We start from the raw sequence: 288,358 nt of genomic DNA, 5'->3' as shown, positions 1-288,358 counted from the left end.
TTGTTGATTGATGGGGGTCGATCACCAGGCCAGCTGGCAGTGCGGATAACAGTGGAACCAATAGAGTTGTTCATATTGCAGCAGCCCGGTTTAATTCTGCAGGCACAAACTTCCATTGAATTCAATTGGAGCTGTGCCTATATTACCAATACGGACCACTGCTGTCTTCTTACAGTTCTGTCCGCATTAACAGCTGGTCTAATGATCAGCTGATTATCGTAAATCCCATGTGGCAGACTCCCTGAGAACAGGTCATCAATAGTCCCAAATAAGCCCTTTACCTGGTACATAATAGATGGGTATTATGTGTGGGATCTCAGGCTACTGTGGTATCCAATCATCACTCATGATGTTTCTTGGTGTAATCACTGAGAATGTGCTATGCAGAGTATTCTGAGTGATTTCCTATGTCATACAATCTAGAAAAAAAGCTACTTAAAAACTCTGTGAAGGAGCCTGAATTTATTTTCTGCCAGGTCTTTCTAAAGTTGAACCCTTTACATTAGCTGAAAAAATGGAATGCACTTTTCAAGTCAGCTGCATGTGAAAAAGAAAGTTATAGTATGCATTGTGTTCCGCTGCAAACTTGCATGTCATTAGTGCATTGTGAGGATAATCAATATCCTATTGCAGATAATATTAAAGGGGTTGGACTAGAATCACAAGTTATTCCCAATCACCACTGAGCCCCCTATCGATCTCAAGAACAGGGATCCCATGTCTCCTGTCTTCCTCACTATAGGCTTACTCTACCCCCTACAGTGGGGAGGAGACTAAATGGAGTAACGGTCATGCCAGTTCATTCCCTTTTGATGGGACTGTCAGAGATAACAGAGTGACAAGCGCTCGGGTATGTCTAGCAGCCCCATTGAAATGAATAGAGTCGCTGCCTCGCAGTGTCCTCTTCTGCCGTCCCTGCAGAGAGTGAAGTGAATCCGCAGTGACTGGCAGAAGGGGACATTGGATCCGCATTCTTGGGATCGGTGAGAGTCTTAGCGATAAGACCACCACCGATTGACAACTTATTCCCTATCCTGTGGATAAAGGTATAACTGCTGATCCTGGTCCAACCACTGTAAGGGCAGCTTCAAACGGACGTATGTGAAAACACGTTGTGATCGAGTTTTTTGCTTACATTTTACTATAGTTTTTGCGCTAGCTGAGCCATTTCACTTGGGCGTGGGACACAGCTGCACCCTGAGTTAAATGGCCATTTAGCCTAATTAGTTCCTGATGTGTACTTTTCCCCGCGTTTTGGGTCTGCACCCCCCATAGACTCCTACGGGGCCTTTCGTGCGCAGATGCTCACTAAAATAGAGTATGCTGGGTTTCGTTTACATGCACAAAAACAAAATATGAGAGTAGACCCATTGAAATCAATGTGAGCTTATGCTCCTTAGAAAAACTTAAACAGACCAATATTGCATGTAACTTTAATATAATGTCATGATTTACATTTTGCATTTCCATTAGAGGAGCTGCAGCAATACAAAGTTCCATTTTGAGTTCCATTAATTAGAATAGGATTTTCTGAACTCGGTTGAATTCCATTTCGTTTTCATTTCCGTTTTTGTAGGAAAATAGTAGTGCAGACTGCTGTGCATATTTTTTATTTACATTATAGACAATGGATGACGGAATGAACGGAAAGGTTTCCTTCTGCTTCCATTTTTATGTCCTTTTTAAAATGTTCTGTGCAGAGAAGGTTAGAAAGACAAAAGGATACAAAACAGATCAGTTAAAACCAGATAGAAATGGGAACAAACTGAAAGAAATGGTTAGTTTTTTATGGATTTGTGTACAGGATCTGTTTAAAAAAAAAAAAAAAAGGGAAACTATGGTTTTTGTTTGCTTCCATATTTCTGTCTTTTCCATTTAAAAAAAAAAGATTTGTTTAAAATGGAAACCCAAACGCTGATGTGAACCCACCCTTAGGCACCATATGTAGCACTGTGATCTAACACTGCCCATTTTTACAGCTCGGTCAGAAGTCAAGGTATCATTGCTTATAATTCCTCTATTTGTTATAGATTCTGCCATCGATGACTTCATTATGATGCATTGTGTGTTCATGCCCAACTGCCAGCTCTGCCCGGCCTTGATGTCTCAGTATCCTTTTCCAAAGCAAAATATTAGTTGAGCATGAAAAATGTTTTTCTGTGTTTTAGTTTGTCTCGTTTTCCTACAGTGGTAGTTTTAATGAAACTTTTTTTTTATTCAAAACACGTCCAGAACACGTCATGTACAGGACGGCGTGGGCAGCAGTGACATGATTTAATGTGGAATGTCAATTGTAAGAGCAAGGACAATTATAGCGGGGATGAAACAAGATTGGCTGAATATCCACCAGTCTCCTTTGATCTTAAAAGTTCATATTTTTTCCAGAAACAGCACCACTGTAGTTTATGGTCTGTGTCTGGTATTGCAACTGTCTAGGATGGGGCTTTGCTACAAAAGCAGGGACAAACCAGGGATAACAGTGGTGGTTTTTATGGGAAAAAAAAGTATATTTTTTCAAATCCATTAAACTCCTTTACATTTTCACCAGGTACTGCTGCATACAGAGTGACAGCTCTCTTCCTATACATAAAAGGGGAGAGAGCTGTCAGTCTTCCTGCTGCAGCCGTCCCTGCTCTGAAGCAAACTTCAAAATGTATTAATTCTGAAGTGCTGCAGCATTTCAGAATAAAGCAGCTATGGGGGCAACAAGCATCTCTGTCCTGGGATTATGTTGTCTGTAGTTTGGGCAGCATAAACCTTATAACACAATCCCTTTAACCAGGCTGTTTTGGTCCTAAAGGACAAGACACTTTTTAGGAATATATTCAGTTATAAAAGTCCTGCGCTCACAGGGCCCACCATTCACATGGAATAATGTAATTGGTAATACTTTCAAGTAATAATGACTTACTTTGAAGGAGGGGGATATGACGTCCACAAAGCCCCCTCCTGTTCCTAATTGTCTCGACAGAAATTAGGCTTCAGGTCACTGGGTTTAGATAAACCTCTTCTTTGTTCAATGTAAAAAACACTTGGCACAGCACGGCAACGCGTTTCGGTGCTACAAGCACCTTTCTCAAGCCATGATAACACATACAAGTTGCGAGTATATATAGTATTTACCTGCTTCTGGATATCGCGGTGTTTCTCGCTCTTCCTGGTCCCTGGGGGGCGTGGGGGAGTTTATTGGTGGTAAAACGCATATTTTTTTTTTTTTTTACAGTTTATAGTTGTATTTTTTTAATTACTTTATTTCAGCATAAATATACTATTGGAATGGGTTCCTCATTTTGTTTCAGACGTTTTGATATATAATATGTATAGTTTTGGATTACAGACAGAATACGGCGGCGGCTTTGGTTGGCGTCGGTGGTGGTCATTTTCTTTTTGATGTATATATATTTATTCCACTTTCTAGTACGTAGCGCGCATTAAGTGCTAGGTAGCCTGGAAAGGAGGATGCAGAAGCAGTTAAAACCGCTTTTGCCTTCTCCTCCGGGTCCTCTGCTGTGTCTGACAGCTGTGGACCCAACCTGCTCCTGCTTGGATGGAAGAGCAGAGGCTTGTATCCCACGCTGTACATCTGCTATCGACCAGGATTAAAGCCCAAGAACCGTTTATATACTGTGCTTGGTCCTTAAAGGGTTAAAGGTTATTTCAACCACTAAGAGCAATGGCTCAGATTTATTAAAACTGGCAAGTTATACGACAGTCTTAAAGGGAACCTGTCATTAGGATTGTGGACGTTAAACTGGCACCATAGCACTTACATTCACATATAATCGTAATACACCAAAGACATATGTTTGTATGAAATAGAAGAATTGCTTATCAGCCTACAAACGTCCATTTATAATATAGCACATAGTATGCAAATGTGCTCGTTTTGATCACAGAGGTGGTCCGTCTGAGTCACATTATGCACGCACCCTCCACTGCCTGCCTCTGCCTTTGCTAGCGGCACAGGTTGCGGTGAAATACTTGTTCTTGCAGTGTTCATCCCTTCGCCCCTGTCGGAAATAGCCATGTACAGTGGTTGGAGGTGTCTACATCCTGACTTCACATTGCACTTGCACCAGAAGCTGAGTTAGGCAGATTCTCATGCCCTGTGGCACACGGACTTTGAGCTCATAGGGATTGTAAATGTATATGGCCCAAGTTTTTTGAACTCCACTAAAAACCACAGTTTTTCCACTGTTACCCCTGCCAAGCATGGAGGATCCGCCTAGAGTGAGCTCAGAGCCTGTGTGCTGCCGGGTGCCACAGGTTCCGAATAGGTGTACTACGCTGAAATGACATACCATCTTTATTAAGCATGACCTCTTTTAGCAGACCGTGCACCAGAATAAAGAGTTTGCGCCAGCTCTGACCCCGTGTAGATTTACACCATTAGTTTCTGGTATAAGTGATTAGTGAATATCTCTACATTTACATAACTTGTTGCGTACATTTGTACCAGTTTTCTGACCTTTTTATCCATTTATATGAATGGCTGCTTTAAAGTGTGATTAATGTCTTAATATATCTTTATAGGGGGTTTCATAACCCCAAAATCCCTGTTTGCCTTCACAAGTCATACAGTTGAAGAGAGTATTTCAGTTCACTTATGAAGCCCTAGCTGTGGGTGGCACGGTACAGTGACAAGACATACTGATTTCAGCTGTCTGTCACATAGGCCAGAATCCTACTCTGACCGCAGCCGGCGACCTTGTGTACCTGATTACTTCTGTATTGTGGATGACCGCGGCAGCTCACTATCGGTCATGCACATCACTGTCTTGTTTTTCTTTAAATCTTTGTTTTTCCCATGCTAGGCGATGACGCAGGTATCTGTGACCTATCTGCAGTGTCAATTGCGGATGGCCCACGGGTCAGATGGCTTTCATTGACTTCAATGGAAGTCGTCCGTGCGGAGTCTGCACTAAAATAGACCATTTGTTTGCGGAAATCGAAATCACTATCCATTCATGTGAGCAGACATGCAAATGTTCTATTCGATCAAAGGATGTGGAATACCACAGATCGTGGTATAGCTCAGCACTCAGCAATAGCTCAGCACTCCCTGCTAGGCAGTGAACGCTATGTCCCTAGTGACATAGTGTACATTGCCCTGCAGAATGGAGACTGCAGAGAATGGACGCTTCGTCACCAGAAGACAAAGAATCGGCCGGCTTGCGGTGAGGTGACCCAGGGGACTGCAGGAGCCAGGAGAAGATCGTCGGGGAGAAGATGCAGTAAGCAGACTGACAGAGGAGGAATAGGTAAGTATAGTATGTTTTGTAATGACAAAACCCCTTTGAGATAAGACCAAATCTAAATTTGCACTACTCTTCAAACTCATCAACAAGAATGATCATTAAGATGTTTGATCTTGTCTTATTGAGGAAAATGCACTTTATAAAAGGACACAACTAATTATATTGTTATGTGGACATTTAGAATAAGAAGACATTAGCCCTTCAGATATTATTATTATTTTCAGTTCTTCTCATGGGTGTTTCTGGTGAAGTGTCCAGCAACATAAATAGCATTGTCAGATCTTGCCCGGTTCCATGTATTTCATAGAACAAATCCAGCGTATTCCCGGCCTTTTTCCAGCGTTGACAATATAATTGTGGTGTGTGGAAATTACTATTTTTGCATCTGGTATTTCTTATGAAATTATTTATGGATATAATTATTACTTTTCAGTTGCAGTTTATGATTGTGTTTCACATTGCTTTATACAACTTTGTAGAGGTCAGTGAAAAAATAATTATAGTGCAACAAACTGGAGTGAAGAATATAAATTTGGGATAAAAGGTACCGAGTATGAGATACATGAATTTACGGATAACTTTGCTGATTTTCTGTATTTTGAATTTATTTGAGTGGTAAACAGTTTTGATGCGTTAAATGCTAGAATATATTAGGGGGCATCTTCTAATAATAATAATAAAGAAAATACCCAACTGACTCACATCAGGAACTCTGAAAAAAAGACTGATGGTTGCCGAACAAAAACAGGCGATCAGGACTAACGTAATAAAAGCCAGGTTGTAAAAACTATGATACAACATGCCAACTCCTGTAAAGAAGCTGATGAAACAACCGACTACATACTCAACTGATAGAAGGAGATCAGGTTTTATAGCATGCCTTGTCTTTTTGGATAAAATGTGTAAGTATAAAGATCTTAAGGCCCTTTTACACAAGTTGATGATTGGCCGAATGAATTGCCCCAAGGAAACAACCCAGTTATCAGCTGACAAATATGCAAACAGTCTTGAGGAGGATTATAGAAAGTAGGTGGGGGAGGTGCTGCCAACCTGGTAAACCCACCATTGGTGGATGGAATAGTTATGCGGATATCAAGCTGGTATTTTGATTATCTATTCATTAGAGAGTTGTACCAAGATGCCAACTCTGTTTCCGCATATCTCCTTTTTGGGCTGTGCTAGGAAATGATTAGTTCCATGAACGAGTGTAAGTTATGAATGTCACCATCATTTGTGTGTCTGTTCTTCCTCCAACAGTTGCCAAGCGTAGAGGTCATTAAAGTGAGGTCAGTCAACTTCCTATATCATTGACTGCTGTTCGTTACCGTGTAAATGAACCCTTACACCTTCATATTCATCAAACACTAAGACATCTTGCATGTTTTAGTTGTGTAGCTGGCAGATCATCCTGCTGGTGTCTATGTGTTCATAGAGTATCATCTTTTCCTCCTAAGATTCTGCAAGTTGCTTGAAAATGGAGATACACTTTAAAGTGATACTCTAACCAGGCTAGGATCGATTTCCAACCCCCTAAAATCTTACCCTAGATATTGCATTGCAGAGAGTTTAAAGAGGTTGAGCCACCAGGATAAGGACAGCTCCCCCAATGCTGTTCTTGAGTGCTGGAGGTCTTAAATCCATAGCCATGAGATAATATTGTCTGGGAAAGCTAAAAGTGCCTTTTCATTCTAGCATAGAAAGGGAGTGACAAATGGGGGACAATTACTTTACCGTAAATCTAATATTACACAGCACCCATTGGAATCATTGAGCATATGTGTGTCCTCCAGTGTGATAGTCACTCTTTATAGTTGCTCTCCACTTTAGCTAATCAAGGTTCCAAGCAAGACAACCCCCCCCCCCCCCACCCTCTCTCATTGCATCCATATTTCCTAATTGGGCATTTTAAGGTAGGATTGTCTTGATGTGTCTAGGGATTTTACACTATTCTATGAAATGTAATTGAATACCTGAACAAGAACTAATGGCTTTGCGATGGATGGCTTGTGTGTAGCAGAATAAACCATATATCCAATAGTTTCCGTCATACGGTGATGGCTTTGACTTGGTTTCCATTTGGTTGCAGATTTTCAGTGTGTTCCAGGATAGTAGAAAAGCGAGCTCTGCGAACAATTCTTCCCAGCTGTCATTTGTCTCTTTCAGTTAATATTTTGGCTGGTCCGGGTCTTGGTTTAGGCTTGGTATGTCCCTTTCTCCTCCACTTTGTGATCGTGTAGCTCACAGTTGATCTGGTGACCTGGGTTTTAGCAAAAATGTCATAAACCAATAGTCCACTAATGTGACAACCAGTAATGATACCACGTGTTAACTCTACATTCCTTGGAATGAGGCATGTTAAGTGAAGCAATCAAAACAGACTATGGCTGGCACCTCCCAGGGTCTGCATCTTATCTAGCATGGTTTATGTTACGTGGCATGATCCATTCTATTGACAGAGGTGTACAAATAGTTTTGGTATGCAGAATAGTTGAAAAATGGTGAAGCGAGCCCAGTAGAAAAATGGAAATGAGTCATGATGCCCTCTTTTCAGAGGATGCTGGCTAAAGATTCTTATAGAAGTGAAGGGAGAGTGTCCCTATGTGTAGTAGGTGCAGCCAAACCAAAGTACCCAACTGGGACAATGTTTAAATCACATGTTCCAGATTGGAAAAAAAATGGGCGGGGTGGGGTATATGACACAACTACTGGCATAATAAGAAGAAGTTGTCTCACCTTCTTAGCTGCTTGCGGTGCTTGTAGTCTGTGCATGCAGAGAAAATCATACTCGCATCCGTTCTGCCATTCGGTCCTATGGCTTGTTCAAATGATAGTGGATACATGGGAATACGGACACATCAGATGATTTTTCTTTGCTTTGAAGGTGAACAAGGCATTGCGCCGAAACGCGTTCTTGTTTGTATCATGTACCTGATTGTCCGAGCATAATGAAAGAATAAAGCAAAGAAAAATCATATGATGTGTCCGTATTCCTATGTATCCACTACTGGCATAATAACATTACACGAGTTGGTTATTTGACAAACTTCTCTGTTTATTTATTGTACCAGCATGTATACGCATTTAGAGGTTCATAGACCTCGTCCCCAGCAAGTACTAAGGCCTCCTTCCCACGAGCGTGACTGGGTCCGCCGCGTAATATTACGCAGTGAAGCCCGTCACGGCGCCCCCCAGAGCCCCTATACTTACCTGCGGGAGATAGCGTGAAATCGCTTCCTCGCCCACCGCCGCCGCGTCACCGCCCGTCACCGCCCACCACCGCCGCGTCACCAGCCGTGTCACGTGCACGGCCGGCCGTGTCACGTGATGCGGCCGGCCGCGTCATATGACGTCATATGACGCGCGGCGGTGGGCGGGAAAGCGTTTTTTCACGCTATCTCCCGCTGGTTACAGCGGGAGATAGCGTGAACGGACGGCTTCCATTGACTGCAATGGAAGCCGTCAGTGCGTACAGCCCGTCCTCACCCGCAGAAAATAGAGCATGCTGCGGGTGAGGACGGGAGAAATCGCGGTGCGTAATTCCGCGGTGGAATTACGCATCGTGAGCATTGTGCTATTAGGTTCAATAGAACCTAATAGCTGCGGGCAACGCAGCGGATTTTCGCCGCGAATTACGCGGCGGAAATCCGTTCGTGGGAAGGAGGCCTAAGGAAGAGGTCTATGAACCTTGAAATGTGTATATATGCTGATTAGAGATGAGCGAGCACGCTCGGTAAAGGCAGATACTCGAGCGAGCATCGCTCTTCTCAAGTAACTGCATACTCGTCCGAGCAAATGCGGGGGAGCAGCGGGGGTGAGTGGGGGGAGGTGTTGAGAGAAGAGAGAGAGATCTCTCACGCTCCTTTACCGAGCGTGCTCGGTCATCTCTAATGCTGATACAATAAATAGAGAAGTTTGGCAAATAACCAACTCATGTAATGTTATTACGTCTGTAGGTTGCACCATATGCCCCACAATTTTTATCTTTTTTATCAATCTGAAGCAAATACTTTTGGTAGGATAGTTTAGTTCTGGAGAATCCCTTTAAGTACTGCAAAAAACAAGATTCCCGAAATGCAATGTGAGACATTAGCACTATACCTTAAAGTCAAAATGTCGCCTGAAGTTTAAAAATGCTTCCTCAAAAATTGTAAGACTGAATGTTAAATAATAGAGATGAGCGAACGTACTCGGTAAGGGCAATTTCGCAATCGAGCACCGCGATTTTCGAGTACTCGGGTGAAAAGTACTCGCGTGCGCTGTGGGTGAGCGGGGGGTTGCAGCGGGGAGTGGGGGGGAGAGGGAGAGAGAGAGGGCTCCCCCCTGTTCCCCGCTGCTACCCCCCACTCTCCTCTGCAACCCCCCGCCCCACAGCGCACCCGAGTACTTTTCACCCGAGTAGTGAAGTACTCGAAAATCGCGGTGCTCGGTTGCGAAATCGCCCTTACCGAGTACGTTCGCTCATCTCTATTAAATAACATATCTTGAATGTTTGCCTTTAAATGCCTCTAATCATAAGTGGAAATCCGGTTGTGATACATTGTAAACAAATCTGCCGCATTAATATCAGTTAGTAAGGAACATAAAACTGCTTTATAATCCATCGCATCCATTGTGTTAAATGTTGCACTGCAAAGCAGAGTCGTCAGCATATCTCACAATGTAATCATGTCTAATGAGCACAAATTACAATCTGTGTATATTTTGCTTCTTTACTTATTTTTGTAAACCTTAATCTCTGTTCCGAGAGCTATCATTAGTCGGATTTAAAGTAAGTAAATGTAAAATAAGAAAATGCCAAAAATTACAGGTACCTGCGGTGAGTTTGATAATAGCTAGGTAAAAAATATATGAAATAATTATATGGCTGGAGAGACTGAACGAGAACATGACTAAGAGGAACATTAAACTTGTAATTCACATTTTTTTAGCGCTGACTGTATTGACAGCATTACAGCATGTTATTGTGTTGATTGTTTGGAAGTGCAGAGGCTTTTGTAATACAGCATTAACTAGCATTAATGAATGCCATCTATGCTTTGTTAAAGGACGTCATGGTGCAGTTTTATGGTTTTTATGTAGAAGAGATGTAGAATTGTTGCTGTACGTCTATTACCATTTTTCTATGCAGTAAAATAAAGATGTTGCAGACATAAACATTTACTTACATTATCCTTAGTGATGTTTCTTACTTCTCTACAAGAATCATGCAGAGCACATCATTCTACTGTGTACAGCCACCCAAATTCTTCTAACCACTCAATGTCTACACTCTTTAAAGGGGTTGAACCAAGATTCACTTTTATCACCTATCCACAGGGAGGGGGTCTCACCACTGAGACCCCCAACAATACAGAGAGCCTATAGCAATCACCCACATTGATTGATTAGAGTACATGCACGGCACCACTTCATTCATTTCAATGGGGCTGATGAAAAGGGGGAGGTGCAGCAAGCCTACAGTGAGATGTAGGATGGACATCGGAACCCTGTTCGGTGATGTCCTCGTTCTCAGCAGCAGACCTCCACCAAGTAGACTTTTATCACCTATCCTGTGGATAAGTGATAAAAGTCAATCTTGGTACAACCCCATTAAAAGTTTTGGTTTGAAGTGTGTTATCGGACCACAGCGGTACCGATCTGATCACCTCATTGCCAGGTGCCAAATTGGTAGATATGGTGATGAGAGGATTTTGCTAACAATTATCTATCAATAGCATGAAATCACTCCATGTTATGTCAAGACACTTCTTAATTAAACAGAATTCATTAAGTTCTCATTGGAGAACACTGCCAACTCTTACACACCAAGGAAGAAGGCGTTATCATACAAAGGTTACTCGTTGCATAGATTACTGTTACATAGGTTATGGTTACATAGGATGCAAAGCTTATTGATCATAAGACTTATTGACATCTACCAAATAGTCTCAAAGCTCTTAAGGCTCATCTAGACATGGAAATCACTGCAGTCAGGGTATTGTTATCGCATTATACAATATTTTCTGCTAGTTTTGTGCATCTTCTAAGTTAACACAGCTCAACCTTTTCTGTTGACTCCTTATCTTAGAATCCTAGTTACCTGCACTAGAATGCATAGGTTTTAGCTTTCTAAGGGCCAATACTCCAATACAAGATAAGAAACATACACTTATTGCATTCTGAAGTTTATTAATTGGATATTTCATAAGCATATCAACATGTATCAATGGGAGTCTGACCACTGTGCACCCCACTTACTGTATGCCTAGAACAAAGAGACTAAGGGATCGCTGCACTATACCTAGCACCATAACTTTTTTAATTCTAGACTTTATTAGGGAACATGGGGCTGTAAAACTAATGAGCAGATATTAAAGGGGCTCTGCACTTTAGACAATACCTACAAGTAAAAAGGGTCCCTTCACAATAAATTGACCTATTTAGTGTCTCTCTGCTGTGATCTTCAGTGATCAGCTGTAATCTATAAGGAAACTTGTTTCCCTACAGCACCATCACAAAGGAGATTAAGCGTTACACAGTGTCTATTCGAGTCAATGGACTGCAAGGCAGGACAGGTCCTCCAGAGAGAGAGATGCTTCCTGTAACCGCTTTCCATTCCGGCCAAGAGATGAGAATCCAATTCTGTACTGAAGACCCCCTTCTATTAATTATAAATAGGGTATATTACATATCTAATTGACAGGCACTGAACTAAAGGAGAAGCAACAACTGCACTGAAATCTGAAAGCTCTAAGGGCCCCTAATACCCCCCAAATGTTCCTTATAGTTCACCATTTATGTATGGTCCAGAACTTCTGGAAGACTTTCTCATTTATAAACGAAAGCGGCCATGTTTATACAAATGGGCTATATTTTAGATTTTGCATCAGGCCATAGGTGGCTTTAGTTACACCACTGCTGTGTGATATGCCATCAGTGCCTATCTAGAAAATACCCTATAATGAAAGTACATATAGCTCAGTGGGTGGATTTCCTATGCAGACTCCCAGTGTTCACAATCGATGTATTTATCACCTGGATTTCCACAGAAGATTTTTCTTCTATATGAGGTGTTATTCTAACTTATCCAGAATACCAATTGTAAGAAATATTGAATGTATAATCTTAGATGTGGGTAGAGATCAATGTTACAACCTCAGGAGAGGATTAAGGAGAATGAAATAAATGAGTGTTCTAGAGTAATCTGCTGCAACGTATGTGATTGGAAAACCAATACCAGTAAATTGGAAGTAATTAAAGACAAAGATAGAGGACCACACCACTATAAGGAAATTGCGTAAAAAAATTATCTATCTATCCAAACCAGCCATTTCTAGCTGTTAGCAAATGTAATTTCTATTTCATGGCTTGCATTTGGTAACGCAGGGCAGTTTCTATATGCACTGTTTTCTTTTTTAAGGTCTTCCCTCTGCAACGAAGTAAAGTGCAACAGTTGTGTCGTTTCTGCAGTCTCTGAACTCACCCTAAGGGCTCCTGCACACTGGCGGGAGCGATAGTGGGCTGTGAGTCACGGCCAAATATTGCCCTTTGCAATCCTGAGAATCCCTGGATGCGCGGTGTTTCCACGGGAAAAACAGCGTTGCATCCTTGCGAGGGTTCCCTTCATCCCCGCCGCGGCAGTCACAGCTGCGGCAGCGGATCGCAATGTTCTACAATTGTTTTCAATGAGGCCAGCGCTGCTGCCGCCAGGCCCCGTTGAATGCAATGTGCAATTGCAAATAGAAAGCAGATGCTGCGATTCTTTTTTTCCCCCCACACAGCATCGCAGGACTGAAAACATTGCAAATGAGAATGAAACAATTGAAAATCATTGGTTTCATAATTGTGCGTTTTCACTCACAATGGCATCACAAAAAAAATCACTTGATTTTCTCTCCAGTGTGCAGGAGCCCTAAGACTGCTTTATCACAAGCGTATTACAGCTGTGTGTAGTCAAGGACAGGATCATGATGTAATGAAAGCCTTGTCAAGGCCTTCTTTGAGAACGGCCGTCCTGATCCTACAGGATTGTATTCAGTCTCGGTTCTGGTTTTAAATAAAGGGTTCTTGTGCTGATCAGCTAAGCTGGATGCACGGATCCTATATAGCGATGCACAGAGTCCCCATTTCTCCATATTGTGACAATGTCATATAATGGCATCTATTAACTATAGGCTGATTTGGTATCCATTAAATATATCTACGTTTTTTTTAAACTAGCCCCCTTGATGCTCAACGCATTCAACTCCATATCAGAGACCTGTCCCTTCCCCGCCCAGGCACTGCAAGCAGTGATAACTGTTATACCCAAACCGTGCAAAGACCCAGCGGCCTGCGGCAGCTACAGGCCAATTTCCTTATTAAATATAGATACGAAAATATTCGCTAAAATTCTGGCCACGCGCCTCCAGGCACACATCCCAACCTTGGTGCACAGGGATCAGGTGGGCTTTGTCACGGGGAGGGAGGCAGGGGACAGCACAATAAGAACATTGGCCCTCATGTCCAGAGCTCGCAGGAATGGGGAGCCCCTGTGCTTACTCTCGGTAGACGCCGAGAAGGCGTTTGATAGGGTGAGCTGGGGATTCATGGAAGCGACTTTACAACGCACAGGCCTCGGACCCAGGTTCATGGACTGGGTGATGGCACTTTATAGAGGCCCCTCAGCCCGTGTAAGGGTTAATGGCCTGCTGTCACGCACGATTGACATCCGTAATGGCACCAGGCAAGGCTGTCCCCTGTCCCCCTCCCTATACATATTAGTAATGGAGACGCTGGCGAGCGCACTTAGGACAAACCCCAACCTACAAGGAATTAGAACAGGTGAAACTGAACATAAGGTAGCATTATACGCAGACGACCTGCTGATCTACATTAAAAACCCAAGGATAGCACTACCCAATATATTAGAAGAATTTAAACGATTTAGCAAACTATCTAACTTCAAGGTCAATCTAAGCAAATCACTGATTCTCAATGTAACCCTACCAAACATAGAAGTCGAGACCCTAAAGCCATTCCTCCCGTTCCAATGGAAATCGGAGGAGATGGGGTATCTAGGAACAGTACTTACCACAGATCCAGACAAACTTTTTGCAAAAAATTACATACCCCTCATAACTAAACTAGAGTCTGACTTTACTAGGTGGAAGGGAGTCCCGTTATCTTGGTTCGGAAGGATCAGCACAGTAAAAATGAATGCGCTTCCGAGGTTTCTGTATATCCTCCAGACAGTCCCAATCGCTATACCGGGCTCCTTCCTGGCACGGGTTAGAAAGGTAATCATGAGTTTTATATGGGGAGGCACCAAACCTAGACGCAAATGGAAAGCCCTAACCAGCCCGAGAGAACTAGGAGGCATGGGAGTCCCGAACATAGCCCTGTACTATCGGGCGACGTTATCTAAGCGCATTCTTGATCTTCTCCACGGTAGAGCACAGAAGATATGGGTGGAAATGGAACAAGATATGACACTCGGCCAGGGTAGAGGGATCATATGGCTACCCGGTAGGGGGAAACACAGAGGACTGGGATTGTCCCCATTCATTGAAGATATGGTGACAGCCTGGATGGGCCCTGCGACTAAGACAGATCTGATCCATAGACCGGGCCCACTCACACCCTTGATAGGAAACCCAGAAGCTCCCACGTTTTTGCGAGGCTTTGAGGTGACTGACACGACCACAGACACAATCCCTAGGGTACGAGACGTGATTTCTAGCACTGGCCTTAAACCATTAAGCGAGATCCTGGGAGGGAGGCGGCCCCATCCCGGAGCGTGGTTTCAGTACCTACAACTGGGCCACTATATTGGCTCACTGGGGGATATGCAAGAGCTGAGGCGGCCCACTACCCCCTTTGAGAATTTATGCACCTCAACCCCCACAGATCAACATAAAATCTCAAATCTATATCGGATGCTCCTAACCGAAGACACACGACATTGTAACAGAGCGCAGGAGCGGGAGTGGGAGGGGGAACTGAACACCATACCCTCAGAGGAGTCATGGGCAAAGGCCTATACATTAACCCACAAAATAAACATGTCCAGCAAACTACAAGAATTAAACTATAAAATCTTAACACGTTGGTACCAGACACCTGCGAGATTGGCGAGAATATTCCCCCAGTATCCGGATACCTGCTGGAGATGCACGACGGGAACTGGAACACTCACACACATCTGGTGGGGTTGTCCACTGATCTGTCCTCTTTGGCGGGAGATCAACTCCCTCTACACTGCAATTAGTAGGAATCAAATACAGCTGACTCCTGAGATTGCATTACTTTCAATGTTCCCGGGCTCCCAGAAGCAAGCAAAAGGTTCTCTATTGAGATTTTTCATTCAAGCAATGCGCCTGGTAATCCCAAAAAAATGGAAGTCATCAACTCCCCCCTCCAGGCTAATGTGGTTGGAGGAGTTAGATCACATAAAATATATGGAGGAGCTTTGTGCCAGAGACGAGATGAAACTAGAGAATTTCCAAGCCACCTGGACGCTATGGAATCAGTTCCGTTTCTCCCAAGACTTAGGCCCATGGCTTGAAAGGGGGTCACTCCCCAACACAAACACAACCAATGACCCTTCGGATACTACCAGACCCTGAAAACGTAACCCTCAAATCAAGATACGAGATGACTCCCCCCCCCCCCCCCTCTTCTCTCCTCTCGCCCCTGACCAAGCCTCCCCCCCCCACTCTCAACATTCCAGCCCTCTTTACTTCCCCCCCTTCTTTCCTCAATCTTTCTTCATAAGAAGCTGTTATATTAGATATGTTTAAGTTTTCTTTTTCTCAGTTTAACCAATCAGTAACTGAAGCTAGAGATACCAGAAATTAATCTGAGAAGTTATAAGCTATAAATGTTGATAGCATCAGAGTTCATACTTATATTTAAAATAAAAAAAAAGTCTGTTTCAAAGAATAAGACAGAAAACTAGACAAAGGAAGACAATTGAGGTTAATGTAAGAATGTTTGATGAAAATGACACCACAATTTTGTAATTTTCATATCTGCATAACAGACAAAATAAAAAACTTTTGAACCATAAATATATCTACGTTTTTTACAGGACTCTACAGGATGGAATAGCGTAGTCTACTGCACTATTCCATTAAAAAATGGTATCTATGATGGACACGTTTAGAGTATATGTTGGAACTTCTCCTGACATACACGATAAAAGTAGGGGAAAAGGAAAAAGGTTGGTACCGTGTTAGCCAGTAGACCAAATTTAATTGCTTTCAGTATGAGAAGCAAAATAATTTTGTAGATATGATTTCTTTTAATGATTACCAAAAAGAAATTATGGTAAGGTGTTTTCACACCAACTTTGGGAATTCCGCTTCCCTGCTATATTCGGGGAGCAGGAAAGGGGAATCCCCATGCCGAACTGTTCCATCTGTGGTCAAAACCGAACAGCATCGGGTGGGCCATATTGACTATAATGGGGTCCTCCTGTTTTCTGCCCAGCTACCTGGTTTTGGAATGGAAGAAAAAGTGCTGCATATATCGCTTCTTCCGGTATTTGCTACTGAATCTGCGACCGAACCACCGGCCAGAGGTTCTGATGCAGATGTGAAACCACCCTTCATGGTGCAAACTTTCAAGACTGCTTTGGTCTCTTTATCAGACTTCAACAGACAGCATGCCTGACGAAGAGACCTAATTAGTTTTGAAAGCTTGCACTACTAATATTGCTTCTTTTTTTAGCCATTAAAAGGTATCATATCTACAAACACAGGGGACAAATATAGTGTGAGAAATGCCTAACGGGTCAGGTGAAGACGATATTCGAAGGTCTTAAACCAGGTTGTAAGTTTGTTGGAAAAGATGATAGCGCATTTGAAGGTTTTCGAAGTGAGAAGAGTGGCAGATAACAAAAAGAATGGAAAACAAGTGAAGTTGTGTATGTGGTAATGTAAAGAGCTGATTAGTGTATTAGTAAGGGGAAAGCTCATGTGGAGATGGCATAATCTGCTGCTAACAAAATACCAAATACTGAAAAGCAAACATCTACTGATAATGAAATACAAAGAGACAACTCGGTGCCTGTAACAACTTATATTCCACCCATTTATTTTATTCTGCTACTTTCCATCACTCATTTTATGTCATTTTATGCAATTTGGCTGACATTTACTGAAATACCAAAACTGCTCAAAAAAATCTGAAAAGGAAAAAAAAAATCATCTTTTGAAAAGTCCTTGTACCACAAGATGGCGCTCATGTACTTTTGATCCACAGTAAAAATGAAAACCGTGTTGACCCATCCATTGAAAACAATGTTGGTCTGTGATATTTGCTGCTTGTCTAATCCCTTTTTAACAAATGTTTAGATATTTTCTTATTTTCGTGGAGATTAGGATGTTACTGGCTGAAAGGGGAAAAAAATTGATACAGTAAAATCTCTTTAATCCAACAAAAGTAGGATCAGATAGGTACTGGGTTATGAAATGCTTCGGACTATCAGACAACCATAGAAAAGTATATAGCCTTTCGTGTAAAGCTTTCTTCTTTGTGCCTTTTTGTATATATTTGATTTTTACTATTAGGGTCTGTTCACTGGGGGTGTAAGTACTGCAGAATTTGTGAATGGTGAATCAACGGCATTTACAAAACATGCCATGTGGGTGGGGTTTAAAAAATCTCATCCATATGGTATGGAAAAAATCTGCATGAAATACGCTTGCAGAATTGACATGTGATGAGGACTTTAAACTTGCAGCATGTCAATTTATGCTGTGGATTTCACTATAGTTCGTAGAATACGTACTGAAATCTGCATCATGCCATTTTTGACATAGAATTTGTTGCAGATCTGTTCCAAAATACGCTAAATGTGCCTCATAGCTGCAAAACCTGACTTTCCTGTCATTCTATTAAACGAGTACCATAAGAGCCCACAGTTCTTCTGACATGTCAGGAAGCTCTATATTCAAGGTACTCCTTTAGATCTCACACGACGGAATTCTGCTGAGGATTTAGGCACAGAATTGGCGCCATAATCAGCAGCGAAATCTGCACCGTTTTAGCATTCTATTTATCATTTTGGTTCCTTAACCTCTCTGCAGTTATCATGCCCAACCTTCTCAAGGAACTGAGCAGGAGAAGATGGATTATGCCATCAATAACAAACGTAGAGTGATCCGATTGGTACAACTTTGGGCCACCTTATATGGTGACCTATTGCGGGAGGATGAGGTCGCAATGGCTTTCCTGGAGGTAAGTTGGACCCTGCTTTGTATAGAGCAGACTTGTATATTGTTTGAAACTGTCCGAATGTATTAACTGTACAGTAACATCAAGGATGCAGGAAAAGCAAAGAATTAATGGAGGAAGTACCAAGGCTTAAGTGCGCATTAAGCTCACATTATTATCCCTTTCCAATCTACCGTCTGACATCTTTCTACATTCTGATTGAAGCTTGTACAGCTCCAATGTTAGATGATGTCCAACAGGGTATTCTTCCCATCTATTGCCAGCCACTCTGCTGTCGGAGCTTCTCTGGCGCACGCACACTAGCTTTAGCCAGCAGATGGCGCTGTTGTATAACAGCAAAAAGAGATGTTTTTAGGAAACCCTCAATCCAAAATTGGATTGTAAAGGGTTAAATGGCTACACGTTTCAGCATTGTACAGGTGCCTTCATCAGGCCAAAGGTTAGGAAATTGCTGTTGGCAATTAAGAGGGTGAGAAGTTAGCTTAATGTTTGTAGTGTGAGTCATTTAGGCCTTTATGAGTATATAAGGCTTCCAAGCACCATATGGAGTCAGAGGGGTTTTTGTGCAGCCATCCCCCACTCCATTGGGTGCTTTGTAAGGGAGATATTCTCCTCTAAAAGCCGTACTTCCAAGGGCAAAATAAGCCATGTAGAAGGTAAAGTACGGCCCCATGTACTATGCAGAACAAAGCCACAATAGGGTATATTAGAGATTTGCATATAATGCAAATAAAAATGTAGCTCATCAATAGTTCAAGCTGCATTCAATTAAAAAAATGGTGTATTTTGCCATCAAATCCATTAGCTGCTTGATGGAAGCAAATAAAAGCACACATGATAAATGACAGGGATACTGCGGCAACAGTACTGTGCCATTGTGCTAATGCGGATCCAGTGGAGAGATTTCATTTCTTCTCCCACACTTCATTATAGGCTTTTATCAATGTCAATATATTGCAATTTTCTTTAGAGACTTTACTATACAATAGCTGCCGCCGAAAAAAATATACATAATGAGTGCGATAAGTGGGAAAGTAATTATTTAGAAGCATGATTTTTACACAGAACATGGATTTTACAGGCCTGTCTCCATGAGATACACGGGTAACCTTCAATTACACTGTTACTAGGAGAATGCGATCATTTTATATAGCACTTGCATCCAACTGCAGCATTGTATCCTATTAACCAGTTATAACTTTACTCTATAGCCATCTAGAATGACAAATGCCCGACTAAATTATGATATCGGCCTTTTTAATGTGTCCCATAAAGACCATTATCTCTTTTGTTTCCATCTGATTTTGGTAATCCATTCAATTGTGAGCGGTTTTCATCACATATCCATAGGATAAACATGTAAGGCGAATGCAGGTATTGGGTTAATGATGTTGGTTGAAAACAAGTTATGTGCATATATCTTGTGATAGCTGTAATGCAGAGAAAGGGAGTGTATATTAGTATATAATGTTAGGAAAGCGGACCATTCAGATAAGTAGAAAACAAATCTCTGGAGCCTCAGTCGACCGTTACTTCAGCATGTTATTAAAACTATGTTCAGTATAAGACGGCAAAACTCTGTCAGACCACACTGGAAGATAGTGAAATCTGTTGGGCACCTTTGTTCTTCAACCTACAACAGATCCAACACCGGTATTATGGCTTCTATTATAAACAAAAGCCGAAGTGTGAACAGAGGCTATAGGTAAAGACAGGGACAAAGCACTATATGAACCACAGATGAACTAGATGTTACAGAGAGAGGCAGAGCATTTATAGGGGAAGACAGTATTATCTGTGGCCACACCATTTATAGAGGAGACAGTACTATCTGTGGCCACACCATTTATAGGGGAGACAGTACTATCTGTGGCCACACCATTTATAGGGGAGACAGTACTATCTGTGGCCACACCATTTATAGTGGAGACAGTATTATCTGTGGCCATACCATTTATAGGGGAGACAGTAGTATCTGTGGCCACACCATTTATAGGGGAGACAGTACTAGCTGTGGCCACACCATTTATAGGGGAGATAGTATTATCTGTGGCCACACCATTTCTAGGGGAGACAGTACTATCTGTGGCCACACCATTTATAGGGAACACAGTATTATTTGTGGCCACACCATTTATAGGGGAGACAGTACTATCTGTAGCCACACCATTTATAGGGAACACAGTATTATTTGTGGCCACACCATTTATAGGGGAGACAGTACTATCTGTAGCCAGACCATTTATATAGAAAGACGGTACTAATCTGTGGCCACACCATTTATAGGGGAGACAGTACTATCTGTGGCCACACCATTTATAGGGGAGACAGTACTATCTGTGGCCACACCATTTATAGAGGAGACAGTACTGTCTCCCCTATAAATGGTGTGGCCACAGATATTACTGTCTCCCCTATAAATGGTGTGGCCACAGATAGTACTGTCTCCCCTATAAATGGTGTGGCCACAGATAGTACCGTCTTTCTATAAATGGTGTGGCCACAGATAGTACTGTCTCCCCTATAAATGGTGTGCCACAGATACTACTGCCCCCCTCTATAAATGGTGTGGCCACAGATAATACTGTCTTCTCTATAAATGGTGTGGCCACAGATACTACAGTCTTCCTATAAATGGTGTGGCCACAGATAATACTGTCTCCCCTATAAATGGTGTGGCCACAGCTACTACTGTCTCCCCTATAAATGGTGTGGCCACAGATAGTACTGTCTCCCCTATAAATGGTGTGGCCACAGATAGTACTGTCTCCCCTATAAATGGTGTGGCCACAGATAGTACTGTCTCCCCTATAAATGGTGTGGCCACAGATAGTACTGTCTTTCTATAAATGGTGTGGCCACAGATAGTACTATCTGTGGCCACACCATTTATAGGGGAGACAGTACTATCTGTGGCCACACCATTTATAGGGGAGACAGTACTATCTGTGGCCACACCATTTATAGGGAACACAGTATTATTTGTGGCCACACCATTTTTAGGGAAGATAGTACTATCTGTGACCACACCATTTATAGGGGATACAGTAATATCTGTGGCCACACCATTTATAGGGGAGACAGTACTGTCTTTCTATAAATGGTGTGGCCACAGATAGTACTGTCTCCCCTATAAATGGTGTGGCCACAGATAGTACTGTCTTTCTATAAATGGTGTGGCCACAGATAGTACTATCTGTGGCCACACCATTTATAGGGGAGACAGTACTATCTGTGGCCACACCATTTATAGGGGAGACTGTACTATCTGTGGCCACACCATTTAAAGGGGAGGCGGTACTATCTGTGGCCACACCATTTATAGAAGAGACAGTATTATCTGTGGCCACACCATTTATAGGAAGACTGTTGTATCTGTGGCCACACCATTTATAGAGGAGACAGTATTATCTGTGGCCACACCATTTATAGGGGGGGGGGGCAGTAGTATCTGTGGCACACCATTTATAGGGGAGACAGTACTATCTGTGGCCACACCATTTATAGAAAGACGGTACTATCTGTGGCCACACCATTTATAGGGCAGACAGTACTATCTGTAGCCACACCATTTATAGGGGAGACAGTACTATCTGTGGCCACACCATTTATAGGGGAGATGGTACTATCTGTGGCCACACCATTTAAAGGGGAGGCGGTACTATCTGTGGCCACACCATTTAAAGGGGAGGCGGTACTATCTGTGGCCACACCATTTATAGGGGAGACAGTACTATCTGTGGCCACACCATTTATAGGGGATACAGTACTATCTGTGGCCACACCATTTATAGGGGGGACAGTAGTATCAGTGGCCACACCATTTATAGGGGGGACAGTACTATCTGTGGCCACACCATTTATAGGGTATACAGTATTATCTGTGGCTACACCATTTATAGGGGAGACAGTACTATCTGTGGCCACACCATTTATAGGGGATACAGTATTATCTGTGGCTACACCATTTATAGGGGAGACAGTACTATCTGTGGCCACACCATTTAAAAGGGAGATGGTACTATCTGTGGCCACACCATTTGAAGGGGAGGTGGTACTATCTGTGGCCATACCATTTATAGGGGAGGTGGTACTATCTGTGGCCATACCATTTATAGGGGAGACAGTAGTATCTGTGGCCACAGCATTTATAGAGGAGACAGTAGTATCTGTGGCCACACCATTTATAGGGGATACAGTACTATCTGTGGCCACACCATTTATAGGGGATACAGTACTATCTGTGGCCACACCATTTATAGAGGAGACAGTAGTATCTGTGGCCACACCATTTCTAGGGGAGACAGTACTATCTGTGGACACATGAGAAACTCCATCCCATATTTTATTTCTGATATTTAATAGAGCTGAGCGAACGTACTCGGTAAGGCCGATTTCGCAATCGAGCACCGCGATTTTCGAGTACTTCACTACTCGGGTGAAAAGATTCGGGGGGCGCCGTGGGTGAGCGGGGGGTTGCAGAGGGGAGTGGGGGGGGGAGAGGGAGAGTGAGCTCCCCTCTGTTCCACGCTGCTACCCCCCGCTCCACCACTCCCCGCCCCCCGAATCTTTTCACCCAAGTAGTGAAGTACTCGAAAATCGCGGTGCTCAATTGCGAAATTGGCCTTACCGAGTACGTTCGCTCATCTCTAATATTTAATTGAAACCCACTTGTGGTTAAAGGCGTTGCACCACAATTTTCTTTCATTAGCTATGAATAGTCTGATCAGTGGGGGTCTTACCATTGAGAGCCACATGTTCCTGAGAACAGAGTTCCTGTGTACCCATCTCTGTGGGATCACTGCACCATGCAGTGAGGAGATGACTGAAAGTAGTGTCTGTCGCGCATGTGCAGCCTGCTAGAGATAGCCGAGCTCTTGTACTCAGCTGTTTTCTGTCAGTCCCATTGAAATCAATGAAGTGGTGCTGAGCATGTGCGACCACTGCTCCATTCAGTCTGACGTCACTGTGGGTGGATGCCACGACCACTCAGTGAGGAAGAGCAGAGGACATGGATCCCGTTCTCAAGATCGGTGAGGGTCTCTGCCTAATCAGGCTTTTATCACCTATTCTATAGACAGGTTATAAAAGTGAATTCTGGTAGGACCCCTTGAAGGTTATTATAATATGGAATTACTATTTATGCAAATTCTGAATATTTGTTAATATCTTATTTATTTCATAAAAGTGTTAGAAAGTTACATTTAAATGACTGAAGTGATAATAGTCTTCTAATTGGACTCGTAGTAAAACTGGGTCAAAATTGTTCCTTCTTTGAAAACTCCTTACTGATGATAGGGGCGTATAGATTCAACCCACAATATTTCAATTAGTATTTTAGATGCTTACAGATGAGCCGACTGGATTTAATAACCCCAAACTCTGCAAATCTCCCAGGGTGAAAATCACCTTGAAACTATTTGTAGGTTTCTTATAGATTTCCAATTATCCGAAAGGTATCTGTAGATGTTGCTATTTCAGGATTAAGCCATCATTATCCAATAATATACAGTGTAGTCTGTTAGGAAATTGTCAGCTTTATACAAAAAAATAAGAATACAGCGATTGAGCTAACACCACAAGGCTCGGCTGCCAAGATGTTTTCTACTTTATTTCTAATTTACAAAAGCAGGAAAAATATCCAACAGTTGATTTCTGAAGCAATTGATTTCTAAAAATTATTTTCGCATGGGTTTAGTTCAGGTGCGCAGTGCTCATGATGGGAAGATTACGTTGAATCCCGTTATAAAAGATAGCTATTAGCATATAATCATATAGTAAGTACATATACATAGTCCCTGTGCTGAATCACAATTTATCATCCTTGAACCTTCCATGAATGTTACTTGGGTATATTGGGCTGAACTAGTTGGGTTATTACCCATAACCATACACTCACCATTAAGAAATCAGGGGTTGATCCAGGGATTAGTCTGATTGCCAATAGGGAGTCGGGAAGGAATTTTCCCCCAAATGGGCTAATTGGCTTCTGGCCTTGGTTTTTTTTTGCCTTCTTCTGGATCAACAACATAGGAGGAGAACAGGCTGAACTAGATGGACATTGTCTTCATTCAGCCTTACAAACTATGTTACTATGTAAATCAGTGGGCTATTTTGGAGTTTACCTTTCCGTCATTCCCAGCATTTGTTGTCCTGGGGGCTGTAACGCTGTAGAACTGATAGTCTAGGCAGGACAGGGGCTGACATAGTAAACAAATAGTCACTGAAGTGTACGAATGACTGTTTGTTTTCTTTTACACAAAGAGATTGTTGTTCACTTGCCATTCAGTTTTGCAGTGGCTTAAGCCTGCAAAGTTATTGGCTACTCATTTAAAGACGAACAATTGCCTGTTTACACCAGACGATAAATTAATTAACCTGCGACTATTTTTAGGTGAGCTGAAAAAAAGCAACTAGTGAATAAATTATTGCCCGTTACCCAGTTGGTGGCTGTTTTTACACGGAATAGCTATCTCTTGCATTCGCTCTATGAAGTGACTATTTGGATGATAGTTGCCCTATGTAAATCCACCTTAAAAGCACCAGGAGAGGAGATAGGGTAACGAAACCTAAGTAAATTAAGCTATTTATACTGTTTGTATAGAAAATATAGAAAAAATACTTTTTGTCTGAAAAAGACAGTTAAAAGCTACTACTATGAATCTCATATGACTTCCAAAATTAAAGGCATTGTTCCAAGTTTAAAACGTATCCCTTATCCACAGGATAGAAGATAAGTGTTCAATTGGTGATGTTTAGAGATGAGCAAGCATACTTACTAAGGCAAACTACTTGAGCGAGTACTGCCTTATGCGAGTACCTGCCCGCTCGTTTCTAAAGATTCGGGTGCCGGCGGGGGAGAGCAAGGGGGAGAGAGTGGGAGAGAGATCCCCCCCCCCCCCCCCCGTTCCTCCCCGCTCTCCTCCGCCGCTCCCTGCCGGCACCCAAATCTTTAGAGGCGAGCGGGCAGGTACTCGCTCATCTCTAGTGATGTTCTGACTGCTGGGATCCCTACCATTAAGAAGAATGGAGGTCCCTTGTACCCCCAAATGAATGGAATGGCGACCGAGCAGGCGTGCTGCCTCTCCATTTATTTTAACGGGATTGATGGGGGTAGCAGAGTAGAGTATTCTTGTGATCAATGGGGGTCCACTGATCAGACAAGATATGGGATTACTTTAAAACCACTTACTGTTTGTTCTTCATATTGTCTTAAGGAAAACTTTTTGCCTTTCTTATAGTTTCCTATAGATGAATACATTTTCAGCATTTGATCTAAATCAAACTTTAAAGCAACCTTCCCCCAATGTTAATTCACAGGAAGGCGAAAAAAAACCCAATGAGGTAGAAGCCAATTTTCCTCCTTTTAAGAAAAACAATTGCTTCCTGACTCCAAGTCTGGCAATCAGAATAATCTCTGGATCAACAACCCTTTCGAAGCAATCAGTGACTATAACATGTAATATTGTTACACTCCAGGCCCCTCTTTGAACTTTTTTAGTGAGTTTGCCATCACCACATCCTCAGGCTAACTGCATACGGGTGAGTGCGATATCGGGCTGAGAAACTCTGCCTGATATCGCGCTCAGCAACATGTGTTTTAACCCCGCGAATGCGAGGCAATTGCCAGGCAAAAACGCCTTGCATCGCTTCTGTAAAATGCTGATCTTCTCTCATGAGATTTAGAGGATTGGAGGTGTTTCCCATTGATTTCAATGGGGGACCTTGCATTGCAATCAGATGCACATCGCACGTCCGAGGTCCCATTGAAATCAATGGACGATGCATTCCAAGTAACCCGAAAGAATAGAACATTTCACAAGTATTTCCTCACCGCATCGCTGTGAGGGAAAATATCGCTCGTGTGTATGAGTCCATTCAAAAGAATGGAGTTCATATTTATGCGAGTTTTGTAAGTTTCGCAACACACAAAACTTGCACGAGAAACCTGCCTTAGACAGAGAGTTCCATATTCTCACTGCTCTAGCAGTAAAGAACCCCCTTCTATGTTGGTCTAGTAACCTTCTTTCTCTATCCGTAGAGGGCACCCTCTTATCACAGTCCTGGGTATAAATAGATGATGGGAGAGATCTCTATATCGTCCTCTGAAACATTTATACATAGTTATTAGGTCGCCCCTCCGCCTTTTTATTCTAGACTAAATATCCTCAGTTTTGATAACCTCTCTGGGCATTGTAGTCCGCCCATTCAGTTTATTACTTTACTTGCCCACCTTTGTACCTGCTGAACCTCTGATATGTCTTTCTTGAGTACCAGTGCCAAAACTGTACACAATAAAGAGGAAGATCAATGTTCTTGTCATGCGCCCCTGGACGTCTTTTCATGCACCACATTATCCTATTTGCCTTGGTAGCAGCTGCCTGACACTGATTGCGGCAAATTTAGTTGAGTAAAATCCCCAATTTCTTTTCCATTTCAGTTTTGTCCAGTGATTTTCCCATTTAGTGTGTAATGGGGACATGTATTTCCCTGCCATGTGAATAACCTTACATTTCTCAGTGGTAAACCTCATTAGCCCAAATTCCAATGACTCTCCCCGGTCCAATCTAGAACTTTCCTCCTCACAGAAGCTGATCAGGTTGGTTTGACAGAAGCGATCTCTAGTAAACCCACCCTGATATGGAGTTATACAGCTATTTTCCTTGAGGTATTCCAGGATAGCATCTCTTAGAAACCCCTTAAATATTTTACCCAAAAGTTAGACTTACCAGCCTGTAGTTTCACTGGATACAACATAGTGGTTGGACCTCCACTAAGCAGCAAGTTATCTCCTATCCTGTGGCTGGAGGTTTAACTTGCTGTGGTGGGAATAGGTTGGAACAGGTTACCACGGAAGGTGGGGAGTTCTCCTTCAATGAAAGTCTTCAAACAAAGGCTGGACAGATATCTGTCTGGGATGATTTAGTGAATCCTGCACTGAGCAGAGGGTTGGACCCGATGACCTTGGAGGTCCCTTCCAACTCTACCATTCGATGATTCTATGAATACCCCTTTAATTGTTTACAGTTGCTGAAACTTTAGCTTTATTTAGATTGGATAATGTAAATAGTCATGTGTTACGGTAATGTACAGAAGCAACGAACACAAAGTGAGAAGTGTCCAAGTACCGTCCTTTATTACCATATTGCTGTGTATCATTTAAATAATTTTTTCATATGTTTCTATAGGAATTCTATGTCTCAGTATCAGATGATACAAGAACGATCGCAACTCTGAAGGAACTACTTCCTGAGCTGGAGAGAATAGTGAAGCAGTTGTAAGTAGTTCACATTTTTTGAGAATTTTCTGTGAGTAAGAAGTGATTATCTACATCAGGTTGTGTGTTTTCCTCAAGCTGGTTGTTTTCCTCAACTTGTACCCTTGGCATCGCCACATTTTTTTGTCATATTCGTTTTCCCAAATTGTTGCTACTAGAACACATCGGTGGGTTTCTTCGCCAGGTTTAAGACTTGTTTTTGGCTAATTTAAGAAAAAGTAGGAACATCTATTTTTCTATTGTAAGAGGAATCCACAGATCTGTACAATAGACCCAACAATTCACTATTTTTTTATGGCCAGCATCCACTTAAAAAAAACAAAAAACACTATTTGTGGTATGTTTCTTGTCACCTACAGTAGAGGTGTGATGCACAGATATGTAGATGCTATTTTTTTGACAAGCATATTACATCTGCCCATCTATGGTCTACTGGAAATCCAGTAGTCCTTGCTGATAGTATTTGGCATTTTGGGCATTGGACAACATTCTTAATTCATTAGATTACTTGAAGGCATCATAATCACCAATTGTCCATCTTTCCATGGTCCAATTCATGACTCACTTTGACTCAATAGCTAGTCTTCAAGTCATCAGGTTTGTATGAATTACCTTACTTCGTGAACCAGACTTAAGATGGTTATACATATTCGATTTCTGAGAACGTTCTTTCATGGATATATTGCTGATTGACTATTAGATGAAAATTTTAAACATGTCCGACTTTTTTTTCCCCCAGATGATGTCACTTGGATAAAACTAACCCAGCTGAATTTCACCCAAATGGGTGATTGTTTTGGATGAAATTGTCTGTCTTTATGATGTGTATGGTCAACTTTATAGGCAGTGACAATACAGTAGTGCTGGCACCCCATGCAGTTGCAGCACTAATTGATAACAGTCTGTATTTGGCTTAGCACTCTAAGTATTTGTATCATCCAATTGCTCCAGAAATATAGCCTCCAATTCAAGTTGCTCCAAATTAGTGAGGTTCACCACAGCATTGTGAGACACGAGTGTGTCCAAATGTGTTCCTTGAGCAATGGGCTAATGTTAATGCATATGTCCATGTCACATCCATAGACTTTACGTATGTACATTTCTTATGTGTGTAAGCGATCCATGTGTAAAAAAAAAATTGGAAGAGGCAATTTTTTTTCTAGAATTACTTATTAACGATCCGTGAAAAATGGTGCAAACATGTATCTTCCATGTGCGCTTTTTTTTTTGTTTTTGCCCACCAACTGATTCGAATCGGGGAAGTTGAATCCAAATAGATCATGTTGCAATTTTATCTATAGTCTGTGTAAAAAATACAGATGTCTGTATTGCCCCATTGACAGTAATTGGTCATTCTGCTATCTTTGTATATTAAGCTGAAAATACAGACAGCACCTAGACTTGAAAATCGCTTATGTGAATAAGACCTTACATTGAGAATTCATCTTTACCACGAAAAATGTAAAATCACAGCAATCATTGATAAATCACAAATTCTATTTTTTCAGGATGTCCATATCCTTTTTCCCCCAATTACATAATACATATACTCTACAGGTATACAATAGAAATAGTTGTCTACATATCATGCAAAGCCACCATCACATCTCTAGCAGAAAGTTGTCCTACTCTCAAGCCTTTCTTGCAGCTGATTGGTATCCTAGAGCTTTCTTGAGCACACTCTGCATAATAGGAAGCTCATGAGGGAAATATCACAGAGAAGTTTACTTGGTTTAAACATAAAAGTTAGTATTTTTTATGGATATCATATCTTTTCTACAGGACGCAACTGCAAATCCACATAATTAAATGGAATCGAATTGCCTGCTAAGATCATAAGAAACACTTTGCTAAATGTGCTTTCTGGTCTCCCGTGGCAAACAAATGTAGCTTTCCAAGAGCAGACACTTCAAGTGCACATTCCTATTTGGTTATGCTAATAATGTCATTTGGACTTAAATGAGCAATCAAAATTACTTACCTAAAGTCTTCTGTGGCCCTCTGGTTATTCTCCTCGAATGTTGGCCAAATGAGAGGCTGCCGCAGACTTCCCCAGCGTGAAACTTCATAAGATCTCAGATGAATATTGTTCTTACTGATTTCTACAATTACTTTATTGAAGTAATAGCGACAAAATAATTCAAGTGCTTTTCACTAGTTCACATTTGCAGAAAATAAAGGACTCATTATGTAATGAATTCAATATCATTCCTTAACATTTCAAAGTCTGATATTTTTTTATACTTTTTATTCCATGCCATATCGCCCATTGAGGCTGCAAAGTTAAAGTACTGCTCTTACAGTAAAGAGGGAGAGTGTATCGTTTAGTTAATTCATTAACTCTTTGTGAAAACACAGACCAGTAGCAGTCTTAACATTCATGGAAAGGACAAGTAGGTTCCAAGGCCTCCCTGAACTTGAAACTGAAAATGAAGCAACTTTATGGTTTGCATTATGACACCATTGGCCTTGCACCCTCTAATTTCCAATGCAAATTTTGCTCTGTAACTACCACAGAGACAGTACTGAGCAGTGTAGATGTGAATAAATAGCAGCACATAACTCCCCGTTAGTTTCAGAGTATGTTTCGTTCCTTCTCCTTTTCCCCTCTGCTGTCATAGACTGCAATGAGCACTATGACTCCTCATCCTTCTTTACTTCCTGTTCTACTCTTGGCCTGTCTCCAGTTACACATTTGATAACTGGCAATAAACAGCTAGTTAGGTGGAAGGGAGGCCACTAGTAGCAAGAATTTTAGAGTGATTTTTTTTTTCAGCACAAAAACAGCATTTAGGATAAATATAGTAAATAGCAGTTTTGGTGGTTATCACACTGGCTATCACATAAGCACAAGTTTTTTTGTAAAGTTAGTGACCATTTAAGGTATGACCTACTTGAGTCTTGGGTGCTAGACAAGATGGGATGTAAATCCTATACTGTACATGGAGCTTTGCATTCATTTCAATGTGTGCAACATAATATAAGCACTGGGTATTAGGAGTGAGAGTGGTCGTAAGGGAGCAGTAATAAAGTTCTCAGTCTCTGATATCTATAGCTTCACTATGTACCGTCAGGCTCCTATTTGTTCAGAATACTCATATGGTGATGATTAATATTAAAGGACGTCTGTCAGTTTAAATTGGCCCTATTAACTATTAGCACGATTAGACTAGCGCTAAGACAGCCAGTGTAGCATACCTATATGTGACCTAAATATGCCTATTCCCTGTATATTTCGGCCCATCAGGTTTTTTGCGGGCATAAATACATAGCATATTTATAGATGGATCCTTTTCTCATCTCTCTCGTGCCGCATGTTGTTTTACAGATGTGTGATGGATAAGATAGATACTGTACTTCTCAAGTAAGTAGTTTATTTGTTCCCACGATGGCCGGATGCAGACCCTTCCACTCACAGCTATGAGAATCTGCAGCAATGACTGACAGCACCCTTCTGTTTTTGGCCATTCCAAGGCAGAAAAGAGCTGTCAATCACAATCATTAGACAAGGGGCAGCGCTGGGGAAGACCGAGAGCAGAAGAAAGGTTATGGGCCCTGACACAGAAAAAAGCACAGACTGATTAAGAGACTGATACAAGGAATCTTCAGAAGTGCTCATCTACTGAATGCAAGAATGAAACACACCTATACAAAAATACCCGTTAACTCGGAACTGAAGCTTAGTAGCCAAACTGAACAATGACAATTACCAGCTATCGACATTTCAAGTGGAAATGTTATTATCCGGAGATGACTTGTCGGAGGTTATTACTACAGAGACCACACATCAGTCCTCGGGAATGGGACAAAAGGAACTGGTGTGTGCCCTAATAAAAGTTGACTAATTTAACCATACTTGTAAAGAATGAGCTGTGTGTTCCCAGTCTAGAAGGAGGGCTAAAAGACTCGCTGTAAGATCTCAAGTTGATGAATGTACCATCTTGGATGGCAAGAAGGTGATAGTTAGTGCCAAGGCAGGTGGGCCTTTATACCATCCCAAAACCGTGAAAGAACAGGTGAAAGACTGCACACATGAACAGAATGACTGTATCCACTTGTGACATAGACGTCTAGGTCACAGACTTGTAGAAAGCATAAGGGAACTACAAAGTCCAAATCTGAGGCATGCCTGCAGTTACAAGCGCTGGCCACTACATGGGAGGTCAGCACGGAGGCAGCGCCCCTGAACACATCAGAGCAATTGCTTGCTGGAGGCGGGGAATTCAAGCCGTCACCAACAATAGATGCTCCGTCGGCATTGAGGACTGCACGGAAGCCTACAGGAGCGACGCAGCCCCAGTGGGAGGGACCCAAATGGCAACTGCTAGATGCATATTGTTTTTTGTTTTTTTTTCTTGTAGTGTAGCAAGGGCTTATTTTCAGGGTAGGGTTTCTATTTCAAGCCCCTTTAATGTATATGAACCTAAATCTTGCGAAGACATATTTCAACTCTTAGAAGGGAAAGCCAGTACATTGATAAACACAGTGAAGGAAGAATTAAAACCCATACAAGACTCCACTATATGGATACTAATGGAGCTACCAGCTGGGAGAAAACCCATAGCATGTAAATGGATCTTTAAAGCAAAATACAATATAGATGGCACAGTTGAGCAAATCAAAGCGAGGCTTGTAGCCAAAGGATATTCACAGAAATGTAGAGATGACTGTGATAAAATATTTGCTCCAATAGACCAAACTTGGTGGTAAAGGAAACCTGTCACTAGATATGAGCCCCACAAACTAAATTATGGTGCTTATATGGCAGGTTCCCTGGAGTCCGGAAGGCATTTCTTATACTTGCCCGATTCCCGAAAGTCAGCGTGGACTGTGCCCCTGGATTGCTGGCCACATGCTGTGCGCACAGTCCCATCGTAATCAATGGTGACTTTCGGGGGTGACAGCGCTGGATCGAGGACCTGGGTAAGTATAAGAAATACCTCCCAGGACTCCAGGGAACTTGCCATATGAGTTCCATAGCTTAGTTACCTACTGACAGGTTCTCGTTAAACTTCAGAAAAGTATATACTGTATACTCTAAAGAAAGCTGGCAGAGCATGGAATATCAAAGTAAACAAAGTACTTACGAAAGAGAATTTTCTAAGGAGTAAGGCAGACCCCTGCCTGTACATGAAGAAACTGTCAGACAGATGGATTTTTGTGCTCATTTACGTGGACGGTCTGTTTTCAGCAAGAAGGGGATGAAACAGGAATACTACAAACACCAAACCTAGACTTTGAAACTAAAATCTTGTAAACTTAAAGCCTTACCTAGGTATTCAGATGGAACTACAAAAAATTATTGAAACATTTGGATTAAAAGCAGTAAAGTCTCCAATGGAAACCAACCACTTGATGTAGTCAAAGAACCAAGGTACATTGCTGCCAAACGATAACCGACACAGGAAAGCAATAGGAAAATTGCTAGACATTACTCCCGCTACAAGGCCGTATATTGCAACAGCAGTAGGAATTTTGTGTAGCAAGGTCCCAACGCCAAGTCAGATAGACTGGAATGCCGTAAAGAGGGTTTTTTAAGATATTTGAAGGGAACACTGCATCTTAAGTTAAGATTACCAGCAAGTGATAAATGCAATTTGACTGCGTATATGGATTCTGACTTGGCTGGAGACCCCCGTGACAGGAGGTCTACCAGCGGTTATCCGTTTCTTCTTTTCAGGTGGTGCCATAATCTGGTCTAGCAAGATACAACTTTCATCGACAGAGGGAGAATATGTGGCAACAGCATAGGCTATCAAGACGTTGTATGGCTGAGACAGCTGTTAACTGACTTTGGTCAACAACAGCTGGAACCAACAAAGATTGTTTTAAGACAACTAAGGATGCTTTGCACTAGCACAGATGGAGAGAGTTGACCCAAGAATGAAGAATATCAATGTGAAGTTCCATTTCTTGAGGTCTCTTCAGGAACAAGGACTTATGGACTTGCAATACTGCCCAACTGAAGACCTGACCGCTGATATCTTTGCGAAGCCTCTGACTGTAGAAAGACATTTCAAGCTAACAGAGAAACTGGGTTTAACGGACTAAGCCTCAGCTATTGGAGTATTAGCAACAGCTGCAGACATATATGCTGGAGGAACTATATTGAACTGAGAGTAGATGGCGCAGTATTAACTGCTAATGCTTGTTAATGTGTATGGGTAGCCCTCGTGGTACAGTAAAAGCTTCTCTGTTAGGGTGGTTTCACACCTGCATCAGGGGTTCCGGTTTCCTGCTCCATTCGGGAAGCAGGAAAGGGGAATCCCATGGCCAAACAGCTCCGTCATATGATGGAACCGAACAGCGCTAAATGGCCCTATTGACTATAATAGGGTCCATTCGGTTTCCGCTCAGCTTTTAGACAGAAGAAAAAGCGCTTTTTCTTCCATCATTTTGTGCCAGATCTGTGACAGAATCTCCAGTTGGAGGTTCCAACGCAGACATGAAATCACCCTTAGAAGGTCCTTTTCTCTTCTCTCTGTATCCTCCATGTTATACAGATTTTCGATGCATATGATGGATATAAGCAGTTTATTTGTTCCCACGATGGCCGGATGCAGACCCTTCTGCTCACAGCTTTGAGAATCTGCAACAATGACTGCCAGCACCCTTCTGTTTGTGCCCATTTCAAAGCAGAGAGGAGCTGTCAATCACATATTAGACAAGCGGCAGGGCTGGGGAAGACCGAGAGCAGAAAAACAAGACCAGTGTGAGTCGAGAACAGCGTCCAATGGACGGTCTAATGTTTATTTGCATATGGCAATTGTGGCAGAAAATCAGATTCCTCCATAATGGTAGCGCTAGCAGCAAACATAAAGGTTCACTACTACTGACCACGGTATTGACTATCTAATGGTGACGATAGTTGATAGGGAAAATTTTAACTGAAAGACTTTCTCTAAGTTGTGTAATAATTGAAAGTTATTTGCATTTAATACTAAAGAAATCTGTTATTTATATTTTGTAGATCAGACGATGGGAAAGGACAAAAAAAAGTAAGTGAAACATTTTTTGATAAACTAGTTCTCTACCTAAATTCATTTTTAGAAAAATCCGAAGAAGGGTTCATTCACACAGGGGTATTCAGTTTCCGTCCTTGAAATTCAGTGTTTTCACGGACCGAAACTGCGGATTCCCTTTATTGCGTTTTTTTTTGCGTTCGTATTCATTGTTGTTTGCATGTGAAAAAAAACCCACAAGAAGGCCCCATAATTTAATGCTTAATTACCCAGTGAATACACATGTGTCATGCGTATCCTCTGCACATTTACACGATCCCATTGACTTTAATGGGCAGTTTTGGTTTGTACTATGAACTAAAATAGGGCATGTAAATACACACATGAAAAACACGTCCGAATGCCCCAATGCAAATCAATAGGGTTTCAGCTCCCCGTATTACATGTGAAAAAAAAAAAATAGGTGTGTAATATAGAACGCGAATACACTTGTGTGAATGAGGCTTAACGCCAACTGAATTTGGGAATGACTTGTCTGCAGCCTGTGCCTTTTCCTTCTTCTCTGTTGTCAGCTCAGTGCCAATACAGTTTTAAGTTGAGCATGCAAGTCACTTAACTCAGGCTGGTTAGTAGGGTTATACTCGAGGCCATATTTACCACAAGGCATTGGACGTCCAGTGCCTAAGGCGGCTCTTTATGAAGATATGGTGCCAGCTGCCAGGAATACAATTTATAGGCTGTAGAAGAGAGGAGACCACGGCACTCGCAAAAACAACCCGCGGGATAAAAATCCACTCGGGGGGGAGGAAAAATTATTTCCAAGACTTAAGCGTCAGCAATAAATGCAAAGCCACCCTAGGGGCTATGGACCTACGCCCCATAAAATGTGTAGAGAAGACGAGTGGAGGAGGTGGCAGCATAAAATGATGCAGAAAATTATGAAATTATGTCATACAAAAGAACATGTTTATTGCGTCCAAGTTAAGATAGGCAACGTTTCGACCTATAATTAAGTCTTTTTCAAGCCAAATAACATAAGGATCAGGATATGCAGTCCATGTTCCACTGGCCACAAGGCATTGGACGTCCAGCGCCTAAGGCGGCTCTTTATGAAGATATGGTGCCAGCTGCCAGGAATACAATTTACACACGCATTTTTTCAACCTCATCTCCTACCAGACTTACATTTAAAACTGGCATATTTTAGGATGGGGGGGGGGGGAGAAAACGGACATGTTTTTTTCGGCAGCGAAATTTATTTTGACTCTTCCTTTGCTTCACCTTTTATCTGGTAAAATGATTTACTCGCTCTCACTAAAGGCAGATCTCATCTTGTCATTATTTTAACCATCACCCTTTTTTATGTTTAATTTCCCATTTCCTGTTCAAGAAAACCAGATCCAACCAAATGCTCTGTGCTGCAGTAAAGTTGCATGCTGGGTCATGCTGCAGTTTTTCAAGAATGACTTGCAACTATACATGCTAACAAAATGATAACTTGTGTTTTGTTTTGTTTTTACATTCTGTTCTCTTTGCCCTATCAGTCACCTTTGTAGGCCTCATACCCATAGCCGTGGAATGTTGCAGCGGAGTCCGACACTGCGCCCCCCAAAGACCCCATACCCACCTCTCCAGATCCGCCATATGAGTCCCGTCTCGCGAGCCGGGGTGCATGTGCAGTACAGCGCACGACCGGCCGTTAGTGGGCGATAACGCATTGGCCAGTGACGCATAATCACGCGATAATTCCGCTGTGCTCTCAGCGGACGTATCGCGTGACGAACAGCTTCCATTGACTACAATGGAAGCCAGCTGTACATTTTTCCGCGGCAATTAGAGCATGACGCGATTTCTTTCACACTGTGGAATTCCGCAGCGTGAACATTAAGCTATTAGGTTCAGTAGAACCTAATAGTTGCGGGATAACGCCGTGGATTTCTGACCAAACTATACCATTTTGTAAAAAACATTTACCTTATTCAGTCTACTAATCATGAAATTGAGTACTTTAGGTTGTATGAACAAGACCTTAAGGCTGCATTCAGACGAATGTATATCAGCTCGGTTTTCACGCCGAGCCGATATACGTTGTCCTTGTGTGCAGGGGGGGAGGATGGAAGAGCCAGGAGCAGGAACTGAGCTCCTGCCCCCTCTCTGCCTCCTCTCCGCCCCTCTGCACTATTTGCAATGAGGAGAGGTGGGATGGGGGTGGGGCTAATTCACATAGCTTAGCCCCACCCCCGCCCCGCCTCTCCTCATTGCAAATAGTGCGGGGGGCGGAGAGAAAGCAGAGAGGGGGCGGGAGCTCAGTTCCTGCTCCTGGCTCTTCCATCCTCTCCCCTCTGCAGATGAGGACGATGTATATCGGCTCGGCGTGAAAACCGAGCCAATATACGTTCGTGGGAATGCTACCTAATAGTGATAGTTTAATTAAACATTTATTGTCCTTCCATTTACAGCACAAAGTGCTTTTACGACAGTTCAGCACTGGGGATGAGAGGTTGCAGAAGCGTCAGCCAATAAGAAGCACAGATGAAAGTAAGTACGAATTTAAAATATAAAAACTTATATTAAGTCACCATGCTTATTCATTTATCTAAAGGTTTTCTCCTCCGGCCATCCCATGCCTCCCTCTACGATACAGAATTTTTAAAAACCTAATACCACCAATACCTTCCTTGAATTTCTGACTCCAGCACTAGGTACCAGCAACAATTCTTGGCCCGTCAGTACTTGTCATTAGCAGTTCTGTAGACTGGCATTTAACATCACCAGTCACCACAACAGTAGGGAGCTCTAGCAATGTCACCAGTTTCCTTCTGTGCCTTTCGTTAGACAACAGCTTGTACGTACCAGGTTTATGGCAGAATGAGTTGTGCTTCTCTCTATGCACATAGAAGCCCGAGCTTGTTGCATGACACCCCATCATAGATCGTCTCCTCATTTTCCCTGAAGTATTACTAACAGACACCCCTAAATAACTTTATTCTAGCTGCAAACGATTGCCAAAACTTTTCCATAAAGTAATAGACACAGTAATAATTTCCCCATAATGCTCACATCAAATAATGCCTCTTTTGTACCCCACAGTAATAATGCCCTCCTTCGTGCCTTTACACAGTAATAAATCCCCTTTATGCCCTCTCACAAGATAATGCCCACTTTATGCCCCTCCAAAGTAATGATACTTCTATGTACCCCCACAAAGTTTTAGAGTCCACATTGTTCCCCCACAAAGTAAAAGAATGCCCTCTCTGCCACTGTTAAGTAATAGAACCTCCTCTATGCCCACACAAGAAAACAAGCCCCCTGTATGCTCCCACAATGTAATATACACCACTCTGTGCCCCCTCTACTCCACTCTACAGACCCTACCTCCAGACTATGCAGCCTCATTACAGTGTGATCCATGCAGAGCCACTCCTCCTCCGCTACCCAGTACAGTATGTGTAGGAGAGGGGGCTCTGTGCAGCCCACACTATAATGAGCCTACAGTGTCTGAAGTCAAGTTTATCCCAAGAGTGTGACCAGGCAGCCATTTAAGATAGCACTAACACTACCAATGCACCGTGGGGATTAGGTAGTATGGAGATTGCATCGGACAACTAAAAATGGGACCTGAAACTGACAGATCAGAGAGGTATCATCAGCACAGAAGACCAACAGCAGTTAATATAACTGCCCCCTATGGTCCCAGGACAAAATTTTATCCTGAAACCAGAGGGTTACTTAAAAAGAATGTATAAAGTTATCAGTTTAGTTATTGGACTTGAGTTAAAGGGGTTGTCTCGCGAAATCAAGTGGGGTTATACACTTCTGTATGGCCATATTAATGCACTTTGTAATATACATCGTGCATTAAATATGAGCCATACAGAAGTTATTCACTTACCTGCTCCGTTGCTAGCGTCCCCGTCGCCATGGTTCCATCTAATTTCGGTGTCGTCTTGCTTTTTTAGACGCGCTTGCGCAGATGGGTCTTCTCCCTTCGGCTCGGCTCTGCAGCATCGGCGTTTTGGCTCCGCCCCCTTGTACGCATCATCGCGTAGCTCCGCCCCCATCACGTGCCGATTCCAGCCAATCAGGAGGCTGGGACCGGCACTTGTCATGGGGCGGAGCTACGCAATGACGCGTACAAGGGGCGGAGCCAAAACGCCGATGCTGCAGAGCCGAGCCGAAGGGAGAAGACCCATCTGCGCAAGCGCGTCTAAAAAAGCAAGAAGACACCGAAATTAGACGGAACCATGGCGACGGGGACGCTAGCAACGGAGCAGGTAAGTGAATAACTTCTCTATAGCTCATATGTAATGCACGATGTATATTACAAAGTGCATTAATATGGCCATACAGAAGTGTATAACCCCACTTGATTTCACGAGACAACCCCTTTAACAACCATTACAGAAAAGTATTTACATTCAGTAGAGCAATAGAGTTTATGATCTATAGTCAACTAAGTTGTTTGTGAAACTTTTATCTGCTGCGATGGACTTTGGGAAGTTTTTGTTCCTAGACGATCAGAATTGTTGTGTTCCTTATCATTCTTCATCAATTGTCAGGACTCTAACAGAGCTGGAGATGAAGTGTGAAACAGGCTGCTTCTGCTATGCTGGATTTCATATTCCATCGGTTTGCTGTAGCAGGGGGGACAAATGTTATAGCCAATTACAGATACAAAGGTCAGAGTATGAAAGAAACAAGGGGAAGAAAATTGGTTGGTTAAACGGCTGTATCAAGTGGCCATAAACAATCTTTAGAGCAGACTTTCAGGTTGTTCTGGGTCAGTTTACTAGTAAATGGTTTTTCTTTCCATACAGGTAGTTCACGAGTCATAGAGCAGACAGCGGACCCAGTATAAAGGGGTCAGATCATTTCCTCCTAGCGTGGTGCAGGAATTAAACCAAATGTTCAGAAACAATTTTCATATATCCACAGTTCTAAGAGGAGCACAGCGACTTCCACATGATCACCGTACCGCCTGTACATTTAAAATGGGAATCACATATAAATACATGTATTATATCTGCAGATACTTGAGCTTGGATAACATGCTGCTCTTCAATAATGTATGAAAATGATATGGACATGGCTTAGTTTGCTCATCATTATGTCCAGGGCTTAGTAAAGTGCACTCAAATAACAAAGGCAAAATGTAGTGTTGTCTTTTTCATTCAAGATGGACTATGAGGGTTATAGCCATATAAAGCTCTGGTATATACCGTATTTTTCACTCCATAAGACACTTTTTTTCCCGAAAAGTGGGGGGAAATGTCTGTGCGTCCAATGACGCAAATATTGCATTACAGACCGTAATGTGTATTACCTGACCTGTCAGCGGTGGTGACAACTGTTAGACGAGGAAGTGGTGGGTCCACGCGACACCCCTTTACTACTGAATCTCAGGGCATCTGGTCAGTTGCTGTCAACCTCTGTCCGATTTTTGTGTCTGCATAAGGATTAAGGTATGAAGATACCTTTAAGATGCTGTTGGGAATAGTTTCATCAAACTGACAAGTGCGCTAAAGGGTTCCTCATAGGAATACATACAGCCGGTTACATCATAATATGGTAGAAGCTCAACGGGATGCCACAAGTGTGGGTCAAATTTGGAAATAGTTGTCGGCAAAATGAAATGGGCACCATTGTAATGGGACCAGGGCACTGAGTTGAGCATAACAGTACACAGATGGATGCATCTGATGGCATGTAGTAGTGGCTCTACAATCCACAGTTGGCATCCGATTTGGATGCTCCAATATCGACGATGGTAGTTCTTTAAAGATTGGCTAGAGGCAAGTTTGTGGTCAAGCTTTCTGTCTCTAATGACAGCAAAAACCATTATTGACAAACATTGGAGAGAGCCCTTTTCCCCGGTAATAGGAGAGTTCAAAAACTGTATGGCAGAACAATGTGTGTTTGAAAAATGGTTAGCGGTTCGTAACAACTCTATTGGACAGTACAGGGAGTCCTAGGATGTATGGGAAAATGTTACCAATACCTGATATGAGATCATATTGCATCGATGCACCTTGGTTCAGTTTGTGTTCTTATAAGTTGCCTGAAGCTTTAATATAACATGCGCAGGAGCTATTCCTGCTAATTAAGAGAACAGAAAGCAATGGCATGTTGTTTAAAGACTTTAAAATCAGATATAATGCCAGAAAGATATACAGTTGTTATGATAGAGATTAACCCTTTCCAATCCACTGTCTGACTTCTGAAGACATTATGATGTAAGGCTGTACAGCTCCAATGTTGGAAGACGTCCGTCAGGGTTCTCTTACTGTATATTGTCAGCCTCTCTGCTGTTGGAGCCTATCCAACGTGTCACCTCATGCAGTACTGGCTTTAGCCAGCATACAGCACCGTTGCATAATGGCAGAAAAAGAGTAAGCCCCCTAGGAAAACCAGGATACAAATTGGATTGGAAAGGGTTAATGTAAGCAATGGTGATTGAAAGGGGACAAAAAGGACCATTTTATCATTCTCTAACCATTGTATTTCACCAGTAATATGCGTTTGATACTGTATTGTATGACTTTGGCTTAATTTCAATAAAAACTAATGTTGAAAAAGAAAAGATAAAATAGGTCAGCTCTTACTAATAGAAATCGATAGGTGCATGTTAACCCTTTCCAATCCAATTTTGGATTCAGATTTTCCTAAAAGGCTTTTTCTTTTTGCTGTTATACAATGGTGCCATTTGCTGGCTAAAGCCAGTGTGTGTGCGCCAGAGAGGCAACAACAGCGGAGTGGCTGGCAATAGACGGTAAGAATACCCTGTTGGATGTCTTCTGACATTGGAGCTGTATAAGCTTCAATCAGAATGTTGAAAGACATCAGACAGTGGATTGGAAAGGGTTCAACCATGGCTGCAACATACAATAGAAGCAGAAACCAAAAAGTGGCAACAGCACTCAAAATACATTTGCTATCAGAAGTATACATACCTATAATAAATACACTAACCGCATTAAATAATGCAAGGTTCTTGGTATATAATTTGATCGAATCATATTGACCCACGTACCAACGTCCAGGTGACCAAGCTTTCAGATGGGTCCTAACACTAATACCAGGTGGTTTTATTTTAACCTGGGAAAAATGGGTACTTACCTTTCAGAATACACCTCTCTTGGGACTAAGCCTACAAATAAAACCAGGGAAGGTAGGATATCCTGCACCTGGTATTAGCGTTAGGAACCATCTGAAAGTTTGGTCACCTGGATGTTGGTAGGTGGGCCAATATGATTTGATCAAATTATATACCAAGACCCTTGCATTATTTAATATGGTTAGTGTATTTATTATAGTTATGTATACTTCTGATAGCAAACATATTTTGAGTGCTGTTGTCACTTTTCGGTTTCTGCTGTCTGTTGTGAAGACTTCCCCTCACACCACACCATCGTTGTAAACTCCATAGCTAGCTGGTTTGACAAATGGCACAGTATGGTATTCAGCATTGAGACAAGATTCTGCCTCAGCAATGGCGATCACCAAATGAGAATCTGGAGGCGATGTGGCAATTGAGTTGGTTCTTCCATAATTGTGGAGCACCACAGAGCTCATCAGCATGGAGTAGTGGTTGGGTTGCCATCAGCATCAACAGTCAATCACCTATAGTATGCTCCAGGGGCACATTGATGGCACAATACCATATTTTCTGCAGAATATCGCCATTTTCTATCAGAATATCTCGTGGCTCTAAACTGCGAATATCAGCAGGCATACTTTTCACCGTGTCCAAGTGATTCCTTGGCAGCATGATCTACAGATCTCTAATACAGAATCTGTGGGATATTATTGGACGTGGAGTGAATACTCTTCCACAGCCTCGTAATGAAGATGAACGGTGGACTATGGTCAATATCACCTGGTCAGTACTACCCCAGGAAAGTATTGTAGCACTCAGTCATTAATGCCACATGGCATCGATTCAGTATGGCCCCATTACTTACTAATTATTCAGAAGACGCATAATTGTTTGAAATTAAAATCAATTCTTCGGAACTTTACTGTCTGAGCGTTGAGTGTCCTCTCTTTTCGAGTGTTTCTTCATGGTATGGCATGTTTTCTTTGTGGGAGTATATAATAATATACAAAAACGAAGAACACTGTAATGAAACAATCTAAGCATCCTATAGTGGTTTATAATGCTTAGAAGCATATACATGATCATTTCACTCTGATTTCTTCCTACACTCCTAAAACATACAGTTAACTGGCTTCTTATTAAAGTGAGAAATTTAGATTATGAGCCCCATCGGGGACTTATGTAATTGGTGAATCTGTATGGCACTACAGAATATGCTGATGTTATATAAGCAACAGGAAATAGATAGAATTTTGTCACATACTGTGTTCCTCTAGGTAATCCATATCATGTGCTCTTATTACATCTAATGTCTGTATTTTGTCTTCGCAGTTCTCTTCAAGGTGTACTGCATTGATCACACATACACCACCATACGTGTACAAGTGTTTGCCTCGGTGAAGGAGGTGTTGTCTGCTGTAGCAGATAAACTGGGCTCCGGAGAATCCTTGATACTCGTAAAGATCAGTTCTGCAGGAGGTACTGTTTGACTATCATTCCCTTCGCTCATAGAAAATAATTTAAAAACTCAAGGTTAAACACACAAATAGCAATGGTTTTATAAAAGCGTTTTGAGATAATTTCAGTTGATTACAAACAACAGTACGATCCCCTACTGAGTAAATAGGCCAAGCTGGGTGCTGGAAGTAGGTCTTTGCCGAAGACGGCTACAGTGCCGCCTTATAGGGTAACAGAGTTGCCATTTCCCAAAATATTACTAAAATGATCAGCTAGCAGTGTGCAGGAAAACGACTCACTTTACAGAAATGGCCCTTCACAGCGTACAGTGTCCTTGTCTTGTTACTGAGAAAAGAGCTCAAGAAACTTGCTAGCAAATAAGGATAAACAGGCAAGGGTCTATTGATCTGTCCTACAGCGCAGTGGTTCCAAGTACTGTACACCCTTCACTGGAAACATTGGTTTCATGTTCTTTAAAAATAACATTCTTGTATAAAACAAGAGGTGACACCTTTTGTTGGCTAACCAGAAAAAATATTTTTGCAAGCTTTTGAGGCCATTTGAGTCCCATACATGTTACATAGAGATAAATCTGGTGACCGGGCAGCCACAGAAGTGGGACAATGTTGTGGGGACATTCCTGTGACCCCTTTGCTGTGTGCGACCGAGCATTATCCTACTGGAAAATGCCTCTTGGAAGCCGCCATGAGAGGAACACACGTGGCTGCAGGATGTCCTGAACATATTGCTGAGCTGTCATTGTCCCTCGTACCACTAGTAGGGGTGACAGACTGTCATATGAAATGGTCCCCCAGATCATCACACCTGCAAAGGCAGGATTGAGGCACTTGCCCTTAGGTTTAAAAAACACGAACATGGCCATTGTCAGTGCCCAAACTAAACCTGAATTCATCACTGAAGACAACCCGGTTCCACTCTGCAGCTGTCCAGTTTTGTCATTAATGACACCATTGCAAATGGAAGCGACTGTGGGTGTCAAAGGCAATACACATAATGGGCACCAAGACACCAAATGTCCTTCAGCCAAGCTTCTGGAATTAGTTTCTGACAACACAGGGGCCATTATCGATGGTGCCACTTGTCTCTGGATGGTGGACAATGAAACAGTTGGAGCTGCTCATGCTTGTCGGAGGATCAGACGATCCTCTTTACAAATGGACTGTTGAGGATGTCCTGAGTCTGGACGCCTTGTGTGTGTACTCACGCATCAACTGATTCCCATACCTCCTAACAATGTGGTTTGAATGGCCCAGGTAGCAGGCAATTCGTCGATATACAACTATCCAGCTTCTCGCATCCTAATAATGCGCCCGCTCTCAAACTCTGTTAACTGGTCAAAATCTTTTTGATTGCATTAAAGAGGCATCTAGTGGTCAGCAAGTTCTACACAAGTGGAAATATAGGTCACTACACACAACTAGTCTTTGAGAGGCCAAGGGGGAAACCACTTTTAGGGCCTCAAGTGGCAAGATTGTTCATCTAATCATGCCAGAACTCTAATCATTTGTATATATGCCCGAGATGTAACTACATGCCGAGTTTTGCAGCAAAACGACAACTCCTAGGGGCTTGATTTTTTTTTTTAAGAAAAAGTGTATATACAGTGCCCAAAATACATAACGCAACGTTATCTTCATCTGGTTAGTAGGTAGTATTTATCCTGGTTTTGCTTGAAGGTTTTCAGGTGCTGAGGCTGACCATGAGTCAAATGGCTTAAATAGCAACCACAAGGGAGAAAAGCCGGTTCCTTAAAAATGTCTACATGGTACCTACCATTTGTAATTTTATGATTTTTGGGGGGAATTTGTTGTTGTATGTACAGTGCATCTGGAAAGTCTTTTATGTTTTGTTATATTGTGGCCTTGTTGAAATAAGAAAAATATAGATCAAGTTTTTCCCCATCATTCTGCGCTCAATACCCTATATTGACAAAGTGAAAAGAGAATGTTAGAGATCTTTGTAAAAAAATGTTAACAATGAAAAACTAATATTTTGCAATGACATAAGTATTGACACCCTGTACGCAGTACTTAGTTGACGTACTTTTGGCAGTGATTATCTTGGGTATGATGCCACAAGGGCTGCATACTTGGATTTTGGGATTTTCTGCAGATCCTCTTAAGCTTTGTCAGGTTGGATGGTGACCATCTGTGGACAGCCATTTTCAGATCTCTCCAGAAGTGTTCGATTGAGTTCAAGTCAGGGCTGTGGCTGGGCCACTCAAGGACATTCACAGAGTTGTCCCTTAAGCCACTCCTGTGTGGTCTTGGCTGTGTGCTTCGGGTCATTGTCTTATTGGAAGGTGAACTTTCTGCCCAGTCTGAGGTCCTTTGTGCTCTAGATCATGTTTTCATTAAGAATAGCTCTGTATTTTGCTCCATTCAGATTTCCATCAACCCGGACCAGTCTCCCTGTCGCAGCCACTGAAAAACAGCCTTGCAGCATGGTGCTGCTACCATGATGCTGCACAGTAGGGATGGTATTGGGCAGGTGATAAGCAGTGCCTGGTTCCCTCCAGACATAACACTTAGAATTGAGGGCAAAAAGTTCAATCTTGGTTTCATCAGACAAGAGAACCTTGTTTCTCACAGTCTGACAGTCCTTTAGATGCTTCAGGCAGGCTTGTGTGTTTTACTGAGAAGAGGCTTTTTTTCTGGCCACTCTGCCATAAAACACAGATTGATGGAGTGCTGCAGTAATGGTTGACCTTGGAAGTTTCTACCATCTGCACACAGGATCTTTGGAGCTCAGCCGGAGTGACCATTGGGTTCTTGGTCACCTTTTTTGCCGAGGCCCTTCTCTTTCGATTAACTAGATTGGTGGGTCGGCCAGCTCTTGGAAGAGTCCTGGTTGTTCCAAACTACTTTCATCTAAGAATTATGGAGACACCTGTGCTCTTGGGAACTTTCAGTTCTTTTCTCCTCTAGGCTTGGTTTTGGCTCTGATATGCATTGTGAGCTTATTTAGACAGTGATGTGTCTCTTAAAATTATGTCCAATCAACGGAATTTACCACAAGTGGACTCCAATGAAGGTGTCATAACAAAGGGTCTGAATACTTCTATCTATGCATACTGTTAGCTTGATGGGAAAAAACAGAACAGAGAAGAGACATGATGTAAGGAGGCCTAAGGCTAATTTCACACGGGCAAGCACAATATCGGGTTGTGAAGCTCAGTCCAATTATTGCGGTCAGGAACATGTGATGTCCCCGCGGATGTTAGGCGTTTTTGTATCAAAGGGAAGTAGCGATCGCACTGGAGGCTCGGCAAGTGCTTTCTATTGTTTTCAAAGGAAAACCTCGCATCACACTCACATGCACTTTGCATGCCGTGTGATATGCTTCCGGCCCCATTGAAAACAATGGGTGAGGCGTTTCGAGGGAACACTCAAAGATAGCACATGCTGCAATTTTTTTTCCCCCCTGCAATGCCATGCGGGAATAAAGATCGCGCATATATATGACACAATTCAAAAGAATGGGATTCAAGAGTATTTAACATCATATAGCGTGATTCCATGTTAGCCAGAAAAATCTATTTTTTTTCTGCATTGTGATATATTCTGAAAGCACTACCCAGGATGGAATGTGAATTTTGCTGCAGTAAGATAGATAGATAGACATGCAGATGTAGCAATTGTTAATTCAATTGGCGAGTTGTGATATTGATTTACAGATTCGTCGTACATTGTAGTTAAAGGGGTTGTAGTAAAAGTACAACTCCTGTTCATATGGCCTCTTAGAGTATATGAACATCATACAGTAGGGTCCCTCACTCGGGGCTCCCCTCTATGACCCAGAATAAGGAGCTGCTCAGTAGAAGTGGCTCATGTTCTGGTGGACCCTCTGCCACCCTGGTATTACAGGATGGCCATTAATGCGGAGTATGGGACTGATGGTTAACAGCTGTTTGCCCCAAACCCCACATTTCGGGAGGTGTGATGCATCTAGACACAACCCTTTAAAGTTTGCACAATGTGAAAATGTTTGCTACATCTGTTGAGAGATTGACTTGATGACATAAATAGATTTTGTATAATTAATAATACATTTCTACATGTTAGATCTTGGTTAGAGGGTTATTCCTATCTCATAAAGTCATGACATATCACTAGGATATGCCACCATTTTATGATCGGTGGAGGTCCAACTTGCGGGAACCCCACCCAACCTGAGAATGAAAGGTCTGCAGCTATGCCTCTGTAGTGGCAGCAGTTCCCTGTACAGCCGGGTGGCCGGGAGCGCCATTCTATGGGACCTGGTGCAAAATCGGCTCTGTATCCCTTACATTCTTAGGATTGGTGCGGATCCCAAAGGTCAAGATTCCCATAGATCAGAAATTGGTGGCATATCCTGATTATATGTCATCACTTTATAAAATGAGAAGACCCCTTTAAATACAAACAGCAACATTATTTTAATGCAGCTGCAGTTCCAATGTGCATCACATGATAATACAATAAGACTTCTTCTAGTATTGACATCTATTAAAACTAGAGATGAACGAGCACGCTCGGATAAGGCAGTTATCGTCCGACCAGGCTCGGGGGGGTAGCGGAGGGGAGAGATCTTTCTCACTCTCCCCCCGCCTCCCCGAGCCTGCTCGGACGAGAATGCAGTTATTCGAGAAGAGCGATGCTCGCTCGAGTAACTGCCTTATCCGAGCGTGCTCGCTCATCTCTAACTAAGACCAATTTCGAGTAAGAAAATTCACAGTAAAAAAGACTTTGATGTGACACTTGGGAAAAAGTGTATTACCGCTTTATTGAAAAGTGCCTTTTAAAACAGGCACTTTTCAATAAAGCAGTAATACACTTTTCCCAAGTGTCACATCAAAGTCTTTTTTACTGTGGATTTTCCTGCTGGAAGCTGCCAGGACTGGGCGGGTGGATTTGACACAGGGAGTGTTCTCTGCAGCAGCGGTGTAGTGCGGGCTCCTAAGCACAGGTGAGCTTCTCTATTTCCGATTTTGAGCAAGGCTAGTAACATTGGTTGCCTCTAATAACACTAGCGTGTGCCAGCCTATGTGACCTTGCTGCTTAACCCATGTGCTCTCCTTCTCGGCGTCTCCTGCTACTAATGCAACCCACCCTTCTCCATCATCGGAGATGGGTAATACACAAATACAGTAAAGTACTGTACGAATGCACTCCAATGTAACAGCACAGAGAACACAGTGATAACACTGAGGACAGATGATGTACTGTAGGACAGCAGATGTCACCTGCAGTCCTATGTAACACCACAGAGAACACAGTGGGAACATTGAGGACAGGTGACGCAGTAGATGTGACCTGCAGTCCTACGTAACACCACAGTGATACCGATGAGGACAGATAATGTACTCTAGTACATCAGATGTCACCTGCAGCCCTATGTAACACCACAGAAAACACAGTGATAATGTTGAGAACAGATGACGTAGTAGAAGTGACCCGCAGTCCTATGTAACGCCACAGCGAACACAGTGACAATGCTGGGGACAGATAATGTACTGTAGTACAGCAGATGTCACATACAGTCCTATGTAACAGCACAGAGAGCACAGTGATAACGTTGAGGACAGATGTAGTGGATGCGACCTGCAGACCTATGTAATACCACAGATAACACACCTTAACATGTTCAATAACATGTTAAATGTTCATTTATTCTTTACAATAGTCTTGTATATTCATTTATTATTGGGGTTTTTTGTATTAAATACCATATTTATTCTCCAATAAATGTGGTTTTGTGTGTTTTTTGGAAGGTCTAGAATGAATTAATTGTATGTACATGGATTCCTACGTAAATAATTCCCTTGAGTGGCAACAGTTTCAGGTAAAGCCAATTGCTTTCCAACCGATTACCAACGTTAGTAGAGGTTTTACTGTACATCATACAATAACCTTTTTTTTAGTATTCTAATGCACCAGTATATGATAGTTTATACATTACTCACAAATTATTAGCCCAGTCCGCTATGTTGGGAGCAGCAGTGATATCACAGGTTCGGTGTTTATCTCATAATCATTTCCTTCACACCCGGTCTTCAAACAATCTCTGGAAATGTGAGATGGAAAGCACTTACACTTTATTGTTAACACCATCCAGTGTGTTTGGATTGTACCGCATTCTGAAGGATTACAAAACTAAACATGAAGCGGGACGGTGTGCCATTATTACCGCCATAGCTATGGTAACCTCCTTAATTTAGAACTGCAGCCAATGCTAATATATAATAACCTCTGCAATAACGGACATCGCTTGCCCTCCTGCGGTTATTGTTTTCTTTGTCTTTTCGCATGTTCTTCTAGACTAATATGTTGAATAGGAATAAGATCTCTGGAAGCATTAATCAGATAGATTAGTGCAGTTTTTCTCAGCCTTGGGGAAAAAAATTTCTGCAAGGCAACTTTACCAAAAAAAAAGAGGTGTGGTTAGGGGCGAGGCTTATCACAACGTCTAATTTTTACCTCCTTTAGTCCAGGTACCTGGGGGCCTCTAGTGAGCGCACCACCACTGGTCACTTCCACTGCGCTCACTAGAGGCCGCCAGGTGGCCGGTGAAGGAGTTGCTGAAGACTTCACAGGTCAGAGGGAGCGTGGTGATTTCTGAAATCAGCTGCGGAGGTTCAGCTTTTCTGCTATGTGTATACATACCTTAAAGCTGGGTTCACATGCGGCAGGTTTTCTGGGTAGTATCTTTTCCACAGCTTGTGGACAAAATTTTGAAAATCTCATCCACTTTGCTTCTACTGCAAATTTCGTGGAATTTCTATGCGGTCAGTCCGAGCGGCAAATCCACCCTGTGTGGACGGAACCTAAAGGGGTGTTCCAGGCAGTGCCTGCCAGGATACACCAGGGTCGGAGTAGTGCTTCTGTCCTGACCCTGTATAACGGCCAATGCTCATAATTGCAATTACACACACAGCTCCCATTGATTTGCCTGGAAAATCCATTTAATGTAGGCTGAGTGCTCCCCGACTTTGGAACTGTGGCATCGCTGGCAGGATCTCACCGTGTACCAGGGTACTGCAGTACCCCAGTTGGGAATCACTGGATTAGATGAATACATTGATTACATAGTCTATTAGATTTTTCCGTTACTCCTTCCACTGAAAGAATAGAAATAGGGAGGACTTGCATGGCTGTCATACAGGGGTCTCTACTCATTTTTCATGTACTTCTATGCTTACTCAAGTAAGCACAGATGACTCCTCAATAGAACAGTGAGATGAACATAAGATTGATAATGTGGAAAAAGAAGGGTGAGCTAGCAGGGAAGTGTACAGGAAGAATGTTGAAGGACTCATATAGTCAACTATAGCCTCCACAATGCATGATTGTGGTTGCAACTTACGGTTTAAAATATGAACCTACAGCCAAGTGTCTATTCTCAGTAGGGAATAAGTCACTTCAAAACACCTTTGGCAGCGGCTTATCTTCTGTGAGTACAAAGGATCGCGTCCTTTATGTTGAAATTTCACATGCTCAATCCTTCTTTCCGCCAATATCTGCCATGTTGTCACCTCCCACCCTCTTATACAAACTAGACGGTCCTCTATTCCCTCCAAAATTGGCAGATTCATCCAACCTTCATTTAATGTGTATGGCCTCCTTTAGCTTTTCACACATCAGATGACTGTACTGTACCACACTTTTTAGAACACAAATTACTAAACCAGTCTATGTGCAAGCCACCAGAAAATACCGGGAGAGTTCAAATTTTAGTGCAGCTCTGGAGTATACAGTGTCCAAGTATTAGGACCCCTTTAAAGGTAAGTATATCCTCAGTGCAGCAACCTTTAAACAAAAATCACAGAACAAACTCACTGCCAACCTCATAGATAAAACATAACATATAATAATTAAACTAAAAGAAAATCGAGAAGGGGAGCACCCGCACAATAATCATCTTTATTTATACACTCTCAACAAATTCTGCAGCGCTTTAGAAATTTGGGGACACATACACAAAATATGGGTGGTTTCACATCTGTGGGAGGGATTCCGCTCTCCTGCTCCATTCAGGAAGCAGGAAAGGGGAAACCCCGTCTCCCCTTCCGTCTCCGAACAGCGTTGATGAAACCCATTGACTATAATGGGGTCTGTCCTCTTTCTACCCAGCTGCCCGGCTTTTGGACAGAAGAAGAAGGGATATTTTCAGCCAGATCTGCAACGGGACCTCCAGCCAGAGGTTCCTATGCAGATGTGAAACCACCCTAAGTTGTAACCTACAGTATTGAGTTAACAGTAGGTATAAGGACCCTCCTTGCAATAATTTACAGACTGTAAGGAAATATACACATAGGTAAAAATATACACCTGAGGCGCTAAAAGTTGTTCCACTCTTGGCCTATAAAGACTCTCAGAAGCTACTTTTGTACAGTGGACCTCTTTTCCCCTTGTGTAGAGCTTGTTGACCTCTAGGCATGCCTGTACGATGCAATCAAAAAAATTTTGCCCAGTTAGCGTTTCATAGGGGGCAAATCATTGAAATGCGAGAAGTTAAATGGTCGAATCAACGAATTGCCCGCTACCTGGTCTATTATGAACAGACTGTTAGGAAGTTATGAACCAGTGAATACATGAGGGCACACACACAAGGTGACTGTAGTCAGGATGCCCTCAACAGACCACCAGTATAAAGGAACATCTGATTGTCCAAGAAGCATGAGCAGGTACAACTGTTTGTTGTCTGCCATCCAGACACAGGTGGCACCATTGTTACAGGCCCTTGTGTATGTCAGAACCATTTCCAGGAGTTTGCCTGAAGGACATTTGGTCCTACGGTGCCCATTACGTGTACTGCGTTAGACACCCACTATCACCTCAGTTTGTAGTGGTGTTGTGAATGATGCCTGAACTGCTATGGAGTGGAAACGGGTTGTCTTCAGCTACGAATCATGATTTAGTTTGGGCACTGACAACAACTGTGTTTATGTCTGGAGAAGTACATCATTGGGTGCCATCAGCATAGAGATGGTATTGGAAATCAAATCTATTAATAGTTTGTCCAAGGTGAAGATTCAACACGGTGTCGCCTTTCTCAGTGTGGGTTCTTTATATTGTTAGCGGTCATAATAGGGTTTAATAGGGTATATGTTCATGTTCCGCCTTTTTAATTGAATTATGTTATGTTTTATCTATAAGATAAGCAGCAGGGTGTTCTGTGATATTTTTTTTCACCATAAATAAAGCTATACTTTTCGCAAATTGACTTAACTTCTTATGTAGATTCATTTTATATGTAAACTGTAAAAATGTGTTCAGATCAGGTTTGCATACTTGAAATTATAGTTCTATTTTAGATGAGTGCGCACTTACTATTTATTTTAATTTTTTTCTATAACCCACAGAAAAAGTTGTCCTGAAGCCAAATGACATATCTGTGTTTACAACGCTCACTGTGAATGGACGGCTCTTTGCTTGTCGTCGAGATCAGTTTGATTCATTGGTATGAACTTCTATAATGATTTTGGAAATATTCTATTATATGGTGATTAAAGATGAGCGAACACCAAAATGTTCGGGTTCGCATTATTCGAAACGAACTTCCCGCGATGTTCGAGTGTTCGTTTCGAATAACGAACCCCATTGAAGTCAATGGGCGACCGGAACATTTTTGTATTTCGCCGATGCTCGCTAAGGTTTTCATGTGTGAAAATCTTGGCAATTCAAGAAAATGATGGGAACGACACAGCAACGGATAGGGCAGGCGAGGGGCTACATGTTGGGCTGCATCTCAAGTTCACAGGTCCCACTATTAAGCCACAATAGCGGCAAGAGTGAGACCCCCCCCCCGCACTGTCAGCATAACGATCGTTCTCCTCTGCCACAGCTGTAACAGCTGTGGCAGAGAAGAACGATGTTAGCCCATTGAATTCAATGGAGCCGTCAATACAGCCGACTCCACTGAATGCAATGGGCTGCCGGCGATCGCGGGATGAATTGTCGGAAAGGGCTTAAATATATAAGCCCTTCCCTGCAATTCATCCAGAAATGTGTAAAAATAAAAAATATATATATACTCACCTGGTGCCGGCAGACGGAGTTCAGCGCGGCAGGCTGCAGTTCTCCTGAACTGCTCTGAACAGCTGTGAGTAGTATTCAGCAGCCGGGGATTTAAAATCCCCGCCTGCTGAATAAGATGCCTCTGATTGGTCACAGCCTGACCAATCAGAGGCCAGCCCTCACTCACACCCATTCATGAATTCATGAATGGGTGAGTGAGGGCTGCCTCTGATTGGCCCCATTGAGCGGCCCCATTGAGCGCATATAGAAAAGATTTCTCAGGGAAGAAAGTTAAAGTAACCGGAACATCCGAACATCGTGTGGTGTTCGTTACGAATAACGAACATCCCGAACACCCTAATATTCGCCCGAGCATCAAGCTCGGACGAGTACGTTCGCTCATCTCTAATGGTGATCATTTTGTATAGTTCAAATTTTTATTTTTATTTTTATCCATTTTTTGTTTATTCTGTGTACTTATTTTAAAAAGTATATATATTGCCAGCTAAAAAAATGCCCTCCTCATATATGGACATCCTTCGAAGCAGCTTAAAATGTGGATATCATTCTATAGCATTTTCTAGACTTAACCAATATAGTTAATAACAATAACTACTTGTTTATGGAACAGTAAAGGGACGGTCTGATTGCTTATCAATAATATTGATTTTCTGTTATTTAGACACCACTTTCAGAACAGGAAGGCCCATCTACCGGTTCTATGTCAACGTTTGAACTTATGAGTTCGAAGGACTTAGCTTACCAGATGACAATCCATGACTGGGACCTCTTCAACTGTGTTCATGAGGTGTGTAGAACGTGCCCATGAGTCTTTGAAAATGAACACTGTTGCCTTGCAGTGTTGGGGTCTTGGGTTCAAATCCCACCAAGGACAGCATCTGCATGGAGTTTGTATGTTCTCTCTATGTCTGTGTAGGTTTCCTTCAGGTACTCTGTTTTTAAAGTATGGGAGGAAACCATACAGATAGGTAACTATAGATTGTGCCCCCCGATGGGGACAGAACACATTGTCATGTGATGTAAAGTGCTGCACATTATACATACACTATATAAATAAAGTTGAATACAATTCTAATATGATCACTTGTTCACTTGTACTATTACATAAGCAGGTGGTTCGTTAAGGCACAGTAGGAATATACTTATAGACCCTAAACAATTAAGAGGATGTTCCTTACTTAAACAACATATTTGTTGTAATACTGCACCTCTAGAGTTAAAACTAGGTATTAATGGGTGCAGATCAGGAGTACCTGATCAAAACTGTGAAGAGTAGCACTGTAAAACTAAAGTATAAAGCAATGACGCAAAAAGAAGTTATAGAATTGCATTGGAGTTACATTTTAAATACAACCAAGGCAAGCAATTGGCAATGAGGCCTGGGCAAGCATGAGCTATAGTATGTGAGTACCATGATGCTACCATAGCTCAATAGTTCTCTCTTATACCATACTTCTGGTTTCTTCTTATATTGCAGGGCTGTGTGTAAACCCAAGCTATAATGTCCTTGATGTGATTGTGTCCTTCGTACCCACTTTTGTTATGTAACACTATTATGGGTACTGTCATTTAGACTTGCTGATACTTTGAAATGTTTTTATCATTACATATAATGAAGATCTCCATACAATCAGGGCTGGCCATAGAGGTGTGCGACCTATGTGACTGCACTGGGCAAATCACTCTCCTATTAAGAATTGCAGTGCTGCTGGTTGCTCTCCATGTATCAGCATGTAAAGGGATTGGGTTGTGCTGGCAGTGGTGAATGCGCCTGTTATATCGTTGTCACCTTTCTGCTCACCATACAAAACATGTTAGCAGAAAATTTTAGGTTTTTCCAAAGATATCTTATTTTTTTTAAAGTAGTACCATGTTTCCCCAAAAATTGGACCTACCCTGATAATAAGACCTACCCTGGTTTTCGGGGGAGGCTTGAAACATAAGGCGTCCCTCGAAAATAAGACCTAGCTAACCTGCATTTTAAAAAAAAACTATACTCACCTGGTCCGCGGTGTCCTGATGGTCTCCAGCGGTGCTGCGGCAAATTGCATCCTCCCCGTCTGACAGCTGAGCTTCATCCTGGTGACGGGGCTTTGAATACTCCGCCTCCAGGAAAGCAAGCGCTGTGATTGGCTAATCGAGCCCAAGACAGCGCTCGATGAGCCAATCACAGCCACTCAGTGATGTCACCGCACAAAGATAGAGCATGCTGCGACTTTTCCTCGACAAGCGGAAAATCGCAGTTGATTTCCCGCTCGTGTGCAGGAAAAAGCACTTTTTCATAGCATGCTATGGATGGTATTTGCTGCAGGACCCGGGGGTGGACGCCCGCCCCGGATTCTGCAATGCAAATATGCCCGTGTGCAGGCGGCCTTTGTCACCCTATAACACCCCCATAAACGAATTTGCAAATACTAAAAAGGACAATTACTTCAATTTTGTATTCTTTTTCTTTATACTCACTTCCATATGCCTGCTGTTGGATTACATACTGGACATTCACTGTATGCTGATACATAGTAGGACTAGTTCTCTTCATAAGGTGCATGCGCTCAGACATCCTCTCTGTGCATTGTGCAACAGGTTTGTGGGTCCACAGCAGAAAAATGGGAGAGAGTATAAAGTTAAAAAGTACAGATTTCAGATCAGCATCCTTTATACTCATTGCTTTAATGTATGGGGGTGGTCCGATGTCACTGATTCCCTTTAAAGAGATGGGGCACCATTTTTGCGCCAGAGACTGAATACAGACAGTGTAGACAAACTGCTTGAAGTATTAGTAGTGTCTTCTGGCTCTCACATTTGGTAGGATGTGCCCTAGCCAAGCCCTACTATGAGAGAGATCTGTCAAGTGAAAAATAGCGGCTACTCAGGGCAATGACCCGTAAAGCTTGTCTGCTATGGAGCAGCCTCTAGAAGAAGGTGTGACTGTGTGGCAGAGGGTGGCCCCTCCGTAACCTACAAAGGCACATAAGTTTGTCTAGGTGTGGACAGATCGGGAAGGACTTCTGTTTAGGCGTCCAAGTCTCAACATGACCGCTCAGCACCACGATTCCAACCCGAGCACCATGGGGCACTGGTGTTTTGTAAAAAGCTCCCAGAGATGCCGCACAAAGGGGAGAGAAATAGAGACAGGAATAAAGGATGGGAGAAGAAGAGAGACAGAACGAGAGAGAACTAGAGAGAGGGAGAGATAGGGCGGAAAAGAGAGAGACAGAATGAGAGAGAAGAAGACAGATTTTTTTTTTATTGCAGGAGTACCGCAAAATAAAATAATTTATTTGATGAGGTGTGCCATAAGCCCAAAAATGTTTGGAACACTGGCATAGCAGGTAACAACTTGACATTCCCAAACAATATTGTATTGGACACACAACAGTTGTCTCATCTGCTTCACACACATCAGCCACATTACAAGCAGAGGGGCTGTTACGATGGGGGATCAGTCAAAAGAAAAAGTTCACACAGGGTCCTCTAACCGAATGCTGACTCTGCACACAATTATACATGTAATATCCTTTGGTGATCATTGTTAATTAACCATATCCTATCTGCAGCTGGAGCTAATTTATCACACCTTTGGAAGGCACAATTTCAAAAAGACAACGGCCAATTTGGACCTTTTCCTGAGGCGTTTCAACGAAATCCAACTCTGGGTTGTGACTGAAATCTGCCTGTGCCCTCAGCTCAGCAAGCGCGTGCAACTCCTGAAGAAATTTATTAAAATTGCTGCGCAGTAAGTACTTTTTATGGCAATTTCCAAAACGTGGATCAAAAATATCTAGGAGATATTTTTACATTTTAAGTGGATTTTTTTGCTTTTTTTTCTGCATTACAGCCATTTTCAAAGTAATATTCCCTCTACAGACACTTGTTAATAAAGATATAATGCTAAGTGAATTTTTTCCAACGGTCTCTAGAAAATCGTTTCTGTTTAGATGGGGGACTGACTGCTTATCCACAGTAGGCCAGCAGCATGACCTCTGGCAGCCCGGTTCTGCACTCCTATGGCTTGTCTATTTAAGCACGCTGGGTAGCAGGCTGCTTTCTTCCTCTCAAAATCCTTTTCGCTTTCAACAATTGCCTTTAAAAAAAATGCTAAAGGTGTTTTTCTTCCACCGTTTATAGCCTCAAAAAGCAGCAGGGCAATGAAAAGAAACAAAAATCCTTTAAAGACATAAATTTTCAAAATGAGTTCACGTTCCACAGCAGGATCCAGGAAAATACTTAATTACGACCAATTAAAAATATAACAATCTCCAAAGACAATGGAATTCAGAGAAAAAAATCTTTTAAACAGAAATTTGAAAGTGCGCAGCAAACAAAAAGACAGAGCGCTAAGTGCAGGAGCCCAGTAAGTCTGGCTAAAGTCATGTTTTTATCCTTCTAATGCGGTTAATTTAGTCTTAAAAGGAAGGCAACTGTTTACCTTTATTTTACTAGACCTTTCGTAGGGCTAAAAATAAAAAAGGCTAAGTGTACCTTTTAGTGCCGGGGGGCTCCAACTGAGAGTTCCAAAGTACAAATTTAAAGAGACAAAAGCTGAGTTGGCATAAATCAACTCCTATTTCAGCATTGATTCTCTATAAGCGACCTCACGTGGGATTTCTTCTACAGGTTGGGGCATAATTTACTGGAGCATGCTCCGTTTCAATTTTATAAAGCAGATATAGACTAATTGCTTGATAATTTGTCCATTTTTTTAGACATTTTTTATTAAAATATACCTTCAAACATGCTTAGAAGGGTTATTGGACGTTTTAAAAAAATTTATTAATAAAAGAGCTCAGAATGACTAGAAGTTAAATTTTAAAATATGCAGAAAACAACAGGAAAAGTTGTACCTGTACAGCCTATAAAACAGCAGCAGCTGCTCTACCATGGACCCGGACAAGCCTCCGTCACTAATGAAGAGATGCAGGAAGAAAAGGGTATATCGGAGCGCGTTGAAACGGGAGCAGTAACCGGTGTCTCAGGTGTAGGAGCTTTATGCTCACAAAGGCAACGCATTTCAGTGCCGGAGCTCCACCTTCTTCAATACAATAGAGAAACTGCTGCACTATATGACTTTCCCTCTGCATTAGCTAGGCTTGTATGAACTTATATTTAAATTATTGTGAAATTGATTGTTTTTAATTAATTGATATACAGGCATTCGTTCATTCTATATATCACTAATTGGAGTCCTGTTGACTAGAGATGAGCGAATATACTCGCTAAGGCACATTACTCGAGCGAGTAGTGCCTTAGCCGAGTATCTCCCCGCTCGTCTCTAAAGATTTGGGGGCCGGCGGGGAGCGGAATGGAGGAGAGATCTCTCTCTTCCTCTCTCCCCCCTGCTCCCCGCCGCAACTCACCTGTCACCCGCGCCGGCAGCTGAATCTTTAGAGACGAGCGGGGAGATACTCGGCTAAGGCACTACTCGCTCGAGTAATGTGCCTTAGCGTGTATACTCGCTCATCTCTACTGTTGACCTTGACGATCCATGGTCCTGCGAGCATGCTTCAGTTCCCTTCTTCTATACTATTTCCAAAAGACTCTGCAATGTGCTTCCACTGGGGCTGTACATTACAATCCTATTTACATATGCAAATAGGTCTATAATCGTTTAACAAGTCCTTTGTTTGTTTTCTGGGTTGTTTTTTTCTGCCTGTTTTGATGCACTAACTTGTATTTTACTGCATAAGCTATTTTGTTTTTATTGTTTGTGTTATTACTTGCTCAGTGTGAGTGATCATGTGACTGGATGAGAAGAAATAATGCAAATGTGTTAGCATATATGGTGCAAATAAAAATCAAGCTTGACAAAGACCAGCAGGTCGAAACATTGCTTTTTAATGGAACTGGAGGAATACAGAGAAAGATTTTTCTTTGCACCGTATATGCTGCCACATTTGCATTATTTCTTGGCTTCAACTGGAATTAAGGCTCAGATTCCCAGGAGTGGTATAGTGGTATAGCATATCAGTATTTGCATACATCGCCTATGCAGGTAAACTTTGAGTGCTGCTGACAGGACTGGTTTTTTTAAAATCATGTGACTGATTGATGTTACTCGCTGCATCTTGCGTAGTAGTTTGCAAAATGCCAGAGGAAGGCGCCATTATGGCACCAAAACGCATTGCCTTTGCGAGACTAAAGCTCCTACACCTTACACCAGGTACTGGTCTAGTATCAGTGTGCCTTCGTACTCACTTTCTTTTCCTGCATCTCTTCAGTTTTTACAAAAGTGGGCAGACAGCAGATAAGTATGTTCAAGACAGATAAAGGCCATGGCTCACCTCTTAAATGTCTTGACGCTCCAGCGTTGCCAGTTTGGCCTGGACACCCTGCAGCAGTCTCAAGCTGTTCGTATGACTTCTTCAGCCAATCACTGGCCTTAGCACTCACATGTTAATCATTAGACATTGCAGATGTTAGGCAACAGATGTATTCTTACTTTTTGCCCTTTTTTTCATCCCTCCCAAAGTGATTTTTTTCCCCCATTTTCTTTTACTTACTTTGCTTTCTTTGCTTCTTCTTCTTACATTTGGTCTCTGCACATTTGTGACCTAGGCAAACCTGGGTCCTGTACTACTTGCATTCCTCTTCTTCTGGAGTAAAATAGTTCAGCACGTAATTAATTTTTTGTTTTTAGTAAGAGACTATTGTTTTCTCAGTTCAATATTGGAATTCCTCTCAATATGAGATTATGCTAATTACATATCACGTGACCTTTTGTACACCTCCAATGTTAACTTTCAGTAAACTTTTTTTTCAGTTGCAAGGAGTACAAAAATCTAAATTCATTCTTCGCCATCGTCATGGGACTGAGTAATGTAGCGGTGAGCCGACTGTCATTAACATGGGAGGTAAGTACATGTAAAGAGTGACTCAGCTGATATTCCCAAAAAATAATAGTTTATAACATTAAATGAGTTGAAATTTGAAATCAGTACATAAAAATCTAGTTGAAATTGTGGACCTCATATGAGATGGGAAGGAGGTCAGATGATTCATATGCTGAAGAAAAGTTCACATTATAACTAACACTCAAAAACGTCTTCACTGAGCCAACCCATACTTATGCAAGGTTTTAAGCATTCTTTCTTTGCAGGTTTTGAGTTGATAAAATGACTCCAAATAAAGAGAAAACAAAGGCAGGGGCACAGAGCTAAGACCCCATTTACACTGACAGATTACCTCTCAAATGACAGTTTGAGCGATCATCTTTGCATAGTCTATAGTAACCAAGTAGCTACTTAAGAGCTATGCAGGCAGAGTGGGACACCGCTGCTATCGCTCAGCGAACAATACAGCTGTTTTGCATAAGCAAACAGCTGTATTGTTATCTGCGATTACGGCTCGCGTCCCACTGTGAACTACCAGCGGCACAGGAGCTGAAAGAATCTTATCAGCACTGCTGTCTGTGATAACAGCCTGCACCACTGGTAAGAGTTCATCGCTCAATTCAAGAAAACTAGAATTGTTTTGTCCGTGCATTTAGAGCCATGATTCTCACTCAAGACTACTTTAGCTGGTCAAAATCTGTTTTGATGTAATTCAAAGACTTTTAAGATGCTATCAAAAGCAACATTATTGTAACTGTTCTTGATTAATAAAAACATTTTTAAAAAATACTGGTTTGAGCAAATTTTGAGCGAGAATCATTGGGTCTAAATGGGCCCTTTTGTGTAATATTCTAATCAACAGGAAAATATACATGGAGATTTTTATTTATTTCATCTGAAGGGGTTGTGCTTACCTGCTTGCCCTGGCACAACTCTAATGAATGCTTGATGTTTGGGGGCGTCCCCACTTATTGGTCCCAACACCACAAGCCGTGATGAATAAGTTGAGGTGTGGTCCTTAATAGCTCTACCCATTTATCAGGAATGAGAAAAGTAGAAAACGGCAACAATGTTGATGCCGGACAAAGGACCGACACCGAAAGCCCCTGACTAAACATAAAAAGGCCTGGGAGAAAAAATTGAAAATTAGGGAAAAAAACTTTTTTTTCCAAAGCCATTATTTTCCAGAAAACTTTTTGGGGAAAAGTGTGTAGAACATGTTCTTTTCCAATGATAAATAATATATCTATGAAATAGTATTCAAATTATATAGCATAAAAACTGGCTTTGGAAAAAAAAAACCTCTTTTTCCCCCCAATTTTACAGTTTTTTTTCCCCCAGGCCTTCCCATCTCTACCCCTGATACCAAAAGATTCTGGCTAACGGGATTTATTGAACTGGCAGGGCAAATGTTATAGTACAATGCATTTCAACCTTTACAGAGGTCTTCATCAGGTTCCTGATGAAGACTCCTGTGAGCGTCAAAATGCACCATACTATACCATTTGCCCTGATGGTTCAATTAATCATTTGTACAGCAGCACCATTGTTGGTGTTTTTATACTAGTTTTAGGATAGCGCTAGCCCAGTCGACAATATAATTTGTACTTCGACTCCAGTGAAGTATTTTTTCTTAAAAGAGAATTAAATATCATCGAGTGAATGCAGACGGAGTGGCCGGCGATCGTTCTGGCCTGCCTGCCTTCATGGTAAAAGGGAGTCACTCAAACATTGAGTGGCTTCTATTTACACAACTCGATAGTCGCTTGCTATTAGTTGTGCTAAAAAACCGAGTGACTCTGAGAGGCAAGAAATTTCTTTCTCAGTGCCCTTTCGGGGCGGCCACATGTACAAGGGTCGATTTATCACCTTCATTCAGTGTTTCCAGCAAGAATCCGGGCAATAATCACCTTTAGCCATAGTGGTGAGTGGTTATGAAGAGCATATCTTTCTCTTTGGTGGACGTGTTCTATTGTGTATTACAAGGACAACTCATTGATTTGAATGGGAATTGTGTAATGCTTAAAGGGGTTGTCCGGTTACTGGACACCCTCCCCCTTTAGTGCCCCCTGCACTAAAATAAGAAAAGGAGCAGTACTAAGGCTATGTTCACACCTGCGTGCAGGTGTTTAGTTTCCTGCTTCCATTTAGAACAGAAAAAGGGGAATTACCAGGCCGAACATATCCATCTTATGACGGCGCCAAAGGACCCCATTGACTTTAATGGTGTCCATTTGGTCTCCATTTCATTGACCACCATTTTAATGGACAAAAAAGGCCTTCACAATGGACTCTCTCTTCCTGCATTTTGTGCCAGATGTGCAACGGAGCCTCTGAATAGAAGTTCCTAACCTGTTCTCTGCTGCTACGTTCCAGCATTGCAGGCCTGGCGACTGCTGCAGTGCCACCACTCGTTCTGGCATCGGCACACACATCCTGAGTGCCATAATGCCAGGAGTTCAGGAATGTAACACTGCGGCCTCTGATTAGTTACAGCAATCATCTGATTTCCAGAGAATGACATCTAATCTTAAAAAAAACAGCTGAGACCACAGTGGGGGTTCAGCTCTGGATCGTAGGAAACAGGTAAGTACTGCCCCTCTCATTTTAGCCCTGGAGGCAATATTGTCAAGTAACCGGAGAACCCCTTTAATTTCCCCTGTGATGACTCTGGATAGAAAATAAAGACTCCTGTCCACGGGCGACGATTCGTCGGCGGTAAATCGCCGACAAATCACGCCGTGTGAAGCGCAGGGCCGGTGTCCACGAGTAGACAATCACAGTGATTCTCCGCTCGCTGGATCTAAATCGTGGCATGCGATAGGCTCAGTGCGGAGAGCTGTCAGCTCTCACCTGTTCCTGGGCGGCGAATCCCGCGGCAGAGATCTGCTGCGGCATATCACTTCGCCCGTGGACAGGCAGCCTTACTGTCAGGTTTCCCCACAGATGACAACTGATCGCTGTGGGTTCCAGCAGGTGAACTCTTGGTGATCAGCTTATTGTTAAGGGATCACTCTAACAAGTAGGGATTGCACGAAGCTGAATACCCACTATTTCTCAGAAAACCATTATTTTAATGTGCCACTTTACATATCATGCCATAGGTGAAGACATAAATTTCATTCAAAAGCATCATATTACTAGTAAACTGGTAAAGTCAGCATATATATTCACTTGCTTGTTACCTATGAAGAGGGGTCAGGGACCTGAACCAGAGTACGGCAAAACTGTTCTCTCTGGATGACACAGATCCTACTTATTAAATCAAGCGCCTGGCACTTATCAAGGATCATCATATCTAAACTCTCCCATTTTCTGTCCATATCCCCTTTAATAGATCAAGTTAAACATTTGCAATAGGCTAAAGTATGTGGAAAATAGGAGAACGAATCTCTTTAGTTTTATCTTTTTAGAACTGTGCTTCTTACCAGCAAGAACATCCGGTAGGCTGAACTTCGACACCCCGGCTCTTGATATTCTTCTCATCTGCATGAAAACAGCTTTTATAATTGATTCCTTGCAGAATAATATGAGCAGAATCCGATTTGCTTGCCTGTCATTTTTATCTTCCCCCTAGTTCTGAGATGCCATATTTTCCTGGATCTGCTCTCTAATCATTTGCACTAGTTTTCATTCCCCAATTATTGCTCAGACAATTTAGATGGGAAAATGTTTACTGATCGCACTGATTGTTGCTCATAAGTCATAATGCCAATGTGATTAGTATTTCAATGTTTTCACAGTTGGCTTGTGAATATTACAATGCAATTACCATTGACAGATGCATACGCATAAAGAATGCTATTTTTTCTGCACTTGGCAAATCACAAAATAATAATTGTGTTTTGTTTATGGCACAAGTTAGTTACAGCAACAAGGTTACAAATATCAATATTAACCGTAAACTAAATGCGCCAGTTTATCTCCTCTGGGAGGAAGAATATTTACATCTCACTGCAACAAACAGATCAACATTTTATTCCGCAAAGAGCCAAAGCAACCCCACAACTACTTGAAGAAACGGGTTATTTACAAAGCAGACCTGGGAATGTGTTTTGTTTTTTTTAAAAGGCTTATTCCCTTTCCACAGGATAGGGGATAACATGCTGATCGGTGGGGGTCAAGGCGGTGATCCCAAGAACAGGAGTCCCGTGTCTTCCCTTCCTCCTCACCGTTCACTGTGGGCTTACTACACCCTCTGCTGAATGAAGCTACATTCACTTTCAATGGGACTGCGGAAATAGCCCAGTGGCAAGCGCTCAATTTTTTTCCATCAGCCTCTCTGAAATGAATAGAGTGCCGATCGCACATGTTCAGCCAACAGACCCTGCAGTGACAGGCGGAGAGGCACTTGAGTCTCAGTGATCAGACCCCCACTGATCAGCAGGTTATCCTCTATCTTGTGGATAGCATGCAGCGTCCTATAGGGAGTCCCTGGACACCTGGCATACGTGGGGGGCTGGGAGGGCATAGTGCGGATGTGTCACAATGGCACTTACCAGACTCCTTCCTGGTGGTATACACGCAGCCAAGGCCAGAGTGTCACTGCAAGGCCACCAAAGACACCCTTAGGATAGGGAATGCCAATACACAGGATAATGGTAGTTGTAGTTGTCACAGGTGACGCCACCATTCCTTCACACACCGATATGATCCCTGGCAGAGAATAAATGTAGTTTCAGACAGTACCATGAGTCCCTAGGAATGATTAGGGCCCCTGCCAAATTTACTTGATAAACTTGAAAATAATTAATGCAAGGCAGTTCAATTAAAGACATTACAGTACAGGCAATTGACTTCACAATGTAATACCTCCACACGGCTCATACCGGCTCAAAGACGTACGTGTGTGACTAAAGACTAGTTTTCTCTTAGTACCTTTGACCCGACTTGAAGATGCATGAGTGTGACAATTATAGGGTGTACCTCTACGTGGTCATCCTGACTCTGGACGGCCGCATAGGAAACTTAAATGTTCAGGTAGTACCTCTGCACTGGCCTTGAGAAGAAGTAGTTACTTACTAGTGCTCTCTAACCTTTTGGGGGGGCTCACTCCACTCACATCCAGACCACAGGACAGCACTGGAAATCTCTCCTCTGCCTCCATCTTCACCACAAGGAGACTAAAGGTGCCTCCATGTGGCTCTGTGTTAGGTGGAACTCTTGCCACACCTGAGGATGGAGCTCCCACTACTCAATATGGAACTCTTTCCCGCTCTCAATCGCTCCTATTTATACCTTCTCTCATACTACGTGATGTGACAGACTTGACTCATTGATATGCAGGCTTTGGATTTTATTAAAAGTTAACCCCTCAAGCACCACAACTGTGCAACACACTTACTGGAAATGACAATATAGGCTTGCGCAGTACATCCACATAAGATAAACATGTATAACATTTATGGAGGGGACCAGGATGATGTACTGGGCCACTACAAGGGAATAACTTCGTGGTATCGTGGTATAACCTCTTTAACACTTAATAAAAGTCAATCTTCATATAACCCCTTTATCTATTCACAGGATAAGATTATAAAATTCTGATCAGTTGGGGTCTAAGTACTGAGACATCCACCAATCCTAAGAATGAGGGTCCCGTACCCCTCTCCCCTCCTCACTGCGGATTCATGGAGTTGGAATTAAGTGGTGGTCGTGCATACAAGGTGCCGCTCCTTTTATTTCAATGAGAAAATAGCAGAGCGCTTGTACTAGGCTATCTCCAGCAATCCCACTGAAAATAAATGGAGCATCATCACATACAAACGGCCACCACTTTATTCAATCTCCTCCTCACTGCGGGGGGTGCCGTGAGCCCACAGTGAGAAGGAGAGGGAAATATGGGACACCCGTTCTAGGAATAGGTGAGGATCTCAGTGGTGAATCCCCCACCGATCAGACTTTGATCACCTATCCTGTGCATCTCCCTCTATGTGCAGGTTGAAGGAGAGATAAGACACATTATGAAACGGTCCTGAGCTCAGTGGACTGATTTACGATGTAGGTCTTAGCTTTGTTTTTCTGTTGTTTTAAGTTCTGAGTGCAAAACAGTCTCAAATTTGAGTATGAACATTTATTTAGATCAATAGCAATTTGTTCTCCTCCCCTCTGCATCTGTATGTTATAATTGTGTGCCATCCAAACTAGTTTCATTCAAGAGCCGGAAGAAGGGGGCGAGATATCCTCGAAAGCTTGCTTGCAGTGGCATCATGTATTTTTGTTAGGCATTAAAAGGTATCATATCTACAAGATTACTTGGTTTCTCTCACTGAGAACAATCACACAGAGGATTGTCCAACATGCATGACAAGCTCATAATATTTCATTGTCCTCCATCCAGAGACAGATGGCACCATCGTTACAGGACCTGTGTCTGTCTGAACCTTTTCCAGGCACTAAAGAGTATTTGGTCTCAACACCCATTAGATATACTGCTTTTCACACCCACCCACAGTCATGTCTGTTTGCAATGGTGTCATGAATGATGAAACTGAACTGCTACGGAGTGGAACTGTGTTGGCTTCAGCGACAAAGGCAGATTTAGATTGGGTATAGACGACAGCTGTGTTTGTGTCTTAAGACCTAGGGGTGAATGCCTCAATGCTGCCTTTGCTGGGGAGCAGGACCCTGCCCCCACTGCTGGTGTGATGATCTAGGGGGCCATCACATACAACAGCCAGTCACCCCAAATAGTAGTACGAGGGACACTGACAGCTCAGCGATATGTTCTGGACATCCTGCAGCCACATATGTTCCTCTCATGGCAGCTTCCAAGAGGCATTTTCCAGCAGGATAATGCTCGGCCGCACACAACAAGGTTGCCACAGGAATGCCTCTACAACATTGCCACACTGCAATTGACTGTCGATCGCCAGATTTATCGCCAATTGAACATGTATGGGACCATCTGGGATGCCAACTTGGACAGTCTACAATTTGCACGATCAAGAGGCTCAGTTACAGAAAATGTAGCCCGATATACCACGGGATACCATCCAGAACCTGTATGCCTCCATTCCCGCCCATATCACGTCTTGCATCCAAGCTAGAGGTGGCCCAACAGGGTAATAGAGCCTCCATGCCCATCCATATCACATCTGGTATCCAAGTTAGAGGCAGTCCAACAGGGTACTAGAGCATCCAGCCCGCCTGTGTCATATCTTGTACCCAAGTTAGAGGCGGTACAACAAGGTACTAGAGGCTCCATTCCTGCCTGTATCATATGTTGTATCCAAGTTAGAGGCGATACAACAGGGTACTAGAGCCTCTATGCTCACCCGTATCACATCTTGCACCCAAGCTAGAGGTGGTACAACAGGGTACTAGAGCATCCAGCCCACCTGTATCATATCTTTTATCCAAGTTAGAGGCGGTACAACAAGGTACTAGAGCCTCCATGCCTACCTGTATCATATCTTGTATCCAAGTTAGAGGCGATACAGCAGGGTACTAGAGCCTCTATGCTCACTCGTATCACATCTTGCACTCAAGCTAGAGGCGGCCCAACAGGGTGCTAGAGGCGGCCCAACACAGTACTAGAGCATCCATGCCTGCCTGTATCACATCTTGTATCCAAGCTAGAGGTGGTACAACAGGGTACTAGAGCATCCAGCCTGCCCGTATCATATTTGGTCTCCAAGTTAAGAGGCGGTACAACAGGATACTAAAGCCTCCCTTCAAGGGGTCAGTTTTCCGCAATAAATTATCCTTTTGTTCGGATATTGTAAGGACTTACTTATATCACGTTACAATCACACATAGAAAGTCTAATTCGATTCCGACAACTTCTTCTAGATGCTTGATTGTTTTGGCAGTGAGTGTACATGAATCTTAAGCCCATCTCCAGTAGTCTAGTACATGCAACTTGTAGATAAAACAGCACATTACTAGAATATTGGATGCAATAATACACCTACTGTAGGGAACAGAACATGTGACAGCTATGGGGTCTATGGAGACCAAGAGCCCATTCCAGGTTGGTCTGGTCCTACTTTCAATGCTTGGTGAGAATCTGCACAGGGATGTGGTCTCCATAGGCGCTGCAAGAAGAGAGCGGAAAATGTACTTGAATCATGAAAATGGGATGGGGGCTTCAGGTCATGCTGTTGCAAGTGGTTACAAGTATAGTGCTGTCAAGCAGCAACTGAAAAGGGCCTCATTTTAATCTTTGCTTCAGTGCCCCCTTCTCCTTGATGTACGCCATTGATTGCAGGATCAGCACTATCTGAACTCATCATGCACACTTGTAGGTGATCTCAAACATCAATTCTGCACTAATTGAAGTTGCATTTGTGAGTTAATGTCTCATAGATTAGCGAGTGCCCAACAAAGACAAAATTATTTAATGCTACTCTTTCAGCAAATTAAGTTTGGCGTATCTGGCACTGATCCGGATGTATGGGTGTCATAGCTGACAATAGATTGCATTGTAATGCATCACCAGTAGAGCTGGGTTAAACTTTGTATCCCAAGGCGAAATGCTATAAAACAAAAGGATATACTATAATATTACATGAAGTGTGGTCACTAGCGCTGCACTATGGAATGGTGTGGGTAACTGGTTATGAATGGTAGCTTTGTTTTTTTGCAATCCTTAAGAAATTGAACACTTATCTTTGAACATATTTGTCAAACACAGTTTGATACAGTGTATCTGTGCCATCAGTTCATAGTGTGGTACTGTAACTTAGGCTGCTTTCACACCTATGTTAGGGTTAGCTAAGGGTTTCCGTCTCTCTGTTTTTGGAGGAGAGAAACTGAAATAAAACGGATCCATTTTTTTTCTCCATTGATTTCAATGTAGTTTCAGAAAACAGAAAGGATTGTTTCCTTCTATTCCATCAGGTTTTCGTTTTTTTTACATGGAAAAATAACGCTGTTGACTGCCATTATCTTGCCATTCCAAAAAACCTAGTGGAATGGAAAAAAACTGAAACCCCTCCGTTTTTTTGAAACCCCATTGAGATCAATAGTGAATAAAACAACAGATCCAAAAACGGAGCAGAGAGACGGAAACCTTGAACTGACCCTAACGCAGGTTTGAAAGCAGCCGTGGTTCTATAAGTGACAAACAGTTACTAAACACATTGATGGAGAAATTGGAATTGGTAGTTAGGACTCGGTTTATCATTTAACACAATAGATTCAACTATCAAAGCAGCACAGAATGCTTTAAGGCCCATTTACGCGGAACGATGATCACCCAAAATTCACTCAAACGACAGTTTGAGCGACAGTTTTGATGATCTTTGCATAACTCCAAGTAGCTAATTAAAAGATAATGCAGGTGGAGCAGGATACTGCCACGATAGCTCCAAGAACAAAGCAGCTGTTTTGTATATGCAAACAGCTGCATTGTTCTTGAAGCTTTCAGCTGGTGTCCCGCTGAGGACTGCCAGCGGGATACCAGCTGAAAGAATACTATCAGCGCCGCCCAATGAGAAAATCAGCGTGCAGCACTGATAAAAGTCATATGTGATTTCTAGCTTGCTAGAAATCACCGATGAACGCATAGTACACGAATAGTGCATAAACAGTGTACGATGGGCGCACGTTTAGATGCAACGATTATCGCTCAAAAGACTGCTTTTGAAAAAATTTTGAGCGATAATCGTTGTGTCTAAACAGGCCTTTAGAGGCTTTTAGTCTGCCAAAAGTAATTGGACACTTGAGTAAGGATTTCTTTTGACAATGAGAGTATTGAGTATGTTGCTTTCCTAGTTAAAATCAGATAGTGACACATAATCCATTTTTTTTTTCATTTTCTGATTTTAGAGTTTATTCTTTTGTCTATACATAAGCAGGGGGCTGCCATCTTTTCTGAGCTGTATTTAACAGTATTTAGAGATACTTTACAGCAGCCTCACGGGCCATTCACACAATGGACAGGATGGGACCCATTGACTTGTATGGGGGACTGTTCTAGACATTTTCTGTGACCTGTGCAGAGGTCATTTTGCAGGGAGAGGGAGTAGATAGTCACAGCTTATCACCTACTGTGCTGAGAGGATTCTGTGTTGTCTACATATAGTGTAATCCTGCCTGTGATGTTAGCGAGATATTTGCATTCGCTGATTCGAATGATACTGTGCTCTCTTTGAAATCAAAAACTGAAATGGGGATCAAGTGCACAAGGACGTAATTATGAACACACATATGCCGAAATATTCTTAATAGTAGCAAATAAAATAGTCTTCCTGACAGCAGGCCCACTAGGAATATCTACATAGATTCATGATGTGCTGCTGCCTGCAAGACATTTTCTTTCACTACTTCGAAGGGTGCTGCAACGCTTGTTCCCAGCTAAAGAGAGTTAAGGTACCAACATTCCGACCGCTGCAGGACATTCGAACAAGCAAACTCACCTTTACAGTTAGAAGTGCTCACTATCACGAATCTACGTTTGAAGTAGCAGCCAAACCTGCTGGCGACCAAAGACAAATCCTCGAAGTAGAGGCATAACTGCGAAATGAATGGCAAATGTATTTCAAGGCTCTGCTTAATAAAAACTGCACGATGTCAGTGCAGTTAGAAGCAACGATTTTGGCTCAAAAGATGGCTTGGAGCGATTTTTGAGTGAAAATCGTTGTGTCTAAAAGGGCCTCTAGCTTTAGATGCATAAAGGGGTTGTCCCGCGCCGAAACGGGTTTTTTTTTTTTCAATAGCCCCCCCGTTCGGCGCGAGACAAACCCGATGCATGTGTTGAAAAAAAAAACGGATAGTACTTACCCGAATCCCCGCGCTCCGGTGACTTCTTACTTACCTTGCGAAGATGGCCGCCGGGATCTTCACCCTCGGTGGACCGCAGGTCTTCTGTGCGGTCCATTGCCGATTCCAGCCTCCTGATTGGCTGGAATCGGCACACGTGACGGGGCGGAGCTACGAGGACCAGCTCTCCAGCACGAGCAGCCCCATTCAACACGGAGAAGACCGGACTGCGAAAGCGCGTCTAATCGGGCGATTAGACGCTGAAAATTAGACGGCACCATGGAGACGGGGACGCCAGCAATGGAACAGGTAAGTGAATAACTTCTGTATGGCTCATAATTAATGCACAATGTACATTACAAAGTGCATTAATATGGCCATACAGAAGTGTATACCCCAACTTTGTTTCGCGGGACAACCCCTTTAAGCAGCACACTGGATAGTCCAAGCAGGAACAGAGTTGTCCAGGCAGTTCTCACTGGCCAGGAGAAACTGAGAATACACAGCAATTCAACTCAGTCTCTAGCCAGGATAAATAGCGAGCTAATTACCAACATATGTGACCGCAGCAAGTCACACCCACTGAGCCATAACGTAGAAACCACCTCTAAAACCAGCAACAGACTGGTCAATCCGGCAGCTATCCGAACGCCGCTGCAACAGTATGTCATAACGGCCAACGATTTACCTGCCAAAGGTAGAGCACTAGGAGGGCGTGTAAAAAGACTTTCTTTTGTTGTCCCGCCAGTCCGTCGCTGAGCCTTGAACCATGTGGTGCATAAAAATAAGTACGCGCCGACAAGCAATCACCCCTTTAATTGAGTTGTTTGCACGACTGCTGTTTAAACCTCGCGACAGGCGAACAAATTAGCGACTATTTTTATGCAGACTGAAACTCAGTGACCAACGAGAAGTGTGCGACGGCTTCGCGTTTACACATAACAATTATCGCTCACTTTCGCTTGTTGGAACGAATTTTGAACAGCAAACATTGCATGTTAACGGCCATTAGTGAGACGACTGTTGCAAAGTTTTCTCTACAGATAAGGTAGTAACACACTATTATAAGGCTCTGTAGTCAGTGTGAAAATTGCAGGATTTAATAAAAAAATATATTGATTGTAACGAGAAAAAAAAAATCACTAAAAATTCTTTAAAAAATTATGTTTAAACTCAAAAATGTGATTTGTATAGTAGGTCATTTTCTGATGACACATTCACAGGGGATAACTTCCTACAAAATATTGCCCCTTCTGAAAATACTGTTTAATTGTGTCTTTTAGAAACTCCCAAGCAAGTTCAAAAAGATCTATGCAGAATTTGAAAATTTAATGGTAAGTACTATTATGTGTTACTATAGTGTTTATGTGAAAATGAAGGGGGCGCAATCATTCTGCAGAGCCACCTATTATAGGGAAGCTGCCTTTTAATAGGTGGCGCTGCTGAGACATTATATCATCCTCTATTTGTATAACACTTTTCATAGAGGAGCATTGCATGACCTATAAGTCTCCTCACGTCTGCTAGACAGTCTGTACAAGGAGAAGCTGTATCCCTCCCAATGCAATATTGACTGTTATACAATTCAGTGACATGAATAGTCCATTATTCCTCCACAAAATATTTATTCAGTCAGGCACACGAGTGCACAACCACTAGTAGCCAGCCTATTAGAGGCCATGATCAGCTGCTTCCTCACAAGGAAGGAGAAGCGAAAACTACTCTTTAACTGATTACCGGAGACCTATTCAAGTTAAAAGCTGGCCATGCACATTAGATGACTGTTGACTGAATGCACAGTAGTACCTGCCGACTGTCTAATGTAATGCAGTTCATATTTTCGGGATTTCCTTAGTATGACAAAGATGATGCAAATATTGTCAGCTCTGAGCCGGGTGCACATGTGGGAATCGGGAGAAGTAGCGGTCAGCTGAATGAGTAAGGGTGTGTGGCCACCTTCAGACGCCGTTAGCAGCGAGTAGTTTCTGATCCCACAGTTACTCTTTACTCATTATTGATGATGATTAGTATTCAGGATTGTGCACAGGACACTGGTACTACAGCAAATGCCTCTACAAACATTTAATATTCTCTTTGCCTTGATAGAGTCTGAAATGTTAACATTTATTTCTTCCTCTTTAAGGACCCATCTCGAAATCACCGAGCTTACAGGCTAACCATAGCTAAGCTGGAACCACCAATCATTCCTTTCACACCTTTACTCATTAAGGGTAATTTCCTATTCTAATTTAATGTGATGCGGATATATAGATGATGTATTAGTTTCTTGTCCAATAAATATACAATGTAACATAATATGTAAGGTTGAAACAAGACATAAGTCCATGCAGTTCAGAAGCCAGTTTTCCTCATTTAAGGAAAAAAAAATCCTTCCCGACTCCAATCTGACAATCGGAATAATCCCTGGATCAACAAACCTTCTGGAGTCATAAGTGATCATGACATATAGTATTGTATCGCTCAAGAAAGACGTCCAGGCCCTCTTGAACTCTTATCAAATTTGCCACCACCACACCCTCAGGCAGAGAGTTCCATAGTCTCACTGCTCTTATAGTAAAGAACCCCTTCTATGTCGGTGTGGAAACCTTCTTTCCTCTAGATGTAGAGGGCACCCCTTATTACAGTCACAGTCCTGGGTATAAATAGATAATGGGAGAGATCTCTGTATTGTCCTCTGATATATTTATACGTAGTTATTAGGTTGCCTTCAGCCATCTTTTTTCTAAACTAAATAACCCCAATTTTGATAACCTCTCTGAGTATTGTAGTCCGCCCATTCCATTTATTACTTTAGTTGCCTGTCTTTGTACCCGCTCAAGCGCTGATATGTCCTTAAGTACCGGTGCCCAAAACTGTACACCATGGTCTGACTAGTGACTTGTAAAGAGGAAGAACAATGCTCTTGCTAACATACATTTATTTCACCTTGTCAAATGTTGGTTAGTTAAAAAGTACATTTTTTTGGCAAAATCAAGCGAGAACTGCACAGCGAGTTCAGTTTTATCAGTAATGCGCTCTGTGGTACGTAAATAGGATTTAAAATAACTAATTAAACAAAGTACTCTAAACTGCTATATTTCAGGCCATCAGATCAAGTGAATGCGGCTGAGCTGTAAGACTAGGCACTGCCTCCTAGAGTACCACTGTCTCTTCAATCAGTGAGGATGACAAGAGTCCTTAACGGACTAATAATATTCATGGTCTGCCCTAAAAGGGTAGACCATCAGTAAGCCTGGAAAATAGTGTCGCTTGTGGTAACGGCAGCTCTTCAATTAATGTGGCTCAGTGGTTAGTACTGCTGCCTTGCAGTGCTGGGATCCTTGGTTCAAATCTCATCAAGGGCAACATTTGCGTAGCCTTTGAAAAACTCCATACAGTTGTGGCTCTTGGTCAGATTTGAACCTAGAACTCCAGCACTGCAAGGTAGCAGTACTAACTACTGAGCCACCACACTTTTAATTGTTATGATCTGTCTAAATTTCTGCTGTCAAACACGGTTTAATACAGATTTCCTAATTCTTTAGAGTCAACAGTTTAGTATCTCACATGTTGTGTCTATCCCTTTTTACAGACATGACTTTTACCCACGAGGGGAATAAAACTTTTATCGACCATCTGATAAACTTTGAGAAAATGGTAAGTTATTTTTTGTTGCCGGTGCATGGATAATATGAAATCTATTCAGTGTCCACAGGACGGTGGATTCTATTATTCTTGATATAATAAAGCAGTTGCAACATATGCCACCCGGGAGATTAACAATAAACAGCTTACACTAAGTACAGCAATATCACGTATTTATTCCAGGATATTTGTCCTATCCCATCTGTGAGCCGTTGTGATTTGTTATGCTAAATCACAGTTTAAGTAAAGTCATTATGTAAATTAATTCTAATTGAAATATTTAACTTTAAACATGTCTTTAACCTCTTTGGCTCATTAAGCTAACATTAGTGTCTTACATTGCTTTGTATGGCAAGTCGTTCTGGAATTACTTGGGAGTTTTAGGACATTTGTTATAAATAAGTTTTCTTTGTTTTGTGTTCTGGGGGTTTGTTTTACCCCCTGCAACCAACTGATATTTCTAATTACCTTACTGCCAGGATTAATCCATTCTAGAGATCTGCTAAACAGTATTTTCTCATATATAGAGTATTTATACTGGGATGCAATCAGCAGAAGTGGCAATTTTCCTCATTTTTAATCTAAATAGGTTCAAAATTATGTGCTGGTTAATTTCTTAATAAATCTTTACAGGAGTTAGAGCTTTGGTTTTTTTTCTGATACAGAGCTGCAAATCCCCCAAGGGGGGAATTTTTATAAAACTCTATAAAACTTTTTTTTTTTCTTTATTTTTTGTCCCTGTAGAAGATTTGAATCAGTAATACATTTAAATACTACCTCTTTGCCTGTCAGCGTTCTACTGACAAACAAATTATTAGGCCATGCCTCTTTGTGGGAGGTCCCAGCTGTCATAGTAAAGCATTGGCCCCCCATGACTCCATTGCAAGTGGCTGATGAGCTGATAGAAGGAGCCTGCTCTCTCTGCCAAGCTCCTTAGTCACGATTGAGTAAGGGGTTAAAACAACTAGAGATCAACTCTGATCAGTGTCCAATTTCTATGGCCTGCTAGTAACAACCTTGGCATCATGACTTCTACACTGATAGTGCTGCTATCTTCTTCTAATGTGCTGCCATAAAAAAGTGGTCCATCAGAAAAAGTCCTGTAAACTGCTGCCATAAAATACAGTTATTAAAGGGGTATTCCAGGCAAAACATAATTTTTTTAAAAAACAAGTTTTTACAGTGTTTATAATTAGAGATGAGCGAACGTACTCGTTTAGGGCGATTTCGCCCGAGTAGTCAGTTACTCGGAAAAAGCGGTGCTCGATTGCAAAATCGCTCTAAACGAGTACGTTCGCTCATCTCTATTTATAATGATGAAGAATAGCCTCTTTGCCAGTGTTGCGCTGTTCTCCACACTCCGCCAGCTCTCGCTGGCATCCGTCGCTGCCTTGGGTTGTTTACCTCCAGGATTCTACTACGGCATCACATCCTGTCCGCTCTCCTCCACCAGACTACAATTTCTGTCATCCTCTGCTTTGGTCTCTGAGCCAACGCTCTATCAGCCCACCCCTTTAACCCTCCAAATGTTCCACCCACTACACTCACATATTAAAATGCTGCTTGCTTACAGGCCTGTCCCCCCACTCATCAAGCATTTTCACTCCAGAACTGAACAGGGCACAGACGTGACTGGAAGCGATGGGCATAGGAGCTGTGGATAAGATATCACAGGAAGGGTGAAAATTACATTACAGCTGGGTCACTTGATGGGTGGTGCAAGCAGAGATAGTCAATAAAAAGGTAAAGCATCTCAACTGCAGATCTTTACCTGGCTTCATTAGAAGTATGTACCTGGTCCTGGAATACCCGTTTAAGCATTGTTCCCAGAGGAGAATATGGCGACAATAGAGAAAGTGGCACGTGCTGCTGTGCCCACTTCCTATATTCCACCAAACCATCTCTGACTTTGGTAATGAGAGTGTATAGCTGTTTGACACTGAACCTGCAGATGCAGAATTATAAGTGCAGACACTGTTCCAGAGAGCCATTTCTGAGAACCATCAGAAACAAAAGACACATCGATCACCAGTGACACAAAGCCACCTGCCTAACATTGTTTTGGCCCCCGTTATGCTGCCCAACAACTCTGACCCATCAGGGCATGGACTCCAAAAGACCTCTGAAGGTCCCCTGTGGTGCCTAACATCAAGATGTTATCAGCAGATTCTTCGAGTCCCTTTAAGGTGCTCATTCATTGTAAATGCATGCCACGACTGAACGACGAACGAGAAGTCATTCACTTGTTCATCGTTCATTTTTTGCATGCAGAAAACTGAACAACATATTGTTCCATTTAACCCCTTAAGGACATGGCCTATTTTGGCGTTGAGGACCAAAAAATTTTTGGTATTTTTTCATCTCCATTTTTCAACAGCCATAACTTTTTTATTTTTCCGTCGACGCGGCCGTATAAGGGCTTGTTTTTTGCGTGGCGAACTGTAGTTTTTATTTGTACCATTTTTAGGTACATCGACTATATTGTAAAACTTTAATTACTTTTTTTATGATCGGAGGGAGAGAAAACACATCAATTCTGCCATAGATGTTTATTTTTAGAGCGATAATTATGCAGCATAAATGATACACTACTATTTTTCTGCGGGTCGGTACAATTACAACGATACCAAAATTCTTATATTTTTTTTAGGTTTTTCCACTTTTGCACAATAAAAGCCCTTTTTTGGAAATTATTATTTTTTTCTAAACTCACTACATTCAAAGTGCTATAACTTTTTATTTTTCCATGGACGGAGCTCTATGAGGGTTTATTTTTTGCGAGACGAGCTGTAGTTTTTATTGGTACCATTTTGGGGTACATAAATTTTTTTTTATCACTTTTATTGCGTTTTTTGGGAGGCAAAATGCTAAAAGCCTCAGTTTTTTAGCTTTTTTATTAACGCTTTTTGCCGTGCAGGATAAAAAGCATGTTCAATTTATTGTACGCGTCGTTACGGACGTGTCAATACAAAATATGTGGGATTTTTTTTACATTTTTATTTTTTGTACTTTATTTTTTTCTTCTTTTTACACCATCTGTGTCCCTCTGAGGGACTTACACTGCAGGACTGAAGATCACTACGATAAGGCATGGCAGGACTTCTCTCCTGCCATGCCTTATCGCTTACTATAGCGATCTTAGGCAATTGCAATACAGGACGCCGGTAGCTGGGTCCTGTTGCCATAGCAACCATCCAGGCTCTCGCGATGTTATTGCGAAAGCCGACTGAAGTCACAGGGGGAGTGCGCTCCCTCTATGAACCCTTTCCCTGCCGCGATCTACTTAGATCACGGCAGGGAAGGGGTTAACAGCGGGTGGGGGCATCTCTCACAGCAGGAGGCCGGCTACTAGTGACAGCCGGCTGTGGGATAGCGCAAGATCTGCTATGATCTCGCGGTATCCCTAGGACATAAGGGTACGTCATTTTGCGGGAAGTAACCCGCTCCCATGACGTACCCTTACGTCATGGGGAGGGAAGGGGTTAAACATAAGAGGCTGTTCTCTTATGAATGACTGCCTGCTCACTGTGGATGGAGGCGGTGGGCCAGAGCGATCCCCGCCCGCTGTACCTCCATTCAGTCAGCTATGCTCGTTCCTGTTATTTAGACTTGCTATACCTACATTTATATGTTACATACTTGTATATTTTCTGTACTGGTGATCTTTTATCTTTTCTCCTCTGATGCTGTTGATATTCAAACAGCAGGCAGATGCCTATTTACACAAGTGGAAGCAGTGCCCACTAATGATCGTTTTCATGTCAGCCTAAAAGGTACAATCAATGACAAATGCGCAAACAATCATTCATCTCTCGATCATACTACATGTTTACGCTGGTCACATCGGTGAGTCTTTGGCGCTCTTGACCCTGTTGAAGATTCGATTGCCCTCGTTCCTAGATACTAATCACTACATATCAGCAACACCCCACAAGACCTGCATTTTGGAGATGCCCTGATGTTTGCTGGCACCCTTTGACAGTAGCCATTATCACCGTGTTGTCATTGATTTTAATCTTATGGATGATGGATGCATCTGCAGTCTTTTAGGTTGCATTTTATGCGCACATGGCCTACGTTCCTATGGAGAGCAATAATTGATGCTACAACCAGGTAGCAAACAATGCCATCTAATAGGGAATCGGTGATTAATATTTACTATTTAACAATTTCCTTAAAAAGTGCTGAGCTAGCAGGTTTTCTAGTGGCCCATATGGTAAAAATATCTCCAATCGTCATTCTCTTAGGAATGACTTCTCCCTCTGGTACACAAGTTGCAGCAAGTATTCAGCTCTTCTCATCTTCTATCTTAAGGGCATTTACAGGACTGTAAAGCTTTTGGTCACGTTACAATCACGACAGCCATGAATCGGATATATCCTTAGTGAGTTAGTGCATATTTATAACAATTATGAGGTCATGTCAGAGGCTTTAAGCATTGATGATCCTGTGTAGGGCCGTGCCACGTTCCCCCGCACAAGACTCCATGTAACCGGTGGAAGGTTATAAATAGCCGTCTGATACCAACAGCTGCTGGATATTGTAACAAGTAGTTATATAATATGTTATTATAATTAGCTGTGTATGGAAAATAGAACAGAATGAAATTGAAAACTTGCAAGTGAGTAACACTTATGTATAATTGTACCTTTCTTTTCCTCTTAACGTAGAACATTATTTTACCGATCCCGATTCTAAGTAAAAAACGCTCAATTACTTAGTTAATAGGAAAATAAATGCGCAGTATAGGAAAATAGGTTTGATCTGATGGACAAAACAGCAGCTCGGGGTTATACAGGGACGGAGTGGAAAATCTGTTCTCAAAGCCTCTCGCACATGACTGCATTATGGATTTGTGTTGTGCAGCGCTCATGGATGTCTGTAGGCACGTTCTATACCTCGCAGAGGTTATTCTCACCGATTCATAGGAAGAAATCGTGGCATGATTCAATAAAAGTTCTCTCTCCTACAAACAATGGGGAAATGTAGCAAGGCACTTGCAAGAGTAAAAGCTAAAAAAAGTTACACATTTTAGTGAACATTGTGTGCAAAAAAAAAACAACAACTTTTTATTGGACTTTACGCCACTTTTCTGAAAGCGGATAGAGCTTGGAGGGAGGGCATAGCCTCCAGCAGCCCCGACAAATATACTATAGTTTATGACAGGTCAGGCATAAATTGGGAAGGGAATCTATTGCAGATCATAGCTGGCAAAGAGGTACAAGTTTATTTGGCGCATTTTACTCCAGCGCAGCGTAGATTCTCAGGTGAAGGAAATGCCTGTTTTGTTAAATCAGGAGAAAACCAGAGTGAAAAGCAGGACAGTGCTCATATAACAAGATGCAATATCCAGAGGTAGCAGACAATAGCGGAGGGACTCGTCTGGTGTGACTGGAATGCCCGATGAGATCAAACTATCACACCTATGGTTCTGGATAGCCTTGAATTAACAATCAAGTTCCAGATTGGACTGAAGTGAATGAGATTATTAAAATCCAAAAACTTACTTCGCGGGGGGCGGGGGGTTAAAAGACACTCAACCCTGTGACATCCAGGCGCCAGTCAATAAAAATTTATAACATTAGATAGGTACAGAAACAGATGCAATGCGTTTCAATGCAGAGTTTGCACCTTCTTCAGACCCTAAAGGTGTTTGTGGCTTGCAGAGGGCACGAACAGCAGTATACAGGCTACCTACAGCTTTATAATAAAGGTCCTTCAGCACCCCATCAGCTGCTGTATAGGCTCCGTGCACATCCCTATATAGTGTACACAAGGACTAAGGCTTGGGAATTAGAGATGTAAAGAGAAAGTAGTCACTCAAATGTAATAATTCATGTCCTCGCCAAATTTAAATTTCACATTTATCTGGACATTGCACGCTCATCTCCCGCATCCCGAGATCAATTTGGAGATTTATCTTATTTTTTAAGGTAAAGTGGTATTCTCTGCACTGGTGCAACACACCTGAGGGTAGGTACTTTAAAGTGACCCTCTGGTCCCGGACAAACAAAGATGGCCACACTACTTCTCTGACTACCTGATGCATGCTGTATATTAGTATGCTTCATTAGTATAAGACACTACACCTGCTTTGATGGACCAGTGTTACTCTTGTGAGCAGCATGTAGTGTCTTAGACTACCAATGCATACTAATGCACAGTGTACATCAGGTAGTCAGAGAAGCAGTGCGGATATCTTGGTTTCTCCAGGATGGAAGGGTCTCATTAAAGAGTTATCTCTATCCTATAAAGTGAAACTGAATGGGCTGTGGCACTGATTTAATATTGCACCCCTTTGGTGCTTTGTCCTTCACAGCAGTGCTCCTGGCCACCCACTGTGCAGTCTACAACAGCACAGGCCCATTAAAGTGAATGCTATAGGGTTGGGTATCTGGGAGCGCTATTGTGCATGGAAAACATAGAAGGACATGCAGTGCTAAACCCTCCATTCTCAATATCCCAGAGATTAGACCCCCACTAATCATAAAGATGGGCGTAATAATTTAATGGGAATTTACAGTTTCAGCAAATAAAATGTTTGTATTTTGAGACAATTTCTCACAATTTTCATGGTTTCATAGGAACGTTTGCGTACTTCCAGTGGCTGAATATGTATCCTGGTCATATGCTAATCACACAGGTGCAGGGCTCCTTATAAGCCAGAGCTCTAATTACTGTATATAACTATCAAGGGGTGGACTTGCTTGGCTACCAGAGTGTTATTCCCTGCAAGTAAACCACTATAGAAGTTGTCCTACTTCAAAAAGATTTTTAACTAGGTGGCAAAGACCTAAAACAACAAAAGAAGCAACACTCAACTTTCTTCTTCCGGTAAGAAGTGCAATGGCTCCTGCGGCTCTTCCAGTCTGTGTTTACAGCGGAAGTCAGGTGATCGCTGCAGCATTAGCACCCTGAACTCTTGGCATCATAGCAACCAGGATGTGGGAACGGTTGGTAACGCCGCAGCCTCTGATTGGCTGCAGCTGACTTCTGCTGTGTTAGACCAGGAGAACCGCGGGAGCCGTTGCACTTCTTAATGGAAGAAGAGAGTTGAGTATTGCTTCTTTTATTGTTTTAGGTCATGGCCAGCTGTTTAAAAAATTGTTTTAAAGTGGAACATCCCTTTTCAGTTTCCTATTGAATAACAGCAAGCAGAGTTTTTGAACATGGAGAGAAAATCCAGGAGGCAACTAAAGGAAAGTGTGTACTAGGCAACCATTGGTCCCAGCATTGCATGCGGGGTGACATTCTGTATCCTCTCCCTCTGTGGCCCTTCTTCTGTGGACCCGGTTGGCCACTTTAGAATGCATGGAGCAGGTTGCAGTCTTCATTTCTTGTGATTGTCGTTATATTATATTCAGCCTAATTATTATATTTCTTTTAAATTGTTTATACAGATTTCGCTATATGTATTTTTTTTTTTTTTACAGCGCATGATTGCAAATACAGTAAGAACAATGAGGTACTGTCGGAGCATGCCCTTCAGTAAGTTGCATTTCCATCAGAGTAATTTTGTATGATTGTAGCGCAAGAAACACAATATTATATGACACCATTTCCATATTTATCATAATGAGTTTAGAATCTGTTCTGTAGCTTCTTCTTCTGTTAGAATCCTAATTAGCCTGCCATCTTAACGCGATTCTGTGATTGTCTAATGACTGGCTGGACCGCACAGCACTGAATGTAAATTATGCCGGCACAGACAAGCAAATTACATTTCCAGTAACCGTTTGCAAAGTCAGACCTGTAAATAATGCGAGATGTTATACATGAGAGATTGTAAGATTATTAATCGGACTATTAAATTCCCTCATACACTAGTCAAAAAAAACTGAAGCTCCTAAATAACCCATCGCAACCAACTAACCAATCAGTGATACGGGAAGATCTGATGAGGGGATCAGTGAGGTCTCTACAGGTAAACTGGAGATAGGGAGCAAGGATAGAGTGCGGCTGCTTTTTTAGGTCACTATTGGCAGTTTGGCATATTTCAAGATTTCCCGATTTCCTACTCCCTGTATGGGTCTCCTTAAAGGGCTCCCTCATTTAACCTCTAGGCTTTTGGCTCTAGAATACCGCCAGATTCCTTGATTTTGGTGGATGCAGGAAAAACAAGCAGCTATACAAGAGTTGCTCTAAGAATAGCAGTTGATCAAAAGGCCAGCTAACATTTGCAATCAGTTTAGGATTAGGACTTGGACTTTTTTGACAGGTGTACCAATATTCATGATCACCTTTCCAGGAAACTTTCTCAAATACTATGGTACGCCTACCCTAGCAGCAATAAACAGAAGGTCACCAACTCCCTGTACAGCAACACTCATGAGATCCACAGCAACAGCTGCAGACCCCCTATTACCAAAAACAGTCACCAGACCCCCGAGCAACATTAAAGGGACCTTCATGACTAACTGCCATAGGACACCCAGTAAATTTGATCGCTACGGACCCTCCATAACAGAGCAGTAACAGACAACCCCCTCTCCCCCGCAATAACTGCTTTAATAGACTTTAGTAGCAGTACAGTCACGGCCCCCCGTCTTCTAGTAAAAGTGCAGTTATGAACCACTCATTAATGGTATAGTCATGGACTTCCGCAAAGGAACAATGCAGTCATAGACCATCCCCGTAACGCCTTAGTCACAGACACCCATCAGGGATGTTACAGTAATGGCCCTTAGCCTCCCCAATAATGGTGCAGTCGCTACTCACCAGTAACAGGGCAATCATAGACCTTCCAGCAATTGTAGTCACAGCCCCCCCCCCCCACCAGTAACAGCTTAGTCATGAATCTTCCGCGACCTAAGTAATGGTGCATACACATACCCCCTCCAGTGATGGTGCTGTCACATTCGTCTCCCTCCAGTAACAGTGCAGTCGCACGCCCTCCGCATAGTAATGGCGCAGTCACAGACTTCTCTCCAGTAACAGTGCAGTCACAGGGTCCACTGTAGCAGTGATTAACACACACTGCCTTATCACTGTGACACCAGCTCAACTGTACTGCTTTCCTGACAGTCCAGCAAATCCTTCTATGTGCCACATGTTCACCGCTCATGTACTACAGGTTGGGACACTAGGCTAAGGGGTACATGAAGTTTCCTCATGTTATGCTGTTACCAGGTGTAGCACTGTGCCATGTATAGGAGGAGGTACACAAAAGATACAGGATTCTTCTTTTCGTGGACAGGGTATTACCAGTACCGGCTTCTGTTGTTGGGTGAACGTCTACTGAACCCTTCTGAGGTGGTACGCCAGCCGACGTTGTTGGGGAAGGTTCTGTTCGGCCCCAGTAACTTTTTTTCTCAACAAGTTGAACGCTGAGCGTTAAGCAATTTTATTCCAAAGACTGTATGACCCTCGGCTCACCCTCCATATCGATTGGATTTTGCTCCGTGTGACTTTTTTCTAACGAGCGCTTTGAGCAGTGGAAAAGGATCTCACAGCTGCATGTTGTTCGTATGAATCGGTCATCGGAAATAGGCGAAAAACTGAACAACTTGTCGAAATTAAAAAAAATCACTGTAGCTGAACGCAACCCTCCCTAAGTCGGCTGGTATACCTCCTCCGAAGGGCTCCGCAGACATTCACCCAGCAACAGAAGCCGGTACTGCTAACTCCCCCCGCCAGAAGTAGAATCCTGTTCCTTTTAGTTCCCCCTCGTACATGAAAATGAAGTAATAACACAAGTAAATGTCTTCACTTCCAGGTCCAGAGGCTTCGCTTGTTAGTAAAAATCACCAGGACGTACGGAATTACGTGCGGCAGTTCAACGTAATTGACAATCAGAGGACGCTATCTCAAATGTCACACCGGCTAGAACCACGGCGCACTTGAACAGTGGGAGGAAAACAATCAGCGACCTTGATGATGAAAATTACTGCGGCAAATAGAAGAATTTTCTATTCTTTCTTTTGGTTTTATTTATTTCGGTTTTCTACATTTATTTTTCGTGTCACTGGTTAACATATCCGATATGTAAATAATGTAAATTCTTCATGTAGTGATTAATTCCGGGCACCAATAAACTATGTTGGATGTTATACAGTCACTGTAATTAGGATTGTGATGTAAAATGATACTTTTATGGCAGCTATGGGGTTGTAAATCTTATACCTCAGTTATCACGCTAGAGGATAGCCAGTGGCATTCATTTATGGGAACTTAGAAATGAATAGCGTCACACAACATTAGTGTTTTCTGCAACGTGCTTCGTGTAAAACCACACTTCAACTACATCCAAACGTTTGCTGGTTAGCGTTCTGTGCCATACACATAGGAAGTGTGTAGAAAACTGCTTAGGTAGCTATGCTGGTCATGTATTTTGGATACAATTGGTACAAATGGAATTTTTTGTTTCCTTCGCCGTAATTTACTTTTATATGTTCCTGTTTATATTGGGGAAAATTTGTGAACTTGTCAGGCTATTTTAATATTCACATGTAGAGCAAGAAACTTGTCCCAAGACTGCCCACATACAGAAGTGGGCAGAGACATTCTGAGGCTATACAATTACACAGCATGAGTAGCAATGCCATAATTAAAGGTTTGATTTATCTTCTAATGTAGGATGAATCGGTAAACTACAGAACTGCAGTATGGAATCTGTATGCTCTCCCTGATGGCTCAAACCGCTACCTCTCCACCCCCTGTAGCTACGTCCATGAAAGGGCTCAGGTTTGCATTTATTAATGATATGGCCTGTAAGCAAAGTGATGAAAGCATAGTCTAGGCTGTAACTAAATGTGAATATGTTCTTCTACTCTACAGAGTGATGGCAGACCCTCGGAATTGTTGACCCAAGACATAGCAGTCTGACACTGTATACCTATATGTGTGTGGGTACCTTTTTTAGGTTCCCCGATTTCCACCAATACAGTCAAACATGTTGATAGATTAAAGCGGTTGTCCAGTGCGGGAACCTCATTAAAGGCGTTTTTCCATTTAAAGAGGTTTTCCATGGAAACACTGTTGATCACATCTCCTTAGGATAGGTCATCAATACTTGATCAACCAGAGTCCACCGCTCAGGACCCTGGCAGATCTAAAGATTGGGCGCTCAGTATCAGTGCGCAATAGAAAGGGGTTGGTACGGAAGCTGCTACTCCAACCCTTGTGTAGTGGCCAGTGCTTGTAACTGCAGGCTGGGGTCTCATTAAAATAAATGAGAGCTGCGCCTGCAGTTACAAGTGCTGGCCACTACACCAAGGTCGAAGCAACAACTTCTGCTCCAACCTTTTTGTATTGCGGCCCTGACAGCGGGCTCGATCAGCTTTAAATCTAAAACGTTGTACTAATGAGACAACCCCTTTAACTTTCTCATACATCCAGTTTTAAAATTTGACCTTCAGCTGCAGGTAGGTGTTCATAAGTGCTTTAAGCATGGACATGGGGTGTGGGCACTGTGGTCTATGTACAGTATCTAGTCCAGCTATCTAGTCCATTACACTTTGGTCCACAGTGAACCTTTCAGTTGCATGTTGTATGTTCCGCAATGTAGGTCAGCAGCATATGCCGTACAGGAAAAAGTGCTCTAGTGTGATTACCCAACAGTACTCTAGTATCAGCACTTACTCTGGCGCTCCTTTTTAAATGTGTGGGCGGTGTAGTAAAACAAATAAATGCCATATTTCTGGTTTATTAGCATAGCACAATGGGACGGAGCAGGAGCGATCTACTACTCGGAGTATGAGTAATCCAGCAAAGTCATTTCCTTCTTACACAATAACTCAACAGCTCTGCTAGAAAGCTGTGTACATAAATATAACCCATACATTTTCCCAGCGCTAGAGGACATGCAGCGAAGTGTGATGCAACCAGTAGGAGAACTAATAATGTATTTCTGATTATTTATTACGCAAGATTGGAAACTTTAGATCGCTTTTTCCCAGATTTAAAGGGGTTATCCAGGATTAGTAAAAAATGGCTGCTTTATTGCGAAAACTGTGTCACACTTCAATAGAGATGAGCTGCAATACCCAACATAACCCATGCTCAGGTGTGGCACTGTTTCTAGGGAAAAAAAAAAAATCTGCCATGTTTTTTTTTCTGTTACTGTAAACCCTTCTCTTAACGAGACGTCATTCTAAGATTCGTATACTTTTCAACAGCAGAAGCTTCATTACTGAATGAGAGCACAACAACCTGACATGTACATTAACCTGACATGTACATTATCCCCATTTGCTTTCCAGTTGAATGGATTTTAATCGGCTCTTTAATCAGCCATTTTGGCAGGCTGGAGGTTGACTGTATGTCAACGAAAAGACCCTTTCACACTGGCCAATGATCGGACAAAAACATTTGCCCAATTATTGGGGCAGTGCAGACGTGCCCCAAATCAATCAGTGAAGAAGCAAGCGCTCATCAACTGGGTTGTTTGCACTGCAGAAAAAAGACCATTGTTGTTGGCAACACATCACCCCGTGTAAATGGGGGATGTGCTGCCGACAATGAGGATACTGCATCGGGAGCAAGCGATCATACAGCTGACACTGGCCTGCATAAAGGCCATTTAAACAAGTACCGGTCTGATTGATCGGCACTCATCTAAACACCAGCCTGTGTAAGAAGGCACAGAAGTCATGATAAAATGTCATGTGGACCCTAATTTTCTAGCTGTACTACTTCTCTTGGAACCGAACCTCACATACAGCATCTCCAGTCATGAAAACTTCCAAAAATATTACCCCACATAGTGAAACGTCACTTGTTGTAGACCTCTGTCCTACATAACGGAGGGGTGCACTCCTACCTTTTTCTGCCCTTGGAGCTGAAACCATCCAGTCTGCCTTGTACGTGTCCGCACATTTGTGGGGAATAACCGGACAATGTCTGGGTTTTCTTAAGCTTTGTTCACATTTGTTTTTTATTTGCGTTTGGCGTAGGCACTTGGAATATTCTAGAATGCATATGCTGAACATATCCATAGGCCCCCCTTCACCCAACAGAGGCCAATAGAGTGTCCTCTTGATCTCCTTCTGCCTGGCATACATTATGTATAAACACCCGTGCCAAGTATATGGCTGTACGGAGAATCTGAGGCCGGAATATATAGGATAATGAGATCTCGTTTCTGGAAAGAAAACACAAAGCACAATTCTGTATGCTCAAATGTATATTTCTGCATTATATGCTACGTATTCTGGGCATTACAAGACTCTTTGTTTATTCTGAGGCTGCGCTGAATCGCGGCCATCGTTTTTTTTTTGTATTGCATAGAGTCTTAACCTTCATCCTACTATCTGCACTTGTAAATCAGACATTGGCATCCTTGTGTAACCCAGCCTGGCAGAGCTTCATAGGAAATGTCGCTTAGTGGTAGCTGCAGTATACAAGCCTACCGATGCTGATTTATATGACGGTATATACTCGTGATACTCTTGTTTACTTTATTCTTGTTACTGTATATATTCACTAATGGAACGGATTTTTGTGCCAAATTTGGTTTTGTTCTATTTATTAAGCTGGCATGTAACTTACTGAATGTCCTTAAGGTTTATTTCTGTGTATATAGGACGATGTTAGATCTGTGAGTGTATAACATTATGTGCATAGGATACAAATTAAACACATTAGGAACTTATTTTCTTGTCCTAAAAAGTAAAAAAAAAAAGTATTATTTTTTGGGAATATAAAACACGTAGATTAAATTGTGTTTTAAACCTTGTCTGGTTTCCATGTCTTTCTTTAAAGGGATGTAGTCATGAGGACGGCGGCGGTCAGTAGGAGTCTCGCTAGCTTTACGGTATTATTTTGTATGAGGAAAAGAGGAATTTACTGTGCGGAGAGGTATAGAAACCAGATGCCTCTGCCATGACTAATTACAGTACTCATATGGGGAACTCATCTGGCCGCCCTTACAGGCCCTGCAAGGCTCTATCTGTGTCATGATATATTGGGGGTTTCAGTATGGCTTTCATCTGGGCAACCAGGGGTCTGTGAGCGGAACAATAAAGTTTTTTGGAACTCTTCCCAAAAATCTACAATACGAAAACCTGTTACTCTTACATTATTGATGAGATTGCGCAGGAGAAGACTTGTTCTCAGGAGTTTGTATAAAAATAAATAAGTAAGGCTCGTTCACAGGGACGTATTTGCACATGCAATACGCAGTGAATAGAACCATCGCCACCCCAAAAAGATAGCAGTCAATGCGGGTACGGTCGCACATATGTGATGCCACATTCATTTCAATGGGGCTACTGGAGATGGCCACTAACTATGTTCTCAGATATTTCCACTAGCCCCAGTGAAATGAATGGATCGGTGGCTGTGCATGCGTGGCCAGTGCTCATTTCAATCTGACATCACTGCGAGTGATAGAAGCGAAGTAGTGACAAGAAGAGGGGGACACAGGACCCCTATTCTTGGGATCGGTGGTGAGATCCCCAACAATTGGACTTTTAGCACCCATCCTATGGAGAGAGAGATCTCCCCCCCACGTTCCCCCCGCCATTCCCCACAGGCACCCGAATCTTTGCGGGCCAACAGGCAGGTACTTGGTAAAGACAATACTCGCTTGAGTATCTGTCCTTACTGAGTACGCTCGCTCATCTCTAATAAAAACTTTTCCAGCAACTTGGCCCATTATAAAATAAAAAAATGATCATACTCGCTTCTCCTCCGGCCCCGCAAAACAGAACTAACAATTATATACAGTAGAAACCCAGGTTATACCAGCATAGTCCTTATCACTATATACAGGGGATGTATAACATACCAGCTGTACATATAGAATTATATACAGCAGATACCCAGGTTATATCAGCATGGTTCATATCACTATATACAGGAGAGGGGTAACGTATACTATCTGTGTGCAATACAGTCAAACCTCTAGTTTCGTTGTCTTCTACGTTCGCCAGTTTCCAGTTTCGCTGATTTTTCAAAGCAGCATTTCACCTCCAGTTTCACTGGCATCTTCTAGTTTTGCCGCCGGCCCACGTATGCTCCAATCACAGTCGTTCATGGATTGCTCTGATCACAGCCATTCATGGATGAATGCTGGCTGTGATTGGCTGAGCGGGCCGTGACTCAGCCAATCAGAGCAATCTCTTGCTGGAGGCGGGGGATTTCAATCCCCGTCACTAGCAAGATGCTTTGTCGGCTTGACAAGTGCCCACCAGCTTGCACGGAGATCCAGGGAGCGGCCCCTGGGATAATGGCACCTGCAAGGTGAGTATTTTTTTTTCTTCTCTTAGGTAGTGTAGCTAGGGCGTTTAGCTCTGTTGTGCTGCGTTTTCGCGAGCATTGAAACCGCTGCCTATACATTTCAATGGGCGACGCAGGGCTAAAACGGCCGAAAATAGAACATGCATCGCTGTCAAAACGCAGCGTTGGAAACACTGTGCTTTGACGCTTGTGTGGGCAGCCCATTGGAATGAATGGGAGCGTTGTACAGCGTTGAAAAAGCAGCGCTAAACGCTGTGCAAAAACATGGTTTGGTGTGTTTTTTGAAAGGTCTAGAACAAATTGATTGGATTTACATGGATCCCTATGGAAATAATTACCTCGAGTTTAATTGGTTTCAAGTTTCGCCGATTGCTTTCGGATGGATTACTAATAGAGATGAGCGAGTATACTCGCTAAGGCACATTACTCGAGCGAGTAGTGCCTTAGCCGAGTATCTCCCCGCTCGTCTCTAAAGATTCGGGGGCCGACGCCTGTGACAGGTGAGTTGCGGCAGGGAGTGGGGGGGAGCGGAGGGGAGAGAGAGATCTCCCCTCCGTTCCTCCCCGCTCTCCCCCGCCGCTCCCCACCCCCGAATCTTTAGAGACGAGCGGGAGGGGAGAGATACTCGGCTAGACTATACTCGCTCATCTCTAATTACCAACGAAAATACAGGTTGGACTGTGTGTATAATATATATATATATATATATATATATATATATATATATATATATATATATATATATATATATATATATATATATATATATATATATATATATATATTCGCCCCTCGTGCACCGCAACTCTGGGCTTCTGGGCTGTTATCTGCATGGAACCTATCACATCTTCCCGGTGTCACACTGTTGCTAAGATCTCCATCAGCTCATCCTGCACCGAGAACGCACTTCTGGTGGAGGAGTCCGACGCCCCTGGCTTAGGGGCCGGGTTGCAACTATGACCCATACAGCTATGCCACTGGTAATGAGAGGACAGCTGAAAGGTTTTGTTCTACAGAAAGTGTCGGCCTGTTAGATTAGTGGTCAGTATGAAAACTGCAGGATTTAGATTTTTTTAATATAGATTGTGACATCAATAATAAAAAGCAGAAAAATGTGACTTTGATAATAGATCATTTTCTGCTGACACATTTCCTATCCTGTATGAACAGCCATGGAGTCCACATCCCCTGGAGTACAGGAAGCTCTAGTAGTAGGGTTGCAGCCCAGCATGATGTATATTACTGTCTGGAGCAGATCTGGTCTATACTACACCTGCAGGGAGCTATGTATACACTGTATACAGTAGTGTCCAGCAGCTGAGCTGCATACACAGTACTGAGGCTAGGGGGCGCCAGAGCAGAGCACAGGGACAATGTGAGTGACATAGCACCGGAAGAAGCTGTTGCATGTTCTCTGCCTGCACTCCTTGCTGCTGCTGGGAAGTTTCTGACTGCTGCCCGGAGGAGAGCAGGAATATCTGGGGAGGTCTGCAGGTCTTCAGGCCCTACTGCAGCTGCAGAAGAGGTAAGGGGGGCTCCCTGTGCAAGTGGGGCAAGAAGAAGGGGGGTGGAGGGATCAGGAAAGTTTAGGATAGTGACTCAGCAGTCTGCAAAACTTGTGCCGTCTGATCCCTCAGTGGAGAAAGTTACTAGGAATTGAACAAAAAAAGGGGGGAAAAAAGCCTTGGAATCATTCTTCTTGTCTGAGGAAATATCCCAGCGGTGCGACAGACGGACGCAAGAACTGGGATTTGTGGCTCAGGAGATCATGACTGCACGGACCATCTCTGACTTGTGTGGAGGAGCCTGTCCCTCACTGACCAGGACAACTTACTCAACCTGCTTTCCCCCAGAAGTGTCAGCTCTACATGAAGGATGCCCAGAGGGCACGAGTGTCCTTTCTGGATCTGTAGACTAAATTAAGACATTTTATAAAACTTTTATAACTTTAGTAAATGTGTAAAACTTTATACTGCGCTCCATGACATCAGAGCAGGGAGTTGTTATGGGGAAATGTGGAAGTAATATGCCCTGTGCACGTTACTAGCTGTGGGCAGGCCAGGGGATCGCCCAGGACCTCCTTGGCATTAGATCAGTGGCAGCAAGTGACGCCTCACTGAGATGTAAACAGTATTGCCGGGGACGCAATGTAGCGATTTTAGTATCTGTTCTGTAACTTCTTTCACAGCTTTGTTAGGGCTCAATTCGGGGTTTCCGTCTCTCTGCTCTGATTTTGGAGAAACTGAAATAAAACTGAAAAAAAAAACAGATCTTTTTTTTTTCCACCTTAATTTTAATAGGTTTAAAAAAAAAAAGTAAAGCAAACAGAAAGGCTTCTGTCTGCTTCCATTCTGTCAGGTTTCCGTTTTTTTGGATGGAAAAATAACTTTTTCCATTAAAAAAAAAACAGAAACCTGACGGAATGGAAGCAAACCGAAGCGTTTCCGTTGGCTTTACGTTTTTTTAAAACCCCACTGAAATCAATGGGGTAAAAACATCTCTTTTCTCAGTTTTATTTCAGTTACTCTCTTACAAAAAAGAAGCAGAGAGACAGAACGCCTGAACTGACACTAACACAGGCATGAAAGTAGCCTTAGGCCGCCTTTACATTTGCGCTGGATCCTCCGTTTGAAGGTTCCATCATAGATCCAGCACAAAATACCGGAAGAAATAGCGCTGCATGCGGTGCTTTGTTTTCCAGGAAGATGCTGGGCAGCTGAGTGGAAGCCGAATGGAATCTATTATAGTCTGCGGTGCTGTTCAGTTCTGTCCTAAGAAGGATCCGCTTGGCCAGGGCCTCCCACTTTTCTGCTCCCCGAACAAAGCAGAAAAACGGAACCCTGACGCAGATGTGAAGGCAGCCTAAGTCTGGGTTCTCACGGGGTGTAATTGCCGCGGATTTTCCTTGTAGAATCTCTACACGGACATTCCGCCCGCGGCTTTTTATCCCAGGATAGCCAGCAAAGTGGCCAAGATTTGCAAAAATTATGTCCACATGCTGTGGCCAAGCCGCGCGAAATTCGAGGCCGCTGTATGGCTATTCTTTCCCCATTTCCACAGTGGCCGCTCTCCTTTCTATGGGGAGAGATGGCCGCAGTGGAATGCAGGCAGCAAAGCCACTTCAAAATCCGCAGCGAAAGGCCGCAGGTTTTGAAGCTGCATTTCTCCTGCAGTCATTCCGCGAGATTTCCATGGGATCTCGGTCCTGTGTGAACCCAGCCTTAGGGCTTATTCAGATGACTGTATATCAGCCGGGTATTCACGCCGGCCGATATACGGCGTCCCGCTCTGCAGGGGGAGGAGGCTGGAAGAGCCGGGAGCAGTGCACTGAGCTCCCGCCCCCTCTCCGCCTCTCGGCACTATTTGCAATGGGAGGGGGTGGGGCAGAGCTAAGTGGCGAGACTTAGCTCTGCCCCCTCCCATTTCAAATAGTGCCGAGGGGCGGAGAGGGAGCGGGAGCTCAGTGCACTGCTCCCGGCTCTTCCAGCCTCCTCCTCCTGCATAGATGCCGCCTGAGAAATGAAAGCAGCAACGTATTACTCTGCGCTACTTTAATTTATTTATTTATTTTAGTTTTTGTATTTTATGGCAATACAGGGACTCAACAGTAAAATGTAATAATTATAATAAAAGGAGCATCTAACTAGATTTACTCACATGTAAGACCGTGCAAACAGCTTGTTACATGCAGGTTTTGCTGAACTTTTCACCTGCTGCTATATAATATAATGCACTATTACTATACTATATATGGTGCATTGTAGTAGGAACCGTTCAACAAAACATCTTTTTTATGTGGTCACATAGAATGGTAGAGTTGGAAGGGATCGTCCGTGCAGGATTCACTAAATCATCCCAGACAGATATTTGTCCAGCCTTTGTTTGAACACTTCTATTGAAGGAGAACTCACCACCTCCTGTGGTAACCTGTTCCACTCATTGATCACCTCCACTGTCTAGTAAGTTATCTGTGTCTCCTCCCTTTCAGAATTATATATTAGAGAAAAACTTTCTGACAGTGAAGGTGATCAATGAGTGGAAGAGGTTGCCACAGGAGGTGGTGAGTTTTCCTTCAGTGGAACTCTATATACCACTATATGCTGTCTCTATTAAACACTATAGGGAAAATTTATTAAAACCAGAATTTCAAACACCAGTCATAATATGATTTGCCCCGGCATGCAATGTGACTAATATATGAAGAGGTGAACAGCTCCTCATATATTAGAGGCATCTCAGCACCTCCTTGCACCTACATAAATATTACGCCAGGTTCAACCTGGCGTACATTTCTGGTATAATTCATAGCAGCTTCTGGTGTATATTATACATAAATCCGTCAATATGAGGCAGGCACACCACCTCCCAACAAGCACCGCCCACTTTTATTTTACATAAAAGGGGTGAGGATGGCTCAAAAAGTTACAAATGTTTGCGAAAATACTCACTTGTGCAAAAATTTGCAACTGTTTAACACCTTAAATTTCTCCCTGGAAGAATAGCCGTAAGGGACTTTTCACACGGGGTGGAATATTTCCGTTACACGCAATGGAATTTGCTGCTGCAGAAATCCGCTCCAAAATCCGTAGGTCAAAATGTGGATTTTGATGCAGAGTTGCCGGTACAATTAAGCCATTTTCAATCCTGTATCAAATTCTGCACCTTAGATTCGTGTATTTCAGGGCAGAGGTTTTTTTTCGCAGGACAGATAATTCTGCTACATTCGTGAAACAATGCCATCCAGCGTGAAAGTCGCCTACGGGCGAATTCACACACAGCAGAGGTTCGGCTGCGGAATGCAAGCTGAAATTCCACAGCAATGTACAGTACAATTTAAGTGAATGGGGTTTTAGTAAACGTCATTCACATAGGCCCAATGTCCATTTGCATGCACAGATTCCACTGCTGAATCCCACAGCGAAATCCAGCCGTGCCCGCAGACGTTAGAAAATGTTTTTTTTCTTCCCATCTCTTTGGCTCCAGCATGGATCTCCTCTTCTTTCTTCCGCACGGCGGATGCATCGGGATGTGCCAATACGCATGTGCAGTGCTTTTTTTTTTTAATCTCCTGCTTGCCCGCGGATCTGCGGCACATCCACAGTGACAGCTGTGGCTGTGCTGCGGATGGGATGGATTCCATTGACTTCAGTGGAAGCCATCTCTATAGGATCCGTAGGATAATGGACCATGCTGTGATTTCTTCCCGCGAGTGCGATCCGCGCTCCGGGAAACAAAATCACATCCGCATGCTTTTAGTTGCTGTGCGGATGCTAATGCATCCCTATAGGCTTCTAGAGCTGCGGATCTCCTATGCAGGAAACACACGCGATTTTATGCACCTTGGGCCTAAAGGTATGATCAAAATTCACAGCATGACTTTCTTACCTCGCTGAATTTTCCGCTGTTATCATATGTTCACACAATGGAATTGCTGTGGAATTTTCTGCTGCAAATTACGCGTCAAAATTCGTGGTTTTCTGTTGTGTTTTATGGCGCAGATACACATGTAGAATTTGCCCTGTCAATGGGAAAAATCCACGGGCAGAATTATGACACTTGAAAAGCTAATTTCCCCAAGTTTCTACATCAAGAAATGTTTTGTTTTCATGTTTTTAAACTGAAAACAGAAGCTCCCTCCTCGTTCCATCGCCACCGCTCCAGTCTCACATGACCTCGCAGGCCATCACTGCTCTCAGCAGGCACCATGAACCACTGAGGCCAGGGATTGTCCAAGTAGTCACATAATCAATAATTTACATGCAGTCTCTTCCAAGATTGAACCGGCGGGGACCGGAGTGGTGGCGCTGGATCAGGAGCACCATTGGACGGTGGAATATGACTTTCACACCTTTATCTGCACACGTTATTTTTTTTTTATTTTGCAACCACTTTAATGACAAGTTAAAGTCTTCTCTTCCCTGAACATGGGTGTTTGTAGAGGCTGAGAAATTGACTTCCAGCTGGGAAAATCCTACACTTTCATCCAAAAGTAAATGTTTGTCACTTTGCAAAGTGGAGAGGAGTTTTCTTGTGAAACCGAGATAACGTTTGTCACTTCCTCCAGCTCTCAGCATGGATTGAGGCCGGAGAAGAATATCACGGTTCTTTGTGCATTCTCCTTGCACGTGGTTGGGTGAAGGCGACGTTCCCTCACTGACTCGGTACCACCTATTTGATCTGACCTGCTGATCTTTTCTATTGGCAGCATGGTGGTGTCTTATCACCTGCTTGTAGCTCTGCACTTGTCTATCAGTTATAAAGTGACAACCAAAGACAAGTGCAGGGTCATTGCACATGGTTTGAGGATTAGCAGGCTCTGATCAGTGTCTCATTCTAGAGTCAAGACTGGGTCAAGTTTGATTTATGGGAATCTTCTACAGTGAACTGCTAAAGAGTTTTTGCAGTTTGAAGCTACATCCAAGAATACATCACGGCGTTGTTAAAATTGTAATTTTCAGTTTTCCTTCGTATGTTGGATTTTTTTGCCTTTTAGTATTCCAACCGGTCTATGGTCCAATATGGAATTGGAGCATAAAGGGAAAGGAGTTAAAATGATGGAAACCTTTACATTCCCAGAGATACAAGGGCTGAATATTTCATCTATATACATCAGGGAAATCCTGAAATTATGTAATCATCTGACTTGTTAACTGAACTGTTTTCACTGCGCCATTCCACTGCAGCCTCCATTTTATGGAGTTTCTAAAAATGTAGTCTAACAGGCAGGTAATATGAATGACCGGTTCCAGTTTTCTCGGTAATGTGTAGATAAGCTCAGCGTATAGAGAGGTATTGTGTCAACCCGGTAATTGCCTATCTTCTTCCTAATGCTGGTAGGCGGGCTGCCCTATAGCACTTGCTGATAGTATCAACCTTAATTTATTCTTAGTTTTTGACCCAACTGAATGAAATGGAATTACCATGGAGGACAATATACAGCATTTATTGCACAACCAAAGGGAAAATCAGCACCAACAAAATGTGCTATTTGCAGTTCATTTTGTATTACCCTGTTGATCTTCAACTAATATCTAGCCACCGGATTTTTTGTTTCAAATATCAAGCCACAGAATACCATGAAAACCTGGCATTCTTCTGAAAAATGTTTCACGTAAAATCACCATAAACTGCTTCCATTCTTAAAAAGAACCTGGCGCAAGATTAAACCAATGCTACAGTGGTTGCTATTAATGATCTAAGCATTCCTGTTTAAATCGTAAGCTTTATTTTGGGGGGGGGGGGGGGGGAGTCACAAAGCGCCAATTACCAGTAGTGATCTGATCTGGGCGGTGTTGGAGTGAGGAGTTATCATGCCCATCCCTCCATCATTGATATCCCGCTCGGCAGAACTAGCGATGGCATCAAACACCCAGCGGGAGGTCAATTAAGGAAGGATGGATGTGAAAACATGACACTGTAAGTATTCCCCACTCCCATGCCGCCTAGATGACTACAGATAAGTGGCGCACGCTGTTGTATAACTTTTTCTCCCTCATAATAAAGCCGGTTTCCGACAAGTGTGATGTAACTGACCTCTTACAAATGACCCTACAACCGTATGTCATCAGTATTTTCCTCTGTATTGGTTCTATTTTCCACTTGGCTAGAAAATAACAATATGAAGGTAAAAACTGAAAAAAAATAGGTCCTGCTGCATTTTTTAAACAACGACTATGAAAAATACAGCAATGTGAAGGGATACATTTACATGAGCTCCATATTACGGTCTACAAGACTAAATTCAGAATTAGCCTCTTCCCACTGAAAGGCCGTCTAGACTCTATAACCGTCAAACGAATCACTTTCATAGACTAGAATCTAAAACTTAACTTTTATTGCAAAATATATCTAAAAACAGATACCTAGAGAAACTTTACTGAAGATACCCAACTCATAATAGGACTGTGACCGTGATAGATTTTGCCATCAAAGTCCAATTCCTATAGAAACAGTAGACTGATTTCCAGAAATGTTGTTAAGATTATAACCCCCGCTACATCAAGCTCACATAGGCCAAATTGTCTAATTCACAAGTAGGCATACTGCATAGTCAAAACGTGGGAGAGTGAAATTGATCACTATGCAGAAAAAAAACTCATAAGCCCTGCATAGAAATATCCAAATGGGGTGATATTGACCAAGATAGGCAATATAAAGGGTTTGGCCAATAATCTATCCAAATACACAACCCTTCTTAAAATTAAAATAGTCCTAAATAGACCCAATATGAAAGGCTGAATACTCTTCTATAATGTGGATAAAACCAGCCAGACTCAAACTGGCCTGGTTCCTAACTAAATATCCGTGGCTCAACGTGTTTCCTATATCAGATGCACAGATATTTCATCAGGAGCCATAAAAAGAAGTAAAAATAATGACATAAACAGTCAGTGTATGCAGCGCGGCTCAACCACGGTGACCGTCCGACAGCTGCTCCGATAATGTCAAAGAAAGCCTGGGTTTATGTGCTCATGACCTCTTAACAAGGAGGCTCGGCACTGTCCACCAATCAGGGACCGAGCTGTCAAAGCGAAGGCCCCGACCACATCCACCACAATTCCAAGCGCCGTGTGGGACGGACATTCGCAAGTAAAAAAATGGAACTGTCTTGAGGCCGGCAGCAATGAGACCATGTAAAAGGCTTTTATCACGGAACCCATGGCAGCTCTAGATCAGGGCCGTATCAATAATACATTGGACAAATGCTTATACCACATTATATGAAACAACGCATTTCATAAACAGGTTAATAGGTCCATCAAAAAATCTGCACATCGAGGGTAACCTTATGTGCCGAACCCGTACTGATCAATCGTAGGCCACAGGGATTAATGTGACAAAATCATGGCATTGGTTAATCAGCAAAACCCCAGTGATGGGTTCTCTTAAAGATAGCCCCTCAGTGTGAGACTAGTTGGGGGTGGGGTCTCAGCAAAAAGCCTCCTCTGCAGCCTTAGCAGTGCTTTGCCCCCTCTGTGTATTGCACGCACTAATACACCCGTGTAAAGCCGGCCTCATTCTTAGAATAACCACTAGTTCTGCATTGCATATCTGTGTGTGGATTTAAAATTAGGTTCCACTGAAAATTTGGGTCTTCCATATTTGCACGTTATTGCAGTAATTGCCTTCCTTGGTAGAAAACACCAGCGGTTTCACATCTGTGTTGGAAGTTACGCCACAGACCCGGCACAAAATACTGGAAGTAAGAGTGCTGTATGCAGCACTTTTTCTTCTGGCTTAAAGCCAGGCAGCTGAGGGGAAAGTAGCCGACCCTATTATAGTCAATAGGAGGGTCCGTCTGACGCTGTTCAGTTCCATTGTAAGATGGAGCCATTCGGGCATGGAGATTCCCGTTCCCTGTATCCCCAATGGAGCAGGATACCGGAATCGCCGTTGTAGGTGTGAAACTATCCTAACACTTGGTGTCCTAAATTGGGTGCTGCCACATATGTTTTTAGCTTAAAAAAACTTTGCTGTATGAGCTGTAAGTGATTGATAATCCAGTATTACTCCTGTGAAGAACGGGCTGCTGACGGCGTCAGGTGCGGCTGCGGGGTTTCCTTCGGAGAGCTTTGAAAGTGGAAATCTTTGAGGAAATGACTGTTGGCATGAATACGTGATTCTAGAACACAAGGGGTGAATGCTGACTATGTGTGGTGAGGGTGTTGCTGTAAATGGGATTAGCGTTGAGACAATGGAATTGCTGGCTTTTATGATATCTTACTAGCTGTGCTCAATTACATAAATAGAATCATAAGCAAACACAGTTTTATACAGAGCGGCTATAAAAAAAAAAAAGTCTTCTTAAAGACGTTTTCCAGAGTTTAAAGGGAATGTTTAAGAAATTCAGGTAACTCCAGAAAAGATTCTAAAATAAAAAAACAACCATTACTCCCCCATTAAATCCCCCGCCCCTCCCGCGCTGACGCATCACTAGTTCCCAATAGCTTGATTTTCTGTGAGCGATGACCCACACGTGTGATGCCCGCATGCATAACACGTGAATGCCAAGGTCCACGTGGATCTTCACTACAGGAAAATAAACAAAGTCCGGTGGAGACCACCACAACATCGGTTCTTGATTGATGGGAAAGTTAACAAGGCAGTAATGTTTGCTTTTTTTTATTTTTTGACATTTTTTGTGGCTACACTAGCTTAATTTCTTGAACTCTTGGGCACCCCTTTTTAATTACTGATGCCAGTTCTTCATTTGAAAGTCAAGGCTCCAATGTTATAAGGTAGAGTTTCCCGATGTCTCTATGTCAACGTTGGACAGATTGTATAACCTTTGAGTATCCATTGAGCCTATACATTTGCTATAGGCACCTTTTTGTTGTTCCCATGTTAAAGGGGTTGTTTAGGCTTAGAAAAACATGGCTGATTTCTTTCAAACGCACCACCACCCTTGTCCTTGGGTTGTGTCTGGTATTCACCTTAATGGAGTCAAGCTGTAATACCACACACAATACTATGGACAACGGTGGCACTGTATTTCAAAGAAAGCAGCCATGCTTTCTAACCCTATGACAATCTTTTTAATTTCTAGAGGGCATTATTTCCTGATCTGTGAAAATATTTACTGGCATCGGGGATGATTCAACTGGTCTCCAAAATGTAATTGCATATTTGTCATCTTGGTGCACGGTCATAGGGTGGTTCACATCTGAGTTGGGAATTCCGCTTTCTTGCTCCGTTTGGGAAGCAGGAAAGAGGAATCCTTGCAGCCGAGTGGCTCGATCTCTTGACGAAAGCGAACAGTGCCGTACAGACCCCATTGACTATAATGAGGTCTGTCTGCTTTCCTCCCAACTGCTGGCTTTTGGATGTGCAGCACTTTTTCCTCCAGTATTTTGAACCGCATCTGCGACAGAATCTCCGGCTGGTGGTTCTGACGCAGATGTGAAACCGGTCATACTTCCAGTACTGTTGTATGAAAACTCCATATAGCACCATATTTGGGAAGCAATGCTTCTAGGGTAGAAACCCTCCATAACTCTATAGCTGTTGGAGCATGCAGCCATTCTTCCCTGTTGAGTACAGAAGAATGCATACAGTAGGTATGATAGCACTTCACACACTGTGTGTGCTGTATTAGACCGCCATATAAAAGTCCTAAAGGCCTGTAGACCAGCAATGTGCACAAGCCTTTATTCTTCAGTATTTGACCTCTTAGACTCCTATGATGTCATAGTGACTCGACAAGTCATGAGATTCTTAGAGACATTCTAATTAACGTGTATTTGTATTGATGGTGCCATTATCTGTTGACTGTAAACTCGCTACTGCTTCCTCATTTAATAAGTGATTTATTGAGTCTGTGTCAGTCATTATGATCCTCGCTGACCTCGTACATTTATAACGCGGTGAACATTGAACCCTTGCAGATAATAATTAGAATAACATTAAAATGGCATTTCTAAATTCTGGAAGGTTTATTGCTAGATATGGATCGTGGACTGAAGAATATTTCAGGGATTGGAGTACTAGACGTAGACACAGCTATTGGAGTGCTAGGCGCTGCGATCGGTCAATCTAGTTTTTTTTTTCATTGAATATTTCTATTTCCCTACATGCAAGTTCTTGTAGTGCCACAGACATGATGTGTAAGACATTACCAGTTATTATTACTGCAAATCCCTAAGTCTACAACTTATTTTCGTGGCAGAAGAAGGCATCATCTAGGCGATTTTTTTGAAGAGAGGTTATTTTTAAGGTCCATGCACATGCAAAAGCTGAAAATTTAGGCACTCTGTGTGCCACTTTAAGAAAATTCTGTGAGGCACATTAACTTCTAGAACTAAAGCTTCTGTAGGAGAATACCTCAGTGCTGCAATACCACATGCAGTGCATGGTATCAGAAGCACGAGAAGGTGCAGTATGACCTATTGCAGTGTATAAGTCTCGTAAAAAAATTATCCAGATTGTAGAAATTCATGGTTTCTCCACAGGATATGGCTTCACTATCTGATCGTGGGGTCCGCTGCTTAGGACCCTCGCTGACCAGCTGATTCAAGGGCCTTTGGCACTTGACCAAGCACTCTAGTAGCCGCTTCAATCTTAACATTGGAGTAAGATCCTGAGTACGATGCTGTATTATATATAGCGGCCGTTCTGAACGCTACAAGGTTGGCCCATTTATTTCAGTAGCAGAAGCTATTCAAAATGTTTGCAACGAGAAGTACCGCGTTCTGAGAATGAATAGAATTATACTCATATCTACACATGAAATCAGCGACAGCTCTTGGATGAGCGCCACGGCCCATTCAATCTGCTAAATAGTGGGTGTTGAAGGTGGTAAATCCCCACCAATCATATATTAATGACCTTTCCCTTTAATAAAACGCCATGTGCATGACCCCTTAGGCTGGTGTTACAGGGGCGTAAGCTCATTTACGTGTGCATTTGCGCCACATAATTGTGCATTGTCGTTGCATATTAGCTTGTGCATGTTTTACTGTACTTTTGTACATACAAAAAAACACAACCATTCACTGAAATGGGCAATTAGTGTAATTACTTCAATATTTGCTCTTTACCTGTGTAAATATGCAGGAAAATAGCATGTTTTCTTTTAGAGAATATAAACATAGACGTACGAAAATAAGACAGTCCCTTTAAAAAGTTTTCCAATATTTTGAAAAAAAAAAAAAAGTTGGATAAGTATCAGTAAAGCAGAAAAATGCTCACCTTTGCGATGCGGCACCTTCCTGTTCCTCTCCTGGCCCCCCGCCACGTGTTTCTACTGTGACAGCAGTACTTATCACCCTGGCATGTGATCACAGCAGCTAATATTGGACATAGTGATAACATGTTGACCTCCCTGATGTCATTGCTGTGACCCGCGAATGCAGCAGTGTAGAAAAAAACTCTGCATGTGTGTATAAAATCATAGAGGTACAGTAGTCACATAGAAGTCTTTGGGTCCATATTATAACTGCACACAACTTGCTGGTTGCACAGAGCTGTAACCCTTTCCAATCCACTGTCTGACGTCTTCCTACATTCTGATTAAAGCATGCACAGCTCCAATGTCAGAAGACATCCGACAGGGTATTCTTACCGTCTATTGCCAGCCACTCCGCTGTCAGAGCCTCTCTGGTGCACACACACTGGCTTTGACCAGCAGATGGCACCATTGTATAACAACAAAAAGAGAAAGCCTTTTAGGAGACTCTGAATCCAAATTTGGATTAGAAAGCGTTAAAGGCAATGTACAGCTTTACTACCACATTTTTCTTATTGTCCCAATAAGAGTGGAATTAAACATGGTGTACAAATCTGCCACAAACAACTCCACATGTCTTAGGCTGCCTTTTACTCCTGCAGTGGAACCTCTGTTCGGAGGTTCCGTCGCATATCTGGCATGAAATACCGGAAGAAATAGAGCTTGCATATGTCTTCCGGTGAAATTCTGGGGCAGCTGAGCGGAAACCAAACAGGCCCCATTATAGTCAATGGAGTCGGTCTGGCGCTGTTGGGTTCCGTCATACAATCGATCTGTTAAGCCAGGAATTTCTCTGTTCTGGGAGCAGGAAAATGGGACCCCCGCCGCAGATGTGAAAGCAGCCTTACATGAGGCAGACATGCGGAAATACAGAATCCCTGCCATGTATAGGGCATTATCCATACCGATTCCACTGCAAGTCTATATCTAAATCTGCATTATAATCCACAAGGCATTTCCCCTTCCACAAGAGGGGGTGGGATAAGGCTGTCTATGATACTTCTCATGTGTTTATTCCTATATTGGGATGGGCCCCTCTATTGTCCACCTCGGAGATAACATTTCTCATAGATAAAGATTGGGGGTTTAAAGATGCACTAGAAGGTAGGCCAGGGTCTACTGGATGGGTCAGGGATCCACAGGCGCATGGTAAGAGAATATTGATACCAAGATGCCAATGGTTTTTCATATTACGTTTCACAGTCCACAGGGATAGCTGCTAACTTTTCATTGACCATGATTCAAGAAAATCTGGTTTTCATTTGTGTAGTGATAAGATTGTGATGGAGAATATTAGAGTGTATACCTGAACTCAAAAATGATGGAGTTTGGTCAGTTCCACCAAATGTGTAAATAGGTGCCCTCGCCACTACATCCCCTATAACATAGACTTGACGTTCCCAGGAACATATTGAAGATTCTCCTAGGAACCATGTACCATCGCAATCAGAGTTTGCAGCCAGCCTTAGTGATTGATACATTGATGGAGAGTTTTGGGTTAGATAAAGTGATTTTATGCCAATCCAACATTGATAATTCTTCGCCCAACTCCCTTTCCCATCTCTTCGTGTAGGGAAGTTTATCTGAAGGTCTGTCCCATAATGCCAGAGAGGAGGACAGGGTAAGACTCAGGATTGTTCTTTTGTGTTCGGTTCTATGCCAAAAAAAACCCTTCTAGTGATTAGGGGAAAACTGCCTGTGCCTCGATCGATACCTATTGGGGTTTATCATGGTGACAGAAAATAGAGATTAATTGTGCTAATCAGGCTGTGTAGTAGTACTTTAGGATGCTTGGAACTCCCAGGCCTCTTGCACAATGAGGTGCATATAAGGTGAATTGTTGAATGTGTTTGGACTTGTTAAACCAAATAAAGGTCAACAGTTTGGATTGTAGGTGTTTTAGACCTACTGCTAGGATTCAGATAGGCAAGGACCAAATATCTAGTATTTTCAGGAGCCATGACTTTTTGATGGGAGTGGATTCTGCCTAGTCAGGAGAGATTATGGGATGCCCAAGTATTCAGGTCTTGTTACAAGGTTTTAAATATTAGAGAATAGTTAGCTTGGTATATAGTTTCAAAAGAGTTTGTGATATATATTCTCAAGTATGGAAGGCTCTTAACAACCCATTGGAAGTTGAAGTTAAGTTTCAAGAGGTTTAGCATAGGGGGAGGTAAGTTTAGGTTTAAGGCCAGCGATTTAGTGTCGTTCACTCTGAGGCCTGAGATTGCTCCAAATTCGCCGCAGCGTCCTGGGATGACGTTGCGCCCTCATTCGGGTCGGTGAGCGGCGGCACCGTGCTCCGGTGTGCCGACACGGCATGTGGCAAGCGCGGCCGTGCGTGGGCCTGCTGTGAGAGGCACGCGCGCTCTATCTCTGTGAGTTATAGTGGTTGGCTGGGAGCTTTTGTCAGCCGGCTTGATTGGTCTCTGCCCTAGGGGTGGAGACTCCTGAATATAGTCTGGCAGCTGCTGATAGTTGCCAGTTATTGGTTCCGTCCTCTGTGTGTTTGACCTCGGTCCTGCTCCAGTGGAAGTTACCCTGTCCCGATCCAGCTCTGCCTGTGTTCTGTGGTTTTCTTTCCTGTTGGTTATTCCATCCGCCTAGCCTGTCAGTACTAGTGAGTTGTCACCTACATAGGTACAGTGGTTCCTTCCTGTCCTGCCACTAGGCAGCGTAGGGTCAGAGTTGGCGGCCTGGACGTGTCCACCTTTGGGGCTATCTCCAGGAAGGGATATTGGCATGGGTGAGAGTCAGGGAGCTCCGCACCGTGCGTACCTATGCACCCCACTAGTACTGTAACATTCCCAGTTGGTAGCACAAGATGTGTCTGCAGGGTGGTTGTGCTTAAATAGGTTATCGATAATATCTAGGATCCCCTTTTGTACAGATTCATTATTGAGGAGAGATTCATTTAATTGCCAGTGCCCAGTGGTTTTATAGCTGGCTAGTTCTGCAAAAGAGAATAAGTACGGAAAGTGGTCTGTTCTTGGGCACATTAAATTTTTGCTTGAGTAATTTTGGGGGATAAACCTAGTTTGGGTAAAAGCATGGTCTATTCTTGTGTATGTAATATGAGCGACCAAATAATATGTATAAAAAAGGATAAAATAGGTCAGCACTTCCCAATAGAAATCTATAGGTGCACGTTAAACCATGGCTGCCACATACAATAGAAGCAGAAACCAAAAAGTGGCAACAGCACTCAAAATACATTTGCTATTAGAAATACGCATACCTATTATAAGTACACGAACCGCATTAAATAATGCAAGGTTTTTGGTATATATTTTGATCAAATCATATTGGCCCATCTACCAACGTCCAGGTGACCAAACTTTCAGATGGGTCCTAACGCTAATACCAGGTGGTTTAATCTTAACCTGGGAAAGATGGGTACCTACCCTAAAAAATGCTCGTCTCTTGGGGCTAAGCCTACAAATAAAACCAAGGAAGAGCAAGTAGCAGGAACTGAGCTCCCGCCTCCTCTCCGCCCCTTGCCACTATTTGCAATAGGAGGGGCGAGACGGGGGCGGAGCTAAGTCCCGACGCTTAGCTCTTCCCCCGTCCCGCACCTCTCATTGCAAATAGTGGCAAGGGCGGGAGCTCAGTTCCTGCTCCTGGTACTTCCATCCTCCCACTCCTCCGCCTGCAGACAAGGACACCGTATATCGGCTTGGCGTGAAAACAGAGCCGATATACGGTCGTCTAAATAAGGCCAGATAGTATGTTGGATAGTTCAAGTGGAAGCAGGCCAGAGTGAAGGTGGGGGCAAAATGCGTCTCCTGTCTGCAAAACATTTGAATTTTGCTGCAGATTTGATTGTGGCAGATTTATTTAACCAGACGTGAGTCTATAATTAATCTACACTGAAAAATGAAGCGACTTTCAAATAGATCTTATTTTAAACATTTCCTATTGTGCTTCATCTCCTGCGTCTCATTTGGTAACAAAATCCCGCAGTCCCATACTTTCCTTTATTATCTGTTAATGTGCATTTTGTAGCTTAGCCAGAAATAGAGGAGAGATAGAAGGGAGCATGACTGCAGGATCAGACTACACAGTTTGTTGTCTGTTACCATGGCGACACACAGCTGGCATAGCAGCTGTAGACACAAACTGAAATTTCTAATTATCACCTATTGCAAAATCACTGATATTTTTTTTTTTTTTTTACATTAAGAGAATAAAACATCTATTTGTGAGCATGAGCCCTAAAAGTGAGAGACTGAGAACAATTCCTACTTTCTGCCATAGTTCTGGTCACAGAGCTCCTTTTAGCTAAATAAGGTGGCCTGGCCGCTCTCCATGTTCCGGACATGAAGTATTATGTATTCTTTGACAACGAGAGTTTAACTGTAAAAAAGTGACGTTTACGAGTTACAGTGCGCGCTATTTTCTTATCAAGCATCTGAGAAACACGAGCTGCCGTCCCGTATGAACTGCGGCTGACAAATTGCTGTGGGATTACATGGACTGTTATCACGGCAGTGTGTGTACTTAAGGGAAGCGCGGATGTGAGCAGCACGGAGGGGCGAGAGGCCTCCGGCACGTTCTTGTAAATATAACTAAAAAAGGCAGCCTGGGACAAAAGGGATCCAAGAAGCCCGAAGCCCCCCCACCCCTCCTGCGGATCGCGCTCGGTCTTGGACATTCTGGAAGGTGGAATCCTGTCTGTAATGTGAGGGGATAACAGAGGATAATGTAGGTACTTGTACGAGTGTTTAGACTGGAAGGACTGCAGACGCTATTAGGTCTTCCATGTGACACGCAGAGAATAGAACTCATTGATTTCAATGGGTTCATTATTTCCTTTTTTGCGCGCGCATTTCTTGCACACACACAAAAAAAAAATAGGATATACTTTACTTTCCAGCATATTTGCGCACCAAGAGTTCCTATAAAAGTACATGGGAGATACGCAAATGTGCGCACAATACACAACTGGGTGCACAAACTTACCGGGAAAAGCAGATACCAGGACATCATTAGACATTATAGCCATTTATATCGGTTGGGGGGAAGGGGCCACCGCCCATGTGAATGTGCCTACGCAAATCCATACAGGCACACTGGCAAACAAGCCTCATTCACTGCGCTAATATGTTGCGCTACGGAGAACGTATTTGCGCATACGCTCATCTAAAGCCGCCCTCATACTCAGGCTACATTCACACGGGTGAGCGTGATATCGCGCTTGTCAACGTGCGTTTTACTCACGGATGCGAGGCATTTTTCATGCAAAAACGCCTCCCATCACTTCTCTGAACTTTCTACGACGCTTGTTTTACATGCCTCAGAGGATCAGCAAGTGTTTTCCATTGATTTTAATGGGAAGCATCACATGGCACACGCGTGCACGTTACACGGCCTGTGATGTGTTTGACTGTCCCACTGAAAACAATGGGCGATGTGTTCCGAGGGGCACGAAAAAAATAGGACACACAGCGTTTTATTTACTTCACAGCAACGTTGTGAGACAAAACATTGATCATGTGCATGACTTCATTCAAAACAATGGAGTTCATATTCGCACGAGTTTTGCGCTCGTGTGAATGTAGCCTTAAGTTTAAATGGTGCCTCACACACAGCACATAACATGCGCTCACAAAAAGATTGCGGCATGCATCTTGGTGCATATAATGCGCACATGCATGCTAAGATCGTGTATGGGGATTGTCGGCATTGCCTACTTGCTGCATGTGCAAGGTACACACACGGCGTGCAGTGAAACACGCGTGTGAGAAAAGGGGCCTTAATCAACGGTATTTCTGGGGTAAAATATAAAGCGGTACCAATAAGCATTCCGTTACAAAGGTTATACATGGCGGGCTCCATATTTACACTTCTTCTACCCTAGTAGGGTTGTTCTACTCCATCTATAGAAATGATGACTTCCTTCAAGGTACATGGGGGTTGCAGTTAAGTGCGCAAAAAATGGCCAGTTTCCCGTAATAGAGCCACAAGCTTGATTTATAGTGAAATTGTCCATTCACACGATCCGGAGCTGCAGGTCGCTCAAAACAAGCGCTGCAGCTTCCAGAGGGGAGAGAGATGAAGGAAACCCCCGGGGGAACCCTTCACAGAGGGGCTTCCCTTCATCTCAGCTGGGCTGGAGGGATATCCCTGCTGAAGCGATGTTGGGGTTTTTGCCTGCAGGGGAGAATAAGGAAATCCTGCGCTGTTGGGGATTTCGTAATGCTCCCCTGCAGGCAAACCCCAACATCGCTGCAGTGGGGATATCCCTCCAGCCCGGCTGAGATGAAGGGAAGCCTCTCAGAGAAGGAGGTTCCCCCGGGGCTTTCCTTCACTTCTATCTCTCCCCGCTGCAGGGAGAGAGGTTTACCTGCAGAGGAATTCCTTCTCTACCTGCTATGGAACAGCTGAACAGCACATTTTAAATGTCTCGCTGTAAACTGTTAGTCCCCTCATCCCCGTGGGATGCTAGCAGCCGGACATTAAAAATGTGTTTCTGTGTTTAGCGGCGCGGCAGCACTCCCTTCCCCTTATCTCCCCCCCTTTGTTATCCAGCTCCCATAGGAGTCTATGGAAACTCCTGCGCCTCGCGCACCAAGGATAGGTCAGGTCCTTTCTTTTCACGCAGCTGGGAATTTCAGTCACGCGTGTCCTATTATTTCAGGCTTGATTTTTTTCTGTATGCACTTAAAATTCTCCGTCTGAACGGTTTCATATGAATCCTTTGGTTCTATTAGCCACGATTTTTTGCACAGCTAATACGACATGCGTTTCACGGTCGTGTCAATGAGGCCTTAAGATTAAAAATCCCAGAAAGTGGGCATGTGCTTACCAATGTACTAATAAGAGCGGGCAGGTAGAAGCACCACATGCTTCAACATGCTGACAGCCAGACTGCTCTATGGAGAAGCAAGTAACAGGTGAAGCTACTGATGACCAACCACTCACACACACTCCTTATATTCACGCATGCTGACATTCGTATTGCACCCATTTTTCTTTTCTTTGTTTATAATTATCGCAAGGGCGTGCAAAAGGTGCAGTAAAATTCGCCGATGCGCACGCAAAAAAGACAACGTTCATTCTGCAAAAATGCGGCGCTCATGCGCAAGCAAGTACGCATATGCTTGTGTGAAGCTGGCCTTACACAGGAGCTATCTTTGCTTACTTAGGGTGCATTAAGACGATCGTATATCGGCTGGGTTTTCACGCCGGCTGATATACGGCGTCTCTCTCTGCAGGGGGAGGAGGCTGGAAGAGCCGGGAGCAGTGCTCTGAGCTCCCGCCCCCTCTCTGCCTCCTCTCCACCCCCCTGCACTATTTACAATGAGAGGAGGCGGGGGCGGGGCTAAGTGTCTGGAATTAGCTCCGCCCCATTCCGCCTCTCCTCATTGAAAATAGTGCAGAGGGGTGGAGAGGAGGCAGAGAGGGGGCGGGAGCTCAGAGCACTGCTCCCGACTCTTCCAGCATCCTTCCCCCTGCAGAGAGAGACACCGTATATGCGCCCTAAGGTTTATATACGGTCGTCTGAATGCACCCTCGGTGGAATTTAAGTGAACTTGAGATCATTCCGACTCGCCCGTCTCCATTCACAGTAAACAGTTGTCACAGATGAATGACGGCCGGTTTAAACTGAACGCAGCGGCGGCGGTGAACCAACGATGATGTTATGGTCTGCATGAAAGATCCCATCAGCGATTTATCGCTGATCGGTTTTTAATTGCGTGCTTTCACATTGCACAATTATCTAACAAGTGATTTGCACAATAATCATTCCTTGTAAAAGGGGCTTAAAGGGGTTGTCCCGAGGCAGCAAGTGGGTCTATACACTTCTGCATGGCCATAATAATGCACTTTGTAATGTACATCGTGCATTAATTATGAGCCATACAGAAGTTATAAAAAGTTTTATACTTACCTGCTCCGTTGCTGGCGTCCTCGTCTCCATGGTGCCGACTAATTTTCGCCCTCCGATGGCCAAATTAGCCGCGCTTGCGCAGTCCAGGTCTTCTCCTGTTCTCTATGGGGCTCCGTGTAGCTCCGTGTAGCTCCGCCCCGTCACGTGCCGATTCCAGCCAATCAGGAGGCTGGAATCGGCAATGGACCGCACAGAAGCCCTGCGGTCCATGAAGACAGAGGATCCCGGCGGCCATCTTCAGCAGGTGAGTATGAAGACGCCGGACCGCCGGGATTCAGGTAAGCGCTGTGCGGGTGGTTTTTTTAACCCCTGCATCGGGGTTGTCTCGCGCCGAACGGGGGGGGGGTTTAAAAAAAAAAAAAAAACGTTTCGGCGCGGGACAACCCCTTTAAACCTCAAACTAAATAAGGCAGAACTAAAATATCGGCTGCACAAAATGTCAGGCTTTTGCTTCCTCTGGCGCAATCAATAAATCTGAGGTTCCAATCTGAATTCTTTACCCCTTATTACAGGTAGCGACATGTAGTATAATGAGTGTTATAGAATGTTGTAGGACAATAATATTCACAATATCAGCCATTCACTGCAGATATGAGTCATCTAACTACATCTCCACCCATCAGTGGAATTACATTATGCAAATCTGATTATATTGATCTGCGAAATCTCTGCCTGCCCAATTATATGGAACATGTAATCTTATTGCATTATCACTACATTATCTAGTTAGTAATTATTAACTGGCATGTATGTAGCAGCTTGTAACAAGTGCAGCAGCACAAATCTCCAGAATCAAATAGCTTTCTAATCCTGTCCTGTGTAACAAGTATTGCTTCATTGACAACTGACCACGGAAGTTCTTAGTATTCCTTGGAATGCAGACATCTTCCTCAATCTGCTTACCTCCTTCTGCCAAAGTCCCTACTTACTAGTTTTCACAATCCCGCACCAGTTCTTGGCGAGTTGTGTAGCATTTAAATAATTTACCAAGTTCGACATTTCCAATGCTGGTCCTAGTTTAATTTCCCCCATTTTTCTTTATGTATTAGGTGCATCTTGACCCCTCCTGATGTACAACTTCTGGTGTAAATTCTATATAAATCTGGCGGTGTGGATTGGCCACACCGTTTCCCGACAAGCCCTGCCCACTTAGCGTGAAAGTGGTGAAACCAGAGCAAAAAGAAGAAAAGTTGAAAAGTTTTTGTGCAAAAAACTTGTGTAGAAATGTGCAACTTTTCTACTCCCGGAGTTCTGGCGCACAGCCATTAGTAAATGTCCAAGTTTGTGTAGAGTACCGAAATAAAGTGTATCATAAACAACGAATGCTGTATTGGAGATCCGGGAATATCCTCCTGTATTTCCACTGTCTGCTCTGCTTTCTTCGTATTCATTTTTCTTCTGCGCTCCTTAACTTACAGCACATATTGGGGGCAGATTTTCTATTCAAAATACTCAAGTTGAGGCAGAAAACTGTATTATATACCTTGTGCTACATTTATTGTATGTTTTATACACTTTTGGGCACTTTTTCCGACTTGTCCAAAAAAATGGGAGAGTTTTTGTGAAAAGGGCATGGTCTAAATTTCACCAAATTACAGTAATTGCACCAAACATTTGGTAGAACTGAGCCAACTAAAAGGTGGTTTAAACTTAGAATAGACAGTCTTAAAATTTGAACGATTTACCATCTAGCTGTGATGAATCTGGCACATTTTAAAGGGATTTCCAGTGAAATACTATTGATGACCTACCATCATCAGGATACGTCATCAATAGTTGATTGGCCGTGGTCCGTCGCTCAGAACCCCGAATGATCAGCTGTGCGGGTGCATGCTGTCAGCGCAGCAATCACACAGAGGTGTCAGAGCGGAAGCCTTCGCGCCGACCTCCAAAGGAAGCGGCAGGCACAGCTCTCATTGAAATCATTGGGAACCGTGCCTGCAGTTACAAGCACCAGCCACTACATGGGAGGTTGGCACAAAGACTTCCGCTCCAAATAGACAGGGGTCCCATATAGTGTCCGGGACATGTAATTGCAGGCACGGCTCCCATTGATTTTAATGAGAGCCGTGCCTGCAGTTATAAGCGCTGGCCACTACATGAAGGTTGGCTCGGAGGCTTCCGCACCGACCTCTGTGTTATTGCGGTGCTGACAGCCTGCGCCCACTCAGCTGATCAGTCAGGGTCCCGAGTGACGGACCCAGCTAATCAACTATTGATGACCCATCCTGATGATTGGTCATCAATAGTATTTAACTGGAAAACCCCTTTAAGACTGTCTGTCTTAGGGTATTTTTACACAGGCCGATAGAAATCCCTCAAAAGAGCAATTGTCGATCGGCAACTGTTGCCCTTGTAAACAAAGAACCTGGCAGGGCAAGTAAGTGAGAATCTCTCATTTTTCGAAGTTGTTTGGATTTTAGCACATCTAGAAGCCAAGTAGCTTTTGGCCCATGTAAACAGGCAGTCATTCATCTATGAAGGACTGCCTGTTGATGTAGTCATAAAAAACGCTCACCTCCTCTTCAACGGACAGACCAGGTTCATCCACGTTTAGACAAACAGAGCTCTAGACACGCCGGCCGTCCCTGCCGGTACTTGGGAACGTACAGTGATGCAGTGTCGGCTCTTACGTGTGAAAATACTTTATTCTTTAAAACGGCAAGCATCAGACTTTACAGATAATGATCACACCTGACATGCCATTGCTTAAACAGACTTTTAAAATGTTCTTTGCTGTTTACCCTGAATGGAAGCAGGTGGCTGGAAGAGATCCAATCGTAGGAGGACTGTTGGGTGCTTTAGCGCCTGACAGTTGTCCCATGCAAAAACCACCCTTAGTTTGCACTGTTTAACTTTAAGAAAGTATTGGTGAGTATGCCCCAATGTCTCTAATAAGTTTCTTTTGTAAGGAACAACCGCAGTCAAAAAAGAAAATTAAAAGACTGAGTGGACACTGTGAATATTTACCCAGACTACAGTCAGGGAGCAAGATGTGCCAACACTGTCTAAACAACATGGCAGAAAGGACTGATGAATGATATTAGAAGGGGATTTCTAAGACTGTCAAAAACTGGCTAAGAGCGGGAAATGGAACAAAATAACTATCTAGTACTTAAAGGGGTTGTCCCGCGGCAGCAAGTGGGTCTATACACTTCTGTATGGCCATATTAATGCACTTTGTAATGTACATTGTGCATTAATTATGAGCCATACAGAAGTTATAAAAAGTTTTTCACTTACCTGTTCCGTTGCTGGCGTCCCCGTCTCCATGGTTGCCGTCTAATTTTCGCCGTCTAATGGCCAAATTAGACGCGCTTGCGCAGTCCGGGTCTTCTGCTGTTCTCTATGGGGCTCCGTGTAGCTCCGCCCCGTCACGTGCCGATTCCAGCCAATCAGGAGGCTGGAATCGGCAATGGACCGCACAGAAGAGCTGCGGTCCACGGAGGGAGCAGACCCCGGCGGCCATCTTCAACCGGTAAGTATAGAAGTCACCGGAGCGCGGGGATTCAGGTAAGCGCTGTGCTGTTTTTTTTTTAAGTCCCTGCATCGGGGTTGTCTCGCGCCGAACGGGGGGGGGGGTTGAAAAGAAAAAAAAAACCGTTTCGGCGCGGGACAACCCCTTTAACAAATGAAGGTCCTGACAATCCAGCACAACGCCTCTGGTGCTCACCACTCTGGACCTGGAAGCTCTTGCAGGAGTCGTGTTGCATTCATCATTCACATGACCATTGCTGCCATTTACTGCCATCACTGGTAATTTCTGCATAAACAGTACGTGATCCCTGAGGCCAGGCCAGTGATTGGCTGCAGAAGTCATGTGAACAATGAACAGCATGTGATCACTGCAGGATCTTCCAGGACTGGAGAAGCTGCATTTGGACCTTCGGGATATCTAACCAGCCAGTACTTCATAGTTTTTTTTGTTTTTTTTTTATCCCATTAGCCAAAATCCATTTAATTCTGCTAATTGTATCTGTAATTAGAAGTATACTTTAAACCAGTGTTTCTCTATCTAGTTCTTCTAAAACTTTTTCGGCCAGGAGACGTTGATGTCTGGCCTTCACCGTTGGTCGAAGTTAAAGTCAAACTGGACCACGTTTATAGGGTCTCCTGGCTGATTAATGGCTCTCTGTTCTGGCTCATAGCATGAGCCCTGTTGTGATCTAATGATCACTGCAGATTAAGCTACAGAGACCTCCAGCAAACAACTGTGTTTTCCACGGAAGTTGCCATCGGCTGTAGCCCTTCATCTGAAAGGTAATGTTAGATGGACTAGATCCACCAGACCTTCTAAGCTCCCACTATGATGTCTAAATACTTCACACCCAATCCTTTTTAAAGATTAACTGGACGTTTTACAAACTTTTGACATGTTAAAAGTTTTGATCGTTGTGAGTTCCACTGCTGAGATTCCCGCTAATTGCTAGCAAAAAGATGTCTGCAGCGCTTCTCCAAGTTCGGTACCCATTTGGCTTTCTTCACTGCCTGTTGGCTCCTCTCGACAGCTGAAGATGGACACATAGAGGTCTATAGAAGATACATAGATCTCTATGAATCTGTCTTCATCTGCCTAGAGATGCCAGTAAGCAGCGAAGGCAGCTGAAGGGACACTGGGCTGCAGCCCCTCGTTCTGGCAAGCAGTGGGGGTCTCAGCAGCAGGATCCCTATTAAAGCTTTTAACAGGTTGCCCTGACATGTCAAAAGTTTGTAAAAACTGCGCTTACTCTTTAACAATAGAAACCTCTCATTGACTTGGTATCAGGTTGTGTTTACATGGATGGAAGTTGCATGAGAAAATAACCCATTATTTTCTAGGTTTTATATGCATGGGCGATCTTGCAGAGTCCAAGATAGAAAAATTGCAGTATGTCCTATTTTGGTGTGATATTGTCCATTATTTTCTATGGGAGTGTGAAAAAAAAAAAATCGCATGTGAGTGTGATCTGATTTTTACTATTATAAGTGTTGGAACAACATGCGATTTTGTAAATTTTGTTTTCATGTTCATGAAAACCACTGGTTTACAAATTGAATATCAGTGCGAGTTTTTGGACCGATATCGCACTCGCTTATGTAAATACAGCCTCAGGGCTTATTCAGACGACCGTATATCGGCTGGGTTTTCACGCCGAGCCGATATACGGTGCCTTGTCTGCAGGGGGAGAAGGATGGAAGAGCCAGGAGCAGGAACTGAGCTCCCGCCCCCTCTCTGTCCCTTGCCACTGTTTGCAATAGGAGGGGTGGGAGCGGAGCTAAGTAACAGATTAGCTCCACCCCTGTCCCGCCCCTCCCATTGCAAATAGTGGCGAGGGGCAGGGAAGGGGCGGGAGCTCAGTTCCTGCTCCTGGTTCTTCTATCCTCCCCCCCCCTGCAGACAAGGACACCGTATATCGGCTCGGGGTGTAAACGCAGCCCATATACGGTCATCTGAATAAGCCCTTAAGTTGATTAGTATGTCTCAAAAAAAACTTAAAACTATTTTGATTGACTTTTTTCAATCATTTTAATTCCATAAATAGAATTATTGACATTTATGAAGAGATGGCTAAGAATATCCTTCCACTTATGGCCACCTTATTTACTTCTCCATCATTAGTCTCTATTACATAAGAAATGTCCTATTTAAATATTTAATTTGGTGGAAGCCTCTGATTATCCTTGATCTAAAACAAGCTGTTCCTCACTGATTTAGCTGCAGCGCCGTCTTGTGGGATGATAGGACATGACTATTAAAACTTTTTTTTATAGCAACTCATTCAAGTTAAAGGCGGGTCACGTAAGGTCACTGGGAAGAACTCTGGAAGCAAACTATAATTACACAACGTTTTGTAGACCTAAGAAGGCCACCATATTCAGTAATGGTAATCAGTGCTCTATAGAATGGAAATATGTCGGTGCGGGCCAAGAAGTCAGTTCTCACTAGTTATTTCTACAACTGTTTATGAAACCTTTGTCTGGAGAAGATGATGTTATTTGAGGCTATAACATTCATATCATGCGGTTACTTCTCTACGTGCTCTTCCAGTTCATTTTTCCTGGGAACTGACGTGTAAATAGAATCTACCGGAGGTGCGTGACGGGCTATCTGCTAATTACACATCACCGGCCAGAAACCATATCATTAAAAATACATATCTTTCCAGGACAAATAGAAACTGTGTTGATAGTAGATATGCTGTGTTAACGCAGGACTATTATTAGCATGCGCTATACGTGATGGAAAGCTCTTCAGAATATACAGGAGGGATTTCTATTAGTTTTAATAAGCACAATTAATATGCTTTTGATAAAAAATGAACAGCTCCGTATTTTCTAGTTATTGGTTGTCTTGGAGCAAAGCCAGCTCTTCTATGCAGTACAATGTCCATGTCCAGCTGGGATCATGCTATCTCCGCTTATGAGCATTGTAGTGTATATGCTAATTTAATCCATTACTGCTTTGCATGACATAGGTTGGGCAATTAATCAAATTAATTCAATTAATTGTCATTTTCTTGAAGCACTAAATCAAAATAAGCCCTGCCCCTTTGTGGGTGGGGCTAATGTTAGGTTGAGGAGAGATAGGGTGTGTAGGATGCTGGGAAATGGGGATGTGATGAAGGCAGGAGAAGACAGTATATGGAGACTGTGATGGAGTGTGTGCATACTACATGAGGGGGCAGGAATGGCTGCGGGTTATGGAACCAAATTTTCGGCCAAATTGCAAAGCCCTAATCACACATACCCAAAAAAGACATATTGTAGGCGGTTTTCTGGTGTGGCTGGTCCTCCCATGGTAGTTTCACATAACTCATTCATTTCAGTGGAAAATAGCCTATTACTAGATCATTGGTTGTCAAATCAGTACGTTTTAGGACATGCCCCATTGACATAAAAGAGAGCTGATTTAAGGGGTATTTACATCTCAGTCCTTTATGACAATTCTCAGCTCAGCTCTCCCCTATTCAACCAGGTGAGGTAGCAACAGACTGAATGGGGGAAAGACATGCTTGCTCAGCTCTTTTCATAACACACTGTGTAGGACAGCCCAGTCGGTCAATTGCCATTAGTTTGTGAGTATTTATTCTGGCTGCTCCCCACAGAGGACGCTTGTTCTTCTCTCCTGCCTGTCTGACTCCTGTCTGTCTTGGCTGAAGACTCTCCGTCAGAAGGTGTTTCTCGTGATGTTGGTGGTTCCTGGTCCAGTTCTGCAATCCAGTTAAGATAAGTAGATCAGGGGTGTCAAACTAATTTTCACTGAGGGCCGTATGTAATTGTAAGACTTTATTTTAAAGGCTATAGTAAAAGGGAGGGCGGGAGGGGAAATAGACCTGAGCAAGGTTCTAGTCCAGAAGAATTGGAGTACACTCCCCAAACTCAGATACTTGACTCTAAACTACCAGGTAGTCGGGGGAAAGGTAAAATTATAGGAATTAGCTGAACGGTTTTCCAAAAAAAGAGCCATTACTCAGTGGAGTGAGAAGCAGTATAACACAACATCCTCTCTGGTCCCTGCAGCAGGCTCACAGGATAAGGCAGGCTGCAGTCCTCTGCAGGATTGTAGCAAGGACCAGCTGGGATGTACAAGCCGCCTCATGGTCTGAACCCTGAAAAGTAGCGCTGTGCTGCAGGATAGGCTCAGTGGGAGAAGCAAACAGGAGAGTGCACAAGACTCCGGGGTCTGCTGTAACAACCACAGCGCTCCTCCTGCATACACCCGATGATGCAGTGTAGGACCAAGATGACGCCCATGATGCCGGTACCCAGTGGCAGCCGCAAACGAGTCCACCGTGCATTAGGTGGTCTTCCCAGGACAGCTCAGGACCCTCCAATCTAGAAGAGGCTCTACTACGTACGGAACCCGCGAGCCAGATAAAGTGTCGTCATGGGCCAGATTCGGACCACAAACCTTGAGTTTGACACATGGAGTTGAGATGGCTATTATTTATAAGCTGGAGTGCTGTAACGTAATTTTCTCTGTACTCTGGTGGTATTATATTGTGCATCATTTAACCTTTGCTACTGTTTCCTGTAACCATCTAGAGAAAAAGTCAGGGTCCCCCCAGGTTAGGGTCACCCCAGGTTCCTGACATGGGTCCGCATTCATCAGGGTATCGCTCTGTTTATAGGTAGGGTCTTTCCTAAATCAGAGAGGTTACGGCCTGTTTCCTTGTATTCCCTGCTTTGTTTTTCCTTATCACAAAGTAGTGTATTTTGCATTGTAAGCATTTTATAGTGTATATATTTACATTTGGGTAAGATGTAATAGTTACAGTCTGCACTGACATAACACCCCTCTCCACCTTCAACTACAGTTTCATTGAAATAGTGAGAAACTGCATCTCCATCTCCCTCCTCCTCCTCCTCACTGTCTACTATTTACTGTTTCACACTAAACTGATTTCTTGGAGAACACTTTTCAATATTTACAGACAATCAGTACAGGAAAAGGGAAATTCAAGCTGCTGGAAGGTGAGAAAAATGTTGCCTTCCTGTAAAAATACACATTACATTGATTTATGCAAAAAAAATGCTTTTTTAATACTAATATTTTTAATGTCTGGGGTTACGGCAAGTCAGTAAATGATAAATAGCGGAGACAGACATTTTTTTGGATAGCTATAAAAAGAAAGAGAACATGACCCAGTCATCTGGTGTAAACGTAAGGTCCATTCTTGGAAGCATACCTCATGCTCAGGAGATGACGATGGCTCTTGTACTCAACTTCATTCGCGAAGAATAGTCACCTTCTAATTCTTGCAGAATTTAAAGTAGAGCATGCAAGTGTCTCCAGTACAAGACTGGTCTCCCCTCCCCTTCCCGGACAAGAATTGTTTGTCATGGCTAATTGTGTAAATGAGCTAGAATGTTCGTGTGTTTTGACTATATTGTGAAATGAGTACAACACGGCGCTACGGCGTGCCTGACATTCCAGAACAGCTATGTGAGCTGACAGCGTGCACTCCAGCCGCTAGCACTTCACTATAGAAGATCTCCTGGCACACCAGCTTCTTGTTACCGTTGTACCCTCTCTGAGCGGAGACATTACATTAATTACTCTATGATGTGTCCCCTGGGATAGGAACATCAGGAACTTTCCCTGCCGTCTCTGGAAGAAGTTATAACTGTAAGTTTATTGTTTTGTGCTTATTTTAGTTTGTATTATTTTTAGCCAAGTTGGAAAAAGTTTGTGCTCTAAGAAACTGAGTTTCCAACAGTTGCCATGACTTTTGTAGTAACCTAGTTAACAACATGGTGGGCAGAATATTAGGAAGACTTGTTTATTCTAGTGCTGTACGCCCGTCACTAGTGTAACGTGCATCCTCCAACATGATCCACGCCCGTTCATAGAGGCGTATTTGTGCAGCGTATTATGCACGCTATTTTAACACGAGTAATATGTAAATAGAATCCATTGATTTCAATGAGTTTGTTCAGATGAGCGTATTTTTTTTACAGAATAATAACATTGCGGATTGCGCTATTTTTCCAGAAAATAAAAACTGATACCTGACAGAATAGAAACAATCAGATCCATTTCTTTCAGGTTTATTTCAGTTGCTCTCCTCCAAAAATAGAGCAGAGACACGGAAACCCTGACCCTAGTTCAGGTGTAAAACTGAACTGAACTGACCCTTACGCAGGTGTGAAGGCAGCCTTATACGTGGACGACATATGCAGTGTGAGTGAACCAGAAGGCAGCTTCTAGCATCTAATGCATTCCTGTTTACTCTCTCATGAAACTTCTGCCTGTCTGGAATTGGGGTCTGTTATTGGAGGTAACTCTATCTCTGTTCAGTTGGAGGAATGAAAAGTGCTTATTTTATGTAGTCAACAAGGCGATAGCTCTTCTTTCCATGCAGATTTCACCCCATATGGTAATGGTGACCAAATACCATTGGACGTCAGAGCAGAGACCTGTATGTCTCAATATTAAAGGGGTTGTCTGGGACTTTTACCATTGATGACCTGTCCTCAGGATAGGACAACACCTTTAAAGTGACCCTTGGGTTCCTGGGCAAAATTCTGTTTTAGGACAAGAGGGGGATATATTACTTGCAATTGCTCTTCTCTGCTGTCTCTCCAATGCACTGGTCCTGTTTTCGGCCATCCACGATGGTCAAAGAAATCTTCAGACTACCTAATCCCAACAGTGCATTGGTAGTGTTAAACTACTAATACACTATATCTGCTTTCTGTTTGACCAGAACTACTCATGTGACCAGCACTGGCCAATCAGAGAGCAGTGCACAGTGTTGGAAAATTGCTATGGTCATCTTGGATGGCCGAAACCAGGGCCAGAAATTTGGGGCTTCGGAGAAGAACAATTGTAGGTTATATACCCTTCTCTCCCTCCTGTTCTAGGATAAAATTTTGTCATTTTAAGTCACTACTATAGATGGTTCTTCTTTTAATTTCAAGACTATGTGAAAGCTGTCTCGTCATAGGCTCATGTTTCAGTTTACAGTACCTGACATCATCCTTTCCTAGTAAAAGGCTCATTGGAGAATTATAAAGGAACTTATGCCATAATCAGCACTGTAAGCAGAGGCGTAACCTGAAGCTTCTGTTCCCAGTGCTAACAGGACCACCAACCATCATGTAATATTTAGAGTATGTGTGTCCTCATGTGGCGGATCGACTTATGGTCTCTTTAGCTTTCCGGCCTGCGGATCGCCCGGTGTGGGAGAATATCGCAGCATGCTCCATTTTAACCGTGGATTCGATGGGATGGCTTCCATTGAAGTCAATGGAAGCCGTCATATCTGCACACAGCTATCATTTTGGCTGATCCGCGGGAAAGCAGGACATTCCAAAAAAATGATTTTTTCGAATGTCTGCGGGCACAGCTAGATTCCGCTGCAGGATCCAGCAGTGGAATCTGTGCATACAAGTGGACATTCGGCCAAAATGACAGCTGCAGGTGTGCCCCGAGTATGACTGCTTCCATTGACTTCAATGGAAGCCGTCTCACGGAATCCGTGGCCAAAATGGAGCATGCTGCAATTTTTTCCCAGAGCGTGTGATCCACGCAGCGGGAGAAAACGGCATCCGCATGCTTTTAAATCGTTTGCAGATACTAATGCATCCCGATGGGCAGCTTTGATTTGCAGATCTCCCGTGCGGGTTCTGCAAATCAAAGCCACAAGTGGACATTGGGCCTAAAGCACGAGTCTAGTTGTCTTCTTAAGAAAAAACATTTAACTCACTTTGGGTAACATTTACCTGCTTTTTATTATCTTCTGTGTTATTTGCTTTGTCTGCATTTTAGCATTGCCTCATTAGTGTATCATCAGTAAGGATAGCGTAGCTTACAGGGACTTCAGTATAGTGCCAGAGTCTCTGCTGCTCTGTCCTTCTCCCATGCTTAAAGCCCTTTTAACACCAATCAACGTGCAAATCGCTCGTTAGATAATTGTGCCGTGTGAACACTGATGGGATCTTTCATGCAGACCATAAAATCATAGTTGGTCCGCCGCTGCATTATTTAGTTTAAACAGGCAGATGTTCATCTATGATGCCTGTTTACTGTGAATGGAGGCAGGCAGGTCGAAATGATCTCCGACCCGCTCCGCCTCCATTCACTGAGCGACGATCCTCCTCTGTAAAAGCACAGGAGTGATCATCGCTGGGACTGCTGTCAAACACTTCAACATCCAACAGTCGTCAAAAGGGGCTTACCACTGTAGCTCATCCTGTTCAGATTGGCTGCTGAGTGTGAGCACAAGCTCTACTCTGATTGTACAGAATTTTGGTATGTAGGGTGTTGATTTTCAGAAGAGGCTGATCCATAAGTTAGAAAAAATAGTTACCACAAATGTGCTGAGGGAAATAAGCCCCAATGTCAAGGTAGCTTGGAGAATCAACTTGAGTTGCTAGTGGTAAGGTATACCTGGCACTCTGTGTGCGCACACTTAGTACACTGCTACTTTAGGGAAGGACTTTCTGCATGGAAATTCCGCCCACGTTTTTAATCCGCGGATTAGCCAGCAAAGTGGACAGATTTGCAACAATTTCGTCCACACACTGCGGCCAAGCCGCGCTGAAATTGCCATGCGGTGCAGAAATCAAAGACGCAACATGTCAATTCTTTCTCCGTTTACGCAGCGGCCTCTCTCCTTTCTATGGGGAGAGATAACCGCAGCGGAATGCTGACGGGGAAGCCGCTCCAAACTCCCGACTAAAGCCTGAGGGTTTGAATCTGCGCTCATCCTGCGGAAATCTCGAGGTTTTTTTCCGTGCGGTCATTCTGCGAGATTTCCGTGGGATATCAGTTCTTTGTGAACCCACCCTAAGTGTTTTACATGTTATGCTTCTTATACCTTCATTTTATTGACCTTCGTATGTATTCGCCTTTTACTTTCATTCACCATCTTATTTTTTGCTGTATAATGTCTATTTACAGGCTGTGTTCTAAATACTTGTGTTTGTCTTGCAGGTCGTACCCAAGAGCTGCTCTTTGTCATTATGAGATGTCGTCCTTAACTGCTTCGTTTGTACAGATTACATTTAACGACTTGCAGTTTTATGAAAGCTGTGGAGGTGGAAGCTTTGGGAGTGTTTACAGAGCAAAATGGCTATCACAGGAAAAAGAGGTGGCGGTGAAGAAACTGCTGAAGATAGAGAAAGAGGTAGGAATCTGGTGTAATTTAGGTTAAAAGGGCAATTGTTCCATTCGCCATAATGTGATAGTTACTGAGATAAAGCAGACGTAAACGCATCATTGTTGTATCATGTGATGCTGATTCTTATTTTGGAAGGCTCATATATATATATATATATATATATATATACACTACCGTTCAAAAGTTTGGGGTCACATTGAAATGTCCTTATTTTTGAAGGAAAAGCACTGTACTTTTCAATGAAGATAACTTTAAACTAGTCCTAACTTTAAACAAATGCACTCTATACATTGCTAATGTGGTAAATGACTATTCTAGCTGCAAATGCCTGTTTTTTTGTGCAAAATCTACAAAGGTGAATAGAGGCCCATTTCCAGCAACTATCACTCCAGTGTTCTAATGGTACAATGTGTTTGCTCATTGGCTCAGAAGGCTAATTGATGATTAGAAAACCCTTGTGCAATCATGTTCACACATCTGAAAACAGTCTAGCTCGTTACAGAAGCTACAAAACTGACCTTCCTGTGAGCAGATTGAGTTTCTGGAGCATCACATTTGTGGGGTCAATTAAACGCTCAAAATGGCCAGAAAAAGAGAACTTTCATCTGAAACTCGACAGTCTATTCTTGTTCTTAGAAATGAAGGCTATTCCATGCGAGAAATTGCTAAGAAATTGAAGATTTCCTACAACGGTGTGTACTACTCCCTTCAGAGGACAGCACAAACAGGCTCTAACCAGAGTAGAAAAAGAAGTGGGAGGCCGCGTTGCACAACTAAGCAAGAAGATAAGCACATTAGAGTCTCTAGTTTGAGAAACAGACGCCTCACAGGTACCCAACTGGCATCTTCATTAAATAGTACCTGCAAAACACCAGTGTCAACATCTACAGTGAAGAGGCGGCTGCGGGATTTTGGGCTTCAGGGCAGAGTGGCAAAGAAAAAGCCATATCTGAGACTGGCCAATAAAAGAAAAAGATTAAGATGGGCAAAAGAACACAGACATTGGACAGAGGAAGACTGGAAAAAAGTGTTGTGGACGGATGAATCCAAGTTTGAGGTGTTTGGATCACAAAGAAGAACGTTTGTGAGACGCAGAACAAATGAAAAGATGCTGGAAGAATGCCTGACGCCATCTGTTAAGCATGGTGGAGGTAATGTGATGGTCTGGGGTTGCTTTGGTGCTGGTAAGGTGGGAGATTTGTACAGGGTAAAAGGGATTCTGAATAAGGAAGGCTATCACTCCATTTTGCAACGCCATGCCATACCCAGTGGACAGCGCTTGATTGGAACCAATTTCATCCTACAACAGGACAATGACCCTAAACACACCTCCAAATTGTGCAAGAACTATTTACAGCAGAAGCAGGCAGCTGGTATTCTATCGGTAATGGAGTGGCCAGCGCAGTCACCAGATCTGAACCCCATTGAGCTGTTGTGGGAGCAGCTTGACCGTATGGTACGCCAGAAGTGCCTATCCAACCAATCCAACTTGTGCGAGATGCTTCTAGAAGCGTGGGGTGCAATTTCACAAGCTTACCTCAACAAATTAACAGCTAGAATGTCAAAGGTGTGCAATGCTGTAATTGCTGCAAAAGGAGGATTCTTTGACGAAAGCAAAGTTTGATGTAAAAACAATGTTATTTCAAATACAAATCACTATTTCTAACCTTGTCAATGTCTTGACTCTATTTTCTATTCATTTCACAACGCATGGTGGTGAATAAGTGTGACTTTTCATGGAAAACACAAAATTGTTTGGGTGACCCCAAACTTTTGAACGGTAGTGTATATATATATATATATATATATACACATACACACACACCAGGGTGTCCCAAAACAACGTTTACACATTTTGAACAATTACAAAGTCAGTGTTTACAGAAATGAATAATTCTTTTTAGCTAATTATTTTTTTAATGCCTGTTTTCAAACTGATAACCGTTCTGGTCCAGGCGCTATGGGTAATGCGAAGCAATGAAGTCTCAAATATCAAGAATCCTTTTATTTGACATTTGTGTGCATTCTTGTTTGCCATAAATATTACCTTTTAAGCATCACTATAGAAAAAAAGTCTTTGGATCTGGGCCCTTGCTGCCCCTAGGAACCCACGCACCCAGGCTAGGACGCATGCACATGCCACCACTGACAGGGACAACTGGACAGGATAAGAAGACACATTGAGCCAAAAATCACACTATACAACAGCGAATACGCAAACACTAGTAGCAGATGTTAGTGCTATAAATGCCAGGTATTTGTTGACATTTTGGCCAAAACATGTTAGCTAGCAGGCCATGTCATGGCTCCCTGTAATACCTCTAGTCCCTACACTAACCAAGAGTCCAGCGACATAACCAAACAAAACCACAAGACACAAACCTTTCTTGCAGCCACCACACATAGAACCTGCTCACACCATACAGAGAGAGAATGAGAACAGAGACAACTGAACACACCCACACCTGGGAAGACAGCTTTATGTGTACTGACCTGGAGTGATTGGCTGGCTGGACACACACACCCCCAGCTAACACAATCCCCAACACCTGAGCAGGAAAGCTCCAGGGAACCTGCAGTACCACAGATCTCAAGAGACAGACGTGACACTCTTCTTTGAGGTCCTGCTGAATTTGTTCTATGACAGATTGCTGCAGAAAGTTCACGTTAACGGCACCAGTCACAGTAGTGTTAAAAAAAAGAATGGCCCAATTAATCCCATCCAGTTTTACTTGGCGCCAGTTCTGATTTATCTCCCCCAGTGAGTTATAAGCTATTATATGTGTCAATTTTTGGGACATCCTGTATATTACTATTCACACATTATGTAATGAATATAGACTTTTCCATGACAATATCCGTAGATCTTTTTACTGTTCTAATGCAGAATCGGAGATTGAACAGATGTTTCATTGGATTGTGTATATAAGACATATTTCACTGATGTTTGAAGCAGTAACAAGATTGTTTACTTCTCCAAGTGCAGACATTTTTGTACATTCCAGTTAAGGATACAGAATTCATTCAATGTTAGTCACTTGTAGTTGTACGGCAATTTAATATGAATTATCTTAAACATGCGATTGTGGGTTTATACAGATAATCACGTGCTGGCATGAAAGTGTTTCATAAAAATCCAATGATAAGCAGAAGTAGTCTTGAACAGTCAGTTCTTCAGATACACCTGTGCTAATGATAGCTGTAGCCAGGAAGTCATCTCTCGATCGGCTCATGAGGATAGTCCGGCTACACCGCAGCTCTCTGGCCCCCGGTATGAGCTCAAACTGCTATATCCCGACTTGGAGCTTAAGAACACAGGTTTTAACTCTGTGCCAGGTCTCTGAGACATTTATTATATATTGAAAATCCAGAACATCCTAAGGGATTCCCAAAGGTTAAGTATTAGTTACTAGACACAAGTCATGACAAATGCAAAGGAAGAAGGAAACATGTCTGTGTGGCAGGTCGTTCTTCTTCATGTTGAAAGAGCCGCTGAGTAGCAGCTGCCCAGTCTGCCATCGCCTGAGCTTAGACAGAGACTTACGTTGCACGATTCTTGGCACAAGAGCAGAAGGATAACGTTACTCTTTGAGTTACTCTCCTATCTTTTCATGTATAGACATTGCACTTGATTTCTATTATCGTCTTTGAGATGTGACTGTAGCTTATTGAAACTTTCTCTCTTGGCCAAGAGGCTCAAGTTTGGGTCACATCTGTTGTGCATTGGGCAGCAAATGGTTGTGTTCCATCCATTGAGTTGTCCAACTGTTAGAGTAGCTATAGTTACATCAATAAAGGTGTTTTCCCATCTCATAAGGTGATGGCACATCGGTAGGGCATGCCATCACTTTATGATCGGTGTTGTCCGATCCCTGGAACCACATTTGATCCTGAGAAGGAAGAACAACAGATCTGGTGCGGGGAACTCCTCGCTAATGGCTGAATGGAAGCAATTTCTCATAATTGCATTAATTAAAGGGAATTGCTATTCATACAAAAGTGGAGCTAGTTTTTTGTAGACCAAAAAAACTTTTAGTGTAACATCACCTATGTTATAGATAGCTAACTATTAAAGGGGTTGTCTTGCAGCAGCAAGTGGGGTTATACACTTCTGTATGGCCATATTAATGCAATTTGTAATATACATCGTGCATTAAATATGAGCCATACAGAAGTTATTCACTTACCTGCTCCGTTGCTGGCGTCCCCGTCTCAATGGCTCCGTCTAATTTCGGGGGCTTCTTGCTTTTTTAGACGCGCTTGCGCAGAAGGGTCTTCTCCTTCAGGTTGGTCCGGGCGTTCTGGCTCCGCCCCCTTCTAGGCGTCATCGCGTCGCTCCGCCCCGTCACGTGTGCCAATTCCAGCCAATCAGGAGGCTGGAATCGGCAATGGACCGCACAGATCCCGGCGGCCATCTTGGAGAAGGAAGAAGAAGGAAGAAGTCGCAGAGCGGGGATTCGGGTAAGTAATATTTTTTTTGTTTTAACACATCCCTTGGGTTTGTCCTGCACCGAACGGGGGGCCTATGCAAAAAAAAAAAAAAAACCCCGTTTCGGCGCGAGACAACCACTTTAATGTCTGACCCTAAAATAGGCTTGGAAAAGGGCTTTGCTATTAGTCATACCAGAGACATTGCTATATAAATGCTGCTAATATTATCAAGGAGTCAGAAAGCCAAACTCCCTACTGTGACTCTGACGACTTTATTTTTCTACAACCTGACTCCAGCTCCAACTCCGACTTTTCCACAAATGGCTTATGTATAATAGTAATAACTAATTTACTTTAGTAAAATACTAACTTCAGACTTGTGTATTGACCCCTTCCCAACGTGCACCATACATGTATGGCGCATGCTCGGTATCATTATACAGAGTGGCTTGAGATGTAAGTCCTCCCCATACATGGTAGGTGTCGAACACCTGTCTGAAAAAACTGTGCTCGGAGATAGCTCTGATTGTGGCTCTTAACCATTTAAATGCTGTTAATTTTGACAGTGGCATTTAAATGCCCTAATTAGCGTGTAAAAGTCCCAATTAGTTACCCTCCCACCATGAGATTGCAGGGTGCTGTTCAGATATCATGGCAGCCTGGGTTCTTCTAAAGGCCCCCAGGGCTGCAATGAATGTTTGCTTATTAAGGACACCTGTCATAATGCAATATACTGCAACAATATAGTATCACCGTATAAGTGATCTTAGACTCGTAAATTCAAGTCTCATTGAAGACACAAAAAAAGGGGAAAAAATAAGTAAAATAAAGATTTTGCATATTTATTTACTAAAAAATATTTTAAAAAACACATTTTTTTCCAGTTGAATATGATATTATTCCTACATGGTTAATGCTGTAAGGAAAAAAAATATGCAATACATTCCAGAATTGCACTTTTTTAGTCACCCCGTCTCTAAGAAAAAATGGTATAAAAAGTGCTCAAAACATTGTATGTATCTCCAATAAAAACTGCATGTCACAAAGCAAAAACTGAGCCCTCAGAACAAAAAAGTTATGAGGGAGAATGTAGTCAGGACCACGCAATTGTTTTAAAGGTGTCGTCCAGGTTTAGAAAAACATGGCTTCCAAACACAGCACTGCCCTTGTCCATAGGTTTGTGTGTGCTATTGCTATTTTTTTAAAGGTTTTTTTTTTCTTTTAAAGTAGAACATTAAAAAAAACTATATAAATTTTGTATCACAATAATCACACTGACCCACAGAATAAAGGTGACATTAATTTTTACTGCACCTTGAAAGCCATAAAAGCAAAACCCCTAAAATGGCACAATTGCATTTTTCCCCATTTCACCCCACTTAGAAATGTTTAAGTGTCCAGCACATTATATGGTACATAACATAGTAACATTGAAAAATACAAGTTGTCTTGCAAAGTCCTCAGACATCTACATCGCTGGATAAATAAGGGTTTTTTAAGGTTAACAAGCATTAGCAGTTAGCGCCACCGACTCTCAGTTCAATACAGTTCCTCCAGCATAAGGTCTTGTTCAAAGAAGTGTATTTGCACCTCTAACGAATGGTCCTTTCTGCATTTTTTTGCAATAGTCCCTTCTGCGTTTTGGGGTTTTTTTTTGCATGTGTGCGCAAAAATGGGAAGGAAAAAATTTAAATTAAAAAATGCATGCATCTCTCTATTGTAGTTTGTAGTACCTATAAAATGCCAGGTTGTTACCTCAACATCCATCATGGTGAGAGCTACATACATTGCTTGCTCCTCTTTAGAGTGTTGGAGAGGAAGGTGACCCCCTTTCTCTAAATAGCTGGGAGTCCTGGAGGTGGAACTTCTATTTATTATGGCACACGCACAGTATACGTTCAATTTAGGTGATACGCAAGGGGTATCATAACATTATCAATCAGGTATACGTAATTATTATTTCGATGCATCGGAGAAGAAACAATAAGAAACACTCAAGTGATGTTTTCAAGCTCTTCCGAAGTGTTTTATTACTTGCGTAGTTTATATGGAGAAATGCAATGCAGTGATAATTATAATCAGGCAACTATCGAAAGTCATAGAAGTGCAGCATTTTGCTCCAGCAATTTCTTGCAAATCACAACCGAGGTCTTTTATGACGTTTCATTTCACATGCAAAACTAGTAAACCTGTTCTGCTTTCGACCAATTTTCATGAGACTTTTAAGTAAACTCTATTAAGTCCAGGGATTAAGGGAATGTTATTAACCCGCAGATATAATGTGCAGAAGCAACTGCTAGATTACTTTTACTGTATATACCATAAATGTCTCATATAGGAATACCTTTGCAACCCTTGATAACTCAACTTCAATGTACTACAATGCTATAAATTTATTATTATGCAGCAGTCATGTTAGCGATTGCTACATCTGTATCAGTGGTAGACAGGGTGCATTTAGGTGAGTGTCACTTTAAACAAGTTAAAAGGAAGTAGCTAACAACAATAACCATGGTTTTATAGTTTAATCCTTGTTTCTTGATCCACATGTGATTAGTAGTCAGGCAAATATTTATTCTTGAATAGCATTTGGTGTCACAGGAAATTAACAGCAGAAGTGCGGGCAGAAGACTGACAGGTACGTTATTAAGAGCGTGCGTGCGGATAAACAATACAGACAGTAACATACACACAGTATCTGTGGCATATTAGGTAATCAATGTGCTAACGACCACTTGTCCGTCTGTCCGTGTGTGTGTGATGTGTGAGTTACATGCAGAGCTTAATGTATAGAATATGTGGGAAAGCGTCAGATGGATCTTTAAACCATAGATATAAAACTCTCCTTTTGGAAGTAATGACTCACCTGGCACCGAGCCGGGATCCCTAAGAGCAGGGATTAGCCCGCTCAGTACCTGTGGTCCTGGTGTGCTTGAGAGGCAATAGAAGTCACTTCTGGCCCATGGTGATCAAGCATGAGTGGACCCAGACACTGATAAGTGGGAGGGCGATGGTCCTAAAGAAAGAAATAAACTGCCAGAACAGTATAAAAACCTCTGCGCTCTTGACTTCTAATTAATGTGAATTATTTATTTCTCTAATAAGGAAGGCATACAAAAAAAAAATAGCCAAAGAGTAGATGGAGGGAAGCAGCTCTCATCCACTAACTTGGCAGTGAAGGGGTAAAATACAGATACAACGTGTTTCTGCGCTCGAGGGCACCTTTGTCAAGTATAATTGGTTGTAGCATACAACCTGCATAAATATGAATAAGGCCTTTGTTACCTGGAAATGTTTCTCTAGCCTGAGTGCAAGAACTGAGTCACCATTTGTGATGCTCTCCCTGCGTCCTGCGTCCCGCCGTTCAGCCCTTCACTGCCAAGTTAGGGAGAAGAGTTTCTTTCCTCTATCCACACTTTGGCTATTTTTTTGTGACATGCAGAGCTTGATAGCATCTGTGATGTCAGTTACAGTCTTTTAGCTCCGCCCCCTGATTGCATGACGGTGACATCATCACAGGTCCTTTATCCTCCTTCTTCACTGAATGAGGAATTATAGGCAGACTACATAGCCCACAAACCCCTGCGGCCTCAGTTGCTATAGATACAAAAGTACTCAGTCTGGCAGTTTGAATGTTGTGAGACAGCTGCACCCGTGTGGAGACTTGACTAAATGACCTCACAAATGTACACATGCATAGCTGGCGGTGCATATTGACCAACAACATTGAAGGATAGTCCTTCACCACTATCTTTACATCTGAACGTGCCATCATGTCATCTCAAGTGTTATTGCCGTCAACACCAGTCCAGCCTTCATCTAATCGTCAACCGCAGTCCAGCGTTGAAACAAACCATTGCTGTTGTGCAAACATGTCACCACAGAGGGTTCAACGCCACCGTGAAGCTAATGCAGCTTACATGACACAGTGACAAGCCACGATTTCACCTTAGCCACCAGCTGAAGTTCGTAAAACACATGCAGCTCATACACAAAAGCTATGAGCGAACATGTCTCCTCAGCAAGCTGCTGAAGTTCGTAAATCACGTGCAGCTCATATGCAAAAGCAACGTAGCAGAGCTGTGTGTGTGATGTGCATGTAGCAGACCTGGGTGGCGCATCACGCCACCAGAAACTCCGGTACTATAATTTCCTATTAATTACTAGTACAGATACTTAAGAGGAGAGTGTCTTTTTTTGTGAGAACCGGTTCACTTGTACCTTGCGAGCATTACGACTAAAGACTGATTTCTACTATTTTCTTTGATTACTGGACATCAGTCGGGAAATTCTTTCATCCAAAACACTGTGCTACAACAATACAGCTTTCAAAATTTAGAGCTCTTAAGATTTTCTAGGGTGTGGTATGAGCAATCGATGGCCAACTGGGCCATTATAAAAAGGGATGTTTTTTGTTTGTGAAGTTACAATATTCATTTTTATGGAACAACCATTGTAAATTACGACCATAACTTTGTCAAAAACTAGTAATTGTTTCTGAAGCCCCCAAGATGTCAACCCAAAATAATGCAACATGAAAATGAAAGAAAACTAAGATAACTAATATAGATAAAGCAGCTCTTTCGTATGAAAGTCAGGAGAAGCTTCAGGAAGCTGTAAATCACTTTCTACGTAGAGGACAGGAGCTTCCATAGGCTACTATACATTACATACAGTGCACCAAAATTATAGCATGGAGCCACCCTCGCTGACTGCCCAAAGGAGCAGTTCTTCCTGGCACTGGTACATAGCAGTCCATAGAGGAGTTTAAAAGGGGACTTGATGTCTTTCTGGAGCGAAAGGATACTACAGGATATAAATCTTAGGTTAATTATTAATCCGGGTATACAGGCAGGTAGGAACTATTAGGGGTTGATCCAGGGATTAGTCTGATTGCCATTAGGGAGTCGGGAAGGAATTTTTCCCCCAAAAGGGCTAATTGGCTCCTGCTCTTGGGGTTTTTTCCCTTCCTCTGGATCAACAACACAGGAGGAGAACAGGCTGGACTAGATGGACATTGTCTTCATTCGGCCTTACATACTATGTTACTATGTTAGGACATGTAGAACCGCATTGTATTGTAGAAAGGCGCTAGTAGACAGACAATTAGTGCAGGCACAGGGGTTTAGCAGTGAGATGTTCGGAAGTTTCTGCCATGTTGTATGTTGAATGTGGTTTCAAGTTACAGTAGCCAAGAATAGACCATTGTATGGTGAAAGCATTGTAACCAGAAGCTATTGTGACTTGGGGGATTACATGTATTATAATAATAACACACCATCTGACTACTACAACCCTTCATAGTGCACAACATAAGGTGAAGATCTTTGCCAGATAAACTATTCTGGTGTCTGTGTCTCCAAGTTTAGCCAAATGCACTTAACTTTCTCCCATAGGGCTCCAGCTCTTCACCTATGGTTTTTTTAGTCACAAAATAATGTTTCCCTAGGTGTGAAAATGTCGCTGACAAATTGCAATTTTCCCAAAAATTCTAACCATGCCAGAATTCTTGTGGTTGTTATGCAACTTTATTCCCCTTAGTGGTATATTTAGGTTTTGCATGATACAATTTTACGTCTAATATTTAGTGATTTCTGGTGGTAAGTGATCTCAAAGTTCTTTTAGCTAACAGCTGCTGTTTCAAACAACAAATTTTGCTGGGGTAAGCCTTGACGTTTATCACCTATCTATAGGGTGGGTGATAAAAGTATGAAGGGGGTCTCACTGCTGAGACTCCCATCGATTCCAAGAACAGTGGTTCCATTTTCCCCTCTCCTCACTGCGGGCCTATTGCGTTCTCCGCAGTGAGGAGGAGATTCAGTAGAGCAGTAGTCAAGCATGCATGGTGCCACTCTGTTCTTCTTCAGTGGACTGCCGGAGAGAGACGAGCACTTGTACTTAGCTATTTCTGTCAGCCCCCTTGAAACGAAAAGAGCGGTGCCGTGCATATGCGACTGAAGATCTATTCAATCTACACGTCACCGCAGGTGGGTCCAACTAGCCTGCCGTGATGAGAAGAGGGGGACATGCTCTTCTTGTCACCTCCCAGTCTTGTGATCAATGGGGGTCTAAGTGATGAGAACCATGCTGGCTGTCGGCTACAGGCTATACTGTAGGGACGGGCTGCATCTTAATGGGGAGGGTGCAGCTGTGCTGGGGAGAAGATGGTTAGAAGGCTGGAGGAGTGTTTAAACTAGGGACTGGGGGGAGGGCAAAAAGAGAAACAGGGGGGTAGACAGTGTAGATAGTGACCTGGGGCCAAGTAATGGGATTGGGGGTCGAGCAGAGGGTAGGGTTAGTACAGTTAGTACTGACAGAACAGCCAATAGTACCATTAGTAGCAAAATGAATTGAAAGAACAAAAACAACTGTATGAATTGTATGACAACAAATGCAAGAAATCTGATCGGCAAAACGGTTGATCTTAAAGCTTGAATGACTGATGAAAACTATGATCTAGTCGGAATAATGGAAACATGGCTTGATGATAAGTGAATTTACAGGGTTACAATCTCTTCAGAGCAGACCGTGAGAACCAGAAGGGGGAGGGGTGTGTCTGTACGTTAAATCCTACTTAATGCCGAGCCTACAGGAGGATATAGGGGCAGGAGATGAACATGTGGAATCTCTGTGGGTAGAAATACAGGGAGAAAAAAATAAAATACCGTTAGAGGTCTTGTATAGGCCACCAAAAGCAACAGAAGAAACTGAAATCTTATTATTAAGGCAAATAGAAGAGGTGTCAAACCGCAATGAAATAATTATTATGGGGGACATTATCCGAATATAATATGGGATAACGAAACCTGCAAATCTCATGAGGACGATAAGTTCTTGAGAACAATTAAAGATAACTACTTTACCCTTTGTGCGGGAGCCGACTAGAGGGAGGGCCACTCTGGATTTACTATTAACTAACAAACTGGACCAAATAATTATGGTGCAGGTTATTGGACACTTGGGAAATAGTGACCACAATATAATTAATTTCCAGCTGTCATTCAATAAGAATCCTTATCAAGGAGCGACAAACTAAACTTTAGTAAAACAAAATTTGATCAGCCCACAACTACTATCGGTAACATTAATTGGGACAATGTCCTAAAAAATATCAGTACAGAGGACAAATGGGAAAAGTTTAAAAACATCCTAAATTACCTCATGTGAGCAGTTCATATACCCTTTAAAAAAAAAGAACCACAAGTAAAAGGAAACCAATGTGGCTCGACAAGACTGTAAGGGGGGCAATAAATGAAAAAAAGAAAGCGTTTAAACTGCTAAAACAAGAAGGCAGCGAAGAAGTGCTAAAATCATACAGGGAAAAAAACTAAATATGTAAAGGAAAGATTAAAATTGCTAAGGAAGAGGCAGAAAGACTGATCGCCGAAGAGAGCAAAAATAACCCTAAACTATTCTTCAACTATATTAACAGCAAACCGATTTGCACTGAGAGCACTGGCCCTTTAACAAATAAGGCAGGAGAAATCATAGAAGATTATGTGGGGAAGGCAAATCTATTAAATAGTTTCTTTTCAAGTGTATTCACAAGAGTAAAGGAAATGTCACAAGAGATGTAGGGGAATAAAACGAACTCCCTGCTAAATATTGCATACCCAAGGACAAAGTGAAGAGCTGATTAAAGAGGATTAAAAATCGATAAATCGCGGGGCCCAGATGGTATACACCTAAGGGTTCTAAGGGAACTAAGTGATGTGATAGCTTGTCCGCTATTTCTAATATTATATGGATACTATCAAGACCGGGGCTGTACCACTGGATTGGCGCATTGCAATGTGGTTCCAATATACAAAAAGGGGTCCAAAAGACAGCCTGGCAACTACAGGCTAGTAAGTCTCACTTCAATAACTGGAAAAATATTCAAGGGGTTTTTGAGAGACGCTATCCTAGAATACTTCAAGGAGAACAACAGTATAACATCTAATCAACATGGGCTCATGAGGGGTCGATTACGTCAGACCAATCTGATCAGCTTCTACAATCAGGTAAGTTTTAGGCTGGACCTGGGAGAGTCTATTGATCTCATATATCTGGATTTCTCTAAAGCATTTGACACCGTGCCGCATAATAGGTTGATATATAAAATGAGACACCTCGGACTGGGTGAAAACGAGTGTATCTGGGTAAGGAACTGGCTCAGAGATAGAAAACAGAGAGTGGTAATAAATGGTTCATACCCTAATTGGGCCACCGTCGCTAGCAGGGTGCCACAGGGTTCAGTATTAGGCCCATTCTGTTCAATATATTTATCAACGACCTAATAGAGGGTCTGCACAGTAAAATATCAATATTTGCAGATGATTAATACAACAGAGGACATGGTACAGCTACAAACAGACCTAGATAAGCTGGGGGCTTGGGCAGAAAAATGGCAAATGAAGTTTAATGTTGACAAATGTAAGGTTATGCATATGGACAGGAGAAACCGATGTCACCAATATTCACTAAATGGGATACTGCTAGGGAAAAGTGATATGGAAAAAGACCTGGGGGTACTAGTGGATTGTAGATTTAACTGGAGCAACCAATGCCAGTCAGGTGCTGCAAAAGCAAATAAAGTCTTGAGGTGCATTAAAAGAGGTATAAGGGTGAAGGATGAGAACATTATTCTTCCACTATATAAGGCACTTGTCAGGCCCCACATGGAATACTGTATACAGTTCTGAACACTGGTGCTCAGGAAAGATGTTGCAGTGCTTGGGGGGTTTAAAGAAAGGCAACTAAATTAATAAAACGGAATGAGAGGACTAGAATACCCAGAGAGACTATCAAAATTGGGATTATTCATCCTGGAAAAAAGACGGCTAAGGGGCGATCAAATAACTATGTATCAATATATTAGGAGACAATTCAAGGATCGCTCCCATGATCTGTTTATACCCAGGACTGCGACGGTAACAAGAGGGCATCCGCTACGTCTAGAAGAAAGCAGGTTTCATCAGCAACACAGAAGGGGGTTCTTTGCTGTAAGAGCAATTAGACTGTGGAACTCTCTGCCTGAGGACGTGGTGATGGCAAAATCCATTGAAGAGTTTAAGAGGGGACTAGACGTTTTTCTAGAACGCAAGGATATTGCGGGATATAGACATTAGGTGACCAGCGATGCGGTTCTGGGTCTTACATTCAGGTAGGAACTATCAAAGGTTGATCCAGGGATTATTCTAACTGCCATTATGGAGTCGGGAAGGAATTTTTTCCCCCGAATGGGCTAATTGACTTCTGTCTCTTGGGGTTTTTTGCCTTCCTCTGGATCAACAAGGAAGTTGAAACAGACTGAACCAGATGGACGTTGTCTTCATTCAGCCTAACATACTATGTTGCTATGCCGATCAGACTTTTAGCATCTATGCAATGGACAGGTGATAAAAGTCAATTGCAGTACAAACTCTACAATGTTATTCCGTTATGTTACAGAGAAAAGTAAGGTGATGTTTGTAGCTAATACAGATGGAGCAATTATTCCAGAAAAATACTATTTTGATGTTTTCCAGCTGATACTTGTGAGTTTTATGACATACTTGTGAATACGATTATTCTTGTAAGGGTGGTTTCATATCTGCGGTTCCTTTGCAGATCCGGCACAAAATACCGGAAGAAAAGGGGGCTGCAGCTGAGCGGCAAGTAGACAGAACCCATTATAGTCAAAGGGATCCGTTCTACCCTAAGGTGAAGTCGTTTGCCCAAGCGGATTCCTTTTTCCTGCTCCCCAAATGGAGCAGGAAAGCAAAACCCCCCAATGTATGGTTCAAAATGTATTTTATTTTTTTTTGTTTTATAATTATAGTGATACAAATGTCACAATGAGACAAGAAATGTTTGTCAAGTTATCGCCTTAAAGCAATTGGTGTTATAATAAATTAAACAATAAAACAGTACACTATGTTCCAAATGAGTATGTCTCGTGTTTGTACAATACTTCGCTTATTGGGTAGGACAGTGCAATATAAATCATATTATCAGGAACATCTACTGCTGATAAGACCTATAAATCTTGGCGTAGTGAAGAAAAGAGAAAGAGCAAAGAGTAGGAACATGAAGTAGGAGAAAGAAAGGGGGGGGTGACAGTTTAAAAGAGAGGAGGGATGTGTGGGAAGGAGGGTTGGGGGGGGGGGGAAGGGTCGGGCGGCCCGCTAGTCAGTGATGTTGTCTACAGTGTAATGATGGAAATTTGTGGAGAAGGCATGTGACCATTAACAATCCAAGTGACACTTCTGGTGAGTCTCTGGCTGACACCCAAGTGGACCATGTTGACAGATATCCGCTGAGTCTCTGCTCGTCTCTGGCACAGAGTTCTTCCATATATCTAATGTTGTCTATCGCCTCTATCCACATCAATCTGGAGGGTGAGTCTTTTTTCATTGCTGCATGTGATTTTGGTGATAAGGATCCATTCACCTGTTTCTTTGGCTACTGCATGATCTATGCCCAGCCCTTGGAGGGATATACAATTTGTGCTGCTGGCGACCTGCTTAATCTGGAGGGTGATGATGTCGATTTCCACCTTCTAGGGATCACCTGGCGAACGGCCAGGACGAAGAATCGCAACAGCGACTTCTTAATTTGGTCCATTGGACCTGGGAACATTGACAATAGTCCTACTCACCCATGAATAAAGGGCACTAACCTCTTGGCATAGGGGGCAGACCAGGGAACACGACAACCAAATATGGAGAAAGGTACCTTTTTCGGCCAGGCATCTCCAGCAGGTATCCGGGTATTGTGGGAAAATTCTGGCAAGCCCGACTGGTGTCTTGTACCACCTTGTTAAGATTTTATAGTTTAATTCTTGAAACCTACTGGATATACTTATTTTGTGTGGGAGTATATAGGCCTTCCTCCATGACTCCTCAGGGGGGCGAGACGCCCAGCTCCCTGCCCCATTCTTTTTCCAGTACTGTCCCACTCTTAATTCTATTTTCTTCTATCATGAAGTGGTATAACTCTGAGATTCTCCCTTTTGTTGTTTTGGTGTTCACAAAACGTGTCTTAAAGGGCGATAGAGATGATCGCAGAAGTTGGGTGTCCCCTAGTGATATAGTGGCAGATTTGAAGATATTGAAACCATGCTCCGTTTGGTGGGTTGCGGTCCCCCAATATTTCCCTTAAAGTTTTAAGACCCCACGTTGAAACATGTCTCTTACTCTAGGGATGTCAGCTGTCCGGTTGTTTATTAGCATTTCAGTAAGTGGTAAGCCTCTGTATGTGGACAGAATATCGACATTCCCCACTAACGGTGTCAATGGGCCCGGTCGCTTGATCAGCCCTGATTTGATAGTGGGTTCCACCCATGCGGACAAAATCTCTTCTATGAGTGGCGAGAGCCCCAGGTTTTTATGTTTACCGAGGCCTGGGATTCAAATCAGGCCTGCTCCTTTAAACGGTACCGAACCTTGTTCTATGAGTACTCATCTTTTTTGGGATCCCTCCCCAAGCAGGTCTAACACTTTTCTGGTCAGCGTCGCTCTATAGTATAGAGAGATGTCCGGGACCCCCATTCCTCCCCCCTCCTTGGGGCTAGTCATAGATTTCCAATTTCGTCTAGGCCTTCCCCCCCCCCCCCCCCCAAATGAACCGCATCATTACTCTCCTGATCCTATTCAGGTATGCTCCGGGGAGATGTATGGGGACGGTCTGGAGAATATACAAAAATCTGGGTAAAACATTTATTTAAACAGCGCTGATCTTCCCAAACCAGTAGAGGGGCACTGACCGCCACCTGTCTAAATCTTCCTCCAGCTTTGATAATAGTGGTTTGTAGTTTACTTGGAACAGGTCCTTTGTGTTAGGTGTGATCGTGACTCCTAGATATTTGATCTAGTCTCCCTTCCAACGAAATGGAAAGGTAGACCTCAAGTCTTCCTCTTCTACGTTGGGTATATTGATGTTGAAAATCTTTGATTTATTTAGGTTGACCTTGAAGTTGGAGAGGCGACAAAACAATTGGAACTCCTCAAGGACGCTCGGGAGCGCCACCCTGGGGTTTGATATGTAAATTAGCAGCTCGTCAGCATGTAGCACAACCTTCTGTTTCCCTCCCGCCATCTGGACCCCCCTCCGATGTCAGTGTTATTCCGGAGGGCGTTCGCCAAGGTCTCCATGACTAAAACATATAGGAAGCGGGACAGGGGACACCCCTGTCTGGTGCCGTTTTTAATCTGTACCTGTTCTGATCATTTCCAATTTACCCATACCCTTGCTGAGGGATTATTATAGAGGGCCATGACCCATTCGCAAGATCTGGTGCCCAATCCTCTTTGCTTTAATGTTGCTTCTATGAAGTTCCAGTTTACTCTGTCAAATGCCTTTTCGGCTTCTACCGAAAGGAGACAGAGGGGGGACCCCGATTTGGCTGTCTTGGATATTAATGCTAGTGTTCTAATGGTATTGTCCCCCGCCTCCCTTCCTGGGACAAAGCCCACCTGATCGCCATGGATCCAGTTTGGTATATGGTGCTGTAGGCGGCCCGCTAACATCTTAGCATATAGTTTTATATTAATGTTCAGGAGCAAAGTCGGCCGATAGCTCTCACAGTTGGCTGTGTCCTTGCCAGGTTTATGGATGACCGTAATGACCGCCTGCAGTGCCTGTGCCGGGAAGGGGGACCCCCCAGAAACCCCATTGAACGCCTCCAACATTAGAGGGGCCAATTTCTCTGCAAACGTTTTATAAAAGTGCGGTGTAAACCCATCAGGGCCTGGACTCTTGCCCACGTTCAATGTTTGAATTGCTTCTCCTAACTCCTGAAGGGTGAAGTCTGCCTCAAGGTCCCGTGCCTCTTCACTTGGTATGCGCGTGGGGGCATGTGTGGCGATATATGCATCCCTTTTATCATCAGGGACCCCGGGGGTAGTGCTCTGTTCTCCTTGTAGATTATAAAATTTCTGATAGTAGTTTTGAAAGCTCTTGAGAATTTTTGTGTTGTCGTGTACTGTCAGGCTAAGGATATTAGTCCGAGTGGCCGAAATCTCAGCTGCAATGTCTGCGCTTTCAACATGAGGGTGGGCGAGACCGTGAATGAGGCAAGTCCACTATTCATGACTAGGTCGGGGCTGGCAGGCGCCAGTGATGCAAGTCCAGAGGCCCTCCTGGAGCTTTAGGAAACTGAGCTGTCACAGGAGGGTTCCAGTTTAAAGACCAAGGGATATCTCTCTGGTCAAGGCTTTTGTGGATTTAAGTGTCCCTTCCTGCGCAGGGCCGTCTTTCACGGCGTGCTTTGGGTTGCATGGTCTGCCATTGCTCCTGCTGTGTGGGGGCCAAGACCAATGGAACTGACGGCAAGTCCGGGAGTGCCACCATCGGTAGCTGAAGAGTTCCTAGAAAATTGGGGAGGTCACCCAATCCACAAAATACGACCGGCTTCCCGTCTCTTCTCGCTGTCAGTGAGAAGGGGTACCCCCACCTGTACTGTATCCCTTTGGCTTTTAGGGCTGACAGTAGTGGTTTAAGGGCCCCTTTCAAACGCAGGGTGTGGCGCGCCAGATCCTGGAGGAGTATGATGGGTGTGCCATTGTAGTCCAAGTCCCCTTTCTCTCTTGCTTTTCTGAGTATTGCGTCTTTATCTTTATAAAAATGGATTCTACAGATAATGTCTCTAGGACGATTGTGGTTGGTGCCTCTGGGTCCCAGAGCTCTGTGAATGCGGTCTATTTCCACATGGTTCTCTGCCGAGCGACCCAGTAGCTGTTAAAAGAAAGTCTGCGCCCATGCGTCCAACTGTTGCCCCTCTACCTCCTCTGGTAAGCCCCGTATGCGGAGATTGTTTCGCCTGTTTCGATTTTGCAGGTCGTCAAGGTGTATGATCAGACCTGTGATCTGGTCTGCTTGTGCCTGAATTGCTTGTCTGTGCGCCTCCAATATGACCGCTGTGCCTTCCTGCGCCTCCTCTACTTGCAATATTCTGTAGCCCAACTGTTGCACATCTGCATGTATAGCTTCCATAGCCTGTTTGTTAGAGGATTCAAGCCTTTGGAACAGTTCATGCAGTTAGATTTTTGTTGGTATAGCCGTTACACGGCTTTTCCAGGCTTCCTCATTTATTTTATTTATGGGGCTATCAGTCCCTTTGCATTCAGGGCTACTGGTATTACTTGGTGGTGGGGAGCTTTCCCAGAGGGGGCTACCACTTTTATCTGCCTCTGGGGTCTGTGTTGGGGGGGAGCGTGTGTTGCGCTGTGTATAAGGGCTGCTGCCCGGTGTACTCACTGTCTCCATGACCAGGGCTTCCTTGCCGACTGCTGCTCAGCTGGAGGGCTCCTGCTGCACTTTCTCCTTCTCTGGTCACTGCTCGGTTCACTCTCCTGGTCGCTCGCCCGTAGCTCTGTCTCCCCTTGTGAGTGCTGCGGGCTTGCAGGGTGTTCTGAGACGCGCGCCGCGGCCGTGGTCGGCGCCATCTTGGTTTTCACTGCCGGCTCCCTCCAGAAACCTCTCCATAGTGCCTCCTCTCCCCACCGGCGTGCACGATAGTGAGCACTGGGGTCTCTGCTTCCCCATGCTGCTGTTTCTCGCCGTGTCCTGCCGCTCTCTGGTGCCTCAGAGTCGTCAGAAGGTAGGAGGATGCGGGAGCTCGCCTGGAGTGCGACCTATCCCGCCGTACACTCGCCACGCCCTTGAACCCCCTAATGTAGATGGGAAAGCACCCTAAGTCCCTTTCAAATGGATGGGACAGGCGCAGAAATTTCTACAACAAACCTGCCGCATGTGAATTCACTTTTCTTCTCGTTGATATTATTGAGTTACTCGTGTGTTGCTTACAATGTATGGGCTACAAATAACACTTGGGGGTTGTCTGGTATAAACACTTTTTCTTGGCTGTCAGTTTTTGAGAAGTGTTTCCCGATCTACGAGGAATATGTCTTGCATAGGGCTTGCTTATGACAGCTATTTGCTAGTCTACATTTCCAATACTTTTGTGCTTGCAAATGTCGCCAAGCGCTTTATGCAGATGTCACACAATGAATAATACATCTTAAAGAACTCCTTTTGGAGATGTTAGAGTGACATGAAAAACATTTCGAACTGCTTTTATTCTTACAAGTTGATTTATTTGAGACATTTTATACTTAAGCTCCACTTTACTTTTGTTCAATGGAAGGGTTATTTTGATTTGTGATAGATGATATATGCCCAAGTCTTTATCTAAAGTTATTCAGAATCATGAAAAACTAAGTTCCAGCCTTTATTAACCCCGTATGTTAAAAATGACTTATGCCTTTGCAATGCACACATATATGTTGCAGTATAAATGAAGGGGCCAAACTATCATACACTAAATGAATAGCATGACTAAGGCGAGGGACAAGCGGAGTAAAAAACAAACTGAAATGGATACTGCGTTCTCATGTGACTAAATATAGCAATACAGTACAAGGTTTGCCGTAAGTGTCCAAGCAACTGCTTGAAGTGGGCAATGTTAAGAGACCACTGTTCTAGATTCGGAAGGTGTTGTCTGATATTACATTTATGCTGCACTGAATGCCTTTTGGTTGGACACTGATAAAAGTTTTATTTTCAAGTGCTTTATTGTCTCGCAACACACAGGGGGAGCATTGAAAAACACTGAGTCCTGATTTATCTGGCCATATTGGTGCTCTGTTTTGTACTAAGAAATGCGTTTGGCCTCTTCCGAATTTCCGTATACATCTGATTTCAAGTTTTTTTTGGGGTGCATATCTAGAAAAAAGAAAAAAAAAGTTCTGCCATGCACCATGTGATGCCGTATATACAGAGCCCTTCTAAGCTAGAAGCATGGCCCTGACAAAACAGACCTGCAAAGCTCCATTGAAAGATATCAAGGCCAATAACTGAATTTCAGAATGGCCATGTTTTTTAAAATCGTACATCCAGTAACAAGTAACTTTAAAGCAGTTTTCAAAGAGTTTTCAAAAATTAAGCAGTTAAAGGGGTTGTCTCGCAAAAGCAAGTGTTAAGTACTTCTGTATGGCCATATTAATGCACTTTGTAATATACATCGTGCATTAAATATGAGCCATACAGAAGTTATTCACTTACCTTTCCTGGCTCCGTCTAATTTCAGCGTCTAATCTCCCGATTAGACGCGCTTGCGCAGAAGGGTCTTCTGCCTTCGGGTCTGTCCGGCAGCAGCGGCGTTCTGGCTCCGCCCCTTCTACGCATCATCGCGTAGCCCCGTCACGTGTGCCGATTCCAGCCAATCAGGAGGCTGGAATCGGCACATGTGATGGAGCGGAGCTACGCAATGACGCGTAGAAGGGGCGAAGCCAGAATGCCGATCGTGCTGGACCGAACAGATGGGAGAAGACCCTTCTGCGCAAGCACGTCTAATCGGGAGATTAGACACTGAAATTAGACGGAGCCATGGAGACGGGGACGCCAGCGCAGGGAAGGTAAGTGAATAACTTCTGTATGGCTCATATTTAATGCACGATGTATATTACAAAGTGCATTAATATGGCCATACAGAAGTACTTAACCCCACTTGCTTTCACGAGACAACCCCTTTAAATAACCACCCGGTCTGCGCTGCTGTTCAGTTTCCACCACTCTGCTCCCAGAAGAAACTGTAATAGTTGTGTTAAAGTAATCACTTAATTTAGGGGATACTCAAGAGACATCATTGTCTTAGCAATCAGTTATGCCTTATATTATTATTCGAAGCATCGGAGAAGAAAACGAGAAACACTCAAGTGATGTTTCCAAGCTTTTCTGCTTTATTGTTCCAATGCAAGAATTTGTATAGTTTAGCATCCCCCACAATGTAAACAAATCAAAGTCTACAGCATGTGTGATACTTCTCTCTTAGTAAGGCCGCCTGTAGACGGGCGGAAATTCCATGGCGGGATTTCCCGCGGAATTTCTGCTCTTGGAAGCTGCCATAGGATTCCTAGGCAGACGGCTGTGGTTTGTCTGCGCGAAATCTCGCTGGGCAAACAATCCACAGCAAGTTCTATTTCTGTGCGGGGCTCACAACGTCACTCACCGGCCGCCGGCTCCGGCCTGCGCATGCGCCGGCCGCCCGGCAGCTGGCACATGAAAGATCCGGAGCTGCTGGGCGTGGGTAAGTATGCGCTGCTCTCTGCAGGCGCTCGGGTCGGGTCCCGCGGCAAGAATTCTTGCTGCCGAATCCGAGGCGGCCTAAAACATTACAAAGGTTAGTAAATGTTCATTACAATGCCTGTCTTTTGCCCACATACTTGTTCCTATGCACAAGGCACAAATATTATGCACACGACACTACTGCATAAGATATGATTCGATACTTTCACATGTGTCATTCATGTTACAGTCATCTCTTCAACACTGGCTTTAGTGGTCATGTGTGCAAGAACAGCATGTAACTACTGAATGATTGGCTGCAGCTGTCACATGAATGATGAATGGCACATGGCCACTGTAGGAGTGTATGAAACCAGTGTGGGGGCAACTGGGACAGGACTGGGAGACTAACAGGTCAGCACTGCATAGCTTATCACTTTCGCTCATTCTTTATGCTCAGCCCCTTTTTGAAAACCATGGTTACACCCCTTTAAATGTATTATTACTAATAGAAGTTTGTTTGCACCGTGCAGCATTAAAGGACCATTTTTCAGTTCTGTAATAAGTTAGGGCTAAATGGCGATTAGCTGCGACAGAGACTGTGCAGCCAAAAAACGCTGTGTAGTCTTGCAACATAGCACTTCCATTTAAGTTACTTGAAGATCACAAAAAAATCCAAACTTGATGGCAGAGGTGTAACTTGAAGCTTCTGGGCCCCAATGCAAAATCCGTAACAGGGCCCGAACTATAATGCTTTATTCCTAGTACTGGGCTCCCTATATGGAGAAGAGAGGCCTTATAGGCCCCTAAGGCTCCTGGGCCCAGGTGCAACCGCATCCTCTGCATCCTCTATAGTTACGCCTCTGCTTGATGTATTTTTTGTGACCTATGAGTTGTGGTTGCAGCAACCTGCAACTCGCACTGCGAAGCCATTGGCTTCAATGGAAGTGCGAGTTTGCAGGGCTACACAGCAAACTTTGGTCATGTGAAGCCCTATAAAGTTAGCCTAAATCCACACCTGACACCGTGCTGTAAGGCTGAGTGGGTACGGGTGTCCATTCAGAAATGTTCCCGTAGAATACTGCAGCCATAAAGTGGGGGACAACCCAACAGAGGCAAGGTCCTGTTAGTATGGAGGAATAGTAGGGATCTCTTTCCAGTGGCTTTCTTGTGAGGCTAAAGCAGGGAGGTCTGAATGGGGGTCCCCAATTTATAATGTTTATATGGCCCATCAGGGTATTTGGATATAGGTTTTTTAGTGATCTTTAAAATAAATTCTGCTCTATCTGGAAGACATTGTTTAATGATAGATGGGATTCGAATATTCTGATGGTATATGTCCTATAATATTTCTCACCCAAGTTGAGGAACTTTAGAAGTGAATATTTATGTCAAGTATGTGTTGGATATATCTGTCATTATAGTATTGTGTTAGAGTATATATAGTTGAAACTAGTAGAAAGTCGGTTACAGGACGGTGACTGCAATATGTATATTACAATGTAAGCTATTTGTAAGACCCGAAACACCCAGGGCAAACCAACCTGGAGGTCCCTTGCGTGTTGCCTCACAGGACCTAAAGGGGTCGTGCGAAAAAACATTAAAAAAAAATAATGGCTGGACAGGTGATAACATAAAAAAGAGGGCATACTCCCCTGTCTTCGGTCCCCTGTGACCCAGCTGCCCGGCTCCCGCTGCCCTATCCCTATCCTCCACTGCAGGCAGCCACTAGAAGTAAGGTGACCGCTGCTGTTAATCAGAATCTGCAGCGTCACCTTTTGAACTCCTGGCATCATGATGCTCACATCCTGGGCCTCATGATGCTAGGAGTTCAAGACAGTGATGCTGCATCCTTTGATTGGCCGCAAACCGTACCACATCAGGCTAAGATGTATATATAGTTTTATATATATATATATATATATATATATATATATATGTATATATATTTTTATTATATATATATATATATATATATATATATATACACACACAAAAGATAATATTCTGACAGCCTGTGAGTTGTCGAAGAATTGGGTTATAGTTTATATGTGTTTGGCTTCTTTGGTTTCTGTAGACATAAACGGGGCTAGTAAAAATATTCTAAAACAATTGAAAAAAAATCCCCAAAAACGTAAACTATGTTAAAATTTTCTTTTTGTTTTGTTCTAATGTTAGATCTTATAGTAGATTTGGAGGACATCGATCTTTAAATGACTCAAAAAGTTGCTAAACTTTACGGAATGCCTCTGAAAAATGGACGGATTAGATTCTCTCTATAGAAATAGCCTAATGACTAGGGAGATTAGGGATTTCCAGGAGGAGTGATAGAGGAACAATACAGGAAAAGATGCTTGACAATTGTTATTTCATCAGATATTCAAGTATTTACTAAAATAGACGTGTCAGGAGAGCTGACAGATCTTCTTTGACAAATATTCAGGGCCAGTTTAAAGATAAGACAATTGACTCGGTTGCCTAACAAGTGTTAGAGGCCCAATGCAGTCTGTACTTAACAATCCTGATAGGTATGTTTTTTTTGTTTTGTTTTTTTTAAATAAATGCCTTGAATTGTGGAAAATGGAAAAATAGATGTTACAGTGCACTAAATGGCCTTAGTTCGTACGATCGGCAGTGTGTCTCCTCATATGATATATCATTTCATCGTCCTTTTGCTTTTATTTCCTAAGTATACCACTAAAAGTGTTATTTTACTTCGCTGGCTTTGGCAAAGTTCCAGAAGCTCTGTTGAAGTGTCTATAAAGTTGTTTCACAGAAGTACTTCCCACGGAAAAGATGGTGGTGGTTATATGTCAGGTTACATTTTTAGTTGAGCTAATAAAATCAAGTTTTGATACTATATTTAACTTTTTTCTCAATCTGCGTAAGATCTCAGATACCAGACCTGATCGGTAGCATTACTTCAAATCTCGGCACTTATTGAACCTCCTCGTCTGAAAGGCAGGATACCACATTTTGGCAGTTTAGCTTTATCATTGGGTTCATACACATATTTTTTACGTATTTTTTTTGGTTATTTTTAAGTGGCTCTAAATGTTAAAAAATCCTCAGATATTCAAGTTTTTAAACTAAACACTGGAAGACACACAATACACTGATACTCCCTGTTATCTGATATTTACTTGCCAAACTGGGACAAGGTGATCAGAGTCTGTAGGGGCCTTAGAGTACCAATTACACAGGACAACTGTTGGGCGCGTCAAGGGGCTGTGTTGTTTTAATATAAAGATCTTTATGGACTGGGCGTGTGTTAAAATAAAAAAATAACACCTGTCCTCTGAGGCACCACTAACCTGCTGCACTGCTCTGTTCCTGCCTATCGCCACCGGAAGTCACCTGACCACTGCGGCCAATCAAAACTTGACTCCTAGCATCATGGTGTCTAGGTTTTGAGCACTGATGCCAGGAGTCTGGAAAGTTCCTGAATAGCTGCAATGGTCACCTAACTTCAGGCAGCAGAGCAAGGAGATGGAGCAGCGGAATCGGCTAGCGGTGTCCCAGAAGGCCGAGGACAGGTGAGTGTGCGTTATTTTTTTATTTTAATGCATGCCCAGACGTAAAATCTATATATTAAAACTACACAATCCCTTTAAGGGGTTCTTTCACACAGGAGCGATGATCGTCTAGTCAATGGAGGCGGAGCGCATCGTAGATCTTTTCTGGCAACCAGCCTCCATTCAGAGGAAATGAGCAATCGTTCATAGATGAATGGATGCTTGTTTGAAAGTACCCTTATATGGGACAGAATAGCAGCACTCTAGACAAGGATAATACTTTTTTGCAGCTCCCCATCCAGTCCCTGGTTGAAGAGCAGTACTACATCTCTTTATGAAGACTGTACCAGAAGCTTTTCTGACCATTAAAGGGGTTCCACCAAGAACACAACCCTTGTTCATATGTCTTATTGGGGTATATGAATGTCATAGAGCAGGGTCCCCCACTCAGGACTCAGATCCGTTAGATGCTCTGTAAAATAGGCTCCCATTCTGGTGGACTTTGAGCCATCCAGGTATCATAGTCATGTAACATTGTATTTCCACGCTGTATGTGGCTTCCCCCAGCCGAATCAGGGATTTGCAGGGGGTGCTAGGAGTAGAACCTGGGGTGATCAGCTGTTCACCCTGGGCACCACATTCTGAAAGTAGTCAAACCCTTTAACTATCATTCATTGCAACTGCCATAACGAGCACAAACCCTGCTGCACTATCTATACAAAAATGGTTCTGCCTCAGATATGAAGTCATGAAGGAGTATTTCTGTGACCGGCACAACTCTATTTGATAGTAGCTGTTCCTGGTCCAGCAGCTGAGTCCCATTTAGCTGTGATACCAGGCACAGTCCATTCCGAGAGCTGTGGCGGGTAAAGAATGAAGAGAATGCTGATCTGATATTGACGACCTATCGTAAGGATACTTCACCAATATTCCAGTCCTGGAAAATCCCTCTATAAAAGCTGAAATGCTATAACATTAGATGGATCATTTATCTGGGCATTTATTCTGGTTGCACTTTTGAGTTTAGAGGACAATAAATATTGACTTTTGCCTTCCTCTGGATCAACAATGCAAATTAATGGGTGGATGTAGATGGACATTAAAACTTAAGGAATTATGTATTACAAATCGAATAAGCACATTATTGCTCTTCTACTTTACATGCTTTTTTTAACCCCTTTGTGACCAAGGCCTTTGATGTTTAAAGGTCCAAAATCAACAGTTCATTCTTTAGAGTTAATTTTTATTTCATAACTAATTTTTTAAATTATTTTGTGGCTTGGATTGGTTTTCTTATGAGACAACGACAGGGCCAGTATTCCCATTCTTAATACGAGATTTCTCATTTTCAGTTAATTTACATTAATGTGTGGCACGTTGTTCTGTTAATATGTATTATTCAATGATCAAAAGCCTCCAGTATTTTAGAAGACAGTCTTGCAGATTTCAGAAAACATACGCAGCACTGAAGTTTATTAAACCTACATTTCTAACAATCTTGTTTCATGTTTGCTCTTTTAAACTCCCATGACTGTTTTGTGCCTTTTGTGTTCTTCTACTATTTTGGGGGCAATAAGGAACATAATTATCAACTGGTTCCTTCTGTAAGTTCCTCATGTAGTAATAAAAAAAAAATCATAAAAAAGAGACAATATCTACCTTTGAAGAACATAAGTGACATCCTGAAAACAAATGTTAAAGTAGTTGTGTGAACCAAGGCTTTCCAAGGCTCATTTTTCCTCTTCAGTGGCATCAAAGACAAAGTAAAAGATCTGACATAAATCAGAAAAGTTACTTTGCTGTTTTGAACGATTGCAATCAAAGGAAATGGTTTTTCTAACTACATAAACTATAGTAAGAGAGGTCACAGAACAGCACTACCACCCCAGGATCCGCTGCACTTTAGAAGTATGTCTAAAAGCTTGCGTGAAGCATCTGACACCTGGGGTTTGATTCATATCCGTATGGAAAATGCACACACAAAGTTGCTAATGTACATGTAACATAGCACTCGCTTGGGTTCCAATTTTTGGCCCCATCTCCATAAAAGCTTCAGAACCCACGAAACCACAGGAGGATTCTTTGTGTAATTCACAAGTTTCTTTGGGAAGTTTTCCAGGTCTACACAATGGTCTGTATATATTACCTCTGAGAATAGGTCATTGCTTGTTTTGGGCAATGCTGTTTCCCTAGCTATAAGGTTTCTTGTACCGTTTGATGATGGTGCATTTAGTTGTCCGTTATGCAAGGCTGTTGACATAGACTGTGAATGGTAAATTCATGGTACAAGTGGTCGACTAGAAGCATAGCTTTTGACATAGACCATGAATAATGAACTCATGGTATACAGTGCTCGAACAAGAGCGTGGCTGTTGACATAGACCATGAATTGTGAACTCATGGAACAAGTGGTTGAACAGGAGCATGGCTGTTGACATAGACCATGAATGGTGAACTCATGGAACAAGTGCTTAAACAAGAGTATGGCTATTGACATAGACCATGAGTGATGAACTCATGGTACAAGTGGTCGAAGAGGAGCATGCAAGACTTGCATTACCAAGTTGTTGAGACTCTAGAGGCACAATGAAGAAGTGAACTTGCACACTACTTCGTCCTCTGAGTGGCATCCATAGTATAACTATATTGACTGATCTTTGCTTGCTATGGGAATCTTATGGCAGGCACTGTATTTGTGGATCCACTTGATGTTACTGTTTGGGTATCCTGTGGTAGGCACTGTTTTTGAGGGTTGTTCTTGCTATCGGTGTTATGGACTTTGCTTTTTAAGATTTTCTTGCTGTTACTATTATATTCCTGCGGAAGTTGCTCCATGTTATAACTGTCTTTTCATATTTAGGCTACATTGGGACAGAAAATCACTAGAAATTCACTAGTAGATCATTAAAAAATCACGACTTTGCACTTTTTACAGTTGACAATTTTCCAAAATTACCTCAATTTACTGTCATCATGTGGTACCAGCCTTATTGTTATGAGATCAAAAAATTCTTTGGCTGCCTGCAGACGGGCGGAATTTCCGCCCTTGGAAGCTGCCATAGGATTGCGTTAGCAAACAAACCGCAGCATGTTCTATTTCTGTGCGGGGCTCGTCACTCGCCGGCTCCGCTCTGCGCATGCGCCAGCAGCCGGCACATGAAAGATCCAGAGCTGCGGGGCGCAGGTGAGTACGCGCTGCTCTCTGCAGGCGCTCGGGTCGGGTCCCGCGGCGAGAATTCTCACTGCCGGATCCGACCCGGCTGTCTGCAGGCGGCCTTTCCCAATGATTGAGAAGTCATTTGTCATCCCATAGTACAGGATTTGACCCTGGCTCTAGCGTATAGGGCTTAAGGTCATAACATGTAAACATGGTATGGTATTTCCATTCTGTGGCCATACACATTAGATATAGATGGGCAGAATCTGGTGATTTCGATAGGATGACTCATCATCTAATGTTTAGAATGGCCTCCCGACTTTTCCCCAACGGCAAATATTTGGGGACGTGGGGAATAGGCATTAAATAGGTTGGAAGTTGGGGTCACCCTTGTCAGGGCCAGTGCTGCACTTAGTGATAGGAGGAACACACTAGGGTGCATTTTCCTCTTTTTATTTGTGCTTAATAAAAGTTTTATATATACAACTAAGAGTATATACTCTGATCATTCCAAATTTCATGACGGGTATTGATTAATATCATTGAGATGTGACCCCTGGTTAATAAGTTTACTTGAGATGTATTTTTAAATTGTAAATCCATCAATTTATGAACATTTTTGCCATTTATGGTTTTCTTTTTGTTCACAGGCAGAAATACTTAGCATGCTCAGTCACAGAAACATCATCCAGTTTTATGGAGCTGTACTTGAACCTCCAAACTATTGTATTGTTACAGGTAAGATTAAAATCATTGCCATTCTGAGAGTTCATATGTCACAGTCATAACAGGGGTTTCAGTGACTCACATTGGCCAGTTTCTGGCAGTCACACTGTGCTGTGTGAACCGAAGAAGTTCAAACCTGTTTTGGGATCAATTTTTTTTTAAAGTTCGGTTTGCGGTGAACCTTAGGTGTTCCGTCCTGGCGGAATGTCACTGTAGCGGTGTTGGCTTCATCTCCTCTCCTATGGCTCATTGGTTAGCACTGGTGCCTTGCAGAACTGGAGTTCTGGTTCAAATCTGACCAAGGTCAACATCTGCATGGAGTTTGTATGGTTCTCCCTGTGTTTGTTTGGGTTTTTTCTTCATAATAATCACCATTATTTATATAGTGTATACATTTATTGAGGAGAAGGAGAAGGAGGAAGATGAAGAAGCATGACGGCTCATTGGTTAGCACTGTTGCCTTGGAGTTACAGGTCCAAATCCGACCAAGAGCAACATCTGCATGGAGTTTGTACGTTCTCACTGTGTTTGTTTGGGTTTCCTCCCACACATCAAAACAATACTTATAGATGATTATAGATTGGGAGCCCCAATGGGGACAGAAATATCAAACAAAGTAAAGCCTGTGTAATATGTATGTGCTATATAAATAAGGGTGATTATTATGAAACACTGGAAGAACATGCAAACTCCATGCAGATGTTGTCAGATTTAAACCTAAGACCCTAGCACTGTAAGGCAACCGCTGAGCCACAGAGGAATAGCCACATCCAGATTATTTTAGGGGTATTGGTGAAGTTCCTGTTTAGTTTAAACTAATTGAGACTAAATCTAACTAGTTTCGAACTGGGAGAACGGAACTTTTAAAAAGTTTGCGGAACTCTAGCCGCACTATCCATATGTTTCAATGAAAAGTTGGTTACTGGATTCTTTCTATAACTCCCTCGGACCATGCAGATATGCCGCTGATGTGTATGGTTATGGTACTGGCAGCAGGGGTCATGGAGCCCCCCATTCTCATACTAGGTGAAGGTTCTAGAGAGACCAACACCTGTCAGACATTTATGGAATATCTCATGAAAAGGATAGAAATCCCTCTTCAATCACAGGTGGAGCTTTACTTTATCAAGTGGCAAGGATATAACAACGGCTTTTCATTTAACAGAAACTATTATACTTTCTCCATTAATAATCCTTGCATGCATGATGAGGCATAAAAGAGTAACACATCAGATAACTGCAGCGTGCTTGTAGACATTACAAAAAAGTGGAGGTCGTTTATACAGTGTAACTCCCCTAATCCCTTTGCTTATTAATGTACCATGAATTCCCCTATCCCTGCAGATAAATATCATTTTCTGGCGTTTTCCGGATAATAACAGAGGTATTACTATTTCTCAGTTTGCTTTTTCTTCCCATTGAGTGGATAGAAATGTTTCAACTGGTTATTACATAGTATTACAGCAAAAACCCATAAGACAATTAAGTACTTACAAGAAGACTATAGTCAGTGTACATATTCTTTTCATGTTACTTTATATACTTAGAAGGCGCAGTGGGACAGATTTATGTATAAATCAGTCTGTACAAGCAATTACCGCAATGTTTGTTGCTATGGAGAAAAGCAACATTTGTTAATTAGCACTATTTATCATGAGTGGACTTCTCTACACTTTAACCTCTGTCCAAGTGCCATGTTAGTACATAGGGATGTTTTAGGGCGAGTTTACGCAACGTATTCGATGGGGCTGGAAAAAAAAGGCACGTCATATACACCCCTGGGAGATCTTGGTTTTTACACGTCAAAATACACGTCCAAACTTGGCGATGCATATTTTTAAATATCCCGTATCATTGGAAAGTCAAAATCCAACGTGTAAAATGAAAAAAAAGAAGTGACGTCACTTTTTTTGTGATTGTTCCCAGAAAGAGAAACCTAATCATCTTGTAGATATGATACCTTTTAATAGCTAACAAAAATACATGATGTTAGTGCGAGCTTGCGAACCAACGCAGGGTTCTTCTTCAGGTTTTTTTTCTACAACGTGTATTCTAAATACACGTCGTAAAAACAGGGACACGGATTCCCATTACAAATCAATGGGAAATGGATTATAAGCACATTTTGGCACATATGTTGCTATGAAATATGCATCAAAATACACAACAAACTACAACATGTGAACATACACTAAGGGTGCCCACCCACTAGCGTTTTTTTACTGCGAAATTCGCAGCGTGTTTTTTTTTCTGCAGGGGTCTTTGGGCTATGGGACATGCAAAGCTAAAATCGCGATCGCGCAAAATCGCGATATCGTGGTAAATTGCGATTTTGCGCGATCGCGATTTTTACATTACAAGTCCCATAGACCCCCTGCAGAAAAAAAAAGCCTGCGAATTTCGCAGTGAAAAAAAACGCCAGTGGGTGGGCGCCCTTAGCCTGTAAGATTTAATGGCGAAGCTTTTATTAGGCTCTAGAACTAGTATTGCTTTACTAGCATTACAGAACTGGTTTAAAGTAATGCTCGGCTGTAATCGCCAGAGAAGCCGCTTCTGGCCAGACTTTTCTCATAAAGCAGCGTCAAATAAATGTCCAACCATGCAATGCATTGGCATACCTACAGAGAAGACCCCCTTCTTTGACATCTATATGCCCTAATAGAGCCTATGGACAAGGGTTATATTCATGAAACACCCCCTCTAAATACATACTGGTCTTCACTGGGTCCAAAATCTGTCTGCCTTTGCTCTCATGCAGTGATTGATGGCCTTCTGTGTATGAGTATGTGTATGTGGGAACTAGAGATGAGCGAGCGTACTCGCTACGGCAAACTACTCGAGACCTGACCGCTCGTCTCAAAAGATCATGTGCCGGTGGGGGGAGAGCGGTAAGTTGTGGGAGTGAGCAAGGGGGAGCGGGGGGGGGGGGGGGGAGTGAGAGGAATAGGTCTTCCCCCGTTCCTCCCGCCAGCACCCGAATCTTTTGAGACGAGCGGGCAGGTACTCGCATAAGGCACTACTCGCTCGAGTAGTTTGCCTTAGCGAGTACGCTCGCTCATCTCTAGGGGGAACATAAATTAGGCTTGCTTCACTTTTGGGTCTTCTTGCAGGTTACATGAAGGAGCCCATTCATTTCCGTGGAACTGCGCCTCATGCCTTAATGTGTTCATTAGTTATTTCATAATCTTGACTTGTGTGATAGATTGAAAAAGTGACACAAAGTTTGTGATCATTTTCCAATCTATTTAGAACAAAAGAAGGGCAAAAACATACAAAAGAAACCTCTCTCTATGACGTCTTCTAAAGTTGTATAAGCTATGTATATAGCTTTGATGGACGTTTCCTCCTGCGGCTAATGTTGTCCAGATCAGATGGCACAAACTTGTTGGAAGTTTTTGTTTCTACTTTTCCTCTTTAAATATCGCCTGAAATCCTTGTAGGCTCACAGGGGCCAAGTTTCTTCAGCTTTGTAGACATCTTCCAAGGTATTATTTTTGGACGGATTGATATGGCTGCTAGCAGAATCATCCTTAACACTCGGCAGTCGGAGCTGTATTCTCTCCGGCTTGTATTCAAACCAGATGATGTTGTAATGAGCTCACCAACCAAAACGTTTCCTGCATCGTTCCAACATAATACACTATCATTGTATGGTATAATAGCATAATAATCCTACAACGAACATAATAAACTGCTATTATTTCATATAACAATCATAAGAATAAAATACAATTACACCAATGACAATCATAATAACAATAGTAATATAAACCCAATGCTCTATCATTCTTTGAAATAAGCTGTAATATATATATATATATATATATATATATATATATATATATATATATATATATATATATATATATATATATACACACACACACATACACAAATATATATATATTATATATATATGTTTTATAAATAAAATTCACCAAATAACCATTGTATGCCTTGGAAAATCTTATAGCTACTTCTTTTTAGAACTGGTTTGAAAATATGAAGTATTGTTTGTAGGGATGAGCCCCACATCAGAACAGTGATTCTAGTTAGGGTGGTTTCACATCTGTGTTGATACCTCTGGTTGGAGATGTGGCCCAAAATACCAGGCAGCTGAGTGATAACCAATTGGCCCCAATTATGGTCAATGGGGTCCATTTGGTGTAGTTCAGCTCTGTTATAAAACGGCCCTGTTTGGCCAAGGGATTATTCTTTCTTGCTTCCCGAGTGAAACAGGAACCAAGAACCCCCATCACAGATATGAAACCACCCTTATAATTTACTTTTGCCCTAAGCTTGTCATAAGATGTCAATATTGGGGGGTCTATGCACCAATTAGAGGCTGCAGCTCACCAAATGCCCATTCAACTTCTTTTGACTTCACTCAGAACAGATGAAGAAAAACCGTAGACTGTAATGCAGTCTAATGATCTGACTTTGTTTCTCTCAAATAAAACTAAGAGGGAGGCCAACGGGAGTTTGGGGAAGGTCTCTAAGCACATGTTCACACAACAGACGTTTCTACATGGGATCTGTAGACAAATCACATCTTATTGATTTCCATGGGAAATCCGCAGGAACATCACACAGACGTGGATTTGATTCTTCTGTGGACTTGAAATCCAAGACGCTGAAAAAAAGGAAATGATATACCGATTCACTGCGGAAATCACAGCGGATGGTTGCACATGAATTAGCACCATTGAATGTGGCTAAATCCATGCCGTGATCTGCATCAAGCCTAACTGCAAATCCATGGCAGAAATCTATGAGTCCTGGATTTCTGCCATGGACTCCAAAGCAGATTTTTCTAATGCAAAGATCCCATGTGTAAACATGCCCTAATGGGGGCAACTGTATAGAAGTTTTTGGGACATCTAGAGTGTCTGTCTATCTATGCAATCTTAATTTTCATCCACCTATCAACAGAAATGGAATGTTGGGGTTCGTATTTACGGAACGATCGCACATGGTCTTCTGAATGACCCATACACATTCAAATTCTTCCAGTATGTGAATGATGATTTCCAACACCGCTAACCTGTTTTTTAAAAGCTTAATGGCCATTTACACTGCTTGATGATTGGGTGAGAATGTTCACCTAAATGTTCGTTTCCTGATTAAGTGCGAATGATCAGCAAATGCTCAGGATCGTGTCTTTCTAGTGAACATAAAATTGCTTCTTGGTTGGCATCTCCCCAAATAAACAGGCAGCAGTATGGAAATTAATGATCTGCCATGCAGTGGAAGAGTATTGATTGGCAGGATTTGTTGGCACTCGTTACAACGGGCCGATACCGTGTGTCAGTGGTTGATTGCAAGAATCATTCACTTTAAAATGAGAACTTAAAAGTTCCTTCTTTTAACTCTTCCTCCAGCATAAGTGCAGGTTAATATTAGTTTGCAGATAGAGCAGATAGCCAGCAGTGTATTCTACTCAGAACTCATTAACAGTAAGTAAACAGTGCTGAGGATCTGGCAAGGAGGCACCGGCGCCCAATCTATCATTGTACTCTGATTATTCCTCCTCTTGCCTCAAAGGCCCAGTTACAGATAACCTGCCTGAAAACAAGTGCTAATTGACGATATAACAAGTCAATCTGCACTTTTTAAACTTCTATTTAAATTATCATATGTTTGGCCAAACGATCGTTCCTATGATCATTTATTCCTATGCAGTTTGGTTTATGAAAAGCTTATATCAGCTGATCACAGCATTTGAGGCTCCAGGGAAAGCTTTGTATTAGTTAGTTTTTGACCGAACACTGGTTTGACCAACAGCTATTTGTCCTGAACCCCAACACACATGCATGGTAACCCCAATACCCATGCATGGCAGAGCATGCATGTGTTCTCAATAAGAAGAGAGGAATTAGCCACTACCAGACATCAACATACTCAATTCTCTTTTCATCTGTCATTGGGGGAAAGTTGGGGCACTGCCATAGACATTAGATGGTCAACCAGTGTAAGTTTAATGTATATGGCCACTTTAGTTGTAATACTCAATTCAAATTGTAAGACCAAGAATGCTCAATACGAACATAAGGAGGCATGGAAATCCACTACTTCAGTCATTGCCCCTGACGTGTGTGCTTTTCTGATGCTTGATAAGAAAATTAATATTAAAGAGTGCCTAATTTATCAGATGAATTTACAGAATAACCTGCTGTGTGTACATAAGGAATAACACTATTGCAGGCTATTATATGACCTGCAACCTGCATTTATCACCCACTGTCCCCTCTGCAGCCTGTATCTCTGATTTTCAGTTCTCTGTGAGCTGGTAGGAGGAGTATGCTGTTATGTTTTCTACAAACTACACATGGAGAAAACTGCAGATTCTACTCCCTTATTCTCTATAGCACGCACAGAGATAACATCATAGGAGACTCCAGAGAAGTGCTGAGCAGTGTGGATATGATTTCAGTACAGTAAGCAATTACTTACTATTAGCTAAATGCAGAGTCTGTATGAATCTCTTACCCTTTTGTATCCCCCTCCCCTCTACTCTCCATAGACTTCTATGGACAGCACGGATTGTCACCCTCCTCCACTTCCTATAAACCGTTTTGCTATCTGTTGTTAGAGACAGGCATCACTCATGTGACAGCAGACAGTGGATAGCAAAATAGAAGGAAATGAGACATCTACTGGCCATATCGGCTGTTACATAAGTTACTAGTGTTATTTTTTCTCTTTTTTTTAGTTTGGACGACTTTTTTTAGCACTTGTGCGTTAGGTCTCAGCTATGATTAGTGACTTCAGATTAGTTGGTTTATATAATAATAGTTTGAAATGTACTGCTTCTTCTGTTTTTGTCGCTGACCTTTGCTTTACACTGCAGCTTTGCTTGTCAAAATTGGATGCTGTAAGCACATATTCAACAGGGAGTGCAAGAAAAGCTGCTTTTTATTACTGCGAGGATAGAAGGATAATAAGGCATAGTGTATGATATACGTATGTATTGAGGTGAAGGAATAGCCATACAAAGAGGAGTGAAGGTTACTGTTCGGTAAAGATGGATGTGGTAGTAATTATTTGTTTTTTTATTTTATTTTTTTTATTAATCCCCTTTTGAAAAATGTGTACAAAATCTCTCAATATTATTTCACTTGAAGCTGCACATGATGCCAGTGGCTACAAGATGTGACTATAAGTGGAGATATATATCACAGTTAAATCATCCCCGCTGCAGATGAGATGATCATATAAAAATGACAATCCCTTTAAATACGCACTCCTGCTGTGATAAAATGATCCCTGCCAGACGAGGCCTTGATGAAAGCTGTGACAGCTGGAGAGTCCAGACAAGTTAGTGACACCGAGGATGTACAGAGGAATTTCCAGTAGTTCCTTGCTAGGTACTGACGGGCTCCACTTTGAAGCCGTTCCATGGATCGTGTTGGGTAATTGCATGATCAGCATTTCCCTATATTGTTATCTTTGATGGATGTAGAGACTTAGGGACCTGTTCTGCAATAACCCGGCAGGCTGATCAGGATGCACTGCACAGTTATTCTTAATCCCATGCTTTAAGCCTTTCACTGCCGAGGACGCATGTAATAGGCCATGCATGTCATGGCTAGAATATTAGAGCTTAGATCTTGGCATCATGTTCAAACTCAGAGTCTTAGCTGTTATTTGATACCACGCTCAATATCTAGTTGGGGTGCAGCACTTATTTCAAGTTGGGGAGCAGCGTGAAAAGTTTTACTTCTTGCTTCTGTGCCTTTAAGGGAGGAGGGGGAGGTGCTGCAAGTGAGAGCAAGAAGAGAGATCCCAGCCTACTATCAAGCCTTCTGTGACCTTGGGGAATTGGGGGGATACAGAAGAAAATATGTCTTAAAGGGGTTGTCCAGAGAAAATTACTTTTAAACTTTAGAGCCAAATCACTTACGACAACAAAACAAAAGAGTGCTTACCCTCCTTAGTCCTGGCGATCCAGCACAGCAGACCCACGATTCATCCGATCTCCGTGACAGCCGCCTACCAATTAGAGGCCACAGTGTCACAGCTCTCATCCTGGGCGCCATGATGCCAGGAGTTCCAAACAGTAATGCAACGGCCTGGCAAATGGCAGCCAACTTACTTTTGCTGTCAACAGAAACCGAGTGAATCGCGGGGCTGTAGTGCTGGATCGCCAGGGCTGAGAAGGGTAAGTACCATTGTGTTTTGTTGTTTGAAGTGATATGGCTCTAAATTTTAAAAGCTTTTTGTATGTTTGTCACATTTAAAGTGTTTTGTTTCTTTTCCTACCAAAGAAGTGCCAATATGACCAGTTACACCTCTAATCATCCCTTTGCCTAATCAGACCACTCCCCGACTCCGTGCTTGGCAATCTCCGATACGTATGTATGCATGACCGCTGCTCCGTTCCTAAGGGCAAGCTTAGGACTTTCATTTTTACTATTGGTGGCTGTCCCAACGGTCAGACTTCGACTAAACCGCCACTTATGACCTATCCTGTGGATAGTTAATAAGTGGATTTGGTGGAACAACCCATTTAAAAGGTTAAAAAAATTGGCGGTTTGGAGCTTAGCGATTAGTTCAATGCAAAGCTTTTAGAATTTGCAAAAAGTGCGTAATTGTCTACAGGAATCAATAATCTTTCGTCATTTTTCCATTGGACGTTAGCAAGAGAAAACAAAAATGTAATTGTTTGTCTATGGACAGTCATTGCTGTTTTTGGACTAAATTTTATGTATCTGCTCGTTTATCAAGGGCCTCCACAACTCAATAATATATGAGAACAATGTTACTATCCTCCGTTAGGGATTTCTGCTTCCCAAGTGAACGGAAATGACCTTTGGTGGATGTGTGAGTCTACACGTGTAGTAGCTCTTTCATTTAGGACTCACTATGTTTTTGTAGGTTCTGAAAATAGTGTTGTCAGCTTGAGCCCGTTTCTGAAGCCGTGATTACTCTGATAGGGTTGGACGTTTCTGGGACTGGGCCAGAATATACAGTGTATCAGATTTACAGATTGCTGGGATTAATTGCATTACTGTTATTGAAAACTTGGCAACTGGTCATGGAAGACGAGTTCTCAAATTTGAGATGTCAAAAATAAGAACAAAATAAGAATTCCTTTGTAGCAGAAAATCATCTCTAGTTTCACTGAGAAAGCCAGAATATCTCCTTCTTATATCTCTTCTTGCACATACTGGGCCCTCCTGGCCTTATGAGATTAGGCATGGACATTGTCATGTAGATAAAAGCAGGGCATAAGCATACAATAATCACTCCAGATCTCCCCATTAACCCCTTATTGACTGGCCTATTTCGTGCTTTACGCTGCGTTCAAATGAAACAATAATTGTTCAAAAAATCATTCAAACGAGAGAAAGTGAATAATTGTTCAGTCTGAAATTGAACCAACGACGAACGAAAATAGTTCGCTCTTCGTTCGTTGTTCAGTTTCTGCAGGTAAAAAAACCATCGTCGGCTCGTTCGCTTGTCGTTCAGTTTAAATAGAGTTTGTTTAGTCCCTCTCATTCACTTATACAGGGACTGAGCTATTCTCATATGAACGAGCCAACAATGAATTTGCCCGTTTACACAGGTTGCATGAGTTCGAATGAGTTAGGCTGCCTGTCCACAAGCGAGTTTAACCCTTTCCAATCCACTGTCTGACGTCTTCCTACATTCTGATTGAAGCTTGTACAGCTCCAATGTCAGAAGACGTCCGACAGGGTATTCTTACCGTCTATTGCCAGACATTCTGCTGTCGGAGCCTCTCTGGCGCACACACACTGCTTTAGCCAGCAGATGGCACCATTGTATAACAGCAAAAAGAGAAAGCCTTTTAGGAAACCCTGAATCCAAAATTGGATTGCAAAGGGTTAAATTGCGTTCCTCGCGGCGATAATCATTGCAGAGAATCATTGCATTTTAAGGACCAAGTGATATATCATCAGTATGTGATGCTTGTTTCAGCTGCATTTCCTGTCATTGGTTTTATTTTCTACTTCGCATATACGGATCAGTATGTGCCCAACAGAAAGTAATACCAGCAAATGCAAATATGGAGGTAAACATGGACAAACGTAGTGCATGCTGCATTTTAAAAGCATGACCATGAAAAACACAACTATGTGAATAGATGCACAGGGAAATTTACTAGGACTAGAATTTCCAATGCCGGGCTTCTTGAATTTGCCCCAGCGCACCTTGTGCTTAAGGGTTCAGTCACACGAGTGATTTTTTTCATGCATGTATAGGCTCGATTTTAAATCACATCTACATAGAACCAATGCTTTCCAATGGATTTTTACATGCACTTAAAATTCACACCCGCAAAAGATAGAACATATGAGTATCAATGGACCCGGTTACACGATTTTTCTACACGCGATGTGCCATTTTTTTAATTGCACCTATACATGTATGAAAAAAAAAAGTAGCTTGTGTGACTGAGCCCTAATACATGTAGGGCACATACCTCTTCATGCCTTGGCTTCTTCTTGTGTCTTCAGAGAAATGTACAACAGGTCTGACCTGGCATACATTTCTTATATAATTTATGCCAGTTTTTGGCGTAATTTATACATAAATTTGTCAGTCCAGAGTGGCCACACCCCCTCCCACTTTTAGGGAAAGTGGCGAGGCGGGCACAGAAAGAATAAAAGTCACAAATGTTTGCGTAAGTAGCTACTTGCGGTAAAGTTTGCAACTTTTTTATGCCGAAACCGACCTAAAAGATTTTAGGAATGTCCCCCATAGATTTTTATTAGCTCCATATTACGAACACAGACCAAGTGCAGAGTAAAAATACTCTTGTCTGAAAGCGGCTTTAGGGGCATTTTGGGAGCGGGATGATTCCTGCAAATTATCACTACTTTCTGGATATTACCGGAGATGCAATTAAGAAACGGTGTGTGATATTTTCTTTTAAAGAAGACATTTCAGCTCTTCTGAAATGTGTGTTCTAGTAAATATGTGTATTCCCCATCAAAAAACAATTCTGGATGATTGTTTCTTAAACCCTTCATAACGGAGCTTGTTTGCGCCTAAATGGCCAATTTTTTTCACGGTCGCATTTTTAGAGCCATAACCTTTAACATTTTCCGTTGACATAGCCGTATGAGGGCTTGTTTTTTGCAGGACAAGTTGGAATTTCAATAGTATTATTTTTGGGATGGGGTTTTTATTTTTGTTCCACTAGGGGACTTGAATATCATTACCTCTGATTATTCTTCTTTTCGGTTCTGATGAGTAACAGAAGGAGCCCCTGCCCTCTGTCAGTTTTGACCAAGGCATGAAAAGGATTAAACAGCAGGGATTGGAGGTTTATCTGTCCCCTGTTAGCGCAAGTGCCAAGCTGTCTTCCAACAGTCAAGCACCCGCTCCCATAGGCACGGGAAAACCATGCCAGGCTTGTGATGTAAAGCAGAAAAAAAAGCGCTTACATTAGAATAAGGCCCCTTAACGACCGCTGTAAAAAGATGTGTAGGTTGTCAGTAAGGGATTAAAGAGCACCTCTCATTACCTATGAGCACCATGAACTAAATTATGGTGCCTATAGGTCAGGTCCTGAGGAGTCCGGCGATGTATCTTTTAATCTTACCCAGTTCCCACACTGTCACTCATGAAAGTCAGAGCGCAAGCAGTGCAGTGGACTCATCTCTACAGGCTGTTACCATTCTCCTTGTCAAAGAGGTATGTCCTACACAGGCTAATTCTATTAGTGATGATTAGACAGTGTGAGAGTATATAGGGACACCTCCCCCAATGGTAACACCCAGTTGTCAGTTTCTTTATACTGGAATTTTCTAGGAAAATTAACAGAGAAACGGCAAGACTCCAGAGGTCTAAGAAAAGATGATCTAGAATTGTCTTGTTATAGGGAATATAGTTACCGTAAATACTCAAGTATAAGCTGAGGCACCTAAGTTTACCAAAAAAACTGGGAAAAGTTAGTGACTCGAGTATTAAGCCTAGGGTGGGTTTATACAAGGGGACTCCCCGCGGGGAGTAAAGAATCTGTGACAGCTGTGGCACAGGATCACAAAGCTCTCCCATCGATTTTAATGGGGATGCCGCTGCTGGTGGCCTCAGTGAAAGTAGTAGGATGTCAGCACCCCCGCAGTGATTTTCAATGAATGGCTGAGCGTTGTGACCAATCACAGACAGCGCTCAGCTGTCATTCAATGAATGGTTGAGCGCTCAGCCAATCAGACGCAGCTCTCTCAGCAGGCGGGGATTTTAAATCCCCGCTTCCTGAAAGAACTTCATTAGAGTGAAGGGACCCAAGCGGCCAGACGTGCCTGAGCCCCCACAGTGGCGGAGAGGTAAGTATAGATTTTTTATTTTTTACTACAACTAGGGATGATTTTTCAGGGAAGGGCTTATATTTAAAGCCATTCCCCGAAAATCACTGCAGGGGTTGTTGGCAGACCATTGCTTTCAATGGGGCCGCCGGCAGCAGCCGCTGCCCCATTGAAAGCAATGGTGCACGGGACCCTCACTCGAGTATAAGCCGAGGGGGGCTTTTTCAGCATTAAAAAATGTGCTGAGAAAGTCGGCTTATACTTGAGTATATACGGTGCTTTCTGAAACAGACACGTCAGGAGAGTCAAGAAGTTTCACGACTTACACCTTCCATTCAACATTAAGAGCAATGATGCCGAAGAAAGATGGACTAGCTGAGATCTGATCTTTTAGGAGCCCGTGTGTAAGATGACTTGTATCTTGTGTTTTCACTGAAATTGCACTCCTTTTTTTTCAGAATATGCTGCTGGTGGATCACTATATGACTACATCAATAGCAACAGAAGTGAAGACATGGACATGGAACACATCATGGCTTGGGCAACCGACGTAGCTAAAGGTAAGAGGTGAAGCAAAATGTGTTGAGAAGCCAAGACCCTGCACTTCAAATGCCTCAACATCAGCTCGATGGAGACGTACACAATTGTAGTCTGCAAATGGCATATTTGATGGCCATTTAGAGGATGTAACTAGTATACACATGGCATTTTTCAAAAACACTTCAATTGAACATTAACCCCTTAAGGACCAGGGTGTTTTGGTCCTAAAGGACCAGACTCTTTTTGTGGATTTTACCCATGTGGTGGTTTTAGTGCCCTATTTTTTTTTCAGCTACGGTTCCAGAATTATTTTTGCTGCACTTTTTTATGTAATATATGGGAATGTTTTTTAATGTCTTTACTCACTGACCTTTTTTTCAGTTTTTGTAGAGGTAAAAAACATTTTTTTTAAATTTATAGTTGTTTATTTTTTAAATTGCCACAATATGCTTAAATAAAGTACATGAATGGGTTCCTCATTTTTGTTTCGGACATTTTGAAACATAATTTGTAGTCTGGGATTACAGGGCGCATGTCGCGACGGTTTTGTTTCGTGTCTGTTGTGGGTCATTTTCTTTTCTATACATATTTTTATCTTAAATATTTTCTTATTTTTGTAACTATTTTGTTTTACCATCTATGTACCCCATGACATTATATAAGACCTCTGGGGGTCAATCACATTGCTTTTTTGTGTGTGTGTGGTTTTTTTTTTTTTTGTTATTTCACACTTTTTCATTGTAGCTGGGGCATACATTGGAGCAGCATCCATAGGAGCCCCAGAAACAGGTGAAGAGATCCCCCTATAGTGACAGTAGTCACTAACAGAGCTGATCAGGGTCTGCTAGGACAATGCAACCCCTTCAGTCATGTGATTGCCTGGTCAAATAGCGGAAGTGGCACTTCACTTTCTTCACTAAATAGTGCTCATTGAGATCTACATGGCCTGCTAGAGAAGAGGTAGAAATGGTTAAAAAACGCTTCTGCCTTCTCCTCAGGTTCCTCGGTTGTGACAACAGCTGATAACCCCGACCTGCTCCTGCTAGATTGCAGGAGCTTTAATCCTGCGCCAATTTAATGTGCTTGTACCTTAAGGAGTTAAGTCAGAATATCAAAAGATGTATGCATTTATTGACTTGATCATGTTAGTACAAGACTGTATATGAAAAGGTCAGTGTCATCATCTGAGAAAGGACTGTAATAGTGAAAGTGAATGGCCAATCTTTTATTGTCCAAAGTTAGAATCTATTGGAGAACTCCAAATCATTATTTTCTGTAGGAGACATTTGGTATAGAGTGATCACTTAATAACTATGTTTCAAGGGGTTGTACCAAGACTGACCTTTAGCATTTATCCATAGGATAGGTGATAAAAGTCTGATCAGTGGATCTCACTGCTGAGATCCCCACTAATCGTGAGAATGGCAGTCTCCTCCTCACTGCAGGCTCAGTACACCTCCCACAGTGAGATTGAATGAAGCAATGGTCAAGCATGCATGGTGCTGCTCCATTCATCTTTAATGGGACTGCTGGAGATAGTCAAGCCTTCTACTCTGCTGTTCCCCAAGCCCCATCGAAATTAATGGAGTGGTGCCACTCGTGCGACCTCCGCTTCATTCAATCTCCATGTCACTGCCAATGGTGCTGTCAGCCTGCAATGATGAGAAGAGGGTGACATGGGAACCAATTCTTGGGATTGGTAGTGGTCTCAGTGGTGAGACCCCCACCAATCAGACTTCTATCACCTATCCTATGGATAGCTAATAAAAGTCAATCTTGGTACAACACCTTTAATTCAAACGGCATCTGTACATTAACTAGGCAGAAGTTACCCCTATTTGCATGCTGTTACTCCTATTAGGTACAGCCAAGCAATTCGTGGTAGTCTGTGTGCAGTTATCACAGTTCAGCTTCGTTTAATTAAGGATCCTTTTAGACAAGCCAATTATCATTTGAACGAGCGATGACATCACCGCTAGTTCTTTCAATCTCGTGTGGCCTGTTTAGACAGGCAGATACATCATTGGCTCGTTCAAACAAGTATCGTTCAGTCTTTTACAATTGCTATATTAGTGAATGTGAATGACTAAACAAGCGCTATTTAAATCAAACAGTAAGTGAATGAACCAACGATGATTTTTATGCCTGTATAAAATGAACGATCATTCAATATTCGGTCGTTGGCTACGTTTAGACCAAATGATTATTCTTCACTTTTGCTTGTTTTAATAATTTTAGAATATAATCTGCATTCTTTCTTACACACGTATTACATGCAATGAAAAAACGCTAGCGTGAGTTTGACATGCGAAAATCAATGTATTTGAATTGTTGTGATGTACCACGTATCACATGCGTGTAATACGCAGGTCAAATACGTTCGTGTGAATGAGCCTTTATAAAGACATCATTATAACTCCAGCACATCATATTTCTAGAATATCATAATAAGGGCTTATTCAGACAACCGTATATCAGCCACGTATTCACGCCAGCTGATATACGGCGTCCCTCTCTGCAGGGGGAGGTGGCTGAAAGAGCCGGAAGGAGTGCTCTGAGCTCCCGCCCCCTCTCCGCCAACTCTCCACCTCCTCTCTGTTCCTCTGCACTATTTGCAATGAGGTAAGTTGGGATGGGGCGGAGTAAATTCCCGGCATTTAGCCCCACCCCTGTCCCGCCTCCTCTCTTTGCAAATACTGCAGAGGGGCGGAGAGGGGGTGGAGAGGAGGCAGAGAGGGGGCGGGAGCTTAGTACACTGCTTCCAGCTCTTCCAGCCCCCCCCCTGCAGAGAGGGACGTCGTATATCGGCCGGCGTGAATATCCGGACGATATACGGTCGTCGGAATAAGCCCTATGAGAAACTTGTACTGTACGTTGGTTACAAGTAGAGCAAATTAAGAATGTTTCCTGTTTCAATTTTTTCACTCAAGGTTGAGTACATTTCTACATTTTATTAGTCTATTGTTTTAGCGTAGTACTATTTTTGGTAGACTTTTGACAGTAGATAAACCACTTCTTTTTATATTGTACGCTCTCGCCAATAGTGGAGCTTATTTGATAGTGTTGCCCTTTGTCTGACTTTTCTAAAACAAACAAATGAAAGGTTTGTTCTTCCTCAATTTCCTGAAAAGAAAATGTCTGTATATAGAAAGTGTGTGTATTTGAAGTCTTTTGTTCCTTCTCCATGGAAATACTACACAATGTTCCAACGTACAGTACCGGGCCATCCATTTGTCTGGGACCAAAAGAGTCATTATGTTCTAGAAGTTCAGTATTTATTTAATCCTAGGTCCCTAAAAGTGGAGATACTAAATCATAAAATTGTTATTGGGTCTCCTTGTCAAAGTGTGTGGGAATTTAAAAATAGACACTACAATGGTCCGACAGAATCTCTGCCAAGTGAGACAGATGGGAGCCAAAGAGGCTACATCGTTGATTGATGGGGGTTCACCACCGTGCCAATTACATACACTCATTTTAAATATGTCACCAAGGGTAACTAGGTCACTCTTATGAGGTCTCAGGCCAGGTTTGCACCTCCTGATTCCCAAATGATGATGCAAACTTAAAGGGGCTGTTTAAGTTTAAAAAACAAATTAAAAACAGCTGGCCAAGCATCAAAATACCAAAAGATACTAGAATCATAGAATGGTAGCGTTGGAAGGGACCTCCTTCCTATTTTACTACCGTATATTTACCTCCCTTCTCCCCTGGGGAAAACGTGATGATCCGGGTCTCTGCCAACAGCAAAAGTCAGGTGATTGCTGCATCCAGTCACCACCTATTCTCCTAAGTGCCATGATGCCAGGAGTTCGGGGCAGTGACACTGTAGAGACTGGAATCGTTGTGGGAACCAGTAAACGCTATTTTGCAGCGGAGAAGAGAGGCGAGTATAGTATCTTTTTATTATTTTGATGTATAGCTGGCTGGTTAAACTTTTTTAAACTTTGACAACCCCTTTAGACAAGGCTCTACCTCCCATGGGTATTGAAATGTTAACAAATGTTAGGGAAGAACCAGAGGATACTGCTTTCTCTACTAGAAGGAATAGGGTAGCTTTAGCTAGAGCGTGTGAGGATAAGAACCAGCGCCGAAGTGGGCCCCAATGAAACGTACAGTAAGTTACGTGGCCCTTTACTCTATGCATGTTACTATGACAAAAATTGTCATTTTCTCATTGTTCTTCTAGTTTGACTTGAACACATACTGCACATTTTAAGTGATAACACTTTTTAAAATAGTTTTACTGTATTCGTGTTTCTAAGTCAGTTTGCCTAATTTATAGTTAGCGCTCCCATACCTTCTTGCTTTTAAGCCTGTTTTTCAGTGGTCCATCACATTTGACCTTTAAAGATTAATTATTACCCTTAGTACTATTATTTATTAGATAAGCATCTAGTTCTTTTTTTAAATACTGCTATCATCCCTGCCATTACTGTCTGTAGGTGTAGGACATTCCATAGTTTGACTACTCTAACAGTAAAGAACCCTTTCTTATGTAAATGTCTAAATTGCTTTTCCTCCATCCTTCCCTTCATCCTTTGTACAGTCCTTGGGAAGAATAAATCATGTGCCAGTTCTTTTACTGACCACACATATATATTTATATACGTCAATGAAATTACCTCTAAAGCCCAACAGCCTGATTTTTCTAGCTTCCCATTATAAGAGAGACCTTCCATCCCATTTAATAATCTAGTTGTCGCCTTTGAACCCTCCTCAGCTATCCTGTACCCTTTTTAAAATGTGCAACCCAAAACTTAATCCCGAGACGCGCTCTTATAAGGAATTTACGTAGAGAGGTAATATTGACTAAAAAGCTCTTTCAGGCAGCTGTGTTTGTATAACAACTTCACTAGTTTGATGAATGAATCTAGTAGGGGTTGTCCCGCGGCAGCAAGTGGGTCTATACACTTCTGTATGGCCATATTAATGCACTTTGTAATGTACATTGTGCATTAATTATGAGCCATACAGAAGTTATAAAAAGTTTTTCACTTACCTGCTCCGTTGCTAGCGTCCTCGTCTCCATGGTTGCCGTCTAATTTTCGCCGTCTAATGGCCAAATTAGACGCGCTTGCGCAGTCCGGGTCTTCTTATCTTCTCAATGGGGCTCCATGTAGCTCCGCCCCGTCACATGCCGATTCCAGCCAATCAGGAGGCTGGAATCGGCAATGGACCGCACAGAAGCCCTGCGGTCCACGGAGGGAGAAGATGCCGGCGGCCATCTTCACTGGGTAAGTAAGAAGTCACCGGAGCGCGGGGATTCAGGTAAGCGCTGTCCGGTGATCCTTTTTAACCCCTGCATCGGGGTTGTCTCGCGCCGAACGGGGGGGGGGTTGAAAAAAAAAACCCGTTTCGGCGCGGGACAACCCCTTTAATGGGGTTCTCCCACTTCTAACTGTTGAGGACCTATCCTCTGGATAAATCATCTATAGCAGACCAATCGGTGCCCGGCGCTTGTGACCTCTGACAATAAGCTGTTTCCCTGTGTGTACAGAGCTGTATTTCTCTGGAAGCGGACAACTACGTACATTGTGCAGTGACTCCGACTGCTTTTGTGGGCTGAGTCCCATTCACTTAAATAGGTCATAGGGAAAAAGCCATTGAATATATCTAAGATTATCTCTAGTAGTGAAGGGCAGTACATGTACACAAATCTAGAGATAACAATAACTGAACGGAACGTTGCCATATTGACAGCATAATCATTACTATTAGTCATTTTCATCATATTACTTTTTCATCCTTTGTTATTTTTATAGAAAATTAGATTTACATACGTTGTATTCAAATTTTCTTTAAAGTAAAATGTACAAACAGTATAAACATTTCAGTCAAATAAGAATAGCAGGGACCAATAATAGGAGCGTCAATAAGTCTTGAAGTTGCAAGATAAAAGATTTACTCTGATGTAGTCCATATACACTACAGAAGAAAGGTCCCTTAGACAAAGGGAAAACTATTTCTACAAGAAGTTTAGGGGAGACGAGACTGACACAAGAAGGAGCAAATTAACTAAGAGAAAAATCATGAAAACCAGCTGTATAACTTGTCCGTGCCCTTGATAATGGGAGAAAGCAGTCCGGATTACAAGTCAGGTGGGAGGAGTGAAAGAGACACTGACGGACTGGCTAATGGTCATTAGGAGAACATGGGATTGAGTTGAAGGGCTACATAACTGCACAGTAAGTGAATATTGGTACCAGAATGTTCAATTCTTTCAAAAAGTTCTTCGCAATCTGCAAGGATGGGCGCTAGCGTCTCATTAATCATTATCCAAGATAATTTAATTTTGACAAGGTCAGTACTGACCAGTGTTTCCCCCCAGGATCGAGCTATTGCTATTTCAGCAGAAAGAAATCATAGGAAACCCATCTGTGTTGAGGTATATCAAGAATCCGTCTACCTAGAAGTGCCTCCCAAAGGGATTAAACACAGGTTTAGGTCTGTGATGATGAATATCAAGGAGTACACCTGAATCCAAAAGCAACGAAATCTAGAGCATTTCTACAAAATATGTAAAAAGGTACCCAAAAGCAAAGACCCGATACTCCAGGGAACATACAAGACAATCTCTGGGGGTCAGGTACCATCACATTAGGAGTTTGTAGCCTGCTTCCATAACTGATACGTTAATCGAAAGCATAGTAGTTGAAGAGGGAATGCCATTTCAAGACTGGAAGCTCCTTGCCCAGGTCTATCTCCCATTTATGCATATAGGGACGTTGACCTGTAAGCATAATAAAGTTATATATGGATTTTGAATATATGTGTTGTATTGATGTATTTTTCTCTTTGATGCATTGCGGGAAACTGCTTTGCAACTGTGAGCATTTAGTGGTGTTTGATACAAACCAAGTGTCGCACTGTTCTGACTTTTGAATTATTCCATGAAAAAATCATTTAATCATGGCAAAACAAAAAATGAAATCTATTGGATATGTGTTGTGTAAAGTAAAGAATGAATAAAATGGACTGCCAAGACCATTAACTGTTTCCTGTTATCACACAGCAGATAAGTAGTGTCCCTTGACCTATACCAATTCTGCCAAATGGCACTTAGTAGGTAAATACATCTTTACTTCCCCAAGCAATCTTTATTATAGTATATGTGGATGTTGTATTCGAGGTGGGATATATCTAATCCTATCACAGTAGTCCTAACTAAGAAGAGGTCAGTCAATGAGCACTTGTGATTGTTCTCTGCTATGTGGAAAGCTTGTTCTGAAACAATCATGATGTTCTTTTCTCTATGTGAATAGGAATGCATTACTTACACATGGAAGCCCCAATCCGCGTAATACACAGAGATCTCAAGTCTAGAAATGGTAAAGTATCATTTACTCAGTTGTTTTCTCGTTGTGTTTTGACATTTTATACGATTGAATCAATCCAAATCCTTAGTTCACATTTGCTGTTTTTCTTGTATAACAACTAGCAAAAATATTAAAATTAGCTACTTAACAGAAACCTCTATTTTATACATTCTTAAAAGGTTCTACCAAATCACCCATAGACTATAAATGGGGCAGCAGCACTCTTGCTCAACCATAGCTTATTGTCAACCCGTCTTAACTGTGATCATATGGTGGAGTCCAGATGCCCATTCTTGTGATGTGACGATTCCAGCAGTGAGGTCCCCGTCAATCATACATTTACCACCTATCCTGTGGATAGTTAATAAATGTCTTTTGAAGGAAACACATTTGAAGCATCAAATGGTTGAATTATCTAAGCCATAATGCTACTACTTTGATATCTATAGTTCCCTATGCCAGTACTCCGCATCCAAAGTAGAGAGTATGCAAATAAACAATCTCCCTGAGATCATTGACCACATCCAAGACTAAATTTTAATGCAATGTTTAATAGCCCTTGAAATGGTCTCTTAATCTGGCCTTAAGGAGTATCTGAGTTTGCAAACAATTTTCAAAAGCAGCCCAGGTCTTCGTTGCCCACTTCTTTGCTGCTGTTTACACCCTCTTTGATCTCTAATAGTAACATAGTATGTAAGGCCGAATGAAGACAATGTCCATCTAGTTCAGCCTGTTTATCCTCCTATGTTGTTGATCCAGAGGAGGGCAAAAACCCCAAGAGGCAGTAGCCAATTAGCCCATTTGGGGGAAAATTCCTTCCCGACTCCCTGATGGCAATCAGACTAATCTCTGGATCAACCCCTAATAGTTCCTACCTGCCTGTATACCCAGATTAACAATTAATCTAAGATTTATATCCTGTAATATCCTTCCGCTCTAGAAAGACATCAAGTCCCCTTTTAAACTCTTCTATGGATTTTGCCATCACCACATCCTCAGGCAGAGAGTTCCACAGTCTCACTGCTCTTACAGTAAAGAACCCTTTACTTCAGTTTTCCATGTAGATTTTTCTATTTTGCATTTGCATTGTCGTTGGCAGTTCATTTACAGGTGGCGGAAGGGAGGTGTCCTAAGCCAGCCATTCTGCCAGTACCGTACTGGCTCCCACACTTTCTATGCTTTCTTGGATAGCCCTCCTCCAATTTTCCCCATGTCCCTGTTACTAAAACATACAAACACCTAACAACAAAGACCTTTAGACTGAACGATTATCGTTCAGAAAATTGCTCAGCTGAGCGAAACTGAACTATAATCGTTCAGTTTAAAGGCTGCCAACAATTGAATGACAAACAAGAATCATTGAGAATCGTGCAGTCTAAACAGGAGGACTGGCACGGACAAACGGCTGAGGACGTCCCCAGCTCTTTGCTCGAGCAAATGAGAACCGTGAGATTGTCAGACCGTGTAAAAGGGCCATTATTAGTGGCGGCCACAAAAAACTTGGATTTTCAGTAGTGAGATGAGCATAGGTGGTGTGAAAAGTTAGTGTCCTTTTGAAGCTCATAATATGAATCCTTCAAAAGTAGCTTTCCTCTTGTCTGAGAAACCACTAGAAATGGTCTGTTAGACCATCCTTGTTAGGAGATACAGAATCCTCTTGAAATACAAGACCTTTAAAAGTAGATTTTCTTTTGTGTATAGTTGAAGTAGAAACGTATGAAAGAAATAGAAGTGTTACATAAAGACGCTTACATTAGAATGCATTTAATAGATATTGATATGTATTTTACTACGGACATTAGGTAAAGGTCATCTTATCACCCTGTATTGGCAATGTTGTAATAACGTAGTCACCCACTTTAATAATGTCCAGATTACACCTCACCATATGTATTACTGTCTTTTTTGTTTGCTTATTTCTAGTCGTGATAACCTTTGATGGCGTACTAAAGGTAAGCTATCAAGCATGTATTGGACTTCATATTAATGTTTGACATCCTGTCTTTTGTTAAGATTGTTCTCTAAATAAAGCGTTTGTATTATTTAGATTTGTGACTTCGGTGCCTCGAGGTTCCATTCCCACACAACTCATATGTCCCTTGTAGGGACGTTTCCTTGGATGGCACCAGAAGTAATCCAGAGTCTTCCAGTATCAGAGACATGTGACACATATTCATACGGTGTGGTAAGTGGCATTTATACTTTAGTCCACAATATTGTTTAACCTTAATAAAATGAGGAAGACTTGACCTGGGATGGAAAGGAGCTGGAGGCTCCCGTAAAAGGATAGTCAAATTTAAACATTGATGACATATCTACAGAATATGTCATAAATGTCTGATAGATGCACTTTGACCTCTGCACCTATTTCTAAGGTGGAAATATAAACTAAAAAAAAAAATTGTTAAAGTCATTATTGATTGTCAATAAAGATAATAGAAAAGTTACATCCTACAAGTGAAAAAAAAAATACATATAAAACATTGCTCGTACTCGGCATTTGCCAGGATTGGTGTATTCTGGCTATAAAAATGCTTTATTAGTTGCCTAGACATGAGATGACTTCATAATAATAGAATATACTTGTATAGGGTTTGCTAATTTCTCTGTTGTCGGACTTTAATGGCCTCATATTAGCAGCACCACCTACATGTATAGATAGTAGTAACCAACTATGCAGATGCCTTTATTAGCCAACTGGATCAATTGTGTTTAACCAGTCCGGTTCCATTTATGCCTATAACTTTTATCTAGTTGATCGTTATTATGGCAATGTTACTTTCTTTTGTGGAATTAATTATGGTTCACCCGCTAATTAGTTCTGAAATAGAATAGCACAAATTTGTTGTGTTGATCTATTACTTATTTTTAAAGGAATATCATTTCATACAAAAATTCCTCTAGATCTTCTCTACTTAATAACGTCTTGCGAAAAAATCTTACTTCGTCAAACCATTTATAGTTAGAAATCCAACTGATTGATGAGCTTTGCAAGAAATGGTCCTTGTAGGCACTTTCTTCCATGTCAAAGGTTGACCGGTCTACCAATAAGGCACTCATGAAGTATCCTTGCCCATTGAGTTATCTTTGTTGGCTTTTTAAGTCCTTTTTGCTTGACATAATGGTTACTTGGTAAGAGGTCATCGAATTATATTTTATGATTAAGTCTTATGACAGCGCTTGTATTTCAGTTGAAAGCGAACTCTTCTCCATCCGCTATCTTTCATCCATCCCACACCGTTGAAGAATCTAGTTTTTAATATACAGGGATATACACTTTCATAAATATTGCTGGAGTTGTAAAAGCTCAAAACTCTAAATTAAGAACCTTTTTGTTTTTCCCAAAATTTTGCTGACTTGCAGTACATTGCTGATGACATCAATATATTTAAGAATCGGATGTTGATGAGACCTTTTTACAGGCTTTCATACAGTTAACAACTTTTTTAGCAATCTGAAAGCACTACACCGTAACTTGTAATTTGTCACCGTTTGTCAAATGTGTTCATTAAATGCCGGTGATGTAATATAAGAGTTATAATTAGTTGGTTTGTAGTTATGTTTAATACTATCAACCTCACATTGAATTAATATGTTGAGTATATTTTGTCCGAACAGATAAAATTGATATTTGTTCATCTTTTTTGTTTTTCTTTAATTAAATTATATTTTCCCATTAGACATTTCGGTATTAATTCAATTTATTAATTGACACCGAATCTGCTGTTCGGTAATTTAGGATTTTGAGTTTTATTGAATATACTTTGATGGCAAAGAGTTTGTTAGCGTGTGAATGTTACACCGTTATTTATATAAAGTATATCCTTTAGATGGTAAATGTAGTGAATTGTTTTTATGCTCTTTTTAGGTATTGTGGGAAATGTTAACAAGAGAGGTTCCGTTTAAAGGCTTGGAAGGACTGCAAGTGGCTTGGCTCGTGGTAGAAAAAAATGAGGTAAGGCTACTTTTTTTGCTCAGATACAGTTGATAGATATGAAAACAGTATTGGGGGTTTGCAAAAGACTTTTTCATCTTCTTCAAATTGAAAGTAAGTTCAACGCTTATGGAAAGATTACCAGTAGGAGCTAACACAAAGGGTCAAAGTGATGTTATTCCTCATGAATGGACCCTTTACATCTAATTGTTGCGGCTTCACATCGTGATGCTGTAGATCAAATATTGTAGAACTACTGTACTAGTTTCTCAGTCTCAATAGGGTAACCTGGGGGTTTGCTCTTCGTGATGAAAGGAGCCATTGCGTCCAAGGTAGGGGACCAGTTTAACTCCGTCTCCCGCGATTTTGGGCATCTTTTTACTGGCCAGGAGTTGATATTTCAGTGAGAGACCTTCAGCTACTTCAACTTAACTCTCCCAGCAGGAGACGTTTTACTACAAGAAGCTGTCACTTTAGATGAGAGTTTCAAAAATAAAAGAAGAAAAAAAAATAAAGAAAATTACAGTTTAGCCTCCCGCAGGATGTTCAACTCCACATTAAAGGTATGTTCATAACATGTATTGGCAAGGCTGCGGCTGAACGGCAAGGTTCCTCCTCAAAGCTTTTCCATTGAATAAAGTCTTTAGTGGTGTAAACACTTCCTATGCTAGAGAAATCAGACGGGAAATCTCTCTGCTTTTTTAACTTTCTTACGTCTCTGCTCTGAGATTTCAGCGCAGCACAACGATAGCACCATTATTCATAGAGCAGACATTTTAACTATTTATGACAAATTATTACATCATTCCAATATCATAATTTAATGTGAAGCCTGAGCAGCCATTTTGAGCCCAGTTCATTTCGGCAAAGGTGAAATTGCAAATCAAAGACAATTAGATTTCAGCTGTCACATTAGGAGGATATGAAGCCAAGATACTGATTGGTTCCCGTGGGCTATTGTTTTTTTCTGATCTTCGCACTAGTGACCATCAATGACCTCCACTGTAGTAGGCAGGTCACCCAGCTACAAAGCAAGCACTTTAGTAATAGGTACCTTATTCTCCACATGCAATGGAATTTATTTTGTACGTCCATAAACAGTACGTTCAAATTTCATAAAAAATATTACATTTTTAATTTTTTTTTCTCCAAGAATTTAGTATTTTTAATTATTAGTGGTGATATATACTTTTCATGACTTTGAATTGAACGCCTTTGCATCCTAGCAACCCAGATCTTTTATTGAGTTGTTGCTTTGATTATGTCATATATATGTGATCTTTTTCTGCCTGCAACGGGAAGCAAGTAGTATTATTCTTGGAGAAATAGTAAGTGGCTGGACAGAGAGAGAGCACAGTGGCAGATCATTCACAATGTACAGTACAATACTGCTAAAGTCTTCATGGAATTCAAGTATTTTAGTCTTTACTGTCTATATGCGAACCATGAACTACTAAAAATGAATACCTATATTGGCCCAAAGAGATACAATAGATGCTTCCAATGTCCATCTGACATTTTATTATGTGAACCCCCTGCCATACATTTAACAGAATGTAGCAGGTTTCCTTCACTAGGTTACTTCCCCAGCGAGGTTACAATACATTTGCTACAGCATGTGGTAGAGCTGCTATTGTCCGGCAGGGTCTGTGAAATGGGGTAACGGTGCTACTAGATACCAGCATAGTCAATAATATTTTCACATGATAGATGTAAATGTGAACTATACAGCTGTCATGTCTCAAGATCAGTCATGAATGCAAAATGTATCAAACTTGTAATTACTTCCTGCATTCATCTAAAAAAGTAAAGTATTCTGCAGATATATTTAGCGTGCGCTTTAGACCTTAATGTATATGTTATCCTGTGGTGTCTTGATAAAAAGCAACATTAAGGCCGTACTTACACAGTCGATAGGGAGTTGCCCCCGAGATTTTCAGGCACAATGCGCAATACGGACATTTTATGGTGATATATGCAAGACACTGCACATTGCAAGTCCTACCCTCACACGTGTATCACCCAGAACTAGGACTGGCTTCAGTTTTTCTGTCTTGCAAGATAAAAACTGTCTGTGTAAATTGACCCCTTAGACACAATGGGTTAATATATTGTGCAGGTCCTATACGTCGGGGAAACACACTGAACTCGCCCAATTTTCTCGCACTGTAAATAAGGACAGCCCGCAGAGTCAGTATTCTATCCTTCTAATCTTTACTCTCATCCATTCCCAGTTTTATCTTACATGACATCTCTTGAGTGCATGGCCAACACTGCTGACCCCATAGTCTACACTGGGTCACATCTCAACATTTCATATTTCATCACTTGTTCATTATCTTGTCCTTGGTTTTTCCAAGGCTATTTCCAATACAATATAAAATAGTTTATATGCAAGTAAATAAGTTAAAAGCTAAAGTAGTAGCCAAAGTTGGCTATTTTTTTACTATTTTCATGCAGCTGCTTTGTTGACTATTTCAATAAAAGCGATAATAGGGAGTGACTGCCATATTTGTTGACACTTTTGAATCGGCTCCTCAGAAACTTATGAAAAATATTTTTCTTGTTATCAGCTTGTTCAGTTAATTACAAGTAACCATTTTTACCAATAGTTTCTGAGAAGGTAATTCAAACAGGGCAACCAATATGGCTGTATTCCTGGTGCAACTTATTGTTTAGTAATGAAGGGGTACTTTAACATGTTGGGTAGAAATTCTCTTGAAGATATCATAACAGTCGTTTTGCATCAAAACAGATTCTATTAGATCTATTGAATTATCAAGACGTAACTGTAATTTGACGGTCTAGCAATTGGGAATGTCTTCAGAAACCTTATGGTTCCATTAGAAAGTGGAAGCTAAATTTAGTTCTAACTATAGTGGAATCTTCAAAAAGTTCCAATCGGGCATCTCTCAGTGTGTTTTTTGTAAATCCTTGAGCAGATACAAAAATTCTTGTACGCCTTTTGTTTTCAGAGGTTGACCATTCCGAGCTCCTGTCCTAGAAGTTTTGCAGAATTGATGCGTCAGTGCTGGGATGCCGACTCAAAGGTATTCGGTTTAATAATGTTGTTTTGTTAAGTACTATTGTGCACCCAACTGAACCTTTACATTCAGTTTGCCTTTTTATGTATAAGTGTAAAAATGTCTCTCTTAAAAAGGGTTCTGCCTTATATAATCTACTCAATTCTCTATCGGTTTTACGGCTGATGATGTCTCTTCACCATGTATGATATGGCAGCAGTATAGTTCTGACAAAAGTGACAAAGTAAAACCTCAGTGGTTAAAACTGAGGTATATCCTTGTGGTCGTAGGACGTCACCAAATCATGACATATACAGTAATCTAGGTTGTATTGTCATCTAGAATTGTTCGAAATGGAGGTCGAAGACAGCATGATTCACCAACCACCACTAAACCATCTAAGGCCTTCTTCACATCACATTTTTGTCTCCATTTAATGCATACCGGAAAAGCTTCCAAAGTCTGTGTGAAAAGGGGGCTGCGATGGATGCCTAATGTTGGCATCCTTCACCCATAGACTTTAATGGTATGTGTTTAACTCTATTCAGTTTCCCTGCCATCCGCATACTCCCTAGCTATTATTTATTTTGTGTGGAAAAGAGCATTATGGATTCCTTGGAATTACACAACAGAAACATAAAAATGACCTGTCATGATGGGTTTATTAGTCACTTTTTGAAAACTAAATGTGAGTTAATATGTATATTACATTACACTATATGCATATATATATATTAGACTATGCAGAAGAGGTCTGACAAGGGAGCTTTCTTCTGCATAGTGTTAGACACACGTGGTAGACCTCGCCCGACATGGGAGCTTTGCAGGGAAATCTCAATATCGAACAAGGTCCGAAACTGGATTGGAAAGATCACTGCAAGATCATTCAGTCCCTCTCATTCGCTTATACAGCGAATGTAAAAGACTGACTGATTGTGAACAATTTCTTGTCTGAACAAGCCAATGATATAAACAGGATGAACGAGCGAGCGATGACGTAACGCGCTCATTCAAATGATAATCAGCTCATGTAAAAGGACCCTAAACCTCTGTGGTACACTACACACAACCATGTGACCAGCACCATATAGGAAGACATACTTATATGCATGTATACCTTAGTACTAGGGCTGGGACATCAACACAAAAATATCGATAGTCGATAGTATCGACCATCGCTGAACAAACTATCGATAATTGTAAAATATTGGTGGAAAACTATCGATATTTCGATATATCGACTTTTTTTAAATGCTGTACAAAAAATAAAACAGGTCTAGGTTTTAGAAAGCAACACAATCAGCAAAAAAATTATAGTTTTCTTTTAAAACTTTAAACTGTTGAATTTATTAACTTCTAACTATTAATAATATCATGAAAATATATGAAGTTATAAATGAAAATAAAAAATTACAGATGAAACCTAGAATTAAAATGAGGTGTATGAGAAGACGTTTTTTTATCATTGGCCCCAATAATCGTTATCTAATATTAATTTGCTCGTATGCTCTCCCTTTAAAATGCTCCTTCGAGCCGACATAGCGTCACCAGCTTTTAAAAACATTCTTTCTGCAGGAACCGAAGTAGCAACTACAGATATTTTCTACCAAGCTGGTACAAATTGGAGTAGGGTTGGCATATTTCCCTCCATATTTTAAAAGGATTGTCTCCTAAATGAAGTGGGGGTGGCATTTTTAAGTACGAAGAAAGTCCTGACGGGATGTGAGCATGATCTCTGTGTGTTCGTGGGGCTGCGTGCCCTGCATTTTTTCAAGTTGCCGCTGAGGGACCAACGGTCTCCATGGCAACTTGTAAACAATGCCTGGTAACGCGAACGCAGTGCCCTGAACGCAATTGTAATTGCGTTAGATGGGTCTCCTATCTTTTCTATGGGCACTGGGTTCATGTTAGACGCTGAACGCACGACATGTTGCGCCTCTTTTTCTGGACGTGACTTTCGTGCGTTCAGCGCAGCCCTCCATCTGCATGTGGAAATTCTTTCATTTAGAAAGCATTGCCCACAGCCATGGCGTTAGACGCAAGCGTTCAGAGCTTGCGTCTAACGCAATGAACAAACGCATGTTGAGGAGGGGCCTAAGACCCCACTTTTTCTGAGAGTCATTTTGCCTGGAGCAAACCTTATTGGTGACAAAGAGTCACCTCACACTTTCCAGAAGTTTCTAGAACTTGTTTATAAGTTCATTAGTGCCGAGAGCAAAACTACATCCTGTCCCAACACAGAGGAAAGGGCGGAATCTAAAGAAAGAAAATCTGGTCACCGAACCGCAAGACACGTTTCTGCTTTACAAAAATCAATATTATATCGCCTTAAACTATCGATGTTACCGATATATCGGACATAACAATATCAAAAAGTATCGCCAAAGCATTAGCGATATATCAATATTTTGATAGATCGGTTTTCGATGTCCCAACCTTACTTAGAACCAAGCAGCCGCCCCATGAATGTGGTAGGCAATTGAGTTATTTTGCACCATATAACATTGTGCCTTTGCATGCTGATGGGAGTAGGCGTTTGCACCTTTATGCAGCATCTGTCAGTGTAGACTTTTTGTGTGATTTATTGGGCTTTGTTATAACATAATGAATACATAAATCTTTTATATCATTAAACTATAAAACAGCTTTTCTTTAGGAATTGACAGATACGTACAGGTATAATAGTAGCAGTAGAGTTTGTTAAATATAGTACATCTGTGTTTGTTATTCGGCATAACTCATTGCGATATTACTATGTGCTACTATAAAACCCCTGAAATTGCAGGCTATGATCTGTCTTAATTGTAACATGGTTATTATCACAGCATGTATTGTATCACCGAATAAAATGCACTTACTCCATTATGTTTTGGAACCTGTATTCCACACTTTAGAATGTTACATTATTTTATTTATCCATTAGTAGTACACAAAACTTCGTAATGTAACTTATTAAGACAAAGTGGCATTTTCCTCACTTTCCAGCAACCTTGTCTGGAGGCTCTCTGTAAGGCCGCCTGCAGACGGCCGGGTCGGATCCGGCTGCGAGAATTCTCGCAGTGGGACCCGACCCGAGTGTCTGCAGAGAGCAGCACGGGCACTCACCTCTCCCATGGCCCCGACTCTTTCATGTGCCGGCGCATGTACAGAGCGGGGCCGGCGGCCGCTGGGTGACGTTACTGTGCGAGGCTATGTGAGCCCCGCACAGAAATAGAGCATGCCGCGATTTGTTTGCCACACGAGATTTCGCGCAGCCAAATCGCGGCCATCTGCATAGGATTGCGTTTGTTAACACAATCCTATGGCAGCTTCCAGGGGCGGAAATTCTGCAGGAAATCCCGCCGCGGAATTTCCGCTCGTGTGCAGGCGCCCTAAATGATCACAAACCTTCTTCATCTCCAGAAAACCATCTTTTGTAAAGTATTGGATGGGGGTAGGGAGAGGAGGGGGATGCTGCTGTAGCTTTTCAGAAGTGTTTTAGTTTAACGGGTATTGTGGAGACTTGGCAAAATTTTCTAAATTTCCCTAATGTTTCCACTTATTGACATTATTCAAAATGTTTGTCTAAATAATAATAATAATCATCTTCATTTGTATAGCGCCAACTTATTCCGCAGCGCTTTCAAGCATGGGAGAAACACAGACAACACAACAATTACATTTGATATACAATCAGTTTCAAACAAACGGGGTAGGGGTGGTACAGGAGGTACAAGGGAGGGGATGAGGCATGGGGAAACACAGGCAATACGAGAATTACATGTGGAAATCTTATCAGAAAGCAGGCGGGGTGGGGGTCGTATGCAAAAAACAGGGTGGAAGGTGTGGGGAGTAATAGGGAGGAGCAGGGGGACGTCAGGAGATTTGGTATGCCTCCTTGAAGAGGTGTATTTTTAAGGCACATCTGAAATTTTGTGCATCGGGAGTTGTCCGGATGCCTTGGGGTAGAGCGTTCCAGAGGATGGGTGCTGCTCTGGTGAAGTCCTGTAGACGAGCATGTGAGGTTCGTTTTAGAGTAGTGTTTAGTCTGAGTGTGTAAGCGGATCGGAGTGTGCGGGCTGGGTGGTGTACGGACAGGAGGGAGGTGATGTATAATGACGCGGCACCATTGGGAGCTTTGTGGGTGAGGGTGAGGAGTTTAAATTTAGTTCTGCAGTGGATGGGCAGCCAATGCAGTGACTGGCATAGTGCAGAGGCATCTGAGTAAAGGCTGTAAAGAAAACTGAGCCTATCTGCCGCACTTAGTATGGATTGGAGGGGAGCGAGTCTGCTGCAGGTAAAGCCAATGAATAGCGAGTTGCAGCAGTCGAGCCGGGAGTGGATGAGGGCAACCACGAGTGTCTTTAGCGTGTCCGTTGTTAGGAACGTCCGTATTTTAGCAATATTTCTGAGGTGCAGGTGGCATGTTTGGTCCAGAGATTGGATGTGGGGGGTAAAGGAGAGGTCAGAGTTCAGTGTGACACCAAGGCAACTGGCATGCTGTCTGTCCGGAATGGAGATGTTAAGGGGAGGTCGATTGGAAGGCGGAAAGATGAGGAGGTCAGTTTTAGAGAGGTAAAGTTTGAGAAAAAGGAAGGACAGCTGACAGACAGTCGTGATATTTTGGAAGAATGGTTCGTAGATCTCATGGGAAGAAGTGTGTAGTTGGGTGTCGTCAGCATAGAGATGGTATTGGAGGCCGGATTTGAGGATGGTTTGTCCAATTGGGGCTGTTTAGATAGAGAAGAGAAATGGAACAAGGACCCAGCCCTTTGATACCACGACAGCAAGAGGAAGTTGGGAGGAGATAGAGCCAGTGAAGGAGACACTGAAAAAGCGGTCAGAGAGGTAGGAGGAGAACCAGGAGAGAGCAGTGTCCTTTAGGCCAATAGAGCGGAGCATAGTGAGAAAGACGTCATGGTCGACAGTGTCAAATGCAGCAGACAGGTCAAGGAGGATTAGTAGGGAGTAGTCACCTCTCGACTTTGCCGTCATCTGGTCATTTGTGAGAGCGGTTTCGGTTGAGTGTAGAAAGCGGAAACTGGACTGGAGGGGGTCGAGGAGAGAGTTGTCAGAGAGAAAGCGTGTGAGGCGGGAGTAGACAAGCCATTCTAGTAATTTGGAGATGAAGGTGAGGTTTTAATAACCAAACTGAACTCCAGTACCTTTTATTGGCTGACCTCCATCTCTGCTGCAGTACAGCCAGCTTCAGATTTCCACATTGTTATTTAAAATGGTCCCCAGGGAGTTCACAATCTACATCTCCCAGATGCTCCATTCACACCTGTACAAATTGTATGGTTATTACAGAATTTGAAAGCACTAAGAATGCCTAACCAGTAAAACAGTGGAGCCTACGGGTCATACCTATTGGATACCAATGGAGAACTAAGCAGGAATGAGGAAGGGAAGGGGGGGGGGGGGTGTAAAGAAATATCTCTGCAGCCTTGTAAAACAAGTTATGACATTCTATTACAAAATTACATGAGATCACCTTATGAAACATATAGCTTTCACGTTGGATCACCGGAATACCCCTTTAATAACAAAAAGCAAAAGTGAGAAACAGAGAGGAGGCATCTGATTGGCTCAGAGCAGACATCAGAATCCTTACTAAGCTGCATGAAATCCAGCAGAGGGAAAGAAAAAACCTCCAAAATATACACAGTAGACACATCGCATTATATCTAATATCCCGTACCGGTCTTATTCTTGTTTTGTACAATAGATACTCTAATAACTATGATGCAGTATGTTTCCAATTTGCATTTTATGTTTACTTTTATTTATTTCCGTTTTTCTCCAGTGCTTATGGGTTTTTTTGTTTGTTTTTTAGAAAAGACCTTCGTTTAAACAGATTATTACAAACTTGGAGTCCATGTCAAATGACAGCAAGCTGCCAGACCAGTGCAATTCCTTTTTGCATAATAAAGCTGAGTGGAGGTAAGAATGGTGATTTTTGAGGTCTTACACATTGGGGAAAGTTTACTAAAAGTTATGCTGCGTTTATTACGGAACGATTATGATTCAGAAAGTCACCCAAATGAGCGAAAAATTGTTAAATGAACCAACAGCTGAATGAAGAATGATAATTGTGTGGTTCTTGTTTATCATTCACTTTCAGCCGACATAAAAACCAGCCCCGAAAAAAAACTCAATGAGAACCGTGCGGTCTTAACAGACTGCCCAAGCGCGATCGAGCTGGTGATGATTTTCGGGCAACTTAGGCGACAGTTTCGGAAGAGTTTTATTCTACATGAGCTTTGCCTGGCTAGGACCTCACATGAGGGTGAAGTGGAGTGATGATCCCTGCAAGCTTTATTTTGCTTGAGCTTTTTATTTTTCTTAGACATAACGGGAAGTGCCCGATTCTGGTTTGTCCGGCGTCACCTCCAGCTGGTTCGCGCTCATGCATCCTGTTCTCATTCCATTATCATTCAGTTTTGCACATTCCAGGACCTTTGAATGATCGGTGTTTAAACTGTCCATTGAGTGAGCGAGCCGGCGATGGTTTTTATACTGGCTGAAACTGCGCACCAAACAAGAACCTCATCAATCTCGTTTAGCGTTGCGTCGTTGGCTCGCGTTTACACTGAATGATCATTCCCTTTTGTTCCGTCTAAACGCACCATTAGCTGTTGTGCTTTAGGTTTGATATGTTTAGCCCTGAGGTTTCTAACCCAGAAATAACATAGAATGTAGTTTAAAAGATTGTCCGGGCCCAAAACGCATATTGATGAGTTACGCACAGTAATACTCCCCATAAGGCCGGACGAGTGTAAGTGTATTTGGGCGCGCCTGAGCGCTGGGTACTTATGGAATAAACAATACTTTTTCGCATGTACATTGGCGCATTTTTCTGTACTTTTTGCTCCCGTAAGGCATGTTCATTTGCGTGTGGCAAACAAAGACGAACTGATTGGAATGACTAATTAGTTCCAGATGTGTTCTTTTTCCAGTGAGATAACGCAACATATCACGCAATTTCCTTACGTATTGCACGCACATTTTCGCACCCCCACACTGACTTCTATGTGCCATTTAGTCTGCAAATATGCAGAAAAATAAAGCATGTTCCAATGTTTTTTTTGTGCGACTGAAATGTGCATGCAGAATACGGAAATGTGAAATCAATGGGTTCTATTTTCTGCATATTACGCGTGCAAATACGCCCATGTGAAGCCGGACCAATAATGAAATAAACTATATGTGGTCTGTTTTATCATCTTTATGTTAGCTGCATGAAGCCTGTTCCCCTCCCACTCATAACGCGGAGCCATCTGCTCCTTTAAATCCTCTGGAAGAGACATTACAAACCGCTCGGTATCATCAGGAGGATCGGTACCACAAGTTTCCCACTGCAGTCTATATATAGAAACGATGGAGCCCGTCCAGGGAAAACTGTTACAGAGATGCCAAAATATTCAAAGCTTGTAGTGAAATGTGAGCAGAACAATCAAAAACCGTGCAAAATACGGACACTGCGGACGATACGCAGGAACCAGGGTGAACTAACTAACTAACAAACAACCACGGGCTTACAAATGAAGTTCAGTAGATTGAAGCTTCAATAGTACAAATGGAAAAAGTGACTCGGGGTCTGTAGCCGGGTCACATGACGCGAGTATTAATAGTAAGACTCCTGCTGTAAAGATTTAGGAGCTGTAGATGCTCCGCGGAATGTCTTGCTCCATCTACTGTTGAGGAATGAAAACTTGAACTTAATTTGTAGGCATCATAAAGTTAGGATATGGGATTTGTTCTGCCCAGTAACTGACCCCATGTGCATTAAACCTACACTGATACATTGTAACACAGTAAGAGGATATGTGGCAGACCAGCGGGGCTCCAGATAGGGACCTGCGGCCAGTAAGATTTCCCGTGAATGTGTGCTGCTGTAATGTACAAAGCTGGACCAGTGCAGCACACGTTAGTGGCAGTGCTCTATCATTCATAACGGGGGTTCCGAGTGTGCGATCCCCTCCAGTGATGTCCCAATAGGGCATATGGAAAAGGTTAGTGGGATGATACAACCCTTTTTAACCCCTTAAGGGCATGGCCTATTTTGGCCATAAGGACACAGCAATTTTGGGGGAATTTTCAATACTACTTTTCAAAATCCATGACTTTTGTATGTTTCATTGACCATGTGAGAGCTTGTTTGTTGCTCGGAAAACTGTCGTTTTTATTGGTACTATTTTTGGATACATATAATGTATTGTAAAACTTAAAAAAAAAATTGGGGGGGGGGGGGAGGGCAGTGAGAGAGAAAACACAAATTCTGCCATTTTTTTCTACAGCATTATAATCATGCAGCATAAATGACACGATTATTTTTTTCTGCGGGCCGGTACGATTACAACTATACCAAAATTATTAGTTATTTATTTTAGGTTTTTCCACTTTAGCACAATAAAACCCTTTTTTAAAATCTTTTTTTAGGTTTTATTTTTACATTGTGGCATCCAAATTCCTATAACTTTTTTATTTTTCCATGGATAAAACCCTGTAATCTTTTTTTTTTTTTTGCATGACTAGATGTAACTAGGTGTCGTTTTTATTGGTACCATTTTGGGGTACAAACAGTTTTTTGGTCGCTTTCATTGCATTTTTTTGGGAGGCTAAATTAACAAAATAAGCATTTTTTGGGTGTTCCTTCTTTTACGTTTTTTTGCCATGCAGCATAGTTTTCCCAATTTGACGTACAGGTCGTTACAAATATGATGATACCAAATATATGTGATTTTTTAAAGTTTATACAAACGGGAAAGTATGCAAAAAAGTTATTTTTTGTAATTTTTTTTACATTCCATTTATTTAGTTCTTTTACATTTTTTATGTCCCTATGGGATACTTGAACCATGAAAGCTATGATAATGCCTGGAAGTACTTCTGTACTGCACTGCACTGTCACTTAAAACAGCAATCATAGGCCATGGCAGGCCTGGACACCAGTGTGTGGCTTCCGGTTGCCATGGCAACCCATCAGCCCTCCACGATTACATTGCATAGGGCCGATGATGTCACAGAGGCAGAGCACCAGAACGTAAACTTAAGTCCTGTGGTGTTAAGAGGTTAAGGCTTTGTTCTTCTTACTTGCGTTGTGCGCTCCTTTTTCTTGATCCATTATGGGAGCGGGAAACTCAATCCACTGGCCAAACGGATCCATCGTATGATGGGACTAAATGGCGCTGAACGAACCTCATAGCTTATTAATGGGGTCTGTTTGGGTTTCGTATGGCCATCCAAGTTACATTACTCTTAGATCGCATTCACACCGGCGTATTTGCGCAGATTTTTGCGTGTTCACAATTGTGCACGCCATGCGCAGAGACTAGAAACCATTGGTTTCAATGTGTTTGTTCAGCATGCTCTACTTTTGTGTTCTTTTAGAGGTCTATAGGGGCGTGCGCAAATGTGCACAATATGCTGTGAAATTCTGCGGTTAAGGGAACGCATCTGGAACTCATTAGGCTAAATAGGCATTTAAATTGAAGCGTGTCTGCATTCCGTGTGCAAGAAAACATGGCCTGAGGGGGCATACATTGATACGTGCGCAAAAGAGCCTTGTTCACAGCGCAAATATTAGGCACTGAATCACAAGAAATTGCGCATACGCCCATGTGACGCCACCATTAAACCCTGTTTTCATATGTACAGCACCCTGGAGTTAACGGCGCTTTAAAATAAATAATAAGCACTCTATTGCAAAAATTAGTCATTATTTAAGGGGTTTTCCCATTACTTAAAATTGCTTCACAGTCACTCTGTCCTTCCTGGTTGCTGCTGATCAGGACATGTGACTGCTGCAGCCAAATCACTGAGCAGAGCAGTGACCTATTGCCTGTGATTGGCTGAAGCAGTCACATGTCCTGGTCCGTAGCAACCAGAAAGTGTTTGTGAAGCAATTTTGAGTTGTGGGGAAACCCCTTTACAGGGCCCGACCCTATCGCTCCCCAGTTATATACAGTAATTAGATTAGGATGCTTCAAATTATACTTCTCTTCATTCTCCAGAATATTCTGTCATTTGCACAATTATCATCAACACACAAATGGTGGCAAATCCACGGATGCGCAGATGCAAAGTATTCAGATATTCACTAATCTATGTCTTAGGTTAGTTTCACACGGGCGATCATGATTTTACCGTGAGAAAATCGCGGAAAAACTGTGTCTTTGTTCTCGCGATGCCAGTAATGCTCTTTTATTAGAATACTAATCGCATTGCTGCCGCCCGCGATAAAAGCGTGCAATATTTTATCGCAGAAGTCAATAGAACTTTTTAATATTAAAATCACAACATGCTTTCTTACTGACTCTCGCATCAGGTAAAAACCGCGCGCAAAGATTTTCTCGCCCATGTGAAACCACCCTTAGGCCGTCTTTACACTAGCGTATTTACGTGCGCCTGAATGCTGTGTTTTCTTGGAAATGAACAGCTTTTTTTGCGTGTGCAGTGGCGTATTTTACTGTTGTTTTTTGTGCCCTCAAAGAATGTTCATTTGCGCACGATACACAAAGACGCACCAAATGAAATGGCTAATTAGTATTAATGAGTTCAGATGTGTGCTTTTTCCTGCGTAATTTCAGTGTTTCACAGATCTCCTTGAGTATTGCTCACACATTTGTACACCCCACCTCCCCCTTCCATTGACTTTTATAGGGACCTTTAGTGTGCAAATGCACAGAAAAATAGAGCACGTTCTATTATTCTTGTTTGAACCGAAAAGCACTAGAAAAGTACGGAAATCTGTACAAAGCCATTGAAGTCAATGGGTTCTATTCTGTACAGATTGTGCAGCCAAATACGCCTTGTGAAGCCGGCTTTACTGTATGCTAGATTTGATAAAGCCAAACTGCAAAGCAACTTGCAGGAAATATTTAGTTTATAGTTGCGTGTAGCCGGGCTGAGCGTGTCACATATAGTAGGACTGCTAAATGACAGTGATCACTAAAAAAGGAAGGCTTTGTGTTTCTACCCCTCTACCGTTACCCGTGCCCATCTTTAAAAACAGTTATCAGAGGACATTTGCGTCTAAGAGCTAATGCCCACGGACGGATTTTCTGATGCTCCGTTCAATTCTATTCCATTAACTTTTTTTTTGCAGAAACAATAATGCAGCATTTTGTTCTATTATTTAATTTTTTTTTTTTTTAATCAATATTTTTTTTTTACATTATAGTCAATGCGTGACGGAACTGAATGGAAATGTTAACTTTTAATTCCAATGGTTTTTTATTGTGGAACTTAACAAATACAGATACAATATAACATACAGGTCCACATGTTTGTTTGTACATACGTATCCTGATATACACTTTAAACACTTTTATCAGCTTGTCCACATACATTTTCCTTATATTAACTTCGGGGGGGGGGGGGGGGGAATTAATGTGGGAGGTAAGTAGGTAGGGAAGGTGGGGAAACACTGGGGATATGGAGGTGTTTGAGTCCGCTTGTTGTCTACTACACGCTTATCATTTGTTTTTCCCATGTCTTATTGTTCGGATTCCCATCAGGTTACATAAGGAGATGGGTCTCTTTTCCTACTCTCTGGAAATGTTAACTTTTGATGTCCGTTTACCGGATCCGTTTTTACATAAGCATGTGCAGTACATTAGAAAGGCAAAAATAATTTTAAAAAAATGGATTTATCTAAAACGGAAACAAACTGATAGAAACCGTCTGAATTTTTATTTATGTTTCAAAAAGTGTTTACTTGACTAGAAATCTCACAACCACAGAAAATGCCAACAAGAATGTTCAGCTTGACAATTGAAGAAGTGTTACTCTCCACATGACCAGTAATACAATGTATATCATACAACGCTAATGTAGGTGGTGGTGAATTACTAGCAAATACAAGATGGCCAACAAGAAAGGGGAAGAGTCAAGAGAAGGAAAAGAAAACTAATAGAAAAGCACGGTGCCCCTGATAGCGGCCAGACCAACAGCATAACCACAGTACATAGTCTAGAATGGTAAAGTACCAGTAGATAACCAGGCGAGATAAGCTGGCGAGTCCCTAAAATCTAGCCATAAGGCCCATGAGGGAAACTATCTGTTGTTTTTAAAGAATCTGTCTACCAAAAAAACCTGTAGCTGTGATTCCTGTCTGAATTTCGTTGTGCTATCCATACCACTAAAAAAATACAACTCGTTCAAAACAGAAATCAAAATGCTGATGTGAACCGACCGTAATGTGTGTATATAAATATACAGAATAGGTTAGAAATGAACCAAAATGCCCTAATACCAGTGAGCCAATATTATAATTAAACACTTTGAAATCGTAATTGGCAGCTCGAATGAATAAACCCATCTACTGTAGACATTTAGATCAACCCAACAAAATATATTTTAGAACATTCTGTAAACCCTGGCTCCATTCATACTACTGTTATGGCTTCCGATTCTAATGGAACCATGACAGACCTCATTACTTTGTAATGGGGCTTGTGAAGTTTCTGGTGTTTCTTTTAAGGCAAAAAATAGCACTTTTCACTTATCTTTAAGAACAACAGAAGCCCATGCTGAATTAAATGGTCTAAATGTGAACAGAGCCTTAGCAATGGTGATACAGAAGCAATCTATATTTACAGGATATGTAAATTAAAAGTGATAAAAGATCGATGAAAAGAAAGACAGAAGAAAGTAAAACCTCAGAACGTAATCGTTGCCGTTTTCTGCTTCCAATTTTGGGTTAAGAGCTCCCATTGAATCATTAATGAGTCTTTAGTTTATAATGTAAGCGGAATCTTTGTTACTTTTCTTACTATATCATCATTTCTGACTTGTTACTTTATCTTCATTTAGTTTTACTATATCAATTGGTACTTTTACTACAGGATTCCAATTGAACATTTATGAGTTCAGACTGGTACCGTCACTCCTGTGTGTTCATAAGAAAACAACGAAATAGCCGCAGTTAAATAAATATTTTCCATGTTCTATCGGAAGTGAATTGGTTATTTTTTTTCACCGTAAAAAAAAAAAAAAGGTAGAGGGGACTCTTTCTTTATATTTTTACCTTTCATTGTGTAAGTACTATTTAATGAGGAATCACCACCGTCTCAGCCTTTACTTTGGTAAGATCAAACCTTTCTGCTGTTCTGTGCTTCTGTAGCGGATCTGTCTTAAGTGATAGGTGGCCATCTATCTGGTTTTGTAATGTTGACAGCGGAGAGGCATTTGCCAAAAAAGTAGGCTTGCTCTGAGCTTATAAAAAGGTCAAAAGAACAGTATGTAGAATTGAAACCTGAGATATCAAAATCTTTGTATAAAAAAAATTTCATCTTCTTCTCATTTGATCAGATTGCTTAGATCCTTATTTCTGGAACAATTCCCATCGCTGGCCGCCTACCGGTTGCCAGTGGGGTATATTTTAATTCCTAGCGGTAACCCAATCTATATTTCTGCATTGCCTGATAAAAAATATTGGCCTTTGTAAAGGAGTTTTTTTTTTCTTTGTTGCAGCTATGAATATGTTACCATGTGGTCTGCGTGTGCTCTTGTCCGACTTTTATTAGAAAAATAAAAAGTAGAATAAAAAGTCATTTTTTTTGACCATATATAGTGTATTCTCTCTCGGCGAAATAAGAGAGCATCTGAAAAAAGTCGTGTTTATTTGAGTTCTATAGCTTTGCGTTTGATAATGGAAAGTACCATCCCACTTGCATTAGCTTTAATATGAACGTTGGATTTGAGAATAGATGTCTACTGTGCAAGCAATTTTAACAATATCTATATAGAATACCGAATCCACATTACTTAATATTAAGGTCATGTTCACAAGCGGGGCTTATTAGCATCTGAACAGTTAGAACAGTCCAAGACCAAATGAAATATTCTGCATGTAGGCATGATGAATGTAGGTAGATATCTACTTACAAAGCCATGCTAGGGGATGCATAAAGTACTGGCATTTAATTAGATCAGGACAATTTTACAAAGATCTTAGATATGATAAATGCCGAGTAGATATGATATATCTGAAGAATAATGATCAAAACTGGGTCAAAATTCCACTTAGAATATGCAGAACATATCAGAAATCCAAGATTCAATGCATCCAAGAGGATGATGGCGCAGATGATTCAGTTACTAGCTATTTTATCTTTATTTTGCCTTGTCTTTCGAGAACTTGTCAGCAGCTTTTGTCACCAGTAAACCAACTATTTTGTGACCTCGCTCACCAATACGCCATCCCTAATCCACATCACATTTGTTTGAGGCTTTTTTTTTTTTTCAATTCCCAAATACGCTCTTTGAGAGGACTGCTCCTCTAGCAAGGCCATTCTTCAGTTGGTCATCTAAGTGGGTCCATTGTATCTTAGTACTAATTATGGGAAAAGAAGATTGTGGTCTAGAATACGAATAGAATCAACATTGCTGTCTTATTGCTACTGTAGAAATAGTCTGGAATATTCTATAATTCAGCTTAATTTGATTGTCCATTATTTTCTAAAGGTGCTTTTAGACGGAATGATAATTATTGTTCATAGAATCAATCAAACAAGTAAAAGTGAAAGATAATTGTTCGGTCTAAATGCAACCCAACAACTGAACAACGAACGAGAACTGATCACTTTTCATTCATTTTCCGCATACATAAAAATTATCGTTGGCTCGTTCTCTTATCGTTCGCTTTGAACAGCAATCGTTCAGTCCCTCTCATTCACTTAGACAGCGAATGTAAAAGACTGAATGATTCTCGTTTGAACGAGCCAACTATATATTTGCCCTATCAGGCTGCCCGAGAGCGCATAAGCTAGTGGTGACATCTAAAAAGACCCTTAATCTCTATTTGCACATAACGATTGTTGCTCATAATTCGCGCAAACGAATGAAAGTGCACGATGTCTAAACGTGAGCCATCATTCGCTTTTCGTTGTATAAAAATCACCGTTGGTTCATTCAGTTATCGTTCGGTTTAAACAGCAACCGTTCAGTAGTTCTAATTCACTTATACAGCGAATGTGAAAGACTGACTGATTCTCGTTTGAACGAACCAGCGCTGTTTCTACCTGTATAAACAGGCTGAATGAGAGCGATTGAGCTAGCGGCGATGTCACTTGCTCATTCAAACAATAATCGGCTCGTCTAAAAGCACCCTTAAGGCCCATTTTCACATAATGATTGTCGCTCAAAATTCGCTCAAACAAATGAAAGTGCCGGATAATAGTTACGTCTAAATATGAGCCATCGTGCACTTTTCATTCGCTTTTCGTTACATGAAAACCATCGTTGGCTCGTTCACTTCTTATTACATTTAAACGCTCCCTGCTCCGTGTTGTACATACAGTAGGAATGTGAAGCACGGAACGAGAAGTGAGCGATTCTCAACGATGATATGTCTAAGCAGGCTGAATGAGTGCAAACGAGTTAGCGGTGATGTCACTCACTTGTGCGCTCATTCAGAAAGGAATTGGCTCATGTAAAACGGGCATAAGACAATGTTTTAGTTTATGAATAGCGTGAGAGGTTTATCTGTATACCACACTGTTTGCTTGATGTCTAAAGCTAATGTCTAATATAGAAAAATGGGGTTGATAGTTAACAGTCAGCTGCTATTAAATGTAGTGTGTCCATTCAAACAATGGCGCAAGCACATAAGTTCATATTATACACAATAACATCTGCAACATACACAGCTCTGCTACATATACATACATACACACACACACAATCTGCAGCTGGAGTGTTAAACACTGATTTAATTAACACTAAATCCCCACATACAAGTGTAGTCATACATGATCCCCTCTAGCAGCTTCCTGGTAACAGGCTTATGACACCTATGGTCCTGCTGCTACTGCAAGACCTTTGATCTTTGCTATTGTCTGTCCATGTATGTACAGAAGAGGACAGGGGAAGATATGTGAGTGATTCGCTGGAAGGGACTGATCCGGCAGGTAGAGGGAGGACTGTGCAACCGCAGTATGCATGCATGGATGAAGAGTTCTCCTGATGATCAGGCAGTGCACTGCGGGATTATTAAGGCAGCGGTTAGGGGTCTCTGGATTTATCAAACCCCCCTGTGCTGTACACAGATTGTCATCACCTGCATTGGGCTCTTTCTGCATTAGGGCTCACGATGTAAATTCACGTGCTAGTACATTTTGCAGTGTGGGAGGAAAATATGCAGTTGCTGTTCTTGTCGGATTTGTACCCAGGACCCTAGTGCTGTTACGAAACAGCGCTAACCACTGAGCCACCATGCTGCCCATTTCTGCAAGTCACGTTCATGCGTAGTGGACTTTTCACAGCAAAAAATTTGTTGAAGATTTTGGTTCCGATCCACGTACATGTAACACGCAGGCCTTGATTTGAATTTTGACAGAAATTTCATCCCTTCATTTACAGAGGTGAAATCCACGCTTAAAATCCGCATCATAAAGTGGAATGCTGCAGATGTAAAATTTGCACCACAGGTCTATTTTTTTCTGCAGGATGAGTTTTCTTGATTTCCCATTCACACTACTGGTACTGTAAAGTACTGTGGACTTTCCATAGCAAAGTCCGCTGCAGAAAATCCTTTGCAGCATTTCCACAGTATGGCCTTACCAGTTCTCTGACTACCTGATGCACACTGTTTATTAGTATGTAGTCGAAGACACTGTATTGTGTTTTGATTGGCCAGTACTGCTTATGTGAGAGCTCTGGCCAATCAGAGCAGCAAGCAGTGTCTTACACTTATAATGCATACTTGCACAATGTGCTTCAGGTAGTCAGAGAAGTGATTCGGCCATCTTTGTTTTCCAGGACCAGAGGGTTGCTTTAACGGTCCTTTTTTGGTAATGTGCCTTCCTAGTTCTACCTGGACTTGAGTTCAAGCTACTAAGAAAACCATCTCTGGATAGAATAAGTTCTCAATGAATAATTGTGCATGATTAGAATATTAATAAGTGTAAAAACAGAGTAAATGTAAGGACCAAGGATGGAACCAGAGCTAAGATAGCAAACATGCAGCTCTAATTCCAAAAAATATCTAAACACGTTGTATGTGATTGGCTAAAAAAGGTCTGCTCTTTCCGATAACAGCCTTACTCTTGATACATAAGGGATGTCGGCTATTGTTACTCCATCCCATTCACTTCAATATGGCTGCCATACAATACCAAACAGGACTCATGGCATTACGGAAATTCTACTTGTATACATGACGATCGATAATTGTTCACTTTTCGGTTGTTGTTCATTTTATACAGGTATAATAACCAGAGTTGGCTCGTTCAATAATTATTCGGTTTAAACACCGATCATTCAGTTTTTCTCAGTCACTTATACAGCGAAAGTGAAAGACTGAACGAGCCAACAATGTATCTGCCTATATAAACAGGCTGCATGCGAGCGACTCTGATGTCACTCGCTCAATCAAACAATTAATTGGCTTGTCTAATTGGAGCCTAACTTTAGTAGTTTATGTTTTGATAACTTTATTATTCTGGTCAAGGAACGCCAGAAAATGTTCAGTTAGGCCAGCTTCACACGAGCGTAAGCGCATTTGCATGTGCCTGAGCGCTGCGTATTTGCATAATGAACTATGATTTTATGCACAGTCATCAGCGTATCTTACTGTACTTTTTGACCCAACAAGACAGGTTCATTTGCAAGCAGCAAACAAATGGACCAATTGAAATGGCTAATCAGTTAAAGTTATGTTGTTTTTCCAGCTGAATTAAACAATGTTTCACACATACCCTTCCAGTTGCGCATGCATTTTGTTCTATTCTATGCATACTATGTGTGCAAATACTCCCGTTTGAAGCCGACCGTAGGAAAACGGTTAGCAGGTCAGATTAAAGGGGTTGTACCAGAATTTTAAATTATCCACTATCAACAGGATAAGGGATAACTTGGTGATTATTGGTGGTCTCTTGAGAATGAGACTCCCATGTCCTACTCTCCTGTCACCAGTGGGAAGACATTCCCCTGAAAATATAAATCATGGGTCAAAAGTAATATAAGACAGGGTTTTATTTTTGGGGAAACACGCTATGTGACTGTGTGAAGTTTATATATGTGAAGCCGGTTATACGTTATAGAAGGCAACATTTTTTGTGCTTCCTTTATTGTGCAGATGTGAAATAGAAGAAACACTGGAGAGGCTTAAGAAACTGGAGCGAGACTTGAGCTTCAAGGAACAAGAGCTGAAAGAACGAGAGAAGCGTTTAAAAATCTGGGAGAAAAAGCTCACAGAACAGTCCCACACCCCGGTAGGTGATTTATTTTACCAACCACTAAATTGCTTATTTGAAACATTTAGAACAATCTTGGGCAGCCTGCAACATTATAGGGCCACTCCGGCAAAAACACATTTTTCCATCTTTGCTCCCCTCATCCAATTGGCTGTCACACTTTGGAGGTCTCCTCTGTGTATTCTAGCCACTTCCCTGCAGTGTAGCCCCCTTATCAGCCACCATTTTGATTCTGAAAGATTTGGGTTTCCCTTTCACATCTATCCCATGATGCATCAGCACAGCTATACAATTTCTTTCTGCAGAAGGGGGCAGTTTAATTATCATTAGTTCCTATGGTCTTCTAAATAAGCTATGGTCTAAATAAGTATACAGTCAGGAGGATGAGCTGTGATCTCCTCTATTATAACTGTGTGATCATCATCAGTAATTGTGACAGGAATGACTGGGCCCCTGCAGGAAGGTCCTGTGTGACAGCATTACACAGACTGGGAAATTGATTAGAAAATAAACACATAACTCTAAGTAGATCTGAGCTGGTCAGAACTGAGATCACATGGCCATCTGAGAAAAAAGAATTCAGGAGGTTCAGATAAAGAGAAGTAAGTAACTAAGGTTACAGTAGCTGACGTATATATACTAGCGGTATAGCAAAATAATAAATGAATAAAACAAAATCACCAGAGCGGGATGCCTTACCACCCAAGACCCTAATTGAAATGCTTGAGAAAGTGGTCAGCACTAATTATCTCTAGGCTGTGTTTTTTTCCCACTTTTTGTCCATGCCCCATTTAGTACTGATGATCTTTTCTCAGGATAGTACATCAGTGGTTGATTGGCAGGGGTTCGCTCCAGATCACCTGATCTGAGCGCCTGCACTGCAGCAGGCTTGATGATGACGACATTGAGCTCGGAGACAGAATTGCTATAGGAGGTATAGCTCCCATTGTTTTCAGTGGGAGCAAAGCCTTCTATTACACTTCCGGCTCCTACTTATTTCCTCCATTTGAAATTAATTAGAGCTAGACCTTCTATAGCTCTTCCAGCTTCAACCCCAACATGGACATCTGGCCCCGCTGCAGTGAATGCAGGGGCTGAGATCAGGTGATCAGTGGGGGTCCCGAGTGGCAGATCCTTGACGATCATCAGTACTAAAAGGGGTTAAATGCCCAGAAAAACCCCTTTAAGTTAGCCACAGATCGGTCATACTTACCACTTGACAAAGGGTTATCGTTATTCATTTTGCCTTTTCACATGAGGTTTGAAAAGTTAAGTAGATGATGCTGTCCAGTGATCCTGTATACTACATTTAACGGAATGTAGGACAGGGCAGAGAAAATTTCTGACAATGTACCTTAACAAAGATAGCCATTGTGTCCTATAACAGTGACAGCCATCGGATCCCCAATAATAGTGACAAACATAGAACCCCCAACAACAGTGATAGCTATAGACCAACAGACCGACAGTAATTATGCAGCCACAGACCTCCAGGAACAGTAATAGTGATGCCGCCCCAGTAAACGGAGTACCTAGAGAACCCCAGCAGTATTAATGTAAAATCACTCAGTGATGGCCACTCAACTTTATTTAGTCTTTTCCACAAAGTCTTGGCTCATAACGTGTGCTACGATTTCCCCGTTGCCTAATACTTCCTGGCTAAAATTGGTGCAGAAAAGTAAAGTTGCCCATGCACCTTCAACAGCTGTCGACAACCATTTTCCCTGGCTCTCCCATATAATGAACTTTCAAGATGGCTAAGCATTTGTGTGCTTAGGGATGTAAGCTGCAGCCAAGCAGGTCTGGAGCCAGTTTATATCTGAGTGTTGAAAGTCAGTGTCCCTGATCCTTCTTCCCTCCAACATCATCTGTTGAGGGAATGTTGAGTGGCCTCCATACACAGAGTGTCATCTGCCACCACCATCATTGGTGGGTTTGGACAACTAAGTAGTAAAAATGTAAAATACAGCTCACCAAAAATTTTGATTCACGGCATTATGCCCAACAGCCAACCTCCAATAAGGCACGGAGAACAACACCAAGCCATTTCTCAGGAAAGCAATGTTGAAAATATGATGTATATAGCTCCATGACGTCTCATGAAAAAAATGAATCTTTTTTGTAATATTTCCACAGAAAGGTAAAAACTCTCACATGGAGAGGGGACCTACATGTTTTGGCAAAAAACTAAGCCTTCGTCATACATAGCATATAGCCTGTACAAGAAGCAAGTAATTTAAAAGTAGCAAGTTAAGACATAACAAAAGCATGGCCACTCCTACTAATGAATAAATAATGAGGACAAGAAGCCCATGACAAACAATACAAAAACATTTGTATATAAACATAAAATCAGATCTGAGGTCAAGAGCAAGTGGAAATCTATTTTATAATCACATAATCCAATGGTCCTCATTTCAAAACTATTTTTTAAACCAATCTTCACCACTTGATGAGAAGAACACCCTTTCAATGCCAGTGACTTTAAATGAGGATTAAAAAAAAAAAAAGTCTGGATACTGCAAGCTGGGAACGTCTCAATATACTTGAGGAGGGATTAGAGCCAGATACATGCTCAGCAACGCGTAGTTTTAATTTACGTGATGTACTTCCGACATATTGCTCACTACAGATCGTACATTTAATCTAATATAAAAAAGCGCACAGGCTTTTTCTTGCACCACTCTTTGAGCACTTTGCCTCATCGTAGGAGGATTATTTGGGTGTCATTTGATTCGTTAGATCCTCAGCACCACCGTAAAATCCTTAAATTTCAGGTGGGTACATGGAGTGACCCGTCGGGCCACATCAAAGTTCCCCACGTTAGGTATAGCGGCGAGCGGCATTTTCGAGATTCAAGCTTTGCTAAGCAACATTCATAGTCTCCCGGCGTCTCTCTCCCTCACCGTTGCAAGACTATGAACGTCCGTGCTGGCTTAAGCAACACTATGAAAGAAGCGGCACACACACACATCCCCAGTGTACGGGGTGCCCAGGAATCCAGTCTAACCTCCGGGCCGGAGCACAGCCGGGAGCGGTCGGGGCTGTAAGTACTGCACTGCAGGCACTTACTGGCCTCTATTGTGACGGCTCCTCCTCCACCGAGATATACATATAGAAAGATAGATATGAGATAGATTGATAGTGAGATAAATAGATAGAGAGAGGGAAAGACTCAGTCTGTATCGGCACTGCTGTGCTTCAGGCAACAGTGCCACTAGAGAGAGCGACCGACAGAGAGAAAGAGAGAGCGACCGACAGAGAGAAAGAGAGAGCGACCGACAGAGAGAAAGAGAGAGCGACCGACAGAGAGAAAGAGAGAGCGACCGACAGAGAGAAAGAGAGAGCGACCGACAGAGAGAAAGAGAGAGCGACCGACAGAGAGAAAGAGAGAGCGACCGACAGAGAGAAAGAGAGAGCGACCGACAGAGAGAAAGAGAGAGCGACCGACAGAGAGAAAGAGAGAGCGACCGACAGAGAGAAAGAGAGAGCGACCGACAGAGAGAAAGAGAGAGCGACCGACAGAGAGAAAGAGAGAGCGACCGACAGAGAGAAAGAGAGAGCGACCGACAGAGAGAAAGAGAGAGCGACCGACAGAGAGAAAGAGAGAGCGACCGACAGAGAGAAAGAGAGCGCGACCGACAGAGAGAAAGAGAGAGCGACCGACAGAGAGCGCGACCGACAGAGAGCGCGACCGACAGAGAGCGCGACCGACAGAGAGCGCGACCGACAGAGAGCGCGACCGACAGAGAGCGCGACCGACAGAGAGCGCGACCGACAGAGAGCGCGACCGACAGAGAGAGAGAGAGAGAGCGCGACCGACAGAGAGAGAGAGAGAGAGCGCGACCGACAGAGAGAGAGAGAGAGCGCGACCGACAGAGAGAGAGAGAGAGCGCGACCGACAGAGAGAGAGAGAGAGAGCGCGACCGACAGAGAGAGAGAGAGAGAGCGCGACCGACAGAGAGAGAGAGAGAGAGCGCGACCGACAGAGAGAGAGAGAGAGAGCGCGACCGACAGAGAGAGAGAGAGAGAGCGCGACCGACAGAGAGAGAGAGAGAGAGAGCGCGACCGACAGAGAGAGAGAGAGCGCGACCGACAGAGAGAGAGAGAGCGCGACCGACAGAGAGAGAGAGAGAGAGCGCGACCGACAGAGAGAGAGAGAGCGCGACCGACAGAGAGAGAGAGAGAGCGCGACCGACAGAGAGAGAGAGAGCGCGACCGACAGAGAGAGAGAGAGCGCGACCGACAGAGAGAGAGAGAGCGCGACCGACAGAGAGAGAGAGAGCGCGACCGACAGAGAGAGAGAGAGCGCGACCGACAGAGAGAGAGAGAGCGCGACCGACAGAGAGAGAGAGAGCGCGACCGACAGAGAGAGAGAGAGCGCGACCGACAGAGAGAGAGAGCGCGACCGACAGAGAGAGAGAGAGCGCGACCGACAGAGAGAGAGAGAGAGAGAGCGCGACCGACAGAGAGAGAGAGAGCGCGACCGACAGAGAGAGAGAGAGCGCGACCGACAGAGAGAGAGAGAGAGAGCGCGACCGACAGAGAGAGAGAGAGCGCGACCGACAGAGAGAGAGAGAGAGCGCGACCGACAGAGAGAGAGAGAGCGCGACCGACAGAGAGAGAGAGAGCGCGACCGACAGAGAGAGAGAGAGCGCGACCGACAGAGAGAGAGAGAGCGCGACCGACAGAGAGAGAGAGAGCGCGACCGACAGAGAGAGAGAGAGCGCGACCGACAGAGAGAGAGAGAGCGCGACCGACAGAGAGAGAGAGAGCGCGACCGACAGAGAGAGAGAGAGCGCGACCGACAGAGAGAGAGAGCGCGACCGACAGAGAGAGAGAGAGCGCGACCGACAGAGAGAGAGAGAGCGCGACCGACAGAGAGAGAGAGAGCGCGACCGACAGAGAGAGAGAGAGCGCGACCGACAGAGAGAGAGAGCGCGACCGACAGAGAGAGAGAGAGCGCGACCGACAGAGAGAGAGAGAGCGCGACCGACAGAGAGAGAGAGAGCGCGACCGACAGAGAGAGAGAGAGCGCGACCGACAGAGAGAGAGAGAGCGCGACCGACAGAGAGAGAGAGAGCGCGACCGACAGAGAGAGAGAGAGCGCGACCGACAGAGAGAGAGAGAGCGCGACCGACAGAGAGAGAGAGAGCGCGACCGACAGAGAGAGAGAGAGCGCGACCGACAGAGAGAGAGAGAGCGCGACCGACAGAGAGAGAGAGAGAGCGACCGACAGAGAGAGAGAGAGAGCGACCGACAGAGAGAAAGAGAGAGCGACCGACAGAGAGAAAGAGAGAGCGACCGACAGAGAGAAAGAGAGAGCGACCGACAGAGAGAAAGAGAGCGCGACCGACAGAGAGAAAGAGAGCGCGACCGACAGAGAGAAAGAGAGCGCGACCGACAGAGAGCGCGACCGACAGAGAGCGCGACCGACAGAGAGCGCGACCGACAGAGAGCGCGACCGACAGAGAGCGCGACCGACAGAGAGAGAGAGAGCGCGACCGACAGAGAGAGAGAGAGCGCGACCGACAGAGAGAGAGAGAGCGCGACCGACAGAGAGAGAGCGCGACCGACAGAGAGAGAGAGCGCGACCGACAGAGAGAGAGAGCGCGACCGACAGAGAGAGAGAGCGCGACCGACAGAGAGAGAGAGCGCGACCGACAGAGAGAGAGCGACCGACAGAGAGAGAGAGAGCGACCGACAGAGAGACAGAGAGAGAGACCGACACAGAGAGAGAGAGAGAGACCGACACAGAGAGAGAGAGAGAGAGAGAGACACGAGACTTAGGTCTCCTGCACACTTGCGTTTTTCTTGCACGTTTTTTTTTTCACGCGATTGTCAATGGGACTTTCGAATGTTAAAAATGCTTCGCAAGTTGGTGCTTTGCAATTTTTGTGTGTAGCATTTTTAACATTAGGAAGTCCCATTGACAATCGTGTGGAAAAAAACGTGTGCAGGAGCCCTTACAGAGAGACAGACCTGAGACCCGACAGAGAGAGACAGACTCTGCTTTTTATATTAGATATCTACTCCCAATACAAAGTGACACTCCGAATAGTCACCTAACCAAGCAGATTTAGAAGTTAACAACAACCATTTTCCCAAACAGTTTATGTTCGCGTAGTGAAAATTGGGTCAATCTAGTAACATAAATGACAGGTATAGTGAGATGTCCCCTGTCTGCAGCATCCAGACATTTTTTTGAAATCCACAAGGTGATATATTGTCATTTAAAGTCAATGGCACTGAAAGGGTGTTTCGCTCAATAATAGGTGGAGATTGGTTTTAAAAAATTGCTTTTAAGGGTCATTTTTTGGATTCTGCAGTTATAAAACAGATTTCCACATGATCTGAACCTTAGATCTGATCTTATGTTTATACACTAATGTTTTTGTATAATTTATTCATTAGTAGGAGTGATCATGCCTTTGTTATGTCATATTACCTTTAAATGACTTGCTTCTTGTACAGGCTATATGCTAGGATGAAGGCTTAGTTTTTTTTGCCAAAACGCGTAGGTACCTGTTCACCCATGTGAGTGTTATTACCTTATATTATGGAAATTGCTCTTGGAATACTCCGGGTCATACAAGCACAATTCTAATTGCCAAAAGCAAAAAATACCCATAGGTAATATCCCCTAAATATAAGCTAAATACTTTATTATCCAAAAAGACAACATTGAATAATATTTAAAGTAAAGGGGCACATGATGATAGCAAATGAAATGTGACTGGTAGTCATCAATTAGTATCATGTGTGTAATTGTGCATGTACACACTAAAACATAGGCCTGGATGGCCAACTTCCAAAAGTCAATGTAGAGATTAGTAAATCAGTAATACCAAACCCCTTTTTAAAACCTAATCTATGGTCACCCTGACATTTTTCGCCTTGCGGCGTCCTTAGGGGGAACAACAACTAGGGCTATACTAATCTCTACATAGGGTTTTGAAATTGGCCATCCAGGCTTATGTTTTAGTGTGTACATGCACAATTACACACATGTTATTAATTGACGACTGCTGGTCACATTTCATTGCTACCACCATTTGCCCCTTTATTTTAAACATTTTTCGATGTTGTCTTTGTCTTTTTGAATGATAAAGTATTTAGATTATATTTTAGGGGATATTACTAGTGATGAGTGAGCATACTCGCTAAGGGCAATTTCTCGAGCAAGCATTGTCCTTAGCGAGTAACTGCCTGCTCGGGAGAAAAGGTTCGGCTGCCGGCGCGGGGAAGCGGTGAGTTGCGGCAGTCAGCAGGGGGGAGAGAGGGAGAGAGAGATCTCCCCTCCGTTCCTCCCGCTGTCCCCCGCAGCTCCCTGCCGGCAGCCGAACCTTTACTCTCGAGCGGGCAGGTACTCGCTAAGCGCAATGCTCGCTCGAGCAATTGCCCTTAGCGAGTATGCTCGCTCATCTCTAGATATTACCCATGGGTATTTTTTGCCTTTGACAATTAGAATAGTGTTATTACCTTTCTATGGATACATTCTAATAAAGATTCATTGTTTTATGAGAGGTGTTGCAGCTATTATATACATCGTTTTTCCGCTTTGGACAACTAAGCACTAATATGTATTGGAGCCTTAAAGGGAACGTGTTACGGCCCCACAGCACCGTAAACTAAGTTATGCGACAAAGAGTCGGGGATGTATTTTTTTATACTCGCCCACTCCCGTGATCCAGCACTGTTGCCCTCCAAAGGTCGCACACACCTAGGAAATCTGTTTTCAGAGTCCCAGCGATCACTCTCTTATCCAACTCTACATCCCCCCCAGCTCCCTGTCACCTGCCCTAACAGTACCGTAAGTAAGTTTAGAGTGCTTTAGGCAGTTGAAAGGTTCCCTTTAAGGTTGGCCAGTAAAGAGTATATGTAGGTCTCACTACCAATGACCAGAGATGAGACAATTCCCTATCCTCAAACCTCTGAGTATTCAGCATAATGGTTCCCTTTTGTATAGTCTTCATTAAATGCAGATTTTCATACATACTAAAATAATAATGTACACTACAATAAGTCTATCTTGGTAGTTTATCCCTACACAACCTGATTCTGACTCAGTTATTGACCCGAGAAGTCTCATTCGGCTCTTAACAGTCAGTGCTAGAGTATTCCAACAAGGGAAGCATCTTCATGGTTTCGTAGATTAAGGTCATACTTTCCTTTGAATTATAAATCCTAATTACACGTGCCTATAAGATATTTGTTCGTTATCCCAAATGTCATGACTGGTTTTCGGGAACTACAATGTTGCTTTGCAGTAACGTGTGATGTATGTGACCGTCATATGTAAGCCATCTTTCCTGCAGCTGATAAGTACTAATGAGATGCTTCCAGACAGTCTTCTTTATATGTTCTTACATTATTTAACATTAGCTACTGAATGCATGGATTGTATCACAGTGTGAATGCTTTGAACTCACCATAGACTTTGTTGACACTGCATGGCTTTACTCAACGTGAACACAATTTTTTACTTAACTGCTATATACCCTGGTGATGTCGGAATATCATGAGAAGACATACTAGAAATGCAGATAGTTCACTTCATTTTGTTATGCTGTTTTTAAAAAGCCGCCTCCATTCTTAAAAGTGGGCATTATCGGGCTGCTGTAGAGTTTTTCTACTTTAATTTGAATGAAAGTAAATATATTGACAAGTAGACTGTATTCAATAATGACAATGGCTCAATAACATTGTTGATTTATTAAAACGGCGTGACGTGACATGATGAATTAGTTGCTAGACATGTTAAGACACTACTGTTCAATACACCATCTGGTGTACATTACATATTTGTTACATCTGAGCTGGACGCAAAACTCCTTGTCCAGATTGGACGTATTTATTTGTCCTAGAAGAGCGGATTTAAACACAATATATTAATGTGGAGAGTAAAAATTATTATGAAACAGAGTGGGAAAACTGGAAATCTGACCCTAACCTACTAATGTGATGAGACCCTACCTAAAAGCAGAGCACGCACCCTGATAAGGGCGACCCAACAATAGGAATCTGGTGTGATCCGGACTTTCCCTAGGTGGAAAACAAGGATATTGTTTGCTACAATAAATAACAATATATACAGTAAGTATAGATGTTAAACAAACAGGCTATAAACCAGATGGAATACCAATACAGAAATAGCAATTAGGAGATAGATGTTAGAACGCCCCAAATAATCTTAACACCAAATAGACTTCTCTGACAGTAACATAGTATGTATGTCCGGAAAAAGACATATACCCATCCAGTTCATTCTATGGCCTTCTAATGCTGATCCAGAGAAAGTAAAAAAAAACTCCAATGAAGTAGAAGCCAATTTTCCCCACTTAATGGAAAAAATTCCTTCTTTAATCTAATCTGGCAATCAAAATAATCTCAGGATCACCGACCTTTCTGAGGTTATTACTGATTACAACATATAATTTTGTATCGCTCAAGAAAAGCACCCAGGTCCGTCTTATACTCTTTTATCGAGTTTACCATCACTACATCCTCAGGCAGAGAGTCCCATAGGCTCACTGCTCATACAGTAAAGAACCCCCTTCTATGTCGGTGTTGAAAACTTCTTTACTCTAGCCTTAGAGGATGTCCCCTTATTACATTCACAGTCCTGGGTATAAATAGATGAGAGAGATCCTAGTATTGTCCCCTATGCGATATAATTACACATAGTAATTAGGTCACCCCTCAGCCACCTTTTTTCTCAACTAAGTAATCCCAATTTTGATAGCCTCTCTGGGTATTGGAGTCGCCCATTTCGTTCATTACTTTAGTTGTCTGCCTTTGTACCAGCTCAAGCTTTGATATGTCTTCCTTGAGTACCGGTGACCAAAACTGTACACAGTAGAGCAGGACAGCAACTGCTGACTAGATCGGAAACTCCTTCAGATTAAAAAGTATAACCAGTGTCCTCCACGAGGAGGAGCTGGAATAAGTGTGTACAGACAGGTGTTGATTGGCTGGCTGGAATACATGCCTCCCAATCGGCCAATACATCCACAAAGATATGCTCATGTCTGTGTCCAGCGCCAAAATGACACAGATTATGCACCGGTATGTGGATCCTGTGCGCTGGGGCTGACCCGGTTATGTAACCCCGGTCCCAATCCAACATGACCGGCAACCGTGACAGTATTCACTTTACGCTAAAGAATGTTTTGCATTTTTGACTCCTTTTTGCAAAGTAAATCTCCACCAATATAGTATATTTTAAGATAATGTAGTGCAAGCTCACATTTAAGATAAACTGAAATACATTATTTGGAGTAACAGGGAATGCGTTTTAATAGCTGACTTCATTATTCTAGCGCAAACATTTTCAAACCCATGGATGGACGCAGTGTGGCCATAGATGACATGCTGTCCTTACTTGCATTACACTGTTCTCTAATGCTATCCCGGGGTTCCAGATTGATCTTTACATCTGTACTTTTCAGTAGATTTTTCTTGCACTGAAGACAAAATGGTAATCTCAGAGACTTTCAATTCTACGAGACAAGAAAGGGGAATAAAATTCTATTCATATCACACTAAGAGGCTTCTGTTGGAGTCCTACTTCAGGAGGCTCCCGATCTTTACCTCCAACAAAGGCTGCAGCGTATCTCACTGCACAGGCAAACAGTAGAATACGTTGCTAATAGGCTTCCGTTGTAAAAAAAAGAAAAAACTGAAAAGTGTGGATTTTTTTTTTTTGCTGTATACCTTTGTATGGAATAGAGAGGGGTCAGGGGTGAAAACAGGGGTTCCCCAAGTGCTGCCTCCGCAGACATCCTAAAGCCAAACCGGTGTGTAGCAAGGTGGGTTCACATCCACCTGCCTAAAGGACTCTCATTTGACTTCCATCAGGTAAAAGAAGCCTTATGGATACATTTAGCATATATGCCAAGAGCTTTTGCTGGTGTTTATGCCAGACTTCGGGCTAAATATGATATGAACATAGCCTAAGACTGGTCTTTTGCATCATCCACCAGAGTATACTTCACATCACATTGCAACCATTGGCATGCTTAAAGACTGTTTTATTAATACTGTATGTAATAATAGACAAACTCTACTAATAAGGCTGGGTTCACTCGGGACAGATTTGCTTTGGAAATTCCATGCGGAATTTCTGTGTGGCAAAGTCGCCCGCGGCTCCTAATCCCGGGATTATCCAGCCATGTGGATGAGGTTTTGCAAAAATCCCGTCCACACAGGGCGGCAATGCCGTGCTGAGTCGGCGCTGCGGCGCGGAATTGACAGCCGCAGCATGTCAATTCTTTTTCTTTCCGTTGCAGCCTCTCTATGGGGAATGCCAGCAGCTGAACTACTCCAAAACCAGCGGCATACTGCCGCAGGTTTTGCAGCAGGGCTTATCCCGTGGAAATCTAGCGTTTTTTCGGTGCGGTCAAGCCGCCTGCTTTTCACCCAGCCTGGCGTTTGGATGGAAGAAAAAGCGCTTTGTCTTCTGGTATGTGGCCGGAGGTTCCGATGCAGATGTGAGCCCACCCTGATTTGTATGGGAAGATATCATTGCTTATTTTGAAGCGCTATTTATTCCAATGTGCTTTACATATGAAATCAAGAAAAAAATGTCCAACCTAAAAAGTCTGAGTTTTTTTTCAAATCCATCCTAGCAGTGATCAATGTAGAGAATGAAGCAGGCTATAGCCATCTTGGAGGTACCTAGTAGTAGATACAAATGTATTCCAGATGCCGCCGTGTCGCTCCTGTTGTATTTTCTTTAGCTGTTTTTAAATAAATATTGTCCCTTGACTAGAAAGAACTCCCCCTCGGGCCGAGAATCGCCTTATTTATCAAATGAATAAAAACCAGTACTATAGAGGCCAGACTGGACCTTTGCTAGTTTTTGTTAAGGTGCAAGCTGAGCTGATCAAGGGTGACATTTATTGGGATATTATCACTCTGTAATGTTCTGCCAAGACAAGGATCTCAGGAACTTTTTACAAGAGAACTATAAATTAATTGGCTGACCTGCCAGGCAGCTGGTAGTGATGTGTGACCTCTGCTTCAGCTTCTAGATCATTGAAAGAAGGCAAGTCACATTGTGTTCCTTGCTTGAGGGAATAAATAGGGTTGTACTTACAAGAAGCATGAACGCATCGCAGGATGAAACTGTTGAGTGTTCAGAAATGGACTAGATTCCAATTAAGCCGTACAAACCCTTTTTGGACATATAATGACCCTGTAGGGGATATAGACTGCAACATAACTATTTCATAACTTCAAAACCCAGCGCTGCTTATGATGTTACAAAGCGGATGTAAGATTATGGCTGCAACATCCTTCACTCTATTTATTTTCTGTTAATCGTAATTATAAGGAGTGAATTTCAGGCCAATCTTTTCACTTTTCCCCCCCTTTTTGTTAATAGGTTTTTCCGGTGTATTTTTTTGTTTCCTTGCTGTACAGTGAAGCCTATTTCCTAATGAGTGACACGTAACATCGTTACCGTTGGATACAAAGTTACCTGGATTTTTAATTATGATCATATTTGATTGCAACTTTTTTATTAAGTACACTTTCCTATCCAAAGTAGTTGGACACCTGAGCAAGAATGAAAAGTAGCATTTACATAGTGAGGCTCCTTTGTCCATAATGATATCGGATACTTTCTGCGACCTGCTTTTTACTAACATCTGATACACTTCAGCTGGTATTTCCCTCCATCCCTCCTGCAAGTATCTAGAGAGTTCTCTCAAAGAAGATGCATCGGACCGACTATAATGGTACCAGGAACGCCATCATTGGACAGTTGAGTAATGGAAGAACGTTCTATAGAGTGATGAATCATGCTATTCCATATTTAAACCAGGTGGATGTATCTGGGTGGGGAGGATGCCTGAGAAACGCCTTTTGCCCAAGTGTGTTGTGCAAATCGTTAAGTACAGGGGAGGTTCCATTTATGGTCTGGGGAGGTTTTACATGCCATGGTCTCGGTCCATTGGTTGTAGTGGCAAGACCCAAGAACACAGAGGTGTACCCTGACATTCTAGACAGTGCACTGCCAACAATAAAGCAATACACTGGAAATGGTCAGTAATAGTTACAACAAGGCAACGCGCCTTGTCACAAAGCCAATGCTGTTTTATGTTGTTCCACAATTGCATTGGCCTGAACTCTACTGAACATCTTTGGGGCCAAATGGAGCGTTGGGTCAGTAAGTATGAACAGTATCTATCGTCATTGAGATAACTTGCCGGATGTTGCAGGATGAATGGAGGGAAATACAAGCGGAAGTGTAGCAGATCTTAGAAGAAAGTATACCACAGAGAATATCAGATGTCATTAGGGCCAAAGAAGCCCCACTAAGTATTAACATGTGGAAATAAATCCTACTTTGGATTCTTAACTTTTGGTAGGGCAGTGCAGCTCTGTCACCGAGGTTGGCATCAGCCCTAGGCCAACCCTGACAGATGCCAAGGCTCACAGATCTTTGGAGGCCCACAGTGATCTTGGTAACCATGCTCTATGCCTGTCAAGCTGAGGGTGAGGTACACAGGCTGCCAACTGTAATCCTGTTGCAAAGGACCAACATATGCCTGGAGCATTCTCAGTCTGTCACCACAATACTTTGAGTTTCTATGCTTTTTTTTAGTCAGGAAGTTTTGATTTTTATTATATTCATATTAAGGTCATTTACATCCATTTGGGGGATCTATGGTTCCCACACAGGTCCGGGCCAAATGTGATATTATAGAATGGAGGGAATGAGCATTACGTATTTTTGGCACTGCTTCTGTTTGATTTTTTTTTTTTTTTGTTTTTAGTTTTTAAACCATTTACGTCAATGTAAAGAAAATTCATGTAACAACCCATCACTCTCAAAAGGTTTTATGCCTTCTCCTAATATTTAATATGCTAATAGTAAATCATAGGCTTTGGAAAAAAAATCTTGGAAGACAGCCCTGCACAGAAAAGTATAATGGTTATAATATAAAACTGTCATAATGTTCCATGCAGACTTTTATAGAAGAGCTACAATAATAATTAATTAGGACACAATGGTGTGTGCATATATAGTATACCATGCGTGTCAAAACTTTGAGCTTTTGAAATAAAATCAGTCACTGGAAAAGAATTTAAAGGAGAAAAACAATCAACGCTTAGCGATTAAGGCTGATCAATACTGTTTTAGGACTTGCTTTGGAGATAAGGGCAGACATATTGTAGAAGTAGCCATTGCTGCTGTCTGTGTGGAAGATGATGTCCCAGGATAAATTGGTTTTATTACCTCTTTTCATTGGCAGGAAATGAAGGGTGGGTGTAAATATTCACCAGGACACCCCGTCCTTGAATGGAGGGGTTGCTGTGCCCTTGCACCAGGAGGGTGCCATGTCTTAAGTTATGCTGCCGCCAATTAGAGTTTTTGATAATCAGCAAGTACTTTGCATGTGTGAAGTTCCCTATGGGACCTTTTACATGGGGTGGAATTTCTTTGCAGGACGCAGATGAATGTACCATACTGCTAAAAATCGTGCATTACAATCTGCATGGCTAACGTGTGGGTTTTTATGCAGAATTGAAAATGGCAGAATTCTGCCAGCAATTCCACATCACAATCTGCATTTAGATATGCAGATTTCCATATACTGCAAATTCAGCTGCGTCCTGCAGAATAATATGCGTCCATGTAAGAGGTTCCTATAAGAGTCCGGTGACATGCATCAGATTTGTTGCAGAAATGTATGGAAATTATCCAATTCATCTGAATGGTCCTTGCAGAAACAACCCCAATCAGATGCATGGAGTACATTTTCAATCACAGAACTTTCTGATCCAGGTCTGCTGTGTGTGACAATAGCTTTAGATACGCTTTTGGTGCCAGGTAAACAGTATTCTTCCTATGTCTGTAATTATCAGGAAATTAATATAGAAATGATGAAATCAATAAGTAAAGAGTATGCTCCGCAGAAGAGGATATACAATGTTCTGATATGATCAGTTATGTACTTAAATACATTTCAGGGGAAATTCATTCATCTTTAGCCAATATTTTAATTGAGTTGCCCAATTGCAAACTGTTGATGGCCTATCCTTAGGATAGACTATCAATAGGAGATTGGTGGTGTTCCGCTGCCCAAGAACCCCAGCCAATAAGTTGTACTCTGGCTCGCTGTGCTTGTGCACTCAGCTGATTTCTGCAGGAAGCAGACAGCTCTCTTCTCACTTCAGTGGCAAGGCTTGGTATTACATGCAAAGTCCTCATTGAAGTGAATGGATGTAATACCAAGCCTGGCCACTGCCGAGAGAGCAAAGCTGTTTTCTCCTTTATTGAAAATCAGCATGAGTGCACCAGCCTGGCAAACAGATCATCAGCAGGCATCCCAGGCAGCAGACAGTAAATCTACAATTGATGGTCTACCCTAAGGATAGGCCATCAATACTTTACAAGTGGACAACCCCTTTTAATAAAGGCAGCATCTTGGTCTGCATTTTTTCCCTTTTTAATTCAATGCTGCCCTTATGCTGAAGGGGAAAGGGAGCTCCATATCCCGTTGTAATTGTATAAGAGATTTAAAGCAGATGTTGAACGCTTAACATCATTTCACAGTTTTCACAATTCTGTGGCTTCAGTGCTGAAATCTGGCATGATTTCTTGTTGCCTTATCCACATAGATCTTGCTTTGTAGACAATGTATGTGTTGTTTTTATACCTATGTATCCAAATTGGAGATAGTACAATGCCTCTGCAATGCCGCCTTTTGAAAAGCAGCTTCTATCTCTATAAGGCCGCCTGCAGACGAGCGGGTCGGATCCGGCAGCGAGAATTCTCGCCGCGGGACCCGACCCGAGAGCCTGCAGGGACGAGCGTGTACTCACCCGCGCCTGGCGGCCCCGGCTCTTTCATGTGCCGGCTGCCGCGCAGACCGGAGCACAAAAATAGGAGATGCCGCGGTTTGTTTGCCGCGCGAGATTTCGCGCGGCCAAACCGCGGCCGTCTGCATAGGAGTGCGTATTGTAATGCACTCCTATGCAAACTTTCAGTGGCGGAAATCCCGCGGGAAATCCCACCGCGGGATTTCCGCCCGTGTGCAGGCGGCCTAAAGAGAGGGGTTCACGTGGAGTTGACGTGGAATTTTCGAGCAGTCCCTTCACACGGAAATTCCATTGCATTTACAGTAGCAGCAAAGTGGACAAGATTTTCAAAATCTCGTCCAGAAGCTGCGGAAATAACCCACACAAAACCCGTGCAGAAATTGACTTGCGGCACAGAATTTAAATCCACAACATGTCAATTTTATTGCCGTCTTCACTGCAGAATTCACCCCCTCTTAATAAAGTGGTAAATTCCACGGATGATCTGCCGACATTCTGCTGGAAATCATCGCTGTGTGGGCCTGGCTTTAGTCAATGTCCAACCTCTGACTGGCGTTGTAACATGATTATAACATGACTCGTATAAGCTAAAATTAGAATTTTTTTCTAGAAGGAAAAGTTAATCATGTACAGATAGCTGTTTCGGGGGGTTTGGCCTTCATCAATGTCTAGTCAGTTTGTGGCTGGGTGACAGGCCTACGACTTGAGTCGGGGGGGGGGGGGTAGAGTCTTACATTTGCATACTAAATTTCCCAGAGGAGCATTGCATGGCCTGTAGGTCTCCACAGCTACCATGTGTTCCCTGAAAATAAGACCCTGTCTTATATTAATGTTTTCCACAAAATAGTCACTAGGACTTATTTTCGGGAGATGTTTTATTATACTCACCTAGCAGACTAGGTCCACGTCCCTGAGCTGCGGCATTGATAGGCTAATTTATAAATCCCTCCTCCACAATGCAGCGCTGGATGAACCAATCACAGCCATTGCATTGGTTCATCGATTGTCTAAACAGTGCTCAAGAACCAATCTGAGCCATCGCTTCCTGGAGGCGGGATTTAAGAATTCCACAACCAGGAAGTGATCTTCTGTGGGCGGCCAAGGACTGCAGGAAGCATGCTGGAGCTCCGAAAAACATCGAGAGGGACGTGGACGGAACCTGATAGGTAATGTATTGCAGCTAGGGCTTATATTTCAAGCCTCCCCGAAAATCCTGAAAAATCATGGTAGGGCTTATTTTTTGTGAGAAGCAGGGTATTTCATGGTCTCAACAAGGAAAAATTGTACCTCTCCTGACTCAGTTTTTAAAACTGGCACAGTATGGAAATGTGTTGTATGAAGAACTAGTTCTTCCCGTGCATTATAGAAGCTCAGCTAAGCTATTAAGTGTATGTCTATTGATGGGTTTGTGGAAAGCTGCACCCTGCAGAATTCTGAATTCAGCTCTGGAATGTAATACAGTTTTTGACTCAAGGTGAGGGATTAGTAGTGCAGTGTATATAATTTTGCTCAACTTTGTATGTAGATTATAATTGTGCAAACCACCTGTCCTCTAAAAGAAGGAAAAGTATATCTCTAGGCATTCTTAAAGTAGCTACCCTGTAAGTCAACGTCTGATCCATAAAGGAGTCTTGAAACTTGACTAGGGATGTTAGAAAAAAAACCAGACACACATCTATAGATAGTTGTTTTAAGATTCCTGTCCCTTGGCAGCACGGAGAAGGGTATTGGTAATCTAGATGAGACGCATTGGATGCAACTGGGGGGGGGGGGGGGGGTATTGGACTCTATACAGCAGCTGGATTTCTTTGACATGAATCAGAAATAGGCTGAACTGGATGGACATAAGTCTTTTTTCAGCCTTACAGACTATTTACTATGTTATTATGTAGAACTTACCCTAAGCTATATAAAATTTGTACTTCATGTCTGCATGATCTTTGTGAGTTTAAATGACATTCACCTTTATCATGTGTACCAAAAGAGTTATCCGCATTTGAGATTAATTTTTAAGTCATTAGATTTTTCTTTGAATAAAGCAATGTACTAAATGTGTCCAGATACAAGTGGGTAATTATGGCAGTATGAAGCGGAACAAAAGTACACGTAAAGTTTCCGGCGCTGCGATTGCTGTGTAACTCTGGTAGAGGCACATTTGATTAGAATGAACGGCTTGATTACTCTTCTCTAATATAATGAATTAATTAGTGAAATTGATGCCCTCGAACATTCTGCATTAAATATGATAAAAGTACGGAAATTTGTATTTCGCATTGTAAAAAGGTGTTCAGAATCATATTTTGAATTTGGCAGATTATTTTGGTTTAGTGTTTTTTTTTTGTTCATGCAAAAAGATTTTATGGCGTTTTCTCCATAAACTTAATATTTGGACGTAACTTTGAGTAGATAGACAAAGAATGTAAAGCGTTTGTCCAGAACTAGTGGAAAGCACTGCAGCATTTTTCTAGCTACTTAATGCCTATTGTGCACTGCTTTCTGATTGGCCAGTGCTGATCACATGAACAACTTGGTCCAATCAAGGAGCATGCATACTACATTAGTAGTCTAAAACTAATGTGGGAGATTGGGTAGTCTGAAGATCATGTCGACAATCGTAGACAAACAAAAACAGCACTTGAAACCAGCAGAAAGGGATAGCAGAGAAGAACAACTGCGGGTAACATTCCCTCCTCCTGCAGGCAGGGACAGAATTTTGTCCTAAAACCAGAATGTCACTTTAGGGTAGTTTTCCACAATCCATATGAATTTGTACTGGATGTAGGAAAAGAAAAATCTTTTTAATATACTTACAGTCTTGAAATTAACTTATAGCGCATGGCTCACTGCATTATCAGTCCCCCAAGTAGTGACGTCACATCTGTTGAGGTATCACATGATCATAGCTGCCAATTATAACCACTTGGGACTACTCTTTGCATGATTAACCCTTTCCGATCCACTGTCTGACCTCTGAAGACATTATGATTTAAGGCTGTACAGCTCCAATGTTGGAAGACATCTGTTGGGGTTCTCATACTGTATATTGCCAGCTTCTCTGCTGTCGGAGCCTATCCAACGTGTCACCTCATGCAGTACTGGCTTTCGCCAACATATAGCGCTGTTGTACAACTGCAGAAAAAGAGTAAGTCCCCTAGGAACACCAGGATACAAATTGGATTGGAAAGGGCTAAGGGCTTCCATGGGCGGACATTTGCTCTGGAGTGCGTGGCGGGCGTCCGCACCGCGGATCTGCAGCAAATAGCGCCCATAGCATGCTATGGGAAATCGATTCTTCCTCCACACTTGCGGAAAACAATTCTGGAGGTAAAAATCGAAGCATGCTCCATTTCTTCGGATTTCGCGCGGATGGCTTCCATTGAAGTCAGTGGAAGCCGTCCAATCCACGGCTTGTCCAGAATGAACATTATGGACAAGTTGCGGATTCCCTGTCATCGATTAGCGACGGCGCTGGAAAACAAAAACCTGTACTGCACATGCCCAACGGCGAGCCGCCGGGTCCATCCGCAGCACAGATTACCAGGCGACAGACTGGGTACGCACTGACCCTGCTGCCGGCAGAGATGGATTCCACTGTGGGATTCCGTATGCAGACTCTGGCTCTGCAGTGTGCAGGGGGCCTTAATCCAGTTTGAAACTGATATTATATTAGATACATCTACCAAGTTATGGTATATCAGGACGTGATTTTTCTGACCACAAAATTGTGTTTGTATTTTGGCATCACAAATCTGTCAACCTCTGCTTAACTGAATACATTGGGGATATTTAACAGATAGCGTTATGATTCTGGGACGAATCCTAATGAGCTTATAGAATTCATACCTAAAATTAAAGGGGGAATTTATTCTAAATGATCTTCTGATATGTCTCATTGGATAGGTCTGTGATCTTAGACTGCCACTAGTTTTTAGAGCAATTAAGAGTTTTTCTCATCATAGAGATTGCTTGCATCATTTTATCCCAGATTTTCAAAACAATTCTCTTCATAAGTATTCCTAACTGCACCCATCCAGCATGAGCTGCATGTTGTGTTTATTATAGTCACGCCAGAATGTTATCAGTTAATATCTTGCTAACATGTCTCACCCGTGTATTTGATATGCTAACACTGTCTATGCATTAAGTATATTTCTTCAGCTATTTAAAAATTGATTAAATAAATGTTTTCACTGATTTGTGACTCCTAAATTTATTTCCACCAAACAACATTTATTTCAAATAAAAAGTCACTGGGATAGTATTTTAGGAAGGCTTTCCTATTATTACATTGGAAGAAGTGAAGCACAAATGCTACCTAGAATTAATCTTGATTGGGTTGTACAAGATTACAATAATATGGCTGCTTTCATCCAAAAACAGTGTCACGGTATCCACAAGTTATGCGTGGTATTGCAGAAAATTCCCCTTTTCTTCATTACAGATGAAATGCAGTACCAAACACAACATATGGACAGGTATGGTGCTCGTTCACACAAGCGTTGTCTGCACGCATTAGAGGCGCATAAAAAGACCGCACCTATACTGCACTAAAGATCATGCGAACGGGTGAATTCCATTTATTTGAATTAGCCCGTTCACACAATTCGTGGTGCGTGTTTTCCAGCTACCATAGGAGTCTATAGGAAGCATGCACCAGAGATAAGTCATGTCTAGAAATGAGCGAGCACGCTCGGATAAGGCAGTTACTCGAGCGAGCATCGCTCTTCTCAAGTAACTGCATTCTCGTCCGAGGAGGCTTGGGGGGGGGGGCGGCGGGAGATCTCTCTCACTCTCCCGCCCCCCGCTCACCCCCGACACCCCCCCCCCCCCCCCCCCCCCCCCCAGAGCCTGCTCGGACGAGAATGCAGTTACTCGAGAAGAGTGATGCTCGCTTGAGTAACTGTCTTATCTGAGCGTGCTCGCTCATCTCTAGTCATGCCCTATCTTTTCTCGCACTACGGACCTTAGATGCGAGTTTGCAGTTGCATATCATTGATTGGTCCGTGCTTTCTGCGCGTCTAAAATTCCTTTGTGTGAACGCTTCTATTGGAAACCATTGATTCTTATAGAATCGTTCTTTTCACGTGCCTCCAATGCGCGCAGACAACGCTCGTTTGAACGAGGTCTAAGGAAGCAGCCATGTTTTTCTAACCTTGAAAAATCTGTTTAATTATTTATTAATATAAAACCTTAATGGAACAGCAATAATCTCTCACAAATGATCCCTAATCTGTCAACAAACTTTGCATAGAGCTAATCAGTAGCAAAGGCGACTATAAGAAACATTGGTAATCAGGTGTGCAATGAAACCTGTGTAGCATGACCGTTGCCATTCACTTTGAATGGCTCGGTCCACTTTGCAAGTAGCGTAGCTGCACCATTGTACTGCAGTAGCACGCTAATGACAGATGCATTTGCGCTGCTACATTGGTATCTTATCTCAGATAAATACTACTTTTTCCAATTATCAGGCACCTATTCTCCCCCTCTCTACCAAACCTTCATTCACTCTGAAAGACTGCTAAAATCTGTCTTGGTAGACAAGATTACTAACCGCTCACTGACAGATCAGATTACATGCTGCCTAAAGGCTGATTGATACACAACGATTTTCGCTTAAAAAGAAAGACCTCTCTAAGCCGTCTTTTGAGCGATAATCGTTGTGTCTAACTGCACTGGCATTGTGCAATTTCCATTAAGGAATTGCTGATCGTTGTCTATCAGCATGCTAAAAGACAGGAGTTCACAGCAAGATACAGCTGATACTATTGCTCCAGCTGTATCCCGCTTCCTGAACACAGGCGGGGTATGAAGAACACAGCTGTCCAGCTGTGTTCTTCATACCCCGCTTGGAGCGCCTGCCTGTATAACAGCCGGGCGCTCCGAACAGAGAACAGCTGGATGCAGAAGACAAGCGGCCCCGCTTGTCTTCTGCATCCCTTTGAAGTCTACGGAAAGGGAGTTGGGACTGAGCGAGAGAGAAGCAGGCAAATAGCCTCAGAGATGTTGCTGCAGCTAACACTGTCTTTTACTGTCTCACAGCTACAGGAAACACATCTACACTGCAGATAGAGATAGGAGAGCAAGATCTCCTCTACTTTCTGTGCGTACAGTATATGGCAGACATCAGAGCAAATCGTTACCACGCACCAGTTCAGGGAAGACTAAGAATTAGATACAGTCAGCATAGTAGAAAACCTAAAAATGCAGGACACAAGTCATATAATGGTCAGACCTAACGCTACTCCTAATGTATCCATTTGACGGCTTATTCTGACATTTTTAATATGGTTTAATTAAACTCCCTATAATAGCAGCATACCTGCTTTGGGTCAATACTGTACCTCCGTATGCCTCTAATTTTATAACGAGGTACACTCTTTGCATCTTCCTTAACTTCCGGCGGTCTGTAATTCAACTTCCTCTGCCTGCATGCTCTCTGTAAATGTTCAGAAATCACTTTGGTCTAAAAAAAAAAGTTGCATAGAGTGAAAGAGGTAGACGTAGAGGGCTAGGTGCAGCTGTAGTTTCTCACTCAGAGGTTCAATTAAACAGCATAGGGGGACCCCAGAGAGGGCACATCTGCTTGGTGTAGAGCACACAGCATGGCACTTATGTCACATTAAGTAGTCGGCCCATTCAGTAAGCATGTTAACCTTTAACCTAAACCCACCAATCTGCTTCAGAACATTCTCTGGTTCTTCACAGTAATTTACAATACGACTTTCTGCCCATATACTCAATCACTCACTTACTAAACTTCAGCATTGGCTGGCACTACTGCAGTAAAGAATCAGAAGAGGGATTTAGGCAATTGATTGAAATAAAAGCCAGCTACTAAGTGGATGAGCGTTGTGGCTAACCAACCATAGTCTGACGGCTTCTTTAGAAGTCTCACCAAGAAGGTCAAGTCCTTGTTAATCAGTGTACAGAACAGTTTTTGTATAACGCAGAGATTGCAATTTTCTACAATATTATATACCGATTTTGAATTAGGGAGAATTGAAATACAGGAAATGGCACTAAGTCTATAGTGAGACCTTATATCCCATTACGTCTTTTACAAGAGATCCCAAAGTGTGCCAAACCAGACTCTAAAAGTAGGATCATAGACATAAGATTATTGTCCGCAGTAACAATAAGCTTTGACTATTCCCTACACTCACATACATTATAATTAGAATCATGAAGTCAGGCCAGACACTTCTAGAGCCAATTGGGTAAGAGTGGAGGGGTGTTAAAGTCTGCCAGGATTCAATCATCTTCTTCAATTTATTGTCTTCCAACCCCAAGGATGGCTGGACATGGATGTTATATTGTTGATTGGCCCTGGCAAAAACTGTCCATTAATGTTATCTATCTTCAAAAGACTTGACATGCGTGGACTATAAATTTTATAAGATAATCCACAAAATAGCACTGACTAATTTTATAATATATGAATGGGGCTTTGACCACAAAATGTTTTAAATGAGCCTCATGTGGGTTCAAAAATTATTTTACTCACCTTTGAAATTTCCCACCACATCATCAGTTCTCTGGTCACTTTCCAATTAGAGATGAGCGAGCGTGCTCGTTTAGAGCAATTACTCGATCCAGCATTGCTTTTTTCGAGTAACTGCCTAAATCGGGCGAAAAGATTCAGGGGGCGCTGGGGGTGAGCGGGGTGTTGCAGTGGGGAGAGAGAGCACTGCCCACTGTTCCCCCCTGCTGCCCCCCGCTCCACCCTGCCGCCCCCCGAATCTTTTCGCCCGAGTAGGCAGTTACTCGAAAAAAGCGATGTTCGATCGAGTAATTGTCCTAAACGAGCACGTTCATTCATCTCTAGTTCCAATCTTAGTTTGCACAACATTGATGATGTTTTGTCTTCCCGCAAATGTTGAAGAAGATGAAGTCCAACAGCATACACAGGCAAATCCTTCCGGCGAGGTGGATACAATGCAACGCCACTCAGGGAGCTTGAACCATAGATCCCTTCAGAAGTCCAAAAATAGTATAACGAATGTGGCAGCATAAATGGGGAAGATTAAAACACTAAACCTTTATTTCTCCATGTCCTTAAAGATAAAGCTACGTTTTGACCTGCATTTGTTTCTTATCAAACTTTATGCTGCCACATTCTGTCACAGCAATGATGTCAGTAGAGTTAAATGGGTTGTACCAGAATTACAAGTTATCCCCTGTCCAGAACATAGGGAATAACTTGTTGATAAGTGCAGGTCTCACTGCTAAGGCACCCACCGATCTTGAGATTCCATCCTCCTCAATGCAGGCTTACTGCTCCTCCCACAGTGAGGAGGAGACTGGAGTACTAGTTGCACAAGTGCACTGATACTTCATTCACTTTAAGTGGGACTGCAAAAAAAAACAAAACAGAGTAGCGAAAGCTTGGGTATTTCCATCAGCCCAATCGAAATGAATGGATCGCCAACCGTGCATGCTTATCCAGCGCTATAATCATTCTGACATCACAATGGGGGGGGGGGGGGGAGGTGACCCCGCAGTGACAGGCAGAGGGGCACAGGGGACCTCGTTCTCAAGATCGGTAGGGGTCTCAGCAGTGAAACCTCCACCGATAACCAGGTTATCCCATATCCTATGCAGCCTGGTACAGAACCCCCTTTAAAACCTCACCTTTGCTGCCAGTGATTGGCTGCCCCAGAGACATTGCATCAGCACTGGCGCAATGTAAAAAACAGACCCACGGTGAACAAGGGAACCGGGATTTCATGGGAATTATAAAAGTGAGTAAAAGTTTATTTTTGTTATTTTAAACCATATGCAGTTCATTTAAATGGTTTGTCCTGTTACTGGACATTTCTATAATAGTTACAACTGCTTTAAAATAATGAACAGAACAGAATTTACCCGTCCTCTGCCGTGGCAATCCAGTGCTCTTGCCCCATCATCCTTACAGTGATTGTTGTAGAAGAGTAGTCACCTGACTGCTGCAGCCAATCAGAAACTACAGTGTCACTTTTCTGAGCTCCTGACATCATGGCGCCCTGATTGTGAGCGGTGATGCCAGGAGAACAGGTGGTACCGCTGCTGCCTCTCATTGGTTGCGGTGGCCAGATGACTTCTGCTGATATTGTATTTTGCAACAATAGCCAAGAGAATGGAGGGGCAACATTGCTGGATCCCTGAGACAGAGGATGGGTAAGTACTGCACTCTGTTATTTTAAGGCATTTGGAACCATTGGAGAAATGTTTTCCAGTACTTGGACAACACCTTTAAACGTTTTTGTGGGGCCAGAAAACGCCTTAAATAGCCGATCAGAACTCTTGATGATCACAACTTTTACTTTATGATTACACTACCTATACTTTGGATTTTTTTTTGTATTTTCATTATCAAAGTTTCTCTTCTTTCTTCTTCTAAGTTGTCTTTGCTAATAATACAAAAAAAATTCCTAAAGGCCAAGTGAGATATCTACATGCATCTTACTTGTTTTGATTGCCTAATCATTTTACTTTCCATTTACTGCCAACTAATCCAGTATGTATGTATCCTTTGATTTATATTGATTTTAACTTTTCCTTTTTTCCTTCTGTCCTTTCCTTTTTTTTTAATAGCTTTTTTTCCCTCTTGCTCCGAGAATTTCTCAGAAGTGTTTCTTTGAATCTAAAACAGAGGAGTCAAACAGCGCAGAGATGTCATGTCAGATCACAGCCACCAGTAACGGGGAGGTAGATAACGTGAACAAAAGCCTACAGGCCATGATGAAGGGCTTCGGGAATATGTTCGACATGGGAGTTGTAGGACCTGTCCTGCATTCTGGAATGCAAATTAACATGCAAGCCAAGCAAAACTCCAGCAAAACCACCTCTGTAAGGAAAGGAAAGAAGATTAATATGGCCATTGGCTTCAATGATCTTGATTGGTCAGATGACAGTAGTGAATGAAAACATTTCATGTTTAGAAAATGAAGTCATATGTTGTTTTTCGAACTTTTCATAATGTGTGAATCACAAAGTCAACCAGTTTGGACTTTTGTAATAAAAAAAAAAAAATGTGCTCCTGTATACACACTTTTTTTAGGTCAGTTTTATGTGAGATCAATTTGTTCCTATGTTGTATTTGCTTTTATTTGGTGTACAACTTGAAACATTATGTCATTTCTTAATATGCAAAAAGCTATCATAAAAGGTTGGGTAATTGTTTGTGATAGCCAAGTTTAACATTTTTGCCTAATTGTTGCCATTGTATAGTTGTGTTGATAACATTGTCTGGCAAACACCTCAATGCTGGCTGCAGTTTAAATGAAGCTTGTGTATGTTAATTTTTGCCAATAGATTAACTTTCCGAGCCTGATTATTCTGCTGAAAACATATTATTTATTATAATGTGAGAACTTGGCTCTACTAACATTTCCATTGAGGAATTTCATATTTATTGCTCTGTATGATCACACATTGGTTTACTGTGACGCAAGATGAATATATCTCAGCATTTTCTATAGGGTTCTGTGATGCCAAAATACAAAAATATATTCACGTGCCAGGTGATACTAGTGGCCTGAGAATTGTAAATATATGTAGTTGTTTTTATAGTAAGCCATAAAAGGTAAGGTCGGTTTCAAATATGTAAGGACACAGAATATACCTGGATCTGTGTTGTCTCTCAGTTTCCTAAATTGATTTCACGTAGGAATGGGTCTACAGTTATGTCACTGTCATCTAATTACCATTAACAGTTAAAAACAAGTTCTGTGGGATTTGTGGTTGTATTCTTTTTGAAAATCACAATTGTCCATTTCAATACCTTGACGGTCAATAAAGTTTTTAAACTTTGTGTACTTCATAGTTTTGTGACAGTCTAAGGTAGTTTTTAATTTATATCTGCACCATTTCCAAGATCTGTGTGTTTTTAAGTGTGAAGAAACATTCCTTTTTACATCCAGAACTAATATGTATCAGGCACTAGAAGATTACTTAGAATCGATACATGGAAGTAAACTCTCAGCTGTGGGAACTATTAGGTGTCAGGCGCCAGTCAAGGATCGGGGTGACATTACAGCCTCAGCCTTGGCTCTTGTCATCTCGCCTCAGCGCCAGGCTCCAATAGACCCTTTACTTGTAGTGTGTGTGGGCAGATTGGTTGGCTGAGAGGTGTGACAGCCCAGCCAGCCAATCAGCAGTAGTCTGTGTACATTTATTCTGGCTCCTCCTCTAAAAGGGCATCAGTTATACTTTTGGTCACACTGCAAAGACAGACAACTGAAGATATTCCTGCTCTGGTCTCTGGATGTCTGTCTGAAGACTGTTGTCTGAAGGTGTTTTGGTCTAGTGTGCAGTTCGAACTAGGTTTTAACACCTTGCAGGCCTGTATCTTAGTGGCCATTCACACATAATAGTGTCTTATATCCTTTGCCAATATTCCCTGTCTCCACCTAGCGAAAGCCTGGGTCTCCCCAGTTTCCTGACATAGGGTCACCCTTATCAGAGCAAGCGCTCTGCTTTTAAACAAGAATTCCTGGTGTCAGAGGTTTAGGGTCAGATTTCCTATTCCCTCACTTTTGGTTTTGTTATAAATATTTTGTGTTTTCCACGTTAGAGTGTTGTATGTATGTTTGTCCTTTTTGGACCCTAGGTCTGATCCGGACTAGGTGTTTTTATCTCTAGCTCGGACAAAATATTAGGCCTGTGCAAGTTCTTAGCCACTCTTGATGAAACAAGAATGTTTCCTTTCATTGAATGCTAGGAGAGATCTTGAAATGTGTAAATTTTGATAAACGTATGAGAAAGTTGCTGAACTTTTCATCACACAAAGATTACGTTTTACTGATGTAAAATCAGAAAAACGAGTCCAACTAGTGCACAATGTGTTTTCAGTTGATGGGAGTCATGATGTGTTCTATGTTGTCATCAATAAATATTTTATGCATATAGTTCCATTGAAAAATGCCATGTATATAGTAGGTAAATCCTCTAAATGGCCATAAAAAATGCCATTTTAGACTACAAACCTGTACTTCCCTATCAAGCTTACTAATGAGGCGTTACAGTGCAGCATCATGGCACCTATATTATTTACTAATTAAAAGCCGACAATGAAACATACTGCATTTTTCTAATCTATATTTATTTTCTTTTTTATTCCATTTTCTGTACATGACTATGGGGGTGGGCATTTTGCCTGTGCTGCAATTAACAGCATTTAGAGATATGCTTTACAGCAGCCTCATGGGCCATTCACACAGTGGACAGCAGCAGACCCACTGGATTTTATGATAGCTACTGTGGTCATGCTTTGTGAAGTGTGCAGAGGCCATTGTACAGGGAGGAGGTGAGCTGTGATTAGCACCTATTGTAAAGGGTGGTTTCTGTTATGTTTATACAGAGGTTACCTTACAATCCTGCCTGTGATGATAATGGGATGACTGCTGAAAAACCTTCTCTACAAAAAAGGAAGTGCCAGTCTATTAGACTCAGTGGTCAGTGTGAAAATGGCAGGATTTTAGGATTTTCTTTAAATATAGATTGTGACATATTGAAAATTTAAGAAAATCAACAGAAATTGTTACAAAATATGTGAGCGAACTGTTTAATCCAGTGCATTTGATTGATCAGCGTATTAACGCAGATCAAAAGCTCGCGGAATCCACAATTCCTATCCGGTTGTGTGAGACCGGCCTAAGGCAGTTATAGTAAGAGGTGCAATGCGTTTTGGTGCCAAGCTTGTACCTTCATCATGTGTCGGGGAAAAGCCAGGAAGCCCCTATAAACATAATATGGTTGGTTCATTCTACCAAAATTGACATATTTGGAAGACTGGGCACATGTAGGAAAGTCATCAGGAGCCAATGCTGCCATGCATCCAACTGACCAAGATTACCCTGGCCATGATAATGGTGGGCAGTTTCAATCATCCATATCTTACATGATGTCCCTATGTCACAACTGGGTACAATAAGACATCAGCATGTAGCCTGGCATTTGAAATGATACTTTCTTATGTTTTCCCCTTAAATATTTTTCATTGTATGTCATTAGTTATATTTTATGCCATGTCATCTTCCACCATATTAGAGTCACCCATATTGTTCTCTATGCATGAAATTTCTCATAATTTATAAATAATTCAGCGCATCCTTTTTCACATACTATAAGACTTTGTGACTAGAGATGAGCGAACGTACTTGTTTAGGGCATTTCGCAATTGAGTACCGCTTTTTTTCGAGTAACTGACTACTCGGGCGAAAAGATTCGGGGGGCACTGGGGGTGAGCGGGGGGGGGGGGGGGTTGCAGAGCGGAGTGGGTGGGGAGAGAGAGAACTCCCCCCTGTTCCCCACTGCTACCCCCCGCTCCACCATGCCATCCCCGGCGCCCCCGGAATCTTTTCGCCCAAGTAGTCAGTTACTCAAAAAAAGCGATGCTCGATTGCGAAATCGCCCTTACCGAGTATGTTCGCTCATCTCAATTTGTGACGACATTTCCGTGGGTATTACATATATTGCTGCTCACATAGTTGCGGCACATTAGTGGTCGGCAAAGTAAATACTCTTTTACTTAAGATGCACAGTTGTCCTTCGTTTGTGTTAGTATGTCATAATACCACATTTTTCACTACTTCACAACGTTAAGATTTTTTTTCTTGTAGTTTGTTCTCTCTTTAGGAAAAGGGCATACGTTTCTTGTGATACAAAAAACTCCCTCCCAGAAGACAAAGCACCCTTTATATCAGACTTCTAAGCCCGGCAGCATCGGATCCTATTTACTTTAAGCCCTTTCACATTTCTTCACAAATAACGTTCAACATTTTAGTCTTGTCTGCTTCATGGTAATTAAACGCCGCAGGTCCTGGCAATACAGATTACCCTTCTTTAATACATTCTTCAAGCAATTGTCTTGTCTTGAGCCATCCGTGTTAGAATGGGATTCATCAACACATTTCAATCCCCCGATCTGTCATGCTGTATTAAGAGGAATTACAGCATATTTAAGTATTGTATTTCTCTAATCAGCCAGTTTCAATGCTCTTAATGAATTTCTACTTTTCATAGAATTGAAAAAAAAAAACATATTTATTCTCGTTATATTAGGAATGGCAGATTATCCAGTGGTTTCAGTATTATGGAACAAAGCAATCAACTGTTATTAGACGGATTACTTTCTGCAGCGTGCAGCTAATCGCTCCTCATTAGACTGTATGTCAAACATACAGAAGTTTGTAGCTAGTGGCAGTATAGAAGTAATTGCCTATTGCTCAGTGATCTTTGTTTTATTCTTGGCAGTCTTAGGTTAAATGCACACAGCATTTTTACATTTAGCTTATCATATACGCCGGGAAAAACTCGGAATATACATTCATGTTTCCATAGTTCCCCATTTACCAGATAGAGGTCAAAAGTGTGTCAGTTTGAACCCCATCTGGATGGTATGCATCAGTATACCATATTTTTAATTGCTTAGGTCACTTGTTACATCCAAAACAAACGCCAAACACTTTGTCCGAATCGTACGTTATAATTGTCCAAAATGGGCAAATATACACTCAATCAATAATGAGGAGAACAAAAAGTATGAATAACAAAAATAAAGAAGAGAAAGGGGGAAACTCACCCTAATATACCAGTCTGAGAGAAACCGTACCTAAAAGGAAGGTCGATCACCCTGATAAGGGTGGCCCCACGTCCAGAACCTGGGGAAATCTTGACTGCCCCATGTGGATTCGCAGCACTGAATAATAGGGCGCAGGCGCCATGATCGCATGTGCCAGGGCCGACGTGGTGACATCGCCCAGACCCGCTTCCTGATCATTGCCGATGCACCGAAACAGCAGTGCAACAAACTGCACCTTTTTACACAAAGGGCCCCCAACATATGTCCTGAGACTATACGCCTAATAGTAGGCTTGAGCACAATGTATGCCCCCCAAATCTTAAAATCTCTATATTTTAATATATATTTAAAATTATATTTAATAAATAAGCAACTTTACAGTAAGTCATGAATAAGAATTTCCTATTGTTTTGCTTCAATAGCTGCTATGCAGACTATGTGTCTCCATGTCCCAGGACACTTACCAATCAATTTTTTGCCAGGTCAGTGTAGTTGTGCAATGAGCTGATTATGTCTGCAGCAAGCAGACAGCTGCATTCCTACTACAGTGGCAAAGCTTAATATGTCATTCATTTCAATAGAAACTTGACCTGCAATGCCAAACCTGGCCACTGCAGTGGGAACAGAGCTGTCGGCTTCCTGCAGAAAGCATCTCAATGTATGAGTGCTCCGATCTGATCAACAGCTGATCAGCAGGGGTCCCTGGTAATGAAGTCCCGCTCAGCTACTATTGATGGCCTATCCTTAAGATAGGTCACCAGGAATTTACAACTGAACAACCCCTTTAACTTCAGTGACTTACCAATGAACCTCTTTTTTTGCCACAGTTGATGCGAATCCCAGCAACCATATTCAAAAATCTAGTAGACAGTCTGTCTAGGACGGTAAAGTCTGTTCTTTGTTTCTCCAAACATATAAATGACAATGCCAGTAGTAAAAACACGATGACGAGAATGAAGAGACGCTCCTTCGGAATTTTTTTGCTCATGGGCTGTGTAGGTGTTGTAACTCTCAGCTGCATTCACTTGAATTGCAGTAAGTCGCTATACCCTGCAGAGAAGTTTTGGTTCTTTCGATCTCGCTGCAGTCAGACGCCAACCGATCATCAACTCATGGTAAACTCTATCTAAGACTGGAATACCCTTTTAATGATGAATTCTGCTCCAATTACACTCAAGCATCTGCATGACGTCACCAAGATGGAGTTTTATCCTTTTGTTACATTGTAGATTTATACTGCATCTACAATTTATTATATTTTTTTTTGTCTAATTTTCCAACTATTTTTAAACAACCCCAATTTCCTTGAAACAAAATAAGACATTTCCATAGAGCTTCAGTTTCCATTAAATCAGCCTCACTGGCCATAGTCAAATAATATTAGCTTAATGATAACCATTAGAAGCCATAAAGGTGACCTCTGTGTTACATTTTAGACTATTAGATGTCTACATGCAATTATAAGAGAGGGAATTCGGACGTGATACTGACTTTGAGCACAGGGCTTTTAGCATATCCTTCTACTTATGCCGTGCAAAATGCGCCATATATGTATTTTTAACCACAGTTTAATGGAAATATAGAACTGCTGATAGGAATTACAGCGATCACAATTCTGCTTGCATTTTATTTTTTTGAATGCATAATTGGATAATCATAGTAAAAAGCAATTCAGGAAGAATAACAGAGGACCTTAGTGCACCATGCACATGGGTAAATGTTGACCCCCAGACGAGGACATCAGGACAGCAGAGGATAATATATTTCACCAGTGAACTCTGCCCTTGTCTGTCTCTTACCAATGAATTCACTTTTTTCATTTTTTTTTTAACTGACGTTTGCTTCGGGATCACATATTAAAGAAAGAAAAGCTTAAAAAAAGTCCAAGGGCATTATGATTTATACATATGTCACCAAATGTATTGCTTCAGAGCACATCATTTAAATACAGATTGCGTTAATGGAAAATATTACCAAAATAAAATGTTTTTCAGATGCAAGCAGCATCTAGATGGGCTCAGGAGGAATGGTGGTCACCAGGCATAATGGGGGCTCTAAAAGGGTTCATGTGCCGTTTCCTTGACCAAACTGATAAGACCTTGATTTACCAGTGTCTGACGCCATAGAAAGGGCATAATGTGTTCATGCAGAATGTGCAGAGGGTCAATTTGGGCTCACGTTATATCACATTAATGACAATAGCTCAATATTAAAAATTAGTTATAATAAGGTTTTATGGAAACAGTAAAATGGAAGAGAATCAGCCTCTCTGAATGAAGTCATGATTGACTGGAAATGATATTGTTACTACCTGATCTCCTCCAGTTTGAGAAAAAACACGTTTTGTCAAGTGGCAGGCAGGATTGAATTCCTTCTATCTCACCTGTTTTGGGGCTCTGTATCAGAATAAAGATATATATTATGAAAGTGAACACTCACTTTAAAGGGATGTTTTCCTGAGAAAGACATCCAATATATGTATGATACCCACTTCCGACCCTCACCCCCCAAAGGAAAAAAAAAAATTGAATAGTGGTCTTCTGTTCCCTTCAGCGCCATACATTTTGAATGCAGCAGTGAGCATGTCCTGCACTATGCATAACAGCATATGACTTTTGTCTGGGGTGTTCTTTTAAAGGCTTTAAAAACTTTAGTCTAACAAAAATCAATAAACACGCTTTTTTTGGTTCCTGCAAATGATGCATTTATAAGTTTGTTGCATTGAGTTTCCTTCTCATGCATTTAGAAAGCTTCATACTTGGTTTGCAGGCTCTCCTACAATCAAGGTTCTGACTGGGCGGTGTTCCTTGCCTAGATCAGCTGTTCTCTCTCAAGAAGGTGCAGAAGCTCAGCTTCGCCTCCCCTCTGTTCTTTCACAGGCTGTGTAACATAACCACGCCCACAAATCTTACACAGCTATCTCTCTGCTTATCTCATCCTCTCTTTAAGTAGCTGCTAGTCCATTCCCCCTCACTGCTGATAAAAGCAGAAAATTCACCCAGAGTGAATTACAGCCCTTTATAATGGTAGCTTTTTCTGCTCTCTGTCCTCCTGATCTCCTCCACCATCACCCAGCACTGTCATACAGCTCTCTGTAATAGGTCAGTGCAAAGGCAATGAATGAACATTATCAACAGCAGAGCGAACCAACATGTCAGTTTACTCTGACTGGAGGGGTACAACCAGAATAAATGGTGGCTCGCCACAATACTCCAAAGACAGACAGTTAATGAGGATGATTAAGTGTAAATTTCTGCTTAATTTGGTTCGGGACAAATCTCCTTTTTCGGTTCAGCTGGATAAAATGCTAAAACAGTTGTAGACTTAAGAGGCATGAGGTTCCAACTGGCAAGGAGAACACTGGGATGCCGGTGAGCAATGCAGCGATTGGGACCAGAGAAGAAGTTACTAGTTTACTGTGACTGACAGAATTTGCTAAGATTTCCAGCCTCCAGTCTGCAGTGCCTTGGAAAACAATACAGTCAGAGAAATCAAACATTTAGAATTTTTTTGTGTAAAACCAATTACAAACAAACTTTATTTCCAAAAACACAAATTAAAAAAGGGAAAAGGTATAAATGGCCTTTAATACAATATTTGGCTGGGTCCAGTCAATCAGGACTGCACAAGCCTCAAGATCACTGATTACACTGACTTCAGACTTCTGCTGTTTTGCCTGATTGAAGTGTGTGTTTTAGGCAATACTGAGGTAGAGTAGCTGCAAAGTTGAACATTTGATCTCATCCTACTGTAAAAGGCCATAGGCACAATGTCCTGGGAGAAATAATGATAAAGCAAGGGTGGATGCAATTAGAGCATGTGCTCCCGTTCACATCTCTACTAGTCCAACACCATGGATCATTAGATGAACAAGTCTTCTCTTTGAGAAAAGAAAAATAGCTGAACGAAAGAGGCCAGTTGTGCATCGGATACTGACATTTTATGATTTTTTTTAAGATATTGCCATTTTTTTAATACACTTTACTGATGAAGAAAAGATTGTTACAATGTCACAATTTTAAATACTACAAAGTGTTATCAAATGATAATTGTAGCTGATAAACAATTTTAAATAAAAAAAATAGCTCTAAGTATTTTAATTTCATTAAAAACACAAACAGAACAAGATAACGGACGGCCTGCAAATATGGAATACCTCCAGTGAGGTACTACCTAAAAACTCAATGAGCTTATGTAATGTCAACACAAGGTAGAAGAATAAAGTGGTGAATGTATCCACTTCCCCCAATTAACAATATATTTTGCATAGTTTCCATGCATCCTTACTAATATACCCTCCAACCTGCAAGTGTTGCTAACATAGGCAGTAAGCTCAGCCATCACAGGAACCATAGGGTTTTTTTAAATTTTTCAATCAAAGCCTTCACTGCTACCAGTACATGGAAGACTATGGTCTTAACAGTAGGGGCTAAACTTACAATGCCTATGTGTAGAAGTGCTAAGGAGCAGCTCCATAATGTTGGAATATGTTTTACATAGGAATTTAGTTTTGTTCCAAAAACAGTTAGTACTTGGGCAATCCCCCCAAAAATGTGTGTTCAGGGTTTCTTTGCCACTAAAGCATCTCCAGCATTTATCTGAACTCATAGGATAAACAGCAGGAAGGGTATAGGAGTGAGATACCAACGATGAAGAAGCTTCCTTGTCAATTCTAATGAAATGTACATTTTGAAAGTGAGGTTGTTAATGTAAACGTTTTATTCAATTCCTCTATCCCTATAAAATTACCTAGATCTATTTCCCAATAAAGTAAGCAAGGGGGCCTCTTCCCCAGAGATCTATCCAAAATAACCATATAAAGTCTTGAGGTGCCTTTGGAAACTTTATTAACATTTGAGAACACTAATTGAAGCCTAGTTTTGGAGAAGAGAACCCAAATTAGGAGTCTGAATAATAAAATGGCGTATTCTAAGGAATTTATAAAAATTAGGAATGTGAAATTTAGCTGAAATGTCATTAAAAGACATTGGGTGATTACCTTCCCATATATCTGAGATTGAAATGATCCCTGCAGTGATCCAGTTATTAGTTGAGATGTCTGGGATAATAAAGGGTTTCACCTGTAAAGGTAATTCAGGCAGTCTGAAGGGGATAATAGATTTGGAGATTATTCTGCATTTCCATGCTGTGATGCCAGCTTCAATAGTAATATAAGGAGATTTAGGTACAGAAACTCCCACAGTTATTAGCCATGATACAACATCCCCAGGTACAGAGTTTGGAACCATTTTTCCATATTCGCCCAATGTTTTGTGACGGCGTTGGGTTTTCAATGTCTGGGTTGATCAGTTATTATCGTACAATAATAAGATACATGTGGTAAGCCTAATTCCCTCTATGGATGCGCAGATATAAATTGTGGACTGTCATACGGGGGGGGGGGGGGGGGGCGTTGTCTAAACATGTTCATTAAGAATTATTTGTAGTTTATGGAGCAGAGATAGGGAGATTCCTAAACATATAGATTTTGGGAATTATTAGCATCTTTCACAGCCGGCCGCTATATGCTACATTGTTAGAGAAAAATCTGGTGAACGGGCGCACAAACGTTTGATTTGTGCGCCCGTTCATATGGTCTGGTGAGGCCGAGCTCACCAGGCCATCGTCGCCCATTTCCCTTCCCTCCCCATCGCAGGCTAATCTTTTGTTCCTCCCCACTGGTTCTGTGCATTGGGAGGGGGCGGAACGTGGTGGAGCTAAGCGCCAGTCCGCCCCGCCTCCTCCCATTGATGGCTATGGACAAGGGGCGAGGAGAGGGCGGGCACTTAGCTAGCATTGGAGCCCATGCAGCGGCCAACGTATTCTCGGCCCAAAACATAGTAGCAGGACTATGTTTTGGGCTCGACGTAAAATCGCCCGGCGCTATATTGGCTTGCCTGGGTGTTTTTATGTCTCAGAAATATGCCCATGTGATCTGCTGCATTGGAATCCAATGCATCAGATTACAGCGTATATCAGCCGGCCTTGAAAACGGCCAGCCTATATGCGCTCATGTGAAAGAAGCCTTTGGTATATACATACCAAAGATTTGAGATTTAGTGACGTTTAGCTTGAGATACTGCTAAATATATTTAGCATTTCTAATACTGCAGGTAATGAGGTTTCTGGGGTGGTAAGCTCTATAATTATGTCGTCCGCAAACAAACCGATTCTGTGTTCTCTTTCCCCTATGGTAATTCCAGATGCATCTTTTGTGTTCCTTACCCATTCCGCTATGGGCTCCATGACAAGAGTAAATATTAAAGGAGATGTCCCGAGGCAGCAAGTGGGTCTATACACTTCTGCATGGCCATAATAATGCACTTTGTAATGTACATTGTGCATTAATTATGAGCCATACAGAAGTTATAAAAAGTTTTATACTTACCTGCTCCGTTGCTGGCGTCCTCGTCTCCATGGTGCCGACTAATTTTCGCCCTCCGATGGCCAAATTAGCCGCGCTTGCGCAGTCCGGGTCTTCTCCTCTTCTCTATGGGGCTCCGTGTAGCTCCGTGTAGCTCCGCCCCGTCACGTGCCGATTCCAGCCAATCAGGAGGCTGGAATCGGCAATGGACCGCACAGAAGCCCTGCGGTCCATGAAGACAGAGGATCCCGGCGGCCATCTTCAGCAGGTGAGTATGAAGACGCCGGACCGCCGGGATTCAGGTAAGCGCTGTGCGGGTGGTTTTTTTAACCCCTGCATCGGGGTTGTCTCGCGCCGAACGGGGGGGGGGGGTTTAAAAAAAAAAACCCGTTTCGGCGCGGGACATCTCCTTTAAGGTTGATAACAGACATCCTTGCTGAGTGCTGTTGGAGATGTTAAATGTTTTAGAGGTCTATCCCGATGTTAGTACAGCTGCAGATGGGAGGGAGTATAGTGCTATAATTGAGTCATATGCTACTCCAGATATCCCAAATTTGAGCAGAATTTCACTTAAGTATTCCCAATGGACTCGGTCAAATGCCTTCTGTACATCGAGGAAAACAAGCTGAGAAGGTGTCCGAGTTCTTTCAATAAAGTTAATAATGTTTACAAATCTACTGTCAACCTAATACCGACCCTTAACAAATCCTACCTGATCTTGGTAAACCAAGATGCATGCATAGGAATATGCATAGGAATATATGGGTCTGCAATTTTGCTCCCATTAGTTCATAAACCAGACGGCTGCTCTGTAGGATATCTTAAAGCCACCGCCGAGCCTTTTTCATGCATAGCAGTTTTTCTGCTTGCATAGGACTATATGGGTCTGCAATTTTGCTCCCATTAGTTCACAACTAGACGGTTGCTCTGATACCCTCTCTCCGTTGTATTTTGGAGGGAGTTATCTATATAAAAATCTTTGGGTCACAATTTGACTCCTATAGTCTTTGTCTGTTGGTTCCTGATGAGCTGTCATATGGGCAGCGAAACGCGTTGAACCATTACGAACCATGAACCACTAAATAATCATCTTTTGTATCGTGATTTTTATGAACACCTTAGAGAGATGTAATTTCTCTCTCTTAGGATGATTATCTAAGTAAACCTTCTTTCTAAAGTCTAGTCTCTCTATACCTTTATGTGACGATTCTATCATCGCCACATCTTTATGTGTAAGTCATATTACATGTATGTTGTGAGCCTTGTCTATATTTTTTAAAACTCAATAAATAAAATATAATTTTAGCCACATCTACTCTGTGAAGAGTTCTAAATGTCAAAGTAAATTGGTCTGCCACTGTGATTTAATAGCAGCCAATCACAGAGCAGCTTTCATGTTACCTCAGCGGTATAATATATGACAACCAATCACAGCGCAGCTTTTATTTTATTTCAGCAGTGTAATATATTTGGTAATAAATTAACATAGCATTAATCAGCATTGGCGTCCTTCGACGTATTTATGCATACATTCTGTTATTATCTTTTCTTACTTAAAATGTCCAGTTTTCTATTGCACACGTTCTGTATCGGGTACCAGGGCTATATATATATATATATATATATATATATACACATACACATATACATACAAACATATATAAAACGCACAATCTGTTTGTGTAGTATACAAATCCACAGTGCTGGTCCGATTTGAGTGAAATTTTGCATCAGTGTTCTTCAGCATGGGGAGACGAATACTGGCGGAATTGAAAACTCACCTTACACTTCTGAGGTAAAATAAAAGCTGCACTGTGATTGGTTGCTATGGGCAACAGCCTTTTATTTTGGACAGCTTTCATAAGAGTGCGGTGCGGGGCTCATTGTTGTGGCTCACTTTGCATATTCCAGGACTGCAATTCATAAAATCGCCGTGCAACACATGGGTATATCAGCTAGTATAAGATGTTTTGGAGTTATCAGCTGTAGATTTGAGACACAATGCTAATAATGCAATAGATTTATTATTTTGACTAGAATACCAGGCGTTAATTTTCCACAGCACTTCTTCATATTTATATAAGCCTAGTTTATCTTGTAGCTGATCTTGGATGTTTGGGCTTATTCACACGACCATGATTTTGGCGCGTATGATGCCCGCGATAATGGAAGTGTGACACGTGGTGAATGGAGCCAATGAAAGTAAATTGGCTTTTATTGATCCATTTACATTAGTGTATGAACACTGTGTATCGCGACTTACCGATGCTGGATTGCAGCTGCAGGTGTAGTAGCCAAGCCGGTCACTCGAGAGAAGTCAGAATAGCCGGAAGTCATTATCGGGAAGTCACAGTATGCAGTACAAATGGATGAGATGGAAGCGTAGTCAATGGAAGCCAAAAGGTCAACAGCAGTAGGTATCAGTATGCTTGTAGAGGAGCTGGAGGAAGAGGAGCTTGATCAAGGTGGTGGAACACAATAATGCAATGGAAGCCATCTGCACTGAATCCGGCTCAAAAATAGAGCATGCTGTGATTTTCCACCTGCGAGCAGAAAAATCACAATTGAGTTCCCTTCGCGGGCATGGAAACCTGCTTTCACATTGCAAGCTTATGGCAGGTATTTGCTGCGGAATCAGTAGGACACCCACTCCAGATTCACAATGCAAATCCGCCCGTGTGCATTGGGCCTTATTACCATTTATTTCACAAGAAACCCCCATTTTTAGGGAATATTGCTGACACACAGAATTTACGTGGCAGTAGCAAATTTACAACGTTTTGCTAGAATGGCCAAAGATCAGTAACAATCCTAGCCGCCAGCATCAGTTTATCTGTAAAATGGTAGAAATGTAAATTGGCGATAACATCTCTTGGAGTTGGCTGGAGGTTTAGGTTTTGGTATTTGGTGCACATGGTCTATACAGTCTGAGGTGTATGTGGAAGGACCTCAACAAAGCAGTCTGTGAAACATTCTGCAAGCTGCTCTGCTTTACCTGTTTCAGGGCTGCCACGGAATTGTATGTTGTTACGAGGAGACCAATCTTCCAAATCCGCCACTTTCAATTTCAGGGCAACATTTTGCACCACTTAGCCCCGCCCCTGTCCCACCTCCTTTCACTGCAAATAGTGCAGAGGGGCAGAAAGGGGGTGGAGAGGAGGCAGAGAGGGGGCGGAAGCTCAGTTCCTGCTCCTGGCTCTTCCACCCCCCCCACCCCCCCTGCAGATGAGGACGATGTATATCGGCTTGGCGTGAAAACCGACTGTATATCGGCTCGGTTTTCACGCTGAACCGATCTACGGTGCCCTCATCTGCAAGGGGGTGGGGGGGATGGAAGAGCCAGCAGCAGGAACTGAGCTCCCGCCCCCTCTCTACCCCTCTGCACTATTTGCAATGAAAGGAGGTGGGATTGGGTGGGGCTTAATTCCGAGAATTAGCCTCGCCCCCGTCTCGCCTCTCCCCATTGCAAATAGTGCAGAGGGGTAGAGAGGGGGCAGGAGCTCAGTGCACTGCTCCTGGCTCTTCCAGGCTCCCCCCCCCCCCCTGCAGAGAGAGATGACGTATATCGGCTGGACGTGAAAACCGAGCCCATATACGTTCGTGTGAATGCAGCCTTAAGCTGGGCTCACACAGCCGTATGCATTAAACCCTGCGTTACACACCGCTCTGGATCAGCGTATGGCACGCTGTCATGTGCAGTCTTCCTGTGTTTTTTCTTTTTTAATTTCCCGCGCTGTCACTCCACAAAGGTGCGTGTATACACCGCCCATAGACAAATTCATTGCATATGGCTGGCGTTGATTACACACCCATAAAGAACAATGGGCTCATGCGTAATACTTGAAAAATAGAACATGTTGCTGGTTTTATTTTGCACTTGTGTATTACGCAATGATCACACACTGTAAGCGAAACAGCGTAAGGCAATGTATTTGATTGCCTGCAAATTACTGCGTCCCGCAGAGAGTGATTGTAATGAAGCAAGTTCTGTTAAATAATGTGTTCCCGATCAGATATAACGTGTGCAGTCACCATTAGGCCTCGTTAACACAACGCTGTTTTAGTGCAGTATAGACATGTGAAAAGATTGCGGCTACACTGCATTACAGATCAAACGAACAGGTGATTTCCAGTTATTTTAATTAGTCCAGTCACATGATCCGAGGTGCGTGTTTTCCAGCTCCCATACGAGTCTATAGAAAGCACGCACCAAAGATAGGTCAGGTCCTATCTTTTTTCGCGGCACGGGCCTTACATGCGAGCTTTGCAGTCACATGTCCCATCTTTGTTAGGTGCAAGTATTTAGCGCGTCTAAAATTCCTTCCTCTGAACGGTTCTATAGTAAAGCATTGGTTCTAATAGAAGCACTCTATTGGCGTCCCTCTAATGCACTAAGACAGCGCTCGTGTGAATGAGGCCTTACAGAGTTAGCGGCAGCACTTACATGTCTAGCAGGCTTGGTCCTGCTTTCTGCACTGTGAGCTCCAGCAGAGGTGTAAGAGGGTGAATTAGCAGAGCTTCCTGGAGAAGGCTCAGGTGATGAAGCAGGTGAGGACATTTGTGGAGCTGCAGCACTACTGCCCTCTGATTCAGTGAGCATGCTGTGACCTTGTGGAAGGAAAGAACTTTGTGAGGCCGGCCTTACATGAGCAGATCTGTTTTTGCGAATTCCGTGGTAAAACATGGGCATTGAAAGGCATGCATTTTTGATTTTTCCTTCACACTCAGGCTGGATTCACACAAACGTATATCGGCTCGGTTTTCACGCTGAGCCGATATACAGTGTCCTCATCTACAGGGGGAGGAGGCTGGAAGAGCCAGGAGCAGGAACTAAGCTCCCGCCTCCTCTCCGCCCCTCTGCACTATTTGCAATGAAAGGAGGCGGGGCGGGGGCTAAGTGCCGAGAATTAGCCCCGCCCCCTCTCATTGCAAATAGTGCAGAGGGGCGGAGAGGAGGCGGGAGCTCAGAGCACTGCTCCTGGCTCTTTCATCCTCCCCCCCCCCCCCCTGCAGAGAGAGACGACGTATATCGGCTTGGCGTGAAAACCCAGCCGATATACGGTCGCCTGAATCCAGCCTGATAGATATGAATTGCGGATTCTACAAGCGGAAGAAAAATCGCGACATGCTCTATTTTGCCGAAGACATTGATGTCAATGGAGGCATCTGAACCGCACCCCATATGAAATTTAAATTGCGTATATGCTGTGGGTACCTGCACCGTCGCTTAGCCCACAGCTCATGCGCAATGTTAATTACAAACACACAAAGAATATCTGTACTGTGCATGACCCCCTGTGATACTTCATGGGCCACCGTGGTACAGTTTAGGGAGGTACCGGCCAAGCTCACCGCCAGAATTCAATGCGGGCCTCCCACATGCGGAATCTGACCCACTCATGTGAGCCCGGCCTGAGTTTTGCAGAGGTCAGCTTATTTTTGGTTTTCCCCATGATGCAGTAGTACTAGAAGAGATATGTGATCCAGTCGGTCACCAAGGACCCACAAAGGATGCCGTGGGGAGCTGAATTTTAGTCCAAAGCAATGGAGCTAATGAATGTGCAGCTTATTCCATGTGCTGCAGTGCACACCCCAGATATTGCAATTTTTTATAAACTAGATACTTGCCAGCTAAAATGTTGTCTTGCCAACACACAATAAACATGTCCAACCCTACACAATCATTACCGCTGACATCTGCATATTTATTGCTGGTGAGGCTGTTTGAGAAGAGAGACTTTACAGTAGATGACAGAATCTGAGTAATGTCTTTATCACTATGAACAAAAAACAATTTGGGCACATTACTGAAAAGAAGGATATAAGAAGTCCCAAGCCAGGGAGACTGACTAAGACCTTAAAGGGGTTGTCCCACTACTAGCTGCAGGAAACAGACAACTCCATACATTGTACAGTGGCCCAGACTGGTACTGCAGTTTCTTTTACTTCAATAGGACTCAGCCTGCAGTACCAACTTGGACCACTGTACAATGTATGGAGCTGTGTGCTTCCTGCCCCAAAACAGCTAGAAGTGGGACAGCCACTTTAAGGTCCATTCAATGGACAAGAATGATGGTAAAACATTTTTTTTCACTAAAATATGTACATGAAGTTCCAAAGGCAGTGATTTGTTGAGTTGAGTTAGAAGACATGTAATCCCACAATACCATGTTCTCCTAACAAATGTGTGATCAGAAGGAAAGATTTATCCAGCAATGTCTAACCTTTTGTCTTTTTTTCTGCAGCTGCTGCCCTCTTTTGATATTTGTGCATGGACTGAGGAAGATGTGGTAAGTTATATTGAAACATATTGTCTTTGCATTAATTATGCAGATTATTAAAAAAATCATTGACCGAGTTTTAATTTGACCAAGGGCAACCTTGGAGCTTGTATGTTCTGCCATGTAAGTGTGAAGTGACACCAGGTACTCTGGATTCCTTCCATACAGCATAAACATCCTGATAGATTAATTGGCTTTCTATGAAATTAACTATCATGCATTTATCTAAATTGGGGTAATTAGATTACAAGCTCTTAGGGTAAAGGGACTTATGCCGGGGTGTAACTATAGAGGACGCGGTTGCACCCGGGCCCAAGACCCTTAGTGGGCCCATAAGGCCTCTCTTCTCCATAAAGGAAGCCTAGTAGTATGAATAAAGCATTATAGTTGGGGGGGGCCCTGTTGCAGATTTTGCATTGGGTACAGATGGAGAAGAGGGGGGCTCTAGCTGAACTTTTGCACCCAGGCCCCTGAGCCTTAAGTTACACCCCTGGTCACTAATGTGAATGCTAAAAATATTTGTACAGAACTTCTGTTGGCAATATATAAGGAACCAGAAATAAATGAAATAATTAATTTTGTTGCAAACATATACAGATAGCCCTGTACATTACTTAGTGGCTATGATTTACAACCTGTGACTGTCCAACTGATGCAAAAGTACAAATCTAATTTCTCTAAGGCTGCCTGTCCACGGACGTTGCGGAGATCCGCCGCAGGATACCGCTGCCCGGGAGCAAGAGCCAGCAGACGAATCTCTGCTGCTGCGATTTGCCAGCCGCGAGCGGAGAATCGCAATGACTCTCCACTCATGGACAGGGTGGCTGCGCTCTCCATAGCAACGCTATGTAGAGCGTTCACTGCGTTCCCCGCGGCCGGATTATCACGGCGGGGAACGCAATTCATACCTGGCCGTGGACAGGCAGCCTTAGGGCTGTCAGGCCGTGCAAGGAGTTTAGTTTCACAATGTCTGGAGAAGCACAGGTTGAAGGCCACTACTTAAAGAAGATGTACCTTAGGGTGCCTACCCACTTGCGATTTTTTTTCCTGTGATGTTTTGCGTTTTTTCTCAAGAGCAATTAGTATAGAATGTGTTCTTGTCCATCTGGGTTTTTTTTCCGTTTCGTGGGGTTTTTTCACATAGGAACTGTCAGTTGCATATGTGTCCTTATTTTTCTCTTAATGCACCCATGATTGTCAATGGAGGGCTGCAAAAAACGCCGCGGAAAACGCTCGAAAATCGGCAACGCAAGTCGGTAGGCGCCCTAAATCTAAAGTTATCTACTACAGAACAGAGGATAACTAACATGCACATGCTTTTCTCCATTCATGCGGGGATCGTTCAGGCCTCCATTCTTAGATCAATGGGGTCCGACTGCTCGACATTGTAAAATGGTGCCCTATCCTATGAATACGGCATAACTCTAGGTTTTGGTACAACTCCTTTAAAGGGGTTGCCCATTTGTAAAATATCCTTAGGATAGGCTAACAGTAGCAGATTGTCGGAGGCCTTCCACCTGAGATCTGTACTGATCAGCTTTTCGCCAGGCTGATACACTTGTGCGCTAATCTGATTTCTATAGGAAGCAGACAGCTTCGTTCCCACTGCAGTGGCCAGGTTTAGTATTACAGGCAAAGTTCCAATTTACTTCAATGCTTGCAATACCAAACCTGGCCACTTCAATAGGGACAAAGCTGTTTGCTTCCTGTAGAAATCAGCTCCGTTCACAAGCACTCTGGCAAAAAGCTGGTTGGCGAGTGTCCTAGGCAGCAGACTCTTGCTGTTCCATTGATGACCTATCTTATGGTAGGCCATCAATAGTTTACAACTAGATAACCCTTTGAATGGAAACTATCAATAATCTGTTTTGCTGTCCATTGCAACTTATGACTTGTGAACCAATGTTTTTCCAGAACAAAAAAAATTAACTTTCAATAGGATGAATATTTTGGAAGCTTCAATGATTTTCCAGTTACATCCCATAAGGTTTTGGGAATTAGAAATGTACTGCACAAAACTATGTAGTCACAGCAGAGCTGTCAGACCACACTAATTCCACAGTATGTCTACATAGGTATAGCTGTAGGCCTCATATTCATTGTGACAATGACCTTCATCTTATAGTTACACTGATACATGATGAGAAGTGTAATGCTATTAGCTTAGAAATCAGTGAATAGCAGTAGTTCCATCCACACCCCTGTTGTGCTACTTACTTTTCTTTATGGAATCTCAGACCATTTTTGTTTAAGAAATTACATGTATAAAGTCTTCTTATATGGCGCTTCCATATAGTAACAACTTTCAGGGAACTCTGCATAGCGGTTCCCTTAATTAAAACGACCCAATGGACCTGGACAAACAAAAATGGCCTCACCAGCTTCTCTGACTACCTGCTGCACACTGTGCATTAGTATGCATCATTAGTCTAAGCCGCTACAGGCTGTTTTGATTGGCCAGTGCTGCCAATATGAGCTCTTGCCCTATCTTTTGACGGGGTACGCTGGAAGCTCCCATGGAGTTCTATGGGAGCTAAAAAAAATGTGGTTGGAGGGAGTTTAGCTGCGCCCAACGCTGGGAAAAGAAGACAACTTCCCCTATTTAAAGGGGTTGTCCCGCACCGAAACGGCTTTTTTTTTTTTTTTAACCCCCCCCCGTTCGGCGCGAGACAACCCCGATGCAGGGGTTAAAAAAACAAACCGCTCAACGCTTACCTGAATCCCGGCGGTCCGGCGTCTTCATACTTACCTGCTGAAGATGGCCGCCGGGGTCTGCTCCCTCCGTGGACCGCAGCTCTTCTGTGCGGTCCATTGCCGATTCCAGCCTCCTGATTGGCTGGAATCGGCACATGACGGGGCGGAGCTACACGGAGCCGGCATTCTGCACGAGCGGCTCCATTGAAGAGAGCAGAAGACCCGGACTGCGCAAGCGCGGCTAATTTGGCCATCGGAGGGCGAAAATTAGTCGGCTCCATGGGAACGAGGACGCTAGCAACGGAGCAGGTAAGTAAAAAACTTTTTATAACTTCTGTATGGCTCATAATTAATGCACAATGTACATTACAAAGTGCATTATTATGGCCATACAGAAGTGTATAGACCCACTTGCTGCCGCGAGACAACCCCTTTAAGCATTAGCAGTCATTCCAAGGATTTCTGCCATCCGAGGGATTTCTGCGTTGCAGCGTATTTTTTTTTCGCCAGTACTCCGCAACCGCCTGTGTGAATAGATAAGAAAACATTAATTAGGATTGGGACTGGATCATGGCTAATCTTCTTTCATGCGATTTTTAGCCGCGATCGGCCGAGCATAAAAACACATACGGTCGTGTGAAGAGGCCTTATTCAAACAAACATGCGAGGAAGAGCTCACAGGATCTCATTAAAGGAGTTGTGCCATGATTACAAGTTATTGCCTATCCACAGGATAAGTAATAACTTGCAGATTGGTGGGAGTCTGACTGTTGGGACAACCATGGATCCTGAGAATGGGGCCCTGGCACATCCCGAACTGTAGGCAGCAGTCACACATGTGCGCTGCTATTTCAGTCACTCCAGTAGCACCGCTGGAGATGACCAAGTGCTTGATCTCGGCTATCCCTGGTGGTCCATTGAAGTGAATGGAGCAGCAGTATGCAAATGTGACTGCTGCTGCCCACGCTACATCAAGGGCCCCATTCTTAAGATTGGTGGGGGGCCAACTGATAGGACCCCCACCAATCTACAAGTTATCCCTTGCCCTATGGATTAGGAAAAACGTGTAGTCATGACGTACCACAATTTAGGCCTCATGTCCACGGGCTTTAAATCCGCAGCGTTTCTCCCGCACGCTGATCCGTGCGCCCATAGGGAGGCGGATGTCATTTTTCCTGTCAGGCACGGATCCGTGTGTGGGGAAAAAAAATGGACATACTCCATTTTCGTGCGGGTCTCCCGCGGGGACGGCTCCCGCAGGCTTCTATTGAAGTCTATGGAAGCCGTCCGGATTCGTGGGAGACCCGTACCAGAATTAAACTCACCTGCTCCGGACGATGTGGTTCTTCCCTTCTTCGCGGCTGGAACTTCTTTCTTCGGCCCGGCAGATGTACCCGGCGCGTGCCACGCACATCCGCCGGGCCGAAGAAAGAAGATCCGGCCGCGAAGGAAGGAAGATCCGCATCGTCCGGAGCAGGTGAGTTCATTCTGATTTTTAGGTCTCATGTCCGCGGAGCAGGAGGGACCCGCTGCGAATTCTACATGAAGAATCCGCGGCGGGCCTGATTTTCCCCGTGGACATGAGGCCTTACAGTGGAATTTGCCTTTGTGCAGAAAAAGCTGCACCAAAATCTACATGCCCAACGTGCAGATTTTGATGTGTAATGGAAAATGCCAGAGATTCCACATCAAAATCTGCATTTAGACATACAGATTTTGGTGCAGATTTCCACTGCAGCAAATTCTGCTACAAATTGCGGCACAAGTGAAAGCACCCTGATTCAAAAACAATGTTCTGTATGTGATAAATTTGCAATTATAGGCTACATCTGAAATGGAGCAAATATTTAGTTTCCAACACTCTATGATAGTAAACCAATTCTTTTTGGGCACACCGGAAATCTGTTTGAAGATTGCATTGTAGCAAAAATTTTAAAAAAACTATAAATAAACTTGCAAATAATTCGGATCAATAACTAGTAATAATAAATAAATAACAGATTTGAAATCAACGGAAAGTCACTTGTTAGAAATTTTTAATCAGGGGGTTCTTGCAGTCGAGTTTCTAGTAGCAAGCTATTTTCACTGGCTCAGTGGCACACCATCTGCAGAAATTGGTTTTACAGTGTGACAGTAATTATAGGTTAGTTGCCTGTACGACTGGCTTTTACAATTGCATTTCCAACAGGCTCAAGGCAGGATACTGTTTGAAAGCTGTAAGAGTTCATGGAGGTATTCCTAAACTGCTCCTAGTCTTCAGGTGTGGAAGGTCCAAGGGGCTTGTTTGACAAGTGAAAAAAACGGAGGGCTATAAAACTGAGCTATCATTGCTTATTTCACTGCCAATATTGGTATCAGTGTCCTGGGTAGCAGGATAATAAAAGGTCCTGCTTGTAGCATTTTCTAATTACGATGATAATATTCTTGGGTTTCAGCTGTTGCCACCCTCAATAGCAACCTGTATTTTTTTTAAACATCTTTTTATTGGCATTTAGTTCTAACATAACAATGAGAGTAATAGAAATAATGATACATTACATTACAATATGAGCTTGTACATAAACCTGTAAGATTCTAGTGGTTAGAGCTTCCAGTTACCTATATTCCATTGTCAGAACATACATTTAAACTAAAATGACAAGACATGAAATAAAGAAAGGATACAAAAAAAAGGGATGTATTCATATACCTTACATAACGGCTTAAATGTATCATAAACACCCTAAAACGTAACTTCGGGCCTAGGACTCTTCACTCTCGTCTAGAAGTGGGTCATATTCAAAATATAGTTATATTAAATAGAGTTATTTGGAATTCCTCATAGCTTAGACATACAGTTTCAACCTCCTTAGCTGGCCGGCATTTTCCAAGCTGAGGTACCAGGTAGTATCCCTAAAGCAGTACACACATGATCAACCTGTATTTTGTATGAAGTTGAATATGTTCATTATTTTTATGCATGTTTTTGCAGAGAACAACTTGTCTCTAAAGAGAATTAAAAATCTCGTTAGAGATGAGACATTCGATTCATGAAATGTGATAAATCTTTAACCATTATTAAGTACAAGTGAATCGATTCACAATATTGAGGACCAAGTTGTATTTACTGGTGGCTAAAGATTGGTGAATTAAAAGGAAGCTATCATCAACTATAAGCACCAAAAACTAACTATAGATGAGCGGAGTCCTGGGAGCCTCTCTTCATAATCACCCAGTCCCCCATTACTGTAGTGTTCCCCAACGAAGCAACCAACTTGACTCTTTTCACAAGACTGTGCATGCACATTCCCATTCATCTCCACGGGAGCGGGCACAGCCTTCTAAAAAGAGTCAAGGTGGTGTGCTCACGCTGACTTCACAGGGGGACTCTGAAGGAACGGGGAACCGAGTAAGTATAAAAAGAGGCTGACTGAACTCCACATCACCTATACTATGAGCACCATAACTTACTTGGTGCTTATAGTTAATGATGGGCTCCTTTTAATTTTTACAAATCATGAACTTGGGGAATTAAATGATTATTTCTGCTTTAGTGAGAGTTAATTAAACTGCAGTGACCAACCTAACCATGGGAAAAGGCCACATCCTTCCCCGCAACCCCGTGTCCATTTATGTATAGGTCAAGGTGCCTGGCTGTGGCTTTATGACATAGCAGATTAAACAACATCCTTGTCTTGAGATCCTGCAGAGTCTTTAAATATAGAGCCAACAGTAATGCAGAGCTGCAGAAAGGCAGCACACATATGGTGTGACAAGCACAGCCAACTCATCGCCAAGGCAAGAACCACCAAGCTGAGAGTCAAGTGCCAACACAAACACCAAATATAGTGCAGACAATTCACATGAATACAATACAGAATATGACTCTGTAAAAGACGGAGGACGGACAAGTGTTGTTCTGCCCTATTTCTTGTAGTTTCCTAATTTAGCACCTTTTTTGCCAATCTCATGTGGAGCCCTCTCCTGCCCCAAGTGCACTCTTTACTTCCTACTAATCTACCCCTGAAGTCCTTGACACTTTTGATATTCACGGTCAGCGCCAACAAATCTGTTTGTTTCCCATTTGTTTGGGGAAGATCAGCAGATATATAATGTTACAGAATAACAAACCCAATGACCCGACGTATTCACACAAATGATCATTTTATTAGATGAAATCTAACGTAGTTTTCGCTTCTGTTTTTTCACAGTTTTTCTGGATGCAACAGTTGGTGAAAACAGGTGGGTTGTGAAGTCCTTTTTCATCTTTATTCTATCTTGCCTATGTAGCGTGCAACTCACTCTGTTATCCTTCTCTTCTTTCTAGATGACAACTCTGGTTTGCAGAGCATTTATGCCCTTCTATTTAAGGAGCACCACATTACTGGAAAGAGATTACTCTTACTGGAGGAGAATGATCTGAAGGATATGGGCATAGTGTCTAAAGGTCATATCATCCATCTGAAGGTGTGTAAGATGCTGTTATAGAAACACATTCTCCGAACTCATAATATAGATCCATCATAGTCTGCCTTCTCGGAAAATAATAATCAACATGGTAGAGTCTTGGCCAAACTGTAATGAGGGTAGAGTAATAGATTGCGGTTAACGTGCAGTAGTAATCCACCCATTGAGTTTGTGTGAAATGATTCTTGGCATGTTCTTAATACAGTCTATGTTCTATTTCCTTACTATAGGGTATTGATCCTCTGCTCTTGCACACAGTTTTTGTTAGAATCCCAGCATGTACTTCCATGCCTAAAGTGTCTGACCCATTGGTAGTTATATATACTGAGATCCATTTTAATAGGTCTTCCTTACTAGATAAATCATGATATCATTATGTTCTGACTGAAAACATTTAATAAATATTGAAATAGTATTTTTCTAGTTTTGTGTAATTCAATTGTTATAACTTTGTTTTGCAGGCTGCAATTGAAAAATTGACATATGATTACCTGACTGTGTTTCATTTCCCTCCATTAATGAAGGTAACTTTCTATAAGTTTATTCTCGTGCATATGTGGAGAATCGGGAACAGGATGGGCCCACATATTTCTTTACTTGCCTATTACAACTCGGAACTTGTAAGGAACTGTAATGTGGTCATGTATATTCGGTCTTAGAATCTTAACCCATATCTCAAAGAAGATGGACAGTGTTCATATTTCCTGACCTGACATTTCAATTCATCCCAAAGCTATTCAGTAGGGTTCAGGTCGGGACTCTGTGCAGCCAGTCCAATTGTGGAACATCCATATCCTCAAACCAACATAAAACAGCGTTGGATTTGTGACAAAGCGTGTTGTCTTCTTGGAAATATTACTGGCCATTTCCAGAGTATTGGCACATTGTCAGCAGCACATTATTGTCTAGGATGTCAGGATACACCTCTGTGTTCATGGTTCTTGCCACTACAGTCAACGGACCAAGACCATGCCATGTAAAACAGCTTTGGATTTGTGACCAGGCGCGTTATCTTGTTGGAAGTATTGCTGACCATTTGCAGAGCATTGCCACATTGTCAACAACACATTATTGTCTAGAATGTCAAAGTACACCTCCATGTTCATGGTTCTTGCCACTACAACAAACTAGCTGAGGCCATGCCACATAAAACTTCCGCAGGTCATAATGGAACCTGAGCCATAGTTAACTGTTGGCACAGACACTCAGGCACAATGTGTTCCCCAGGTGTCCTCCACACTCAGGGACATCTATTTAATTTGTAGATGTAGTAGCATGATTTGTCCATAGAACGTTCTTCCATTGCCCAACTGTCCAATGAAGTCGCTCCTTGCACTATTGTAGACGGGCTGATGCATTGCACTTCATGTTGGACAGCTTGTGTGCAGCGGTATAACCCGTATATCTAGTAGCATGCAGTTTCCATCACAAACTATGGCTGATACATGTAATGGTCTGCATCTTATGTAGCATGGATTAGGACATGTAATATGCTAATAAGACACAATCCATTCAACTGATAGGGGTGCCCAAATACTTTTGGTAGGACAGTGTACTATAAAACCTGTGACTATGGCTTCCTTTTTTCACTATGATGCTATACTATGATCTTTGATTGTGTTCTGATCAGCATACCATCTACATGGCTGTGTGTTCTACTTTTCTTTGCTTGGTACCCAATAAAGCACCTATTGCTTTTTGACACTGCTAGAAGATTATTGAGGAGTGTCTTACATTATTAATCTGCATCTCGTCTCTTCACCTTGAATGATAGTATCATCTAAATTTTGTATACTGTATATGTCTCCTTTAAAGGTAACTGTCAGCTCTTATTTTTACCCCTAAACTGCCAAAAAGCCTTATTACATACATTGATAATGGTTCTAATCATCCAATAAAGCCAAAACTGAGAAATACGTTTTTTTTAATTTAAAAAACGTGTACTATATTTAAATTGCAATTCAAGAGTCATCTGAATGTCCAAATCAGGACAAGTCAAGCAGCCAGGACTCCAACACTACCGCTCATGGCTTGATTGGCATCCCTTCAACCACTGTAAGTCATCGTCAGCCTCAACCAAATCTCGCGGATGCACTGTTGATATGTACCAACTGAGCATGCACAGTGCATAGAAATGCACTGTGCCCAGCGGCATTACTGTGCCGCACATGCACTGGATTATGTAGAGCTATCAGAAGAGTATTCCCAGAGTGTCATCCTCCCTCTGAAGAATGAAACAGCAGTGACATTGGACACAATACACATTGCAGCTGTCACAGTGCGTCAGGTGTATCTAGTTCTGGTTATGGGCGCAGGTCGGATTTGACGTCATGACATCAGAGTTGGACCACATGATGTGCCTGTCGGCATAGGCGCAGCGTTGTTTTTGTCTGACACTATCTTCCCAGCTGAAAAGCTGCTGATAGGCTGGTTGAGCTGTCCATCATCTCAGCCAGCCTATCAGTTGTTTTGGTGATTTTTTTAAACCGGCCCTAGGTTACAGAGGTATCCTGGTCAGTTTCAGTTAGGCCAGCTTTAGTTACAGTATTTGTGCGCTTGTCATTGTTGCATTTATTTTTGCAATCCCTTCTGTATATTTCCTGACCCATTTGTGGATCTCTCGTTCCTCCCTTTCCCTCTGTAACTCCTGTGTCAGTATCATTCTATCTTCCCTGTCCTGTCTTTTGTCATCCATTTTCTATCTAAGGACAGCTATGGAATCTAGTAAGGTTTCAGACGTAGGGTTGCCCTTTTCAGGGTTGTAGCCTTGCTTTAGGCAGGATCAGTCATGAACAGAGTAGGGTGAGATTCCTCTTCCCCCATCCTACATCTTTTCCATCCACTCTGTCTGGACCACCTCATTTGCTCATCTCCTATATCTTGTAAGCCTCTCAGTCTGTTCATGCTTTTTTCTTAAAGACTGTGAATCGGTTGCTGTCTTAGACATGGGTCAGACATAGCATCAGCACTGTTCATGCTGACTATTACATATCAACAGCGCACGCACAAAATTTGGTGGAGAATGGTAATGATGTAGAGTGCTAATTAAGCCAGGAGGGGAGAATTGGACCCCAGACTGTGTGACTCTTCCTGATCTGGATGATGCCCAGTTGACTCTTTAGTGGTAATTTATATATGGCTTCATTGGAATTAGCATATGCTTAGAAGCATTATTATTTCATGTTATAAGGCATAGTGGCAAAAAAGAGCTGACGGGTTCCCTTTAAGAGGACCAGCACAATGCTACAGATTAGTGATGGACAAGCTCAACAAAAAAAGCACACATTGTAGCATTTGGATACGTATCCATTACATTGAATCAGATCCCTGTCACACTCACATTCAGCAAAAACTAACCGTTACTAAAACCCTTCTTCAAATATGGCTCAGTGCATATACATAACAGGACTCGCTGTGCATTCTGAAATGAAACTCTTAACCAGTGACTTAGAGGACCAGAAATCCTTTGTTGAAACTAAATTAACTCTGCGATACAGGCAGAAAAAGCTGCATGCTATTCATTCTCTATTCACATCCGCTACCAGTGACATTAAGATCAACTGCTGCAGACTATGCCAACTGCAGACTCTATCTATGGATGCAAATCTTGGAAGATTGTGCCAAGAAGCTATTTGACTGGTGTGTGCCTGTGTGGGGCCATTTGTCAATGAAATCTTATTCATAGTGTATCTGCTGGCTTCAGAGCATTAATTCACAGGCGAATCTATAACATAATGTCCAATCTTCTACCTAGGGAACAGCGATATACCGTATAAATATAGCAGAGCTGAGATTATCTCTTTAGTGCATCCTCATAAGAGTTACGGTAATGCAGTAGGTTTACCTACAAATACCATATATTAATGTCAAGATGGCAAACTCAAGTCTTCTGCATCTGTATACTGAAACAGTCAACGTTATCACTGTCAGACCCGGCTCATACCAGCATATCTCACAACGTGCAGGCTGCGAGATATATGTGCGCGGCACACAGCCAGTACGCAATGACATTGGCTGCGTGATGCTCATTGCCATGTATTATTTGGACATGTATACTCACGCGCCAAGATAGAACATACTGCGATTTTTCTTGCACGCAGATTTTGCAGCAGTTGTGTGAGCAGCAACATGGCCGTCCATAGCAGATTGGTTCAGCGTATTACGTGGAAGACCTGTATTACGTGAACTGACACGCTTGTGTGAGGCAGGCCTTGGAGCCCATTCATATGGGTGCATTTTTGTGCACGCCTCAGAGCAACATATTTGCGCTATGAATGAGTCTTTTTTGGGCATGTATCTGCACATTTTATTGTCCTTTTTGCGCTCGCAGGTCATGTTCATTTGCACACGGCAGACAAGCAGGCCCAGATTTAAATGGCTATGTAACCTTATGAGTTCCAGATTTGTTCTTTTTCCTGTCCTTGCGTATTGTGCAACCCCCATAGACTTCTATGGGGACCTTTGGTAAGCAAATGCACAGGATAATAAAGCATGTTGTATTTGTTTTGTGCACGCAAAATCAGGAAATGTACCTGTACCCATTTACATCAATGCGTTCTATTCTCTGCATATTGCGCATGTAAATTTTATACGTGCAAATACGCCCGTGTGAGGGATACCTAAACTGTATTAATTCACTGTACAAGGAGAGAAACCACCACTATATGGATACAGATAATATGTATAAAATTCATTATAATGAAAGAGCCATTTTGGGGCTACCTAGTGTTTTATGTGTACAGGCAATATAAAGTGGCATTATGAAGCTCTATAATAAAGTAATAAAATAATCAAAATTAAAGTCTCCGAGTGGAATGAAAAGACATTAAATAAAGTTCATTATGATTAACTTTGAAAAAAATGCAGTGAATGGCTACTTTATTCAAGACACCTGTTGGATCTCCTTTGGTCTTCAGAAGTGCAGCAATTCATCATTCTGTCCATCGGCAAGTATAGGAGGACCCACAGTATGCCAAGAACACAATCCCCACACTATTATTCTACCACTGCCAACCTCAACTGTTGACCTATGTCCAGAAAGGTTCATTGATTCATGCTGCTTGTGCCAGATTCTGACCCTCCCATCAGCATGGTGCAACAGAAATTTGGATTCAACTGATCAGGCAAAGTTTTTCCACAACTCAATGACCCAATGTTTTTGCTTTTTTCCCGATTTAAGGGTGGATTCAGACGACCGTATATCGGCTAAGTTTTCACGCCGAGCCGATATACGGTGTCCTTGTCTTCAGGGGGTAGGGGGAGGATGGAAGAGCCAGGAGCAGGAACTGAGCTCCCGCCCCCTCTCCGCCCCTTGCCACTATTTGCAATAGGAGGGTGCGGAGCTAAGTCCCAGCACTTAGCTTTGCCCCCGCCCCTCCCATTGCAAATAGTGGCGAAGGACGGGGAAGGGGCGGGAGCTCAGTTCCTGCTCCTGGCTCTTCCATCGTCCCCCCTCCCTGCAGAAAAGGACACCGTATATCGGCTCGGCGTGAAAACCGAGCCGATATACGGTCGTCTGAATCCACCCTAAGTCTTGTCTTTCTGTTTCTCTTAAACAGCAATGGCAGTCAAACTGGTCATCTTTTGTTATGGCCAATCCATGCTAAGGAAGAATGTGTTTTGCATTCAGACAGAGTTCGATCACCAGCGTTGTATTCGGCTGCAGTTTGCACTGCCTGCGTCGGAATGATTCTTTCACATCCTCCTTGGACCCCTTTTGTCGACATGTTGTTTATATTCACAAAATTCTCTTTTGCTGGATCTTTTTCCCTAAGTACACCAATATCTGTATACATTTGGCACTATTGCACGAGAAAACACCACAAGGTTGACAATGTATGAAATCCCGGCCCCAGCTAGTGTAGCACTAATGACCAGGAGTCGTTGGTAGTTGCTCAGATTGCTCGATTGTCTCACACTAAGGGCTCACACCCACTGGAGTTTTTTCCTCCACTGCGCTGCAAGAGTAAAGGAAAAGTCTCCTTTCAATGGAGCCGGCGGCAGCAGCGCTAGCCCCATTGAAAAGAGATGGAGAAAGCCGCGGTCTTCTGTCACAGCTGTGACAGCTGTGGCAGAAGTCCGCGGCATGCTATCCCATTGCTTTCAATCGGATCGGCACTGCTGCCGATCCCATTGAAAGCACTGCTTTCTGGCAAGCCCCGCAGTCTGATTATCGGGGAAGGGCTTGAAATATAATTTTTTTTAAAAATTGCTCACCGCTCAGACGCGTCCTCCGGCTGACTTCCCTGCACTGCTGTTAAGCTCTTTCAGCAGGTGGGGATTTAAAAATCCCATCGCAATAGCAATATCTTAGCTATTCATGAATGAATAGCTAAGGGCTATCTGTCATTGGCTGAGCGCTCAGCCAATAGCTAAGCACTAGCTGCTATTGGCTGAGCCCTCAGCCAAATTAGCACAGCCCTTTCAGGAGGCAGGGATTTTTAAATCCACGCCTGCTGAAAGAGCTTAAAAGCAGTGCAGGGGAGCCAGCCGGAGGACGCGTCTGAGCGGCGGAGAGGTGAGTAATTTTGAAAAAAAAATTTTTACCACTTATTGATGATTATCGGGGAAGGGCTTATATTTCAAGCCCTTTCCTGATAATCATACTTCGGGGCTTGCCAGACAGCAGTGCTTTCAATGGGATCAGCAGCAGTGCCGATCCCATTGAAAGCAATGGGATAGCAAGCCGCGGACTTCTGCCACAGCTATGACAGAGGATTCCTTTATCCCCGCGGTCCCCACGGTCCTCACAGCTGTGGCAGAAGTCCGCGGCATTCTCCTTATGTTTTCAATGGGGCTAGCGCTGCTACCGCTGGCCCCATTGAAAGCACTAGCAATATGCCGGTTCTATTTCGGCGTCTTTCTTGCGCTGTGAGGCAAGAGTTTCCCCGTGCTCTCGCAGCGCAAGAAAGAAAATATCGCCAGTGGGTGTCCCCCCTAAAACTGATCCATGGAAAACTTGTCACTTGATTATATGCCACACTCGAGGGTAACATGTCTAATATCCATACAGGAAGGCTCCAATCATGGAAGAGCAGGTGTCTCTAACAAAGTGCCTATTCGGTGTAGGTATCCATACAACTGCAACCACCCATACCAGGGGTTATTGCATTAGATAAAAAAAATACAATGACCCTCAAAGTTGTTAACTTCCATAAAAGTCCTAAATCAGTATGAGCTCGTATCTCTGGATTGGGTTGAGTAGTCAGATCTATGTGAACGAAGACTTTCTTCCAAATGCAGTACGCCTGCTGTGGCCGGTTCTCATTAATAGAGGCCTACACTTCAATTTTAGTGATATGAATTCAAGGACCGGAGCTATCAAAACTGCCTGTTGGTCAAACAATTTACTTTTTAAAATACCGCAAGTAAATCATTTATTTCACTAATAAATTAGTCATGTCAGTCCATTTAATTGATGTGAGAACCAGCTGAGCTTTTATGAAGGATACTTTTGAGCAATTCCTTACTTTGTGAACGCGAAATGCAGTTTGAATGACTCTTAACTTGCAGAGCATCATACAAACACCAGGGGTTTGAAGCTATTGTTCCCAGTATTCATGTGTGTGGGAGGCATCTATCCCCAGCAGTGATGTCAACTTAGGAACAGAAAATAGTTGTTAAGAAACACTTCTGAGCCTGTCCTCCTGCAGCCGCGCTAAACTCACGGAGGTTGGAGGCATAGAGATCTTTAAAAAGAAGTTCTACTCGGACTGATGTCATTTATCTCATTTATGTTTCAGGATCTTGCATTTGAAAATGAAGATGAAGAGCGGATAGTGAACTTAGAACTTGTATTTGGGTATCATTTGAAGTCTGGAAACAGCCCAGAGGTAATGTAAATGTGAAAAATACAAATTTACCCACATGCAAACTGAAGACATGTATTACAAAGTGTGTCAATGAAAAGTGTCCATAATAAATAACTATTCATTCATTTTGTGGCGTACTGGAAACGGGAACGTTGAGCGAAGGGCTGTGTTGCTGGTCACTTGTCATGGTGCAGTGTTGGGTATTTCCCCTTCATGGTGGTCGACTACTGTGTTGCTTCCCCTAAACAGTTCCATGGTGGTTATAATGGTGGAGTGATGCTATGGTGCACTGGCCTGGTTATAGCTCCCTGGGTGTAGATGATATGTGATGCAGTGTGTGACCCCAAATAAAGTCCAGACAGTCAGTGGAGGAAGGTTAACAAATGTTTACTTGTTCAAAAGGGCAATGGTAGAACATCCATAAAGATGAAGGCTCAGTCCTTGATAAACAGCAAATACACAAGTTTTGGTACTGGTGGTGGCCGTATTCCCTCTTGATCTGACGTTGATCTATGTACTGCACTACTGTGAGATGTCCTCATGGCCCTAGAATCTCTAGCTTATTTTAGGAAGCTTTCACACCAGTGGTACTATGTCTGATTTCTGTAGCCATCTGTGTCCTACGTGTAATGATAACAGGTATCGGTAAAGCAAGTCTGATCTTCTCCTTAAAGGTGGGCCTCCACATCTGCCTCTCTCAGGCTCTGAGAATATCAGAAATTACTTGAAGTGAACTAACCAAACCTCTAAACAGCAACTCGTACAACTAGATGTGTGTCTAGCTTCATATAAACTGGACTCCTCCAACTAGTAAGAGCTCTGATTGGCTATGCATATGTAACTATAGTTGGGCTGATTCCTGCCTTTATACTAACTGGATCAGAACACGCCACCTCCTGTAGATACATTATACAGTGGAAAATAGACAATGCACATCGCTGTAAATATTATAAAAACATTGAGCATAAAGGGGAAATTATTTTATGATACCAAAGTCCAGCTCCCGCGTACCACAATTTCACTTTCTAAATATCCCCTAAAGAAATAACAGAATCAGATTGGTTACTATAGGGGGCAACTATTGTAACTACCTCTAAAATTTTACTTCAGTGATGCCCAGTCGACTACCATGATTTTATTGTTTCTTTGCGACTCCAGACCCGATGGGTGGACAAGTGCATGGTTGAGCTGCTTTCGTCTGGATAATAAGACAATGAGTACTCATCTTCTCTGGGTACCCAACTCAAGCATAAAGAGGATCTACTCTATTTTCTCCTTTGTTATAGGAGCCCTGTGGAACCTTTCCATCTCCAAAATCGCAATATGTATAAAGTTTATGCATCTATGTGTGGACTTAAGTGGCTGAGATTAAAATACCCCTTTAATCTTTGTACAGGAAAAAACAGTGACAGCAATTTTATGCCACCAAGTGCATTTCCATCCAGTCCTGTCAAGGAAACCGACCAACAGATATAGAAATAGAAACAGGTGACAGCAACGAGCTGACTGACATGTCTAATATAGGGTCTTATAGGTTGATAGATGTGTTAAAGGAAACAGGTGATGGTGCAAATGAAAGCAAGGCATAGAATGTTTCCCTAGAACTGTCCTGTCTGGACCTGTCAGTAAAGTGGAACACCCACCCTTATAAGGATGACCCCATGACTAGAATCCAAATTACTCCCCTAAACTTCCTTAGGTGTAAAATGGTGTAAAGAGAAAAATTTACGACAGGGCGGGAAAGATTAAATGAATAGATGAACCAAGTTCTAAAAGAAAAAGAGCAAAAGCCTACAAAGAGAGCACAAATGAAGCGCTTAGAAGCACCAAGGCAAATATACAAAACCTCTATACAACAGTGTTACCGGCATAGAGGAGCCGGAATAAATACCCTAAGACACTGATAGGGTAGCTGAGGCAATAGACAATTCAATCAGCCCTATCATATGCCAGGTAGCTGCATCCCTGGAGATCGTCAGTGCCTGCTGTGCCATGACACAGCCTTTGCACAAATGGTACCCAAAGGAGCCTATAAGGCAGTAGAGCTCCTCTGCACCTCCATACTGTACAGACTCAATGCAGCTGTAGGATCATTGTTACAATAACCTGCAGGACTGCAGAACATTTCAGATACTCAGCAATTGCCCTTCAGACCAATTTTATGACCGTCTGGAGTCCACTGACGGGCTACTGCAAACAATAACTATCCGATGTGTAACCATTGGTAATACAATACTTCTAAATTGTAATAGGAATGCCCTTGCATCTCAAAGTAACAAGTATTATAAAAAAAACTCTACTTGACTAATCATTATATTAGTCATCTAGAGTTTTCTGCAATTTTCTAGCAAATTCTTTAAAGCGGCTTCAAAAGGTGGAGCTTTCAGATTAAGCAGAGCTCTGTTGCGAGTTGTTATTTTATATGCAGCTATTTCTGCTCCTGTTATTATAAATCTGTCACAATTTTTCGATTGCTCTCAGGTTACCTTTAGTCACCATCCTGTGTTCTGCATGCAGATTAGTACCCCATGTGGAACAGATCAGCCTTCATCACTCCTGCTCTATTTTTTCTTACCCACCTTTACAGTAAGAACGTAGAGTTGATTCTATTACAGAGTTATTTGGTGTTGTGTGACTACAGCGTTCCATCTGTCAAACTAGCACCCTGGTGTTCTAATTCAAATACTATAGAGTAAATGAGTTTCTGCCCATTTTCCCATGTAAATGATGAAAAAAAATCAATTAATTCTGCAGACTGATGAAAGGGAAGAAATAATAAACCGCTGAAAACATCAAATCAATTTTCCATTATCATTTTAACTTAGGACGGGATGTGATAATAAAACATTTATAATACCTGAGCGATGCTTGTATAATCCCCTGCAAATAATGGGGCAGATCTATCAATAATATCATAGGGACAAGCACTGGTGCAATATAAAAGCTGACTGTAATTTAATTGATGTCTGCCAGGGTTTCTTGACATAACAATTGGGACTTTACTTTCAATGTGCACAGTGGAAATGTGTTGCTGGACATATGCCCCAGATTCATGCAACTGTGTGCCTATATAGTGGCATACATCTGCCATTGACATATATATGACCCGTTCTCTGTTTGCCCTGGACATTACTGGGTTCCCTTAACTTTTTAATCAGTTTCCTGACTCGCTGGCTGTCTTCCTGGGTGTTCTTGATTGAAAGCCTCTGCCACCTCATGCGAAAGTCTGTTACCGACCATCAGAATGAGCTTGGTTCTGTCTTAGATTGTTAACAGCATCTTCTGGTACCTGAAAAGACGTGATTAGTACTTTTCATACCATATATGGTTTCAGCATGTATGGATGAAAGAAAATGTGAGCAACCCTAGAGGTTTGGGATTGCTCGATGGTCATGAGCGAAGAGTAGAGGTAGAGTTGTTGCTGCCAACCAAATGGATGCCTCGCCTTAAAGTGGAAGTGGGATATAGCATAGAACAACCATAAAAAGTCTGGTACACGGCACAACTGTCCCACAAAGAAATGTTAACCAATGAATAAAGGTAGAAAATCTGCCAGCACCACACAGCAACATTCTCTGGTATTGGTGCCTCACCTACTATCTTCAATATTACTGAGCTAAGTAATAACTACATTCCACACTCTCTGTATCCCAGCTTGATTGAGGAAGAAGCCATTGGCCTTGAAACACGTTTCTCTGCTGGTGCTTTATACAACAAAAATGTTCTATCCTTACTCATTGGTCAAGAGTAGAGATGAGTGAGCATACTCGGTAAGGCGATATACTCAAGAGAGCATCGCCTTTTTTGAGTACCTGCTGGCTCGTCCCTGAAGATTCGGGGGGGGGGGGGGCGCGGGGGTGAGCGGGGGGTTGCAGAGGTGATCGGGAGGGAGAGAGAGGGGGATCTCTCTCACTCTCCTACCCACTGCCCCGCGCCGCCCCCGACCCCCGCAGCCTCCCCGAATCTTCAGGGACGAGCTAGCAGGTACTCGAAAAAGGCGATGCTCTCTCGAGTCTCTAGTCAAGAGTTTCTTTGTGGGAGGGTGGGGGCGTGTACCAGACTTTTTATAGTTGTTCTATCTGTCATTCAACAAAACAACTTTATTAATACTTAACATGTCATCATCCATAACTCCAAAATGGTTGCAGGTATTAAAAATAGCTACACCTATACATTTCTGATGAAATTCTACCCTTAAACAATGTATCCTATGTTTCCCTTTCCATTGAAGTTTCTTAGGCTCAATCCAAGATGGCCAACAGCCACCACCATAATTCCAAAAAGTTTACTCCCACCCAACTAAGTTTTCTACAAAGTTTCCCACTTGTATCTCTTTTCATTCAGAAGATATTCCTAGTGGACCTGACTTTTGAATCACCCTGTATATTATAAATCATAATTTATGTAATTCAGAAAAGTATGCTGAGGTGTAATAATGAGACATATGCCGAAAAAAACATGGTTTGTAATACCTATGGCACGTTAATATGTACGCCGAAAAAACACCACAATGTAAATATAATATAGGCCTGAAGAGATTTAATGTGTTGCCCTACGTGGTCTGCAGATGTGTAAATGCTGTGTGCTTGGCCCCTCATGGTCCTTTCTTGATTGATTCCGATAAATATGTGCAGCTGATATTGTAATTATCAGGCCCCACCCATCCACACTTAAACCACACCCCTTTAAAAAACAGGTATGTCTGTTGTTGTACACAACTTAAAAAATATATTTCGAAGCTCCTGGATAAATAGAAAGTAAATCACTCATAGGGGTTCTCAGGAGACTTTTCTCAATATGTATATAAATAATGATCTCTGATGTCAGCATTTCACAGCTCATTAGCATTAGCCAGTGTAGAACAAAGGATAACAGCACCCCCCACTGTACATTATCACACATGCCAGGAGCTCAGATTTAAAGCGCCTTCGTGAACATCTGCTTCTAATGAATTTACCATACAGAATCTATTTGCTATGAAAAGTATTGGTTATATGTGTATTTTTTTCACACGATTAGGTAAAATAAGTTACATACTATAAGTTGCATATCTGTAACTGCTTCCACACCAGGCTTAGATTGTATACACATGTGACACTTTTTTTCGTTTTTGTCATAGTTTTTTATTTTTACTTTAATTTTAAAAAGATGCATGAAAATCAGGAGAAAAGATGCTACAGAACCAAAACCGAAATAATACAGCCTCGTCCTCACATCACGTCTTTCATCTATCTACAGATATAGCAGACTTAAAATTGGCATTTAATGCTTTACCTAAACAGTTGCACAAACGATAAACTGACAATGCATCAAAAACCACTGACAAAGTCAGGCTAAAGTTTGCTAGGACATTGCGGCCTACTTAGTTGGAATGATGTTTCATACGCCGGTCTTAGTAAACTTTACGCTGGGCTAATTGTAGCAAATGTATTAAGAGGCTTACGTCTCTTAGTACACTAATTGCATCTGACGGCACCTCCGTGCACCAGACTGAAACCTATGCCAAGCATAAATTGTAGTAAACTTGACAGGCCAAGTGCGGCCATGACCCTTTTTGTACCCTTTTAGAAGTAGCGGAGGCTGGCACAAAAGTCAAAAGTTGCAAATTATAGTTATGAGAACAAATGGGCCAGACTACAAATAAGGCAGGGGGGGTGGAAGAGGCACTAATAGACTGACTGATATTTACTGGGGGAATCTAATCTTGGACTGTGGGGTTCCACAACCTCATGGTGGGAGAGTATTGATACCAGGATGCCCAGGTACTCTCGAAAAGTTCCTTACGATCAGTAAGAATGACCATCGACTTCTCATTAACCATTATCAAGGACTATTTGATTGTAATAAGGTCAATACTGAACAATGCTTTCCTCTAGGAGCGAGCAATAGCTATATGGACAGACAGAAAACACAGTGAGACCCATCTAAACGTGTACTTGAGAAAGCGCCTCCCAAGGTGATTTGGATAAGCTTAAATTTGTGATGGTAAATAATAAAGAGTAACCTTGAATCCGGAAGCGATGGAGCCTAGGGCATTTTACACCAAACATGCCAAAAAGTGCCCATACCCCCAAAACCTCCAAAACGGAGACAGATACCCCAGGAAACATGCAGGACAATCTCAGGGTAGTGATGTACCAGCTAGTTAAAAGTTTACAGCCTGCTTCCATGATTGCAAATCTTAATCGAAAGCTTAGTAGTCAATTGATGCCATTCCAAAGCAGGAAGCTCCCTGCCCAGGTCCGCCCTCCATTTGTATATGTAGGAAGGTTTACCTGTAGGCGAAGTTTAGTTAGAGTTTGATGATGATCCCAGAACTACCCGAAACTGTATAACAAGTGTGTTTACATATGGTCATATCAGCTACAGTACATTATTATCAATTAAGGATATGGCATGCAAATTTTAATATATATGCGACAATGTATTTAATGCATTCAGTGTCGAGTTAACATTTGCTATCTACATGCAGTGCATATTGGTGAACTTTCAGAAGGAGTGACAAAGACGGGAAGAAATAATAATTTACACCAGCTGAAATGCAACAGTGACTGTTTAGCAGTCCTTCCCCTAGGCCCATGCAATACCTATATAGTCGTGTAACAAGAAACTTACCCCTCTCACCAATGGGCCTATAATTTGCAGACAGAAAAACCTCCCTATATCCTGTTCAACTATCTCCACCCCCAGTGAGTTATAAGCTGATAAAGTGTGTATACAACATTTTTTAAGAAGGGTATAGTTTCTTCTTAAGGAGAGCACCTAGAAGGTGAGCGAGGAGACTTATAAGGCCATGCATGCTCCTCTGGGAAATGTATGCAAATGGGCAGATGGAACAATACCTCTACAGCGCCATTCTCCCATTTGCAATATTTTTGGGACACCCTGTACACACACACTATTGATAGTTTAGGAATTTGTTACTCCGAGCTCTCCTATATGCTACCTTTTAATACCCATCACATTACACTCCTCACTAAATCTGAGCGTGCATCAAGCTGTGACGGTTTTATCATCCGTAATCATGTCAAACACAGCACCGTACAAGTAAAAAAAAAAAAAAGAAAGGCGACACTGGAAAAATAATCTAACGGAAGAACACAATCAGCTGTTCTACTTTCTAAACACAACACCCGCCCAAAATAAAAGTACCCTGTAGAAAAGTGCATTATTCTGCCTTTCTTCATTTCGGCTACATGTCATCTAGTCATGAAAACATGTCAGGCATGATGATGTTTTCAAAGCGATTTCATATCCTGAACTGTGTATTGTGCCATTAAAAGTATGCTTCATTTGACTTGTTTCAGTGTAATCTTTAAGAATACCCCAAAGGCCCTTGTTTCAAACATACGAAACAAAAAAAAAAAAATTTGCAATCTTATAGTAACCTTGTCTAGTTAGTAGCAATCCGGGCTGACCTTAGACACGCGCCATTGTTAAGGGTATAATACATTTACATATTTTGCAATAAAACATCAGTCATTTGCATTACAGTGTCAAGATTTTATTTGATTCTTCCACCTAAAAATGACTCATTTTCCTTTCTTGTATTTTTAAAAAACCAACTACTCTAAGCTTGTTTGAGAATAATCAAAAATTGGCCATTTAGCTTGAAGTCATTTTCTTTTCAAAAGGCAAATGTTATTTAATCTTTCAGCTGTTCATTGTGCCATCATAAATACTTTCTTTTCAGCACAGTTGTGGGGACTGAAATGAGCCCACTAATTGCCTCCCATTTCGACTGACATGTGGTGGTTTAGTGGAAAGGAATCACAGCGGGGAGAAGGAAATGGGAGGCTGAGAAAATGGGAGCTAATTATTTTCTCTGCCTCATGTCAGGCTCTGTGTCAGCCTTGTTTTTACAAACTGGAAGGTTTAGCACTAAATAAAACAAACTGGCGTCATGTTTTCATATACTGGCAGTGTCACGAAACCAGCTGCACATCTCAAAGACAATATAATGCCTGCATTTGTACGGACACCATCTGACAGTAACTGTGAGCCACTACTAATGAGGATATCACAGTGATGCCAAGTGAAAGGTGCTGAATAATTTATGATTCTACATCAGTACCGCAATAGTCCTTTACATCATTATGAGACATTGTTTTCCTGAAGAGATTAAAACATCCTTTCGTCTCAGACCCTGGAACCTACATTTGTTAAGAGAGGACTATTAATGGAATTTTGGGAGAGATCCCTACCCGGCCGAGTTTTTTTTTTTTAAGACTATCTCATGGGACAAAGCTTTTGGAGGGTCACGACACCCGAGATCTAAAAGGAGAGGAGCAGATTATTCTTACTTGTATTAGCAGGATTTTTTTTTTTTTTGTGTAAATCCGAGAAGAATAAAGTGAGTCGGGTTTAACATAATGAAAAATAACCCAGGTGCCATAGATGAATGTTCAACTGTTATGACTTGGAAACAGCGGGTCTCGGCAGCTGAGCTAGATAATAGCGAAGAGCTGAAGCGTCGTCAACATGTTAGTACTTTTAATAACAGCGGGGAGAATTGTTTGGGTTTTTTTTTTTGCTTTTTATTTAGAGAACGCGTATTGTTATCAGAGGGGGCTGAAATGTAGATGTGGCCACGTAAGGTAAAGTTTATCAGCATTCTGAGGAGTGCGCAAGAGACTGCAGAGTGCCGCCTGCGAGTCTCTCGTAGGGTATTGGCATAGTGCGTGCCGGTGGGTGTGTGCCATCAGCTGCCCTCCTTGAGCTTCATGAGCTCAGTTCTCTATCTGGAAGGAAATAGGTGATACAGATGGCTCCGTTTGCGTAGATTAGATTACCATTTTTTTCCAGCTGCGGTGAGATTTCGTTGTTCTCTCTTAGGGAGTTTATGCATTTTTTACTGCATTTTTACTTTGTGATGCAGTTTTTTGGGTTTTTTTGTATTGATACTTAAGGTTCCTTTTACACAAAGCTAGACATTCCTTGGAACGAGCGAATGATGACGTTTGCTTTAATATGCAGTCAGTTTACACACGCAGATGATCGTTACATTTCTTCAGGGGACCGTGCCAATAAATGGGGAGGACTGAATGACCGCTTTTTATACGCAACGACCAAACTATTTTTACATCTGCATTAACGACTGATAAGCCAATGCATTATCGTTCGATCGTTGCCTTTCTTTGCACTGAACAATTATCATTCAGTTTTGCATGAAATCATCCCATGTAACAGTATCTTCAACCTCGTCACAAAATTTGGTGTCCAAGGAATTTAATTAGTAGTCACAAAAGGTGCACTTTTTAGCTTTTTTTTCTACTGATGCAATAGTCAAGGGTCATCTATGAGAGTTTCCATAGCGTACTAATGTAATCTGAATTATATATATGAGATGGCATAGATATCCTCTAGAATTTACAGCAGTTTATAATGAGGCTGATGGGCATTGGCAGACCCTGTCAAAAAATTTGCTAAGCCCCACCCGCTCTTAGAAAAGTGATGATCGGGCACAAAAAGGTTTTAAAAATTGCAAAATTTTGCACAGGTGGGACTTTTACAAAAATTTGAGATTTTTTATTCATAAACTGAAATAAATTGCATTTCCCTTGTAGACGTTTCCTGGTATTTTCTCGCCTCTAAAAAATGCAACTATAAGAAACTAATGATTTTTCTAACTAATGCATGCGTTTTTAGAGGCGTTTTTTGGGTGGTATTTTTGTCACACATGAATCTTTCTCTGCATTTTTTTTTCCCATGGAGAAGCCTAAGTGCTCTTTCACACAGGACGTAATATTCTGCAGGCTGCTGCAAGATATTCCACTGGCAAAATCCACAGGTCTATTTGCAGAATTCTGTCATTTTCAATTCCGCATCAAAATCTGCAGTGTCCTGCGGAATAGTCTGTCCCACGTGAAAGAGGCCTATACTAAAATGCCATATCTAGAGCTTGCTGCAGTTTTGAAAAAAAACACACAAAAAGTTAGAAAAAAGACCAAAAAAACACAATTTCTAGCGTGTTTCGTAATTCTCTATTGAACTACTGCTCACACCTAGATGCGGCATTTCTGGAGACTTTGTATGCATATTACATCAATTGAAATTGTACCTTCGCTTAGCCAATAACAAGCTGGTGCATTTCCACTTTCGTTTGGGCTGCCAGTTACAATTCCGTCTCTTTGTTCTGTTTTTGGAGCAGAGAAACGGAATTAAAATTAAAATAAACGTTTTCATTTTTCACCACATTGATTTCAATGGGCTTTAAAAAAAAAACGGAAAGTAAGTGGAAAGCTTTTAGTTCGCTTCCATTCCATTACAATTCCGTTTTATTAACTGAACAAATGGCGCTGCAGCCTGCGCCATTTCTTCCATTGAAAACCGGAACCCAGTGGAGCGGAAGCAAACTCTTTCAGCTACAAGTGACACTAAACATTGCAAACCAAGTGCTGTCAGAACTATTTTATGACAATATGCACAATTTTTTTATGTTTTTTTTTTTTTACTTGCGAACATATATTTATTGCTGGAGAGATGGAGCCTGCATTGCATGAGACATCATTATTCAGAGCACATCACACATTTTATGCTAAATTAATCCATCAAATGTTTAGGCATCTGTAGTCCATGTGCTTGAAATTAATTGTTGATCAATGCATTGCATGCCTCACAGGCACATAAGGAAATTTCCTGACCCATGACATGCAGTCTATTCAGTTTGTATTTGTTAAGTGGCAAAAAAAATGTTATTTTCCATGTGTTTTATTTTTATGTCATTTTCGTAAGTTATGTATGTGTAGATAAATAGATTTTTTTTTCTTTAATTAAATGGTTAGAGCTGTCACAGCCATTACAAGCTTCACTGGATGCTACATACGCTAACCGCAGTATATATCCCCTAGGAGGTGTGGACTAATGACTGCTCAGCACTTATTGGGGGAGTTTTCTACATACAGACAACCCCGCTTTAATACGCTTTATTAGGAAATGTCTAACAAAGGCAAGTGCTATATCTTAGCATTAAAGGCATTTGGTGCAAGACCGCCATCAGAGCGACACCAGAGGTGGTACTATAGTCAGGGGCTCAGGCTAAATAGCTACAATAGAGGTTGCGCTCAACTGTTGGCTCCCCTGATCCGATGAGTGGGACGAAGACTAACATGTACTTAATGTGTAAGTCCCATTTTATAGACAACAACATTCAAACATGGGGCCAAAAAAGTATTTTTTTTCCTTCCGAAGGACCCACTTCTTGATGGGCTCAAAGGGGTTGTACCTGAATACACTTTGATCACCTAATTGCTGTGGGTCTCATGGCTGAGACCCCACCAATCTTAAGTACAGGAGTCCTATGTACCCCTTCTCCTTACTGTGGATCATTGCAACCCCTGCAGTGAAGAGGAGATTGAATGGAGCAATAGCTGTGCATGTGTGGCGCCACTGCATTCATTGTTATTGGGACTTCCGGAGATAGCCGAATATAAGCTTTCCGCTATTTCCATCGGCCCCATGACAATTAATAGAGCTGCAGTCGCACATACATGGCCTCCACTGCATTCAATGTGATGCCAGTACGGGTGGGAGAAATGGCACCACAGGGACAGCTGAGGACATTGGACCCCGTTTTCAGGATTGTTTGGGTTCTCAGCAGTGAAACCCCCACCAATCACGCTAATATCACCTATCCTATGCATTGTTTCCATATTAAAACAGCTTATCTTTATTTCAGGATTGTAAATGGAAACTATACATGGAACTTGATGGAGATGAAATTGCTATAACCTACATAAAGGATGTGACGTTCACAAGAAATCTACCAGAGGCCGAGGTTCTAAGAATGTGCAAAGTAAGTGATGTGAAAAGCCCAAGCAAATCCATTACTGGTACCACAATCCTAGCATACATATTACTGTGAAGGGAGAAGGGAAGGTTAACAATTACACACTGTACAGTACTGGGAAAAAGTTTTAGGCAGGTGTGGAAAAATGCGAAAAAGTAAGAATGCTTTAAAAAAATAGAAGTGGAAATAGATTTATTGTCAAATTACAAAATGCTAAGTGAGTGAACAAAAGACATCTAAATCCAATCAATATTTGGTGTGACCGCCCTTTGCCTTCAAAACAGCATCAATTCTTCTAAGTAGACTAAGCCCGCCTTCACAAGGCCGAGAAACTCTTGCGAGACGCACAAATCTCGCGTGAATATCAACCCCATTCTTTTGAGTGGAGTCATATACATATTCAGTCGCTGAATGTCCTATCTCTTCACATTCCTCGAAACGCATCGGCCATTGATTTCAATGGGATCTTTAATGCATCGCATGGCTCTTGCATACCGTGCGATGAAAGGTTTCCCATTGAAATCAATGGGAAACACTTCCAATCCTCTATTGCGCCTGAAACTGGCACAAGAGGATCAGAATTTCAGATGCGATGCAAGGTGTTTTGCCTGAAAATCGCCTCGCGTCCGTGGGTAAATCACACGTTCACAGACCAATATCATGCTCTCTTGTGTGTAGGTAGCCTTACACAGTTTTTGAAGGAACGTGACAGGGAGGTTGTTCCAAACGTCCTGGAGAACTACACTATCCTAATAACAAAATGTGCCTGACACTAATACAACACACAGGATTCTATATATAAGATACAAAAGGCAGAATACGCAGACAAAGAAAGTGTAGAACAATAAGGTGAAAAACAAACAAATGTGTGTGTATGTATATATGTATATAATCCTTCCCATGCCAAAAATATATACACAGAAACCATTACAGTAAATAGAAAATTAACCCAAGAATTATTAAGAGCATGTGAATATATGGGAGGTGAAAAAGGAGGGTAACCCACCACACCCGGTACACATTTCACTCCCGCTTCTTCCGGTGTCACCATGCCATTTTTATTACCTTTTGTGTATTAACGTACGTGTGTTGTTTTATTGTCTGTTATTAGGTTAGTGTTATGTGTTGTGTTATTAGATGTGTAGTCTAAATATTTAAGGGACATCTTTTTTGGTGTTATTACGGAGAACTAACCACAGCTCTTATTGGATGTCGGCTAGCTCAAATCTCTTCATGTAATCCCAGGCAGACTAGATGATATTGAGATGAGGACTCTCTGTGGGGCCATATCATCACTTCCATGACTCCTTGTTCTTCTTTTCGCTGAAGATCGTTCTTAATGACATTGGCCGGGTGTTTGGGGTTGTTGTCCTGCAGCAGAGTAAATTTATCATCAATCAGAGTCACCTTCTGTTTTTGAAAAAATTCTTACTTTGCAGCATTTGTTCCACACCTGCCTAAAACCTTTACACAGTAATATATGTGTGTGCGTTCATGTACAACATAGGATGCACCATAATTGACTGACCAATGTGAATCCAACAGCTAGCAGAGAAGAAGGATCCTGTGTTCCCAAAGTGACGGCTGCCGGTTCTGTACATGGCAGCCTCTGTAAGAGTCATTGGAGGGCAGAGACAGCCAAGTGAAATCTTCCATTTCTGTGTATCTCCCATATCTCTACCATCAATATCTTTAGTCTGAATTATATAAAACAAGCAGACGAATCACTTACTATTGTTGAGATGTTTTCCATACATAGACACCTGCCTGTTTTGCGGTATTGTAGACAAAGATGGCTGCTGGTGCTATGCATAAGAATAAAGCTGACATTGTCCCTCATACCGTAGGAATAAATTGACTTCCCACAATTGAGAAATCTAAATGCATCTGCTATGCAGAAATATGAAACTTTCATTGTTGGTCACCCATCAAACTATAGATGCAACCCTCTAAAACTCAATGGAGAATTCCAATGGGAGGGAAAGTAAAACCTTCAACTTAAATGTTGCAACAGCACAAAAAGCAGTAGGGAAGTGATTACCGTACACAATGCATAGAAGGGACGCGGGTAACTGTTACCGTTTCTGTTATTATATCTAATTACATCATATGTTGGATATTGTATCTTTTTTTTCTCAGCCGCCATTTGTCATGGAGAAATGGATTGTGGGCATCTCAGAGAATGAGTCTGTTGAGTGCATTGTGACCTACGAGGTAAGTTTAAGGGCTGGTTTGCTATAGATTTTGGTGCAGATCTGCAGCAGATATTTACCCTTTCAATTGTATTCAAACTGAAGGGGTGAAATCTGTTGCAGATCCGCACCAAAATCTGGGACAAAATCCACAGCAAATCAGTGACATTTGAACGCACCCCAAGCATGCTCATACACCTCCAGTAGAACATTCAGCCAACAGCTATTTTCCCGATTCTCACATACACATGAACTCTCAGTTCAGCCAAGTGTTCATGTGTTTTCAATAGGCTGAGTAAAAAGAGCCATTGCCAGACAGCTTTGGCATCGGCTTATCTACAGGAGAACAAAAGGATCGAGCATTAAATTTAACGCACTCAATCCTTCTTCGCCCTGACATTGTCTGTTGGGTAGAGTATGGAGGCCCCAATACAAATCAGATAGCCAGTCCTGATTAAATCGGCAACCTCTGCCAACATTTCCCTAGTGTGTATGTGAGCCTTAAAAGGGGATTCCAGTGACATTCTGTTATTCCGTATCTGCAGGATAGGAGATAACTGAGTGGTGGGAGTCTAATCGCTGAGACCCCACCAATCACCTGAATGGGGGTCCTATGTTCCCTGAGAGACTAGCAAAGTAAATGGAGCTGCAGCGCACATGCTTGGCGACTGCTGCATTCATTTATGCCAACCGCTTGAACTTGCCTATTTTAGGCGCTCCCATTTAATTGCATGGCGTATTCGCCGAAGATGTGTACCGTTGCTCTATTCATTTTGCCGTTTTTTCGGGGGACATGGGACTAATGTACTGGCAATTGGTGGGGATCCCAGCATCGATCAGTTATTTATTCCCCATCCTGTGGATAGGGGATAACTTAATGTTACCAGAATACCCCTTTAACACGCAGTCACATATCCAATAAATGCTTATATATAGCAAGCACAAACAAAAATAAGCATTAGCTCTAGGAATAGGCAGAGTATTGGAAGATTTCTCTGTATGGAGTTGCCCTTTAAGCTTGTGTGCATATTTATATAACACAGGACAACAGGAGCGCTCTGCCAGACTGCTAATAGACAATCTGGAAACCTGAAATGATAGCCAGAGTGACTGGGAGTGAATAGAGGACTGCAGCCAGTTGGCTCAGTGCTCCCTAATAAAATCCCATTTATTGTATGGATATATCTGTTTTGTTCTTCTGTTGTTTTGGTTAATTTCAATGCAGAAAGTTTATTGAGCTGTTTTTATTTTTGTTCTCATTTTTTTTCTTTTTGTCTTCCAAAAGAATGATGTCAGAACTCCTAAATTAACCAAACACATTCATAAAATTCACTGGAACAAGATCAAAACCCAAGATGCAGTGAAGCCAATCCAACTAGCCATTAAGACGTCGCTGCTAAATTCTGAAACCAAACCCAACACTGATTCCAGTAAGAGCTGCAAATTACAAAATTAAACACTATTATTATATATTAAGAACTCAGTGCTTGATTAATGCAGATATGCAAAACTCTTAACTAATACAACATATTGTATTGTTGGTGAAGGATTTGTTCTTTATAATCCAGTAGTGTCAGATGAACATAGCAGTGTAGTGATAGGGTGTCCAATAAAGGGTTAAAATCTTTTTCCAACTTTTCCAGTATCTCATAGTGGTAGTATTGTGGTACACCAGCTGCAATGAAGAAGTCACAACATCAGCCCCGACGCACGTGACCATAAGCTGTCCATGGACTGCATTTCCGTGTGTAGAAGACTCACATGAACTTACAAATAGACATTTGTTCTGCCTTCTTCTTGTCATTGCAGAGGACCCCTAAAGGAAATCCCCCAGTGGGCTCAGTGTATAATGTGCCCTGCAGTACAGTCATGCCACAACATCTCCTGTGGTGTGGACTGATTGGCCGACAGGGAGGTGTTTTCCCTAGCCGACCAATCAGCCATAATAGAAGTCTATTAATTACATACCCGCCTCTACATGGGCGCCAGTTATTGTCCTCTCTTAGGTATTTGGTGAGGCAGCGGAGTCTTGTCAGCTAAGTACCTGTTGTTATGTATTCTGTGTGGGGTTTATTCACTTCTACCGAATACTGTGTCAGATTTATCACTCTTTCCATCAACATTTAACATAATTTCTGTCCTCCATATAGGAACAGATTAGGCAGCATAGGTTCCTCTATTGGAGCGATTGCTCTGCTTTTAAGCAGGATCTGCCACACCAAAGTTAGTTAAGGATAGCGTTCCCATCACTGTATTTTTGTCACTGTTATTTGCCCTATTTTGTGTTCCCTGTGTTTCACTGATTTCATAGATGTCTGTATTTGTCCATTGTGGACATTAATCACGGCTTGGCCATGTTGGTGAGGTCCGTAAGGGGCGCCATACATTTGCCCAGCAGAAACATAACACGTAGGGGCTCGGGGACCCAATGGCCCTGGACATTAATGATTTGTCCCTGCATCATGTATTTCTGTACTGGAAAGATCAATATACATGGCAATCTAGCCCCTCTTAAGTAAAGGCCAGAGGCTCTCAACTACATATCTTGTAAAAATAACTACCTACGTTGTCAAATTAAAAAAAAATATGTTCCACCATTTCAAACTTCATGTATTGGAATGTTATAAGAAAGCTGGAAGACAACCAATGGGGCTGGCATTATTGGCGTTCGTTTACAAGCATTTGTGAGGTCCAGTAGAGAAGCTAATGGGAACACACTGGAAAAAAAAGCCATACCCAGAGCATATTGTGTTTTGAAAAAATGCCACGAAAACACTAAAGATCAAAACACTTTGTATGTAGACTCTTCAATATTTTGCCCTAGACTTTGAAGTCATATCTGCAGTATTTTTGAACTAAAAAAAGCACTGGGAAACCCCAATGAAGACATTTCACACACAACCTTTTTATTGGAAAAAGGACAGTTTTGTGTGTCAGTATTTCATGTAGCTTTTGGACCCAAATCAAGCCTTTGGCTCAAAATAAGCTGTTGTGGAAACCACTCTAAGGCTGGGTTCACACAGGGCGGATTTGCAGCGGTTTTTCCGTTGCAGTTTTGCCGCAGAAGAACTGTTTCTGCGGCAAAACCGCTTCAAAGGTTAATTTGGGCTTGCGAATGTTGTCACGGCAGAGGCCCGTCCCTTGTTGTTTGGCAGAAATCTCTCAGTGTTGCGGATTTTTACGCCCGAAAATCCGCAAGCGTTTTTTTTTCCACAGCACTTTTTTACTTTTTGCCGCGTATCTGCCTTAGGCTGGGTTCACACAGGGCAGATTGCCGTTGAATATCCGTGCCGCGGCAAAACCGCTGCGTTTGCAGTGCAATGCAGCACAAATGAGATTTGCCAAAAAGCTGTTCTCACAGGACGGATTTTTTCCGCACAGCCGCAGTGCGGAAATGCAACTGCGGTGCGGTTTTAAAAGATGCAGCATGTTCATTCTTTGGTCTTTTCCGCAGCGCTTTTTTGTCCATAGACCTCTATGGATGCAGCCAAAACCGCACAAAATACACGGCAAAAAGTAAAAAAGCTCTGCAGAAAAACCGCTTGCGGATTTTTCTGCACGAAAATGCGCAGCAAAATCCGCAAGCCCAAATTAACCTTTGAAGCGGTTTTGTCGCAGAAGCAGTTCTTCTGCAGCAAAACCGCAACGGAAAAACCGCAGCAAATCCGCCCCGTGTGAACCCAGCCTTATTAAGGTACTGTGTATAGGGAGATCAGGAACTGGAGCCGGGGTGATATCTGCCCCATCCCACGTGATTGCGCCTTAGGTGCATGCTCCCTATCATTCGGCGCCAATTAGTGCCTATATCTTGTCACGGCAGAGGCCCGTCCCTTGTTGTTTGGCAGAAATCTCTCAGTGTTTCCTGTCACTGCAGAAGGTCCCTTAGGTGTCATTTGTTAGAAATTCGTCAGTGTTTGATGTTCCCTTCTTCAACATCTCCTTTGGTATATGGACTGTTTGGCCAACAGGTAGGTGTTCCCACAGTATATTTATACCGTGCCCAGCCCACCTCTACATGGACGCCATTTCTTTACTTGACTGACATGTCTTGTGAGGCAACGGACTCATGTCAGCAGAGTACCTGTGATTATTTTGTGTGGGGCTTATTAACTTCTACCTTATATTGTGTTTCTCTTTCCATCTGCACTAAAAAAACCTTCTCTATTCTCTATCTAGGGACAGACTAGACCCCTAGGTTTCTGACATAGAGCTGCACCTATGGAGGTGATCACCCTGCTTCAAAGGCACGGTCTGCCTCACCAAAGTTTATTAGGGATAGCTTTCCCATCCCTGTGCTGCAGTTGACGTGACTTGCCCTATTTTGCGTTCCCTGCGTTTTGGTGTTATATTACATGTCTGTATTTGTCCCTTGCGGTCATTGCTTATGTCTTGGTTGATGTGTTGGTGATGTCCGTGACGAGTGCCATACTTGTGATCTGCATGAACGTACATCTACATGGGATGTATTTTCGTTGTAGAGAATTTGTAACTAATCTTAGGCAAGGAACTATGGATTTTGGTGCAGCTTTCCCCCTAATTTCCCCCTTTGAAATAGGGGAAAATCCACAAGTCAATTTATACGGTGTATTTTTGTCTGTAGCATGTGGATGAGATTTTTTGAAATCTTATCTACTTGGCCCGTACCGTAATGTGCTGCATCCGCAGTGAACAATACACAGCATATACGCCACATGTGAACATGCCGCTCAACAGTCGGACAGTAAATAACTCATGGACCTATAGTACTGGTCTTTAGTTGCAAGTATGGAATCAGTAAATAGGCTACGGAGGTTAAGGAAATCTGTAATATTTTCACCAGGCATTACATAGTCTACTGACCCCATTTCTATAGCTGCATTATCATAACATACTGCATATTGATAGGCATAGCCAATGTATAAAATTAAATAACTTTTTACATTACGCGAGGACATTCAAGGAGTTGTGTACTGGATTACACAAGACATTCTCCTACTAGTTGTATTTTAGGTAAGAGAGGTGTATAGATCGTGAATAAAGTTGTAGGTAAAGCTTAATGCAAAGTTTATTATCAGACTGCAGCAGCTAAGGAAAATAAAGTAATAAAAAAATGGAAAAAAACCTGTATCCTATGAATAGTCTTCAGTTATTTCCAGAATCGTGCAGTTATTTCAGTTACTTTTCTAGGACAGAAAGAACTTATTAAATAGAATTTAAAGATCTCTTTGAATTACCACCAAGGGGCAGTGTTACTCCCTAGGAGTTAGAACAATCTGCAGGCTAAGTAGTGAGAGCATCTCGTGATTTTTCTTATTTAGTAATTACATTCTAATAAAGCTAATTACAAGTGGCACTTTTTGTCTTTTTTTGCCATTTTAAATCAAAAAATCGTGATTCCTACAATCCAGTACTATTTATTTGCAAGTCAAATGCTTGTAAAAGAGAACTGCATGATTGAGTAAAGAGTTTTCATGTACACAAAATGTTAATCTTGGCTTTGGATGTGGGGAAGAAGCCAGTTTAAGCCCTAGAGCATTCTTAAAGCTGGCCATACATGTGACAGTATACCCCGCCACAGAGTATTTATGGGTCTCCCAAGTCTATGGAATTGGACTTAGATCACAATAGGTTTAATAGAAATAGTGTGGTAAATGTGGGGACAATTTAGTCCTAACAAAGCTTCCATCGGTTCATTAATTGTATGAATGTCCACAGTAAACATCTGTGTAAATGGGTTGAAATTGGGCCCGTTGTAAGGTTCGCCGATCAACAAACCATGTTAATCTGTGCTTGTTTACTGCCATTCACACACAAGTGGAGACCGCAGGAAGAGTGTTCTTGCCTGATCATCAGTAAAAAGATCCTTGAAGGGGTTCTTTGGGGCTTTTTGTATTTTTTCTTTTGATGACCCATTTTCAGGACAGGTCATCAGTAGATAATGGGTAGAGTTTCACCGCTCAGGATCTCTGCCAATCAGCTGATTCCTGTTTCTGCTGTCACTACAGACAGCATAGGAAACACATTGTACTGACCATAGTGCAGTGGGCCAGGTTGGTATTGTAGGAGCAGCTCCTGTTGAATTCAGCTATGGTCAGTGCAGCCTGCTTCCTGCACTGTCTGTAGTGGCAATGGCAATAAGCAGATCGGTGGGGATCTTGAGCAGCAGACAACCACGGATCATCAATAGAAAAAACAGAAAAAGTACCAGACAATCCCTTTAATATTGAGGAACATTGTTACATTATTGTACAGACCTTATGTACATGCTTGCCTAGAAATTGACAAAGACCCAAAAACCTATTGTCATTAATATATTAAAGGGGTTGTGCAACACAGGCTACAGAAATGGTGGAAGATCTCAAGAACAAAACTTATCAAGAAAAACTTAAAAGAAAATAACTTATCCTGGAGGAAAGAAGGGGGGGCGTGATCAAAACCTTTATATACCGCATACTACAAAAGGAAAGAAGGGAGAGAGACATGATGAAAACCTTTATATATGTTACAGGAGGAGAGAAGGGAGAGGAGAACCTAATATAAACCTTTATATATATGTTACAAGAGGAGATAAGAGAGATGGGTGACATGATGGAAACCTTTATATATATGTTACTGGAGGAAAGAAAGGAGAAAGCGACATGATGGAAACCTTTATATATGTTACAGGAGGACAGAAGGGAGAGAAGGACATGATGGAAGCCTTTATATATGTTACAGGAGGACAGAAGGGAGAGAAGGACATGATGGAAGCCTTTATATATGTTATAGGAGGACAGAAGGGAGAGGGAGGACATGATGGAAAACTTTATATGTATATTACTGGAGGAAAGAAGGGAGAGGGGGGACATGATGGAAACCTTTATATGTGTTACAGAATGGGGGCATGATGGAAACCTTTATATATGTTAACTATAAATAAGTTTCAGGCGGGGAGTGTTTTATTAGAAAGCTAAACAATAGAACATGGGGGCACAATCAAAGAGTAGTTGGGGAAAAATCAGAAATGTCACAAAATAGTTTATTGATGGAGTATTATATGCTTGAACAAGCTTCCAGCAGACGTAGTTGGAAGGCCAACAATTAAGAATGCCACGGATTAGCATTGATCTTGCCTAATAGAGAAATAATGCAAGGGCAGACTGGATGGACCAGGTGGTCTTTTTTGCCAGTAATTTTCTATGTTTCAAACATTTAATGTTATCCCCTAAACCAGCGGTCATAACCCCACTGATCAAAAGAACAGGTTCCTGAAATTTGCAACGACAGTCACATTATGTTCTTTTGGATAAAATGTTATCTCATCACAATGTGAATTTCTTAGCTTATAGGGAAGCATGCCATATTCTGGACCCTTAGAATGGAGAGCTGCTACAAAGAGTCCCTGTCTTTTGGGAGGACCTAGCATGTTCATGCATTAAGGTGCCCATACACTTTCAATAGCTGTCAGCCAAACAGAGTGCTATTTCTTCTGATCCTTCCTTACAGATGAATGCATCATTGGACAGAGCTCTCAGGTTTTTTACATGGGGACAATACAGAAAGCCGCTGCTACACAGCTCTGGTGGCTTATCTTCAGGAGGCACAGAAGTATTTGGGATGAAAGTTAATGTCCCCAATCCTCCTCTTTCCCGATATCTGTTGGGGGAAAGTTGGGAAACTCCCATACACTGCACTCGACCAGGATGCCATACATGATAGTTTGAACAGGTGCGAAAGCGAAGTGCAGGCAATGGTCAGGGCTGACAGCACAGTATCAATATCGAGGTCCAGGCAGAAAATCAGGGCAGGCAACAAACAATAATGAAGTCCAGTATACAAAGCCAAGGTTAGGCAGCAGAGAAATCAGCCAAACAGGTAAATAGGCAGGAGGTCAGAACCGAGGTGAACACTACAGGGGCTTTGTCACAATGGCTAATGAGACTGACTGCTTATGCATCCTCCATGGGGAAAGGATGCCTAATATAACTGGAGGTGGAAGGTGATTCGAGGGGAACCTAATAGGGAAACGCACTCTTTAAGGGAGGGGACAGGCACATGCAAGAATCCTATGGACAGACACCAGGAAGCCAGCAGTGGAGCAAGTGTAGTTTGCAGCATGTGAAGGAGGATGCTGCTCAACCGAAGCCCCAGTACCAAGTGAGCAAAGGGAGCGGTGGCGGCGGCGTGCGGCGACACAGTTGTAAAAAAACGGGAAGATACTATAGCTGTAATTTGTTAGTTTAGATCAAAGAATAAAAGCAGACTCTTGATTAATTTGCACAGGTTTTCATAAATAAGCTCCATTGTTATTGTGTAATCATCTTTGAAAACTTATGAGTTTTTAGGCAATGAATTATGTATTTAATGATCATTAGAGCTACATTCATTGATAGTAATGACTCACAATATATGTCTTTGTTTTTTTCTTTCTTTTTTTTTATTTCTCTGAATTGCTTTCACTGACATTTCACTGGTATTTTGATTTTCCACAGATGTTGACGAACAATGGATCTACGCTTTGAGAATGCGTCAGATGGCCATGCATGTGTCTTCTCCGAATTCCACTGGCTTACCTCGTTCCCAGTCTTCCAGCCTTACAAACTTATCCCAGGTGTTACCATATCTTAACAACCAAGAATCTTATGCTGCTGCTGTCAGACGAACACGAATCACATCTACATTACAAGTCACACCAATCAATTACTCCCGCAGCAACTCTCCCACACAACTTGGGATTACCAAAAATTTGGCTTCCTTGTCTATCCAAAGTTCCAAAGGCAGCAGCACATCAAGTACTGCTTCTGATAGCCCCTCCGAGAGAGAAAGGGCCAGAAAGAGGGCAAACAACACATATTACCACCAAAATTTTCATAACGCATCAACACAAAGAAGAATGGATAAGAAGAGCCCTCAGACAAGCAATGGAAGATATAAGTCATATGCAACAGCACCCCAAAGTAACCCAAAGTTTCATGATTACAAACCACATAGAACTAGCCAAAACCAAAGTAGACACATACCAGGAATGCCGCTGCTTTCTTCTGATGCTGCTAATGGAGAAGAAAACAAGGTTAACGATGGAGGGTGGACAAAAGTAGACTACTCCAAGAAAAGTCATAAAACACAGACAACGAGCAAGTCAAAAAAAGAGAGACCTAGGGTGTCTAGCCGTAGTAGTCGTCAATAGTATCAATTTAGACCTACTATTTATTTTTAAAGATGCTATAATTTTATCTAATTTAATTGCACGTTTGAACATCAAATATATATTTATATTTTTACATACACTTGACGTGGTTTCTCTATATCTATGCAGATTGCAATCTGGAAATAAATGTATGGGGTTCTTAATTTGTTTTCTTTATTTTAAATAAACCTTTAATAGAAATAGGTATTTAAATTACCAAATCCCAGAGCATTCATTTAGCACCTTCCCACACAGTGTGTTATACAGTATTAGGGCTTATTCAGACGACTGTATATCGGCTGGGTTTTCACGCCGAGCCGATATACGGTGTCCTCTTCTGCAGGGGGGGGGTAGGATGGGAGAGCCCAGGAGCAGGAACTGAGCTCCCGCCCCCTCTCCACCCCTTGCCACTTTTTGCAATAGGAGGGGGCGAGCCTGCTTACCTCCGCCCCATCCCACCTCTCCCATTGCAAATAGTGGCGAGGGGCGGGGGCTCAGTTCCTGCTCCTGGCTCTTCCATCCTCCTCCCCCCCCCTTGCAGACGAGGACACCGTATATCGGCTCAGCGTGAAAACGCAGCCGATATACGGTCATCTGAATAAGCCCTCTTAAATACATCGACCATAGTCTGTGGAGGTTGTGAGTGATGGCAGAGGTGATAAAATTCTGGCATCTCCACTGTAACATTGCATGCCATTGCCCCATCCTCATGATGGTTGGGAGACTGTGAGAAAGTCCAAAACAATACTGAGTTTTTTATGTAGCTGTAGTATTGTTGCCATGTGGCTCATTAGAATTGTGTGGTCATTAGAATCATGACTGTTAGGCGTGGAATACACAGCGACTGTTTGTAGTGCTGCCGATTGATTTTTAATTATTTCAATAGATTTTTAGTGTTTGACAACTGCAGTTCAAAAGTTTCAATTTAACTCATTCAGTACAATTATAGCCTGATAGTTAAAATCAGTTGTGCTACACAAACTCTCCATGTAGCCCAAGCCTAAAACAGGTTGTCCCTGGTTAGAAAAATCCGGCTGCTTTCTCCAGTGCCATATCTTTCGACAAACACATGTATGGGTGTGGGACAGTTTCTGGAAGAAATCAGCCATCTTTCACTAATGCCGAACAACCCATTTAAATGGGCTTGAATACAATATATTATTTTTAAAAATATGACAATATGACATTAAGAATTTGCATTGAAAATTACAGTTGCATAATCCTTGCATATATGAGGTATTTGCAGAGGTCTATATGTCCCCAAGAAGTTACATTAAAACTTTTTTTAAAGTTTAGTCGTATTTTAATCCCATGTCTAATGTAAATCCATAACCCCATGATGTTTGGCTTGCACAGCCAACTCTGTCCAAAGACAGCAACATGGGGTGCCTTGTTCTCGGTAATAATTTGGATCCCAGAGGCCCCATGCATTACTTTTATGACCTAATTGCTGAGTTATTAAAGTTAAAAAAGAGTTTCCATGGGAGATATCCTGTAACTGTATACTTGTAACAAACATAAGTACATAGGCGCTCTACTTTCTTCAAATAATGGCATAGCTTTGGCCAAATTTTCAAAAGCCCTGGCTCTTTCAGACGTTGCTAGTCAAGAGACTCACACAACAAATAATGTAGGAAACACACCCAATATTCTACGTCATTTCTAGAGATGAGCGAGTATACTCGTTTCGAGTAATTACTCGATCGAGCACCACGATTTTCGAGTACTTCCGTACTCGGGTGAAAAGATTCGGGGGGAGGCGTGGCGGAGCGGGGGGTAGCAGCGGGGAACAGGGGGGAGCCCTCTCTCTCACCCTCTCCCCCCCACTCCCCGCTGCAACCCCCCACTCACCCACGGCGCCCCCCGAATCTTTTCGCCCGAGTATGGAAGTACTCGAAAATCGCGGTGCTCGGGCAAAAAGGGGCGTGGCCGAGTAGGTTCGCTCATCTCTAGTCATTTCACTTCAAAGATATTTTCCAAGTTAAATATGGGCAATAGGTATTAAACCTTCTACAGTTTGGATTTAGGATAATGTAGAAGGTTTAATACCCATTGCCCATATTTAAGGCAAATATCTATTTGCACACACTTCCAGTCTTCCCATGGGAAGACTTGGTTAGTGGGTGGTAAATAAGCAACTGCCCACAGTAACAGGGAGGCAGAACCATTGGAGGGAAAACATGAAAGTGACAGTGAACTTTTGATAGAGATAGATTACAAATATGAATATCGTATAGTTTTAGATTTATCTAAATACAATGGGATTTACTGGAATACTCCTTTATTACAAACCAGTGATGTCACTCTTGTTATGTCACCATGTTGTCCCTTGCCTAACTTCAAAGCTTATGAAAGTCAGCAGCATAAATAAAGGGCTGATAGACTATTTTGAGACTTTAATGTATCTTTAGACTATCACATCAATTTTTAATAGATGAAGGTTCAATTTTCAGGACCCCATGTGCCACTCCCTATCATTTACTAGTTGATATAAAGGAAAAACATGGCGTAAGAACGAACAAAGTCCAACTTTTTGCATTTTTTAAGCAGAACCTGCCATTTTGTAGATTAATGTTGTAGAATGTGTTGCTGTAGGCAGATAAATGAAAATATTATCATAGTCCATTCCAGAGCTGTGTAAAGAAAACAGGGTTACTAAAAGAAGTATTAGAATCTACTACACTTGCAACAAGAAGTGCCAGGGTCCAGTGACATGACTGCAGAAGCCAATGAGAGTGCAACTTCATCATGAAACACATCAGTGCCCATTAAATGCATGTTTCACAGTGTTCTGTTCTGCAGACCTCATCTACAGAAAGACATTGATAAAATAGAACAAGTCCAGAGACGGGATACAAAAAAGTGGAAAGTCTCAAGAAAAAAACTTTATCAGGGATAACTTAAAGAACTTACTGTAATTTGTATAGTCTGGAGAAAAGAAGGGAGAGGGGGGACATGAAGGAAACCTTTATATATGTTACAGGAGGAAAGAAGGGAGAGGACATGATGGGAACCTTTACATATGTTACAGGAGGATGGAAAGAAGAGAGAGGAGGGCATGATGGAAACCTTTAAATATATTACAGCAGGAAAGAAGGGAGAGGAGGGACATGATAGAAACCTTTATATATGTTAGAAGAGGAAAGAAGAGAGAGGGGGGACATTATGGAAATCTTTATATATGTTACAGGAGGAGAGAAGGGAGATGGGAGACATGATGGAAACCTTTGTATATGTTAGAAGTGGAAAGAAGATAGAGGGAGGACATGACGGAAACCTTTAAATATGTTAGAGAAGGAAGAGAGGATGGGGACATGATGGAAACCTTTCTGTATGTTACAGGAGGAGGGAAGAGAGAGGAAGAACATGATGGAAACCTTTATATATGTTACAGGAGGAGAGAAGGGAGAGGGAGGACATGATGGAAACGTTTTAATATCTCACAGGAGGAGAGGGGGGACATGATGGAAACCTTTATATATGTTACAGGTAGGGAAGTGTTTTTACTAAGCAGTTAACACTAGGGGGCATAATCTAATATTAGTTGGGCGAACATCAGAAGCAATGTCAGATAAAGTCGTAGAAGCTTGCAACAAACTTTCAGAAGATGTGGTTGGAAAATAAATTAATTCAAGATGCCATGGATAAGCATAGAAGCATAGATCTATCCCAAGAGAAAAATGCAAAGGAAATAATAGGGGGACAGACTAGATGGAGCATGCAGTCTTTTTCTACTGTCAATTCTCTACGTTTCTGTGTTCAAAATTCCATTTTATCGTATACTTTTGCCTTAAGTTGTGAAACTTTCAAATTAAAATGATCAATTTTCAGTACAAGTGGACTTTGATCATTCTCTCCCCGAGTCCTTCAAATAATCTCTGAAGGGTTTGCTTCATAGGACCCCATGGCTGTGATCTCCACCTGACTTTCATCTCTGTTGTTTGCACAAGCTTGATGTAGAGATACAATAGGCAGTTGATATCCTGAATAATAACAATGCCATGAAATGCTCTTCACACAAAAATACTGCTAGAGAACAATCATGGTTTTAATCTATTAACCATTCTGCCTAGATTAATTCTCTGCTCCCCGAGTGTGAGGAATTGAAAATCTGTGTTTTTTTTTATACACTAAATCACAGCCCTGCTGCAGCAATGCAGTCAGCAGCTGGAGATTGGGGGAGATAATAGGCAGGAACTTCTGCGATCCGGGCCCTTTACAATACACTTTAATGGAGCTGGAATATACTGGCATTTTACCAACTAGAACCAGACAGGTGGCAACCTTACTCATTATATTTCAAATCTAGATATGCCGTTTCACAGCCACTTTTAAACAATGTAGCTCTTGCTGAGTATTCATCCATGGGAACATCTATATCTGTGATTTTCGGCTTTTATGCTCATTCTAATTGTAATAATACAAGCAGAGATGGTTGTAAGTAATCAAATCAGTTGCTGGTCTACGCAGGAAACACTATGATTTATTTTGATGTTGATTGGTGGCAATCAATGCGATAGCTGTTACGGTAACAAGAGGCAGGAGAACGACACAGTTCTTTTGAGAATATATCGGGAAGGCCTTTTAGAGTGACAAACTCGAAAGATTCACAAAAGGAATTGTTTGTACCTGCCTTGATTAGTACCTGAGCTCACTGAATAGTATAATGACAGTACAGTAATTGCCACTATCAACTTAGGAATCAAAACATGAATAAGTGGACAATTATTTACTGCCTAAATGTTTTCTAAAATAATCGTAAGATTACACGATTACGGGTGAACTGCCAGCGAGATGACATATTCTACTCCGTGCTATAACAATATTGGTGCTCAGTAACTAAAGATATAATTGTATACATTTACGGTAATACATGGAGCTACGTACAACCAACATTTATGAATGTTATCCAGAAATAATTCGCTGCTGGAAAAGTAGATATAATTTCACGGCATGTTCACTTAGGAGGAAGGTAGAGCGGTTGACCACTTTATGGGATTAGTCACCTCATGTATAAAAAGTACAGCACAGCGCATGATGGGCACATTTGCAACTTACTAATGTTGGATGTAAAAGGAAATTTTGCGCCAGTGCCTTTTTTTCTCATCTCATGCTCCTTCTTGCGAGAAAGTGAAGCCGCTCCATCTTAGAATTAACCTCCAATGGAGCCATATGTAGCACAACCCCATCCATCTGCACCTCCTAAAAATCTGTACCTGTGCCAGTTTTCAGCCTGGTTGGATTGGCATCTAAGAAGAAGCTTGGGACGTTGTAAATGCTAATGGATGTGGTTGCATCACATGCTACTCCACTGGTGGTCATTTCTAGGATGGGGCAGCTGCGCTTTCCAGCAAGAAGACTTGGAATGTGAGGAGGTGCAGCAAGCGAGAAAAAGACAACGGCGTAAGTTGCAAATAAACCAATCATACACAGTCTTATACTTTTTATATATACGGTTGTCACCTCCTTTAACCCCTTGAGTGGCACGCCCGGAAAATTTCCGGGGACGAGCTCCACTGCTCATAGCAACATAGCCCGGAAGATTTCCGGGCTATGTATCACTATGGGAGCTGCAGAGCACAATGCCACAAGCTGTGACAGTGTGCTCTGCCTGCACAGACCCACAGAGAACAAAGCAAGGGCTTTGAAAAAACAGCAGAAGATATTGCCGACATGTCGGCAACCTCCTGCTTTGTTTACAGGTTGCCATAGAGACCATCGGCTTGTCAGAAGCAAGCCGATGGTCTCTGTGGCAGGGAGAGCTGGTTGTTAGCTGTCAGAGGACAGCTAGGTACCAGCTCTTAAAGCAGAGATCAGAGAAAACCTCCGATCTCTGCTGTGTTAACCCTTTACATGCTGCAGTCTATGTGACTGCAGCATGTAAAGGGTTGTCACTGCAGCATGTAAAGGGCTGTCATCATCGGACCCCCGGAATGTGATCAGGGGTCCTGATGGGTCCCTGTGGAAGTCCCCTAAAGGGACAAAAAAATAAAAAATAAAAAAAAAAAGTAAAAAAATTATTAAAAAAATAAAAAAAAACTTGTCTCCCTTTACTTTGTAAAAAATCAAAAATACAATCACACATGTGGTATCCTTGTGCGTCGTAATGACCCAGAGAAGGAAGTTAATACATTATTTAACCCCTTAATGACATGGCCCCTTTTTTTCTTTTTTCCCCATTTCTTTTTTTCCTCCCCCCTGTTTAAAAAATCACAACTTGTCCCGCAAAAAACAAACCCTCATATGGCCATGTCAATGGAAAAATGAAAAAGTTATGGCTCTTGAGACGCAACTGCAAAACTAGTTGAAATTCAATGATTAGACCATTTTAAAAAACCTGCCCTGGTGGGCACGACAGAGTGGTAGAAAACCTGCCACTCAAGGGGTTAAAGGTAATCAGTCACTAGGTTCATGCTAGTCGAACTATGGGCAGCATGAACCTGCTACAAGTATGCCCCTTGCCCCCGTATATGTGTTATTCTGAAAAGCTGTAATGTTTCCGAAGTACACTTTGAAGTTTGACTCGGAACGGAGCTCTGAGTCAAAGAGGTGGGCTATGTCAGCCTCTCCCCGCCCGCAGCATGTTGACTCTCTCACTATATACAAAAGGTGACACAGAGCTTTCATTCAACGTGCTATGGGCAGGGAGAGGCCAGTGCGGCCCACATCTTTGACTCGAAGCTCCGTTTTAAGTCAAAGTTTGTTTATTCTGAAACAAGGCAATGGGCGTAAACTGTCCCATATTCAACTGCCCGTATGAATCTGGTGACAGCTACCCTTTAAGATAAAAGAATTTCAAATGTGTGGTAAACATTAATATAAGCAACTTACTAATATATATAGGTTAGAGTATCTGCGCTGTTTATTCATTCTGTGAAGTCAATGCCCCCAAGTTAGTAAAGCACGCGCTGCCTCCGTCCTGAAAATGGCCTCAGATGGAGGGACACGTGAAGCAACCTATCCATCTGCACTTCCATTGAAACACACTGCGCTTGCACTAGTTTCCTGGACGCATTCGGTCATGTTGCTACTAAGCTGTCATTTGCGCCTGCACACATCCTTGACATACCAGAAGCAAGTGCAGATGTACTGTGTTTCAGTGAAGATTGCTAGATCGGTTGCATCACCTCCTCCATCTGTGGCTGTTTTAAGGATTGGAGTGGCTTTCATTAGGGTTCATCATGGCAACTCCTTGGCACCCCACAATTGTGTTGTGGTGGCGCCAACAGGGCTGACGGTCCCTCTGTCTAGCTCTTTAGATGCCACTGCTGCTATTGAAAGGGACATTAAAGTTGAAGGGCCTGGATCAGAGTTATTTCTGATCCCAGACATCAGGTATCAGCTCTATGTTACTGTCAACGCAGTTAAAAGGATTTTCCAGAACTTAAAAAACTGTTAAAATAGCTTAAAATTAATAAAAACTGAATACTCACCTATTCTGGCCGCTCTATGTCCTGCGCTGCTGCCCCGGTACCTGCAGGCACTACTGCCCCGTAATGAACCGCTGGCAGTCACATGTCGGTAATTATGCACATGACCACTCAGCTGCTCACAAGCTTCAGCGGGCACAGAGGAAGCACTGCTGAAGCCTGTGAGTGACTAAGTGGACACATGCACAATGAATGGCACGTGACCGCCTGCCATTCTGTCTGAGTTCTGTGAAGTGGGTAGCAGGACTGTAGTGCTGGACGGGGTGCAGCTGAGATAAGCGAGTACTCAATTTTAATTGATTTTAGGCCGCTTTCACATGGGCAACAAAATCATGCCATTTAGCCGCAATGCAGTAGTGTGAGAAATTGCAAGTATGTGAAGCCCATGCTTTCCAATGGGCTCCTACACATTAGCGATGTTTTCTCTGATGCTATCTTGTAACAAAAAAATAGCAGGATGCTCTATCTTGCCGCCATTTGCATTTTTTTTGTAGCCCATGTTTCTCCTTGGAGCCTCCTTGTTAAGCGCATCGCGTGAACTTGCAATTTTATGCGATGCGTTTTTAACATTAGAAAGTCCTATTGACTTTTGCAATAAAAAAATGTACGTTTTTATTGCAAGCGGCCGCAACGCGATGCGAGATTATACTCACAAAAAAGCACCAATATCGTTGAAAATTTATGGGAACAAAGACGTGATTTTCTCTCGGCAAAATCACTGTTGCCCGTGTAAAAGAGGCCCTTTTTTTTTAAGTCCCGGAAAACCTCTTTAACATACTGCTGATGGCACAGACTCTGCTTCTACAATACTGTGCATGATATGTATAGCATTTCTTAACTCCCTGCCGCCTGCACCGTATTATGGAAAGGAGCTAACACACACCCAAGAAGGGGCATTACATGTAAGGCTGCTTTCACACGGGCAACAAAATCTTGCAATGCGACAGTGTTACAAATCACAATTATGTGAAGCCCGTGCTTTCCAATGGGTTCCTTAACATTAGCCATGTTTTGTCGGCTGCTACATTGTGAGAATACAAAATCGCAACTTGCTCTATACAGCCGGGATTTGCTATGTTTTGTAGCCCATGTTTCCCTATGGAGCCTTCCTTTCTATTGCATCGTATTGCACAAAAATCCTTTTTCTTCTGGTAAAATGCCGGACAGCTAAGGGGAAACTGAACGGACCCCATTACAGTCAATGGATCCGTTTGGCGTTATTTGGTCCCATCAAAGGATAAATCAGTTCAGCCAGTTAAATCCCCTTTACCGTTCCCCGAACGGAGCAGAAAAATGGAACCCCTATCACAGATATGAAAGCAGCCTTAACTTATTGTACCCCATAGCTTTAGCTATGCCCGCTGCTCCAATATTTACACCAATGGCCCTGAATGCAGGTTAATGGTGGTGGAAGAACTAATACTGTCAGGCAGGTGAATGTGGATCCACCTTGCCACACACCAGTTTGACTCTGGGCTATCTGAGAAGGCAGCACTTTGGTAGCCCTGGTTTTCACCCTTGACCCCTTCAAGCAGGATTTGGTCTTTGCTGAAGGGTCCCCAAGCTGTCACTCGCACAGATAGTCCCAGTAGTGTGGCTGGTGATGCTGAACACAACCGAGGCTTCATATCTGATGGTGTGAACGGGTGCATAGCCAAAGGAATGACTATGGTCATGACAGGCGGCACATGTGCAATAACAAGGTCCAGGCACATTGTCAGGGCAGGCAGGGTCAGGGAGAACAGAAATCAGAATCATCTAGAGGTTTGTATGAATCCATTTCTCATTGACTCAGACGGAACCCCTGACGTAAGCCCGAATGGAAACCATAAATATACTATACGAGTATATACGTAAATGCCCCATAAGAGGTAAAATGCTAAAAGAATTGTAATGTATAGGTAAGATACAAGACAGGTTAACTGAATCTACAGTATTTTATCGCAAAATATTGTATTTATATGTGTACAGTTTTACTTTATAAACCATCATATGCGCCAAACAAACCGGCAACTGAATTGTATTAATGCTACATGTACACCTGGGAATAGCTCCAAACACTTAAGTGTGCAATGAAATCGTTACTAGCTTTTAGAGTCAGGGATGGCTTGACCTTCAAAGTCTAGCAGTTTATGGAAGAGCAGCTTTTCTTCCAAACGGAGGAGGATGCTTGTAATCTCTGAAAACTGTGACACTTTCCAAACAGATTAACTGAAACCATTACAAGAAGCTGCAGAGAACATGTAGCCTTGACAACCGTTTTTCTGATATACTCGCAGTGGTTTTCTTAAGCTGCACAATATTACGAGCAGCCTCTTCATCTTACCATAGGAAGGGTGTATGTTAAGTCACAAAATGCAGCATATGATCAAAATATTTTTGGTGTAGTGAATGAAGTAATTGGAAACTGTACTTTCCATGTGAAAATAGTCTTGCAGGAAGTTGCAAAGTTAAGTATGGAGACATTTTCCAGCTGGGAATTATTTATATATACATATATTTTGTGTCGGACTCCAAAGTATCAAGATTTTCTTCCAGTGGGGTCCAGGCTCAGACACAGTTATGGTAGCAAAGATCCATCAGGTGACAACCCCTGTTGGAGGTGCCTTACGAGTCAATTACTTGTCACTAAGGTCTTTTACTTGGTTGATTCACAAATAATTATCTGTTAGACCTTATTGCTGATATGTCCTGTGTGTACAATGAGGCCAACAAAGATTATGGTGCCAAAAAAAAAAAAAAAGGGCAGCACTACCCAATGGAAATATATCCCAATTGAAATGTATAGGTGCACGTTA

General features: G+C 42.3%; 2 protein-coding genes across 6 annotated transcripts in view; both read left to right on the top strand.

Moving 5' to 3' along the window:
• RAPGEF4 (Rap guanine nucleotide exchange factor 4) overlaps positions 1–85,598 on the top strand; it is a 270,214-nt gene extending 184,616 nt beyond the window's left edge. For all 3 annotated transcript variants that reach the window (XM_066575843.1, XM_066575842.1, XM_066575840.1), the window contains 15 exons: positions 2,031–2,109; positions 18,311–18,461; positions 27,647–27,735; positions 34,706–34,733; positions 37,157–37,235; positions 43,126–43,272; positions 52,616–52,713; positions 53,953–54,078; positions 56,849–57,027; positions 60,052–60,142; positions 72,112–72,162; positions 72,972–73,059; positions 74,421–74,485; positions 81,907–81,961; positions 84,189–85,598. In XM_066575843.1, the coding sequence (XP_066431940.1) occupies positions 2,031–2,109; positions 18,311–18,461; positions 27,647–27,735; positions 34,706–34,733; positions 37,157–37,235; positions 43,126–43,272; positions 52,616–52,713; positions 53,953–54,078; positions 56,849–57,027; positions 60,052–60,142; positions 72,112–72,162; positions 72,972–73,059; positions 74,421–74,485; positions 81,907–81,961; positions 84,189–84,316 (1,454 nt within the window). In that variant the 3' untranslated portion in view covers positions 84,317–85,598. The remainder of the gene's footprint in view (positions 1–2,030; positions 2,110–18,310; positions 18,462–27,646; positions 27,736–34,705; positions 34,734–37,156; positions 37,236–43,125; positions 43,273–52,615; positions 52,714–53,952; positions 54,079–56,848; positions 57,028–60,051; positions 60,143–72,111; positions 72,163–72,971; positions 73,060–74,420; positions 74,486–81,906; positions 81,962–84,188) is intronic.
• A 5,405-nt stretch (positions 85,599–91,003) lies between these two features.
• Positions 91,004–278,294, top strand: MAP3K20 (mitogen-activated protein kinase kinase kinase 20). Of its 3 annotated transcripts, none has more exons than XM_066575837.1 (20): positions 91,004–91,178; positions 122,693–122,885; positions 151,661–151,748; positions 164,470–164,571; positions 171,817–171,882; positions 173,794–173,822; positions 173,918–174,055; positions 175,739–175,825; positions 178,780–178,854; positions 184,643–184,749; positions 196,892–197,027; positions 240,019–240,063; positions 246,939–246,969; positions 247,055–247,194; positions 247,656–247,718; positions 254,937–255,026; positions 266,683–266,799; positions 268,933–269,007; positions 270,271–270,415; positions 277,436–278,294. In XM_066575837.1, the coding sequence occupies exons 2-20, from the start codon at positions 122,727–122,729 to the stop codon at positions 278,128–278,130; spliced, it is 2,388 nt and encodes a 795-aa protein (XP_066431934.1). In that variant the 5' UTR covers positions 91,004–91,178; positions 122,693–122,726; the 3' UTR covers positions 278,131–278,294. The 3 variants fall into 3 exon arrangements, with proteins under 3 accessions (XP_066431934.1, XP_066431936.1, XP_066431935.1); XM_066575838.1 differs by lacking the exon at positions 91,004–91,178 and adding an exon at positions 119,148–119,380; XM_066575839.1 differs by lacking the exons at positions 240,019–240,063; positions 246,939–246,969; positions 247,055–247,194; ... (4 more) ...; positions 270,271–270,415; positions 277,436–278,294 and adding an exon at positions 222,420–223,638 and having other exon boundaries at positions 91,015–91,178.
• Positions 278,295–288,358: the final 10,064 nt, after the last annotated feature.

This window comes from Eleutherodactylus coqui, chromosome 8 (genome assembly GCF_035609145.1).
Source record: "Eleutherodactylus coqui strain aEleCoq1 chromosome 8, aEleCoq1.hap1, whole genome shotgun sequence".
In the NCBI taxonomy this organism is placed as follows: Eukaryota; Metazoa; Chordata; class Amphibia; order Anura; family Eleutherodactylidae; genus Eleutherodactylus; species Eleutherodactylus coqui.
Note: the sequence above shows the minus strand (reverse complement) of the source record. Positions and strands in the feature narration are given on the sequence as shown.

What these genes read in the sequence shown, in the direction of transcription:
- MAP3K20 (XM_066575837.1), top strand. Translation starts at nt 122,727, where the DNA reads ATGTCGTCCTTAACTGCTTCGTTTGTACAGATTACATTTAACGACTTG. An exon ending in TCGTGGTAGAAAAAAATGAG is followed by an intron (nt 175,826 to 178,779) that starts GTAAGGCTACTT and finishes TTTTGTTTTCAG; the next exon opens with AGGTTGACCATTCCGAGCTC. An exon ending in GCTGGGATGCCGACTCAAAG is followed by an intron (nt 178,855 to 184,642) that starts GTATTCGGTTTA and finishes TTTGTTTTTTAG; the next exon opens with AAAAGACCTTCGTTTAAACA.